This window comes from Bombyx mori, chromosome 6 (genome assembly GCF_030269925.1).
Source record: "Bombyx mori chromosome 6, ASM3026992v2".
In the NCBI taxonomy this organism is placed as follows: Eukaryota; Metazoa; Arthropoda; class Insecta; order Lepidoptera; family Bombycidae; genus Bombyx; species Bombyx mori.
The window spans coordinates 2,320,567-2,591,862 of record NC_085112.1 but is presented as its reverse complement, the minus strand read 5'-3'; the positions used below and the strand labels follow the sequence as shown (position 1 = coordinate 2,591,862).

At 38.9% G+C, this 271,296-nt stretch overlaps 14 protein-coding genes, 4 long non-coding RNA genes and 1 other non-coding gene across 38 annotated transcripts; 7 read left to right on the top strand and 12 right to left on the bottom strand.

Moving 5' to 3' along the window:
* Window positions 1-1,996: 1,996 nt before the first annotated feature.
* On the bottom strand, window positions 1,997-8,121 carry LOC101742152 (cytoplasmic polyadenylation element-binding protein 1-A). 2 transcript variants are annotated; one of them, XM_021347378.3, is made up of 13 exons: window positions 7,981-8,121; window positions 7,647-7,760; window positions 6,405-6,532; window positions 6,253-6,331; window positions 6,021-6,110; window positions 5,836-5,920; window positions 5,412-5,583; window positions 5,177-5,339; window positions 4,453-4,618; window positions 3,932-4,059; window positions 3,632-3,723; window positions 3,266-3,402; window positions 1,997-2,757 (listed from the first exon to the last, which is right to left on the bottom strand). In XM_021347378.3, the coding sequence occupies exons 1-13, from the start codon at window positions 7,996-7,998 to the stop codon at window positions 2,687-2,689; spliced, it is 1,443 nt and encodes a 480-aa protein (XP_021203053.2). In that variant the 5' UTR covers window positions 7,999-8,121; the 3' UTR covers window positions 1,997-2,686. The 2 variants fall into 2 exon arrangements, with proteins under 2 accessions (XP_021203053.2, XP_004925284.2); XM_004925227.5 differs by having other exon boundaries at window positions 6,021-6,107.
* A 341-nt stretch (window positions 8,122-8,462) lies between these two features.
* LOC101742295 (nonsense-mediated mRNA decay factor SMG8) lies at window positions 8,463-23,191 on the bottom strand. Its single transcript, XM_004925228.5, has 13 exons — window positions 22,658-23,191; window positions 22,205-22,500; window positions 20,425-20,646; window positions 18,913-19,168; window positions 16,487-16,642; window positions 15,651-15,725; window positions 14,698-14,855; window positions 13,690-13,893; window positions 13,312-13,544; window positions 11,934-12,150; window positions 11,254-11,382; window positions 10,592-10,781; window positions 8,463-10,200 (listed from the first exon to the last, which is right to left on the bottom strand). The coding sequence occupies exons 1-13, from the start codon at window positions 22,793-22,795 to the stop codon at window positions 9,994-9,996; spliced, it is 2,481 nt and encodes an 826-aa protein (XP_004925285.3). The 5' UTR covers window positions 22,796-23,191; the 3' UTR covers window positions 8,463-9,993.
* Window positions 23,192-23,201: 10 nt separating this feature from the next.
* Window positions 23,202-27,463, top strand: LOC101737343 (peroxisomal membrane protein 11C). Its single transcript, XM_004925196.5, has 4 exons — window positions 23,202-23,582; window positions 23,814-23,978; window positions 24,633-24,820; window positions 25,764-27,463. Exons 1-4 carry the CDS (start codon window positions 23,523-23,525, stop codon window positions 26,044-26,046), a joined length of 696 nt encoding a protein of 231 aa, XP_004925253.1. The 5' UTR covers window positions 23,202-23,522; the 3' UTR covers window positions 26,047-27,463.
* A 2,247-nt stretch (window positions 27,464-29,710) lies between these two features.
* Window positions 29,711-34,916, top strand: LOC101737483 (peroxisomal membrane protein 11C). The gene is made up of 4 exons (XM_012689657.4): window positions 29,711-29,895; window positions 30,433-30,597; window positions 31,480-31,664; window positions 32,402-34,916. The coding sequence occupies exons 1-4, from the start codon at window positions 29,839-29,841 to the stop codon at window positions 32,658-32,660; spliced, it is 666 nt and encodes a 221-aa protein (XP_012545111.1). The 5' UTR covers window positions 29,711-29,838; the 3' UTR covers window positions 32,661-34,916.
* Window positions 34,908-85,830, bottom strand: LOC110385041 (uncharacterized). 2 transcript variants are annotated; one of them, XM_038011525.2, is made up of 38 exons: window positions 85,658-85,830; window positions 84,460-85,205; window positions 83,587-83,869; window positions 80,357-80,565; window positions 79,253-79,398; window positions 78,256-78,404; window positions 77,895-78,100; window positions 77,049-77,218; window positions 75,852-75,997; window positions 74,434-74,569; window positions 73,568-73,718; window positions 72,607-72,832; window positions 71,935-72,062; window positions 71,049-71,177; window positions 66,903-67,104; window positions 66,298-66,486; window positions 65,709-65,854; window positions 65,068-65,442; window positions 64,477-64,570; window positions 63,551-63,711; window positions 62,885-62,995; window positions 60,497-60,641; window positions 60,362-60,414; window positions 59,831-59,917; window positions 59,004-59,127; window positions 56,974-57,168; window positions 56,322-56,606; window positions 55,786-55,957; window positions 55,092-55,253; window positions 53,940-54,121; window positions 53,198-53,359; window positions 52,551-52,678; window positions 52,261-52,430; window positions 51,685-51,782; window positions 50,803-50,938; window positions 47,742-47,913; window positions 46,429-46,605; window positions 34,908-37,345 (listed from the first exon to the last, which is right to left on the bottom strand). In XM_038011525.2, exons 1-38 carry the CDS (start codon window positions 85,688-85,690, stop codon window positions 37,114-37,116), a joined length of 6,816 nt encoding a protein of 2,271 aa, XP_037867453.1. In that variant the 5' UTR covers window positions 85,691-85,830; the 3' UTR covers window positions 34,908-37,113. The 2 variants fall into 2 exon arrangements, with proteins under 2 accessions (XP_037867453.1, XP_037867455.1); XM_038011527.2 differs by having other exon boundaries at window positions 66,903-67,053.
* TRNAI-AAU (transfer RNA isoleucine (anticodon AAU)) lies at window positions 48,830-48,903 on the bottom strand. Its single transcript has one exon. It is a non-coding gene; the product is annotated as a tRNA-Ile (tRNA).
* LOC134199028 (uncharacterized) lies at window positions 62,909-66,709 on the top strand. The gene is made up of 4 exons (XR_009973347.1): window positions 62,909-62,937; window positions 64,459-64,554; window positions 65,352-65,474; window positions 66,275-66,709. It is a non-coding gene; the product is annotated as an uncharacterized LOC134199028 (long non-coding RNA).
* LOC134199027 (uncharacterized) lies at window positions 67,286-71,023 on the bottom strand. The gene is made up of 3 exons (XR_009973346.1): window positions 69,851-71,023; window positions 69,413-69,635; window positions 67,286-68,993 (listed from the first exon to the last, which is right to left on the bottom strand). It is a non-coding gene; the product is annotated as an uncharacterized LOC134199027 (long non-coding RNA).
* LOC134199026 (uncharacterized) lies at window positions 82,105-82,796 on the top strand. The gene is made up of 2 exons (XR_009973345.1): window positions 82,105-82,317; window positions 82,614-82,796. It is a non-coding gene; the product is annotated as an uncharacterized LOC134199026 (long non-coding RNA).
* Window positions 85,831-88,630: 2,800 nt separating the features above from the next.
* On the bottom strand, window positions 88,631-97,204 carry LOC101742879 (uncharacterized). Of its 4 annotated transcripts, none has more exons than XR_002430389.3 (3): window positions 94,396-94,860; window positions 89,950-91,125; window positions 88,631-89,569 (listed from the first exon to the last, which is right to left on the bottom strand). XR_002430389.3 is itself a non-coding variant. In XM_038011852.2 (2 exons), the coding sequence occupies exons 1-2, from the start codon at window positions 97,085-97,087 to the stop codon at window positions 90,631-90,633; spliced, it is 516 nt and encodes a 171-aa protein (XP_037867780.1). In that variant the 5' UTR covers window positions 97,088-97,204; the 3' UTR covers window positions 88,631-90,630. The 4 variants fall into 4 exon arrangements, 2 of the variants coding, with proteins under 2 accessions (XP_037867780.1, XP_004925289.2); XR_002430390.3 differs by having other exon boundaries at window positions 88,631-89,497; XM_038011852.2 differs by lacking the exon at window positions 94,396-94,860 and adding an exon at window positions 97,067-97,204 and having other exon boundaries at window positions 88,631-91,125.
* Plin (lipid storage droplet 2-like) lies at window positions 96,520-110,408 on the top strand. 2 transcript variants are annotated; one of them, XM_012689610.4, is made up of 6 exons: window positions 96,520-97,020; window positions 97,669-97,795; window positions 98,760-98,992; window positions 106,309-106,504; window positions 107,769-107,897; window positions 109,598-110,408. In XM_012689610.4, exons 2-6 carry the CDS (start codon window positions 97,669-97,671, stop codon window positions 109,831-109,833), a joined length of 921 nt encoding a protein of 306 aa, XP_012545064.1. In that variant the 5' UTR covers window positions 96,520-97,020; the 3' UTR covers window positions 109,834-110,408.
* On the bottom strand, window positions 99,275-100,527 carry LOC134199029 (uncharacterized). Its single transcript, XR_009973348.1, has 2 exons — window positions 100,438-100,527; window positions 99,275-99,982 (listed from the first exon to the last, which is right to left on the bottom strand). It is a non-coding gene; the product is annotated as an uncharacterized LOC134199029 (long non-coding RNA).
* A 3,237-nt stretch (window positions 110,409-113,645) lies between the features above and the next one.
* Window positions 113,646-123,308, bottom strand: AP1S (adaptin). Of its 3 annotated transcripts, none has more exon segments than NM_001046764.1 (5): window positions 113,646-114,053; window positions 120,012-120,149; window positions 121,195-121,303; window positions 122,435-122,613; window positions 122,789-122,941. In NM_001046764.1, coding segments are annotated over 5 exon segments (474 nt in total). In that variant the 5' UTR covers window positions 122,792-122,941; the 3' UTR covers window positions 113,646-114,008.
* Window positions 123,309-127,669: 4,361 nt separating this feature from the next.
* On the top strand, window positions 127,670-142,876 carry LOC101737813 (F-box only protein 9). Of its 3 annotated transcripts, XM_004925198.5 has the most exons (11): window positions 127,670-127,881; window positions 129,292-129,423; window positions 129,799-129,933; window positions 130,699-130,849; window positions 132,140-132,291; window positions 133,208-133,371; window positions 134,728-134,922; window positions 135,277-135,412; window positions 136,166-136,273; window positions 137,466-137,690; window positions 140,900-142,876. In XM_004925198.5, exons 1-10 carry the CDS (start codon window positions 127,879-127,881, stop codon window positions 137,661-137,663), a joined length of 1,374 nt encoding a protein of 457 aa, XP_004925255.1. In that variant the 5' UTR covers window positions 127,670-127,878; the 3' UTR covers window positions 137,664-137,690; window positions 140,900-142,876. The 3 variants fall into 3 exon arrangements, with proteins under 3 accessions (XP_004925255.1, XP_062524942.1, XP_062524943.1); XM_062668958.1 differs by having other exon boundaries at window positions 137,466-142,876; XM_062668959.1 differs by lacking the exons at window positions 136,166-136,273; window positions 137,466-137,690; window positions 140,900-142,876 and adding an exon at window positions 135,709-135,777 and having other exon boundaries at window positions 135,277-135,442.
* LOC101737944 (diacylglycerol kinase theta) lies at window positions 141,720-202,727 on the bottom strand. Of its 7 annotated transcripts, none has more exons than XM_038011504.2 (19): window positions 202,474-202,727; window positions 159,878-159,957; window positions 159,164-159,266; window positions 158,734-158,945; window positions 158,475-158,643; window positions 157,893-158,003; window positions 156,156-156,299; window positions 155,400-155,652; window positions 153,979-154,190; window positions 152,657-152,869; window positions 151,689-151,823; window positions 151,048-151,222; window positions 150,451-150,599; window positions 149,208-149,384; window positions 148,444-148,585; window positions 147,665-147,820; window positions 146,740-146,896; window positions 146,371-146,478; window positions 141,720-143,875 (listed from the first exon to the last, which is right to left on the bottom strand). In XM_038011504.2, exons 1-19 carry the CDS (start codon window positions 202,601-202,603, stop codon window positions 143,816-143,818), a joined length of 2,886 nt encoding a protein of 961 aa, XP_037867432.1. In that variant the 5' UTR covers window positions 202,604-202,727; the 3' UTR covers window positions 141,720-143,815. The 7 variants fall into 7 exon arrangements, with proteins under 7 accessions (XP_037867432.1, XP_037867429.1, XP_037867431.1 ...); XM_038011501.1 differs by having other exon boundaries at window positions 141,720-143,772; XM_038011503.1 differs by having other exon boundaries at window positions 141,720-143,772; window positions 148,444-148,570.
* A 6,849-nt stretch (window positions 202,728-209,576) lies between these two features.
* On the top strand, window positions 209,577-224,289 carry LOC101738077 (xylulose kinase). Its single transcript, XM_004925200.5, has 11 exons — window positions 209,577-209,806; window positions 210,470-210,552; window positions 211,514-211,661; window positions 212,314-212,490; window positions 212,690-212,923; window positions 213,743-213,899; window positions 215,071-215,331; window positions 215,964-216,137; window positions 216,924-217,021; window positions 217,962-218,046; window positions 219,269-224,289. Exons 1-11 carry the CDS (start codon window positions 209,750-209,752, stop codon window positions 219,382-219,384), a joined length of 1,590 nt encoding a protein of 529 aa, XP_004925257.1. The 5' UTR covers window positions 209,577-209,749; the 3' UTR covers window positions 219,385-224,289.
* Window positions 224,290-225,799: 1,510 nt separating this feature from the next.
* LOC101738204 (splicing factor 3A subunit 1) lies at window positions 225,800-236,154 on the bottom strand. 4 transcript variants are annotated; one of them, XM_062668954.1, is made up of 10 exons: window positions 235,874-236,078; window positions 235,632-235,755; window positions 234,234-234,434; window positions 233,072-233,874; window positions 232,354-232,653; window positions 231,393-231,584; window positions 228,062-228,284; window positions 227,499-227,662; window positions 226,281-226,436; window positions 225,800-226,075 (listed from the first exon to the last, which is right to left on the bottom strand). In XM_062668954.1, the coding sequence occupies exons 4-10, from the start codon at window positions 233,846-233,848 to the stop codon at window positions 225,974-225,976; spliced, it is 1,914 nt and encodes a 637-aa protein (XP_062524938.1). In that variant the 5' UTR covers window positions 233,849-233,874; window positions 234,234-234,434; window positions 235,632-235,755; window positions 235,874-236,078; the 3' UTR covers window positions 225,800-225,973. The 4 variants fall into 4 exon arrangements, with proteins under 4 accessions (XP_062524938.1, XP_004925258.2, XP_021203059.2 ...); XM_004925201.4 differs by lacking the exon at window positions 235,632-235,755 and having other exon boundaries at window positions 234,234-234,398; window positions 235,899-236,154; XM_021347384.3 differs by having other exon boundaries at window positions 235,632-236,078.
* LOC105841499 (transmembrane protease serine 3-like) lies at window positions 228,259-231,386 on the bottom strand. Its single transcript, XM_012689653.4, has one exon. The coding sequence runs from the start codon at window positions 229,756-229,758 to the stop codon at window positions 228,967-228,969; it is 792 nt and encodes a 263-aa protein (XP_012545107.2). The 5' UTR covers window positions 229,759-231,386; the 3' UTR covers window positions 228,259-228,966.
* Window positions 236,155-241,457: 5,303 nt separating the features above from the next.
* LOC692833 (perilipin) lies at window positions 241,458-266,485 on the bottom strand (the record flags this gene model as incomplete). The annotated part of the gene is given in 9 exon segments (NM_001046678.1): window positions 241,458-242,874; window positions 244,693-244,791; window positions 246,168-246,234; window positions 247,758-247,939; window positions 248,595-248,776; window positions 257,359-257,539; window positions 258,664-258,849; window positions 259,689-259,804; window positions 266,381-266,485. Coding segments are annotated over 9 exon segments (1,122 nt in total). The 3' UTR covers window positions 241,458-242,766.
* Window positions 266,486-271,296: the final 4,811 nt, after the last annotated feature.

The following is a 271,296-nucleotide window of genomic DNA, read 5'->3' as shown; positions in this document are numbered from 1 at the left end:
TTTGTTTTCCCTTTGATGTGTCGTCCGTCGGTCGGATTCCTTTTGTTTGTTTTAAGTTTATTTTATACAAAGGCTTAGGTCTTTCATTTATCGATTGAGACACTACGAAGTCTGCCGGGTCAGCTAGTACCAAATAAAAAGACAACTTTAATTACAAAGATAAATGTAGAGTAATAAGCGAAATGTCGCTTAAACCAAGTGGCCTATCACCTTTCGATATATTATACATACTCTGTAACTGCGTGTTTGGACCGCGGTCGCTATACCACGGGTCACGGACTTCACATTACAGAGACTAGCGTCATACTTGCGGTACACGACGGCAGCAAATGGTCAGCGGGACCTTTTTTTGTTACATTGAGGAATCCTATTTACGGATACTCGGCCGATGGAGTCCAGGGCGGGCTATATCGAACTCCAAGAGGACTACCGATTAAGCACTATCGATCCACTCCAGGTAGAACCTAGCAGTTGATTGTGGTCGTGATTAAAAATTCTAATCACCTGCACGGCTACCACAGTGGTAGAAGGATGGCCACGCAACTTATTGGCAGATATTTATTTTCAACTCTGCTTACAATACATAAGTTTATTGCTAGACGTCTACAAATACAACGCGGGAGCTAGAGCATATATTAGCTAGCTTTATATTAGCTATGCTATACTTGATACCTTAGAACATATATCTCAAGGTGGGTGGTGCATTTGCGTTGTAGCTGTCTATGGGCTCCAGTAACCACTTAACACCAGGTGGGCTGTGAGCTCGTCCACCCATGTAAGCAATAAAAAAAAGGCCAGACGGGCATGTCGGCCACCTGATGGTGAGTTGTTACTGTCGCTTATGGACCTCAGCAATGCCAGGGGTAGAGCACAGCCGCTAACGTTACCTAGGCACAGTATATCACGGCGTCCCGTGGTCAGACCCTGCCTTTGCATTTGAAACAGACGCCAAAATAGTATGTTTCCCGCGGTTTCACGAACTCGATCCAGTAAGGCTCCCCAGCCAGACTGTGGCAACCGAAATATTTGAGCAGCCAGTTATACCAGCCAATCGACGCTAATTTATGATCTTTTCGTGGAGCGATTTGGACTTTATTTCGTAAAAAACGCAAAGAAAAGACACTGGATTCATCCTCTTTTTCTAGAACGGCATTCAAAAGGCTTATTCTATAACTATTTTAAAGATGTTCATACATACCTACCCAGATCGTTTTTTTTAAATACAAGAGATTGTACAAGCATGCTGTGTCGTAACTAACTTTTGGCAAAACGAATATGCATTGGCTGCTACAGCAAGTGCGCGGGGACTGACAGCAGCCACATGCCAAGTCAACACTCGCTCTGACTGCGCACAGCCAATGGGCTGCCGTGCAACAGGCGCGTTGTATTGGCTGCCGCAGAGCTCCGGGCTGCTTATGTGCACAGGCTCTAAGGAGAGTCTAAGAGCACCGCCACAGCTCTACTTTTATATTCTTAGTAGAAGCTTTATATGAACCATAGAGCTCACTACTGGGCAAGCGACGTGTGAGACTGGAGCATCTCCTGAAGTAGTGCAATTATCTGTACCCACGCTTCACACGTAAAACCACATACTAAAGCTTAATAGAAAAGCTTGTTAAATACCACGATTAAAGAGTATCAGAGCGAGAGTGAATGTGGCGTAGTAGGTTACAGGACAGCGCGAGCGTCAGCGACGATAAGAGTTATTTTTTTTTCTATTTATAATTTAAAATATATGTAATATGAATGTTGAAGATATCGCAAAGACAGCCCGCCTAACATGTAGAGTATAACTTTCCGAGAGTCTTCTGTAGTCAGAATCCTCTTAAACCTCACAGCCCAGGGTGGGGCCTTGGCCTTGTGCAATATGTCTCTACACTATTATTGTAGAGTCAAGCTTCTTTCAAATTCTAGTATTCATTGAATTGAACATTCACTTTAAACGGTATGTGAATGTAGGTTAAAAGGATTTCCGCACTTAAATAAAAAGAAAGTCTAATGATAAATATTTTTATTTGCAATGATTTAAACAGGTTTTAAAATTACGTGACGGTTACATTTCAGAAGCCTAAAACATTAAAACTTTCATACAGCCTAAAGGCATCTTAAAATTGATTAAAATCACATTCTATTAGGCACTACTCGTATATTTAACATAATTTTTCGGCCTCGAAGCATATTTCACCGTATTTCAAAGGGTGAAGAAACCCCCTAAAACTTAAATACATTGCAACAATTATTTAAAAATTCGATTAAAATCATTTAAAAACCTCTGAAGGTATAATTTAAAATCAAACCGGTTGAGCCTGAAAAAGGCTATAAAAGTATCATTTACCAAGTTTTCACGATCGTGTCCATGATGGAGACTACGAAAACTATGATACAAAATTAAACTAGGTAACAGAAATCAACCTTAAATATTATAGATATACCACCCAACTGAATAAAATTCAAATGATTCAAACGATTAGATAATATCCTTAATTATTCAGCAGAGTGTCCCAGCCTCCCTCATATACGCTCCGTCCAACTGGTGCGAGAGATTTAATTTGTCAAATTTAGTTTTGTTAAAGGAGAATCGAAGCTTGAGTCTGATTGTCGATAATGTGTTATGTTTTTTTATGCTTTAGTTATGTTTTGTAGTCTGTCGTGTAGTGATTAGTTGGAGGTCGCGTTGTTAGTTGATTTAGTGTGGAGGCCAGACGTTTTCAGAGTGTTCGTGCTCGCTGGTACCGCTCGTGGACGGCGACGGAGTCCCTATTAACAAATTGTAAGTAGAATCAGTTCCCAAGACAGAGTAGACATATCGACGTGGCCTAAAGGATAAGACGTCCGGTGTATTCGTGTGAGCGATGCACCGGTGTTCGGATCCCAGGAGAGTACCAATTTTTCCTTTGAAATACGCAAACATCGTGTAATAAAAATCAAACCCGCAAAATTATAATTTGCGTAATTACTGGTGGTAGGACCTTTTGAGTCCGCGCGGGTAGGTACCACCACCCTACCATTTTTGGCGTGAAGCAGTAATGCGTTTCGGTTTGAAGGAGACCTTAGTATCTCCAGGCGGTTGGCGCATTTACGTCGTAGATGTCTATGGGCTTCATTAACTAAACACTGGGTGGGCTGAGAGCTCGTCCACCCATCCGAGCATTAAAAAAGAATCTCAACTGAAGAAAAAGAATCTCAACTGAAGCATACAACTACGGGCTAAATTTTTAGGCGAAACCGGACGCTGTTTTGAACAAATTGAACATTGAAACCTTACCGTTAGAAGAGGCACTGTTGTATGCCGGGGCGTTGTCGCTCGGCGGCGACTGACGATTATTGTTTTTGCTGCTCCGCATCAACGGTTTGTGTTGCTCCGTGCTGTGTTGCCAAGACCAGCACGAACGGCAGAAGTAGCTATAAGCAAGACATCTCTTAATGCACAGCTTACATCTACTCGCAGGTATGATACCTGCCAATTATATTTAATGTTTCGCATTTTTTTGGTGTACAACGAAGAATACTCTCAGTTATTACGCTATCGATAACGTTAAAAACTCACTAAGCACACAGCACACGGGAGAAGAGTAAATTAAGGGAGTACCGAAATTTAAACTAACATTGTCTAGTCTTGTGGTCAACTCACCCAAAGCATGTCGGTTCACGGCAAAAGTAGGGACCCTGTTGCAGGTTGCATACTGAACACATCGAATCTTCCAGATACGGGTCCACTTGTACCTTAACACAAATTATGTAATATTTATTTAAAGAAAATAAATTGTGATATATAATGTATGTCTAATAGTTGGGTATGTGTTAGATTTTTTAGTTACTAACAGTAGTTATAAATTCTTACTAACAAAATGTTATGGTTTATTTTTTATTTTTAAAACTGGAACGGCGGTAGAGCCGTAGAGCCTTTTAAGTTAATCACCACACTACCAACCTTTTTAGTGAATTTATCAGTGCGTATCTCGACGTAGGCAGCAGATATCGCGCGAACGTACGATCGCACGTTGTCGAATGTCACTCGTCCCGAGCCGATCGGATATTTGTTTTTGTCAGTGTCAATGCCTAGAATATTAATTACTTTTAATTTTGGAACTTGATCCTTGAAGCGCCAGCTTATAGAAGTCAACACAAGAAACTGCGCGTGCAACTATGTACGTGAATGAAGTTAAACTTTTTTTTCGATATGTAGTATTGGGGTTTTCTTCATTATTGTAATAGAGAATGCTGTGTATATAAGAGATGACATTATAAACTTGAAATTATAGATTTAAATACTTCATAAAAATATTAGACTACTCGTTGCTAACGCCCGCGCTGGCTTGTAACATGTATACTATGCGGATGAGTTAGAGAGCCACGCATTCACTCTCGCTCTTTCTAGTATTGTAGCGTTAAACGTTTAACGCAACCTTTGAAGTCTCCGAAGTCACTTCGGATACTGAAATAAGTTCTTACCTGCGTACACAACGCCCGCGAAGAGGTCGTCCATGACGGTGGCGAGTGCGGCGGCGGAGAGACAGCCGTGCAGCGCGCCCACGAACACCGTGCGGCGCGCCGCCAGCCGGGCGCTCGCCCCGCGCACCCAGCTCGCGCCACTCACCGACCACGGGATCACTTGCACCTTACACATCATAACATCTAAGCCAGCCTTTCCCAAAGTGGGCGATAAGGCCCCCTTGTGGGCGCTGTAGGCCTGAAGGAGGGCGTTAAGAGACCCAGAAAAAAAATGTGGGCGTTGTGTAGAGGTCTGAGAGGCGATTTGTAATTTCATCTAAGAGGACTTACACCGACTGAGCCTCACTATAGTGGTTTTTAGCGCTAAAAATACTTTATTCTGAAAGTGGGCAGGAGACTTTGGGAGCCTCTGATCTTAGCTGTTTTTGTTCTTGTAAATTTTATTTCAGATTAGTAGATAAGATTACGACGTATTCTAGTTGCTGCTGGTTTAAATGAATAATAACTGCACCGATCGTTAAATACATATATTCCCAGACATTTTCTGCCTTGCAATAAATTCCATTGCGGTTATATCCTCCCACAGTTGGTAATAGGGAGTAATAAGGAGAGTGTTCAAATGTACCGTAGGGCATATGAGAAGTCCCCAATCAGCACCAAAAAGATTTGAAAAGAGCATGTTATTTTTAAAAGTGTCTTAGGATCTAAAGTAATAGATACGTACTTCCTTTGTGCGCATTTTCCTGGAAGTGATCCGGTAATACCAGTCTCGTCCGTCGCATCGACTAGCTGATAGCAGCTCGCGCACGCGACGCTCGCTTTCCAGAGTCACGTAGGCGAACCCGCGGGGCGCGGTGCCGCCGAACTCGCGGCCTGGCCACTCCACACTGACAAACAATTTTACATAAAAACATCCTAGGCGCTTCGCAGTTCATCAAACAAACTCCTCGAATACTCACCAGACCGGGTGGAAATGCCTTAGTGTGTGCATCAGGGCGTGCTCGGTGATGTCCCAGGGCAGCCCGCCAAGGAACACCTTCGGCGAGTATACAGCGTTAGGATCCGGGGCACGAGCCGGCAGAGTTCCACTCCATACTACCGCGCCAGATCCATGGTTTGAACTGGTTCCACCTAAGAGGACACGAAGATTACATAGCTGTTGCAATATAAAAATGAATTGCTGTTCGTTAGTCTCGCTAAAACTAGAGAACTGGACCGAGTTGGCCAACTTTGGTCTTGAATTATTTGTGGAAGTCCAGAGAAGGTTTAAAAGGTGAATAAATATGAAAATGCTCGGAATTAAATAAAAACAAGTGGTTTTTCCTTTGTAAAGTCTGCCAGGTCCGCTAGTATTTAATAAAAAATAATAAATGAGAAACGTACAAAATGACGCGCGCCTCTGGGCAAGTTGCATGCGGGTCTCCCGTGCCGAAGCAGAACCCATTTGATCAGACCAAGATGGCTCCATCTATAAACGGGACGTCAGTGATAAGATTTTACAGATTGAAATCTAACCAATTTAGTTTTACAACGAAGTCACTTCTAAGTAAAGAGATCCGTTCACTTACGATCTGTTCGAGGTGATCGTAGCTGAGGCGGCCTGGCGGCGGCACCGACAACATGGAGCGAGGTGACGGAGACGGCAACGTTAACGCCTTCTAGAACATTGGGTGCTACAGGTATTTGCTGCTAACAGACCTACTGTTTATTCTTGCGAAGGTCTGAACTAAAGCTCCTCTTTCCCCAAATCTCAAGACACTGATAATCCCCCAGACCGTACGCTTGCTTTTAAAAACTTACCAAGGACGCTACGAGGTCTACAATATCTCGCGATGAAGACTCGTCGTGGTTCCACTCCGCACCAGGCTGAGCGGATTCGCTGTAAATTTACAGTTTAACTCGTAACAAAGAAAAAGCTAAAGAGTTAGAAAACTAAAACATCACCTAAATACCTGTAGCTCGTGAACGCACGTGGATGACGTGGCGGGAAACAAGCAGGCGGCACGAGAGACCTGGGGCTCTGGGCCACCTCCGGACTGCGAGGCTCTTCCCACCGCCATGTGTTTTCACCACGGTACTCCTAATAGAGTAAACCATTCCAATTACACCGGAAAAACTAACAATACTTTTTTAAAGGGTTTCGAAAATACTGCTGTTATATTAAGAAATCAAACATTTAACGAATCCAATCCAAATATGCGCCCGAAACTCAACAAGCGTGAAAAATACTCGCACAAGTTGTTCCGGATCATGTCCGATTAACCGGCTTTGCCTTGGCATGAGCCTACGATAATATCAAATTGCCCGGACCATGCCAATACGAACCACGCCAGACTGCCAAGTTGTATTGTACACAATATTAGGTTGCATCGTCTCAGTTCAAGATTAGTTTCTTACTTCGGTCGTAAATTTGCCATGACATTGGATTTTTAAATTAATAGGGGACCCCTGGTTGAATAAACGAAATCTCAGCCAAGACAGTTATCAATTATTAACCGGCTAGACGGCGAATACATCTAAAATCGATTATAAGCGAGAGATGCATAAATTATTACGGTCGAACTTGAACATGAGTAGTCGCAATTGTTCCGAAAATAAGTGCCCCGAAATAGGAAGAGCGCATTTAAAATCAATAAAACTGCTTGCGGCCTAATCATTTATAAAATTATACGGCTCCAGTATACAGACGAATCAGTTTTAAAACCTTTACAGAGTTATAACAATGGTAAACAGGCAATCTCTGATATGTGCAACACAGTACGAGAATTGTATTAGAACGGTAGCGCGTAAATTTAAGCCGGAACAAGATTACTTCGTGATGAAATTTCAGGATAATTAGTACATACAAGAAATCTAAACTACCCTCATTTTTTTAATTTTGAAACAGTTATCTATTTTGTACGATACCTTGGGATAATACAAATACAAGTGCCATATAAGCTAATGGAAGTGCAGTAAAGAGGGTTTGTTGCAATATTTGGCACTGATCGCACATTACGCGGCGCGGGGTTGGCACAAGTCTAGGCTTCAACATTAACTTCATCAAACCGGATGTCGAGCTCCAAGTTATTATGAAGGGATCATAAAAAATATTTATTTATGTCACATCCTCTACGCAAAATTGGCACCCAACGTGGGGCACAGCAACGCACGTGGTGGTACAGAGTCGAGAAACAATTTAATAGAATACTTGCATTATGCCGATGTCGAGGTGTAGCGACAGACTCTACGAGAGAACTAGAGTCGAAGCCAAGAAAGTCTGCAAATGAGCGTCTATTTTCATTAGAGCTCCCGCCGCGATTAACGTCCTGAGTAGATTAAAAAAAAGAAATTAATTTAGTAAAAATAAGAAAAACTGTTCTAAAAACAGTGAAGGCCGCAATGTGGATCAAAATTTTCATATTTCATGAAATAAAACTTTCCGAACTACCTACAGTTTTCATCTGAAAACTATGTCCTTGAAAATGGAAATAGTCTTGATACAAAAGTAAAATGAGGTTTCATAGTATTGGAATTGACTAAACTTACTTGATGTAACAGCGGCATGTTGCCGCCAAAAAGTTTTCCCTGAAGTCTACGATGTAAAGTGCGGATTCGCCAATAGTCTGCCCTCAGTGACCAAGCGCAACGGCAGCACCCAACGAACTGACAGAGCACAGTCGCTCCGCGCAAGACGAAGCCACTTCAACCCCTTCCACTATCCCCACCCGAACCACCCCAAAGAGAAGGGAGAAACACCACGTTGTCAATACAAGCACTATTTTAACTAGATGATAAATTAAATTACTTTTAATTTTAGTTTTCGTGGAGGAATATTTCGGTAGTCAATTGAATTTAATATTGATACGAATTGTGAATAAGATACATTTATTTGCTTCGAAATAGTTAAAGAGTCAGAAAAAAATTTCGAAGAAAAACTATACAGTGTCTTAAATTTTTCAAGAAAATTTCTGACTTGCCCATTTAAAAATTAAAACATATTTTTTAAAGAAATAAATAAAAGGCATTGATGATTTAAAAATATTTATTTTATTTAGCTATATTATTATTTCTATTAATCTAAATCTTAACTTACTTAAAAGTCTACATCATTTGAAAAAATATTACTAATACTAATAGGGTTTTCTAATGAAGACTGAAGACAGACTAGCTTTTTCAGATAAAATCATCACTAAATATATTATTAGTAACATATGCACTGCGACTATGGACACAAAACGTTTATGTTTTTACTTCTAAGAGAAAATTGTAGTTATTGTTATAATATGACAGAATTTCAGAATTATCTACAGTATTTTTTTTATTGACCTCGTAGGTAGACGAGCATACCGCCCACCTGATGGTGAGTGGTTACCGTCGCCCATGTACGTCAGCAATGCCAGGGGCAGAACTGGGCCGCTGCCTACCGCTGTAGACCGTCTTTCACAAAAATAAAATTGAAAAAACTTTTAATTTAGACAAAATTCATTTATTAACAAAATTCATACATTATGTTGCCTGTCCTGGTGAAACTGGAAAGGCCTCCAGGCCACCAGTAATCCTTCAATCATAAAAAAAAACATTCTGTTGCGTGAATGATTGATAAAATATTATAGATATTTTACATGATTACATTTCAATTTATTAAAAAAACTGATCCATTAGTCAATCTATAATGATTATCAATAATAACATTTTTTTTCATCCAACTGCTTTTTTTTTTGTTGAATTATTTCATATGAAATAATTAGGTCTTGTAAAGAAAGCAATCCAGAAAAATTTTTATTAATCTAAACTTATTAGTAGTCCAGATCGCAACTTCAGGATAATAAAGGTACTAGTGTATAATGTGCTCTACATTGTTATTTTTTATTTGTTACCTACGCGTTAGTTACGCTTAAATGCAATTTAGCACTTAGCTTAAACTATTTAATATTTAAATGTGTTTGAAAAGTCCTTGATTAATTGTTACAAAACAATACTTTGGTGCACCGAATTTTGTTATTATTTAATTTATATTTTATAATAATTATAATACAAATTCCTTTTAACGACTTGTTACAAAGAAAAGAAAAAATAATTTTTTTGTTTACCTATTTATTTATTATTCAGTAGTTATTTTTTAAATAAATCCATTAAGATATCAGAAGCCAGAAAATATAGGATATCGATAATTTTTATTACAGCATCGGTGAATGAATCCTCGTTTGGTCATATTATAATATATTTTTTTTATAATAATATTAACAACACTAAAACTTAAAAAAAAACAACACTAAAATTTTAGCAAAACTTCTTATTGTTTTTGATTGAAACATCTTTGAAAGCGATGAGAGGAATATTAAATTTTAGAATCGAACCTTTCCGCAACGCGTCTATGTAAATATTTAAAAACGATACACTGCTAGTGAGAAATCAAATACGTTCTATCTTCACGCTCTCTTCCGCAAAAGAAGTTTTACTTCTAAAGAAGCTTCACTTCTAAAGAAGTTTAACTTCCATGACGTGCTCATTTTCTAGAATATTATTCTGTAAGTTAACGTTAATTTGCTCTAGTAATGTTCAGTCGGCGAGCCCGAACAGTGGGGCTAGTATAACGCCTTGCGACAGCGGGGAGGAGGGCGCGGTGCGGGGGCGGGGCAGCGCGCCACGCTCGTCGCAGTACACGAACGGGAGGCGGAGGATCCAGTAGGCGGACGCCGACAGCTTGATGGCCGGCGAGCCCACGGGCTGCGGGACGAAGATCGGCCCGCCGGGCACCGGCTGCACCTGGTGTATAATTATTCAGTACTATTATTTATTTCAAAGGCATAGAATTAATATTTGGAAGTGAAACTTCTTTGAGAGTGATGAGAGAGAAATTAAAAGATGGTGTTTGCAGCTTTTTATTAGGCTGTTACCGGAGTGTGCTGATGTACCGGAACATTTATATTTTCACACGCTTGCTATCTCACTTGTCTCTGATTCAAATGTAAGTGAACTATTTTTTTCTTAAATATTTATAAAATTACTTTTAAATCTAAAAATTGAACTTCGGTGGCAGCCGCAATTTTTTTTAACAATTTTTTTTTTTTTGTGGAACGTAAATTGAACCATTTGTTTCTAAAGTCAAGAAAGAATTCTGTTACTTTAGTAGCTAGGAAATATAGTATCATGGTACCCTGGGGTCCAGCGTGACGTGTACAGGAGCCTTGGGCGTGACGACGTGCAGCCGGGTGAGCTGCGCGGGGAGGGGCACGGAGCACAGACAGGGCACGTACAGCGGCATGTCGCTGGCCGCCAGCCGCGCCCCCGCCTCGCGCCCGCACGAGCCCCCGCTCACCGCACTCGTGGGGGACGACATCATCAGCCTGGGGAACCGACGCGCACGGAGCCATCATTGTTACTCCGCTCTGATAGAATGTTCATGCCTAGCAGCTGTGAGCCGACCGCTATCAAACTATCTCTTCATGTCATGACGGTGACCACTTCAACAACATAGGATGTAATATGTTTGTGTTCGGAATAATAAATATTTTTACTAGTGGTAGGACCTCTTGTGAGTCCGCGCGGGTAGGTACCACCACCCTGCCTATTTCTGCCGTGAAGCAGTAATGCGTTTCGGTTTGAAGGGTGGGGCAGCCGTTGTAACTATACTTGAGACCTTAGAACTTATATCTCAAGGTGGTTGGCGCATTTACGTTGTAGATGTCTATGGACTCTAGTAACCAATTAATACCAAGTGGGCTGTAAGCTCGTCTACTCATATAAGCAATAAAAAAAATTACTAACTAACTTTTGCTTCAATCACGCTCTATCTAACAGATATTTTAAAGACATCACCTGTGTCCTCTAGGACATTCATATTCAAACCCGATGAAGATTTTGACTGTGAGGTGATGCGGCGGGGTCGGCTTACCGCGGCCGCGAGACGACGCCTGGGCCATACGCCACAGGCTCACTTGTTCCATCCTAGAAGATACAGATTACATTATTAATTGCATAAATAAATAAATGTAAATTTTTTAAGGCAGATTTGGGTGCAAATATTTTGTCACATCCATGTCCCATCTAAGAAGTTAAACTTCTGTCACCTATAGTGCACTTTTATAGCTTGCATTCACTAATCATCAGTTGCGCCGTTAACATTGTAATAACATTTCCGAAAGTTAACCAGCTTTGGGTGTATCTGAACACGCTTCAGCTTATGCAAATGTGGTACGAACCCTGATTGGATCTTACACATGTCCTCTTGCTTTTTTTTTCTCCTACCTAAGCTGAGAGCATTGAGAGGCTATTTCAGCATAACCTTAACTAGTAGGTGAACTCACGGAGCTCAAACCTGACGAGGTTGCTAACACGAACCCTAGCTAGAGCCGTGCTTCGCAGAATCTACCACCGGATCAGAAACGCAACCCACTGAAAAGATCCGGCGAGAAACTCAGTGGGCTGTGTCTGTGGGTTAAGTCCTCTTACGTGTCGCACTCGTGCTATCGCCTAAACTTGTGGTAAATGCAACTGACCTGACGGCGCAGTCCCAGGGCAGCAGATAGTTGGTGTGGGGCAGGAAGCCGGGCTGCAGGTGGTCCGGCAGGCCCATGCTGTGCGAGTACAGAGAGGAGGCGCCCACGCACACCAGGCTCCAGGAGCAGTAGGCGGGCAGCAGGCCGGCCGGGCTGGCGGTGTGCAGCATGCCCGGCAGGTACTCCGTCGTCGACGGCTGGCGGCGGATCATCTTATCTGTCAACGATGAACAGACCCGCTAGAGACACGTCGCAACTCGAACTGTTATTAAAATTATATTTTTTGACTTGTTTTTTCCATTATTGTAAATATTTTTACTTAAAAAAAATTGAGAAAAAACAAAAAAAAAGCCCGCTGAGTTTGTTTCGTCGGTTCTTCTCAGGACTGTGGCTTTTTTTGGAACCGGTGGTAGAGTTAACATTGTTATTGATATTTTGACATTAAACAAGTGTGTTATGCTGACATCTAAGTTGAAATAAATGAGTTTGAATTTGAATTTGAATTTGAAAAAAAAAAACATTGTATGGGTTAAAGCAGATGGGATTTTTTTGGGCGGGAACGGTAGTGTGATGTTGTGTGAGTTGTTCTATTTTTCCAAATTATTCTTTAGGCATACGCATAAGTGGCAACTTATCAACAACCGTCTAGTTTATTAGATTTTACATCATTTACTCAATTGAAGTAGGTAGCACAAATGATAATTTTATAACAATTAAATATCGTTGGTTTTTCTCACGACTGTTTCTATTACTCGTCGTAGAACTTATTTTAAAGATTATGTAAATCTTTAAATGATATTTAATTTGAATTAAAAAATTATTATTATTATTTAGGTTTAATTTTTTTTTTTATACGGTGCTCTATAATTAAGTGAATTTCATTATTATCACCGCCATCTATCGTAGACCGATGGTACTATATCGAATCTCTTCAAGAGTCATCAAACACTGATACATTTGGACTTTTTATGCATACAATTTCATTTAAAGTTCTTTCAATATATCTATACATATAAATAAAATTAGAGTGTCTGTTTGTAATATTGAAATAACCGCTTTTTACTACATGCATATGAATATAATATATAGTACATACACCAAAATAACATTTTTTACAACTTTTGTCTGTCTGTCTGTTTGTTCCGGCTAATCTCTGGAACGGCTGGACCGATTTTGACGGGACTTTCACTGATAGGTAGCTGATGATATAAGGAGTAACTTAGGCTTTTTTTAGACTAGCTTCGCCCCGCGGCGACACCCGCAGTTATAGGCGTACCGCGCGCAACATGGCGGGACTCGCCTATCAAAAATAAAATTTAATGTTTCCGAAGCGAAGCGAGGGCGGGTCGTTAGTTTTAAATAATATAAAAGAACTGACCAGTATTAGAGTCCCCAGTAACGGGCACGACGTATCTGTTCTCGGCTGCGGGGGACTTGTTCTCCTCGTCGTCGTCCCCGCCCGACCCCGGGGACAGCGCGTGCGGCGCGGACCAGCCCCCCGACTCGTCCCCCTCTCCCCCCTCGCCCCCCGACGCGGAGTTCCCCTCCGTCTCGCGGACCGTCGAACTTTCGTAGGCCTCTTGACTTTGTGCTCCTTTTACTGATGCCGCTCTGCAATAAGCGCAATATTGAATTTAGCATAATAATTTAACATACTAGTAAAGCACATTCAAAAACTTTTTTTATTATTCTTTTTTATCTCTCTCAAGTCTCTCAAGACTTAGGTAGGAAAAAATAAAGCTACACGCATACGTACTTGTAGGTGGGCGTGGAGGGCTGGAAGACCGGGAAGGCGACGGCCTGCAGCGTGCGGCAGTGCGCGCACTGGTCGGCCGCGAGCGAGTAGAAGGCGAGGTTGGCGGCGCGCGGCGTGTACGGGTCGTCGCGCGAGCACTTGCTGCGCCCGCACGCGCACGCCGACACGTAGCGCACGCCCGACGAGTGCTCCGTGCCGCCGTCGCTGCACACCACACCAGACACCTTCATTATCACCAGACTGGAGCGAGAGGCACCGGCCTGAAGCGTTCGTGGCTAATAAGTAAAACGTTTTAAATGGCTCCGGGAGACAGACTTAATTCTAGAAATATGTTCTCAAAAATGTCGACCCTGCAAATTCAGTTCTTGGGTAGAGATCATATTGTTATGCCGGTAAGAGTAGCGCCATCTATCGCCGAATAGTCGAACGAATATCGAAGGATCTAGTAGCACCCAGAACTCTCGAGAAGTACAGCGCCATCAATTGCCAGATAGCGGAAACACAATACTAGAGATGTGTGGAATATTCTCGATAATTCTAGGGATGTGGTATCGGCTATAAAAGCGTTGCAGAGATGGCACGCAATCAGTTAGGAATCGGAACTACTCGAAGCAAAACAACGAACGGATCACCTTGTAGGCAGCGACTTGGCTCTGCCCCTGGCATTGCTGAAGTCCATGGGCAACGGTAACCACTCACCATCAGGTGGGCCGTATGCTCGTCTGCCTACAAGGGCAATAAAAAAAAAAAAAAAACCTGAAGCGAAGCAGAAGAAACAAATTGATAATTTTAAAGTGTTTGTTGAGTGTTTTAGGTGTTCTAAGTGTTGAATACAGTTATTAAATTGTACTCCGGTAGATTTTCTATTTATCCCGAACCTCAACGCGTAACAATATTAATATCAGGCTCGGGAATTTCCAAACCAAAAGGCCTTAAGCAATGGCTTTTTTAAATTTTAAATTATACAAAGGCGTTTACATATTGACATTGCATATGTAATATACTGACTGTTCGGGTTCTATACACGGATGTCCGGTGAGGGACAACGCCTCGCACAGACTGCGGGAGCGCCACGTGACGTCACACGCGGCCTGCAGCCTCGCGCGAGCCCCGCCCGCCAGCGGACCGCGGGCCATCGTCTCCAGCACTCCTAGGGCTACCTTCACCTACAACCATTACCTATTTTTATAAAAAACTAGCTGTACCCGTTCGGTTCGCTGGGCATTTACAAATTAACATTGTTATTTCTCACCCACACAAAGATTCTCATCATTAACGCCCCCGCAACTGGTGTAAGGAGTCCAACACTCATATAAATATTAGCCTATCCATTAAGTAAATGTATTTTCTACATGGATACCAAGTTTCAAGTCAATCGGATGCATGGTTCAGTAGTTATAACGGAACATCCGTAAAAACCACTGTAGATTTATATATTAGTATAGATTGTATCACGTTGTTTGTCCGCGATGAACTTCTAAACTAATGAGTCGATTTTAATGACACTTCACACACCGTGTATAGTTTGGTCATACTTGAGAGATACAATAGTTTTTATCTCGATTTATAATGTATTTTTTTCTGTTTCATATGATTTGTTTCATATTTTATGTCGAAAAGTTATTATTATCTGTGAACTCTGTTAATTTCTAATAAATGGCAATGCGTTTATGCTACAATTTGTATTTGTATAGTTAGTTAATGACCCGATTGTGATGAAATCTGGTACAGCTGCGGTTAGCGTTCCAAGAAAGGTTTCCGCCGTAGCATCATCAATTTATAATACATGAGGCGTGAACATTTTCAAGAAACCCATGTTTCTCATACAATTTAGTCATAGTCACTGCGAAGCGTGACGGGTTTACTAGCAATATGTAAATAATAAATAAAAGTGAAATATTACTTGGTATTTTTTTTTATTCTATTGAGACATTATATATAAAACGTAAGCATTATGGTACCTTATGCGCGTGGTGCTGGCTGGAGTAGTGCGCCGGCATGCCCTCCGTGTAGGATGCCTGGGCTATTGGTAATATCTGTAAAGCACATTCTAATCAAATCACGCCTATAATGCCCTTCATACTGTTACGACGATAAGAGTAACGCCATCTATCGCCGAATAGTCGAACGAATATCGAAAAATCTAATAGCATCTAGAACGCTCGAGAATTACAACGCCATTTATTGTCAGATAGCGGAAACACACAATACTAGTCTTTTGTGGAATATTCTCGACGATTCTAGGGATTTCGTCTTGACTATAAAAACGTTACAGAGATGGCACGCAGTCAGTCAGTAATCGGAACTACTCGAAGCGAAACAGCGAACGGTTCACCTGAAGCGAAGCGGAAGAAGCGAATTAAGAATTTTAAAATGTTTGTGTAGTATTTTGTGTTCTAAGTGCTAATACAGGGTTAACTTGTAATTCAGTAGAATTTTATTTATCCCGAAACCCAGCGCGTAACAATACTTTCTTTAATTTAGTTAAAGCAGTGGTCATATTTATATCGATATTTTTTTTTAATTGCCTATAGCGATGTACGAGCTCACAACCCACCTGATGTTAAGTGATTACCGGAGCCCACAGACATCTACAACGTAAATGCCACCGCCGACCTTGAGATATGAGTTCTAAGGTATAGTTACAACGGCTGGCTCACCCTTCCAACCGAAACGCATTACTGCTTTACGGCAGAAATAGGCAGGGCGGTGGTACCTACTCGTGCGGACTCACAAGACGTCCTACCACCAGTAGATTACTAAACCAACCATAGATCAGAAGTTTTGTTTTTTTTACCTTGGCGCATCGAGCCTGGGAGAACCGTACGTCAGTGGCGAGTATCAGGAACAGAGTGCGGCCGATCTCCGAGCCCTCGTCCACCTGCACGGGATCCTCCAGGTACAGCGGCGTCAGGACCTCGGCTGCTTTACGCCATGATTCTGCGCTCGGCAGCTGTTCAACAACCAACGCCATTGAGGAGTCGAAATCGTAGTATTGGTGTCAAAGGACAATGCCCAAAAGTGGGCCAACTTTATTTCAAAACTATTTGTACTTGAAAAACTATGCCTTATTTTTTCACGTTGTTTAATTTATGTATCAATATTTCTTTCAACCTGGCATTGTTTTCCAAAAAAATAAATTACTTATTTGATAACATCCCAAAACTATCCATACCATAGTTTTTAAATTCGCCAATAGGCAAAGGGCTTAGCCCATACAGCCTTATAGCAAACCTATATGCTGTCAAACGAAAGAGTTGTTTGTGACTTGAACAACAAATTAAAAAAAAATAGCTAATGCTTATAATTCACAGGCTTCTTAGTTTATTTTTGTTCAATTCAATATTTATATATTGTAATAATAATTATTACTTAAAACCATGAATAATTTAATATTTTTAGATATTAATGATTCCATTAGTAAAAATATCAATGGCCTACCATTACTCTATTCTTATTATATATGATCAGAGAGTTTTGGCAGCAACCCGAGTGAAGCGTCACTTGAATTTTTATTTTAATGTTTTTTTAATAGTTTATTGTGTAATTTGTATTATTTGTATTGATAATATTGTGTATAAAAGGTCTGCGTAAACTCATGCTCAGTCAATGTGGTATTCGTCGAGTTGACGTCAAAACTCCCAAAAAGCAATAAAAAGAGATACTCCGGCTTTTTATTGGCATAAAAAATATATAACTTCGACAGACTAGGCTGTATAGGCTACGCTCTTTGCCTGCTTATTGGTGAATTTATCGTTTATTTATACAACAATATCGTTGCCGGCTTCCGGATTTTCATTTCATTTTATTATTATTATGAGGATATAATAATAATAAAATGTACGTAAGGGCTTATTTCTAGCAACATTAACCACAATTAACTTATTTAATACTGTAAATAATTATGAGAGCGATTATTGATTTCGAAGAAAACAATTAACAACTTAATTTTAGCTGCTGAAAAAAACAGATTTCTCTTAAACCTGGGTGAGAATATAAAATCGTTTTCTGAATATGAAACGATATTTCTTTGTCTATCAAATTAAGTTAAAACTATCATGACAGGACAACTTTTTTTAGGGGCCCAAACGCCCATAGAAAATGGGCATTGTCCTTTAATTGAATATGCAATTTCGAAAAGGGCACATCTCTGAAAATGTAAAATGTTCAAGAAATGTGAAAAATAACGGATTATTTAGTAAAGCGGTGTAAAATTTAAAATATTAACTTTTGAGATATTTTAGTGTTAATTAGCAACTGAAAATTACTGGAATTATTATAAAACGGGTGTAGGTAAGCCTCAAAACTACATGTATATGAAAAAACGTATTTGACAAAATATGCGACATGTGCCATTTTCGAAATTGCATATTCAAGACTTGTTTTTTGGTGCGGCCGTCTGGTGTAGCGGTAAGTGACATGGTCACTACACAATGCGACCCGCATTCGAATCCCGCCAAGGGAAGATATTTGTATGATAAATATAAAATGTCTTTTCCAGGGCTATGGATGTTTATTAAATATATGTATTTTTTTTTTTCCGTTATCTATTACCTGAAATACAAGTTCTTTACGAACTTAACACGGGACCAGTTAACGTGGCGTGATTTTTAGTAAATATTTATTTATTATTATTTATTTTGGTATAGATAGGAAAAATTCATAGATATTAGGACGAAGTCAATGCATTAGATTAACGTTTATCCTACCAGGAACGTATCGTTCACTTATGAAACAGGCAGTATTACAATATTAACTTGTCCAGGCCAATAGCGGGCCCAGTAATTTTTTTTTTTTCTCATACCGACGCCTAAAGTTCGATTTTCGTCCTGCTGTACAGGGAAGAAAGTGTAACATTTCTTCCCTGGGTACTGACAAGTGCGCATGCGCGTTAGTGTCTACGTCTGCTCTCACGCACCTATAATTCTTCGCCATTGTTGTGCTCGGGTAATTTGCAATATTGTGTTTAGTGTAAAAGTGAAATAAACAAAAGGCAATAAAATTTAATAGTGAAGTATTAAACAAAGATGAGTTCATCCGACAGGTTTATTTAATTAGTAGTAGTTTATTTAAAAATTTAAAAAACAGTTAATGTGTTTGCCCCCGTCGCTTTCGGCTCCGGTGGCAATTTTACACGCGGAAGGAAATGTCCAACTTTGCACAATCATGAACTCGTATTGTATAAGTTATTTTAGACGGTTACTAAGCATAAAACAGTCATACCTCAAAGAATGACGTACTCATCGCGTATTTCCCGACGTTGTCGTCGAATCCTTCGGCGAACGCCAAGTCTATGTGCCCCTGCAGGAACTGCGCGAAGCCGGGCCTCTCCCCGGCGGGGCGGTCGGGCTGCGCGCCGCCACACATGCGCACCAGCCCGCTCACCAGCACGCTAACGTCGCGAGCGTTACACACTTCCTCATCAGTGCTTATGTACACAAACTCTTCATTTTTCGGTATTGCAAATAGGGCTTTTGCACTGTAAAATAATTTAAACTGAGAGTTAATACTCCTTAGTGATAGGCTTAGGATTGGCAAATCAAGATACCAATATGGCCGTTTTTTTCTTTTATTGCTTAGAACCCGTCTACCAAAATTAGCCAAATCGGTCCAGCCGTTCTCGAGTTTTAGCGAGACTAACGAACAGCAATTCATTTTTATATATAGAGATTGCTTAAATGAATGGACGAGCTCACTACTGGAGCCCATAGACATCTACAACGTAAATGCGCCACCCACATTGAGATATAAGTACTAAGGTCTCAGTATAGTTACAACGGCTGCCCCGCCCGCGCGGACTCACAAGAGGTCTTAGCACCAGTAAAAATGCCTTTCAAATACTGTACAGATAATAAATACATGAGATCTGAAGTTTGGCAGATACCAGGAGTTTCTCAAAATACAAACCCCAAGAAAGTTTTTCCATGTGAGGAATTTAAAAAGAAATAATACATGCTTTTTTTCTAGTTTTAATGGAAACTAACCTATTTCAGTTACAATAAAACTCATATTATGTACACAACCTTCCGAGAGTATCGGGATACTCGGGGTCGACATTTCGAGCGATGTCCAGTTTCGGAGTCATTTGGAAGGCAAAGCCAAGTTGGCGTCCAAAATGCTGGGAGTCCTCAACCTAGCGAAGCGGTACTTCACGCCTGGACAAAGGCTTTTTCTTTATAAAGCACAAGTCCGGTCTCGCGTGCAGTACTGCTCCCATCTCTGGGCCGGGGCTCCCAAATACCAGCTTCTTCCATTTGACTCCATACAGAAAAGAGCCGTTCGGATTGTCGATAATCCCATTCTCACGGATCGTTTGGAACCTCTGGGTTTGCGGAGGGACTTCGGTTCCCTCTGTATTTTGTACCGTATGTTCCATGGGGAGTGCCCTGAGGAATTGTTCGAGATGATACCGGCATCTCGTTTTTACCATCGCACCGCCCGCCACCGGAATAGAGTTCATCCATATTACCTGGAGCCACTGCGGTCATCCACGGTGCGTTTCCAGAGGTCTTTCTTGCCACGTACCATCCGGCTATGGAATGAGCTCCCCTCTACGGTGTTTCCCGAGCGCTATGACATGTCCTTCTTCAAACGAGGCTTGTGGAGAGTATTAAGCGGTAGGCGGCGGCTTGGTTCTGCCTCTGGCATTGCTGAAGTCCATGGACGACGGTAACCACTCACCATCAGGTGGGCCGTATGCTCGTCTGCCTACAAGGACAATAAAAAATAACTCACCAAACATTAGTTATGATCCTAGACTTTCTAAGTATAGAATAAAGTTGGTCTTCAATGGAGTGTTCGAGTCGTTTTAAAGCTCCAGGATTACGTTTCAAAGGTACGGGAGCTCGACGCATGTGGAACAGTAGCCGTGGGCAACAACAACGTCCATGCGAGATCCATGTGCCACCTAACTCTGCTTCAGATAAGGCCACTGAGGTACGGTTTGTTATTTCCAATCTATCAAGACACAATGTGTATTCATTAAATATACATATTTTAATCTAATTGTTATTTTAGTTCATACAATCTTTGTTGTGAACGAAAAGAAGAATGCTTTTTAGAATGAAGTTCCTTATGGGACGATGTGGAGGGGTACCCCAACTGAGAAAAAACGTCCGTAGCTTAAGATTTTTATTATCTATGTATAGTCTTATTATGATGGCTATACAGTGTCTAATGTATAGTCTACGTGATGATAGTTTTCTATGATAAAACATAATTAGGCTTAATTATTATTATTCATATAAATAGCTGTTTCTTTGTACATTATTATTATATATTTTTTATAAATCATTGTGAATAAAATAAATTTGATAACTTTGTAAAGTAGTTTTTTTTATCAATAAAAAAATCATAATACATATATATAATAAAAAATGTATACCCGAATAATTATTTTCTGTATACCTCGAATAGAACTTAAAATTAATATTTTTATAATAAGGAACTTCGTTCCTATCTGGTGCCCCACAACACCACACCTTTTTTTATGCTGAAGTTGTGAGATTAGTAAAATAAGCTAATGCATAAATAAAGAAAAAAAACATCAATAAAATAGCTTTAAATGCTTTAAAAACTTTTCCAGTGATTTAGCAAATGTGATTCATTGATCAGATCTCAATTCAGGTACAGTGGGATTTAGGAGGTAAGTTTTGTATTGTGATTTTGGCTGAACAAACTCAGATACCTCCTTAGAATAAGATGGTTCTGCAGTCCAGAACTTTATAAACTGAATTAGTGATACTGCACATTCCCTATGGAATTCCTTTTATGAAAAATATGGAAAAAAAGTTTTTTTTTTTTATTGCTTAGATTGATGGACGAGCTCACAGCCTACCTGATGTTAAGTGGTTACTAGAGCCCATAGACATCTACAACGTAAATGCGCCACCCACCTCGAGATATAAGTTCTAAGGTCTCAGTATAGTGACGACGGCTACCCCACCCTTCGAACCGAAACGCATTACTGCTTCACGGCGGAAATAGGCGGGGTGGTGGTACCTACCCGTGCGGACTCCCAAGAGGTCCTACCACCAGTGATTACGCAAATTATAATTTTACGGGTTTGATTTTTATTACACGATGTTATTCCTTCACCGTGGAAGTCAATCGTGAACATTTGTTGAGTACGTATTTCATTAGAAAAATTTGTTACCCGCCTGCGGTATTCGAACACCGGTGCATCGCTTCATATGAATGCACCGGACGTCTTATCCTTTAGGCCACGACGATTTCGAAATTCGAATTCTTCTTGGCCAAAATCATAAAGCTAAAGTTAAGTTAAATTTTAAACACTATTGAACCATCCAACCCAGATATCAAAGTGGCATTATCATTGCAGTTTCTATAGAAATCAGTAGAAATTATACCCATCTAAGCAATGAAAACATTTTAGGTGTTGATAAATTGAAGTAACTTATTCTGTATGGTTACACAGTGTGTGTAGTTAGCAGAGGAAGCTGTGAGCTTGTTTACAAACCTAAATAAAAGTTAATGCTTAAGAAAAAAAGCTTACCTAAAAGCATCGATAGCTTTAAATAATTGTAGGTATCCGAGATCAAAAACAGTGGTGGGTGATGACAGCACCACAATATGACACAAATTAAAAAGCAATCCAATAATCTTGCATGAGTCTATAGCTAGTTCACCCGATGCAACAAGCCAATTTGAGGCATCTGCATCTTTAATTGTGCTTTTGGAATTCTCATTCAAGTCAGCAGCTAAGGCTGAAAGATGTTTTGTGTCAAGATACGTGAGGGCATGGAGAAACAGAACACCACGGCGCTCATCCCAGTGACATTCGATGCCAATCTAAAATATTAATTGCCTATTAGTAATTTAAAAATGTGTGTGCATGCTAACTTTATTTGTTTTTTTATTCCTGTATAAGATGCATGCGGCGGCCTCTATTTTGTTTTTTGTTAAGTTGAAATAGTAAGCAACAAATAATTTCCATAAATTTACTTACTTCTTGAGATTGTACTGCAGAAAGTAGTGGAGTTGTCTTGTTTGGATACCGGTGAGGAGATTTGCCAATAATTCCGACAACTACTATTCTCTCCCTTTTGGAAAACTCTGGTATATCATTTAATTTAAAAACCTTCATTTTTTTTCAATTTTTTCTCCGAATTTGTAGCTTATTTAATTAAAATAATCAGGTATACATTTCTAATTTTCTAATAAGTATATGTCCATTTTCTTGTTTAATAATTTTAAGTGTATTCTTTATTATGGTTTGTTTAGATAGTTTGATTAGATACAGAATGTAATAATACTTAATATTATAAACATAGTATGAAGATTAAAAACAGAATCAGAAAAATATATATGCGATAAAATACTTAAGCAGCTATGAAATTGTTTTTTGTTTTTTGCTCTACTTTTAGTAATATCTGTCAGTTTCGATGAAAATATCTATCTATCTATCTCTTAGGTTTATGGCGTTACCCTCGATGAAAATAAAAATTAAATGCGGAGTGCTATTCTAGGTTGTAGTTGACACTTGACAGTCTTATAAAGTCAATGTCAGTACTGACACACCACTTGACACACGGGCACAGCTGTCCTAAGTTGATTATAATGTAAATAGGTACAAAATACAATGCCTTTCTAATTGTTCAAGCTTCAAGGTTATAAAATAATTTAATAGTAAAAGTAAACGAGTGAAAATTGAAATGTAACAGTTATCAGCGTAAGATCTGTACGGACGCACGTCGTTTTGATATCTAAGCCTAGTTACTTCATTTATTAGTCAATACAGATAAGTTATCAGTGAAAAAAGCGAAATAATTGTGATAATAAAAATTATAGAAAATCGTATTGAATTTTTCGATATGTCATCAATAACTGAGGATGTTTGCGAGCTTTTGGACAGTTACAATGGCAGAGATAAGGTAAACTATGCGGAAATTAAAAAAGCCTTGATATTTACGCAGCACCGGTAATACCGGTAAGCTTGTAGCAAGCAAATTTATTGATATTGTTAATCATGTGTGCTTATTAAAATTTAATATGCTTAAAATTTGTGTAGATAATAGCTGTATAAACTTTATAAATGAACTTTATTTTACTAAACAGTAATACTCACTCACACCGAAGTTATACAAAAAAATATTGAATTCCAGGTTGTCCGTCTTGCTTGTTACACATTCAAGTTGTATGGATGTCTTACCGACAATAAGCCTTGGCAGACCGCAGGCTCACGACTCTCAAATGCCAGGATGATGCTACGACTGTTTGATGATATCCCGATGATCAGACACACATATAATTATGGCTTAGGAAGAATTGTGAGGCGTTAATATTTAATAATAATAAATCTTATTTTTTGTAATAGGCAGAAAATAGGTTTACAGCCACCTTATGTTGTATAGTTTTCACATAATAGGCACTGTAATTTCAACACTGCTACCTACCTCAAAAATAGTATGTAACTTTAAGCAGTAATTAATTTTAGTTTCAATGTGTGGGGCAGTGGTACTATAAAAACTGAGACTTAAAACTCTGAAGGTGGGAGTTGACATGTCTATGGGCTCTGGTAACCATTTAGGGCTCCAGTAACTGTTTAACACCGAGCGGGCCATGAGCTTAGCCAAAGATGTAACCAATAAAAAATACTAAAAAGAACCAGAAAACTTTCTATTCATTAATATGAAGTTGACTTGGAAAACATTTTAGTTGGAAAAGTATTTTACTAAACTAAAGTACATAGCCAATTTTGCTCTCATGCATTGTCAATACTGGTATTCAAACCTTGCTTAAAGAGACATGTTAAAACACAAATAGTATTTAAAATGAATAAAGCAGTGACTATTTTGAATTCACTCCAGCTACTCCATATACCCAAAGAGCTTTTTTGAGAGAGAGTGAGTTTGTTAAATTTAGTTTAATTATGTAAAATTTACCTTAATAATAATACTACTACAAATTTTATACTATTGCAGGAATCATCAAAAATAGCAGCAACTTTAGGTGTCCTAGCTAATGTGGTGGACCAAGCTTTCCTCCCAGTGGAAAAAGCGTGCTGGCTTTATGACGTAGGAGTACTAAAACTGACTCCTGAAACAGCAGAGAAATTAGAGACTATCAGCACTAGTTTATGGGCAGCTAGTTTATTTATATCACTTTTACAGTGAGTTTTATCATATTTAATAACCTATGACGATAAGGTCTCCACAACATCAAAACCACCCATGCCATTATAATGATCTCACAGTATAAATTACTTACATATACCTAAAAAGACTGTAGACAATATTCCTTTGTGATAACAAGTATAACTTCCTATACTCTAATGAGTGTGACATTTGTAAAAATAAATTTCCTGCATATATAGTTGAACAAGCTCATGTATAACCTGATGTCAAATAGTTATAATTTTGCGGGTATGACACAATGTTTTTCTTTCCTCGTGGAAGTCATTCGTGAACATGTGTCAAATATGTAATTCATTAAACAAATTACTACTTGTCCACGAGATTTTAATGCCAGCATTGTCGCATCCCTCTATACGAGTACACCGAGCATCTTATGCTTTAGTCCACGACAACTCAAAGCTAACGTTAGGTTTGTAGTATTATTCCCATTTCGACTTTGGCGACGGTATAATTATATTTTTATTTGCACATTTATTATTAGGTATTAATTTTAAAATATCTTTGTATGTATTTTTTTTTCTGTCATCAGTAATGATAGACTACCCACTGTCTTCATTAATGACAGTGCGTGTCTTTTCAGTAAGAACCGCGAGTACCAATCGGCTCTCGTATATGTGAATGATCGTGCGAAACTTTCGTTACCCGTGTTTATTCTTTTTTGTTATTATTGCTTAGAACGGTGGCGGAGCTCACAGCCCACCTGGTGTTAAGTAGTTACTGGAGTCCATAGACATCTACAATCGAAATGCGCCACACACCTTGAGATATAAGTTCTAAGGTCTCAGTATAGTTACAACGGCTGCCCTACCCTTCAAACCGAAGCGCATTACTGCTTCACGGCAGAAATAGGCAGGGCAATACCTACCCGTGTGGACTCACAAGCTCCTACCACCAGTTGATGGATGTATGTTTTTCCAGAACAACTCGCGCCATCCAGCACTTGTGTTGGAGCAGGAATTGCCTTCAGACGTTGTCTGAAAACGGTGGAGCTGATGCGAAACTTAAACTAGACATCCGACTAGCCTTACAGGCTGTGGTAGCAGGGAAGCTGTGCCTGGACATCACTCACGCGGTCAGCTGCCTCCCAGCGGGCTGGTTGTGGGGAGAGAAGATCGGAAGCACTAAAGTAGCCGCAATAGCCACAACTTCCTCGGTTATAGGCATAGCCATGTACTTCGCTAGGAAAAGACTGTTGAAATAGATTAACAATATATACTAAATTGAGATTGGTCCTGGACTTGGAGTTGACGTATCTAGGTTGTGTTCATATATGCTGTAGTGACGATGAGCCAAAGTATACACCGGTTGTACTGTGAGTACATCTTTCAAACTAAAAACTAAAATCTATAAAAAAATTGTAGTAAGCACTCAACTGGCCTGTTACATTCATTCAGCTTGTTTAAATGGTAAGATAAAATAAGCTCTATGTGCATAAAAATGAAGCTCTTTCTTACTCAGGCAACCATGTATAGATTCTGGTATTCATAAAATCAAACAACACGGTTGAAGCCACGTTTTTTATTTAAAAAAATTAAAAAATTAGTCTCCGTTTAAAAAAAGATATATTATCATAATATTAATGTATCTTATGTAAAATTAAAATAGTACAAAGAAATAAAACTTTCGAGTACCTTCTAATATGAATAGAATGATTCTGATTCCGTTAGCTACAAAGAACAAAGCCTTTATTTCGGATCTGATTGATTCAGTTCTTGTTACTAAAATAGTTTAGATATAGACTATATTTTATAAAAAAATATATTGTGTATATTTATCTGTTACATTTATAGTTCAAGCCTTTAAAAATGCGTTTTAATTAGATACCTATATAAAACTCAAATGAATGATGAATGACTTAAAAGCAGATATTCCATAGAATTCGTTCTTCAATTAATTTAATTATTAACACTTGATTGTATAACAAAAAAAATGCAAAAAGATGTTTTACTGGTGGTAGGACCTCTTGTGAGTCCGCGCGCGTAGGTACTACCACTCTACCTATTTCTGTCGTGAAGCAGTAATGCGTTTCGGTTTAAAGGGTGGGGCAGCCGTTGTAACTATACTGAGATCTTAGAACTTACATCTCAAGGTGGGTGGTGCATTTACGTTGTACATGTCTATGGGCTCCAGTAAACACTTAACACTAGGTAGGCTGTGAGCTCGTCCAACTTTCTAAGCAATAAAAAAAAATAAAAAAATGTAAACTGTGAACTACTGTGTGTATTTTAAACACGTAATAAAAGAAAAATGTGATTTTTCTTCAAATTGAAGTCAATGCGTTCGGGAACCGGTTTTGAAGCTTGTGGTAAACGATCTACTAAGTTAACCTCAATGTAAAATAATATTTATTATTACAAGCAGATATGTACTTATCAAAACTTAGAAAATGTACAGATTTAGTTTCATAGTCTTCCAATATATATTTTTAATATTAAAGTATTTAATTTTAGTGCTTTTTTTGTATATTTTGTATCTAGTAAAATTTAATTGTATACGCACGTATGTAAATATTTATAATTTTGTTACAATGAGGTATGTACATTACTTAATTACTATATTTGTAAATAGTGATGTTGTTTGTACGTGCGAAATCATGGTTATTAAAAGATTTTTGGAAAGTTTTTTTTTTTTAAGAATTGATTAAACTTGCTGCTAGTTTATTCAATTCTGCAGCTTAATATTAATATTGTATATTACATAGTTAATTCTTAAATGTGACTTCATAAAATAATACAATCAAAAACCTTGCAAATAAATTTGGATAATATGTAGGTAGTGATTTTTGAATATTTATCTTTGAAGCGTGGGGCGTCCTCCAACCAGGTGGACCGACTAATTATTGCGCACGGCGGGAAGTCGTTGGATGCGGAAGGCGAAGGACCGCATTCTGTGGAAGGCATTGGGGAAGGCCTATGTCCAGCACTGGGCAGATAAAGGCTGATGATGATGATGATGCATTTGGGTGATGATTTTTGACGATCAATAGTTACAGCACAAAGTTTTAATATAACTTTTTTTTATTGCTTAGATGGATGGACGAGCTCGCAGCCCACCTGGTGTTAAGTGGTTACTGGAGCCCATAGACATCTACAACGTAAATGCCATACCTTGACATATAAGTTCTAAGGTCTCAGTATAGTTACAACGGCTGCCCCACCCTTCAAACCGAAACGCATTACTGCTTCACGGCAGAAATAGGCAGGGCGGTGGTACCCACCCGCGCGGACTCACAAGAGGTCCTACCACCAGTAAACAGTAACTGCCTCAATATATCCAGTAGGGAACAGTGAGATTGAGGAAGTGATCGAGTGAAGAAATGAAGGCTACGGTGTCGATGTTATTGTAACCCACAGACAGCCCACTGAGTTTCTCGCCGGATCTTCTCAGTGGGTCGCGTTGCCGAACCGGTGGTAGTTTCTGCAAAGCACGACTCTTGCTAGGGTTCGTGTTAGCAACGTCGTCAGGCTTGAGCCCCGTGAGCTCACCTACTAATTTAGCGAATCTATAATAACCCCCCTCGAGATTACTAGAATAGGTAGAAAAAAAAGTTATTGTGTTGGGTAAATAGGAACGTTAAACTTAAACTTATTGGTTAAACTTTCCTTTGTGTTCCGTCAATTGTAGGGGGGGGGGGGAGGGGGTAAGTGTTTACCCCTGCATCATTTAATTATATACTAGCATTATTTAATCAAACTCGAAGGGAGCTTAAGTTTGAAGGCGCCTTATCTCCGGCGCTGCGGGAAGAGCAGCTCTTCCGCCCTTGCGTGCCGAAGCACGGTCAAAAACATGACATAAAATTTAATAAAATACACTTTTACCGTGAATGTAACGTGAACGTGTCTACCTTGACGATTTTTCCAATATGTATGGAAACTTTAAACAATTAGGTAAGTATATCTCGTAAACAAACGCCGGAAAGGCAGACCCCACATGAGATGGTCAGACGAGCTGATAAAAATAGCTGGTACCCGCTGGCCGCAAATAGCCCAAGATAAAGATACATGGTATTCTTTAGAGGAGGCCTTCACCTTCATTTGAGGAGGGTTCATGTAAACAAACTTTTATATTTACACACTATAAACTTTTTTTAAAAGCACTATCTACATTTATATTTTTTTAAACGCGGGGAGGGAGGGAAGAGGGATGAGAGGAGGAAGGAGAAAAGGGCAAAGAAGTGTAAACAGCATCACTATTATTTTTTCTTCTTTCCTTTTTTTCTTTTTTCTTTTCTTCTTTATAATTTCTTCTTCATACTTGAAACGTGTATGTAACCTATTATTTGCATGAAATAAAAGGCTTATTATTATTTATTATTATTTATCTCGTAAACCGTGAGTTTACGCAACTTGAAATTTTGCAAAAAGCCTTCTATTTGTGAGTACTATCTACAAAAAAAAAAGTGACTATAAAGGAAAGTTTAGCCTACTTATCTACCGACCAGAGTGTGTCGGGTCTATCATAGAACACAAGATATCTGACAGATGCCTGAAACTCGACAATGAAATTACCGAGCACAAAAGTTCGGAACAAGATCATTCGGGTCGTCAATCTACCGAGCAAATTCACCCGCTTGGTGTGAGATCTTCGTCATTGCTTCTTAAATAGCAATGACGGGGTAATTCTTTAACAATTTCTGCACTAAACCTTCGCGCGTGAGGAGTTATTACTGTCACCTGCAAACTTAAAATGGCCTTCTTAACAAGTTCATATAGATTCGAATCACAAGTAAAAGAGAAAAGTAAGGAAATGTAATCTTCAAAAACTATATCATTTGATATGGATTTATCATTGCATAACAATTGAAGATAAGGTACCTACGTAGTAATCCCAAGGCTGAAACAATGTGAATTATGTTTACCCAGATATGATATCTATAATAGAAGATAAACTTGAATATTTTGTCTCGGAAATGGCAGTAGGCAATGGGTATCAGGAAGTGAACTGTCCTGTCTGTCAATATTAAATTCGTTAAATAAGTAGTCGCGCAATAACTATGGAAGTTGTCGACGAAATCTGTGATCTTTTGCAGTCCCATTCGAATCGTGATAAGGTACTTATTTTAGAATGCTTAAGGTATTTCGAGGAATTCGGCAAGTTCTGTATCAGTTGAGGTTTACATTAAGTACTTACCTGAAGTACCTATTCTGTTTTTGCGCTATTAATTTAAATCATCTTCGCAAATGTTAGCTAGGCATCCTAATTAAGTGTTATTGTATGTATGAAAAAAAAATCTGCAAATACATTTGTATATAAATTTGCACATTGTACATTTGTATACCTTGCTTTTAAAAAAATTGCATATTCCATAGCTCAATTGTGAATATGCCGGTCACCGGCTCGACGAGCGAATTAACCCACAGACACAGCTCACTGAGTTTCTCGCCGGATCTTCTCAGTGGGTCGCGTTTCCGATACGGTGGTAGATTCTGCGAAGCACTGCTCTTGCTAGGGCCAATGCTAGCAATACTCCGGTTTGAGCCCCGTGAGCTCACTTACACGTTATATTGAAGCTGAAATAGCCTCTCAAGGCTATCCGCATAGGTAAGGAAAAATAAAAAAATGATTTTTTTCTTCGTAATCAATACAGATCGTATCCTTAACAAGTTACGTACTGAAGCTATGGGGATCAACGGCCAAACGAAAAGACATTTTAACTGCAAGCGCGCGCATTGCCGCGGCCCGCGCCACCTTGCGACTATTTGATGACGCGGCTGCACTCAAACTCGCACTAGCCTATGGACTTGGTAAACAGGTAATAGTTAAATAGTTAAACATAGTTAATAGATACCATCATCTTGTTTTTACCATCGCACTGCCCGCCACGCCACCGGAATAAAGTTCATCCATACTACCTGGAGCCACTGCGTTCATCCACAATGCGTTTCCAGAGATCTTTTTTGCTACGTACCATCCGGCTTTGGAATGAGCTTCCCTCCACGGTGCTTCCTGAGCACTATGACATGTCCTTCTTGAACGAGGCTTGTGAAAAGTATTTAACGGTAGGCAGCGGCTTGGCTCTGCCCCTGGCATTGCTGAAGTCCATAGGCGACGATTTCCACTCACCATTAGATGGGCCGTATGATCGGCTGCCTACAAGGGCAATAAAAAAAAGAACAATAAGTATGATGATTGTGTGCTCTTTGTCTGAGCGTTTATTATCTATATATGTATATTTTAAAGGAATTTGTACATCAGTCGCTGGTACCCTAGCCCACTGAGTTTCTCGTTGAATATTTTCAATGGGTCGCGTTTCCGATCCGGTGGTAGAATATGCGAAACAAACCTCTTGCTAGGGCTAGTGTAAGCAACATCCTCAGGTTAGAGCCCCGTGAGCTCACCCAGAGAATACAACAACGCGTTTCCTATAACACGGAACCAATCTACCATGTAATAGGGGGGATTAATGTACTTTAATTAATTACTTCACGGTGTTTGGTCTGTATACTATTTTCTGAGTACTATTCTCATTTTGATCTGAATTGTTGTTAAGAAATAAAAAAATGCCTCTATACTTATTTAGCTACGTTCCGTTACTCACAATTCAAGTGAATATTAATTGAAATTAGTATAAGCCGTTCAATTTGGAGTGTTTGTTGCTTTATTTCAATGAATCTTAAACCTTATTTCATTTTAGGATGGTTCGTTTTGGGGTAGCCTCGGTGTGGCGAACAACGCTTTCACGCTAACATACCTACAGTGCGAGAAGATTGTCTGGTTAATCGACACAGGTGTACTGGTTGTGTCGCCGGACTTTGACTTTAAAGTGAAGACAGCGCATAAGCTTTTCTGGTCATTGTCTGCGTTCGTGGGGCTCATCAGGTTAGTGATAATAGTTAGTAATCGGAAAGGTAGTTTTTCTTTTGCCTAGTACCCAGTAGCTTCAGGGCTATTCTGACTGATGGGCGAGCTCACGGGGCCCAGCCCGAAAGAATTTACTCACATCTGTCCTAGCAAGAGCAGTGTATTTCTGAATCTACCATCCGGATCGGAATCGCGACTGACGGAGATTATTTAACGAGAAATTTAGTGGGTAGCGTTATTATAATTAATTAAATATTTAATTATTATATTAATTAAATTAGGTGATCGATACTTGGAGTGGACCGAGAGTGGATTGAGAGGATCCGAAAGCACATGCTATGTTCCGTCATCTGAGACAGGGTTATAATTTACCAAGACACTAATTCCTGTACTATTCGAAGACTACAGGAATTTTGTTTTAATGTTGGTATTGTGGCACCAACTGTGGTATTGTATTTTATTGTGAACCGACGCTTTTAGACTATGATTTCAAGCTTCAAGGTTGCTAGCGGCTACTTAATACCATAATAGTACGTGTTCTCTATACCTACTTCTGCCCAGTGTTTCAATGAGAATTTAATCAAACCAGGAGTTTTCAAGATTGTTGTATATTAAATAAAAGATTTCTTCTAGAATTGCAAATGATCGGATACAATATTATAGTGGTCAAACCACAGAAACAAACACCATTATTCTTTCAACTTTCATTTTAACACTATAAAATTTAACTAAAAATATTCATCATCGATCCACAGATCGATCCGTGGTCTTCAAGCCAGCTCCCAGCTCCTGAAGTCCTCTGAACCACCCAAATGTGCACCGGCGCGCTTTACACAAGCTTCTCTGGCTACAACTAAGCTTGTACTGGATGTAGTTCATGCCGTGAGCTGGCTGCCGGCTGGGTGGCTTTGGGGCGGGAAACTAAGCGCTCAGCAGGCTAGTATCGTGGCCACTACATCCGCTGTACTTAGTCTTATGGCTCACTATCACGGGAAGAGGTTGCAACCACGCTAAATTAATTATAAACAAAAAATAACAATTCTGTACATTATGTTGCGATTTGTAGAAAGCAATATTGCTAAGTAGGTAACCGATCGTAAAATACGAAATATTTCAAGAAATGTAATTAGATTAGAATAATATGTGCATAGGTTAATAATTAATTGGGTTTACGTAATTATGTCCTAAAAATGTCCTGTATGTTTTTGGTCAAAATAGTAAAACTTCGGCGTTGAATTATCTATATTTTTAGAGATATCTCTACATATTTTGCAACACAAAAAAGAAATGTAAAAAGTTTCGTCAAAATCGGACGTATTATTTAGTTACGAATGCGATAAACACACAAAGAATCCTCCTATGTATTCTTCAAGATTAAAATCGAACTAAATATTTTAAATTATTTATAAATTTCGATTAATTGAATTTTGAAGTTTTTCAAAGTAGGTTCAGTTGAGATTACCGGGGGGCAGATAAGATTCAAGTGTAAACTTTACAGCCCATAAAACTTGGATAGTAACGACGCAGTCGCTGAAAACATTAAAACTTAAGTTTTTCCTATCTTATGATAGTGACGTCCGAGATAGATTTCAGGGTGATAAGCGTGTCAGATGGATAGGCACGTGTCGAAGATAGAGTTGAACATCAAACATGTGATGAATGAGAATTGAGCATAGAACAAAACAATTTAGATAATCTAGTTCCTATTTTGTTACGTAAAATAGCATGTACATACATAGCAGGGCTGTCCAGATTACAGACGTTTATGGTCAGAAAAATTACAACATGAACTGACTGGTTCTGTATAATAAATTTTAATGGACACAAAACCTACGGATATTTCCCATAAACTCTATATGTATTTTATACACATTATTTTATTTTATAAATTTGATTGTGTTACGGCTTTGGAATACATTCCGCGAGCCGCAAAGATATGAGACGAGAGTTGTCATTTGGGCAGCCCTGATCCGTAATACTAATTGGTTGTTTGTTGATAGGATAAATGCTTTTTGTTTAGACGAGTACAACAGATATTAAGAACAATTGTCGGAGTAACGTTTTTGCACTCGAAGCTAATAGAGGTCCGGCTCCCCGGTAACCGTACTCGTCGAACTCGACAAAGAGGTCGACGTGCAACCTAACCCTTGCATCAGCCCGCTGAGTTTATCGCCGGATCTTCTCAGTGGGTCGCGATTCCGATCCGGTAGTAGATTCATTCGCGAAGCAGTTGCTCTCGAGTTGTTAGGTCTCCTTCGGAGGCGCTCGGGCAGCTGTTAGCAAATTCCACCCCTCCTGGCTGAGCCTTTGCTGTCTTTGCGCCCACCTGTCCTGGTGAAACTGGAAAGGCCTCCGGGCTACCAGCAATACTTCAATTATAAAAAAAAAATATAGATACCCGGCAGAAATCGAACTGATTTAGTGCGTCAAGCAAATATTCCACTTCTGTCCGTTGTCTTCACCAAAAATAAATGTTTGATGTATTATTTAATATACCATATCTGCCAAACATATATGTTTGCTTATTAAATTGAATAGAGAAAACAAAAAACAAATAACATTTGTATTTTTGGCACATGTGAAATCATTTACGTTTTAAACTCTCGTCTATCTGCATCATCAAACATGATTGTTTAACGATTTCTCACGATTTGATAAACTAGTTAAAGGTGTATTAAAAAAACAAGGCGGTTTTTAGGTGTTCTGGGATAAGCGCGATCTTTGCCAGTTTTGTGTTTTTCCCTACCTATGCTGAAAGTCTTGAGAGGCTATTTCAGTTTCTCCTTGGTACGTAGGTAAGCTCGCGGGGCTCAAACAGGGTCTGTTGCTAATATTGGCCCTAGCAAGAACCGTGCTTCGCAGAATCTACCACCGAATCGGAAACGCGACCCACTGAGAAGATGCGGCGAGAAACTCAGTGGGCTACTTTGTCGGGGCGAGTCATAGAGTCCCAGTGGTAACTCATAAAATGGACTAAACACAGGGCGGATTGATTAGTCTGCTTCTAGCATCCCGCTGTGTCAGTCTACCTGTCGATGGCGGTACTTTAAGCACACCGAAATTTCGAGAACGCATTGAATGTGAAAATTGTTTTATAATTAATTAATTGTGACTAATTATATATCCGTTCTATTATTTTCATGTTAAAAACACTTTAATGCTAATGCTTTAACGTCAATTAGCGTTAATAAAGAAAAAGTATTACTTAGTTTAAAAATGTTAATTATAATCATTTATTTAATATTAAATTGAAAAAACGTGTATATAAAATATGTTTTATTCATAAAAAAAAACACAAATTAAAAATCACAATATTCGTCGAGCATTTCTTAATTAAACACAAAAGACATTTTCACTAATAGCTTTTAATTATTTTCTTAATACAATACGAAACAATTTACTTGTGATTGGTGCACGACTAATCTTGATTCTTTCAGGTGACAATTTAATATTTATTTATTTATTTATGTATAAATGAATCGTTTTGTAAATTTAACGTGCACGCATAAACCACATCTTCAAGTTGACGACTTTTCTAGAACTAATATACAATGTACAATACTAAATAGAATAAATATCAAAGAATAAATATCAAGTTTTTTTTTTAAGGGATTTTATGACCTGGAAACTAAGACCTTTAGGTCATGCCGTATTTGAATTTATTTTCACATTTTTATGAAAAATGATAATATGAAGAATGAATGATTGATTAATATGGGACATTAATCAACTGAGATGAAATTAAATGAAATGAGATGAGATAATATGGGATGAAATATAATCTCAGTAAAATTGTGGTCATTTACTGAGATTTTTTCAGTGGACTTTTGGAAGATACCGAGAAGTTACGTTCAGTCGCTTTGTTTCATTTTCCCACATTTGTGCACTTTCACAGATATTAAACAGCTAATAAACAACCGTTACTACACATTTAAACCTGAAGAAGCACTAAATAGACAAAATAAAACAAATCACACAACAGTTCACTCCTCGCGTTCTCGCCAAAAAAGTCAGTATAGAGTTATTAGAGAAAATGAATGTGGCAAGAATGAAAAAAATAATAATATTATGTATGAAATATGGGGAGTACAATACACAATACATAAGAGACTTCAATATTTTGATTATACATACTCTTTACATTTAATATCTTCAGTTTTACGAATTAAATATTAAACTAATATGTACCTAAGTAAAAAAATATTGAGCATTTTTCGAATAGACTAGTTTTCATTTCATACATAATATGTAACATAAAACACATTTCGCTGGCGTCATAAAAAGTAAAAATAAAAAATTTCTATTATTTGGTAGAAAATGTATCGTTTTATATACCGACAACACCAATCTAGGTCGTTATTTATGCATGCCAGCATTAAATTTGTTTCGGTGCATTGGAAGTCGATTTTTTTTTATAATTACACCCAAATTTATGATTAAGTCCACTTACTTAAACACATAGTACATCACAGCAGTTCTTTATAAGTAATTTAAAGTTTAAATTTTTAATCAAACCTCAGTCCCAATATGTGCATGCTGTACCTTACATTCTGTTTTACTATCCGTTAAAAGTCCTCTAGAATTCTTACGCTTTTAAAAGAGCTAAAACTTTACATACAAAACTATTCTTAATGTCATATAAACGTTATAGAGTTCTTAGCCTTCTTATACTAAGTAGATGAGAGATAATATTTACAAAATTATGATCCAAAGACGTATTGTTTTTTTTATTTATATATTTGTTTTTTTTTAACTATTTAAACATATTCAGATAATTTTTTTTATATCTATTTAATCAACTTAACTTGATCCAAATTGATCTACGCTGATTTCAATACGCTACATTTTACAACAAACGGTATGTATTTCAATATCGCATCTCACACATCTCAAATTGGTAGTTGATTCTAAATCCTGATGCGCGATATTACATTACAAAGAAACCTGATCAAAGTGTGATTGTCTCAGAACGTAGTTAAACCTATAGGAAGAGCACACGTTTGTTTTATGGTCATGGGGCCTTCCACATATGCCGTCGTGCCTGATCGAAATGGCTGGTTAGGGATTGGATGCAAAGGCAAGAGACCGAAGAGAATGAGGTATAATATTCAAAGAAACCTACACTCAGCATTGCGTAGACATGGTGCTATATCGCAACCCCTCCCCTCCCGGAGTGAAAGTTTCAATCAACAAGTTCACATCGAACAAAAAACACAAATATTTTTACGTACTATTAGAAAGACTATTTTTATTAACTAATCAGGTTTTTTTTTTTCAAGAATACATTCTCGAGATTTTTTGCGAAAAGTAAGACATACATTAAGCTTGTTGTGTGTGTTGGCGTGACTCTACAGGGGACCACCAGAGTCGACCTTAAGATTGAAATTCCAAAGGCATCACAAATGCTGCTCCTCTGCGGAGACCCGATGGATCCTCCGGAGAATCAGCCGGTTATCTCTGGTCCACATCAGACCGACACATTTGTCACCATGTCCAGTTCTATATCAAAAAACTTCTCGTATTTGGGATACAATCTGACCGCGAGTTTGGGCAGCTGGTCGGGGGTGGGAGGAGCGGTCCCTCCATCGTCCTCGTCCGGCTTCGAACCGAACACCTCGGCACTGGTGGCCTTGTACGCGCGAGTCGCTGACGCCGACGGCGCCAGCAGGCACACGCCGAGCCGACTCAGCAGTCGATGTCTAGAACATTGTTACTTAATTAATATTGAGTGCAATGGAAGAGAATCTGACTTAAGCCCTTAAGATTGGTGCTAGGAAAAGGTCGACGGACCCTCGCTGTCTGTCTGATACATTTGCACGACCATACCACTGAACGCAATTCAATTAAATTAATTATAGTAAGAATAGACGTATACTTCAGAATCCTTCGTTATAGAGCAAGAGCCCGCGACAGCCAGACCTTCGTTATAAAAGCTGAAAGTTTCTCTGTGTATGTCTCCAACACAGGTAAGAACGACCCGCGATTATAGAGTTTCGATTGTGGTTACTTGGGCAGGTAACAGGCAGTAAAGGTATATAAAATAGTACCTTAAATTCGTTAAAGTATAAAGGTTTTTTTTTTTAAATATTTACTCCAGAATATCTTTAGAAATCACGATATCCGTTGCCGGACACTTTTTCCAGTTGTTACCCCCTGCCAGACACCCCTAAACTTTAATAAATTTTAATTATACTTTCGTTATACTTTAAAAGCTAAATTTTATATATGTTACTTAGGGACTTATAAAAATATGTTACCCCAATAGCCGGACAGTTTTAATGGTTCTTACATCTTGCCAGACACATTGAGAGCCCGCTGTAGGTGCGAGCGCGAGGTAGCAACTGTTCAAGCGGGTGTGAGCGAGATAGAGTGCTTTTTTTTTTTTTTTTTTTTTTTTTTTTTTATTGCCTTTGTAGGCAGACGGGCATACGGCCCACCTGATGGTGAGTGGTTACCGTCGCCCATGGACTTCAGCAATGCCAGGGGCAGAGCCAAGCCGCTGCCTACCGCTTAATACTCTCCACAAGCCTCGTTTGAAGAAGGACATGTCATAGCGCTCGGGAAACACCGTGGAGGGGAGCTCATTCCATAGCCGGATGGTACGTGGCAAAAAAGATCTCTGGAAACGCACTGTGGATGACCGCAGTGGCTCCAGGTAGTATGGATGAACTCTACTCCGGTGGCGGGCGGTGCGATGGTAAAAACGAGATGCTGGTATCATCTCGAACAATTCCTCAGAGCACTCCCCATGGAACATACGGTACAAAATACAGAGGGAACCGAAGTCCCTCCGCAGACCCAGAGGCTCCAAACGATCCGAGAGAATGGGATTATCGACAATCCGAACGGCCCTCCTCTGTATGGAGTCAAATGGAAGAAGCTGGTATTTGGGAGCCCCAGCCCAGAGATGGGAGCAGTACTCCATGCGAGGCCGGACTTGTGCTTTATAAAGCAAAAGTCTTTGTCCAGGCGTGAAGTACCGCTTCGCTCTGTTGAGGACTCCCAGCATTTTGGACGCCAACTTGGCTTTGCCTTCCAAATGACTCCGAAACTGGACATCGCTCGAAATGTCGACCCCAAGTATCCCGATACTCTCGGAAGGTTGCAGGGATACTCCTTGGAATTGCGGCGCCATGACAAAGGGGTCCTTCTTCGCAGTGAACGCGCAAACTTGTGTCTTTATCGGGTTGAATTGAACCAAGTTCAATTCACCCCATTCGGAGACTCGCCCCAGAGAGTTCTCCACTTCAGACACAAGTTTTGATCGTCTCTCTTGCACCACGCTCCGAGAGAGACTCTGATGGCCGATATATCGCGCATCCCCCGTGCTGTCATCTGCATAGCAATGCATGCCATCAATAGACAGCATGTCATTGATATACAGGATGAAAAGCGTGGGGGAGAGCACCGAACCTTGTGGAACGCCAGCGTTAATGGTCATGGTATCAGAACAGTCACCGTCTACAACGACCGTGATGCTCCGCCCATCCAAAAAGCTAGCGATCCACTTGCAGAGACCCTCGGGGATTCCGTAAGATGGTAACTTCGATAGAAGTGCCCTATGCCAGACCCTGTCGAAGGCCTTCGCGATATCAAGGCTCACAGCAAGAGCCTCGCCCTTGCTTTCCAAGGCTTCAGCCCACCTGTGAGTAAGGTATACAAGAAGATCGCCAGCTGAGCGACCGTGACGGAAACCGTACTGTCGGTCACTGATCAGCTGGCGATCCTCCAGATACTTCAGGAGTTGTATATTAATTATTCGCTCCATCACCTTGGAAAGCAAGGAAGTTATCGCGATAGGCCTATAGCTCGATGGGTCCGACCGGTCACCCTTCTTGGGGATAGGGTGGACGTGGGCAGTCTTCCATGAAGACGGAACCCTGTTAGTGCAATAAGAGAGGCGATACAAACGCGTTAGCGCAGGCGTCAGCTCAGGGGCGCACGTTTTCAGAACCACTGCAGGGATGCCGTCTGGCCCGCTCGACTTATGGACGTCCAGGAGTCGGAGTTCCCGCCTGACTGCACACTGTGTAAAGCAGATCTCGGGCAGGGAACTATCACACCGGAGGATGTTCGGTGGTGTGGCACCCCCGTCGTCCACAGTCGAGTTCGAGGCGAAGAGTTTGACCAGAAGGTCAGCCTTCTCTTTCGCACTATGGGCCAGACTGTCATCGGACTTGCGTAGTGGTGGGAGACTAGACCTGCAAAAGTTTCCTTCTGCAGCTTTGGCGAGCGACCAGAAAGCACGGCTCCCAGAGGGATAGCTCTTCAGTCGCTCGCCAATTCTAGCAACGTGCTCCGACTTCGCCTTGGCAATAACCTTCTTGTAGGACCTGGAAGCGGCGTTATATTTCCGCCTTTCCTCTGAGATGTTAGGGTCCTGACGTCTCCTGGCATTATCCCATGCCACGTATGCGGACCGCTTGAGGTGTGCAGCATCCCTGCTGGCATTGTTATACCAGGGTCTGCTGCGACCCCCAACGGGCACTTCAGAGGAGGGAATAAACAATTCCATCCCCTGGAGCACCACGTCTTTAAGACGGTCCGCACAGACGTCAGGATCAGCAGAGGAAAAGCAGAACCGCCCCCATGGGTAGGATGCGTAAAATTCACGCAATCCATCCCAATCTGCTGACATATACCGCCAAACTCTTCGATACCCGGTCGTCGTTCGACGATCAGGACGAGAGAGTGGAACGGCAGCACGAATAAGGCAGTGATCAGACGATCCAAGCGGAGCGTCGACCACCACACTGTATCCGGCCGGATCTGTGGTCAGCAGAAGGTCCAACAAAGAAGGCTCGTGCCCCTCGATATCTGGGACACGGGTGGGCTGTGTCACCAGCTGGGAGAAGCCGTAGGCCAAGGCGAAATCGTAGGCAGTCCGACCCGGGAGGTCAGTGGTTCTGGACCCCAACCACTCTTGGTGGTGAGCGTTAAAGTCTCCAAGAACCACCACCTCCGCAGATGGGTACTGCTCAAGCACGCGGTTAGTCCCCTCTTGCACATGCTCAAACAGAGCTGAACCTGCATCACTGCTGTGGGACCTGTACAGGCACGCGTAGATTCGGCTACGGCCCCCGTGATCTACGCGCAGCCACAAGAGGGACAGGTCCCGTTGTTCGAGGCCCCGAAGACGGCGACAACAGACATCAGCCCGGACGAATACGCACACCCCGGCTTTACGCAGGAAGTTGTGCTCCAATACGTAGCCGGGGTATTCAAGGTATGAGGTATCATCCGGAGCAGATATCTGCGTCTCCGTTAAAAAAAGCAGGGCAGGCTGCGCCGTCTCAAGGTGGTGGTGTACGGCGTCAAGGTTGCTATGTAGGCCCCTGACATTGCTGAAATCCACATTAAATGTGGAATGGGGAGCCGCCTGTAAAACCCTTTTCTTTTTTTTCGACTTCATTAAGTTGTTATATTTCGGGAGAGTAGGATTAGGAGAGGTAGGATGTTAGAGGTGAGATCGAGGCAACACCTGAATGAAGCGCGGAACATAGTACGTGCTCGACCACGGGTTGCGTGAGAGACTGACGCAGGGCATGGAAGGGCCCCCAGTCCACTCTGCGTGCGATCGCCGGGATCCACTCCGGTCTCCGACTCCGGCACGACGACCGCACGGCAGAATTTTACACCGGTTGGCGGGACAGCTTCCCGGGGCGGAGTTTAGTAGAGACACCCGGGTTCAGGTCCCCTACTGACCGGCGGGCGGCAGCGGATACCGTTTCACTGGGTCTCCCTATACCCCCGTCAAACAATCACGCCCCGCGAGTTCGCACGCACGTCTGCTCCGCAAGTTCCAGGCGTAACCAAGACTCACCCCCAACAAGGAAGGGGAAAGGGAAGGGATAGAACTGGCTCTCCAACCCACACGCCGGAACACAGCTAGGCTATTTGGCGGCGGATTCTAGTTGGAGGGTGGTCGCCAGCCAGTCGGACTAAGTCCTACCACCGGTTATGTTTTCGGCTCCCGTTTAGCACCACCCAGGGGTCACTTGTAGGGAATCGCGGGTTAAACCTACGGAAGCGGGAAGCACCAACCCCCAGTGCTTAGTCTATTGTGATCTTTTACTGCACATCAGCTGTCGTTTATAGGATTTATCCGTTCTAAGCAGTGATATCGAGGCGCTACTCGGCATGGGAAGCTCTGTCATTCTGGCGGGCGACCTAAATTGTAAACACATCAGGTGGAACTCACTCAACAACTGTCCTGGTGAAGCTGGAAAGGCCTCCGGGCCACCAGTAATCTTTCAATCATAAAAAAAAAGGATTTATCCTGCGTTCTTCAGGAAAGGAAAATTAAAACCATACAAAACATTTAAAAAATATCCAGAGTACCAGGAAGCTTTCAAAAATTTCCGTAACAGCGAATCAATTGAAAATTTAGATCAACAACAAAACATCTATAATAGAGGTCTATATGCAATGCTTACAATGTCCGTAATGTAATTGATATTGATGCTGCTCGACTTCAATTATTCATCGACTCCTATACAGTCTCTAATGTAAACGAAGCTTTTGACCGAAAGAAATTGCGAAATTTTGACGTTAGCAATCTACCACCTTGTAAAAGCGAGCTATTGCAGCAATTTTTGCGATCAAATTCTGTATATAGCCGCCAAAATGTCAGGATATTATTGTTGGAAGTCAACGCTTGTTGTATCAGTTGGATATGGCATATGTCCCATCGGTTATATATGATGGCTCAACCATCAACTGGTGTTCAGTTGTAAAGGACTTAGGCCTACTTATTGACTCCAGCCTGAGTTGGCGAGCCCAGGTCATTTCCGTGTGTCAGCGAGTTACACTTACACTCCGTATGCTTTACCGCCTGAAGAATTTCCTTCCGCCCGAGACCAAGACAATGCTCGTTCAAACTTTGGTCTTCCCCATGATCGACTATAGTGATGTGTGCTACTTTGACCTGAATGCAGATCTACTCAATAAACTTAACCGGCTTCTCAATAACTGCATTCGATTTATTTATAATCTTCGGAAATACGATCACGTATCTTCTTATCGCTCCCAACTCAAATGGCTCCCCATTCGTCAACGCCGTAGCTTGCGTGCTCTCAGTACTCTTTACTCTTTGTTGCACTCCCCAAATCCACCTGCTTATTTAACTAATTTCTTTCAATATTTAGGGTCTGACCACAGCCGAAATCTTCGTTCATCTCACAATCTTCTTCTTCGCTGTCCTCCACATAGTTCTGACTTTTTACATTCTTCATTCACAATTCAGTCTATTCTTCTATGGAATGCGCTCCCACTCAAAATAAGGTCGGTCACTACACGTGAAGCGTTTAAGACGAAGGTTCGAGAACTGTTTCTCAGAGAGTTAGCAGAGTCATCTAATTGATAATATTTGTTTATATATGTTTTTATATCTATATATTTATATATATCTATATATTTATGTATATGTATTTATTTAAGTACTAGCGAACCGCCCTCGCTTCGCTTCGGAAACATTAAAACACACATGAAACCATAAAAACAAAATTTTTTTTTTTAAAAAAAGTAGCCTCTGTTCATCAGGGACAATGTCGGCTTCTAATGGAAAAAGAATTTTTCAAATCGGTCCAGTAGTTTCGGAGCCTATTCGAAACAAACAAACAAACAAATCTTTCCTCTTTATAATATTAGTATAGACTATGTATTATGTATGTTATATATACACATAATATATGTTTAAGTAATATCCCCTTCACACTACACCTACCAAGCTTCATCTCTGCACTCCCCTAAGGTAGACTGTTAGAGAATGCCTATGGCATTAAGTCCGCCTTTATACTTTCTAGTATAAGAAGTTATAAATAAATAAATAAATAAATATACCATTTGGAATAATGCTCATCTAAAAAATCCAACCTCATATGGAACCGGATAATGATGGCAGGGTATTGAAAGATGACAAACACCAAGATCTACTACCGAGTTATGTTAGAGATTCGCTCAAAACTCAATCAGGTATGTAATTATTATGACAAATTATTGTACATTTTTTGATCTGATGAAACTGATGAAACTGATGAATAAGGCGATATCAATATCGCCTTATTCATCAGTTTCTGTAAAAAATTAAGAAAAATTATACAATTTGAATAATAAAAAAAAAATGTACAATAATTTGTCATAATAATTACATACCTGATTGAGTTTTGAGCGAATCTCTAACATAACTCGGTAGTAGATCTTGGTGTTTGTCATCTTTCAATACCCTGCCATCATTATCCGGTTCCATATGAGGTTGGATTTTTTAGATGAGCATTATTCCAAATGGTATATTTATTTATTTATAACTTCTTATACTAGAAAGTATAAAGGCGGACTTAATGCCATAGGCATTCTCTAACAGTCTACCTTAGGGGAGTGCAGAGATGAAGCTTGGTAGGTGTAGTGTGAAGGGGATATTACTTAAACATATATTATGTGTATATATAACATACATAATACATAGTCTATACTAATATTATAAAGAGGAAAGATTTGTTTGTTTGTTTGTTTCGAATAGGCTCCGAAACTACTGGACCGATTTGAAAAATTCTTTTTCCATTAGAAGCCGACATTGTCCCTGATGAACAGAGGCTACTTTTTTAAAAAAAAAAAATTTTGTTTTTATGGTTTCATGTGTGTTTTAATGTTTCCGATGCGAAACGAGGGCGGGTCGCTAGTACTTAAATAAATACATATACATAAATATATAGATATATATAAATATATAGATATAAAAACATATATAAACAAATATTATCAATTAGATGACTCTGCTAACTCTCTGAGAAACAGTTCTCGAACCTTCGTCTTAAACGCTTCACGTGTAGTGACCGACCTTATTTTGAGTGGGAGCACATTCCATAGAAGAATAGACTGAATTGTGAATGAAGAATGTAAAAAGTCAGAACTATGTGGAGGACAGCGAAGAAGAAGATTGTGAGATGAACGAAGATTTCGGCTGTGGTCAGACCCTAAATATTGAAAGAAATTAGTTAAATAAGCAGGTGGATTTGGGGAGTGCAACAAAGAGTAAAGAGTACTGAGAGCACGCAAGCTACGGCGTTGACGAATGGGGAGCCATTTGAGTTGGGAGCGATAAGAAGATACGTGATCGCATTTCCGAAGATTATAAATAAATCGAATGCAGTTATTGAGAAGCCGGTTAAGTTTATTGAGTAGATCTGCATTCAGGTCAAAGTAGCACACATCACCATAGTCGATCATGGGGAAGACCAAAGTTTGAACGAGCATTGTCTTGGTCTCGGGCGGAAGGAAATTCTTCAGGCGGTAAAGCATACGGAGTGTAAGTGTAACTCGCTGACACACGGAAATGACCTGGGCTCGCCAACTCAGGCTGGAGTCAATAAGTAGGCCTAAGTCCTTTACAACTGAACACCAGTTGATGGTTGAGCCATCATATATAACCGATGGGACATATGCCATATCCAACTGATACAACAAGCGTTGACTTCCAACAATAATATCCTGACATTTTGGCGGCTATATACAGAATTTGATCGCAAAAATTGCTGCAATAGCTCGCTTTTACAAGGTGGTAGATTGCTAACGTCAAAATTTCGCAATTTCTTTCGGTCAAAAGCTTCGTTTACATTAGAGACTGTATAGGAGTCGATGAATAATTGAAGTCGAGCAGCATCAATATCAATTACATTACGGACATTGTAAGCATTGCATATAGACCTCTATTATAGATGTTTTGTTGTTGATCTAAATTTTCAATTGATTCGCTGTTACGGAAATTTTTGAAAGCTTCCTGGTACTCTGGATATTTTTTAAATGTTTTGTATGGTTTTAATTTTCCTTTCCTGAAGAACGCAGGATAAATCCTTTTTTTTTATGATTGAAAGATTACTGGTGGCCCGGAGGCCTTTCCAGCTTCACCAGGACAGTTGTTGAGTGAGTTCCACCTGATGTGTTTACAATTTAGGTCGCCCGCCAGAATGACAGAGCTTCCCATGCCGAGTAGCGCCTCGATATCACTGCTTAGAACGGATAAATCCTATAAACGACAGCTGATGTGCAGTAAAAGATCACAATAGACTAAGCACTCTATCTCGCTCACACCCGCTTGAACAGTTGCTACCTCGCGCTCGCACCTACAGCGGGCTCTCAATGTGTCTGGCAAGATGTAAGAACCATTAAAACTGTCCGGCTATTGGGGTAACATATTTTTATAAGTCCCTAAGTAACATATATAAAATTTAGCTTTTATAGTATAACGAAAGTATAATTAAAATTTATTAAAGTTTAGGGGTGTCTGGCAGGGGGTAACAACTGGAAAAAGTGTCCGGCAACGGATATCATGATTTCTAAAGATATTCTGGAGTAAATATTAAAAAAAAAATCCTTTATACTTTAACGAATTTAAGGTACTATTTTATATACCTTTACTGCCTGTTACCTGCCCAAGTAACCACAATCGAAACTCTATAATCGCGGGTCGTTCTTACCTGTGTTGGAGACATACACAGAGAAACTTTCAGCTTTTATAAAATAACGAAGGTCTGGCTGTCGCGGGCTCTTGGGCTATTAGTACTTTACTGGTGGTAGGACGTCTTGTGAGTCCGCACGGGTAGGTACCACCACCCTGTCTATTTCTGCCGTGAAGCAGTAATGCGTTTCGGTTTGAAGGGTGGGGCAGTCGTTGTAACTATACTGAGGCCTTAGAACTCATATCTCAAGGTGGGTAGCGGCATTTACGTTGTAGATGTCCTTTATCCTTTAGGCCACGACTTCAAAATGTTGATATAATAGATGTTACCTGGTGGTGGGTCCGTGGACGGGCCGGAACGTGACGACGCTGAGCACGGAGCGCGGCGGGGGCTCCCCCCACCCCCGCAGCAGCGCCAGCGCCGCCTCCCGCCCCCCCGGCCCCCCGCACCGCCCCACGCGCCCCGCGCAGCATATCCACACGGCCAGTATTGTCTCGTCTTCTGTACTGTGATACGGTAAAGTACCTTATAAGTAAACGTTTTAAATTAAATTAAATTCAACAACAGAGGTCCCAACAGTATACATATTTCAATTAATTATAGACGAATTTCGACTACTGCGGGACCACTATAGTAGAATTATTTTGTCCGTGCAGTTTGGGTCATAAAAAATCGGAGCGGTGAAGCGAGTATTTCGCTCTCTCTTCCACTCACGAGCCTTATGGACGGGCCTAGTGATGCGCATTATTGTTGTCGATAAGCGTTATCGATAGTGTATTTAGTTTTGACATTTTGTGGGTTAGTGATAAAAATGAATACACATATCGCCGCAGCAAGTTAACGAGAACGGCAGAAATTAACACTTTGTAACTTTTCGGGATCTATTCTTATTTCAGTGAAAAATTTTAACACATTGTTGATAACAACACGTGCAAATATTATTTTGATTAAATTCTGCCGTTCTGATCCAAAACAAAGGAGTAGCCATTGTGTCACTAAAGAAATTCAGAGAACGATTGCATAAAAACACATTTCTCTACGACATAATGTACTATAACTTGCAGGTAAGTACAAATGACTCATAACATAATAATGTCTCACCACCCTTCGTATACCGCCCCGCCGCCGTGTACCTGCCTTCGATGATTCATTTATTATTATCGATAATGGCGTTGCGCCCGCGCTAAGTGCTCACCGCCCTAGCCGGGCTATGTTTTATGACCCAAACTGCATGGACAAAATAATTCTACTATAGTTTCAATAAATGTCTATGTGGAAGGCTAAACGACAAAGGGAACATGTTCCATCGAGTGGGTGATATTGCTTGGCAGACCGGCGCTCCGAATGTTGTTGTTCGGAACTTGTATATATACAAGCTATATCTTGAAAAAGTCTGTGATTCTGCGAAGCACGGCTCTTGGTAGGGTTCGTGTTAGAAACGTCGTTAGGTTTGAGCTCCGTGAGCTCACTTACTTGTTAGGTTACGCTGACACAGCCTCTCAAGGCTATCATCTCATGTAGGAAAAAAAGCTACTAAAGTTTTTTATTTAAATAAACGTTTATACATGTCCAGCCACAGACGACCGCGGTGTTGTTCCTACAACGTGGAGGACACTTGTGAGTGTTAAGTACATATACTCACAAGGAGTGTTGCCTGGCGAGCAGCGCGTGCAGGGCGCGGGCGGGGGCGGGCGCGGGCGCGGCGAGCGTGCACACGTAGGCGGCGTGCAGGGCGCCCTCGCCCGCCAGCGCGCGCGGCTCCGTCCACGGACACCCCGCCCACGCCGCCCGCATCTCGCTCCAGCCCGACGACTCTACACAAATCTATATATTAATACGTCAAGCAAAAACTTTGTACCTAGCAAAAATGTTTGTATTTTGTATTTACGAAAATTGCGCGTCCGGAGGACTATGAAATTTTCCACACTTATACAGAGGAGAAGAAGTGCAGAAAGTGATTTTTTTTTCAAATTATGCATAATAAATACATTAAACCAAGAGAAGAGAATTACACACATTACCATACATTTGATACAACACCATACGAGTATACTCTTTGTTTATTGTCAAACTTTTGTTATTGTTTAAAGTCTGTTGTCAAATTGAGAATAGATTAATATTGTTTGTCTTTAATATTATTTGTCTATAGTGTAGTCTTTGCGAAAATTGTAATTATAGTAGTATAATAAATAGTCTTTTACAACAGAGCCACAATAATGTTCAAACTTATAATTTTAATTGATTATATTCGAATTTCGACTACTGGAGGACCGCTAGTATTTACTATTGTAAAATCGGAATGAAGACTATACAGCAATGTTCGTTATTAAAAATTTGACATTCTTAATTAGAAAAAAATTACAGCATAAGATTTTTTTTAATTCATTACTTGAAATAAATAACACACGACCGACCCTACATATTATAGTGTTCCTTTTGCTGACTATAAATACAATTGGTTTACAATAAGATTACACAATATTATAGGCAAAGATTCGTAAAAAATAAATAAAGAATATAAAAAATGAAAAAAAAATATATAAAAGTACTATACATTTAGAACACTTTTTTTTGTTTTTTTATTTCTGAACGCCAATATTTTCTCAATTATAATATTTCTATACGATGTTACTGAATGAAAACCTTTTTTAATGAATAAAATATAATATAAAAAATTTAAAATCAACAATAATTAAATGTGGATAATTTAAAAATGCGAAAAAAGAAGATTGGCCCATGAGGGGATCGAACCCGCGACCTTCGCGTTATTAGCACGACGCTCTAACCAACTGAGCTAATGGGCCGATGTGTGTTTCGCTTAAAAAGAGAGTCTACATAAAGTTAGTAATAACTGTTTAATTTTAGATATGATGTATAAGATCATGTAACGATTCAAGGCAATGGAATTCGGAGCAGTCCACAATACAATATCTACCACCCAACTTAGTACAAAAGGGCACTGTAGTCGCCGAAAATGTCTGTTTTTTATCGAGAAAACATATTTAACCTGACCTTCACATTTTTCCTCAGTCGAGGTGAGCTAATAATAACGAAACTCAAAAGAACTCGAGAAAACAGCATCATTGTTTATCCTTTTTTATATTCGAGACCTCAACGTGGGTAGTAAGTAGCATTCAAGCAGTGATGTCTATAGGCTCTGGGAACCTCTTAACTCCATTCTTCCATAAAGGACGAACAAAATACTAGAAAGAAAAAAAAACTAAAAACGTGTCATTATGGTATCCTCCATCGAGTCGAGGTCAAGTGAGTTTCCGGGTATCCTCTCCGGATACGGGTGTTAATAACATGACTTCATCACGCGAGGCAGACAAGTAATGACCCAGGTCGTAACATTTTTATGGTACCGACAGTAAAATAATAATATAAATATCACTCGATTTCACGATCTTGGTTGACCGAACTTTAATTACAAAGTCTTCGCGACGCGGAAAACTCTGCAACTGTTAAATTTTTTTAATTTTTTTATAGCTTAGATGGGTGGACGAGCTCACAGCCCACCTGGTGTTAAGTGGTTACTGGAGCCCATAGACATCTACAACGTAAATGCGCCACCCACCTTGAGATATAAGTTCTAAGGTCTCAGTATAGTTAAAACGGCTGCCCCACCCTTCGAACCGAAACGCATTACTGCTTCACGGCGGAAATAGGCGGGGTGGTGGTACCTACCCGTGCGGACTCACAAGAGGTCCTACCACCAGTGAAGTGAACCAGTAAATCGATTTAAAGGTAACCGCGAAACTTATTAAATTGAACAAAAAACGATTCATTCTCTCACATTTCATATTTCGCACATTAATAAATAAATGATTGGGAACAATTCACACACCGTCATCGGTAATATTTATTTTATTTTCCTTCTTATAAGGCAAGAGTACAATACAATGCATCGATGAAAAAATTACAAAATTGCTTCACTTTAGAATGAAACCTTTGTTACTAAGCTCAAACACCAGTATTACAAATATGTACCTTCTCTTCGACGCGACCCGCGTTGAGCGACTATGATAAATTATATTTTAAGTGCAGTGTTAATGTATAAGGTTTTTATCATGTGCATAACACTTTATAGTGAGGTCTTAAGCTGCTTTCAGACTACGCTATACTATAGTGCCATATAGTATAGCAGCCTATACTTAGCCAATAACATATAATAGTACAGTACAGTGTGAATGTGTCCATAACTATGTATGTATGTGCGATATTGTTGTGCTATGAGCTATATACCATATGCTATTATATTATAAAGTGGTCTGAAAGCAACTTAATCTAAACCATGAACTTTGTTTTTTATTGCCCTTGTAGGCATACGAGCATACGGCCCACCTGATGGTGAGTGTTTACCGTCGCCCATGGACTTCAGCAATGCCAGGGGCAGAGCCAAGCCGCTGCCTACCGCTTAATACTCTCCACAAGCCTCTTTTAAAAAAGGACATGTCATAGCGCTCGGGAAATTCCGTGGAGGGGAGCTCATTCCAAAGCCGGATGCTACGTGGCAAAAAAGACCTCTGGAAACGCACTGTCGATGAACGCATCGGTTCCAGATAATATGAATGAACTCTGCTCCGATGGCGGGAGGTGCGATGATAAAAAGGAGATGAGGGGATCATCTCAAACAATTCCTCAGAGCAACTCAATTTATTATTGCGCATTGGGGTTCGTCATGACATAGGAGTGGCTCGTACCTGGATGGGCGAGGAAGGCCTTGATCGCGGCGTCCGACAGCGCGGCGAAGTGCGGGAACGCGGTGAGCGAGCACGCGGCGCGCACGCACGCTCGCCGCACGCGCACGCACGCCTCGCGCACGTGGCGCTCCCACACCTGCGCGCGTGCAACATATACATGTACCGGTCATCCTACTTATAGTAGAATTATTTTGTCCGTGCAGTTTCGGTCATAAAACATAGCCCGGCTAGGGCTCGATAAAAATAAATGAGTCATCGAAGGCAGGTACACGGCGGCGGGATGGTATACGAAGGGTGGTGAGACATTATTATGTTATGAGTCATTTGTACTTACCTGCAAATTATAGTACATTATGTCGAAGAGAAATGTGTTTTTATGCATTCGTTGTCTGAATTTCTTTAGTGACACAATGGCTACTCCTTTGTTTTGTATCAAAACGGCAGAATTTATTCAAAATAATATTTGCACGTGTTGTTATCAACAATGTGTTAAAAATTGTCACCGAACTAAGAATAAATCTCGAAAAGTTACAAAGTGTTAATTTCTGCCGTTCTCGTTAACTTGCTGCGGTGATATGTGGCGTAAGTGTTCGATTAGTGATTTTTTCTTTCATTTTTATCACTTACCCACAAAATGACAAAACTAAATACACTATCGATAACGCTTATCAACAACAATAATGCGCATCACTATGCCCGTCCATAAGGCTCGTGAGTGGAAGAGAGAGCGAAATACTCGCTTCACCGCTCCGATTTTTTATGACCCAAACTGCACGGACAAAATAATTCTACTATTGTTAGTGTCTTGTCTGTCTGCCATCCAGCGGCCCAGGGACACCCGACCGAGCGGCGGGGCGCGGTTGGGGGGCGGGGTGCACTCACCGGCAGCACGCGCGCGGCGGCCGGGCCCGCACACAGCGCCGCGACGGCCCGAGACACCAGCTCCTCCACTTCGTCTCCGGGACTCTTCAAGTACAGAGCTGCAACAACGATTTTTACGTAGGTACATTATATAGCTGGATGTTGAATTCAAGTTGTATAAAACGATTCAAGCATTGAAACAAGCGCATTGAGAGAGGACTTATCAATGTCTGTCTAAATTCTATTTAATAACCTTTGTTTTTATATGTTGGAGCTACCGGAATCTACTGTATCATCTAATGGCACGAGCACTATTCTTCGTGCAATGACTCTTGGGTGGGGGGCTATTAAGTAGATTTAGAGAATACAAATGTGCGAATCCAACCGCCTTTCGGTACAGATATAATATTATTGCATAAATTCATTACTAAGACATGTTGATAGTAGGCATCCAATATTTCTATAACGTAGATTATGTAAATTATCTACTACAACGCTCATCATTTTTATCATTAAAAGTTTTCCGTTCTCCGTTTTAAAAACACCTCAGCTGTCAATTACGGTGGTGTAAGGCATACGGACTGCATTGAGAATTACCAATCTGAGTGATGAGTTTCAACATGGCGGCGGCGTGTGCGGGCACGTGTGCCAGCAGTGCGGGCGCGGCGGCGGCGCGGGCCCAGTGCGCCACCAGCACGCCGCGCCGCACCCGCCCCTCCGCGCCGCCCCCGGCACCGTCCCCCGCGCCGCACGCCTGCACTAATACCCTGCTCGAAACAAATCGTCAGTATTAGGCAAGAGATACGCCTAACTACATATTAATAACAACTACAAACCTAAGTTTACGATGATACAATTCGTCGGAAAATTAAGTGAGAAATGCTTACTTGAACTGCGGTAGCTCGTGGTATGGCTTCTCGGGATTGTGGTGGAAAGCAAAGAATCTACTGCAGGCTTCGTCTAAAGCCAGTTCCGGTAGTCTCCACCATGGCAACTTCATTGCCTCGTCCAATATCTACAAGTAATAATTATACCTTAAATATTTCATACATAGATCGCTTGATTCTCATAGAAGTGATAACTTCTTATGGGAGGGTAAACGATTTCGTTACATAAAGCGTAACGGTGCCAGTCTGTCTGATTTCCCTTTCTCTCACGCCTACTAATACCTAATTACAAGTAATAACCTAAGCTTTTCTCAAGTTTTAAACAATTTCAATATTATATAGTTCAAATTAGATTAGTTTAAGTTATTAGTTCTGTCGGGCGTTCCGAGACGCACAATTTCTTTTTGTATTGAAAAAACATTTATTAGATTAGATCATAATCAATAATGGTATTTGATAAATTAATGGTATTGATAAAAATACAAGATTACTTAGTCTATTTTATCAATTATTCTTTGGGACTTTTTAAAAAGATGTTGTACACTTAAAATAAAATATTGGCATTCGAGGCTTATATTTATTTTCGGTCACGATTGGTACAAGTGCATTGTTATTCAGTTTGTAGCCTGCGTGTTTGTATGACCGACCTGTTCCGAGTGTGGCACGTCGGTGGCCGTGAAGAAGTACAACAGCGCGACCAGCGTCCGCACCGGGCTGTCGTGGTGCGGCGCCAGCAGCGTGCCGGCCGCCGTGCGTGACGTCACCGCGCCCGTCCACGCGCCCGCCTGCTTGTCGCCGCACGCACTCCACTGTACGCACACGTGTAAACTGACAACTCGATCGACGCACGCATACGTCATACGTGGCCATTATTCAGACGTAAATCCCCCGGGTTTGATCTGGGTTTCTTCAATATAAAAACTTTAATATTTTAATGGTACAAATGGTCGAAATTCGACCGTAATAAATTGTAAGTTTGAACATCATTATGATTCTATTGTCAAAGACTTTACTTCTATAATCACAGATTTCGCCAAGGCTAAACTATAGAGAAATAATATTAAAGACAAACAATATTAATCTATTCTAAAATTGACCACACACTGTAACGTATAATGTGGTGTAATGTTTTATTTATTTATTTAACAGAATTTAAGGCATAATAAAAAAAAAATCTGCACTGCGGCGAGAAATTCAGTGGACTGTCTATGAGTTAACTTACTCGTCGAGCCCTTCGTCGCAAGCGACGGGTTCGGCGAGGACGGTGACCGGTGCTTGAGGTACCTAAAAGCACCGTTAATGGATCGGGAAGATCCGTAATGACGTGTTACTGAGACTTCCTATTTGCAACATCAGTCAATCATCATCCAGCCATCAACAAGGACCCACCTGCACGGCAAGTTCGATGCAGTTGCCGCTGAACCACTGGTGGCGGTCCCACGGCAGCGCGGCCAGCTCCGCCAGCAGCTCCGACACCTGGACGCGGCACTCGGACTGGTTTTGTCCGTTAACGTTCAGCTGTGTGTGAACGATCCACTCGTAGGTCTTCTGGAGAATGTAGCTTTCTGTACCTGTTTAAAATAATTGTGGTTAGAAATATGCTTTGTGATTCTAAATTTTAGGAGTTTCCTGATACATAGCTCTACATAGTATCTTTTATTTATTTATTACACCTCATGTAAAATTTATATAGGCGGACTTAATGCCTAAGGCATTCTCTGCCAGTCAACCAGAGTAAATAGTGGTAGGTGCAATGAAATTTATATTAAGTTACAAATACATACACAAAAAAGTATATATATCTATATATATATATATACACATTTAGTAAATACATTTTTTCAGGACACAATAGACATTTTTTCCATAATTTTTAAGTTTTAAATGGCTCTCTTGTAAAATTGCAAAATGGCGTTTAAACCGAATAGCCTTTCAGCTCTCGATATTATTTGAGACATTTCGAATACTTTTACAGTTTTCATGGTCACGGACGTCTAAGGTTCAAAGCATTCGAAGTTCAAACAGAGTTTTAGGTAATAATAATAATAATAATAAATAAATAATAGTTTAAAAAAAACAAACAAAATATTATCAAAATAACCCTTCTACTCGTGTCTGTTCATAAAATATTTATAACTACTGATACCATGCACCCCACGCTTTTTTACAATAAAATCATTTTTTCAAATTTATTAAAATTTATTTTCTATTTTTTAGTTGGATTTTCTATAAAATCGTATTTTGTTAGTATTTTTAAACTATTATTTATTTTTCATTATTTAGATGAATTTCAAACTTTTCATTTTTTTTTTTTAATATTGAATTGTCATCGGTCCTTAATAAGTATACCAAATTTCGAGTTAATCCGACATTTTAAAGGGGGTCAAAATCACGTTCAAAGATACCGTTACATATTAAGATACATACGCCTGAAGCTAATAAAAGCGTATTAAAAACAATTTATATTAACAATGTATGAGCGAGGCGGTAGAAAAGTGAACGACATTCGCATTAATGAATATAATATAATTTTAGTCGCACCCGGACAGTCGCGCATGGTCTGCAGCAGGGCGTCCGCGAAGCTCTTCAGCATGGTCGCGTGCGAGTCGTCCTGAGCGTGCGCGGGCAGCAGCGGGGGCGCGGGGTGGGGCTGCACCCAGGGCGACCACAGCTCCAGCAGCGCCGACCAGCCGCACGCAGCCACTACCCACCAGCAAACCGTTGAGGTTCTTAGTTATCAACGATGTTATTGGGTTACAGTTGGTGAAAAGGACGTATGGTAAGCCCGCACACGAAACCGAACTATTTCTATGACGAAGCAGTCCGATTTGGTTTGGACGGTCGGACCGATTCCGACCTCGTGCTGTGCGTAATTACGTAATTATAATTGCGTAATTACTGTGGTAGGACCTCTTGTAAGTCCGCGCGGGTAGGTACCACCACCTTAACCTATTTCTGCCGTGAAGCAGTAATGCGTTTCGGTTTAAATGGCGGGGTAGCCGTAGTAACTATACTTGAGACCTTAGAACTTATATCTCAAGGTGGGTGGCGCATTTACGTCGTAGATGTCTATGGGCTCCAGTAACCACTTAATACCAGGTGGGCTGTGAACTCGTCCACCCACCTAAGCAAGAAAAAAGTTTCAATTTAATAATTAACGAATGACGCTTGGGATCCACGACCTAGAGGGCAAGCAAAAACCTTCATTTTGAAATCTAGTAAAGTTTTAAAGAACCTCTTTCGGGAGCATAGCTCAACTCGACGGCGGCGTCAACTAACGCTTTCAGGAGCAGCCGGTACACGCGGGCGATCTCCTCGGAGTACACGGCGTACTGGACACCGCGCGGCCGCGGGGCGGTGCGCGCCTCCCACCACAGCGCGCCCAGCTCGCGCGGCAGGCGGGACAGCTGGGGACCGAGGGGGATGTCAGGGGGACCGACGTGGGCCGCGGAGAGTCATTCGTAATGGACCCAGGTGCAGATATTAAAAAAAAGGAATCGCACCTTAAGTGACGAACATTGAGATAAATATTCTTGCATATGCTTAGAGCTAACTTTTTTTAACATACGAATGAAACTTTATCATTCTCTACTGTTACTTTACTAATTTTCAAGAAAACCATGGTTTTATTGAAACTACTCGCGCGCCATCTGTCGTCCGTTAATGAGACTATGACCTTGAACCTTTCCAGAGTCCGAACAATAACGCTACGATCGGATCACTGGTTTACTTATCATAAAAGTCGGTAATAAAAGAGAAAATCATAAAAACCTGATCGAAAGGCACGAGGCCGGCCGAGGTCTCGACGGCCCGCGCCACGTGCCGCCAGTGCGGCGCCGGCAGCGCGCCCGCCGCGGCCGCCCGCATGCAGCGCGCCGTGTGCCCGCACAGCGCGCCCGGCTCCATCAGCGCCTGCATGTGCATCCCTAGCAGCTCCGAGCTCAGCGGGTACGACTCGCTCGTGGGACCCCAGCGCTGGGCCGCAACCAATAAACTATCCAGGAGTTCGCGTCTCTCAGTCAGCTCCAGATCTTTTGATAAGTGGTTCATTTCAAACTGAAACCAATATGGTAACTTCAGGTTCAAGGATAATTGTTTCTCTGGAATTTCCAAGTAAGTGAAAAACGTAAGACTACAATGGCACTTTATTTTATTTGTAATTTTATCTTAATAAAAATAAATTGAAATCCGAAAAAAATCTACTAAAAACTAAAACATGTAAACAAACATCAAATTATGCCCCGTCTCGAGAATTTCTAGTCCAACCTCGATATTCATTAACAAAATTACGTATACATGATAAAGTTGATTCGCATACGAATTCTAGTAAACGTTCATCCTGTAACTAACCCTATTTGAGCTTGGTAAGTTCGAACAGTAGTCGGCAATGGTCGCAAGTGGAATGGAAGCAAGTGTAGTTTACCTTGGAGAGTGCACTGAAGAGCATATAGTCCGGGAGCGAGGTGCGGAGCAGGGCGCAGTAGAGCGGCGGCCAGGGCCGGCACAGGCGCGGCGCCACCACCGCCACGCACAGCGCCGCCTGCAGCGCGGAGCCGGCGCCGGCGCTCCACCGCTGCACTAGCGAGGCACACGTGGCGCCCGACCGCGACACCCACCGCTGGTGTGTACACGTATACTTTACTACCTTAATCACAATAATCATCAGAACACAGGCTCGACTGTGTCCCTGGCATTGACAATCTTCATGAGCGACTACTAACCATTACATGCTGACATTCGCGAAAACGATTTCACTTTATTGAGTTAGTGATTGATGATCTTGACCGCGGGAATTTTGTTCTATATTTGAGACTTAACATTAATTACTTTCTTTTATACAATAAACTAAATGTTCAGTTGGCCAACTTCGAATAAAATAACGGAAGTTTCGAATTAGGCCGTATGTTTTTTCTGCAGCAGACAAATGTTAATATAACTAGTCAGGTCATAAGTATTGTCACACAGTAAAAACTTTTCTTTTAGAATGCTGGCCACAAAAAAGTTTATTGAATTCGAATTTCGAATTGTTCATGAAAATAAAAATGTATACTTTTAGAATTTTACTCATTTTTAAATATGGAGTGGACGCTTAAAGAAGACCGTGTTGCAGTTATTGCGTTGCATCGTTGCGGTTACGCGCCAATTCAAATTTTTAACATACTGAAAAATTTGAATATAACCAAAAGATTCGTTTATCGTACCATCAAACGATACAATGAAGACTCTAGTGTAGATGACAGGTCAAGAAGTGGTCGCCCTCGGTCTGTTAGGACTCCAGCAGTGATAAAAGCTGTGAAGGCGCGAATTCAAAGAAATCCCAAACGTAAGCAGAAACTGTTGGCCCTTCAGATGGGGTTAAGCAGAACCACGGTGAAAAGGGTGTTAAATGAAAACTTAGGGCTTCGGGCATATCGAAGAAAAACAGGACATCGTTTGAATGCTCGTCTAATGGACCTGAGACTGAAGAGATGTCGCGCTTTGTTGAAGCGGTACGCGGGAAAAAAAAATCGGGAAATTCTTTTTTCGGATGAAAAAATTTTTACCCTAGAAGAGAGCTACAACAAACAAAATGATAAGGTGTACGCACACAGTAGTGAAAAAGCGCGCAAGCGAGCTTGTGAGAAAGGTGTAAAAACGAATGCAGTTGTGTATCAAAATACAGTCCTGACGAACCTTGTGGAACCTGTTTCTCATACCATGTTCAATAACAGGCACTGGGTATTCCAACAAGATTCGGCGCCAGCTCATAGAGCGAAGAGCACACAAGACTGGCTGGCGGCGACTTCATCCGGCACGAAGACTGGCCCTCCTCCAGTCCAGATTTGAATCCGTTAGATTACAAGATATGGCAACACTTGGAGGAAAAGGCGTGCTCAAAGCCTCATCCCAATTTGGAGTCAATCAAGACATCCTTGATTAAGGCAGCCGCCGATATTGACATGGACCTCGTTCGTGCTGCGATAGACGACTGGCCGCGCAGATTGAAGGCCTGTATTCAAAATCACGGAGGTCATTTTGAATAAACTTTAGTGTCATAAGAATCTATGTTTTGTTAAGTTTATTTTGGTATATGAATGGTTACATAATGAATAAACTTGTTTCAATTATTTTACATTAAACATGTGACAGAATTTATGACCTGACTAGGTATAATCAAAAATATACATACACAAATTGTGGTATAAATGAAATAATTACACTTTGAATACAGCGCTACCTGTTAGAAACTTTATAGACGACGGATGATAATCACCTTTCGTCACATTTTAAACAAAAAAATTTATAACAAACAATATTGTGAATAAAAAATGCGACAAATAGTATCCTATCTCTCAAGTCGGATCCAACTACGTGCAACGTGCGAAAATAACCTAAAATCGGTTCATTAGTTTAGAAATTCATCGCGGACAAATAGCGTGACGCGATTTTTCTATGTGAAGATATGTTTATTACCTCTGCCAGCACTAGTGCGGCTCTGTGCAGGGCGGCGTGCGCCGGACCAGACTCCGGGCACGCGGCCGCCGCCGCCCACACGCGCTCCACCACGCACAACGCGCTGCTCATCGAGTCTATCCGCCTGGACACAACACGCTTTATGATTAAAGGCTACCGGTGGCCCGGAGACCTTTCCAGTTTCACCAGGACAGGTGGGCGAGCAAGGGCTTAGCCAGGAGGGGTGGGATTTGCTAACAGCTGCCCGAGCGCCTCCGAAGAAGACCTAACAACTCAAGAGCAGCTGCTTGGCGAATGAATCTACTACCGGATCGGAATCGCGACTCGCTGAGTAGATCCGGCGAACTCTTTGCCGAGTTCGACGAGTACGGTTTACCGGGGTCCCTAAACCTGCTCCAAGCGTTAGAGCTGAAGGCGTCATGTCCCACGTGTGGACAAATGGTATGGCATTAGAACGCGATACTCGCTTTAGACAATTTTATACATACGACATAATCACAAACACCTCAATTTCTTCGAATCATTCGATGTAATACAATTTCTTATTTTTTATTGGAATCTTTTTTTATAACAGTAAAATAACACTACTACTGTACTATACTATACTATAGAAAAAATAACTAAGCTATCGAAATAAGTCCCGAAATTGGCCACAATGGAATTTTTAAAAGTTTTGATGTTAAACGAAACACGTTTAAAACTGAAGCGTCAATGCACTTCAAAGTTTCAATAGCAGCTTTTGTTTTGTTAATATTTCAAACTGATAAATGTAATGTTTTGTTAATATTTCAAACTAATATTATACAGTCTAAACTAATGGTGATTACTTGACGATAGAGTAGAGTGCGGCGGCGGTGCGGGCGGCGTGCGGGCGCGGCCTCGACAGGCGGCTTACGCTCTTGCGGCTTGTGCATCTGTTAACGGAAACAAGTATCCATGACATCTTAGTCTATCACTAAAACCAATGAGTTCGAAATTGTTAATGACTATCGGCCTAAAATATCAAAAACGCATTTGTTGAAAACGTGTACCACCCGCCAGCGGGATTCGAACATCGGCCCAGTAGCATCGATCGATACGAGAGCACGGACGTCTTATCCTTTAGACCACAGTGCAATGTTGAGAGACCGGAGATTTTTTAATTATTTGCATTCACAATCGGGCCTTGCACAACCGAATTTATCATTGACGGCTAACTTCATGTTGTCGCGCTGCAATATCTGACTGCACTCTTCTCATTACTACTATAACATCTACTAAGCTCACACGTAGTTTAACTTCGAAAATCTTTCTCAACTATAACTATATATAATTTAAACTAAATTAACTAATAATTTCTAGTAAAATTCCACAAGTACCTGTTTTCTCTGATACTACGCTCGACTCCGGCTGATATACACCATTCTTCAGCCTGGAACAGTTATGAAAAAAAAAAGTAATTCGAAGTAGCGTCATGGCATTTGTAGCTCACGACAGTGGTCAGCATCGCTCACATTGAGGCGCACGCTGACCGGCGGGCACTTGTTGGCGCACTGCCTGCTGACGGGCGGCAGGGGGCGCCGCGCGCGCAGCGAGCCCAGCAGCACCCACAGCTGGACGTCCAGCGCCCTCACGCGATCTGTCTCCGACGACCACTCTCTGAGGAGTCGCAGACACGATTTTATTTATTGCTTATATGGGTGGACGAGCTCACAAGCTGGTGTTAAGTAGTTACCGGAACCCATTGACATCTACAACGAAAATGCGCCACCCACCTTGAGATATAAGTTCTAAGGTTTCAGTATAGTTACAACGGCTGCCCCACCCTTCAAACCGAAACGCATTACTGCTTCACGGTAGAAATAGGCAGGGTGGTGGTACCTACACGCGCGGACTCACAATACGTCCTACCACCAGTAGAAGCTATACAGAAAGGAGACGGAAAATCGTGGGCCAAAAATGTAATAACTTGGCATGTAGTCTAAAAAATTTGTCATATTTTTTTATATAAGAATATAAAAAATCACCTCAATCCTTTTCCTGGGACCGGAGAAAAATGAGAAAGTTAGTTTTTGTCGGTTTAGCGTTGTGATCGATTTAATTAATCGATTACAGGATTATAAAAAAAAAGAACATTGCACTAGGTAATGATTGCAAAGTAATTAAATGAGCTATTTATACTTGTTGTATACAAGTGCAGTATACAGCGAATTTAATTGGGATTACATACATAAATAAAGAAAAAGTCTATTATTACTTAACAAAGTAATATCATTATCGATTTCAAATCGATTTAAATCAATTGTATTTTTAATGACAGCTTTGACAATAAGCTGACATGACGCTTGTTCATAGATTATACTTAATATTTGGCGCTTGTTGGTTTTTTCTGCTTTACTCGTTTTGTATTTTCGACGCGTTTTGAGTGTGTGTCTGGCTGTTTTTATTTATTTTCAACGATCACTGCTTTATTATTACGGATTCCAACCCTGCCTGACTTGTACTACAATTTCTTCTACACTGGACACTGAAGATCGCTCACACGTTTGTCTTGAAATTGTTGAATTGGATGCTGTTGAAATTATGGATCGCTGTGTGAATTGTGGGATAGCAATTAATCATAGCAATTCCATAGGCCGTCGACCCTTGGACAGTGTTACAGTATTATACGGTTGGATTATATTATATGGTTGGACCCTTGGACAGTATTATATGGTACCTAGCCCAGCTAAGGGCTAGATACATACCAAGATAATATTGTTCCCCCTGCACTTCCTGAACGACATTTTAATAATAATTGAAGGTGAATACACTAGGTATACAATACGTTGTTTTATTTTTTTCGCCGCCTTTTAGGTAAATCCATATCTGATATAATATATCATTGATATTCATTCATAATATGACATTTATGGATATATCCATTCGATAATCTTTATAAGAAAAAATTTGTTTATAATAAACATTTACTTATGCTTAAATAAGTTATTATTCAGCTCTTTTATAGAGATTGTAACATAACCTAACTTTTACTTAATCTTTATTAACTCTGCTCTCAGATTGAGAAAACTTTTAGAATTTTCAGCAAGGTACTGATGAATCTGAATCTATTAATTTATACTAGTTTCATCACGTTACTTTCGGGCCCAAAAATGTATGTAATCGTTTCAGTCTCCATTACTTTATTCCAGGACCTTGTGTTGTAGTAGTTTTTAATTGCATACATAGGAGAGTGAGCTCACGGATATGGAAGCAAGGGCGTGAGTGCAGAGATGACGTGTGATAGACCGAATGGAAAAGAGAACATCACACAGTGCATGCATTTAGTCGTCGTGGCCTAACGGATAAGACGTCTGGTGCATTCGTGTTGAAGCGATGCACCGGTGTTCAAATCCCGCAGGTGGGTACCAATTTTTCTAATGAAATACGTACTCAACAAATGTTCTCGATTGATTTCCACGGTGAAGGAATAACATCGTGTAATAAAAATGAAACCCGCAAAATTATAATTTGCGTAATTACTGGTGGTAGGACCTCTTGTGAGTCCGCACGGGTAGGTACCACCACCCCGCCTATTTCTGCCGTGAAGCAGTAATGCGTTTCGGTTTGAAGGGTGGGGCAGCCGTTGTAACTATAATTGAGACCTTAGAACTTATATCTCAAGGTGGGTGGCGCATTTACGTTGTAGATGTCTATGGGCTCCAGTAACCACTTAACACCAGGTGGGCTGTGAGCTCGTCCACTAATCTAAGCAATAAAAAAAATAAAAAAATAAAATACAGCCGCCCACCTCGCGAAATGAGGTCTGAATCTCAATTGTCTAATTTAACGACTGCTGCGCCTTTTGAATCATATGCTAAATCGATATAGTTAAATATTATTATAACCATTGAAACACTTACTTAGCCAGTAATTTAATTTTATTCAGATGATTTTCTGCAGCGGAAATCAAACGGTGAGTGTCTTTGAACTCTACGTCTTCCAACACTGGCTTCAGAATATTTTTTCTGCGTCTGAAAAAAAACACATCTTAATATTTGAAAAGCTCATAATAATATTATTATTTTTAATATGCATCTACTTGAGAACTTACAGACGCACAATTGAAAAATTAAGTCACATAAGTACATACTATATTATGTTATTATTTTAAAAAAATTATGAAAACTATGCTACTATTTGTAATTTAATGAAATCAATAGTTTGCTATTACAAATCATAAGGCTAAGTTATTCAATCAATCCGGTCATATAACTACAGTACATACTTTAATTACTTTACTAAATACTTTAAAAAAATACTAGCCGTACTCGCCCGCTTCGCTGGGCATTGAAAATGAACATTATTATTTATTTTCATTATTATTAGGGAGTCCAACACTCATATATTAGCCTATCCATTAAGTACATGTATTTTCTATATGGATATCAAGTTTCAAGTCAATCCGATGCATGGTTCAGTAGTTATAACGGAACATCCATAAAAACCAATGTAGATTTATATATTAGTATAAATGTATCCGATTGGTTGGGGCACGGCGTGTGAGAAGTACACCGGTAAAACCATACCTTTTTCGTGATTTCTGTCCGATACTGAGTATGGAATCAAGGCCGACTGCAAACTGTGACTTGGGAGGGTCGGCGGCGACGGGCGCCGGAGGGGGGTCCGGCTCCGACGCGGGAGGGGGGCGGAGCTGGCGCAGCGCGTGACGCCAGCCGGCTTCTAAACACTAAATATATTTTTTTGGTTTTGGAATTTCGTTTGTCAATTGAGATATCAGAGGGGTTAGGTGAGGGGGGTATAGGCGTCGCGGTAGAATGGGTGTAGTAAAGATTTTGTACGATACCTGTGTAGCGGGGAGCTATCACAGAACACAAGTTATTTGACAGATGACTGAATCTCGCTAACGACCTTTTTCTCAAGATAAGCTTACATATATACACAAATCTCGACATACAACACTCCAATTCGATAAAGCGGCACGGCACAAGAACCCTCTCATCGTGACCGCCGCTAACTACATACCCGATCCTGCGGACCGAATGGTAAGCAGTCGACGTCGCCCTAAACACGTCATTACGGATCTTCCAGATCAATTAACGGTGTTTTTAGGTACCACAAACACCGGTCACCGTTCTCGCCGAACCTGTCGCTGGCGACGAGAGGCTCGACGAGTAAACTAACCCACAGACACAGCGCACTGAATTTTTCGCCGGATCTTCTCAGTGGGTCGCGTTATGGATCCGGTGGTAGATTCTGTGAAGCACTGCTCTTACTACAGTTAGTGTTAGCAACGTCGTCAGGTTTGAGCCTCGTGAGCTCACCTACTTGTTAGAGTTACGCTGAAATGGCTTTTCAAGGCCATCAGCTTAAGTTTAAAAAAAATAACACTAGGCTCGGTAGAAGATTTCCAATTTGTCGTTAACCCAAGCCTCTATTAAAAAAATACAACCCAGTTTGTGCGGTGGCCTTACAGAATGTGGTGGAACGCTACCTGCTGCGTCATGAAGCTGGTCAGGTCGGCGTGGTGCTGTCGGGCGGTGACCCGCTCTCCGTCCTCCAGCCAGCGCAGGTACATCAGCATCATTCTGGCGAAACGTAATCTAACTAATGCCCTTTATATCAGAATCTAAACGACTATTCCGTTCTTAGTAATTATTTTTAAAACTACACATTTTATACAAGACACATGATGGCTCATATGTGGCTAATCCTTGTGACATTGCATTGTTTATTTTAGTTCTTAATACGATTTTTTTAATGCTTACGATGAGTGGACGAGCTCGTAGCCCACCTGGTGTTAAGTGGTTACTGGAGCCCATAGACATCTACAACGTAAATGCACCCACCCACCTTGAGATATAAGTTTTAAGGTCTCAATTTAGTTACAACGGATTCCCCATCCTTCAAACCGAAACGCATTACTGCTTCACGGCAGAAATCGGCAGGGTGGTGGTACCTACCCGTCCGGACTCACAAGACGTTGATGTCGCAGTTATTCAAAGTACTTCTATAAACACTAGTGAGAAATCCAACTGAATATGAATTTTGAACAATTACAGCTATATTACAAGAGTGCACTTACTTGTGGGCGCCGATGTAGTAGTTCGATAGATCGATTTTACTGACATCGAAATCTGTGTTTCTAGTTGTGTTGTCCGGGGCGGCGTCACCCTCGCCGTCGCCCCACTCTCCCTCCCCCGAGTCGCTGTCGCTCGACTCTCCGGTCAAATCCGCGATGGTCAGATCTTTAAACAGCTCACCGTCGGCCCTCTGCGACGTGCTGGCAATTTCGGCGGATTTTATTTCGACTTTGTCACTTAAAATCTCCTTTATTTTGTCGGCTTCGGCTTTATGGTGGGCCGCCAGCTCTTGGAGACGTTTCTTGATGTGACCGAGAGAGCGTGTCTTTATGATGCCGCTGTAGAAAAGGGGCCCGGCCGCGGGACAGGGGTCGTTCCTGGAATAAGCCCGCATTGTGGTGCTACAACAGTAAGTACATTGTAGATGTTGCCAGAGAAGATTCGAGTCGAATGGCCGTTTAGTCTGCACCTTCAAGATGGCGGACTGTTTTCTACACTTTAACAGATAGATAAGCCAGCCCTATACAAGGGATCTCATTAAAGAACCTCATTCCATGTACATCTCAAAAAATCATTATAAACAACTCTGGACTAGTTCCAGAAAAACACTTTGAATAAGTTTCATATTTCACAATAAACTCACGCGTTGGCCGATACTCGTTCTAAATAGAGATGCATGAACAGCCTCCAAAGCGTCAGATGAGCGGGATGCTGCGGCGGGGCTGACAAAACCGCGTTGCCGGCACGATATATCACCAGCTCCTCCGAGCTCATCTTCAATCCTATTTGCTGTAGGAAACCATATAGTAATACGCTTTTATTAGCTTCAGACGTATGTATGTTTGTAACGGAATCTTTGAACATGATTTCGACCCCCTTCAAAACGTCGGAATAACTTGAAATTTGGTATACATACTTATTAAGGACCAATGACAATTCAATACTTAAAAAATTTAAATTTAATTAAAAAAAGAAAAATAAATAATAGTTTAAAAAAACTAACAAAAGACGCTTTTATAGAAAATCCAACTAAAAAATAGAAAATTAATATTAATAAATTTGAATTAAAAATAGTGTAAGAATTTTTTTTTTTACAATAAAATCATTTTTTCTTGGATTTTCTATAAAAGCGTATTTTGTTAGTTTTTTTACAACTATTATTTATTTTTATGTGATTTTTGAGGAGCCGTGGCTTTTAATGACTGACAGCCAGGGCTGGTGCAGTGGTATACCTGCAGCGCATTGTCCACATGTATCCGCTGTCTGGCCGCGTGCTGCGCCCGCAGTGCGGCGAGCAGCAGGGCGTGCGCGTGCGTGCGCTGCGTGCGGGCGTGCGCGGCGCGGAGCACGCACTCGCACAGCAGTGGAGCCGTCGCCGCGTTGCTGACCGCATTCGCGGTTATTTCTTTGGCATTTCCGTCCTGTTCACATAGTGCAATATTTATTCACATACCTATATTAAGTTAACTTAATTTAATATTTTAAAAATATACATTAATTAAAACAGTTTCATTGTGAGATTAGTACCATAAGAAAATAAATAGTATAATAGTGCAGTGTAGACAGAAACATTTAAACGAGTGCTTATACTGCAGGTGTACATATGATGTTGTCACATGTGAATATATGTTTTTTGTTGAATAATGCAATGATTAATTTCAATAATTACTAAGCACGGTTTGAATCATATTTTATTCACAATAGTTTTATTTTTATTTTACATAGTAATAGTTAAATGTGTTATTATTAGGAAACTATTGGGCGTTGATACAGATATTCCTATTAGCTAAAGCTACACTTTATAGGTTGTAAGTAGTATATTAGTTATTGGCCACACCTGCAGCATGGCGGTGGCGTGGTCGTCGAGCTGCGCCCAGTGCTGGCACAGCACGGCGCCGGCGTCCAGCACGGCGAGCGCGGCGGGCGGGCCGCGCCACAGCGCGTGCAGCCACACCGACAGCACGGCCGCGCGGGACACGTTGTACGACCTGCACCGAGCTTCAGTAATAGTTCTTGCACTGGCAGAAGTAGGCTTCGTGCTAGACCACAGAACACTATTACTTCTAGCGAAGAAGAACGACAGCTTCATAGTAAAAAAATGCTTACACCAACGCTCTAGTTAATGCCATCGGTACTAACGTATGGCGCGAGAATTTAAAATGGTATGCAAGTAGAGAATTTAATTAAGGAATAATTTCATGTAGAGAAATAAAACAAGGATTGTACATGGGTAACAATTTTATTAAGCTACCATAATTAAAAACAAAAAGTCTTAATGTATATTCTTATTAACAATTTAAGTATTTATATTATATACAGCACTGCGCGTGGCGGCAGAATAATTTTAAAGGATATAAAATTTACATTTAGATTAGATTTTAGATTTAAAATTAGAATTAAGTTTTTTACTGTAATAAATTAATGAGAAAATCTACGTTATTTGTAAAAGGTTTACCACAGTGTAATTAACTGTTTCATAAAAAAGATTTAGTGTGGTAAAATTATAGTGTCGTTAATAAATATATATAAATTATATACTTGATGACTTTTTTACTTTTTTTATAATAATTCAGTATTTTTACACATAGAGAAACTTTTAATATAAAATATCCTTGAAAGGCACGTCATTGAAACGTAACTAATTAGATGAGGTTACGTAGTAACTGAACACGGGCGTTATCTGACAAAATTGAAAAAAATGAATTATAAACATGAAAATCTATCATTCATTGATGATTAATGACTCCTAAACTAGAAACATACTAATTTTAGCTTCTTGTAGAATTAGAAAAGGTGTTATCTGACAATAACGTATTGTTTTAAATTTACAAATGTGTTGAGCATAAATGTTTTGTAAATAATCTGTTAACAATCTGAGTTAACTGCAATTGTTTTACCACTAGGACTGCAATTAATAGTTAAGTTGCAATATAAGTTAATTGCAATAAAATTAATGCATTTTTTATAATTTAATGAAATGGTTGAATATTTAATCGATTTACACTTTACATACATAATCACTTAATATTAAACGTTTTTCAATATATTTATTTTTCTCTTCCATGATTTTTGGACGCTTCTTCTATAAATTCATCATTTTTTATTTTACAAAATCTTTTTAAACAGATAGCAATTGTACTTTTCATAATTGTTTCAATATTGACTGCGTAATGTTCTTCACATCCCTTTAGTCAATATTTGTCCAAATTTTCAGTTAATAAAGTATATAAATTCATTTTAATTTTTTCTGTGTGACTGTGATCTTTTAGATAATTGTTTACCAAATTTGCAGCCTTTTCAACCATTTTACAAAATCTGTACTGAATGTAATTTAAACTACATTTAACATCGTCATATTCTTTGAACAATGTAAACAAATGACATACCTAAGTGTTCTGGTCTGCTAGCATAATACTTTTACAAAGAGTACAATTGAGTGCCATCTTTTTTACAATAAATCCGCAAAGATAAGCACATGCTTGCACATTTCACCAGAACACTAAGGAGGCATATCTCCTAGCTCTTCGTTACTTTCACATAAAATATGAATTGGACCAGCAAAATAACCTACTCAATAATCTATAACAACAGTTTGATTTCTTATAAATGCTTAAGGCTAGCACTTTATCATCCAGTGTCCATCTCCATCCAGTTAATTTTCTTGGAATGTTGTTCAGTTGGCTTTGTAATAGTAAATAGAATGAACTACTTAATTTGCTTTTTAATAATTCATTAGTAGGTTCATTTGATGTTAGTACACTTAATATAGATCTTTTGGATTTTTTAACACCTTTAAACTTTCTTTAGAGCCTCATTATTTCAGATAGGTTTTTCTGCATCTCTTATGCAGCTTTTGCTTTTTAGGTGTAAGTTCAGTGAACTTTTTCTCGTCCAAGTCCTTCAAAATACCTTTGCTTATTGATGGTTCCTGGAAAATATACAAAAATAATTAAATCACAAATTTCAAATTTAAATAAAAATTATTATTATTTTATTATATTATTATTTTGGAAAAAAATTTTTTTTAAGTGATGTTTATTTCTTTTTCGCAATTTGGAATTCAATTACTATGTCAAGATAACCAATGTGATATAACTACATCAGAATAAATTAATTATCTACATCCCCCAAGTGTATCCTAACATATCTACCTATTCTATATAGGATAAGTGAATATGTTTTACTTGGGAGAAGACTTTCTTCAATATGAAAAGGATACAAATCAATATTTTTTTTGATTTTTTATGGAATATTATCACAAGATAAGAAGTTTAATGCCCGTAAACTGTTTTATAATTTTTTGAGTAATATTTTTATGATTATAAAGTAAACTATGTAAATACTCACTTGGATGTCATGACTTGCTTTAGATGGACTACACTGTTCGTCTCTTAATTGGGAAAGTATACTTTGAGCTTCAGATGGAAGTCTTTTCCTGTTGCTGCTGGTATATGAAGAATCATCAAAATGATTGCCACATAGCATCCTATGCTGTGCGTTCAACTTTTCTAACGATTCATTGGATGTCCAATCACCATCAGGAAAACAAAATTTAGCCCAAACTTTAGCCCTAAAAAAATAATGCTTTCATTGTACACAGGTATTACGTATGAAGCTGTTTTACTTTAAATTAAAAAACAAAGTTCTAAGCAATCTTCAAAATAATATTAAGTAAGTACACTTTTTGCATAATTCAGGTCGGAATTGTGCAAAAAGTGAGAACTTGTAAAATCAGGAGGACGTGTATCTAAAATTAATCCAAATATTAATGTTTGATCTACTTACCTCAGAGACCGATGCTTGGACGGAAGAGAAAACCTATGGAAGGTTAAGGAAAAATATTCTTTTGATGTTATGCCGCATTTTGACCATTTTACACTTCCTTTCCTTACAATGTTTTAGCAAAGTACAACAGCCTAAATGTCGCCAAAATAAACAATCAATCGAGGTTTAAATAAGTTTTAAAAAAATCCAAAATGTCGGGACAGTCGCTTTTTTTTTAAAGTGATTTTATGACCTGGTAACTAAGACTTTTAAGTTATGTCTTATAATGAATATTCTTTTTTTTGTGAGAAATGATAATATGGACTGAAATGAAATTCATCCCAGTTGATTAATGTCTCAAATTAATCATCTTCATTTCATTTCACTCCATAATATCATTTTTCATAAAAATATGAATATAAATTAAAATATAAGACATGATTTAAAGGTCTTAGTTACCTGGTCATAAAATCCCTTAAAAAAAATTATAGCTGATTGCTTCTTTTGTAGAGCGCTTTCTCATTTTTGCGGATATTGCCACTGTTGGCATTGGCCGCTAAGAAAGCTGACGGACTGTGTGCTAGACTGAGTGTATCTACCCGTGCGGGCTTACGATACGCCCTATCCAGTAAAGATTTTGTACGATACTTTTGTAACGGGTAACTATCACAGAACACAACGTATTTGACAGATGCTTGAATTTCGGCTTCGGATTCGGGAAAGAGAATACTAATGTTTATGTTTACTGTTAGAGAATTATTTATTGAGAAATCCAGCTTATTACATTTAATTACAATTTGATTGTTGACACACGTTGATACACGTGCAGCATATGTTTGAATTGCTCCGAATAAAAACTAAATTTTTCTTAACTCTGACACGCCAGATAAAGGGTGCTGGAGCCATACGGCCTTAATGTTGTTTTGCATAAAAAAAACATGCGTCACCGGTTATCATAGTGCATCCCAAAATACTTTTCTTACTACCCTCATTATCTATCTGTATTCAGTAATGTTAGTCAATACTTTCAACCAGGGAACTACACCTGTAGTGCTAGCTTTAAAAGAGCACGAGTGTGAGGTCAGTCACAGATAGCTGAACATTGCAACCTCAGTGAATTCTCATCATTTCACTCTGAAGACTGTTGAGGATCACTAGAATCACTGAGATCCTGCTTTGAGCTTCGTGGCCAACAGAGAAACATGTCCGGTCTACTCACTCATGGTTTTCTAGCTGTTCCAAGAAGAGTCTCAAGAGAATCTCAGAGCCGGCGACTCCGCCGCGACCTAGTGTTCGCTGCACCAGCGTGGGGCGAGCGTTCAACAGGATCGAGAACAGTTCCGCGAACCTAAAAATTATAAAAAATCCCTTTATAATATATCGACTTACCCACTTTTCTTGCAAATTTCTTATTTTGTTTATTGGTTCGAAAGAATTGCGCTTTGAGCGACACCTGTTGTACTCATTTAGTATTTTATTAATATTATTGTGTTTGTAATTCTCAAATGTGTGTGTGTGTGTGTGTGTGTGTGTGTGTGTGTGTGTGTGTGTGTGTGTGTGTGTGTGTGTGTTTGCGTGTGTTGCGGCTTCACAACTACAAGCCAAGTAGATTCAAGGGGAGGGGGCTCCGGCCACGTGTACGGGCTCGGGACCGAACTTCATTAACCAGATATCGACACTAATGTTAGGTAAGAAAAGATATAACGTAGGCGCGAATCATCTTCGAAAAACAGAATTTCTTCAATAAAGTAATAATACACAGTCGATTATTGTTTAACGTTAACAGTTTGGTCCATAATGTGTCCAACTGTAGAGGGAGAGAGAAAGAGACACATATCACGTCAAGTGGTTGTCGCGGTCCATAGACCTCGCAACACGAAATGCTGCCCACTTGAGGTGTGAGGTGTTAAAAACGTGGGCCGTCCGCTGTCGTGCCACAACGACCCTGCGATGTGAGACCGTAAATTCTTGGGTTTATTTTGTTTTCTTTACTTATATTGTTATTTTTGATGACATATTTAATGTTTAGCTTTATTCAGTCGTTAATTCGGTCGTTCATTCAGTCTTTCATTCAGTTCGTTCAGTCCGTGAATATGTTCGGTTACTTGGGCGTCAGGGAGACGGACTCCGGCGAGTGCGCCATGACCAGCAGGAGCGGCGCCAGACAGCACGCGGCGTCCCGGGGCCGCGCCGCCGCCAGCTCGCACAGCGCGCCCACGCCCTCCGCGCAGATCTGCCGACACACAGGCCCAGCTGAGCCGCCTCCGCCTCGACACATGACCCTTACTGCATCGGCTGTCCCTCGTGCAAACGAGCGATAACTTCGACACAGTAACACGTGCGATCGACAGTTAGGAAGTTAGGTAGAGACAAAACTGAACACCGTCAGTCGAACCCTGACTAGAGTAGTCCACGGGCGCATCTACAGGTTAACAGTCGCACAGACTAAAAAAGGGATTGTATGGTTTTATGAAACCACGGTAACAATGAAACTTTTTTTCACATTATAGACATTTAACTCCGACAAACAACATTTACATTAAACACTGACAAACACAAACAAAATAGCGTGGAGCACGGGCACAAATGAGTAATAGTCTATACAGTACACAGTCAGCTGCTGCGAACTATAGAAGCCGCTATATTGGCCTTGGCTGCTCTGACGAGCGCCTCTCACTTTATCCCTATTCCGCGGCCGACCGTCACGCGACATGCTACACAGACGAAAAAGTTTCAGAGGATGTAATAAATGTATTCACATCAAAAGTTTAATTTACCAGCGGAATGGAGTGTCCCCAGGAGCTGGATAATAACTGGAATGCTATAGCGAAGGGTTCTGTGGGGCGGGCAGGGGGCGGGGGCGGGTCGGCGGCGCGGCCCCACAGCGCGCCGTGCAGGGCGGAGCGCCGCAGCACTGCCCAGCACCACTCGGGCGCCGGACCGGACCCCGCATACGACACCAGCCAGCTGCAGATGCTCAGCTGAGTCTCTAATGACATCCCGCTGCAGATCATCGTCATTACTTGTTAGGAAATATGGTCCAGTTTTGAATACAATAGACGGAACAACTACACCACAACTGCTTAGACGGGTGATCGAGTTCAGGTTATAAAAGACCCATAGACATCGAGGACGTACATGTCACTACTGATATTGATATATAAGCTCTACGGTACCTAACCGGGTTCACAAGAAGTCCGACCACCGGTATACCCTGTATGTAGCCTTACTAGTCAATAACAAAACACTCAATTACTGGTGGTAGGACGTCTTGTGAGTCCGCGCGGGTAAGTATCACCACCCCGCCTATTTTTGCCGTGAAGCAGTAATGCGTTTCGGTGTGAAGGGTGGGACACCCGTTGTAACTATACTGAGAACTTACAACTTATCTCTCAAGGTGGGTGGCTGCATTTACATTGCATTACGGCCCGAATTATTTTACAGTTTCTATAAATGAACCTTTTTTAAGATATTACTGGTGATAAGACGTCTTGGGAGTCCGCACGGATATGTACCACCACCCTGCCTATTTTTGCCGTGAAGCAGTAATGTGTTTCCGTTTGAAGGGTGGTTCAGCCGTTGTACTGTAAAACCTGAGACCTTAAAACCCATATCTCAAGGTTGGTTGGCGGAATTGATGTGGTAGATGTCTATGAGCTCCGATAACTACTTAACACCAGAAGGGCCGTGAGCTCATCCGCCCATCCAAGCAATATAAAAATTAAAAAAATGGCTGACGTGTGCGGCGTGTAGTCCAGCTGCAGCAGCAGGAGCGACAGCGGCGCGCGGCGACCCGCCCAGTCGTCCAGCACGCGCGTGACGTCATCGCCGCGGGGGCGCCACGCGCTCAGCCCCAGCGCCGCCACCGCCGCCGCGTCCACCGGCTCCCCTGCCACAGGACCAACTCTCTGTCAGCTTTACGATAAACAGTAGTCTACAGATCCGTTAAGTAATCATAATGGTGAGGATACTGAGCATTATATCAAAGCGAAGTACCAATTCAAACGCAAATAGCAAAAAATAAAGTTTTAATTTATTGCTGGTGTTATTTTCTTTATTTTTTTTTATTGCTATTACAGCCCACCTGTTGTTAAGTGATTACTGGAACCCATAGACATTTACGACGTAAATGCGCCACCCACCTTGAGATATAAGTTCTAAGGTCTCAAGTATAGTTACAACGGCTGCCCCACCCTTCAAACCGAAACGCATTTCTGCTTCACGGCAGAAATAAGCAGGGTGGTTGGACCCACCCGCGCGGATTCACAAGAGGTCCTACCACCAGTAAAGTTAGGACGTCATGTAGCCCACACGAGTAGATACCAGGTAGGTCCTGCCTTATATTTGTCACGAAGCAGTAATTGGAACATATTTCAAAATTTCAAGGGTGGGACAGCTTTTATACAAATGAAACTTAGACCCTATGTCTCAAGGGGTACAGTATTCATGATATCCATACGCTCCACTAATTATATCACGCGTTGGACCGTAATCATATGAAACTTACAATCAAACAAACATAAATTTAATTTTATACTGTTCGAATATTTTTCTATGCATAATACGGCAACACCGTTACGTTTTTGAGCACTGGCAATACTTACTCTCGTTCAACTGAGCCAAGGTGTGCAGCGCGGTCGTGTACAAGTGCGGGTGCGCGGCCAACAGTGTCGGGAGGCATTTCTGGGCTTCCTTGTCACAGGCACCTTTACATTCCTCAGTCTTACGTTGGTTTCCGATCTGAAGAATTACTGTAAACTTACTGGATATGCATCAATTAGGCCGCTGGATACTCCTGATCTACGACCTTCCTCCTACGGTCACGGATATCGCGAGGATTGGTAAATTGGATCTACAGCCAGCGACAGTATGAACCAACGTTGGCTGATAGATAGAATGCCGGGGAGAAGTTCTATTACTACATTAAGGCGAATAACATATTACCATACGATATAAGAAATCAAAATTATCTCACTGTTCTATAAATGAACCTTTTTTTTAAATATTACTGGTGGTAGGATGTCTTGTGAGTACGCACGGGTAAGTACCACCACCCTGCCTAATTTTGCCGTAAAGCAGTAATGCGTTTCGACTTGAAGGGTGGTGCAGCCGTTGTACTGTAATACCTGAGACCTTTATAGAATCCATATCTCAAAGTTGGGTGTTGGAATTTACGTTGAAGATGTCTATGGGCTCCAGTGACCACTTAACATCACAACTAAGCAGTAAAAAAAATTGTAATTTGGTAGACTATGGTGAGAAAGACACCAGTCAGACAGAGTAGCATACTTAAGTAAGGGTATGTTACTAGAGACGGGTAATGCATTAATCTGAGTGGGCGCCGCCACCCTGACTATTCCTAGCCGGACTACCATGTACAGATTTGAAGGTTATTACACTTTAACTTCGGCTTCTCGCTTCGCATACCATGAGCCCTTCTACAATAAAAAATCGAGACATCTAAGATAACGCATTACGTGTTAATCATTGCCCGATATCTTATACCTCTGTCGAGGACTTTTTGGCGGGAACGCGAGGAGTGAAGTTGTTTGATTTGTTTTATTTTGTCTATTTAGTGTTTCTTCAGGTTTAAATTTGTAATAACGGTGGATAATAAACAGTTAATAAACTGTTTTAATATCTATGAAAATGCACAAATGTGGGAAAATAAAACAAAGCCGCTGGACGTAACTTCTCGGGATCCTCCAAAATGTCCACTGAAAAAATCTCAATAAATGACCAGCATTTTACTGAGATTATATTTCATCAAATATCATCTCATCTCATTTCATTTCATCCCAGTTGATTAATGTCTCAAATTAATCATCTTCATTCATTTCACTCCATATTATCATTTTTCATAAAATTATGAATATAAATTAAAATTTAAAGACATGACCTAAAGGTCTTTATTACCGGGTCATAAAATCCTTTAAAAAAAACCTCTGTCGAATTACAACCATTGTAATTCGACAGAGGTCAGTCTCAGAATTCAAACGTCTTTCACCACTGACGCACTTACCTGAATTAAAAACTCTAGCACGAATTTTGCGAGTTGCTCGTCGTGTGCGCGGTTTATTGCCGCGTGCGCTATTATCTTGACTCGACTCTCGCATGGCAACACCGGCAACTCCATCGACAACGACTCGAGAGGTTTCGGTTTCACGGCTGAAACGAAAAACATTGTAATGAGCAAATGCATATCGACGCTTGAAAGGCAAACGTGACTAAGCGACAATAACTGCTTTATACATAAATGACAGGCAATAACCATATTCGATGCACAAAAAAAATTTTTTTCTAGGTCTATTAAAATCATTTCAATCCTACAGCTAGATTCGTTAAAATAGATTTTTTTTTCAGGTATTTCGACTTTAAATTAGTCTACTGTAAAGTTCACGCATTGTCGCTTAGTCACGTTTGCCTTTCAAGCGTCGATATGTTAAGACACAAACTCAACGAATTAGAACTTGGCATGTCTACTTTTATCTAAGTTTGTCGCTAGGGGCGCTGTTCCAACTCCATACTTGACTTAACTTTTCCCCGATCGAGAAGCACACAGATGAACATCACAATTGAGAATTCGACCTCATGTCTCAAGATGGTAGGACGAAATACGAAACTAAATAGACATATGAGCGCTATAGCTATTTTTGCCGCGAAATAATCATACGTTGTGTTTACAGGGGGAGGGGGTATTAAACATAACGGCCCTAAGGAATTTTCCACTTCGGCTCATACAAAAGTCGAAGATTTGAAGTCGTCGTGGCCTAAAGGATAAGACGTCCAGTGCATCTAGATCTAGCGATGCACCGGTGTTCAAATCCCGCAGGCGAGTATCAATTTTTCTAATGAAATACGTACTAACAAATGTTCACGATTGACTTCCACGGTGAAGGAATAACATTGTGTAATAAAAATCAAACCCGCAAAATTATAATTTACATAATTACTGATGGTAGGACCTCTTGTGAGTCCGCACGGGTAGGTACCACCACCCTGCCTATTTCTACCGCGAAGCAGTAATGCGTTTCGGTTTGAAGGGTGGGGTGGCCGCTGTAACTATACTAAGAACTCAGAACTTATATCTCAAGGTGAGTGGCGCATTTACGTTGTAGATGTCTATGGGCTCCAGTAACCACTTAACACCAGGTGGGCTGTGAGATCTACAATCAACTAAGCCAAAAAAAAAAAAAAAATTCCATGAGTCCGTGCTGACCGTGCAGAGAGACGGCGTGGCACACGCAGTAGTCCATGGCCCCGCGGCGGCCCAGCAGCGCGGCGGGCAGCGCGGGCAGCTCCGACGCGCTGGACATGCTCACCCCCTCTGCGAACACCGCCTCCAGCTCGGCATCGATTTTTTCTTTCAACTCATCCCGATATAGGTGTCTGTATACACATTACATTAAATCGTTAGAAATCGAATCGAATCGATAGAATAATCGATTCACTGGTGGTAGGGCGTGCTACAAGCTCGCACATGTAGATACCAAAACCGCGTATATAAATTCGCCATTAGAGCAATCAACAATCAAAGTCGGTGGGTTGGGGTATTCATGTTGTGATGCACCTAGTATCTATACTAATATTATAAAGAGGAAAGATTTGTTTGTTTGTTTGTTTCGAATAGGCTCCGAAACTACTGGACCGATTTGAAAAATTCTTTATCCATTAGAAGCCGACATTGTCCCTGATGAACATAGGCTACTTTTTTAATTTTTTTTTTTTTTGGTTTCATGTGTGTTTTAATGTTTCCGAAGCGAAGCGAGGGCGGGTCGCTATACGCAATAAAAAACAAATATCACAAACATTAAAGTAGACGAAATTGTGTTTTTTTATACCACTACTGTTATAGTTTATGAAGGTATTTTTTTAGTGCGTGAGGCACGCGGCAAACCGTTCTTGAAACCCTTCAAATACTTACAGAATTCTATCTACTATCCATCTTAGAGTTACCTTTTTAAAAGAACAATAATATCATATACCAGATGATTTTTTTTTTCACTACATTTGTTGAGAAACAAAAACAATGAAAATGTTCAAGATCACGAAACAATATAATAACCTAGAGCGCATGTGCAGCGAGCAGAGGGCGGTCATGGCGGCGCGGGCGAGGTGCGCCAGAGCCGCCCGCAGGCGCGTGTAGTGCACGTGCCGGGCGGCGGCGCGGCGCAGCACGTGCAGCCACGTGCGCACGCCCGCACACGCGCGCAGCACCGCTCCGCCGCCGCCGCGATCCACCCACTCCGATTCGCGGACTTGTTTTATATCCTAAACAATTACAATAATTAACCTTCATACTACTCAATTTACATTATACTTTTACTAACGAATTATAATTAATTACGAATCACTATTCACTATTTTGTATGAAAGTACTAATTAAATTATGTGATAATATTTAATTTCAATAAACAATTACTTACCGCGTGTGTAATGGCCACCAGCCTTGCAACCAGGTCTCTCAGAGGGAAGGCGTTCAGGAGTGACAACATATCCTTTTCCCGCATCTTACCCTCGCTGACCGCACCACCGGCGCCATGTTTGTCCACTTCCTCCCAAGCATCTTCGCTCTCTGATAATAAAAATAAAATAAATAACTGTTAAAAAAAAAACGCTTTTATAGAAATTCCCACTCAAAAATAAAAAATAAATCTTAATAAATTTGAATAAAAAAAAGTATAAGAAAAAATGATTTTGTTTTAAAAAAATCTTTTTTTTTTAAACTAATTTATTATTAATTTTTCAGTTGAATTTCAATTTTTTCAATATTTTTTTTAAATATTGAATTGTCGTCGGTGCTTAATAAGTATATCAAATTTTGAGTTAATTCGACGTTTTGAAGGGGGTCAAAATCATGTTCAAAGATTCCATTACATACTAACAAACATACGTCTGAAGCTAATAAAAACGTATTAATTACAATTATTCCGAGTGAAGCTTCCATGACGAGCCTTGATTTTTTCACATCAGTGGAACATAATACTGATCATATTTATCTTAATCAAGCTTTGAAATGCATTTTTTAAAACAAGTCTGGCCCTGACTTTGATGAAACATGTGTATATAAGATATTATTTTGGAATAAATGGCTAAACATTTTACTTAAAAGAATGACAATGTTGCAAATAACAAATATGGTAAAAAAACTTTCAAAGTCACGAATACTTGAAACCACTGGTGGTAGGACCTCTTGCGAGTCCGCACGGGTAGGTATCACCACCCTGTCTATTTCTACCGTGAAGCAGTAATGCGTTGTTGTAACTATACTTGAGACCTTAGAACTTATATCTTAAGGTGGGTGGCGCATTTACGTTGTAGATGTCTCTGGGCTCCAGTAACCACTTAACACCAGGTGGGCTGTGAGCTCGTCCACCCATATAAGCAATTAAAAAAAAACTTGAAACCATGCCAAAAGCGTACCCTCAGTACATTCCAAAGCAGGCTCCGGAGTGGCCTTCGGCAGAGCAAGCAGGATGTCCAGGAGGGCGATCATCTGTGCAGCCGACACACTGTCCTGAACTGCCAAGTTTATGAAAGATGACGCCCATTCAACTGAATGAGATTGTCTGTAAAAAAATAAAATAACAGCTGTTAATCCACAAGAATACTAGCATTGCTTCTATCATCTCATTTTCGTGTGATATCAACCATGCAAGAGGTGAAAGGCTATTTGGTTTAAGCGACATTATTGCAACTTTGCAGGGGCCATTTAAAGTTTATTATTTGGAAATAATACCATCACAAAAAAAAAACATCTCCAGCTGTTTGAACAGAGTAAACTTAATTGAATTTCAATTAAAAACATCAAACGGTTTATGCTTATACCAAATAAAATGCACCTTTAATTATTACAAAGATAAACATCGCGTAAAAAGCGAAATGTCGCTTAAAACAAATAGCCTTTCGCCCCTCGCATTATAATTTTCAGATTGATTATGAAAATAAATCTTATCTTAAAAGTATTTCTAGAATACGTTTACACTTAAATGCCATATATATATTTTTTTATTGCTTAGGTGGATGGACGAGCTCACAGCCCACCTGGTGTTAAGTGGTTACTGGAGCCCATAGACATCTACAACGTAAATGCGCCACCCACCTCGAAATAAAAGTTCTAAGGTCTCAGTATAGTTACAACGGCTACCCCACCCTTCGTACCGAAACGCATTACTGCTTCACGGCGGAAATAGGCGGGGTGATGGTACTTACCCGTGCGGACTCCCAAGAGGTTCTACCACCAGTGATTACGCAAATTATAATTTTGCGGGTTTGATTTTTATTACACATGTTATTCCTTCACCGTGGAAGTCAATCGTGAACATTTGTTAAGTACGTATTTCGTATGAAAAAATTGGTACCCGCCTGCGGGATTCGAACACCGGTGCATCGCTACATACGAATGCACCGGACGTCTTATCCTTTAGGCCACGACGACTTCTAAATTATATTGGGTAAACCTTTCCATTCTCCAATTAGTATCTACTATATCAGGATAGATTCCAAGCTGTGAGTACTTTTTGGCACCTGAACAAGTGATGTATGAGAAACAGCAGCTGCCTCACATCGCTGCCCTCCAGTAATGCAGTACTGAGTGCTCTCGCCCATCGCAGTAGAGCAATAGACAGCACTGTTGGTGAACTGTCACTTAGCTTCAATGCTTGCAGCACTAGGGATAACGCTTCGCGGATCTCACTTTTAGAGCTTTTCACTATTTCAGATAGCAGTTCTTCAATCTGTATTGAAAATAATCCTTTCATTTTTTACAATGTTAATTTACACAATAATAATCATTAAGTCTATTGCTGATATAATAAAGGTAAAGTTACTATTGTTACGCCGGTAAGAGTAACGCCATTTATCGCCGAATAGTCGAACGAATATCGAAGGACCTAGTGGCACCTAGAACGCCCGAGAAGTACAACGCTATCTATTGTCAAATAGCGAGAACTACTACTAGAGATGTGTGGAATATTTTCGATATTTCTAGGGATGAGGTATTGGCTATAAAAGCGTTGTAGAAATGCACGCAGTCAGTTAGTAATCGGAATTACTCGAAGCGAAACAGCGAACGGTTCACCTGAAGCGAAGCGGAAGAAGCGAATTGAGAGTTTTAAAGTGTTTGTTGAGTGTTTTAAGTTCCGTGGTTATCGCACCATCTCCTTTGAGGCGGCGTGTGTACTGGCTGGGACGCCGCCTTGGGTTCTGGAAGCGGAGGCGCTCGCCGCTGACTATCAGTGGCGGGCTGACCTTCGTGCCGGGGGCGTGGCGCGTCCCAGCCCCAGTGTGGTCAGAGCGCGGAGGGCCCAATCTCTGCGGTCCGTGCTGGAGTCATGGTCCAGACGGCTGGCTGATCCTTCGGCTGGTCGTAGGACCGTCGAGGCGATTCGCCCGGTCCTTGTGGATTGGGTGAATCGTGACAGAGGACGCCTCACTTTCCGGCTCACGCAGGTGCTCACTGGGCATGGTTGTTTCGGTGTGTTCCTGCACCGGATCACAGCCGAGCCGACGGCAGAGTGCCAACATTGTGATTACGACTTGGACACGGCAGAGCATACGCTCGTCGCCTGCCCCGCATGGGAGGGGTGGCGCCGTGTCCTTGTCGCAAAAATAGGAAACGACTTGTCGTTGCCGAGTGTTGTGGCATCGATGCTCGGCGACGACGAGTCGTGGAAGGCGATGCTCGACTTCTGCGAGTGCACCATCTCGCAGAAGGAGGCGGCGGGGCGCGTGAGAGACGCGCAAGCCCGCCGCCGTCGGACGGGGGCCAGGGAGGCGGATCTCGGCCAAGCCCTGGCCCTCTAAGGGTTTCGGGTCCTCTTCACATGTCGGTCTGGGGACCGGCGGAGGGGGCCTAAGAAGACGACGTGCAAGCTGCTCTGCACGCGTTTTACGCAAGAGCATCCGGGTGATGGAAGGCCGGCTATCCTCGACCCACGCTGGTTCTGACCCAGCGGGGTATTCCGTAGGATAACCCATTCTAACCGGCGCCATCTAGGCGGGCTGGTGGTCGTGGCGCCGACGACCGCCAGTCCGGCGTCCCGAGGGGGAGGGTGATGGGAGAGATGTGCTCCGCACTAAACGCTTCACTTTCCCCCCTTTGCCTTTTCATGGGTTCTGTCTCGTGCGAGGTTCGGACGCGGGTTGTTGAGCGACAGGAGGCTTTAGTCAGTTCGACTCCGACATGCCCCGCCCTTCATCCCCAGGGGAGGGTGGAAGTCAGACGATTTCCACCTGACCAAAAAAAAAAAAAAAAGAGTGTTTTAAGTGTTCAAAGCTTCGATCAACAATAGTAACTAGATTTCGGGTCGGTGCAGAAAATCCGTCTCGTCAAATAACAGCTCACTTGAAATGTGAGCTGTTATTTTGTTTAGTTCACTTCAAACACAGCCAATGTCAACCCGTCTCACAATACCGCAATGTGTATTCAAAAGTTGCAAAAATAATGCCCGAAAAAGCAATTTAACGGCCGGAGTATCTTACTTTCGGTAAGTACATGAAGTATAAACTATATTTTAAGCTTTAAACTTATAAATAATATTAAATTTTGAACAAAATTACCGATTTTTAACCACCGCTACAAATGTTGGCCAAGGCTCGGCCAACACATGGACAAACTTTTGCTTAACAGAACAGTAAATGCATGGAGTTGATTTGTGTTGTAATAATTTTTTAAAATTTGTTAGCAGTACTTCGAAATTAGTTGGTTAAAATTGGTTAATGCTGCTTTTGTGTCTGTTTGTTGGACTCTCATTAGATACTTAGCTTTCCATTTTTATTTTAGCTTTCCTAGCAATCACGTGTGCAGAATGGATCTCGATTGTCGCCAGAGAAACAAGAGATGACTTTTATAAGCCAGCTAAGATCTCCGCTTATTGATACTGGACATTTTTGCCTTTCGTGCTCGCGGCTACTGAAACGTGGCCGAAACATTGTAATAAAAATACCGCGCTTGAAACCGTTTAAACGTTGTTTTATTATGCGCACTGGTCGCGAAAAACTTAAAAACATACTATAAAAATATATATTACACAAAAACGTAACGCTAATAAAGTAATAAGTAATGTATAGATACTAACAAACATACATTTCCAAAAGATAAAAATTAAACAACTAAACTTTTACTTTAATTCATTAATAAATTATTTTAGCGTTCAGCGCGACTTCCTTACCTCCTGTAGTAAACAGAAATCGGCATTTCAAGAAGCAAAAATAAATAAAAAAAAACGTCGTTAGTTCTCAGAGCAATTAAGGGAAAAGTTACTTTATTTCTTGCATTTTAAGATTGATTTAACATTAAAAGTTCTTTAACATATGTCTTTTTATTGGTAAATGACAGGAGTAATTTATTGCTTTGCTAATTTTATGTGACGAATGATCGTAAGTATTAGATAATGTTTTGGAGATTTGTGACTTTATTAGTAGGTGCCATAGTTGTAATTAGTTTGAACGTAAAAGTGTTTCAAAACTTTTTTCTCCGTTTGTTAGTCAACGAATGTAGCTATTTATGTGTATATTCATGCGGACAGCTTTTGCTTTAATTTTGTACGTGTCCCTTTATCTAGTTACTATTGTTGATCGAAGGTTCAAAGTGTTGAATACAGTTTTTAAGTTGTACTCTGGTAGAATTTTTATTTATCTCGAACCCCAGCATGTAACACTATTTAAATTTGAGAAATTCTAGACCAAACTACATAACTTAAACTGAAATTTAATTTAAATAGAGAACATAGGCAACAGAGTTATGAAACACTTACCTCACAATGTGCTAACAAGGCTTCATGTTGATGATGACAGTATGAATCCGTTATGTCTCTCAGCAGTCCTTCTAGTGTGAGCTTAGCTGCAGGAAGCTTTTCTTTCAACAGCTGTGCATGTTCATACCACGCTTGCACATATACTTTGGCACCACATCTGCACTGCTCCTTTGCTTTTATGTAACGTTTTTCAATCAACCATAGTCTCGATCTGGAGGACTCCTCTTCGATAAAACCAAGAGTTATTTTCGTGCGTTCCCTTTCTACAGCTCTAAGTGATGAACTAAAAAATTTTAGAAAATATTTTTTTATTTTCTACAGATGAAACTTGTCAAATATCTAAAAAACTGAAGATGTCTTTGTCCTGATGTTCTTACTTGAACTAAGTTTATAGCACAAATTAACATGAGTCTAATTGTTTACTAGTGAAATGGCATATTGTAAGTCCTCAGGAATAAATACTATCTCACCATTCTTGGCCATGAAGCAGTTAGACGCTCCCATTCGAAAGTTAAGTTGTTATACAATAAAAGCGAAACTTCAACCTTGTGTTTAGTGGGTGGAGGAATTCACATTTTGAAGGCTGAGGGTTTCAGTAAAATATGATAGTACATAAAAATAATAATAAAATTTTAATACATAGTATTATTATTAAAATTTTTTTTATTGCCCTTGTAGGCAGACGAGCATACGGCCCACCTGATGGTGAGTGGTTACCGTCGCCCCTGGACTTCAGTAATGCCAGGGACAGAGCCAAGCCGCTGCCTACCACAAACATAGTATTATTGTGATAAGTCTTATTTTAGTTTCATATATGTGTTAATTGACCTATTTGATGAATATAAGTTTTAATGAAATCATAACACTTATAACCTGAATGTAGACAGCAGATCAACCAAAGGATGCTCAGGCCCTGATGAAGGTCCAGCTTCAACAATAGTTTCTTCCTTCTCACTCAAAGATTTTATAAGCTCAAACTCTTTCCTGGCAAATAAATTAATTGCCTCTTCTAATGGAATACACTTAACTCTTGGCTCCTCAACTTTCTCTGGAACTTCATACATTGACTGCTGAGGTGGTTTGTGTACTTTTTCCTCTAACATAGGAGCTGAAGGTGTTAAAGCTTCAGCCAGGCCTATATTATTAATACCACTTTCTTCTATTGCTATGCTTTCTTCATTTGTATGTACAGAATAGTTAGAGGATTCATTTGTTAAACAGTCTCTTACTCTTGTATTATATGCATCTGGATGAGCTAGTTCATATTCCCTTTGCTCAGTGATGTCAAAACACTGGTTGGGTATAATCAAACGTTCCAATTTTGAATTTAATTCTTTATATGTTTCTGTCATAGTCTTACTATTCTCACTAACTTCTTCAACATTTTTGCTTTCTACCATTTCCAATTTCCTTTCCGAGATTTTAATTTCACTTTTGCTTTCTATTACATTAATATCTTGAACTTTAATAGGAACTGTTGAAGTTTTATCACTTGTGTCTATCACTAATTCGAGGGTCTGAGAAATAGTGGCATCTGAGCTTGGACATGCAACAACATCACTCTCTGATAGCTGAATATCTGTACTTTTACTACTCAATTTCTCTTTAGTTTTCTTTTTCTGGAAAAAAAGGACTTTATATACTTTGTCTTATTGTATATTTTCTGCAGGAATGCAGCATCACATCAGGCAGAAGAAAATCACTTTGTATCAAATCACAATCGATGCCACTGTACTAAAAGAAGCCAAATATGCAGTATTAGCTATCCTGAGCTGCTTCTATATTGACATTGCTATCATTTTTACATTATTTTTGTTTTTATAGACTTCCATCCTTTACAAATTCAAACATTTGTAAGTCTGAGAATTTTATTAACATAGTTTGTTTACTACCGACAGTAAGCTATCAAAAGGCACATATTTACATTAATTTAATATATAAAATTTGATCGATTTATAGAAGCAAAAATATAAAATAAAGGGAATTTAATGTTATGACTAAACCTAAGCACTGCGTAAATCAGCACTGTTTTCATGTTGATAACTATGTATTTTCTGCTATAAATTATTACCTCACGACGTTTTTCTTTTATCATAGTAGCCATGTTTAAAGCAAATCACTCCTAAATTATTATATTTTTAAACTGAAGAATTGGTAACCATTTTTTTATGAAATCTTTGTTTTGCAAATTATGAAAAACAATTAAAAGTCATTTAATACAGTTCATTCATAGAGAAAACAATAACATGTATCATGTTTATTTTTTTAATTTGGTTCTTAATTTATATAGGCCGAGAGAAGACACCCTGTACAGCCAAGTCTATTTTTACAAATTTTGTAATTTTAACTGATAATGTAGAATTAAATTGGTTATTAACTGAAAATAAAAGTGACTAAACCATGGTCAAATGAATTGTTAAGATTTCAAAGATTTCTAAAAAAAGTTCCATTTTGAACGTTTCCATTGGTTGCTCAATTTTTGTCACGGAAGTATGGAGGCGCAACTAAAGACACTGGGAATCCCCGTATTTTGTTGACCCAAAATGTACTTTTTGTGACGTTGGCGGGCTAGCGACGTATGATGTTAGAGGAATTCTAACTATTTATTAGAATAATGTCTGGTTTAAATCATTATTTTATTATAAATATGTAATATTTAAGCTTTTTAAAATTTAATTTATTAGAAATATAGTAACTAAAATGCACACAATATTAATCATATTGTTGGATAATTAATCCAGTTATTTATGAAAACTAAATTACAATGTGGCTATTTTTACTGGGGCCCCATCCAATGATTTTATTATATGCCTCAGATAGTATAGCTACGCCACTGTGCCAAATTATGTTAAACAATTCCTTAGAGCATTGCATACGGTACAAAATAAGGAGAGAACCGAAACATTATAACTATGACCGAAAGGCGAAACCCTCCACAGATCCAAAGGTTTCGCCGATTCATGAGAAGAGATTTAGCTTTGGCAGTTTTATTTCATTTCACAGAATACTAAATGGTTAATAAGCCATAATTATGACACGTTTTAACCTAAAATTTGTCACTTAAATGATTCTTATTATTTTGTGAACATGTACATCATCTGTACATCATCATTTACTAAATTTATTTTGTCACGAAATTTAGCCGCCACGGTTTCCTATTGATGCAGACTGTTCGAGTCTCGCAGTGTTCCGGAGACCGCGGAAGACAGAGTGTCCCGTAGGTTGGGAAGAAGAGTAAAAATATGAAGCGCCCTACTAACCATTTCATCTCATCTCCGGTACCACGAACTAGATGTGTCTCTGGCGAAATTGTGAAGCGGATTCTTGATTAACAGAAGATTTTTGAAACTTACATGGCGACCATTTATTGTCCTGTCGTTTTGCGATTGCATTCCATTGTAGTCTTCCATGAGCTTCTCTTTGAGCTAGGACTTTTTATGTTTTTTTTTTTTGCGGGGAAGCGAAGTCATTTGTTTCGTTTTGTTTCATTTTGTTAGATCAGGTTTTTCTAAACCTATACCGTAAAAAACCTTGTAAGTGTAACAACGTCCTCTCGTTCGTCTTGAAGACTTTTTTGTATAATACCTACGTAGCATCAGCCCGATTTAGCAAAAGGTTTAGGTATGTGGGCTACGCGTCCTTTGCTTGTCCAATTAGACAAATCCAAAGTGGTATATTGGATAATTCATGAAAAAATCTCTTTGAATTGTGGGCAGGTATTTTGGGGGTAACGGTAATAAATAATGTAGCCATTTAAAATTGTTAATTAGGTATTTTTTCCAGGTACAAGCGAGAGCCGAGAGCGGCTTGTATCCCTCCCTTGTGTCACTGCAAATATATTAAGTGTATAATCTATGATCACTGCCTTGTGAATTCTATGAACGAAATCTAACGGGAATGCTTACCGCTTTCGTAAACTAGAGGCATTAAATAACCTAGTTAAACAAACTTTAAACCTTTGAATTTTCCAACCTTTAACTAACCAAGATTACAAGCACCAATGTGGTACCTTACTTAGCGATGTTTCAATAGATAAAGATGTTTCATCATAATGTTACGCGCTAGGGCTCGGGATAAATAAAACTTCCACTGAAGTTTATATTAAAGCTGTATTTTGTTATTTCCACACTTAAGGTAGAGTCCACTATCACAATTCACTTCCCTCGCATCGCAGGTTTCGCATCGAATAGAACCGATTATAAACGCCTTCATGTCGTCTTCGCTACGCTTGTATAGTCGACATGTCCCGTCTACCAGAACATTTCTGATAATACTTCCGTAAAATAAGTTAAATCCGTATTTAACAAATGTTCATGATTGACTTCCACGGTGAAGGAATAACATTCCGTAATAAAAATCAAACCCGCAAAATTATAATTTGCGTAATTACTGGTGATAGGACCTCTTGTGAGTCCGCACGGGTAGGTATCACCACCCTGCCTATTTCTGCCGTGAAGCAGTAATGTTTCGGTTTGAAGGGTGGGGCAGCCGTTGTAACTATACTGAGACCATCTCAAGGTGGGAGGCGCATTTACGGTTGTAGATATATATGGGCTCCAGTGACCACCTAACACCAGGTGGGCTGTGAGCTCGTCCGCCCATTTAAGCAATAAAAAAAAACAAATAAAAAAAAAGACTTAAATATATAGGGTTATTTTTCATACAGGGTAATACCATACTAATGTAGGACCACCAGTAACTAAAACCTGTGTGCCTGTTCGACATTCTGTGCACGGATGATAGAAGTAAGTACACCATCTCAGTGTATTCAAAAGTGTCCGCTGAAAGTGAGAAAATTAAGGTGGCGCCACAGTAGCAAGTGGAAAGATGTAAAAATAGCGCCATTAACTACCACACTTCCATTCAGCTTACTTTATTCTGTTTAAAACTGAATAATCCATTCCACTTCCTATACTAGTGCTATTTCGGTGAGTCCTCCAACAATGACTTGCTGCTTAGAGGTGGACATTTTTTCAATTTATCCCCTATATAAGATGTTGCCCCTTCCCTCCATAATCCTGTGGTTTCAAATCAAACGATAATAAACTTGAGAAATTTTTATTAAACATTCTTGTTTTGTTGGACTATGTTATTTTTCCCATTAATAATTTTGAGCAACTATGTATTGTTCGCGACGGTTACGGATAAACTCCGTGCGTTTTTTTTCCGCGTTCTAAGGCAGGGGAGAGTATATAGTCCAAATATCAGGAGCATTGAGAAACACCGATGTACCGCTAATTGGCATGATTAAGAATCATTTAATTTTTCATTGTCACCGGCAGAAAGCTTGTCACTAGTGAAGAGTCAAGTTGCCTTCCGCGGCCATTCATGCGATGCCTTGATCTAGTGAATTATTTCGACATTCATCAAAACTATTTCATGGTAAATAAAATTATCCACACATAATATCCACGAGTACTCTTATAGTAATAACTTATTTACCTATTTTAGGCACTTCTTACTTATCGTAACTAACATTTTTTTATAAATATAGGTAATAAATAAGCAACAGGTTTCCAATTGTTTAACAAACAAATTAAAATGAACTCTTTAGTTACATTAAAAAAATATAAGTATATGTATATATTAAAATCATTGCACTTACAGTTCGTATTTTATACAATCTTTACAGTCCAAATAAATTTATGTTAAAATTACATTAAACATGACGTTTGTGTACCATATCTCATACATTTGTAAGCCAGAAATGATTCATTATGTGAAAAAAAAAAGATATAACGCACGTAGAATTGTGTTACTGTAGGGTTTAGATTTTAGATCTCTCATACTTGGCTAGGTGGTGCGATGACCTCCGCACGGTGGCCGGCAAGAAGTGGATGAGGAGAGCCGCAGACCGTGCTCAGTGGTGTGGATTGGGAGAGGCCTATGTCCAGCAGTGGACGTCTGTGGGCTGTTGATGATGATGATGATGATGATACGCCTCTTACGATATGAGTCTCATACGACAGACCCATTAAAATTCCTTCAATTTTAATTTTAATATTATTATTGGGTATGCAAATTTTCAAATAAAATTTAGACAAAATAAGTGTAATATTTAACAAAGCTGTATCAAAAACATTAACGTTGTACAATTCAAAAAATATTTGGGTTGCAGAAGTGTGCAGTTTAAAACAAGCGAGATTAAATGGTAAAAGTACCTACTTTAACTATTTAAAAACTTAATCACTTAAAATCATACGTTTTTACGGACACTACGTATACAGAGAACACTCTATTCCTCGAATCTAAATTCTGCTAATTACGAGTACGATTGCCATAAGTTTATAAGAACTCGTGCAAACAAAAAAATAAATGTTTTGCGAGCACTACTCATAAAGATAAAATTAAAAAAGCACAAACCCATTGTTTTCTAGGCAAGGGTATCGCGATTCGCATTCCGGGTACACCATCAGACCAGCTCAATGCCACCACCATATTATTTATCTCATCCGACATTTGTTTTTACGAACTAAATGAGCAGATGAAAGCAAGTAATAAGTTTACTACCCACTTAATATTGTAGGAATCGAATAAGGAATACAATTCGAAAATTCCCAATTAGATCGTGTGGTCTTCGGTGGATCGCTATTCCGATCCGGTAGTGGATTCTACGAAGCACTACTCTTAGTAGAGCCAGTGTTAGATTGAGCTCAAATTGAACCCGCGGGCTCGCCTACCCGTCCGCGCGTAGCTGGAAATAGCCTCTTAGGTTATAAGCGAATAAGTAGGAAAAAAAACATGTATTGTTAAACCAAAAAGCATGACTACTCCGCGGCAGAAATAAGCATGAAGATGGCAGCTACCTGTGGGGCTCACATTTAATGATTTTGTAACAGTTCGAGCTTCGGTTTCGATAAAAACTAAAAAGGTCTGTCCGAATCCGTCACAATGGCTTAGCTCAACCCTAGCTTCGATTATGAACAACCTTAAATAATGTAGCCAATTATCTCAAACGACCTGTCTGAGACGTATCGATCTATTTCACATATTTCTAGTTTAAAAATCACAGTCATTTAGCCATTGAAACAAAATATATTTGTATTACGTCTGCTGCAGTCCTTGCATGTGATTTTGGTAAGGCGTATTCTCATCTTCGAACTGTTGTCCGTTTTCCTGGGTCACAATGAAGATCGGGGATTTAATCTTCCTCGGTACTGGCGAAGTTGAAGCCGTGTAACTCCGTTGCGTGCCACCGGTCTGCATTCTCGCCCTGAACATTATATTGTCTATTTCGTGCATGGCCACGTCTCGTTGATGTTCGTCTAATTTCCGTAGCTTCTTAGCGAGCAGTCGCCCGTAGAGTTCACATTCGTCTGATTCCCGTTTCTGAGCCGCAACGTTCTTCAAATACGTTACAGCATCGTCCATTTGTTTCTTTGCGTATTTCAATTCGGTATTGTCGAAGTTCTTCGTTTTCGAATTGTTTACTTGAACCGTTTGTTTGTTGGATTTCTTGTCGGTCGGGTTCGCGGTCCGCGGCGTGCTCGCTTCGGACAGTAACGTTTGAGTGTTGAATTGATTGTCATTAGTATAGAACTGAAACGATCGGATAATTATTTATTACAGGTGGTAGGACCTCTTGTGAGTCCGCCCGGGTAGGTACCACCACCCTGCCTATTTCTGCCGTGAAGCAGTAATGCCTTTCGGTTTGAAGGGTGGGGCAGCCGTTGTGACTATACTTGAGATCTTAGAACTTATATCTCAAGGTGGGTGGCACATTTACGTTGTAGATGTCTATGGGCTCTAGTAACCACTTAATACCAGGTGGGCTGTGAGCTCGTCCACCCCTCTAAGCAATAAAAAAAATTAAAAAAATAATAATTAAAACTTTACATTAATTTACAACTTAGGCGCCAAAAATAATTATTGTACAATGTTTCAACTCATACAGACTCAAGCTACTAAGTAGGTAGTAATTTTAACTAAGAAAACATTTTCCACAAGACGTAGTAAAAGCTCTTTATTCCCTTTTTTTTTCCTACCTAAGCTGATAGCCTTGAGCAGCTATTTCAGCGTAACCTTAACTAGTAGGTGAGCTCACGGGGCTCAAACCTGACGACGTTGCTAACACGAACCCTGGCAAGAGCAGTGCTTCGCAGAATCTACCACCGGATCGGAAACGCGACCCACTGAGAAGATCCGGCGAGAAACTCAGTGGGCTGTGTCTGTGGGTTAATTTACGATGACCGGTGCTTGAGGTACCTAAAAGCACCGTTAGTGGATCGGGAGGATTCGAAATGACGTGTGTTGAGTGACATCGACTGCTTACCATTCTGTCCGCAGGATCGGAAATATCTTTATTCCGTAAATATGCTACAAATACAGAAACCGTAGATACGTTCCCCATACGGGATATACATACCTACTTTATGTATTTAGTATTAAGGTTGGTTTCATTCTGTCTATTTAGGCATAGTTGTAATGAGGTCTATTTTACGTTTTTATTAGTCCATTTGACGACGCGTTTACAAGGGATATATCGGTTGGATATCTACATATTGTAATCCTTTTTATCAATGTGTATGTGTATGGATCGCATTTTTTAATTCGCGCACGAAGGAAGCGCGAATCGGGAGCTTTTACTGTACACGAACGACATTTAATTATATTTATTGTGTAGCTTTGTAAACAAGCTCGGGTTTGGGTTCATAACCATGAATGTTTCTGTCTCGAAGCCAGTGCTCCAGTTTGAAGAATGAATCAATCGCTATGTTATACAATTGATACTTTGACTTCATATTTGAGGGATGAAAGGCTATTTAGTTTAAGCGACATTTTCGCAACTTTACAGGGGAGCCATTTAAAATTTGGAAAAAAATATCACAACAAAAAAAAACTTCTTTAACTATTTGAATGGTGTAACATATTTGAAGTTTAATTGAATATGCAATTTCGAAAAGGGCACCTCTCTGAAAATGTAAAATGTTCAGGAAATGAAAAAAACTTATTATTTTCTAAAGCAGTGTAAAATTTAAAATATTAGCTTTTGAGATATATTTTACTGTTAATTAGCAACTGAAAATTACTGGAATTATTATAAAACGGGTGTAGGTAAGCCTCAAAACTACATGTATATAAAAAAACGTATTTTACAAAATATGCGACATGTGCCCTTTTCGAAATTGCATATTCAATTAAAAACGTCGATGCTAATACCAAATAAAACGGTCCTCTAACGGTAAATTTCGCGTATTAAGCGAAATGTCGCTTAAAACAAATTGCCTTTCATCCCTCGATGTGTTGATGTTCATGGTCTCCGGCAACCTTTTACTCCAGGTAGGCCGAGAGCTTTTCCACTTAACAACGCAACTAAATACAATCAAAACTTATAGGGTATTTGCAGCTGACCTACTTGTAATCATTAAAATCGACATGAAAGCTCCATCTTATAATTAATTAAAAGAGAAAAGTGTAAATTGAATACGTAAAAAATAATAATCTAAATTACAAACTTTAACTTGCATATGCTATCGGTTTAATGGGAAATGTATGGGAGATAAAATTAATCGACGGCAAATTTAATTTTGTATTACAAAGTTAAAAAAAAGAGATTCACTCCGCTAATGGTAGAATATCTGTTTTTATGTAGAATATAAGTACATCATAAATAATATATATCATAAAGATACACGGTTCGACATCATGTCTTAAAATGTGACGCGTGTGAAGATATTATCTATAAAATATGCAATAATAAAAAAATAAAGTTTTGTAGGCATTTCGCAACATTACGTAGTTTTTCGATTCAAAATAATTCGAAATCGTCATGGCCTAAAGGTTAAGACGCTCGGTGACATCATATCGAGCGATGCGAGTGTGCCAGTGTTCGAATCCCGCAGGCAGATACCAATTTTTCTAATGAAATAGGTAATTAACAAATGTTTACGATTGACTTCCATGGTAAAGGAATAGCATCGTTTAATAAAAAATCAAACCCACAATAAATATAATTTACGAAATCGCTGGTAATCTTGTAAGCCGACGCGGATGAATACCACCATACTATCCTGAAGCAGGAATCAAAAGACTTACAACTGACGCGGACGTCTCAACATGGATGCCGTATTTACGTTTTGGATGTATATGGGCTCCGGTAACCATTTAACACCAAGTGGGCCGCAAGATCGTTCACCTAACATTTGGTTAGCCAAGCTTATAAAGGCATTAAATATATACTCAATTGCGCCACAACACATTTTAACATTATGTATGTTCATCAAAATTTAATGTTTTACAGTAAACGAAGTGACACACATTGAATAAATAGCAGAAAGAAAATTATATTCGTTATGCCTTGTCGTTTTCGAAAATAAATATCATAATTTGTACATACTTTTGCCAGTGCATATTTTTTTACGATAAATTGCCCAATTTAAAAAATATATTATTAAAAGTAAAAAATTGCCAAGGGTTTTAAAGTTTATGAATAAAATTCAAAGTAACTTAATGGCGAAAGCTTGCAATACAGACAAATAATAGTGTTTGATTGTACAATGTGCAGCAAGATGTAGGTATACTAATATGTATACAAAGGCGTATAGGTTTCAATTTGTTCTCTACATAGCAACATTACGTATAATGTTTCGACATATTTTCGGAAAAGAACATGGCTTGAGTTTCATGTGGCTTTTTCAGTGGTGAAACTATATTGCGTATCAATGGTTAATCAGAATTTAAAATTACCTGTCAAGGCCTACTCAAATTAAAAAATTCTTTGATTTTATACCCAAAATTCCCAATACCAATATTATTGGAACTTGATCCAATGTGAACCGGCACTATTGGGACTAATCCCCAATGGCTTACCTCATGTTCCAATTGGTTGGTGTTGTCACATTCATATTTCCCGCCAAGAAAGCTTTCCATTATCGGATAAGCAAACCAAGTCGTACTGTATCCATCTTGCGATTTTAATTTTCTTTTTAAATGCATTCTAAAGGAAGTCATCAGCGATTCCTTCTTTTTTTTAAGATCGACGACCGAGCAATGAATGCTTAAAGATGATTGTATTCTGAGCCAGGCATTGTTATTTTCGATTCTATTTTTGTGCTGTGGATGTTTTGGATCCCATAGGTGCTGTTCCCTTCGATACAGTTCCAAAAATTCCAGCACTAAATCATTGCTCCACGACATTCTTTGAAATTTGCTAATAAATACAATAATTTTTCTCACTAACCAATCAGACAGCGTAACAAGTCCAATGTTTGTATATGACTATTTGTGTAGGTGTTGGCACTGTTGGCCTCGTTCCACAAATCAATGTTTGGGTTGGTATATTTGGCGACCAACCAAATCGATTTAGTTGGCCGTGCGTACCACTACGCTACGCTCGATTATTCGCTGTCACTGGCCTGCACTTCGGCTCAATTTCTTTTTCATTTGCCAAACATGAAACTCATTGGCTATCATTGTTACATATTGTTACGTGTTTATAAGTTTGTATCTAAGCTTTGTGAAAAACCTTTCTTTGGAGAGTAATTATATTTCAATCCTTAAATTTAGATTGAAACATAATAAAATCGCCTAACTAATACATATAGCACACCAAATTCAATAGGAAGAAAATTATCCCGTAAACAAAGGCAGAGCAAAACTGGCGCCATCTCGTTCTAAAAAAATCTTTAATTAGAGTGTGTTGAATTCTGATAATCTGATCTATTTAATACGACAAACGTTCAAATCGCATATGTGATGAATTTCTAAGCGATTCAAATTTTATTTATCTTTCGTAAGTAAACGAAAAACTTTTGTGGCAATGAAGTTTAATTATTACATCGTTCCAATATTTACTACTTCTAACTTTAGGTTTTATTCAATGACATTGTCCATTGATAACATTTTATTGTTTATCGATATTTATTTAAAGTAGAATATGAGGTTCATGTGTACATATAACAGTGTTTGTTGTTATCTCACGTATCTTGTTTTGGAACCCATAGGACAAGAGATTTTCATTAAATAATCCCGACCTATTAGATAAAATAGAATTCAGTCAGAGCTCTATTCATGGTTCTACAAGACAAAGACTTATCAGTTAACAAACTATACGATACGAACTGGGCAGCGGCTGGGCTCTGCTCCTGGCATTGCTAAATGGCTTGGCTCCATGGCCGACAGCTAACAAACTATACGATATGAACTGGGCAGCGGCTGGGCTCTGCTCCTGGCATTGCTGAATGGCTTGGCTCCATGGCCGACAGCTAACAAACTATACGATATGAACTGGGCAGCGGCTGGGATCTGCTCCTGGCATTGCTGAATGACTTGGCTCCATGGCCGACGGTAACCACTCACTTTCAGGTGGGCCATTTTTTTTTTATTGCTTAGATGGGTGGACGAGCTCACAGCCCACCTGGTGTTAAGTGGTTACTGGAGCCCATAGACATCCACAATGTAAATGCGCCACCCACCTTGAAATATAAGTTCTAAGGTCTCAGTATAGTTACAGCGGCTGCCCCACCCTTCACACCGAAACGCATTACTGCTTCACGGCAGAAATAGGCAGGGCGGTGATACCCACCCGCGTGGACTCACAAAAGGTCCTACCACCAGTAATTACGCAAATTATAATTTTGCGGGTTTGATTTTTATTACACGATGTTATTCCTTCACCGTGGAAGTCAATCGTGAACATTCGTTGAGTCCGTATTTCATTAGAAAAAATGGTACCCGCCTGAGATTCTAACATCGGTGCATCGTTTAACACGAGTGCACCGGACGTCTTATCCGTTAGGCCACGACGACTTAGAATGTGTAAAGTGTATCCGTTAGGCCATGTGCTCGTCTGCCTACAAGGGCAATAAAAAAAAACTTAAACGAACAACTATACAGTGACATGGTAGGACTATTTTCACTGTTGCATTTGGGTTACCCTATAAATATTAAAAAATAATACTCGTATGTACTTGTATTTACATACGCAACATTTCATTCAAAGAAGTAATTTGTGGTGCAATTAAACTTGTCTTGTTGTTTACAATAACAAGGACCATACCAGATATTTTGAAAGCCCTTCACTATTATCTAAATTGTTAAATACTATAGTCAATAATTTACATAATTATGTAAAATAAACAAACTTTAAAAGGCAGCAACTAGTTGTAAAAAAATATTTTTAGAAATCGACTAATTTCTAAACCAGCAATGAAAGAATAAATTTATGTTAGTCTATTAAAATTATCGTGATGTTGTTTCACAGCATTAATGTGTTGTGTTTGGATTTTGTCTGTGTGTGAGACAGTGCATTTTAACATCATTTCGTTTTATTTCGTCAGTGAACAAAGTCCAATATCTGAAATTACTCATCAACTACTATTTAAATAACTAAGCAAATCACATCACATATATCAGTAGTGACAATATAGTTTCTTGTTAAATTCAAAAGTTAAGATTTTAATAGTTTTTTTTGAGGACGTAAACCGGGTCTCGGAAGTAAGTCGCAAATTATAATCTAATTATAATAAAATATCAAATCTACCTTCGGTGTAAAATAATGCATTTCCACTTTTTAATTCTTTCAAAATATTACTTCGGTAAAAACGTAACTGTACCGGCATAACTATTACCGTCGAAGTAGGTAGGTCCGGTCCGCCTTTGATTTTACTTTGTTTACAACCAGGTATGTACAGTGCCTGCAGAGAAATTTCTAGATTGACCCTATGTAAACAATTTTGAAATACCCTCTTTTATATTTTATTAAAAACTAAAAATAATGTGTACTGTAAAACTACAATTAAAAACAGAAATTGTGAAAACATAATTATGATGAAAATTGTAAAATATAAATATGCTTCTCTTTTTTTTAAGTTTCAGAACAGAATGTCTGGTTCTATTCGTCTTCATTATCAGAGCGAAGCATTTGCTTCAATTAGAATTAAAAATTTTACTTTATATTTTAAACCTCTAAAATACTCCTACCTACACATTTGTATATTTGAACATAACTGTACTAGGAAGTTTAAAAAGAAAATAAAATATTTGACTATTTAGTAAAATTGTTACCTTTTACAGCATTTCATTCTAACAATAACGATAAACACGATCAGCAATTATAAATTCGATTTTTTTTGTTTCACTAAGATGGCGACAGAAGTAAGCTCAGCTCCCACAACATTGCCACAGCTCCAATCTGTGCAGAAGGCAATGGCTATCCCTACCGTTGAAGCTGCTGTTGGGCAGGTCGGAGCAATTTATTCAAAAGTCAAAGGTTTGTCAAACTCTGTTTAAGAAAAACAAGAGAGCTTCTTTGCATCAATTAGACCCATTGCTGCATGTCAAAGTATCTGTCAATAGAAAAACGAAAGTACCTAGTTAGGTAGAAAAAAGAAATTCTTGATAAAAATATTTATGAAGTCCATAAAAGTCAATGTTTAAAATAATTTGTTGTATTAAATTATACTTATAGCATCATTAATAAATTATAATAATAACATTTTGATGAGATTACAAATTAGTATTTATTTAAAAGTAAAATATTTGGTTATTTAAAATTTTTGTTTTATGCAGCACTCCTTCCTGTCTCTCGTCTCTACTCATGATTTTGTCTGAATACCAGTCACATAAAGTATATATATTTTATACAAGCTTTAGATTTATCTGGTATCTATTTGAAACATTTTATTTTAGAAAAATTTCAACTACCCACCATCTCGATATTAACATCAGACGGCAATGACTCGAAACTTGATGTATTATAAGAAAACATATTAATAGACATTGTAAAAATACTTCAATTATTTACGACAATTGATAACTAATCAATAATAAAGAACAAAATGAAATGTTCAGAAGAATTCAGTTCCTTTAGATTTTTCCACTATTAAAAAACAGATACAAGAGTGTTTGTAAAGTGTAATAAAATAAATCATTGTAGTTTTTTTTATCTGAAGGAGCATTAATTAAACAATATGGCAACCTGCATATGAAATATAAGTCAAGGAATCTTTGTAATGAATAACATGATGGGGTCTAGTTGCATCATGTTTTGTTTTCATTCATTAGATTGCCACCTTAAAAGTGGGTAAAAATTTTAACCTTGAATATGTGTGGTCACATTTGCAACATTCACATTAAAAATCTAGGTATTGAACAACCTGATCTCCTTTAAACTACTTGTTCTTCTCTCTGCCTATGTAAGCTAACAAGAAACTTAAGAATGTAATTAATCCTAGGTGCCCACTCACTTCTCGAATGGGCTCTATCGACCGCTGAAGCTGGAGTAGTTCTTGCTGCAACCACTGCCGCGCCGTATGTGTCAGCTCCTCTCGCTGTCGGCGACGCCAAGGTTGCTGCAGCCATTGATCATCTCGAACGCAGAGTGCCACTTGTCACGGAACAACCTAAAGTCATAGTGGAGACTACCAAACAAGCTGTGCTATCGAAAATATCCCCTCACGTGAACAAGGTAAGTTATTTTATTCCAGGGCGAGGCCTATTTTTGAAGAGCTTACAGGTTCGTAGGACTTTAAATTAATTTCTTAATTGACGATCTGTTGTCAGTTACTTTGTTCGCTATTACAGACTGAAAAATATTTCATTGGCTATATTAGAAGTGTCTAAAGCAACAAGATATTATAAACGTTTTTAACTTAAAACATTTAAAATTTATATATCATGTTCTAAACCAAAGAATGAATTGGGAATTTTATGAGACTATAGATTATTATTTTTAAGGAAAATTTATAGGTCCATAGATTTCATTTAATCCAACAAAATGTTATTAAATTATTCATGCAATCATTATACATATTTTACATTTCATTATATTTATTTTTTCATTAAATTTAGTCAGTGACTTGTCTGTGCTCCTGTCATTGCCGATGTCTACATGCTTGTGGATTGTGCATACTTACAAAGGAAAAAAATAAATAAAGCTAATTTGGCTATATGATTAACATATTACCAACGTTGCATTCACAATCTGGTGTAGAAAAAATTGTTGTATTTTCAGTTATAATGCCCTATTATGAAATATGTTGTAAAAATTTGTCGGTGACTGATCAGCTATTTTTCGGGTAGATACCATTGTTATGCTTATTTCTGCCGCCAATCTATAACTGTTCTACTGTGAAAACTGGTACAGGCGATATAAAATACAATCGCCCATGTCTTCTTCATGTCTTCAAGTTTGGTGGCTGTATTCACCACCACTGCACACCAATTCGGCCGTGGCCTCTTTCATCGGTCTAAGCAATACAAAATCAGTAATTTCCAAAACCAACATACAATTCGAACATCCATGGAGCTCATACCAGCCAATACCGTATCGTGAACATCTTTTATATTATGTTTAACAATTACTAGTTAGGTATTGCCTCTGTAACAATAGAGAATTCTCCTCCAATCGTGCTCCTCACGTCTTCCATCCATAATTTTCGGCCTCACGATTTTGTGCCTTAATAGAGAATAAAAAGAATCACTTTCAATATAACTATGTTTGTAATGTAGTCTAAAGGTTAAGACGTCCGGTGCGTTCGTATCTAGCGATGCAACGGTGTTAATACAATACGTACTTAACAAATGTTCACGATTGACTTCCACGGTGAAGGAATAACATTGTGTAATAAAAACCCGCAAAGTTATAATTTGCGTAATTACTGGTGGTAGGACTTTTTGTGAGTCCGCACGGATAGGTACCACCACCCTGCCTATTTCTGCCGTGAAGCAGTAATGCGTTTCGGTTTAAAGGGTGGGGCAGCCGTTGTAACCATACTGAAACCTTAGAACTTATATCTCAAGGTGGGTGGCACATTTACGTTGTAGATGTCTATGGGCTCCATTAACCACTTAACACCAGGTGGCCAGGTCTGAGCTCGTCCACCCAACTAAGCAATAAAAAAAGTGCATTACTGGGTTCAGAAAAAGCAATCTCTTATCAGCTCCTCGGTGGCGAAGCTGCCTGTCCATTGAGTGCTGAAGTCTTAAATTGCAAGAGCCTCTAGAAAAAAAAAAACTGCATTTTAGTTTTCATTTAGTTTAGTTTTCGCATTTTAGACTTATTTCGTATTCAATTAAGGGTTATTCGATAATGATGGTTCGAACTACACACGCGGTGACCGTGTGATCATTGGAAACCGGATTCTCTCGTTATCTGGTGTCACATGTTCCGTAGGGTATCCGTGAATAAATAAACATTCAGTTCATAAATATACATTCCTTGTGAATCAACTTTAGGTAATTGAACAGATCCGGCCCTATTATGTCTGTTATGCCGGATTATGTCTATATATCTCGGTTATGCACTTTTATCTTAACACTGATTTATGTATTATTTATTTATCTTTGGATAACTGTTTTAACTTCTCTAAAATAACCTCGACCTAGATAGAATTGCTGGTTTTTTCAAATTTGAAGCGAGTTTTCGTGTTAAATTTGAATTTTACGTTGTCACTATAAATGATTTCTTTAGATTATCAATTCTTAAGTTTGCCTTTATTATTTTAGACGCCCTGGTTGTTGACACATTCACTTCGATGTTACATCTTCAATCAGTGTGCTTAGTGCGAGTTTCTTAATTTTTCGATCGCGTAAAAGTTAACAAAATTTGTATACAGTTGGAATAGCGCCCCTACGGAAGCTGTTCCAAAAGTTGCACTAAGCACAGAGGTACATAAAGTACATATCTTTAACACAAACTTTAGTTTTATTTGGAAATTATTGAAACATGTTATTTTATAAAAAAATCATCTACCCACCCATCTTGATATTAATATCGTTTTATTTGATTAAATTACTATCATGTAACAATGCCAACAGGCGTTATCGTCGGTACTTTTTCTCTTATATCTGGGTTCAATTTATTGGACTGGTTAATGATTGTACCCCGGGACTTGGTTTGATTGTTAAAGATATTTAGGATTCCCGGTGTACTACCTAATTATTTTCGCTGCGCATGCGTAAGTTTTTAGCATAAGGCACAGTAATAGGTTGACGCCAGGGCTGTGGGAAGTGTATTATTATCATTTACCTACTGAAATAAACTATTATTGGTTACTCCGAAAGAATTTGCAAAATGCCAATAAACAATTTAAATAGAATGATACGCCACCAGCCGCAAAATTTTAAAACGCATGTTCAATTTACGAAGAGCTTTAAGGATAAGTAGAAAATGTTTTTCAACTCATCATCACCCCACGCGGTGCATTGCAGCATATAGTATTGCTACAAGAGAGAAAGAGATAGAATAATGTCACCAACCTGTCCGGGGTGAATGAATTAATAATGATACTAATGAAAGCCCTTCGACCAATTCAATAATAACTTTCTAAGTTCACAAGTTAGCGCGTCAAACGTAAAAGTATATTTCGAATGTTACTTTACGTAATAAAGTCATTTAATTTTATGAATTTAAATTAATAGCGTTTCCTCTTGTGATATATAATAAAACGGAAAAAATATACCGTTTACATAACCGTATATCGCGTAATACATAATTGAAATAAGTACATAATAGCCACGGAAAAAGATAAGTGAAAGTTTGTACTAGATCGGTCTCAATGTGTGTCTATGTAACGATGTGTAGATAAAGACATAAGTGGAATAACGCTTTTGTGTAACTCAATGATATCACGTGTTATGTCGCAGGTTGAAGGTTAAGGCGCGTAAAATATTTTTCTAATATTCTGTCTGATACTGCGCGCGCAACGGGAACAATAATATTCGGTATTTTGCATTCCATTTGCCTGCGCAGTTTTGAATAATAAAAACCTAACTATAATTAGGTTTCGCATTTTTTCCCCTACCTAATCATTCGTAGCCTAAGGGGTTATTCCAAATACGCGCGTTCCGGTAGGTGAGCTCACGGGCTCAACCTGAGAGAATTGCTAACACTATATTATCACGTGTTATGTCGCAGGTTGAAGGTTAAGGCGCGTAAAGTATTTTTCTAATATTCTGTCCGATACTGCGCGGGCAACGGGAACAATAATACTCTGTATTTTTATTACATTTGCCTTCGCAGCTTTGGATAATAAAAACCTAACTATAATTAGGTTTCGCATTTTTCCCCCTACCTAATCATTCGTAGCCTAAGGGGTTATTCCAAATACGCGCGTTCCGGTAGGTGAGCTCACGGGCTCAACCTGAGAGAATTGCTAACACTATATCACGTGTTATGTCGCAGGTTGAAGGTTAAGGCGCGTAAAGTATTTTTCTAATATTCTGTCCGATACTGCGCGGGCAACGGGAACAATAATACTCTGTATTTATATTCCATTTGCCTGCCCAGTTTTGAATAATAAAAACCTAACTATAATTGAATATGCAATTTCGAAAATGTCACATGTCGCATATTTTGTCAAATACGTTTTTTCACATACATGTAGTTTTGAGGCTTACCTACACCCATTTTATAATAATTCCAGTAATTTTCAATTGCTAATTAACACTAAAATATATCTCAAAAGTTAATATTTTAAATTTCACACTGCTTTAGAAAATAATCAATTTTTTTTCATTTCCTTAACATTTTACATTTTCAGAGATGTGCCCTTTTCGAAATTGCATATTCAATTAGGTTTCGTATTTTTTTCCCTACCTAATCGTTGATAGCCTAAGGGGCTATTCCAAATACGCGTAGCCTAAGGGGTTATTCCAAATACGCGCGTTCCGGTGGGCGAGCTCACGGGCTCAACCTGAGAGAATTGCTAACACTAGCCCTATCAAGAGCAGTGCGTCGCTGAATCTACTACCGGATCGGAATAGTGACTCACTAAAAAGATCCGGCTAGAAAATCATTGGGTACGACGCACGTATGACATGTTTTCATAACGATACGTTTTAATCAGACATGATGAAATATTCGTATTTAAGGGCCACGCAATTGAAAAGTAGCTTAGCTCCGAAATTACGATAAGGACGACTTAGGAGACGATAAGGAGACTTATCAAATTTAGTAATTTTATTCGTCGTGACAATGTTTAACTGATAAGAAAAATCCTTGGCACGATAAGACGTTAGTGTCTTTGAACGCTGAGCCGGATCGTTGTGTTTTTTCACGCGTTTCATTATACTATATAAAGTATTATACAGCATGACTTAGTGCAATGACCCCTGCACAAAGTTAATGCAATTAATTTTACCGTAGATTTTTTTTCTTTTTTTATTGCCTTTGTAGGCAGACGAGCATACGGCCCACCTGATGGTGAGTGGTTACCGTCGCCCATGGACTTCAGCAATGCCAAGGGCAGAGCCAAGCCGCTGCCTACCGCTAAAAACCGCTATTTTATTTATTGTGTACCAACATGCTTTAAATTAGCACAAAAGATTTCAAGTAGCATAATATACATAATATGTACATTGATCTGACAATAAATGCTAACACAATTACAGGTACCTTCAGCATGCCATGGTAAAACAAATGGTTCATTGTATGGTTCTAGAAAAAAAAAAATATAATAAGATAATTTAACATTATTACACCGTACTACATTTAGAATATGTAAATAGTGCCACCCTCATTTAATCTCTTGATTGTCGTAAAATACGACTATGTATGACCGGATAATAGGCAGTTTTTTTCCCTACGTATGCTGATAGCCTTGAAAGGCTATATCAGCGTTGCCCTATCGTGTAGGTGAGCTCTCGGGGCTCAAACCGGAGGTGTTGCTAACACTGCCCCTAACAAGAGCAGTGCTTCGCATAATCTACCACCAGATCGGTACCGCAACCCACTGAGAAGATCCAGCGAGAAACTCAGTGAGTTAAATGGGCAGTGGTGTACTGTGATTGTAACTGGCATGCATGAGTGGTAATGCACATTGTAGATCCACAATGGTACCTGTTTGAAATCCTTAGTCGTTATACTATAGAATTTAGTTTTCGACCTCAAGTGAACCACGGCAATCACTGGTTTGTGACCAATGATAATGACACTTTACACGGACGCACTTTTTTTTTTAAGTTTACGTAAAAGCGAAACAAGTGTTCTTTGTTTCAATAATGCTACACGAAAAACTCAAGTCTTGACTTTTGGACTATTCGAGAAGTTCGCAATCGCAAATGTTAGGTTTTTTTTAAGGATACGCATATTTCTTTTGATTGAGTGAATGTTATATGTGCGATTGGAATTTCAACATCATGCCTGATGGTCATGGTCTCCACCATGCGTCATACCTATAGTGGAGACAAAGGAGAAGACTCCAGAAACTATGTCCGGTATATATACATTGTGTTGGCTTATTGCTCAGAGGCTTAACACGATGAACTCAAACCGTAATTTAAACTAAAACGTTAATTAAACTTTTTTTTTAATTATAATTATGTTTTAAATTATTTAAATATAGCTACGTTGAATTGTTATCGTAATTTCAGAATGTGCTGGAAACGTTGATAGTGCGTATAATTTTTTTATTATTATCATCGAATTCAGCCAGCTTTGACTAATGATATATTCTATTTTATTTTTCTAAATGATAAACAAATAATTTACTTAGTATTTATTCTAAAATGAGTCTTCGAAAATATAAATGGAATATATTACTTTCACGGATGAGAGACGGGTAGATAGTCTAGGACAGTGGCTCTCAACCCCTGCTATACGACACATTTAATTTTGCTTTTTGTTTGTGTTGCTTCAATCGTGAACAAGCAATGATAAGCAAATAATTTACTTAGTATTCTAAAATGGGTCTTCGAAAATATAAATGGATTTTTACTGTCACGGATGTCAGACGGGTAGATAGTCTAGGACAGTGGCTCTCAACCGCGGCTATACGACACCATGGTGTGTCGCAAGATTTTTACAAACACAATATTTTTATCTAAGATGACCCGGGGCAGTTGCATCTGCACCCGAACATTGGTTCGTTCGTAGCAGCGGGAGTTGAATGTGGTAATCTGTGTAGCTGTCTACATGATTTGGAGAAATATTCTCACAATAATTGACAAGGTCCGCCCCGCCTATTTCTACCGTGAAGCATTAAGGGTGGGGCAGCCGTTGTAACTATACTGAGACCTTAGAACTTATATCTCAAGGTGGGTGGCGCATTTACGTTGTAAATGTCCATGGGCTAAGCAATAAAAAAAAAGTCGCTTAGCCAAGAACACTGCGCGAGTCAAATTGACTTAAAAACTAAGTGACTAAGCAGAAACAAAAATATCGTTTATGATTCTGTTTATAATATAGTATGATGCTTCGTCATATATCTGAAGAAACTCTTGAAGAATTTTAGAATATTGTTTAAAAATTTGACGCGAAGCGACTAGTCCGATAAAGTTGGGGTGCTATGATAAAATGTTCCTTATTTAATGAATGTAAAAGTCTGTCGTAGTCGTGGCCTAAAGGAAAAGACGTCCGGTGCATTTGTGTCTAGCTATGCACCGGTGTTCGAATCCCGCAGGCAAGTACAATTTTTTCTAATGAAATACGTACTTAATAAATATCCACGATTGACTTCCACGATGAAGGAATAACATCGTATAATAAAAATCAAAACCGCAAAATTATAATTTGCGTAATTACTGGTGCTAGGGTAGGTATCACCCACCCTGCCTATTTCTGTCGTGAAGCAGTAATGCGTTTCAGTTTGAAGGACGGGGCAGCCGTTGTACTACACTAAGACCTTAGAAGTCATATCTCAAGGTAGGTGGCGGCATTTACGTTATAGATGTCTATGGGCTCTGGTAAAACATCAGGTGGGCCGTTCACCCAGCTATGCAATAAAAAACTGCAGGTTGGATCACTTCATAAAATAGAAGAATAATTTGTTTCTTTATATCGAGCAGGTGTACGGAGCCCGCGCGGTCGCCGAGCAACGGGTCAAGTCTTTGAAGGAGCTCTCGTGGGCCAAAGCGAACGCGCTGCTCTCCACCGCCTACGGGCAGAAGGCGATGCACGGGGTGGACTACGGAGCTACCTATGCTATGCAGCTTTTGGACCACTATCTACCGCCGGTTGGGGCTCAGGAGGAACCAGGATGTAAGCCCCTATAGCTGATTTCAATACATTTAGCAGTTTTTTTGGCAATACTTTTTCGAAGTTTTAAAGCGGACCTCTCATATTTGTCCAGCCCAGTCCAGTCCAATCGGCCCAGCTAATGTTAAGGCTTCTATTGTTGCATTAATGAGAAGGTCGTATATATCCTATAAATCGGATAGCAAGACCATTGCGCGCTTATCTGCGTGCAATATACAAACTCATAGTTTCTCGCCGGATCTTCTCAGTGGGTCGCGATTTCGATCCCGCGGTAGATTCAGCGAAGCATCGCTCTTGCTAGGAGTGGTGTTAGGAAAGTCACTCGGGCTGAACCCTACGACCTCACCCACCAGTCAAGGTGAAGCTAGAATAGCCCATCTAGGCGACTGGCTGATAGATAGGCTAAAATATACAAACAATATTTACTTTTCCCTACCTATGCTGATAGCCTTGAGAGGCTATTTCAGCTTCGCCTTGACGTGTAGGTGAGCTCACGAAGCTCAAACCGGGAGTGTTGCTAACACTGGCCCTAGCAAGAGTCGTGCTTCGCAGAATCTACCACCGGATCGTAAACGCGACCCACTGAGAAGATCCGGCGAGAAACTCTGGGCTGTGTCTGTGGATTAATTTACTCGTCGAGCCCTTCGTCGTAAGCGAGGGGTTCGGCGAGGACGATGACCGGAATATATACTGTGTTGCGCACAAGCGCAGCGTTAGGCGTCCCCCTGTCCTATTGGACCGATGACTTGCGGTGATATACTGGAGGAGATTGGATATGGAAAGCAGAGAACCGTTCATTGTGGCGGACTATGGAAGAGGTCTACATCCAGCAGTGGAGAGATACAGGATGATTTACTGTGTAACTCTAATGATATTACACTCTTAGAAATTTGATCGGACTCCCATATCAGTCCATCCTATAATTATGACCTGAAGTTGATATCACTTAAATTCATTCTGCCTATTTCGCAGCGACGGGTCATGGAGGTTCATGTATGTCTAAGGAATTAAATGTATTCACTTTTTTTTATTGCTTAGATGATTGGACGAACTCACAGCCCACCTGGTGTTAAATGGTTACTGGAGCCCATAGACATTTACAACGTAAATGCGCTACCCCCACCCTTCAAACCGAAACGCATTACTGCTTCACGGCAGAAATAGGCGTGGTGGTGGTACCTACCCGTGCGGACTCACAAGAGATCTTACCACTAGTAATTAGGCCCGAGGATAAAGAATGTTAAAATATTTCGATTGGTTCTTCTAGCCGAGATAACGCCAGCCAACAACGACCCCGCTCTCCACACTGTTCAGACCGTGGGAAGGCTCAGCTCGGTGGCGGCGCGCCGGGTCTGGGCCAACCTCGCCTACAAGATCAACGAACTCAGAAACTCGGGTTTGTATCATCCAGCGGCTTCGTCGCGTGATTTTAGGATAGAATCAAATTTTATTAAGCAATAATTGACTTTTCGAAATGCTTTCATTATTAGCCTAGGTATGTTAACGTATTTTTTTATTTATTGCTCAGGTGAATGGACGAGCTCACGGCCCACCCGATGTTAAGTGGTTACCGGAGTTTATAGACATGTACAAATGCAGCCAACTACATTGAGATATGAGTTTTAAGACTTCAGTTTTAACAGTACAACCAAGGCCATGAAACAGTGATACTTTAAGACGAATATTATTTCTGTATAGAAACTAGCGACATCTTGTAGCGGATGCCCCTAAACTTATATGTTGTTAAAGTTAAGGCATTTAATTATTGTATAGCTAAACACACAAAATAACTGAATTAATAAATCATACAAGTCTTTATTTGTTATAGACAAATTGATTAAATTTTATCAATTTGTGATTTCTGAAAATTTACATTCCTTCATTAAAAATAAAATATAAGATAGGTAATATGTTGCTGTCATCTACAGGAGCAATCAGAAACTAATCGAAGCGAAGCCATCTAGTGGCCGACGCTCGTAAACATTTTTGTTGAGTGCTTGAGTTGCTTATCGATAGCTAATTTATGTGTATTATCCATGAGTACAACGGCTGCTCCACCCTTCAAACCGAAACGCAAAAATTGCTTCACGGCAGAAATAGGCACCTACCTACCTAGAAGGAAAGAGGTTAGGTGGTACCTACCCGTCCACCCACAATACGTCCTACCACCAGTAATATATGTATGTTGACGTTATCATGTTAACGTATGTATGTTGAACGACATTGTCACTGACTTTGAGACGTCCAATTAACTTGATAATTTGCACACGCAATAAGGATCGATTAGATTAGGCAATAATTTTATTACTTCGCTATAATATTTTCGATAGGCAACGGCTTGGCTCTGCCCCTGGCATTGCTGAAGTCCATGGGCGACGGTAACCACTCACCATCTGGTGGGGCCGTATACCCATCTGACTTCCAGGGCAATAAAATATATATTACCTGAACAGTATGACAACGAAAAAATTTTATTTTTACTTAAATTTGGGTTCGCTATTCAATCTACATACCGACGCTTGAAAGGCAAACATGACTAAGCGACAATGCGTGAACTTTACAGTAGACTAAAGTTGAAATACCTGAAAAAAAATCTATTTTAACGTATCTAGCTGTAGGATTGAAATTATTTTAATAGACCTAGAAATATATATTTTTTTTGCGCATCGAATATGCTTATTGCCTATCATTTATGTACAAAGCAGTTATTGTCGCTTAGTCACGTTTGCCTTTCAAGCGTCGGTATTATTTACGGCGATAATTAATTAAACGAGCGCCCAAATTTGCTCGCGAGATTTACGTTTAAGCTGTTATTCCCCAATCGCATAAACTATACCGCCTATTTCTGCCGTGAAGCAGTAATGCGTTTCGGTTTGAAGGTTGGGGCAGCCGTTGTAACTATACTCGAGACCTTAGAACTTATATCTCAAGGTGAGTGGCGCATTTACGTTGTAGGTGTCTATGGGCTCCAGTAACCACTTAACACCAGGTGGGCTGTGAGCTCGTCCAACCATCTAAGCAATAAAAATAAAAGAAACTAATACTTTAAAAAAATAACAGGTTTCACTATATTTTGTAACGTGCATTGTTAAGCAGGTATAGAGCTGGACGTGCGTCGATACGTAACCGCGTTACTGGCGGCCCTGCATCTCGCCAACGTCACCAGCCTCCAGCAGCAGCAGCAGGCCGACCGGGAGGAAAGAGGGGCGCAGAGGAAGGCGGAACCCTCCCGCCCCTCCCCCGAGCACAACAGCCCCCAGCACTCGGCGTCGACCACCTCCAACGAGGTCAAAACGACCCCGGAGTCGAAATCCGTGGATCCTTCTAATTAATAATCTAACACATATCGTCTTCTCGCATTAAAACTGTACAATCTCAAAACTTAATAATTTTACAGGAGAGTGTTTTAAAGGTTTAAAACATGTGATATTTTTAATATTAATCATCTTTGCAACATTTATTTTTTATTTTGTACCGGTTACATTTTCTGTCTTTTAAAGTAAGATAAAATTATGTATTAATTTTGTTATTAGTAGTCAAAACATTGGTAAACTAAAAAAAACTAAAAACTAAAACTGAACTACGCTCTTTTTTGACAATATTTATTAGAAAAATACTGATGATACCAAAAATTTCGAATATTTTTGGAAATTTTACAATTTTAATGCGAAAAGACGGATATGTTTTGTATTAAGTGTCTCGCCACAATGAAGGTATACCTAGTTGTACCAGCATTGTTTTGGCTCTAGCTTGTAAGTTTCTTATCAAAAGACTGTCTTATTGAGTCTTATAAATAATGTCTTTTTTTTTTAAATTTAATATATGGCTTTTACTATACGATATTATAATGGATATTTTTGTACGAATTTTCTAATTCAAGTATATTAAAAATTTCTTACAAATGAAACTAGTTTTCTTTTCAATATTCTTTTTTATTTAAATCGCCTTACACATTACATACATTTGGAGAATAATATTGTTTAGGCCATTCGTTTGTCGGGTGCGAAAATTCCGATATTTCAGATATGATAAATACGATATGGATAGATAATTTTGTAATACAAGATAATACTGTGTGCATGTTTGATTTACGTATGTGGTACTCATGTCTTTAAAAAAAGACAGTTTTAAAAATACCTGTTAGTTTTTCTATCTGAATACCATTAAATGATTAAACCATCAATGCAATAACAGGCACGAACTTCTAGAACATATAATTGACCGGCGTAGAAGACTCAAGTCAGATTTTTTTAAGGGATTTTATGACCTAGTAGCTAAAGACCTTTTGGTCAAGTCTTATTTTAATTTTAATGAAAGCTTTTTAAATATGAAAATGATATTATGAAATGAAATGAGATGAGGATGGTATGGGATGAAATATAACCTCAGGTGGTCATTTACTGAGACTTTTTCAGTGGACTTTTTGGAAGATCCCGAGATGTTACGTTCGGCGGTTTTGTTTCATTTTCCCACATTTAAACCTGAAGAAACACTAAATAGACAAAATAAAACAAATCACACAACTTCACTCCTTGCATTCCCGCAAAAGTCTCTCAAGGTTGAGCACACGCAGTGTTGCGATAAAATATAAAAAAAACATCTAAAACGAAAAGTTTCTTTGCAGGCAATGTACGATGAACGCGGAGAAGTTTCCAACTACCTTCGCTATATTATTATACATTGCTTGCTCACTTGTTCAGCTTACTATACATTATTTTAAGGTTCTCAAAGGTAATTGTTTGTCGTAGTATTCCTACGCTACATTAATAAAAGACTGGTTAATCGGACTATGGATATGACTCGGAAATCAGAAATATGGAATATACATGTTGATAGCAGTCCACGGGCCACAGTAGCTATTCAGTTGCTAAAAGATCTGTGAATTCCTTTGTTCTTTTATGAAATTAAAATTAATAAAATAATGCCGGTTTTTTGAGGAACCTATGAATCGCCTAAGAGTTAATCCGTGACTAATTTAAACTATTGAATATCAATACTCGTATGACACAGCGTAAAGAAAACCACGTATATAGTTATCGGCTTAGGACATGTCAATGTTTTCTGTGAAATATCTAAGATGCAACATCTTTTATTTTCAAGCAAAAGCGACAAGAGTATGCTTTTTGGTGCGTACTGATGTTATTCAAAATCGTCTTTTGATTTACATAACCGATAAGTTCGAAATATTTTATACATAAACAGCTTAGCGGAAATAAAGCTTTAAGAACTCCCTCCAAAACGTTTAAACTGTCACGTAACGATAATGAACGGCTCAATTTGATTTTTAAGATAAGTGTCCCATCATTCTAGGCATCGAACAAGAACGTAACATAAAAAGAGTTCACAAAAAAAAGTCTTACATAAATATACCTTATATTGGCTTATTTAATACACCTTACTGGTGGCCATTTACGTTGTAGTTGTCTATGGGCTCCAGTGCCCACTGAACACCAGGGGGGCTGTGAACTCTTCCATCCATGTAAGCAATAAATAAAACCTAAAAAATATAAAGAAATATGCGAATCACGTACCTAACTTGCAAGTTGGCATTCAATAATTGACGTCACATTTGCGACATCTTCTTTGACCAAGTGAACCAAAATTAAAACTACTTTTACGTTTTATATTCACGTTCTTTATTGTCGTTATATCGCCATAGATAATACGCTTAATATTTAACACGTTAAACGCCTTGACGTACACCATGGGTCCACAACTTAAGTACTTTCTCCGATATATGTCTAAAAATCGTAAAGTATTTTCTTGAAAATATTGTTAATAACCTAGAAATGTGTGACTTACCGTAACACTGACTAGGTACTCATTATTTTCCGAGATTCGACAGACACAGTCATTATGTTCGCCGCAGCCCACTACGCTAAACATGGTTTCTAGTCTAGCGTTCAACGTGTTTAGAGTATTTCCATCAGTCATAAGCCAATTAGGACATCAAATGTCGACAACACTAGACCACACGTCATTACGGATCCTCCCGATCTATTAACGGTGCTTATAGGTACCTCAAGCACCGATCACGCTCTTGCAGAACCCGTCGCTTGCGACGAAGGGCTCGACGAGTAAATTAACCCATAGACACAGCCCATTGAGTTTCTCGCCGGATCTTCTCAGTGGGTCGCATTTCCGATCCGGTAGTAGATTCTGCGAAACACTGCTCTTGCAAGGCCAGTGTTAGCAACACTCCCGGTTTGAGCCCCTTGAGCTCACCTACACGTCAAGGAGAAGCTGAAATAGCCTCTCAGCATAGGTAGGGGGAAAAAAGACAACACTTTCTTTAGTCGTCGGTGTTTGTACAAAAAATGAAAAGTATTCAAAACGTTTGAAGTAATTTAATGAAAATAAATAGACTATAAAATTAGTTTTATCGACTCGCAATTTGCCCATGGACTTCGCCAATGCTAGTACCAACACGTGGCTAACCTCTTTACATCAATACACTATGAAGACGTAACCAGTGCTGTACATAAGGTTTGGCTTTGGGTACTTGATCCACATGTGTGAACCCAAACCCGGATTGGGGTTCTATGCGTAAATAGCTTTGGTTTGTATATGAGTATGAGTCGTTATCTTAAACGAAAATTAATTATCTATGTAAATACTTGTATTTATTTGGTTCCAAACAATGACATTGTGGAAAATTGTTTATGTAATATTACTGTTTCTTTTATTTCTTTAATGTATTAGAATGTACTGCTTTAGCCAAATCTTCATGTAATATTATTCAATGCTTTCTTATATGAAATGTAACTTGTAGCACGATTTATCTGGGATATAGGGAGAAAGCTAGATTGAAATAATGTCCCAGTCACTTATAAGATTTTAGTGACCCTTTTTTTCGAGGACTTTTGAAAGAACGCGAGAAGTCACGTCACTTTATTTCGTTTTCCTCTCAGTTCTTCAATTTCGCAGATTCTAAACGATTAATAATCTAACATTATTCCGCATTTAGAACTGAAGAAAAATAAAACACACGCACACAATCCGTCTGCTCGCGTTCCCGTGAAAATGTCGATTGTTCTTTTTGTTTTTGTTTGGCACCCATGTAATAATATCCTTTCGGTTTTTAACATTTTTAATGTGAAAGTATGTTTTTAAATCTTCTATACATTACTAAAACATATTATTTTATTGCTCACATACTGTGACAGCCCTAAACTATAACATGCATACTATTTTCTACAAGAAATTAGGTCCATTGTTTAAGCATTGAATTTTATGTACTTTAAAAAACAACACACTTATAAATACAAGTTAAGTTTAAGACCGTTAAGTTATCACGAATTGTTTTTTTTTTCTTTTCATGGAATGTTATTAAAATTTAAACACATTAGCGTGCGTCATCGATACGGCTGCTTAATGTATGAGCAACAATAAAAAAAAACACAATAGAGCTGCCACTGTTACAATTAATGAGATACTAAGATTATTAATACTATATAGCAAGTGAATTTGCTGAGTTGCCGGAACGAAGGACAGATGGCGCGGCGGCTTATCCGAGGCCGTGGTCTTCGAAGAAGCCCTGCGGTGTCTCCTCCTGCAACAAGGGCATCACTGAGCCAGAGCCGCTCGTGGCCGCGTTAGACCGACCCATCGCTTTTCGGCAACGCGAAACATACACATTAACGTAAAACCAATCTAGTTTTCTTCTACAAATACACTTAAGTTTATAATAATGTTTGGAGAGAAAGAACGGAGTATTCCCAGACACAAATCCTTGTAACGAATATAGAGTAAATAGAACATGATAGACGTTAAAACTCACGAGACTTGTTGAGAAAATTTATTGCACATTCTAATTTAGATTTTAGTAGATATAACAATCAGAGAAGCCACTCCAAGCCTCTGCCCGTTTGAACACCATTGAGGGCTATCTCATAAAATCATACCTACCATTTAGTCATAGCCTGCAACTTCTAAAAACACCTTTAATGAAAATTCAATCTGCTGACATCATATTTTATTACATAAAATACCATACAAAACTAGGAAATGATTTGGACATGAAAAAAAATTTTAATCGAAAGTCATGTGGTTTAATTTTCGTTATCTTACATTATTTGATAGAATAATTTTATTATTATTAATTATAGTTTTCGTGCAAAGTCAGGAACTTAGGATTCAGTCACGCTTATCTTGTGTAGTTTAAATCTTCTAATGCTTTTATCAGTCAAAACAAGTATTAGGTATTACGTAGAATTTCATTACCATAAATCAACGAGACAGTTTAAATTTTCAGTTGACTAGGTCAAGATGTTTTCCAAAGCAGGAATACCTACTCCGAGACCCGGAGTATACCTGGAGTCCGGGTATACTCGGGACTGACATATTCAGATTTAATTGATAATTCTTTTATAAGTCCGCGCACAAGGCTTTCATTACTTCGAATACAAAACTAATATTTATTTGTTAATAAAATAAAATGAAATAAACAATCACCATTAAACTACTATGCGATATATTAATTCGGATTAATTACGTAAAATAAACTAAAAAAATCAGTAACAATAAAAATAATATTTAAAACAATGTAATAAAACACTTATTTGTATAAAAATAAACAAAAAATATTTATGGTTTTTTTCTTCTCAATAATATTATTATTCAATGAAATAGGTGGCACAATTTGGATAGCTGTAAAATAATAATGCCGTACCATTAATTGTAATACAATCAATTTGGGTAGCGTTTACAGTTCAAGTTTGAAATGACTTCGATATCATTAGTTTTTGGTGTTGAGTAAATTAAAATTCGTCCTAAAAAGTCGTCCTAACTGCGTACTAGTATCGGTCACTCGGTAGTTAATTTTTTTTCTTTGCAAATTTCAAAAAAATCGGTCATTAATAACGCGTTGTATTAGTACTAATAATAGTTGACAAATATTGTTAAGAGGAAACGCTGGCTGTATTTATTGCATACAAACCTATATTTTTTTCTATTTCGCCACGATCATGACATTAGAGCGCTCCACACGGATTTCCTCCCGTATTAGGAGGAGGAATCTCACACCCCCGATTACTCTCTTTAGTCAATCCATACCCTGGGCCAGGAAGGTCAAGTACCTGGGCGTTACCCTGGATGCATCGATGACATTCCGCCCGCATATAAAATCAGTCCGTGACCGTGCCGCGTTTATTCTCGGTAGACTCTACCCCATGATTTGTAAGCGGAGTAAAATGTCCCTTCGGAACAAGGTGACACTTTACAAAACTTGCATAAGGCCCGTCATGACTTACGCGAGTGTGGTGTTCGCTCACGCGGCCCGCACGCACATAGACACCCTTCAATCTCTACAATCCCGCTTTTGCAGGTTAGCCGTCGGAGCTCCGTGGTTCGTGAGGAACGTTGACCTACACGACGACCTGGGCCTCGAATCTATACAGAAATACATGAAGTCAGCGTCGGAACGGTACTTCGATAAGGCTATGCGTCATGATAATCGCCTTATCGTAGCCGCCGCTGACTACTCCCCGAATCCTGATCATGCAGGAGCCAGTCACCGTCGACGCCCTAGACACGTCCTTACGGATCCATCAGATCCAATAAACTTCGCACTAGACGCCTTCAGCTCTAGGAGCAGGCTTAGGGACCTCGGTAACCGTACTCGTCGAACTCGACAAAGAGTTCGCCGTGCAACCTAACCCATGAATCAGCTCGCTGAGTTTCTCGCCGGATCTTCTCAGCGGGTCGCGATTCCGATCCGGTAGTAGATTCATTCGCGAAACAGCTGCTCTTGAGCTGTTAGGTCTCCTTCGGAGGCGCTCGGGTAGCTGTTAGCAAATCCCACCCCTCCTGGCTGAGCCTTTGCTCGCCCACCTGTCCTGGTGAAACTGGAAAGGCCTCCGGGCCACCAGTAATCCTTCAATCATAAAAAAAAAACATTAGAGCAATTATATATTTGCCATAAACATGTTAATTTTTTTTTTAAATTTTATTATTTATTAAATCTGATACATTAATAAGAACTGTTTTAGCGAAACAAACATGAAATTGCGATTTTCACATTTCTACAGACGAGCTGCACTATAGTGTTTTTAATCATGAAACTCGAAATATTTATTCTTCTAACTTCTCCGCATTAGCGTTTCCTCTTCAATCACGTTCGATACGTATGTTTCTTATTAGCTAACTTAGGTGCCGGTAAGCAAGCTTGTTGAACTCAGACTGTCAATGTTACCCAAACGACTCAAGACTAATCAGATTGAATAGACTACCGCACAAAAGTAGGTACTTAATTTTTGTCTTTGAAAATTGATGATTTAGAACAGAGATGAGGTTTTAACAGGTGAATACCTACGTAGATTGTGAAATATAGAAGAGATCGTGTGAATAGTCACTTACATACGTTAGATTACATTAAATTTTGAAAAGAATTTGAGGAAAGCACATGACATCGTTCATTGAAATAAAGATACTAACATAATTTCATTATAGGTTTTATCAAATCATTTTAAGTGTTAATACTTACACGCTTAAGTTAAAAACCTATGTTAAACGAATAAAATTAATATACAGTGCTAAAAACGTTCCATTTTTTTTCTCGTTTCATGGCACTATTGTCAGTAAACGTTTACCAAATGTTTTTTTTTTTAAATTCGTACAATTATATTAGCGTTAAATAGTGTGCATGGACAGTTGGGAAGCGCAGGAAAGTCTTCGATCTTCGACGCGTGGCGTGTGTTAACCATGTTAGAGCAAGCCGACGTCACGCAGCGCAGCGTCCACAGTCTCGTCCTAACAAAACTCCCACCATAAACACGCGAGCATTTAACAACGTTCGCTTGCTTACAAGAATAAAAAACTAAATGTATCCATTTCCTTAAGGAACGCGTAATATATTTTGGTAAACTCAATGTGATCTAAAGTTAAATAATTACCGCTGAACGTATGTACCGAAGCTAGAATTTTCTCCTATGTTACGTGTGTCGGAAGTATTCTCATCCGAGACAAGGACAAATTAACCTAGACACCCGAATGTATTTTTTTTAAAGTTCTAGGAATAGGTAGGTATATAAACTAGACTGACCGACAAACAAACTAGCCAATCACATTATACCACTCAGATAGGTACTATTTACCAAAACTAGTACTGATTGTTTATGTACCAGTTAGTATAATAAAGAGTTTGGCTTTGAATCAAGATGCATAAAACATAATCGATGTTGCACACAAAAAGCATACCAGCTATTTATGTAGACATACATTTATAGGCACGGAACCTGTATTTTTGCGACGTAAAAACATTATGCGGAAACTCGACAACGAGATAACATGCTGTTAGATTCAAGTAAACCACACCAAAGCGTAATATTAAATAATTTTATCACCTTAGACAATTACTAAAACAGGATATCTGTAGCAAGAGTAAAAAAAAAGTGACTTGTAACACGAAACATGGTACTGTTTGGATTACACAAAAAAAAAACCGCTGTTTATTAAAAAAACATTCAGTATACCAGCAACAGAGTTTATCAATTTAAAATTATGAAAAAATGAATTAATATTATGTCCATTCAAAACAGATTTTAATGCAACATGATTTCAAAAAAAAAAAGTTACTCTTGCTACAGAAAGGGATAGGAAATGGTTCATGCAAGAAAACAGAATTTCCATATAAATTAATGTATTTTCGACAACTCATTACAATCAACCACCACATTCTGAGCGAGGACACTGTTTTACGCACAATCATAAAAAATACATTATGAGACTTATAAAAAAAATATCGCTTATTAATCTATTAGGCAGACAGTAAACTTATTCGATTAGAAAATATCAAATTAAACTTTTAGCTACATTGTAAAATAGACCATGCGTATTATAAAATTCGAGGTTATTTTATTGAGCAAAATATTATTCTTCATTTAAGATTATTTGATTGAACTAAGAATTTAATATTAGTAAAGCAGTGTCCCATAAACATTACACAAATATTAAGCGACGAATTCCTTAAAACTTGGTTCTTTAGTTATTTTTAACCTCAATCTATCGAATACGAACCGCATAAGTATGTAATGAATTTTGTAATTTTTTAAGCGTTTCTAATGAATTATTTATTATTTGATGAGTATTTTTTTACTGTACATTATGTTAGGTTTAGAAAAAACATGCGTGATTCATATTGGTGTCAAGCTTGAAAAGTGTGAATAACAGAAAATTAAATTTGTAAATAAATAAAGCATTTTAAACTATCGTTAATACTGTTAGTTGGTTTATGCATAAAATATAAATGGATAAAAATATGGCATTAAAAAGTATAACCTAAAAACTTAAATGAAATGAAGCGTATAAGATTAATAAATATATAATTTGTTCATATAATATTAATAAGTTAGCTGTTCAGACATTTATTGCGTAAATTTTTCAACAGGTTCCAAGGGTGTGCATCAGTGCAATAGTCCATCGTTCAGATCCTGACCGGTCAGTGCATGCATATCACACAAACAAAACATAAAATAATTAGCAAATCGGACGGGATACATCAAGCTCAATATGTGTTGTACGGTTTTTCATAAGAGGGCAATCATTAACTACGTGTCTTGACTTTTAATCAAAGTCCTTCCTGCTATTGTTGAAATAATTTGAACCACATGAAAGCACATGTAATTTGCTTTATATTATCAAGCCATGGAAATACAGAACAATTTACTTAATTGTGAATTTAAAAGGTAACATCAAACTTTCAATCACAGTTTTAAATAAGATTTAGATCAACTATCCTCCAATGCACAGGCGAACATGCTGTGTTAACAAAAAAAACTTCTCTTCTCACTCCGAGTTAACGTAACTAATAGATGCCCCTAAGGGAAATTACTTAAAGACAATCAAAGGTGCTGTCGATATCAGCATCTGAGTTTTGATTAATTAGAAATAAATTTTAATAATAGTTTTTTAGATGTACCTTAATTTTTACTAATTCTGTTAGAAAGCATATTTATAATATTATTTATCCTACTAAATATATTTCTTTTAAGTTGCAGGCACTAGTTAAGCTTCCATATTGTATTAATTATTTACTATGCTAATTTTTTATTTAAATTAAGTGGTCCGAATACTTTCTTTCAAGTACTTTGTTTAAAGTGCATCCTAACTAATAAAGTGCTTTTATAATCTAAAAAAAATAGAAGGCACCACTAAGGCTATTCTCCTATACTGGTCCACATTTACTGTTTTAATAATCTACTTTTATTTGTAGCAATTAACATTTTTACAAAGCAATAATAATTCTGATATGTATGACAATTGACCATTTCATTATTTCACTGAAATTTATTTTTCATAGAAAATAAGATTTTTGCTAAACCTACTTACACCTGATATATTTCGGTCCAAAACTCTTTTCCTAATATTTAATCCTTTATCAATATTCAAAATAAGCATCAAATGAAATGAGCAAAAGTATTTACTGGACCCCGTATTGAGACCTTAATCTGATCTTATACACACCATGCTCAAGTATTATCAATCAAACAAGTTCATTATCCTGGCTACTGACCTCCTGCAGAAGATCCTGGGCAGCGATGGCTTTCAGGACATTCTTCTTACTGGTTTCTTGTAGCTCTCCACCAAGAACCAGTTCATCAAGTATGAAGTATGCTTTCTCAAAGTTAAAGATGATGTCCAGTTCACAAACCTTTAAATTAGAGGTTTATTAATTGCAAACTATTTTGTTGCTGTTGAAGGCCTACTCCTACAGGGATCCATCAGTTGTATATTGCATTGCTCCAGATCTTTAGATTAATGACATTCTGTGTGTTTTCAGCAGTCTGTACTCCAATTTTCTGATTTATTATAGTCTTGGTATAATTATATAAAACAAATCAACTAATAAATATCTGAGGTTCTAAGTACTTAAGTACCACAACTAGCATATTAATTACTTATATTTATGTTTAAAGCCTTCGTCAAACAGAACGCGTACTTAACGTCGCGCTCTTTTCATGTCACACCAATTGACTAGATGAGTCAAACGCTCCTTGACGCAACGCATTCGCCAAATCATATTGCCTTACGATATAGCAGTGTGAACATTTAAAAGTATTAAGAAATCAAGTGATCTAACTATTTATATCATTTTTTCGGGCATTATCTAGTATTTTAATACATATTCACTCGGGCGCTAAAATAAAATTTGTAAAAAATTACAACGCCTGACGTCAAAGCGTCCTAACGCCGCGACAGAGCGTTGTGTACTGCTAGCGCTGGGGCTCTGTTTGACGTTATGTTACCATAGTAGTACAATACATCTCGGCGTCAGTTTAGCGCTCTGACGCGCGCTAATTACGCGTTCTGTTTGACGAAGGCTTAACAGACCATAAACAAATAAAAATAGAGTTCATCACTGGTAGCAAAACAATGAACTCTTATATGGTAGATTGTGATAGGTATAGAGAAAGAAATCTGGTCATGTATTATTTGAGGAACTACCGATTTTATATCACAGTTTTATGAAGCAGTCACTAACTTAGGAAAGTTTGACTTTCTGAATGAGCTGATAAAATTATTTGAGACTATGCAGTCAATGTTGACAATGTGTCTTTCTAAGCTAAGGAGTTTATATTGTTGTCTTATTAAGCCACATCGATATATTTTAGATTTTTTTATATGAATCATAATTTTTGTTAGGATGTGAAAAAAAAAACTCTAAAGAGGTTGTTGACCCTTTTCAACATACTTACACTGCCAAAATACTTGTCCAGCAGTTCTACATAGCGATGGATCAACTCCAAGGTCAGCAGCTCATTGTCTTCTTGTTCCATAGCACAGCAGAAATATAGTGATGCATATCTGTAAACATTTAATTCATTCTATACTTTTCAATAACTAACTTTACGGTAGGCAGCGGCTTGGCTTGCCCCTGGCATCGCTGAAGTCCATGGGCGACGGTAACCACTCACCATCAGGTGGGCCGTATGCTCGTCTGCCTACAAGGGCAATAAACAAAAAACTAAATTAATTAGTATTATTGTAATTATAATTTATGCAAATTGTAGAATTTTTTTTAGTATTAAAATCTAATTATTTCATGTAAGCTGCTTGCTTGATGAAATACAGTCACCACTGGTCATGCATCTACCTAGGAACAAACAGCTGTAAAATAAATTGTTGGCACTGCAGCAGTAAGGTTTCTGATAGAAGAATTTATTTTATTATTTTGATAGGCAGCAAGAGAAAACCACAATAGTAAGGATAACCCTTGAAAAACAAAATTTGGTTGGTGTCTAAAGTATTAGAAACCATAAGTGGGATTGAATGATCTTCAAACAGTGCTACATCATTTATTAAATAAAAAAAAACAATTTTAAGCTTGTTATTGTTTTGTGGAGACTTGGTGTCTCAGGAAAAAGGAACGCAAAAAGATTGAGGAGTTTGAAATGTATTGCTTGGAGAAAGCTGCTACGCATTCCTTGGACAGCTATGAGAACCAATGTCTCCATCCTCGAAGAGCTGAAGGTCACCAAGCGCCTGCTGACTATGTGCCAGGAAAGGATCTGGAGTTTCTTTGGGCACATAATGCGATCCTCATTGCACAGCCTGGAGAAACTCACAATTCTCGGACAAATGGAGGGGAAGCGCCCTAGAGGAAGAGCGCCAGCTAGATGGGTTGACCAACTCAAGGAGGTGACTGGAGGCCAGATATGGGGAGCGGTACATATGGCGCAGAACCGGACCGAGTGGAGAAGATTGACATACAGTCACGATCCTCAGCATTGAGGGAACGACCAGAAAAAGAAAATTGTTTTGTACATAATGTCATGCTAAATTTATAATATTTATATAAAAACTGATTCAAACACTTTTTTTTCATAATTAGTTGATGCAATAAAGTGATTCTAAAAAAATAGCCGAATCACGTCACTGAGACATCTAACAGGCTTGTAGAAACCCCTTGTATTATGAAAAAGATTTTTTAAATACCTTTTATACACAACTTTAACATCTTTCCATTCAAGGAAAGAACACATTTTGGGTTTTCGAGCTAGCACTGTGGTAATCAATTCTCTAGTTATTTTCTTCTTTAGCTTATCTGGATGAGCCACGTACCACTTCTGAAGCCTCAATTTGCCTTGACGGCTAAATAATAGCATAAACTGCATCTGAAAATAATGCGACTTGGATTTACTTCATATAATTTGTTTTAAAAAACATTTGTGAATTGATTGTATATTTTGCTTGGTGTAGTACTTAGGTGATTATTCCTCATACGTTTAAATTTTAGGGAAATTATTGTTGCGAGTATGTACTGAAAATATTTGGTTAAGTCATAATTACCATCTTGACTCCTGATTTTTCCTGTTATGTCTGTTACAGAAATTGGAATGTATTATTTTAATTTATTTGCAATACTTTATTACATTTTACTGAGACCAACGTTTTAGTGCAATTTAGTTGATTGTTTTATCACAATGAAATGCTCTACGTAATTTTTTTTTAAAGGGATTTTATGACCTGGTAACTAAGACCTTCAAGTCATGTCTTATTTTAAATTATATTCTTATTTTTATGAAAAATATGAAAAATAAGAATATGGAGTGAAATGAAATGAAGATGATTAATTTGAGACATTAATCAACTGAGATGAAATTAAATAAAATGAGATGAGATGGTATGGGATGAAATATAATCTCAGTATAATGGTGGTCATTGACTGAAATTTTTTCAGTGGACTCTGGAGGATCCCAAGAAGTTACGTCCAGCGACTTTGTTTCGTTTTCCCACATTTGTGCACTTTCACAGATATTAAACAGTCAATAAACCACCGTTGTTACACATTTAAACCTGAAGAAACATTAAATACCGTAAAATGGGGCGATTAGGGACAAATTCCAACTTTATGAGCAATTTTAAGGTAGTTGTTGATGTATATAATGCTATATCAGGATCAAAATGATTGAGTCTTGGGGGCATCTTTGTTGTCTAATTTAAAATTATGCAACTAGCATTCCAGTTTTAAGCAAAAAATGCAAAAATAGGTGTAATCCCTATTTACCCGAAAATTGCGGTTAATTGGGACGAAATGAGAAATTTGCTAGGGTTGGCACTATTTTTATTTTTATATATAGTTTTAATTTATTTATTTATTTAGTTGCACCAACAAAGTGATCATCAATAAAAAAAATTGAAAAACTGACAAAAGTACATGGCAGACATCACCTCAATTATAGGGCAATCGACAGTGCTGATATTTCTATCTGGGTTAAGAGATTAGGTGTGTCGGTTATTCCATGGATTAATCAGATGAATACCCCCACTCTGAACAAATATTAAATATTTTATTATGTATTACTTATAGTCGGATTTTTTATTAGACGAAGTAAACTGACGTTTACTGTGTTGTCAGTTTTTGATGAAATAAAAATAGTGTTGTGACAAAGTGAACGATTGAAAAAACTCCTGAATTAATGAAATTGCCTCGATTGTCTAGTGAATAGTTAGTGTGCCGAACTGCTGATATCGGGCACGGGGTTCGAATTTTAGCCGTGCTTTGTACATACCAACGAGTTTTCGACGAAACATTATGTTCCTATGGTATCTACCTGTACTGAATACCGAGTGTTTTAAACATTAAGAAAAACATTGCGAGGAAGCTTGTAAGACTGTCCTATTTCCAATGCATCATATAGTTGAAACTATAGATGTATAAAATATAACAATTATAGGTACATTGGTAATGAAAATAAAAAAAACGGATTGTAGTTACATACTACTAGTAACATATTATTATATTGGATCACTTTAATACAATTTTATTGTAAAATATAAATAATATTCTTTTATAGTTTGAAATTAATGATTAACTCTTCACACTCATTGTTCATTTATGTGATTGAACGAGAACTGAACGCATCACTATTACTTTAAATATAGCAACATTATTTCACAAAGTGACATTAGCTACTGTCAGCTGGCTTCGTCTAATTAAAAATCCGACTATAGACATTTTTGTCCACCTTGAGATTTCATTGATCTTGTTACATGTCTCTGCAAAATCGACTTACTTATATTAAATTGCTTATCTGTTTCAACTAAAGACTTATTCCCAATTTCGCTTCGAATAAACCAGATTTTTACCAACAAATTTAAAAAATATTGTTATAACTACATAGACAACCCTACAAACCTGTACCTATTTATACTTAGGTCGTTTCCATTTCACGTAATCTCATCCCAATTGACCCCTTTTTCGTTGTTATTTGTACCTAAGACGTCCCCAATATCCCCAAAAACAACAGATTTTTACATGTATTTTTATTTAATCAAATACATTAAAACCAATAACAACTGAGACTTACCTTTAATATATATGCTGGTTCAAACACTAAATAACGTTTATAAATCATAGTCGTCTTCTATTATTATCAAATAAATAAAAGAGAGCAAAGTTTCTAGCACTAAAATAATTACCATCACAGGAAGTTAATTTGAAACGCGATTTTTTATAAGTTAGCAGCTATTATCATGCATATTCAGAGTTGTTTTGTGAACTTTCAACATTCTACTATTAAACTACAAAAAATGGAAGATTTTGCAACGAATATAAAACTTATATTGAGCGTCGAAAGATTTTCCCGGTTTTTTCCCGATTCGCCTTTCAATCCCTAATCGCCCCATTTTACCGGTAGACAAAATAAAACAAATCACACAACTTCACTCCTCGCGTTCCCGCCAAAGTCTTGTAATTTAGCTTCTTTTTTTTAAAGGTATTTTATGACCTGGTAACTAAGACTTTTAAGTCATGTCTTATTTTAATTTATATTCTTATTTTTATGAAAAATGATAATATGGAGTGAAATGAAATGACGATGATTAATTTGAGACATTAATCAACTGGGATGAATTTAAATGAAATGAGATGAGATGAAATATAATCTCAGTAAAATGGTGGCCATTTACTAAGATTTTCATTTTTATTACACGATGTTATTCCTTCACCGTGGAAGTCAATCGTGAACATTTGTTGAGTACGTATTTCATTAGAAAAATTGGTACTCCTCGCGGATTCGAACACCGGTGCATCGCTTCAACACGAATGCACCAGACGTCTTATCCTTTAGGCCACGACGACTTCAAAAGGTGGACAGACTTGATTAAGTCATCTACGAAGTGTTCCCTTTCTGAATGTACACGTACCGCCACAAAAAGAGAGATGGAGAAGTCTCTCAAAAGCCGCAACCCAGCAATAAGACATACGTAACCACGACTAAACCGCCAGGAGTGTACGACTGAGAAGAAGGGACAAATTCCAACTTGATGAACAATTTTAAGATAGTTGTTAATGTTTAAAATGCTATGTCAGGATCAAAATGATTGAGTCTTGAGGGTATTTTGTTATCCAAATTAAAGCTATACAGTTAGTATTCCAGTTTAAGCAAAAAAAACAAAAATAGGTGTTATCCCTATTTACCTAGAAATTGCGGTTAATGGGGACGAAATTAGTGTTAATAGAGAAATTTGCCAGGGCTGTCACTACTTGGTTTTAATTTATTTAGTTGCACTGACAAAGTGATCATCAATAAAAAACATTGAAAAACTGACAAAAGTACATGACAGATGTTACCTCAATTACAGGTGCAATCGACACTGCATTTACAACAAAAATAAAAAATATATAACTAAAACTTGATTACATTTAATTACTTAAGATTATTTTTATTTATTTGGGAAATTATCCGCGACAGATTTTTCCTGTAAGTTGTGAGACAATTAGAAAAAATATCTATTTCATCACTTAAAATTAGTTCAGTTAGAACATTGACGGAGACCGCGCTACCGTGGAAATTATTGTAGTTCCAAAGGATTCAGTTTAAGGGAGAGTAAGCACCTAAATTCGAACGAGCGGGCTTTCTTATATACGGTTTATATTTCTTCGTTCTTAGTAAGTACTTAGGGGTTGATATTTTTATCTGGGTTAAGAGATTAGGTGTGTCGGTTATTCCATGGATTTATCAGGTGGATACCCCCACTCTGGACAAATATTAATATATTTTATTATGTATTACTTAGACATTTTTGTCCACCTTGAGATTTCATTGTTCTTGTTACATGTTTGTGCAAAACCGACTTACTAATGTTAAATTGCTTAGCTATTTCAACTAAAGACTTATTCCCAATTTCATAGGTGTAGACGCGAGTTAAGCAAACTATGAAAATATTTTAAATTTGGTCGTTGCAAATGAAGGACACAGACTGCGGGAAGAAACGATAAGAAGCGGCAGTTCTGCGTTAAAGGAAGGATGCACAATACCTTTATGTAGTCCTTACTGCAGACTCGTACCACTTCGCGATGAGAAACACCAACGATTTCACTTATTTACGTATTTAACATAACAAAGACACGAAGCGCGCGCGCGGTTGTTCAGCCATATTTTTTCGTCTCGATGTCACCACACGATCTCGCTCGCACGCGTCCGTAGGTAAAGTGCCGGAGAGGGATGGGACAGGATTTGCAAAACCAAATTAAAAATGTTGCTATTTTTCGAAACTTAAAACTAACTAAGTTTTAAACCAGCGCAACCAATAGGCTTTTATTGCTGTTTTTAATATTAAGGAATCATATCTCTTATAAGGCTTTGCACTCTTTGATACGTACACGCGAGGCATATCTAAAATAGAAAACAATACGTAGCTGATAAATATGAATGTTTGCCAAACAATAAAATAACACTGCATTGATAATTTTCAATAAAATTTCTACACAAAAACATCATGAATAAACCAGATTCTTACCAACACATTTAAAAAAGATTGTTCTAACTACATAGACAACCCTACAAGCCTGTACCTATTTATACGTAGGTCATTCCCATTTAACTCATCTCAATTGACCCCTTTTTCGTTGTTATTTGTACCTGAGACGTTTCCATCATCCCCAAATACAACAGATTTTTAAAAAATGGATGATTTTGCAACGATTAAAAAACTAATATTGAGTGTCGAAAAATTTCCTGGTTTTTTCCCCATTCACCTCTCAACCCCTAATCACCCCATTACCTATTGCTCTTATTGGTCAGACTCCTGTCAACGCTAATATCTTTCTAAGTTTCAGATTTTGCGCATATCTTATTTTTTTCTCTCTTGAACTATAGTACATTCTAATCATTCTTACTCACTTTTCAGTGCTAAAACTTTTTTGTTTTGCTAAGTCAACTTTGAAACGCTATTTCATTTCAGGGTCGATGCGACTGTGAACTTTTTCTCTAATGAGAAAAAAATTGAGCAATATCGTAAAAAAAACCACGTACATAATATATTTGTATATTAAAATTTAATATATTACCTATCATAGATTATACACTTAATATATTTTATGTCACAATTGTAGTTGCAATTGTTGGTACAATAAGGCACATAAATCAGTGAAAATGGTAAGATTACAGCGCACTACCAAAACAGCACCAAAATATTTATTTTAAGATTCTGTCATAGTAATTTTGACCTAAATGTTATTCGAGATTTAACATATAGTTTTTAATGTGTGTTCAGTTTGGTTTAAAAAGTTATTGAATAATATTTTCAACCTCGTTCCAGTATTTATTTTAAGAAAGAAATTAAATTAAAATATCAGCTGAGAATAATATAGATTACATTATTCCCGCATTTTATTGGTTAGAGCCAAATTTTTTATTCTGACCAATCGAATAAATAGTGATCTTTTTTGTATTTGTTTTAATGGATAGTATTAGTTTAAAATGAAATTTACCATGAAAATTTGTTACTAGAAGCAAAAACATGTTTGAGACACTTTGAAAATATTTCATTATGTTCACTGTATTTTGAACATACGGAATGGCAATGAAATGGTTAATTTATTTACTTTCAAACATGATACCTTTTCTTTTATGATTAATACAATGTCAATAGTTTCAGAATAATAATGAAATTCTAACAGGTGTATTATTCGCTTAAACTGTGAATTTTGCAATGTCAAGAAAATTTTATATATTTATATGTACTTTTTAAGTCATTGTGGCCTAAAGGATAAGACGTACGGTGCATTTGTATATTGTGATGCAATGGTGTTCGAATCCTGCTAGTGGGTACCAATTTTTCTATTGAAATATGTACTTCACAAATATTCACGATTATCTTACACGGTGAAGAAATAACATCATGTAACAAAAATCAAACCTGCAAAATTATAATTTGGGTAATTACTGGTGGTAGGATGTCTTGTGAGTCCGCACAGGTAGGTACTACCACCCAAGATAGGTGGCGGCATTTGCGTTGTAGATGTCTATGATAATATGTATGTATATGATAAGTAGTTGAAATAAATAGTTGAATGAAAATATTCTGTGTTCATGACTTTTGAATTAAATAATATTTCCTAATATACATATTTTTTAAACAACCGAATCAACCAAGCTACACATAATATTAAAATACATTGCTAATAAAATGTTGGTTATGATCACCCATGAACATCTTGAAGAACAATAAGAACAATAATAAAACTTACTGGAAAATTATCTCTTAGAAAATAGTCTCCACCAAAAAGTTTCCATTAGAATGAGAGGCACACATTGTCTGTTTGGGACATGATTGAATTGGTTTTGTATATAAAACAAATGTAGTATTCCTTAAATTTAATTGCAGTAACTTGTATTGTACCTTAAATGTGCTTAAGAATCTTCTTCTTCTTTTTTATATATAAAAATGAGTTGCTGTTTATTTTATAGAAAAGTTTAGGTCTTTTATTTTTCAATTGAGGCACTACGAGGTCTGCCGAGTCAGCGAGTGTTCAATAAATAACTTTGTGCCAACCTCTATTGCAGGCATCAGGACATGGTGAGACTAGCAGCGAGTGTGAAGGCGAGGAGCAAGAAGACTCTTCTTCGTCTCATTCTAATAATGTGCTTGAAGCTTGCAATACTCTTGACAATTTGAGTTTACAAGACAATGCGCAAGTAAATATTTCTCGTTTCATTACCAAATAACTTAAGTACTTAAATCTTATATAACAATGACTAAAATAAAGTTCATCTGCCAATAAACAAGAAGAATGGACAATTTTAGTACATTTATAGTGATTCTTTGGTCATGGGATTGGAGTCTTATCTTCTAAATTTCATACCAAAATAAATGATTTGTAGAAGAAAAAGCCAAAATGAGATTTGAAATATGTTCTGCTGCTAGTATTTGAGGATTTAGGAATCGGGGAATTAAATCAGTAGATCAGAGAACTAAAATTGAGCTAAAATAGTACTTGTAATAAATAGTACAGTTCATTAGGTGCATACAGATTCTTTGATACCTAATAAGATATTAACTTTTTTTTTCAGAATACAAATCACGGTGAAGATGAGCTTTCAGTCTTCCGGCAGCAGTGGCAGAGAGAACTCGAATCAACACCGACAACACAGAAAGGATCAAAGCTTGAAGAATCATTTGCAGAACCACTCACTGATGAGGATAAGGTTAATTCTGATCTCATTATTAGCAATTTGGGCAATCATATTTTTCACCAATATATTATAACAAAACAAAATAATACTAAGAATTAATGCTCAGAAAAACATTAAGAAAATGCAGAGTAGAAATATAATTGTTAGCTTCTAAATTACATTAGTTTTTCAACTATTATGTGGATCCTTTGTTTGTTTTTCTTTTATACTTTCATAGATAACAAGATAATTTCACAATATTCACTTCATTTACATATAGCACCATACTCTACACTTAAATAGAAATTCTTTCGCGCCACTTCGATAAAGCGGTACGACACGAGAATCCTCTCATCGTGGCCGCCGGTAACTACATTCCCGATCCTGCGGACAGAATGGAAAGCAGTCGACGTCGCCCCAAACACGTCATAACGGATCCTCCCGATCCACTAACGGTGCTTCTAGGTACCTCAGGCACCGGTCACTGTTCTCGTCGAACCCGTCACTTGCGACGAAGGGGTCGACGAGTAAATTAACCCTCAGACACAGCCCATTGAGTTTCTCGCCGGATCTTCTCAGTGGGTCGCGTTTCCGATCCGATGGTAGATTCTGCGAAGCACTGCTCTTGCTAGGGTTCGTGTTAGCAACGTCGTCAGGTTTGAGCCCTGTGAGCTCACCTACTAGTTAAGGCGACGCTGATATAGCCTCGAAAGCTTAGGTAGGAAAAAAAAATTCTTTTATTAAAGAAGAGTATTTGGTACCTTTGTTTGGAAGCTACATGTTATTTTTACTTTGTAGGCTAAGCAACTGTTCCTCCGTGGCGTTGAATTCGAGCGCGGGGGGAAGTTGTATGAAGCTATACAACATTACAAGCGAGCCATACAGATCGTACCGGACGTCGAGACGCGGCTGTACGAGGGAAGCGAGCTCAGGGGAGATACGCCGGAAGGTATTTTTTTTAAATTTGTTGTTATAACTCTTGAAAGAAAACCAAGTTTTTATTTATTTATTGCTTATATGGGTAGACGAGCTCACAGCCCACTTGGTGTTGAGTGGTTACTGGAGCCCATAGACATCTACAATATAAATGCGCCACCCATCTTGAGAAATAAGTTCTAAGGTCTCAGTATAGTTACAACGGCTGCCCCACCCTTCAAACCGAAACGCATTACTGCTTCACGGCAGAAATAGGCAGAGTGGTGGTACCTACCCTTGCGGACTCACAAGAGGTCCTACCACCAGTAAGTTAAGAATAAGCTTATTTTGATTTAGAGCATAGTAACCATAAATAATATACTCTATGCGACCACAAAAACTGTGCAGTATTAAAATGTGGGAAATAGTGAAATTAGAGTAATAAACGCTAGATTAAATCCTAAAAAGAGTTTTAATTATACTGCTTATTTAAGTAATAATGACTAACATCTGGAGGCTTGTCATGTTAGTAGCCATTTGTTACTTCGACTCAGCTCATAGTGATACTGAAACGACGTATGTAATTTTTACTGTAGTGCTGGGCAATAAATAATGCACATCGATCTCTAGAAAGAGATTTTTGGCTAATTTCGGCTTTGTAGAGCATTGTCCTTATCGCACGAAATACTAACAGCCCGGTATCTATTAAGAGCGGTTAAAACAATTATTGTGAGTTGCTTATTTTGATTATTCTTTTATTTTTTATAAAACAATTATTTTTCTGAAGTGCTGTCTTTAGATGATAGTAAAATATAAAAAAAAGTGTATGTTTACGTTTTGTTTTTTTTATATTAATATCAATAATCAATAATATATTAATAAGGTAGTCTGCACGCTAATCACCAGCGCTTTAGATGGTAATCCAATAATTGTAATTAATAGAAATAATCATATTGAATCCTCTGAGAAACTGCACCCTTGAACGGTCCATCATCAACAGCTCACACATGTCCACTGCTGTGCTTAGGGCTCTCCTTGTACACATTACGTTATGTTATGTCTTAGTTAAGTCTTAGGCATTTCTCATCCATTTTTTGAAAGATCAAATATATATCGACGCTTGAAAAGCAAACGTGACTTAACGACAATAACTGCTTTGTACATAAATGATAGGCAATTAAATTAGTTTACTGTAAAGTTCACGCATTGTCGCTTAGTCACGTTTGCCTTTCAAGCGTCGATATGTATTTATTACTTTTAGCTTTCGCTACATCCTATTCATAATACTAGCCATAACATTGGATTTGTGTGGGCGCTCCGTTAGATTCAGAGGTGGAGGAAGAGGTTTGCGCGGACAAGGCTCCTCCCTCCGAGGATGAGGACGAGGAGGTCGTGGAGGGGGAGGAACTGCTTGCGAGGCTGCAACGAATTCTAGCTAGGAGGGGCTTGCTGTGTGAACCGAAACTACCCACGGTGGTGAGTATTGATATTCTCAAACTTTGGGAAATTTATCCGAAACATTATATTAGACTAGATGTCAAGTAATGGACCACAGATGTCGTTTCATTTGTCATTCTCTGTCTGTCTCGCTTTGATCTATTCGAAATTCAAGGAAATTCATCTGTCACAGAAAAGGACAGAAGAATGGAACTTACATTCCAAATATTCAGTTAAATTTGTTCGAATAAAAAAAATCGTAATTGTTTTCTTGAAATCGATAAGAAAAAAATTTTGGTTACTTGTAACGTTTGGTCACCATTTCTTTTGTGCATCATTTAACAGACAATTTTATTGAGTTTTGAACAGTTTTTTTTCAAAAATACCTCGATTAGAGGGTTAAGACTAATATTCATAAATTTATGAAACTAAAGATTATCTTTCCGGAACTAAAAGTAATATATAACATACAATTATGAACCCAAAGTCCTAGTCCTAGTCATAAGAACCTAAATCAGTTAATAACCATTTTCATTACGGCTTGTACTTTGTTAGCTCGTGTGTTGTTTCGGGACTTTTTTTTCTCCCCTTACCTATCCGCTGGTAGCTTATGAGGCTATTCAAGCTACTCCCTGACGGGTAGCGGTTTCGTCACCTTGTCCGGCATTAAGGTCTCGCATCGGTTCCGTTTTTTTTATTTTTTATTGCTGAGATGGGTGGACGAGCTCACAGCCCACTTGGTGTTAAGTGGTTACTGGAGCCCATAGACATCTACATCGTAAATGCGCCACCCATCTTGAGACATAAGTTCTAAGATCTCACGTATAGTTACAACGGCTGCCCCCTACCCTTCAAACCGAAACGCATTACTGCTTCACGGCAGAAATAAGCAGAGACTCTCAAGAGGTGCTACCACCAGTAGTAAAGCTTTTGAACGTGACCTCAACGTGTGCAGTCGGCGCACATATCGTGGCTCCCGTACGAGGTGTTGCTGGTGGTGCTGCGCTGGGTGGTGAGCTCGGAGCTGGACGCGGGCGCGCTGGAGGCGGCGGCCGGCGTGTGCCGCGGCTGGTACGTGGCCGCCCGGGAGCCCGACCTCTGGCGCTCCATCTGCGTCAGGTCAATACCTACTGCTCTCTTATTCGCTACCAACGAAGCTCACTCTCATATCGTTAAGTCAATTTTTGCCGCGAACGACTATTCGAACTGGGTTTCCCTACTTATTCGCTCTAAGGGTCTATTTTAACTAACTCATGGGCTTACTGGTGGTGGGACCTCGGGTGGTTCCACCGCCCTGCCTATTTCTGCCGTGAAGCAGTAATGCGGTTTGAAGGGTGGGGCAGTCGTTGTAACTATAGTGAGACCTTAGAACTCATATCTCAAGGTGGGTGGCGGCATTTACGTTGTAGATTTCTATGGGCTCCGGTAATCACTTAACACCAGATAGGCTGTGAGCTCGTCCGCCCATCTAAAGAATTTACTAACACTAGCTTTAGCAAGAGTTTCGCAAAATCTACCACCGGATCGGAATCGCGACTCACTGAGAAGATCCGGCGAGAAACTCAGTGGGCTGTGTCTGTAGATTAGTTCGCAAATTGTATTGAGTCGATTGTGACTTCGATCTTATGTCTCGGGTAGTGACGTCATTCGAATGGTTATGTGCTTAGGATATACCGAGCAATATATCTCAAAACACTTGTGCAGGACGACGTCAGTAGGGCAACATTGTTATTTTATAATTTTAATTGTAGTCCAGTAATTGTAAATTAGGATGTTAAGGGTAATCATCCGACCTTAATAAGATAAGCTCTCTGCTCTGAGTCGTTAATGTTTATGGAATGTACCAAACCCACTTTTATGACAAAAGGAGGAGAGAGAACATAAAACGACCAAAATATCCTCCTTTTATCGCATTAACAAAGCCATCCTATCCATCATAACAAAATCTTCAAACCAAGCCCTTGATTCGAGCCCTACACCCCAGCAGAGGGTAATAGGAAAAGAAGAAGATCTTCAAACCAATGTACGCCCAATGTACGAAGGGCGTAACGTTTATTTATGCCGTCTTAAATCTATTTCTTTTTCTTCTTTAGTATTTGCCTCCGGCACGGTTTGTGAATTAGCCAGCGTGAAGTAATAAGATTTTTATAATTGGCATGAAATTAAATGAAATGAGATGAGATCATATGGGATGAAATAAAATGGTGTTGTTAATTTACTGAGACTTTTTCAGTGGAATTTTTGGAGGATCTCGAGAAGTTACGTTCAGTTCAGCGGCTTTGTTTCATTTTCCCACATTTGTGCACTTTCACAGATACAAAACAGTTAATAAGCCACCGTTAACATTTAAACCTGAAGAAACACTGAATAGATAAAATAAAACAAATCACACAGCTTCACTCCTAGCGTTCCCGCCAAAAAATTTCCAAATGTGGTTCTTCAAGTTAACCTTAGCAATCCTCGACCCCCCCACAGAACATGGGGCATAGAGTGCGGCACCCCCCGCGCTAACGGCTGGTCGAGCTGGCGCGACATGTACATCGCGCGTCCCCGGCTGCGACTCAACGGCTGCTACATCAGCAAGACCACGTACCTGCGCCACGGGGAGAACTCCTTCCAGGACCAGTTCTACAGGCCGTGGTATCTTATTTACTACTACAGGTACCTCAGGTGAGGCTCATTGGATCGTTATCTTAAGTATACATAGTTTTCATTTTCAATTGACCAAGGCGAAGGAGCCGTCATAACTTGAACTTGTCCATCAATTTTGAGATCTTAGTATTTTGCCATGCCGCGTTTTTTTTATTTTGCTCATATGGGTGGACGAGCTCACAGCCCACCTGGTGTTAAGTGGTTACTGGAGCCCATAGACATCTACAACGTAAATGCGCCACCCACCTTGAGATATAAGTTCTAAGATCTCAGTACAGTTACATCAGCTGCCCCTACCCTTTAGACCGAAACGCATTACTGTTCTACTGTACTGTTTAATGTTCTATTTCACTTTGTATTTGCCATTAACAGGTTCTTCCCCGAAGGCGTGGTGCTGATGTGGACGACAGCGGAGGAGCCGGTGACGTGTGTGGGCCTGCTGAAGAACCGACACGTCAAATCCGGTTCCGGGATCATGATGGGACATTATAGGCTGATTGGTCAAAAGGTATTTATTTATTTATTTGGGAAACAAACAGTACAATACAAACATATAATATTAAAAAAATAGACAACAGCTGGAAACCTTAAATAATAATAAAAAATATAAAAATATAAACCTTGCCTATTTCTGCCGTGAAGCAGTAATGCGTTTCGGTTTGAAGGGCGGGGCAGCCGTTGTAACTATACTGAGTTCTTAGAACTTATATCTCACGGTGGGTGGCCCATTTACGTTGTGGATGTCTATGGGCTTCAGTAACCACTTAACACCAGGTAGGCTGTGAGCTCGTCCACCCATCTAAGCAATAAAAAAAAAAACTGCGGCTCAGTAAATTCAAAATTGTGAAAGAGATATTTTTTGAAAAACAAAAACAACATGCCTGTCATATGAGATAGAGGGAGAGGCAGGGAGTTAAACTCCAGTATGTAATGCGTTAACATATAAAATATTTATAATGTACGTATTTCTGTATTGCATATTATATGCGAGTAGAATTATTTCCCTACATTACAAGTTAGATTAGTTTTCGTTGTCGTATTGTCATGTCCTATAGTTGTAAGGCATATTTGTCTTGACTAGTCGTGCGCACATGCCTTATGTTACAGGTCAGATTTTTAACTTATTCTTATTCATTGTGTATCTTTTTTTAGCTTGTAATGTGTACCTAATAAGTAAATAAAATAAATATATATTATACATCTTAATAACTGAAGCGAAAGGGAAACAGAACGTTCATTAAAGTAACGCGTTTGACTTTAGGTTGTGATCGTTATAAAGAAGACCAGCGAGAAGAAGCAGGTGATGGCTTCGAACACGAGGTTCCGAGCGCGCAGGAAGGAGCTCGAGCATGAACAGACGTTCCACCTGGTGAGGCTCTCGTCACTAAGAAAACTATAATCTTAATATATATAAATCACGTGTCACGTTGTTTGTCCGCGATGGACTCCTAAACTACTTAACTGATTTTAAATTAAATTTGTACACCGTGTGCAGTTTGATCCAACTTGAAAGATAGGATGGTTTTTATTTCGATTAATGGTCGCAATATTTAATAAATTAAAAATAAAAATAATTAACAATAAAATTATTTCTTATGTTGATTTTTGTTATTAATTGTAAGTTTCATAAGTCTAAAACAGATGGCGCATTAAATCAGTTTTTACAGACAATTGTAATACTGTCTGACATTAATATCTCATAGATGGCGCTGTGTTAAAAATACCCACGGTTCACATAAGCTACAATTTAATGGTATAAACACCACGTTGCTGAGGCTAAAGTATAAGTGAAACTTATTTCGCAGTAAACGCAATACAGTGAAATCTAATTGTTCTTACTTTGTCAATTTTTGGTATTAGCATAGCCGGCCGCGTGTTATTTAGAAACAAAACATTAGTCACAGCCACATGTGGCCGGGTCTGCTAGTTGTATTATATAATGCACTAGTAAAATAGGAACACGCTTAGCCGTGGTTGCTGCAGAAACTACTCGCGCGCCATCTAGTGTTGATTGTATTTGTAATTATTTTTTCCTGAAGTGTGAATGTAAATATTACACATCAATAAGTACAAACATTCAATAGAACGCTTTCTTTGGCTTAATGTGTACGTTAGTTTGTATGTAGCGAAATTTTTCAACGCCATTTTCAATCGATTTCGATACGTCCGATTAAAATGTCAATTAGCAAATGCTTTAAGTACCGATAACAATACAATAATGTTAAAACTTCGTTCTAATATAATAAACTAAATAATAATATAATAAAAAATAAAAATAAAATAAAATAATATAATAAACCAAAAAAATAAATAATAATATAAACAGAATAAAAGAAGTGATGATTAAATTGATTATTTTGTTTGGATTTTCTAATGAAGTTTCTATTTTTTTTCTGCAGTTTATTTTATTATTATTTTTTATTGCCTTTGTAGGCAGACGAGCATACGGTAAGTGGCCACCGTCGCTCATGGACGTCAGCAATGCCAGAGGCAGAGCCAAGCCGCTGAAAGCCTTTTTTTAAAATGTTGTTTATCCTGACGGTACGCGTGGTGTGCGGCAGGAGCTGGAGCTGTGCGACGTCCGCAGCCGGCGCAACTTCCAGCTGCAGTGGCGCCACCACTCGGTGCGCGTGCGCCTCGACCAGTGGACGCAGTTCGAGCTGGCGCCCGGCCGGTACCCGCCCTTCGCCTTCAGCCGCGTGCGCACCTACACGGCCGAGTCGCACGCGCCGCTGCTGCCCACGCACGCCTACACATAGGCCCTGAGAAACGCAGCGAGAGATGAGGTAAGCGCCGCTCTGTCGGACGGAGACACGGACGGCGACAGCGACTCGTCTTAGCTCCGGGCACTCATCTTCCGGTGCGTTCCCTCCCCCCGCTCTCGTGGCGACCAACTAACTAGGCTCGTACTATATAATAGCTTACGAATGCTATTTTTCCCGCGTTAATAAAGAATTGAAGCACTGCAAATCCGCAGCAAGTGTACAGTGAACGGTTTGCGTGTGTGTGTAATTAGGCAAGCGACAGTGACGTCACGATCCGAATGATTCTTAAAGAGATTGTTACAAGCGCGGAGCAGGAAGGATTTCGTACGTTAATCTGTTGTTACCTGTCTTTGTCACTCCTGTGTAAATATAACGAGTCTCGCTCGCACACATGCAATGACCGCCGTTCTCAGGGATGGTAAACCTTTTACCTGAGACTGTAAGGCTTGTTCTTGTTTGCGTGTTGGCTTTGAGTAGTAAGGCAAGCAGTAATTCCGATACAGAGCAATCGGATTCTGATTTTTCAATTTTAATTTTTTTATTTCTGCCGATTTAGTGATTGTAACTCGATTTTTATAACTGTTATAATACAAAATCTAAATAAATAATTTATTATAATAACAATAATTTCAGTAATTTTTTTCTCCTTCAGACATTTTATGTAAACCGTACTTAATACAAAAATGTTTGTGACCACCCCCAGTAGATAAAGAGGTCATTGTACAAAATTCTTCATGCTCCGCGGCTAAACTTTTTTCTTTTTTTTTTAATTTTTTTTTTAAATAAAACCAGTCGTAAATAAAACCATTAAACCAGTCGATAATCTTTAAGTGATATATAAAAGTTTGTCATCATATTATTATGTTAATTTGTGAGTGATAGGGTGACCATGATCGCCTGAAAAAAACGTCTTTTCTATTCATATACAAATTAACATTTTATGAGTAAGCATTATTCAAAATGATTTGTTTGCTTTAAGTCTTCCAGTTGTTTTAGCTCGGTCTGGAGGGTTTTTGTTTGATGGAGTCAAAATGAATTTTAAGATTATTCTATTTTTACGATGATTTTAGAATTCTGACACAGCATGGCCTATGTATGTATGTATTTAGTGGAAATTAGGGTGAATACAAAACCCAGTGTTTATTGTATAGGAAGCGCTTAAATTAAATTAAAATGTGTAAATAATGTATTATGAATTCCCGGTGAGCCCAAACTGGCCTCAACTGGTGGTAGGACCTCTTGTGAGTCCGCGCGGATAGAGACCGCCACCCTGCCTATTTCTGCCGTGAAGCAGTAATGCGTTTCGGTTTGAAGGGTGGGGCAGCCGTTGTAACTATACTTGAGATCTTAGAACTTATATGTCAAGGTGGGTGGCGCATTTACGTTGTAGATGTCTATGGGCTCCAGTAACCACTTAACACCTGGTGGGCTGTGAGCTCGTCCACCCATCTAAGCAATAAAAAAAAAATCCTTAAAGCAAACTTTAAACTAAAACGCAACTTACCTTGTACTATGTTATAGAACACTATTCTTGTACATATTGTTATTATATTTATTATTTATAACATTACAAAGTACCTAATTTATTTCAAGAATATTTATTATGTGTATCATGAATTGTAGAGTATATTTTCAAAATGAAATAAAATTTGCATTTGCGACTGTTTAAGTATTTTTAATTGCAACGAAATGCTTATTACATCTTAAAAGTAAAACACTGGTCAGTGTGCAAATTGTAACATGAATTTATTTTGTGCCTAGTCAGAGCGATGACTCCATTGCCTTTTTTGTGCAAAAGCGCCTCTATGTGCGCAGCTGTCAACCAGGACTTTTTGGCGGGAACGCGAGGAGGAAAGTTGTGTGATATGTTTTAATTTGTCTATTTAGTGTTTCTTTAGGTTTAAATGTGTAATAACTGTGGTTTATTAACTGTTTAGTATCTGTCAAAGTGCACAAATGTGGGAAAATTAAACAAGTCCGCTGAATGTAGCTTCTCGGGATCTTCCAAAAAGTCCATTGAACATTTCTCAGTAAATAACCACCATTTTACTGAGATTGTATTTCATACCATATCATCTCATCTCATTTAATTTCATGCCAGTTGATTAATGTTTCAAATTAATCAACTTCGTTTCATTTCACTCCATATTATCATTTTTACTAAAAAATAATATAAACGATTAGGCTGTATGGTTTGATACCTTTACCTTTCCAGTTGGCAAAGAACTACTACTGTCAACCTATCACCGCTGGACGTAGTTTCTTGGGATGTTATTCTTTCGTCATTATAGTCAACCAAACGGCTGGATTTACTACTGAGATGGCTTATACGAGTTTCCTACGTAGTAGGGGAGCCCAAGCGGTGATTTCGGGATTTACTAAAGCGCGGCAGATTAATATACAGGGGGATAACTTGTACCCGGTTAAATACCTCCACCAAATATGAACCTCATAAATAAGGCCGCGCATCCAGGATAATGGATCAGATTAGTAAAAAAAAGTTGATTATCAGAAATTCTCGAGCGCGTCAGATTAAGGTAGGGTGAGTTAATTACATGCTATAAAGTGTATATTCTAATAATTTGACAATTTGAGTGACTTAAGGAAAGGGGAGGACTACAAAGATGAAAAAAATAACGTTATCTGGACATTCTCGAGCGTGGCCCATTTTTTTTTATTTTGAAGGAAATTGAAGGATAACGGAAAATATAATATATAATCTGAGGATTTCCACAAGCTGGTAAAACAAAAATTTGTTGATAAAGTTGAATGCGTGCAGCAGCGTAATGCCTATATTCCCCTCTCCGCGTTTTTTTTGAACATGTATTTTTAAATTATTTTCTTGCAAATACAAGAATTTTACTTAAAAACAAACTTTTTTATGTGCATGCTGTTTCCTAAGCTTTTCAATTACATAAATAAGTTCAATGATTTAAAAAAAAAATTGTTTTTTGTTTTTTTGTCAGATTAGGCGAATCCCTCTAGATAATCGTCAGACGATGGACAGCGCGTCTAGGACATAAAGATGAACCATATTATTATATATCTTAATCTTGACGCGCTTGAGTATTTCAAAATGGTGAATTTGTTTTGATAATATAATAACGGCCGCGAGTTTGTGTCACATCGAAATCGTCAGATTATTGCATGAGAGCTTTATTTAAGGTTTCACTTAAGACCCCTAAGAAAATCTGACGAGCTCGATTAAATTTTTTTTTTTTCATTTTCAGCTCTTACCTACGACCGCACTCACCATTCAAACGATCAGATTAACATACATACATACATTATTAAAAATACGTAGGATATTTGCGCGCGTAGAGCTGTGGCATTTCTCACAAAAGTTCGCAAGCGAATCTGCAGTGTCTGGTCTGGTGAATTTACTTACATGTGGGGGCACGAGAGATATTCACGTTATAATCCTCATAAAGTCGCTGTGATTAGGAAACACATAATTTTCTCGTAATTGTAGATTCTTCATTGCATATATATGAAATACCCTATTTTGCAGAAAATATGAACTTCTAACACCAGTGGTATCCTTGTTGTTAAACTCAAAAAATAATGCAATTGACTTCATCGCTACAGGGCAAAAAAATACAGCGAAAACTGTATGTAGCTAATAAAAAATATAAAGAAAAAGGACATACCATCTCACTAAACAGACAGCTTGATATTTGGCTAGCAAAAAACTATCTTCGAGAAGCTTATGTGACACATTTTAAAGTATAGGATTTTTTTTTATAGTTAATCTTTTATGACAGAAATGAGTATAACTTTCTATTTTAACTATTGTATTCTGACAATCACTTATATTTCTAAGTTGTAGACGTAATTTGGTCAGTAGACTTTCAACAAAATATATACTGTTTTTAGTCAAGTTATTTGCATCTAGAAATTACATATTTGTAAATTTCTGATTTATTTACCTTTTGAAATATTTTAAGGATCGGCTCGACTATGACTAATTTGATTCGACTAGTCTTACTTATTAATGTGATGTGAAAATGTGAAATAATAATAACGATCTATGTGAAGTAAAAACATTCATTAATAATAATAATCTTTATTTTCATAATAACATATTTTACAATTTCAAAAAGATATCCATAATGACTATGCCTACGTTTGGTAATACATTGTGAATATTTACTATTTATACAAGTGACCAGCTGCTAGCGTTATGTGGACAGTGTCCTTAAATGCCGTCTTAATCTAGTGAGAAAAAAAAATCTAGAACCGCACTGGCTAATGTTAACAGTCATCACGACTTAGAAAGATTCCAGTTAAGATAAAAAACTTCCAAAACTGAATCACTGTTGTAAACACGTGATTGTTGACATTGAGTTTTGTAAATGTCAAGTGTCAGTTGATGTTAATGTCATATTATCTTTTTGACATTAGGGAATTTATTGTGGAATGAAACATTATTTATGTAATGCATAATATAGCTCTAAATGTATTTTCTGATTATTGTATGCGTTTGTTTACAAAGTACATAATAAATATTTATTTAATTATTTTTGGTGCTAACACTAAAACTAATATATAAATTACAATTTTTTTTTTTTAATAAAACTTCCGTACCGATTCACATTACTGTATTTAACAATATCTATGTATGTTTAAAACTGCACATTGTTTATACAAAAATTTGCTTACTAAAAATCTACATGTCACTATAAAATCGAGGTTTCAGAGCCTTTGAGAACACAATTAGATCATTCACTCTAATGTTCCAGGGCGACATAATAATAGTAATATATTGTTATAAAAAGGTATGATTAAAGTTAAGCGAATTACACATTGATCTAAATGAACCAGTGAACTATATTATAGATTTGATGTTCCTTGTATTCTGTAACTAGTCCGAAGATGTCTTAAAGACACTGATTGTTTTGTAGGTAAGAAGAGTGAAGTTAGGTTATCCCGACATCAGAAGCACAAGTCGGATCATTCTGTTTTTATATCGCCTCTATATGTACTGTGGTATGTTTTATTTTTCTGGAAGTTTCGACTCGTGTTCTTCAGATCAATGTAATATTCTTTTAAGAATGTTTGTCATTAAATTGTATCACATGTATCAGCAGTACGACTTTCAAACGGTAAAAATACAATTATAGATGCCGTACCTTATGTTTTTAATGTCGAGTTATGTAAATTAGAATTAAGCATGGGAAAGCGTATAATAAATAATAAAAATTCAATTTGCGTTTCATTGTCTGTTCAACAGTGAAGTTTGGGATTGTTTGGCAGTATGGTCGTGAGATAGTATGGTTCTACCGAAGTTGAGTATCCCGTTTGGAGGAGAGAAACTAAAATCGGTCAAGCAATGAAGTGACCAGTTACTTTTGCTTATTGTTGGTAAAGTTATGACGATTTGAAAGTGCCTACAAAGGCCTACCTGAATGAAAAACAATTTTGATGACCAACATGCGTTGCGATGCGTTTATGCGTTTTAATCTTTTAATGACTTAATAGATACCGATTTAAAATGATTCCCGAAGAAAACGAACTATTCAGCAGATAGCTCCGCATATGCAGATAAAACACTAAAGCAAAGTAAATTAAAAATGATGTCACACTAACGTGAGTTCTTTGAACGAGTATTTACTATTTTTGTTTTTCATTTTTAATAAGTTTAAATCTAACAATTAATGATCTATGTCGTCACCATTACGAACGCTCATTCGAACTATATAGACTGGGCGGGTCTTTGCCGCGGTAAAAAAGAACAAACGAAAAGTACCGAATACGTATAAGTTCAGTGTTTATTTTTTTACACGAGAAAGTTTAGACAAAAAAAAATAAAACAACGACTATGACTATAAATTTATTATTTTATTATAAGTAATTTGTAGTAATAATAGCATTTTGTAGTTAAATGTATGTACAGTGCACGCGGTTCGTCCGTTCGTTCGGACAGCGAGCGGCGGGGCGCGCGCCGGCCTTGAGCCCGAGGCGGGCGCGGCCCTCAGATGAGCCGCTCGCTCAGCCAGATTCAGGAGTCGGGCGGCGGCGGTGCAGGCGGGCGGGCGCGCGGCGGCATCGCCGGCTCCGTGTTGCGACGCCGCACCGCCGCACGCTTCTTCAGCATCGTGGCCTGCGGAAGGGGCGCGGCTCGCTAGCGGGGCGGGGCGCGGGCGTCACGGGGCCGCCGAGCCCGCGCCGCCCGACCCGCGCTTCGTTTTCTTCAGCATCGTGGCCTGCCACACCACACACACTCAGCGGCGCCCGCGCACCCGCACCCCACCCCAACCCACCTCCGCCCTACCCTCATTCCGAAACTAGTAGAAACGTGCCGATGCCGAGTGGAAAGATCGAGCCACGAAAGCATAACCTTTGAATTCGCCTATTTAGTCTAATCTTGTAACAATTAGATAACCGTAGTTAAAATAAACTGCCGAATACAATATTCTATTTTTCGATATCAAGATACATTTAAAATTATAGATCATACAACAATGGAATTACTATATAAAAGAAAAGGTTGCTTTTTAATGTCGTGAGTAGCACTTTGAAATAGCGATGTGGCGAATTCAAGGGTTAAGGCCGGCCGCACATTGCAAGAAATTGCCTGTTTTTTACTAAGACGTTTTAGACCTCGCACTTTGTTAGCAATTTCTTTCTAACGAACCGACCAGTGTTGCCGACTTTTTAAGTAGTAAAATATGAAATATATAAATGCACCTAAAATTTCTAGATCGAATCGCCTTTTACGAAGGAAACACGTTATTGACTTTCAATAATTTCGAACTGCAATTTTTTAGAATTTGAATTCTCACTACAGCATGTTTTTTATGTTTTTTTATTGCTTCGATGGGTGGACGAGCTCCCGGCCCACCTGGTGTTAAGTGGTTACTGGAGCCCATAGACATTCACAACATAAATGCGACACCCATCATGAGATATAAGTTCTAAGGTTTCAAGTATAGTTACAACGTGTACCCCACCCTTCAAACCGAAACGCGTTACTACTTCACGGTAGAAATAGGCAGGGTGGTGGTACCCACCCGCGCGGACTCACAAGAGGTCCTACCGCCAGTAAAACGTGTAGTATATTATTATTTTTAGAATATGCCTAATTGCATCCATCATGCAAATAGTATTTTTGCCGGATTTTAGATGTTTCTTTTCAATTTTACCTTTATGCAAGAAAAGGTCTGGATTGAGATACTCTATTTTGAGTATAACTTCTCATTTACTACAAACACTATTTGTTACAAATTAATATTCAGTGTTAAATATAATATTAGTACTCTATTATATTAAAAGGAAGGTCGAAACGATCGGGCTTAGTTTTAAATTCACTAAGTTGGCAACACTAGATCCGCTCGTTATTTTACTAATAAAATTATCCGAATACAATTCCATTGACCGTATTTAAGTAAAAGGGAATTTATTAACTACCAAATTAATAATTTATTAATAACCAAGAGTAAATTATTTATCCTTCCTTTATTATTTGTTTCGTTATTTTTACTTGAAGTATTTTTCCAGCAATAACTTATTTAACAAAAATGTCCAGATTATTTTCTTCTCATCTGACAACCCTAATTATTCTTCTTCTAATTTTTTGGTGCGAAAGATCGATTTAAATATGCTTAAGAGCGGGTCTTCGAATAATTTTAAAATTCCGACAACGACTTTTAGCAGAAGACCTTCTTACGCTGCGTGTCAGAATTTTTGCCGAAGTTTTGGGAATGTGCTGCCGGGCTAATAGTTGAAAGCGTACGAATGGCGTCGACCGCGTTGACCCGAGGGAAGTGACGACGTGACGGGTTGAGCGTGTCGTGCGCCGGGTTCCGTGGACCGGTGGCGGACTGAAGCCGTACTACGGAACCCTAGGCGTTCAGTAGGACGACCTCATGCGTACTAATGGTTTACTGGTGCTGAGTGGAGTTTGAGTGCTCGGGCGTTCGGTGAGATTGGGATAAAAAAATTTAAAGTAATTAAAAAAATAAATGAAATCTCTCGCATGTGCTGGCATTAAAATCATCCTATCAAGCCAATTTATATTTTACAAAAACATTTTTTCAATTTTGTTGCGTTTGCGTGGTTTTTCAAACAAGTAATTAGTCATTAAATTGTTTTCAGAACGTAACGGACTGACTTAATGGTATGTAAACGCATACCGATCAAAAGTAATTTGGGTTCTAATAAATAATATAATAAATAAATATCGGCAAGCGAAAACATGCATTATTGTTGCGAGATAAAGTTAAACTAGAGTAGGTATGCTCCGCGAGTCGTTGCAAGTATCTAAATAAATTTAAAAAAAATCTGAACTCGTGTAGTGGTTTGTTTCTTCGTCTGTCTTCGTCTGTTTATCCGGACTACATTACGATTTGGACATGATTTTTTTGGCAGACACAGAACTTTTTACAGACATTATAATATCTACTAATAGCTTAGCGGGGTATTAATAATCAAATTTAATACTGTTAACTTTAGACTGATTGGTTTGAAAGAAAGGATTACTGGAGGCCCTGTGGCCTTCCAGTTTCACCAGAACAAGTGGGAGAGCAAAGGCTCAGCCAGGAGGGAAGGGATTTGCTAGTAGCTGACAACCGCCTCCAGAGGAGACCTAATAACTCAAGAGCAGCTGTTTCGCGAATGACTGAATTAGACCTCATTGCGAAACTTAGGTAACAACTCGCAGGAGCATACATTACTGGATAATCTAGACTGAGATGGATACCTTTAAAGCTGACTTGAGGACCACTACTTCGCTAGGCGCTGCCACCCACGGTTCGCCATCCACCTGCACCGGAATCTCGCTTTTGAGGTTGATTTTTATGTGTCCGCCCTGTAATGGTTTCGTTAATAAGTAATTTGGTTGACACTAAACAGCGCTAGAAAAGTAACGGATTTATAGATGAAAATAGCGGGCCTTGCTGTGTCAGACTCAGGCGCCTTCAAATAACTAGAGGGGACCAAATTATACATACATACCTTTTTTTTAGAGTTGTGTAATCCATTTACGGATACCCGATCGAGGGGGGTAACGGACCGGGTTATGTCGGACTCCGGCGCCTCCTGAGAGGAAGAAGGGCACGCTGGTACATACCTGCGCTATCCGCATCGCCCCGCGTAGACCGGATTGGATCTGTCCAAGGTGCACTACCCCGGTGACGCCGACCACCTCGAGCATGCCGTCCCAGTGGTTCGGCTTGTTGAACTGGTCGTCCTTCTCCGGACCCCACGGGTTTGCGCCAGAACCCCAACTGCACCAGACATTTTTCCAAATGTAATTTCATAAAATAGGTTCCTTAACGTTTCCTTATACCACACCGCGCCTTTTAGTGTATCCGACATCGGCTTAAGAATGTGTAGATTCAAAATCGTACAAAGTAGTTAAAAGTACTTTTACGAATTACGATGTTTCAAATGCTTTACAGTTTTCATGGTCACGATCACGTCGGAAATAAAATAATGACAGTAAAAAACCCGAAATCAAATCGTAAAAGTAATTTAATGACGTCTACGATTAGACCTGAAGGAAACATCAAACGCCTATCAATCCTGTAGCGAAGTCATCAATTAGTATCTGCTTGATTATACCTATGTGTTACTATGTGAACTTTCCAGGTGTAACGTTGAGGAGATTAGTTCCAACCATCTAATCAATCTGCGACTGGCCCAAATACTTTTGTAACCGTTCTTCAATTGACTTTTGCCTTGAGTCTACATTTAACCAAGTGCTTGATTACCAAGATCATTGCGCATGTATTTTCTTGTCATGTGGCCGATTTTCCATTTAAAGCAGAAAGCATAATTCCAAATTATGAATTGACTACACGGTGAACATTCACGTCTGGGCTCTTATTCCTCTTACCAACAGTACTCAGTGTAGATAGACAGAAAGGATATACGTGATATACTTATGTGGTTGCCAATCCCCACCAAGACGTTTCTACGAATTGTATTTCAAGATGTACGATAAAAAGCATCAGCCAACCAAATCCATTTTTTTTTCCACAATAGCGATTTACCTAAGTATGTTAAGTATGATGATTCCCTCGACAGCTGGCAGTTCCACAGGTCGACCGTCCACTTCAAGTTTGACCGCCTTGTGCAGATCTTTGCACATCTTACGACCCACCATCTTACGCAAGCCCATCTTCACGTAAACACCTTTGTTTCTCAGCCTGAAATATTAATGTTTCTTTCATAGTTACGGCGTGACGGTATAATTAAAATTAGTCAATTCGGCCAACTGTTTTATAGAATAAAAAGAACTCGAAAGATAATCCTTTGGCGTATTTACGGACCTTCTAGAACATAATGGTTTACTTCCTCTTAATCAGTGGCGGATTAAAGGTCCAGAGCGCCCTAGGCAATCACTTTATCGGCGCCCCTGTACCGGCTATAAATGGCCATAATAATACTATAAATTTTAACTAGTTGTTTTTGTCATTATGATGACGTTGTATCATCAAACCCTAGACTTTAGTAGACCGGGACCCTTGTACTTACGCTAATGCGCGAATGAAATATGACGTTATAACTGTGAAGAAATCAAGAGGGACGACAGAACGAACATCGAAATTCATGATACCTCTCTGCTCTGGGAAATAGGCCAAATAGGAATAATCTCCTATAGATTTACATTATAGATCAGCATTTAGTTCTTAATCGTCGATATGCTATTTTCTTTATTTATTTAAAAATTCTGAGCTAACGCGCTCCTTGTAACTACACGCCCCCAAGCACGTGCCTAGTTTGCCTTACGGATAATCCGCCTCTGCTCTAAACACTTGAATCGACTTACCTGCTGTTGAACTTGTTCGGGTTTTCCTCACGTGCGTTATGGAAATCGAGACATAAGTCTGCATCGATGCCTATCCCGAAATAGTTGTTCATTACCAGGATCTGCGAGTTGTCCTCGCTCTGAGATCCTGTGGTCACAGATGCTGCAATGTTATGATGTAATCATTCGATACGTGGCTTATTATAGTTTAGGTACACGAAGGACTTATAATATATAGAATACAAGTGGAAGGAGTGGTACATTTTGTTAAATCCAAGAATAGTTTATCTATAGGTTTTCAAATTACTTTTTGTATATTATTATTTTTTCTAGTTTAATTTAGATCTCAGGAGATTAGTAGGTACTTATTGCCAGTAGGATAATTAATAAACTAATATTTTATTATTGCTTAGATGGATGGATGGAGGAGCGCAGGGCTCACCTGGTTTTAACCACGTTAATGCCGTCACCCATGTTGAGACATGAGCTCTAAATCTCAGTTTTAAAGCACTAAGACTGCCCCATCCTTCAAACAGACGTATTACGGCTTCACGGCAGAAATAGGCAGGGCGGTGGTATCTACTCGTACAGGTTCACAAGACGTCCCACCACCAGTAGGTAATTACGCAAATTGTAATGTTTGCGGCTTTTATTTTGTTATACGATGCTATTTCAGCGGACAAAATCTACAGTACCTATTTCCCAAATCACTTTTCAGCCTTTCAAATGATGACTTCCCGCATTGAAGACATTTAGTTGGGACTCATGATCATGCCTGCACTTACCAGGAAGCTGTTTGGATAGTTCTTTTGGTTCGTCTTGCTTGTCCTCGGGATGGAAAACGACGGTCCAGCGATCGAGACGGATCTCTTCGGCATCAATAACATCACGCAACAAGGATAGAGGGTCTTCGCAGCCTGTGTACCCGGAGCCCCATCGTAAAACACGAGCTAGGTCATTACCTGAGAGAAAAAATGCGGTTTACACCAGCGCCGTCTTAACACTTGGGTTAAAAAATGTTGTAAATGCGAGGTGACCTAATGGCCTTAGCATTTAATTGGTTTTAGGAAATTCTACCGAAGCAGCCATGGTTTAAAGGGTGGGTGGAACAGCTCTGTCAATAATACAACTGTCTCAGGATTTAATGTTCATGCATCACATAAGAAAGCTGTGTGATTTTGTTTAATATAGATAATAATATATAAAAATGAATTGCTGTTCGTTAGTCTCGCTAAAACTCGAGAACGGCTGGACCGATTTGGCTAATTTTGGTCTTGAATTATTTGTGGAAGTCCAGAGAAGGTTTAAAAGGTAGATAAAAATGCTCGGAAGTAAATAAAAATAACAGTTTTGTTTTTCCTTTGATGTGTCCCCCGTCGGACGAATTCCTTTTGTTTGTTTTAAGTTTATTTTATACAAAAGTTTAGGTCTTTTGTTTATCGATTGAGGCAATACGAAGTCTGCCGGGTCAGCTAGTAGATAATAAAAATCTTGACAATTGGTCGAGTGATAACTGATAACTGAATCGAGGGATTTTGTACTTGTATTTGTCTTGTGTGTGTTTCCAGTGCCAATACATTCCAAAATCCTCGAGATCGTTGATTGGAGGGATTTTAATTCATCATCATCGTTATCATCTTCAGCCTATAGTAGTCCACTGTTGGACATAGGCCTCTCCAATTGCTCGCCACTGAGCACGATCCTCGGATTCTCTCATCCAGCTTTTGCCAGCTTTTTATTTTTATTATATCTATACTAATACATATTATATAAATCTGGTTTTTACGGATGTTCCGTTATAACTACTGAACCATGAATCCGATTGACTTGAAAATTGGTATCCATGTAGGAAATACATGTACTTAATAGATAGGCTAATATCTATATGAGTGTTGGGACTCTCTACACCAATTGCGGGGGCGTTAATGATGAGAATCTTTGTGGGGTTGAGAAATAATAATGTTAATTTTAAATGCCCAGCGAAGCGGACGGGTACAGCTAGTCATTTATGAATTGATCGCAAATTACCGGTGCCAAGTGGAACAATAGCGCATGGTGGATTTGAACACTGCGAGTCCTGGCCGACATTGTCGAGGCACTGCAGCACCCAGCCTATGGTGCCATCACCGCCGCACACCAGGATCTTGTAGTTGGGAATGTGACGAAACACGTACAGCCTGATAAACGGATTTTAATAATTTAATGGTAAATAAATAAAAATATTTGTGAATAGTTACAATTTGCGTAATTACTGGTGGTAGGACCGCTCTTGTGAGTCCGCGCGGGTGGGTACCACCACCCTGCCTATTTCTGCCGTGAAGCAGTAATGCGTTTCGGTTTGAAGGGCGGGGCAGTCGTTGTAACTATACTGAGACCTTAGAACTGATATCTCAAGGTGGTTGGCGCATTTACGTCGTAGATGTCTATGGGCTCCAGTAACCACTTAACACCAGGTGGGCTGTAAACTCATCCACCTATCTAAGCAATAAAAAAAGCTATTATAATCAAGTAAACTGATATTATTGAGACAAAAATCAACGAAAATTAATTAAAATATAGTTACGGTCATGTTTGATTTATGTAGTTTGATTAATGTAATGAAGGAGTAGATATCTTTCAACTTACCCAGGCAAAGGACCTCCATTTTCAAGGTCGAACACCTGGTAAGGGTTGAGGAGTTTCCTAAAGGAGGAGATGAGCTCCAGGCCCTGACATCCACCCGACTTGACGTTGACAAAGACCAGCAGGGGTTTCACGCCCTCTGGCACCATCGTGGGCTCGATGCTGGGCAGGAGCATAACTGGGAAACGACGCGTTTGTTCAGATGCTTGAATAAGTTTATTTGGTTTCAATGTTTTTTTGGAGACTTTTCTTGGAAATATATTCTTGGATTTCTTTTTTGACGCACGGTGACCGGTGCTTGAAGAGCCCGGGGGATCCGACAAGATGTGTTTTGGGCGACGGCGGCTTTTGCTTTGTCCCGTCGCCTGCCTCTACTTATATCTAACTGTCACCCTTGCCACTGACGTTAAATAGATCAGTAGGTAGATTGTTATTCGTGAACACTCACGAAGGAGAAGATGTTTTCGCACAAATTATCATGAAAATATAAAGAAATAATATAAATTTAATGCACAATATAGTACAAATTAGTGAACGTAATTCAATAGTGCATTCTCTACGAGTTAATGGGTTGTAAATTAGAATTTTATGGGGCAACGAAGATAGGAACAATAGAAATGAGGCGATTATAAAAAAGGTCTTACCTAATAAATGCTTATCTTCATATTTGGCCTCTCTGAGAGCGTACAACGCGCGCACCGCCTTGCTCGCGTCCTCATACGTTATCACCATCGAACCGTACTCGTAGTAGATCGGCCCGATCGATGTAAACTTATTTTCTGTTAAAAAAGTAATCCAAATTTTCGAGTTATCGTCAATTTCGTTTTCGAGTTAATCCGACGTTTTGAAGGGAGTCAAAAATCAAAATCATGTTCAAAGATTCCGTTACAAACATACATACATACGTTTGAAGCTAATAAAAGCGTATTAAAAAATGTATTTTCTCATACTCAGTTCAGTTTTAATAAAAATTGCATAAGTTTTATTTTTTTTCCGACTTATGCTGATAGCCTTGAGAGGCTATATCAGCTTCGCCCTAACGTGTAGGTGAGCTTACGGGGCTCAAGCTGGAGTGTTGCTAACACTGGCCCTAGCAAGAGCAGTGCTTCGCAGAATCTACCACCGGATCGGAAACGCGACCCACTGCGAAGATCCGGCGAGAAACTCAGTGGGCCAATGGATAAGTGACTTTATAGCACCGTATGTTTTTTTTATTTTATGATTGAAGGTTTACTGGTGGCGCGGAGGCCTTTCCAGTTTCACCAGGACAGGTGGGCGAGCAAAGGCTCAGCCAGGAGGGATGGGAATTGCTAACAGCTGCCCGAGCGCCTCCGAAGGAGACCTAACATCTCAAGTGCAGCTGCTTCGCGAACGAATCTACTACCGGATCGGAATCGCGACCCGCTGAGAAGATCCGGCGAGAAACTCAGCGAGCTGATGCATGGGTTAGGTTGCACGTCGACCTCTTTGTCGAGTTCGACGAGTACGGTTACCGGGGTTCCTCAGTCTGCTCCTAGTGCTAGAGCTGAAGGTATCTAATGCAAGAGTTATTGGATCTGATGGATCCGTAAGGACGTGTACCGTATATGCGATATAGTCTGTTCGTGCTTACCTGTGCCTAGGAATTCGACTAAGATGTTCTCGTAGTTGCGCTCGGAGAGGCCGGGCGGCAGCGAGGCCACGAAGAGCGCGAGGGTGGGGCCGTGCGGGTCGCGGCGCGGCTGCAGGTAGAACCGCGCGAGCTCCATGCGCCGCACCGACTCGCGCGCCAGCCGGACCACGATGCGCCACGGACGCTCCTCCTCTTCCAGAACGCGCTCCGATACTGTCGTCATGCAACGTTTGAAGGCGCCATTAGATTTCATGGCGTTTGTTAAGAGTTTTTTAATAGGAACTTTATTTATTTATTTATAGCTTAATTGGGTGGACAAGCTCACAGCCCACCTGGTGTTAAGTGGTTACTGGAGCCCATAGATATCTACAACGTAAATACCGCCACCCACCTTGCCACCATACTGAAACCTTAGAACTCATATCTCAAGGTGGGTAGCGCATTTACGCTGTAGATGTCTATGGGCTCCAGTAACCACTTAAGACTAGGTGGGCTATGAGCTCGTCCACCCATCTAAGCAATAAAAAAAAAGATATGAGTTCTAAGGTCTCAGTATAGTTACAACGTCTGCCCTACCCTTTAAACCAAAACGCATTACTGCTTCGCGGCAGAAATAGGCGGGGTGGTGGTAGTACGAGTACCTATCCGTACGGATTCACAAGACATTTTGGTCACGATTTATGGTCTGATAAGCTTAAATTCCAAAGGAGCAGGTTAGCGGCAGAAATAGCCTAGACGATGTTACCGAACCGACTAGGTACTAGTTTTTGTTTGTTTGTAAAAAGCTTGATTTTGATGTATTAGATTCAAATTCGTTATCGGAAAGACAATAGGCGCCTCTTAATATCCTCTTGATAATAATTGGTATGACTCTTATGAGCTGAAGGCAATTATGTATATGGAGCATTCCAGCCTACGTTAATCTTGTGCGCATCGTTCCAGTGAATTAAATGTAAATCAGTTTTGACGTGACAACGTCTTGTAATTCGATGGAGCCGGTTGCACGCACGAAAAAACATGACTCATGCGGCGTTACCTCGCTCTGAGGTGTTCCACGATCATGTGGCTAAACTGGCAATAAATTTCTTCAATTATTTGACGACAACAAAGACGCGATCATGGAACGCCGTAGTCAGTTCGAGTGTAATTTTCTTTTGAAAAATGAAACCATTCCATCAGTATTTTCTTATGACGTTGTCACGTTCAACTATCGTCAGTAAACCGACTTTACAGACAACCGATTTTTTTAGTATAAATGAAATTGTTAATAAAAATATTAATGCTACAAATATAAAGTATAAATATATAAAAATAACACGAACAGTTGCAGTTCTCACCGCCGCGATCGAGCAGTATCTCGGAACAGCGGTAGTCGGAGGCGGTGCATGGGTTGAGGCCGAAGCGCTCCAGAGCGGCCGCCATGAGGTCGGAGACGGTGTCGTCTCCGCAGCACGGCACCGTCACGAAGGTCTCGCCAGCGCCCGCGATGCGTCCCGGGTACACGCGTACTTCGCCACCGCCGAACTCCGACTCCCTGAGAGACCGTATTCATTGAATATCTGTGTGGTCATCTCTTTCAGGCTTCCTCCTATTTTTTTTTTATTGCTTAGATGGGTGGACGAGCTCACAATCCACCTGGTGTTAAGTAGCTACTAGAGCCCGTAGACATCTACAATGTAAATGCGCCACCCACCTTGAGATATAAGTTCTAAGATCTCAGTATATGTAGTTACAACGGCTGCCCCACCCTTCAAACCGAAACGCATTACTGCTTCACGGCAGAAATAAACAGGGTGGTGGTACCTACCCGCGCGGACTCACAAGAGGTCCTACCACCAGTACCTACATTCGATCGAATTGTAAACTCGACTTGTACTATCATGCATTTTGTTTGGTAGTCATAGAGTGTATAATCGTAGCGATGGGTGGCATCTTGACTAGAAATTTCTCTTATCAAATTTATAGTCAACAATTATACTCAGTGTATTCTAAGATAATTAAATAATTGCGTGGTCTTTGATGGAAGAATTTTGTAAAAATCTACACAGAGAATTACGGTAAGTTTGAATTGCACCTTTTCATCTTAACTGTTTACCGTCACTTATATAGACTGATCAAATCTGAGAAGAACTGGCAAGAAACTCAGCGGGCATGTCTTTTTTTTTTAATATATATTTTTTTAAATGTTCCTTTTTACAAGAGGTACTATAATGTTACAATTATTGCAATATTGAAATGCCCGGAGCGAGCAACTCATTCCCACTTACTGCTCAGTATTATTTGGAACCTCATTCGAAGAAAAGTATGCTATAGCATCGCTCGCTATAGCGCTCAGGAAACACCATGGTGAACTGGGGTCATTTAAAAATCTGTGGCGGGTAGCCATCATACAACGCAAGATAATTGACAGATGCCTGAATCTCGCTTACGACATTTTCAAGATAAAGCGCATATATACAAGTTCCGAACAACAACATTCGGACCGTCGGTCTACCGAGCAATATCACCCGCTCGGTGGAAGATCTTCCCTTTGTCGTATATTCCGACAAACCTAATGTTACGCGGTAAATGTTATCACTAGAAATTAGATTGAGTTTGCGTTCATTCGAGTAGAATTCTACTTTGGTAATTAATAACTTGAGCTTCTATTCAAGGTAGTTTAGCTGCCGAGTTACTCACTTGAAGCAAACTTGAAAGGCCTCAGGGCCACCAGTAATCCTTCAATCATAAAAAAAAAACTTACTTGAAGCGTAAGAATAGCGCGGGTCGTTTGTTTGGAAGCCTGGTGACATGGGCGAGTGGCGTTGGATCTTTGAGCGGTGGTTCGTCGCCAGCCAGTGCGTCCGTCAGCTCGAACTGGTCAGGGTTGCGAGCCACGTGGAACGCCCTCAGGGCGGCCGACACTAGCTCGCGTTCATTCCAGTTCCTGCCCACGACCACTGGGCGGTAGAGGCGACGTGACCACGCCGCTTCGCCATCATACACCTTAACTACTTCTGTAAACAAAAAATAATAAGTTCAGAAGGTGATCTCCTTTCTCTTTTTTCTTCCTTCCATATCTCAATTAAAGGTTTAACGACGACGTTGTTGTTAACATTTTCCAAGAAAAAGGGAAGGGCTTACGCCGAGCCCGTGTCTTTGTTCGGTGAACGATCCAAATGATGTAGTTCTGAAATTGTTACAACTTCTATTCTTTACGGCCATAATGAAAATCTACAAATCAAAATACGAGCTTAACCTTATGATCTTAATTAGTTTAAATGTTGTTACGACTGAATATCCAAAATATTTTGTGTTGTTTTTGTTACTTTGGAATTTTATCATAATGGTCCTGATATACCAACGTACCAAAAAATGTGACGTATGACATCTTATTTGACACCCTGCTCGCAGAATATTAAGTAATATCAGTCTGCAACATGCTGTACTAACCACGGCCTGTCCGATGACAGATAGTAAGTATAAAATGTCGCTTATAAAACAAAATGGTGATGGTCACCTTCATCTCTGTCATCTGGTGTTCGATCACGGTGTTGCTTGTGGTCCGGCCGATGTTCCTGGTCGGCTGGCGCGCCAGTGGAGCCCCCACCGGAGCCCGAACGTCCCTCGCAGCCCGAGCTGAACTCCTCGCTGACGCTGCGCGCTGCAACACCCCACATCGCTCACATACACCCCGCTACCCCGGGGAGTACCAGTCATCCCAAGCTCTTGAATCTCGTTGTCAAATAATATTTGGTTGGATCTATTTTGGGGTACTTATACTCCCGCGTTTATTAGGGTAGCTATAAGCCTTTAAGCTTATTAATATTGCGTTTAAAGACTTCCAAGTCTAAATGGAAATCTTCTACGATTTTATTGTGAGTCGCATTAATCTCTCCTTATTTATATTCAATTGTTTAAACACATTTAGTATAGTATTCCGCTAGACAAAGTTTTGTTTGTCAAACATTAATAAATCGTTTGTCTTTTGGAGTATCGCAAGTGAATAATAAAGTTCAATAGATATTTCATTTTACTTATACAAAACAAGAGATATTGTCGACGCACACAACTTTGTCTTACGTTCACTTTAATCTACTGTTATCTAATAGAATCGAAGGACTGACATCTGTTTGAATAATAACATCATCATAAATCATTAACATTTTAATCGTGCTTAAGATTTTGAAGGGAACTCTCAAAATAACAGACAAACACGAAAAAATCCGCTGACTCCTTGAAAATATCAGTCAAAGCTGTCGCTTAAGTTCGAAAATGATGATTGTAACATTCGGTCCTTCGATAAAAATGCACACGTCGACCGTTGCCTTAACTACACACTTCAAACATCCGATATAGTTAACTCCAGCTAAAACCTAAAACTTAAAGCTCCAGTTGGGACAACCTGATCAAAGCTCGCAGCATATATACATATAGCGTATGGAGATATTATGTTCGTCACGACAGTACCTATATGTATGTTACCTTTGTGCCGTTGGAATACTGCATCATGAGTACTCTTGGGCGGTACGCCATACATTGGCTTGTGTTTGGTCAGTTCCAGTCGATTTAGCTCAATGTGAAAAGTGTGAAGAAATATATCAATTCATCAAACTCCAAGAGATTTTCTTTCATGTTTACGTAACAGAAGAGAATTGTTTACGTTAATTTCGTGATATTTATGTGATTCGTCACTAAACCGGCGGTTGCTAAGAACAGAGTTATGAATATTATGAGAAATTGTTAATCGGGTAGTAGATAGTTGTATTATTATTTAGATTTTTAAGAAAGTATTCTTGCAGTTTCATGAATCGTTTTGAAAGAAATGTATTTCGTTAGTGTAGCTCTATAAAATGAACGGTTATAGTGCAATAGTTATAGGTAGTCTCGTTGTAAAAATATATATTCAGAAAATACATACATAGTTATGTCATGCAAATAGTGTATGTATCGGATAGAAATTAGAAAGAAGAATCATCATCATCACATCAGTCAGTTATGATTTGGCAGAATTATTGTTGATGGTGTTTCGCGATCGAGAAAAATACATATGAAGCAAACAGATAAAGCATCGAAATGTTTTATTCTGCCGAACTACATTAAATTGTGTCGACAACTGCGAATTGCACCTAAGTCAGTTGGCAGAGGATTGGTAGTGACGAGAGATCGGGCGGTCGATAGTGCAGTTCGGCAAAACGGAGCGGCAGGCGATCGTGCATGGCGAGGGCAGGGTGTCGGTGAGGAGGGTGCGCGTTACCTCGGGAGTAGGGGGGCGAGGCGCCACCGTGCGGAGTGCAGGCGGCGGGCAGCAGGCGCCGCGCCAGCGTGACCAGCCGCGCCGGGCCCCAGCCGCCCGCTGCGCCGCGCGCTGCCCCAACACACACGCTCACGCTCCGCCGCCGCACGCTTTATCCCGCACACGTGCGCATGTGCCAAGCGATTCGCTCTACCCCAACTCTATACTACCGCTCCCTACTCGCTATGATGCGATACTCTACGCGGACATGATCGACAAGGTACAGAACGAGAACGACACGAGATACAGCCACGCACGATCCGCCACCGCGGCGCTATCCTGCTTCGTTACGTCACTCCGCAGTGAGGGCGTGTCGCCGCCGTCGCGCTTCTCTCTGCTAAATCCAAAATGTGCAACCGGGGCCTTTTGGTGCGGCTGTCATATCGAGACCGTGTGTGGCTTGGTCGAGCAATCGTAATAGATCGAGACCTACGATGCAAGCTAACCTAGGAATGAAGCCGGCTGCGAATTGCGAGGCACATGTCGAAGGAAGAAAGCGATGCGGCGCGGACGGTACCGCAACGCTGTGAAGCAGACACTTACGGCAGCCGAAGTCTCTCTGCGAGGGCGGGGGGCGCACGTGTACCCCGATGATGGCCTCCATTGGCACCTCGGTGCGCGGGATGGATACTGCTGATGGAGGCAGGAAAATTGGTTGAAGCATGCCGAAGTTGCATTCTTCCAAGATGAGCGCCCGACATCCCGCGTGACACTATAACCGAAGAATCAGACTTAGGTCTATTTCACTGAAGCTAGACGTAATTGTGTTGTGTGAGTATTGCGATAGAAGGGATGTACGTACTGTGGTACCGCACCACTCGCAGCGGTAGCCAGTGAGGCACTCGGTGGAGCAGCAGGCGCGGCGGCACGCGGCACACTTGGAGTTGGCCGGCAGGTTGCCCTCGCGCCAGTGGTGCACGTGTCGAGGCTCGCTGCCCGCGCAGTACGTCGCGTTCTCCTTGCAGTCCGCAGCTGCGAAGTCCACGCACTCCGCATGCACGTAGTACTCGCATACTGAACAGAATTTTGTAATTGATCAACTGGAAGCAGTTTTAGCGGACCCTCTTGGTCATTTAGCACTTGGGCCACAGAGTACCATCACATTTAGGTTCCATCCATTAGTTAGAGTACCATCACAAAATGGCATGTTACAATGAAGCATGACCCGCACTGACTCATCAACAAAACATGTAAAAATATAATGTAAAGTTACTGGATTTAAAGACACTTACTCATACAATGTAAGGCTGGCAGTTCATCGAGACGTTTGCGACACACCGTACAGAACTTGCGCTTGTGATGTGTCTGCTCCGACCAGCAATGAGCCACCGGGTTCTGAATAATACAATTTCAATGTTTAAACGCCTTACGAATCAGAGTTACGAGTAGCAATCTTCAAACGAATTGAGACCACGACTTCGTCGATCTTGAATCTTTTCGATCTCATCTCATGAAATCGAGAAGCTTGTAAGTTGGACAAGGGAAAAATAAATCTATATATATTTATATATATACATATATATATATATATATTTAATTCATTGTATAAAATAAACTTAAAACAAATAAAAATAATCCGTCCGACGGGGGACACATCAAAGGAAAAACAAAATTGTTATTTTTATTTAATTCCGAGCATTTTCATATTTATCTTCCTTTTAAACCTTCTCTGGACTTCCACGAATAATTCAAGACCAAAATTAGCCAAATCGGTCCAGCTGTTTTAGAGTTTTAGCGAGACTAACGAACAGCAATTCATTTTTATATAGTTATATATAGATTTGTGTGCTTTATTGTGCTTTGGCTTCTTTTTGCTGTGCTGTATGCTTCCCTTCGTTTGTCGCTAGGGGCGCTGTTCCAACTCCATACAAGTTTGAGTTAACTTTTACGCGATCGAGAAGTTAAAAAACTCGATAACATATTCGAGTGCTGCTGTAATAAATTACCTTGATCAGGCTCGGTGCCACTCCACAGCATGGTGTTACCACTTGCCCCACGCATCGCTCGTGCACAATGAAGTTGCACACTGTAACAATAATCGGAAATGTCAAATTATCTTTTGTTTACAGATACAATATAATCATGTCTTGTAGCGACGTGCAGTACAAGAGATGATGTAGCATCCATTGTCTAGCTTTTCTACATTGAATTAAAAAAACTATTTACTTTATGTTATACTAGCGACCCGCCCTCGCTTCGCTTCGGAAACATTAAAACACACATGAAACCAAAAAAATAAAATAATTTGTTTTTTTTTTAAAAGTAGCCTATGTTCATCAGGGACAATGTCGGCTTCTAATGGAAAAAGAATTTTTCAAATCGGTCCAGTAGTTTCGGAGCCTATTCGAAACAAACAAACAAACAAATCTTTCCTCTTTATAATATTATATTAGTATAGAAGAACATAGACAATATTAGATTAAATGGAAAACCTGTGCTTTTGAAATTTGTACAAAATATAAAACAAAACACTATCAAATGAAACATATTTTTTAATATCCATTTATACTCTAGAGATGACACTCGCTCACCAAACAAAGTGGTGATCATCACGCCTCGAGTGCAAGAAGTATTTTCTGTTTGTTTAAATGTCGATTAATTATTTTCGCCATTAAATCCAAACAAGAGTTTATGACTTATCCTGGCACAACAGAATCGCGGGTCGCCGCTAAGAAATGGCGTCTTACGGCCTGGCCACGGGGATCGGCGGTGCGAACAGCGAAGCGGTGGGCGAGGCGACCATTCGCGCAGCACCGTTTGCAGGCCACGGGTACTCACGTTCGCCGCCGCGACTAGTAAGGAAGTCCGACAGCGAAATGTCTATATCGAAATTATCTCGATATTGCTTACAAATTAATAGTTTTTTGGTTCAGGACCTATTATTTGGAAAAGATTGTGAAGTACATGATTTGGATAAGAATCGGAGTATACCTATAGATGGAGAATTCCACAAGAAGTACGAGAAATACTTTGGGTGGCTAGACTTCCAAATAGCTGGTCTAGCTAGTATTTCAGCTATTTTATTTTTTTATTGCTTAGATGGGTGGACGAGCTCACAGCCCACCTTGTGTTAAGTGGTTACTGGAGCCCATAGACATCCACAACGTAAATGCGCCACCCACCTTGAGATATAAGTTCTAAGGTCTCAAGTATAGTTATAATGGCTGCCTCACCCTTCAAACCGAAACGCATTACTACTTCACGGCAGAAATAGGCAGGGTGGTAGTACCCACCCGTGTAGACTCACAAGAGGTCCTACCACCAGTAATTACGCAAATTATTATTTTGAAGATTTCATTTTTATCACACGATGTTATTCCTTCACCGTGGAAATCAATCGTGAACGTTGAGTGTTGTTGAGTACGTATTTCATTACAAAAATTGGTACCCGCCTGATATTCGAACACCGGTGCATCGCTCAACACGATTGCACCGGACGTCCGTTAGGCCACGACGACTTTAAAAATATAAAATAAAAAATAAATAAAAAATATAAAAATTTCGGCGTTAATTTTTCGCGGCGAAAACAACTAAACTCATTTAATCACTGCGCTATTCGCCGCGACTACCGCTCGACTCCGTGGCTCGCGCCGTCCGTATTCATGCATTTGTTTTGCTCGCCCGCCGCATCGCGCGATTCGCTCGGTACATTTCGCCGGTCGCTTCGCCGGTCGCCGGTGCGCGTGGCTTGTTAGGTACATTTCTATGCGCTTGTTTTAGTCGCTAGACGCTTCGCCGTTCGCACCGCGCGAATATTCGCATCGGCGAATGTCCCGTGGCCAGGCTGTTAACGATAAATAAAAAATCACACTCAACTGTCGGTCAATTTATCATTAACAATAACTACTGTAACAATATTTTGTCTATTGGATTATAGGTATTTAAAAATCTGACAGTGTATTATTCATTAGAATCTAGACCTGACCACAAATTACCGGTTTATTTATTTCTGTCTATTTGCTTATTATATAAGTATATATACATACTTGTCCGAGATTCACACAAATCTTACTGTATTGATTTTCATAAAACATTACGACTAAAAGCTTATGAATGATTTTGAAAACCGGTAGGTATATATTTCGTGTCGCAGATACTGCAAATTGCGGCAGTAATATGATAATGAAGCCATATTTGATACAAGAAAGCGTATCAGCAAGATAAGCGTATTTAGCGGTAGGCAGCGGCTTGGCTCTGCCCCTGGCATTGCTGAAGTCCATGAGCGACGGTAACCACTCACCATCAGGTGGGCCGTATGCTCGTCTGCCTACAAGGGCAATAAAAAAAAAACTGAGAAAAGGTGACCTTCCATTTCAAGTAAAAATTCATAAATTAATTATTCCAAATGACGCGACTGGAGCCACGGATACAATTAGTTACATAATATTTATTGAATCATATTTTTTATTATTTATTCATTAATTATTTAGTAAAATCTACCTAATTTATAACCTTTAAACAAATTATTCTTAACGTAAGCGACGATCAGAATACCAAATACAAAAAACCGAGGTTAAAATTATCAGTTAATTTAATGATAATCAAAAATGTTGTCTTACTGCATGTTACATTACCATCGTCACCTAACGATATCGGCATTAAAACTAACAATACTATTTTCCCATGAGGAAGAAAGACTTCGAAGGCATCAAACATATTATCAAATATATTATCTAGAATTTTTTTTTGAGAAATAACTATCGACTATATGTAGCAGTTATAGTTTGAGTTAAAACAATTGTTTTTTTTTTAAACCTCGTACCTGATTATGTAGAATCGTTTTAACCATTCGTTTGCATCATGTCCTATTAGGTTTAAGGTTAGGACTTAGTAACCAGAAAGTTAGGTTCCAAAATATAGGTATAATATATAATATATAATACTCATCATATATAATATAATAACTTAACATAATATAATAACTCATCTTAAGGTCATAGTAGTAGTCATTTTTCATTTTAACTGGCGCCTTTCCTTACCGGAACCCGTAAACGTCAGAATCTACATATGGACCGTTTATTTTGAAAGTGGTGTAAGTCCATTTTCTTTTGTTTCGAGAAAATTAAAGGTTACTATATTTGTTGATTTAAAAATACAGGCAAATCATGAGGTCTGGCTATGCCACCTACCTCTGTCAATTGGACTTACACCACTTTCATAATCGATGATTGTGCAATTTCATTTACCGACCGATTTTAAGTTGTACAAAACATGGGATTTTTTTGAGAAATTAAACACGGTATAGTTATATATAAAAAATTTACATTAAATTAAGCATGAATTACGTGATAGCTTATTTTTCTCAAAAATGGATTTTACACCACTTTCAAAATAAACGGTCCATATATTGTATTAACTTGGCTGTTTCACCTTTCAAACTGGAAAGCATCTCTAGCTCGCGGAGGACGACAAAATACTTTTTGCTACAACTAAATCTAGTTGAGGATAGCAGTACGCTGGTAAAGTATTCAGAAATCGTCGCATATTGGTTTGAAAATCTCTCAGTCGCGACACGCACAGGAAGAACTGTAGTGGCATTGTTATAGGTACCAAAACGGTGCTCTGTTTACAATCGATAGTTACAAATATTTGGTGTGCACAATTGCACATTCAACTGAACGATCGGGAATACGTATACAGAGTTATTGTGCCACATAAACGGCTTGAGCATGATTAAACTGGCGCAATACCGTGTTCCATTAATGAAACTCCTGTTGCGTTTTCATTTTAAGACTTATTTTAAGGTTATGCTCGTATTTAACGTGTTTTAAATATCATTTTTCCTATTAGACGTCACAATCTGAATGCCTACACCCACCTTATGAGAACAAAGTCGCAGTTTTATTATTTAGTATTGGCTGTTCCGCCCTTCAAACCAAAACGCATGTTGCTCCGTGGTAGAAAAGGCTTTTCATGAATACAGGCAGGTTTTTTATTTAATATGCGACGCTATTTCTTTATCGTGGAAGCCATTAGTGGAATTAAATACGTATTTTATTAGAAAAATTGGTGGTAATTAACCGCCTGTTTTATCCCTACCTATTCGCTGGCCTAAGGGGCTATTTCATCTACGCGCGGGCGGGTAGGTGAGCTCACGGGCACAACCTATTTCTGCCGTGAAGCAGTAATGCGTTTCGGTTTGAAGGGTGGGGCAGCCGTTGTGACTATACTGAGACCTTAGAACTATATCTCAAGGTGTGTGGCGCATTTACGTTGTAGATGTCTATGGGCTCCAGTAACCACTTAACACCAGGTGGGCTGTGAGCTCGTCCACACATCTAAGCAATAAAAAAAAAAATAAAAAAAAACCTGAGAGAATTTGATAACACTAGTCCTAGCAAGGGCAGTGCTTCGCAGAATCTAATACTGGATCTTCTTATTTTTGTTTTGAGGTCTAAGGTATAGATCATATTTAGATTAGCTATTAAATGAAATCTTCTTCAAAACATAGTTCACAATTAATTGTTCTATAACAGTCACGAACGGCTCAGTAGGTACTATTTCTCCATTATTTGTCTATCGATTTGTTTTTTTCCTGTTTTCTTTGTAGTAGCTATTGAAAAACTTTAATGTTACCAATAAAAATTTTTGAAACATTCAGTTTTTGATGTCCTTCAAAAGGCCAATAACAAAACAAATCAATGACTGTCATCATATTTCGATCATTGTGTACATCACTAGTGTATATAATTGAAAATGAAATGTTTTTTGTTGGTAATCGCTTTATTAGATAGACTACGGCTCGACGGATTTAGCTATTTTGGGCCATCAAATGCTTGTAATAATGTCCAAATGAGGTTGTTTTTGTTTTTCAAACCATTGTACTTCATGGTTAGGTACCGAAAACTGAATTGACTGTTGCCATCTGTCGAATCAGTTGCTATAATAAAGTCAATAGTTTGCAATGCTGAATATCTAATATAAGCTTTTAGGGGCATAAAGCATGGAAACAAATTTGGACATTCCTAATTTAAATCGTGTCTCTCACCATACGTGGAAGGACAATATTTATGATACAAATATCATTACATTGCCCTTTAATTGCTATGTCAGAGGTATTCGTCAGTTAAATGGTTCATTCTTGTTATGCTTCAAAATAAGCCAGATCCGGTGGAATGAGAATTTTTCTTTTTTTTATTATGTTTTTTTATTACTTATGTGGGTGGACGAGCTCACAGCCCACCTGGTGTTAAGTGGTTTGCCTACCACTGTCAATATTTCCAAAATAAAAACTTTTAAGATTAAATTTGATAAATATCATTGGAAACAAATTGTGTTACCTCGTGCGCTTATTTTTATTATACATTACGAGTTTTGGGACACCCTGTATACTTATCACTGTGTGCATTGGTTAAATACAAATTACATGCCTATTTCATATTTATATTATAAATAAGCTTGAGATGACGTTTCAGATTAAATTCAGTATGAAAATTTTATGGGCCCAGAAAAGACAATTTTATTGTCCGGTAGCCATACCGTTCATATCATACTCGTGTCCCACCACCTGTACTACTATGCTACGATCGTTTGGTATCGATAATTTTAATATGAGGCAGGATTAGGATAATTAGTTGAGTGCAAATGTTATGGAAGTAGGAGTTGGTAATGAGAGAATGTCGCATACAGGTTTCAGATTATTAACCACACAAATTGAGAGACTAGCACCTGTGTGCTTAGTGCGAATTTTTAACGTTCTCGCTAGCGTAAAAGTTAATTTTAATTTGTATAGAGATCCATCGTTTGCCTACGTTTGCCGCTAGGAGCGCTGTTCCAACTGCATACAAATTTGAGTTAACTTTTACGCAATCGATAACGTTAAAATACTCGCACTAAGCATATTGGTCCGTGGTTTTAGTTACTAAACTAATCATTAATTAGTTCAGCGCGTGGTTTTAGACCGAATTTCGATTCGGATTTTTGCTTCGAAGCCATTAGAAATCGTTTGGCGAAACAAACGTATCTACCCAAGTGTTTAGTAAAAACCGAAACATGTTATCGGTCTTCCCGGAAATTATTTACGTTGTAAGGAAAATCGGAACGTTTCAGAGTATTTACACGTCGGCTTAGGCGAGTGATCTCATTGTATGTACAAATAAATTATTAATCTATGATACTGTTACGCGGCGTGGCAAATTCGGATGTTTCAGACAAATTCTTATTCGCTGATGAGAATTTTCCTGATATCAAGAATACGATTTAATTAGTTTAATGAAATTACTATACGTTACTCATTTCTTTTGGATTTAAACAAAAATAACAATAACATATGTACATAAATAGGGAAGTCATTGAATTAGAGATCGTTTTTTAGCATAGACAACAACAAGTCTTTATTGTCATCAGCAATATTAGTGACACAGTCTACTGAGCTGAGTTACACCTAATATATTTTTTTTTTTTAATCACAATTGTGATTAGCATAAGATAATTAGCAAGAGTCAAACACGCCATATTTGTTAAGCAATACTTAAAAAAAAATAGTAATTGTCAACTGAAGATCTTGTGGCATGAATCCTTTGAAAGTAGCTAGGTACCTCACGCGAATAATTGTGCATAAGTGAATTTCTACACTCTTTTATTGTACGTGATCATTGTCATTGTCATTGCTAATTTATTTGAGAACGAAATTAGTTCGAAGCGTTTTCGTGACTAGGCTTTTGCAGAAATAAAATGGAATCGTGTTAGATTCTATTTTATTGTGTTCTGAAAATTGATTTTTTTGTTTAAATTGTGCTAATTGTCGAACAGACACACGCAGTAAATGCTTTGACGATTGAATGTTCGTAAATAATTATTATTTTGTGCTCATAGTTCACTAGTTCGGGAAACTAAACAAAGTCTAACATTTACAACGAAAAGGCTTTTTGGAAAGGTTACAAACTGATAGGTAGCAGCTTGGCTCTGCTCCTGGCATTGCTGAAGTCCATGGACGACGGTAACCAATCACCATCAGGTGGTCTCGTCTGCCTGCCATGGCAATAAAAAAAATAATTACATATTGAAAAAAAAAGTATCGAAACAAATTCACATCAAGCATCTCGCAATCCCGAAAAAGTATCTAAATTAATGTGTTTTCTGTTTTCGTATTCTCAATGCAATTATTATGAATTCATCTCAGTAATTTGAAGAGTAGGTTCGGTCGTTTGGAGTTCTCCGCGGCGTGAGTCGATAAAGACGCGCATGCGTACTGTATCACCGACGCGATCCATACGAGATGAGGAGGCTCTTAAGCGAATGTCGAGCTTGGTGGATTCAATGTCTGTGAAACATTGTATTTGCTAGTATATTATTTTATTTACGGTAGTATTTTGTTTTATGCGGTTTCGTTTGATTACTGTTATCATATTAGAATTTCGATGTTATTAAAAAAAATAATTTATGTTTTTATCTAAAATATTGATTGACAGCATCATCGAAACAAATCTAAATTTAGTATTATTTAGTACTAGCCGTACTCGCCCGCTTCGCTGCGCATTTAAAATTAACATTATTATTTATTGTCATTATGATTAGGGAGTCCAACACTCATATAAATATTAGCCTATCCACTAAGTACATGTATTTTCTACATGGATACCAAGTTTCAAGTCAATCGGATGCACGGTTCAGAAGTTATAACGGAACATCCGTAAAAACCACTGTAGATTTATATGTTAGTATAGATAGATTTAGTTTCTTTGTCACAAAACAATTCTATTAGAAGCAAATTAATTTTTATCGATACTTTAACTAAGAAAATATTGTACGTATAGCAAAGTATAGCTAATTGATTATAATTAACATGAAAAGGTGCCAATGATCATACGATCGCGATTTGCCTGAATACTTTTCTTGAGTTCACACTTAATCTTTATTTCCGGCAACAGTTCCGTTTTAAAGCCCCCTCGACAAGCAAACCGTGCGTTTATTGACACGAGTGCGTTATAACTAAAAATAACCAGAAATCCAAGCTAAGGCGCTCGTAGGTTTCCGGACCTATTAACGTATCGAACGACTGAGATCTTTTACGATTCAAATATCATAATCTTGGGGCTATTTCTTGATATTCATAGGCAACGAATACAGTAGACTTGAAATAGAGCTTGGTACCTAATACATAAGAAACCACATCTTTACGTATTCACTCGATCCGTTGACATTTTTACTAGAAGCCTGCAACTCTAACACTGGGATTACGCATACCAAGGCACACAGTGGTAAACGTACTCTCTCATCAAAGAGTTTACCCATCGAGACACAGCCCACTGAGTTTCTCGCCGGATCTTCTCAGTGGGTCGCGTTTCCGACCCGGTTGTAGATTCTGCGAAGCACTGCTCTTGCTAGGGTCAGTGTTAGCATCACTCCGGTTTGAGCCCCGTGAGCTCATCTACTAGTTAAGGTTACGCTAAAATAGCCTCTCAAGCCTAACGGCTTAGGTAAAAAAAAAAGAGTCCGATGTGAAACGTAGCATATAGCATCAGCCCGCTGAGTTTTTAGGCGGATCTTCTTAGAGGGTCGCATTTCGGATTCGTTGGTAGAAGCGTTCGCGAAACGACCTTTGACCTGTTAGATCTCATTCGGGGTCTGGGCGGATGTTAACAAATCTCACTCTTTCTGGTTGAGCCCGTGCTCGCTTATTTGTTCTGGTGAATTTGGAAACACTTCTGGGACGTCAGCAATCATTCCATTCCAAAATAATAAATAGAAAATGTTGACGTCGACCTAATCGTTTGTGGCCAAATTTGTTTATCTAATATTCTAAAAAAATTAAATGCCTGCTAAGTTAGCGACAGTATTATTAATAATATTAGTATTCGTCATACTATCATATTTTGGACCTGTCTCCCTGCGAGGAAATGATTCCATAGAGCGCCTTGTCGTTCAGGGTAAAGTGGAAGGCACCAGATCGCGTGGACGGATGCCCATGCAATGGACGGACCAAATCAAGTCGGCAGTTGGCGGTTTTTTGAATGAGTGTACACCAGGCTCACCACAAACCGGGAGAGGTGGTAGGACCTAGTCCGACTGGCTGGCGACCACCCTCCAACTAGAGTCCGCCGCCAAATAGCCTAGCTGTGTTCCGGCGTGTGGGTTGGAGAGCCAGTTTTATTCCTTCCCTTTCCTCTTCCTTGTTCGGGGTGAATCTTGATGATACTTGGAACATGCGGAGCAGACGTGCGTGCAAGCTCGCGGGACGTGATTGTTTGACGGGGGTATAGGGAGACCCAGTGAAACGGTGTTCGCCGCCGCCCGCCGGTCAGTTGGGGACCTGAACCCGGGTGTCACTACTATACTCCGCCCCGGGAAGCTGTCCCGCCAACCGGTGTAAAATCCTGTCGTGCGGTCGTCGTGCCGGAGTCGGAGACCGGAGTGGATCCCGGCGATCGCACGCAGGGTGGACTGGGGGCCCTTCCATGCCCTGCGTCAGTCTCTCACGCAACCCGTGGTCAAGCACGTACTGTGTTCCGCGCTTTATTCAGGTATTGTCATGATTTTGCCTCGAACTTCCTACCCCACCCAATCCCACTCTCCAAAAATAATAATAAAATGACAGTTAAAAAAAGGAAAAGGGTTTTGTCGGCGATGCCCCATTCCACATTTAATGTGGATTTCAGCAATGTAAGGGGCCTACATAGTAACCTCGACGCCGTACACCACCATCTTGAGACGGCGCAGCCTGCCCTCCTTTTTCTGACGGAGACACAGATATCTGCTCCGGATGACACTTCGTACCTTGAATACCCCGGCTACGTATTGGAGCACAACTTCCTGCGTAAAGCCGGGGTGTGTGTATTCGTCCGGGCTGATGTCTGTTGTCGCCGTCTACGAGGCCTCGAACAACGGGACCTGTCCATCTTGTGGCTGCGCGTAGATCACGGGGGTTGTACCCGAGTCTACGCGTGCCTGTACAGGTCCCACAGCAGTGATGCAGGTTCAGCTCTGATAGAGCATGTGCAAGAGGGGACTAACCGCGTGCTTGAGCAGTACCCATCTGCGGAGGTGGTGGTTCTTGGAGACTTTAACGCTCACCACCAAGAGTGGTTGGGGTCCAGAACCACTGACCTCCCGGGTCGGGCTGCCTACGATTTCGCCCTGGCCTACGGCTTCTCCCAGCTGGTGACAGAGCCCACCCGTGTCCCAGATATTGAGGGGCACGAGCCCTCTCTGTTGGACCTTCTGCTGACCACCGATCCAGCCGGATACAGTGTGGTGGTCGACGCTCCACTTGGATCGTCTGATCACTGCCTTATCCGTGCTGCGGTACCGATCTCTCGTCCTGGTCGTCGAATGATGACCGGGTATCGAAGAGTTTGGCGGTATATGTCAGCAGATTGGGATGGGTTGCGTGAATTTTACGCATCCTACCCATGGGGGCGGCTCTGCTTTTCCTCTGGTGATCCTGACGTCTGTGCGGACCGACTTAAAAACGTGGTGCTTCGGGGGATGGAACTGTTCATTCCTTCTTCCGAGGTGCCCGTCGGGGGTCGCAGTGGACCCTGGTATAACAATGCCAGTCGGGACGCTGCACGCCTCAAGCGGTCCGCATACGCGGCATGGAATGATGCCAGGAGACGCCAGGATCCTAATACCTCAGAGGAAAGGCGGAAATTTAACGCCGCTTCTAGGTCCTATAAGAGGGCTATTGCCAGGGCGAAGTCGGAGCACGTTGCCAGAATTGGCGAGCGACTGAAGAGCTATCCCGCCGGGAGCCGTGCTTTCTGGTCGCTCGCTAAGGCTGCAGAAGGTAACTTCTGCAGGTCTAGTCTCCCACCACTACGCAAGTCTGATGACAGTCTGGCCCATAGTGCGAAAGAGAAGGCTGACCTTCTGGTCAAACTCTTCGCCTCGAACTCGACTGTGGACGACGGGGGTGCCACACCACCGAACATCCCCCGGTGTGACAGTTCCCTGCCGGAGATCTGCTTTACACAGTGTGCAGTCAGGCGGGAACTCCGACTCCTGGACGTCCATAAGTCGAGTGGGCCGGACGGCATCCCTGCTGTGGTTCTGAAAAGGTGCGCCCCTGAGCTGACGCCTGCGCTAACGCGTTTGTATCGCCTCTCTTATTGCACTAACAGGGTTCCGTCTTCATGGAAGAACGCCCACGTCCACCCTATCCCCAAGAAGGGTGACCGGTCGGACCCATCGAGCTATAGGCCTATCGCGATAACTTCCTTGCTTTCCAAGGTGATGGAGCGAATTATAAATATACAACTCCTGAAGTATCTTGAAGATCGCCAGCTGATCAGTGACCGACAGTACGGTTTCCGTCACGGTCGCTCAGCTGGCGATCTTCTTGTATACCTTACTCACAGGTGGGCTGAAGCCTTGGAGAGCAAGGGCGAGGCTCTTGCTGTGAGCCTTGATATCGCGAAGGCCTTCGACAGGGTCTGGCATAGGGCACTTCTGTCGAAGCTACCATCTTACGGAATCCCCGAGGGTCTCTGCAAGTGGATCGCTAGCTTTTTGGATGGGCGGAGCATCACGGTCGTTGTAGACGGTGACTGTTCTGATACCATGACCATTAACGCTGGCGTTCCACAAGGTTCGGTGCTCTCCCCCACGCTTTTCATCCTGTATATCAATGACATGCTGTCTATTGATGGCATGCATTGCTATGCGGATGACGGCACGGGGGATGCGCGATATATCGGCCATCAGAGTCTCTCTCGAAGCGTGGTGCAAGAGAGACGATCAAAACTTGTGTCTGAAGTGGAGAACTCTCTGGGGCGAGTCTCCAAATGGGGTGAATTGAACTTGGTTCAATTCAACCCGTTAAAGACACAAGTTTGCGCGTTCACTGCGAAGAAGGACCCCTTTGTCATGGCGCCGCAATTCCAAGGAGTATCCCTGCAACCTTCCGAGAGTATTGGGATACTTGGGGTCGACATTTCGAGCGATGTCCAGTTTCGGAGTCATTTGGAAGGCAAAGCCAAGTTGGCGTCCAAAATGCTGGGAGTCCTCAACAGAGCGAAGCGGTACTTCACGCCTGGACAAAGGCTTCTGCTTTATAAAGCACAAGTCCGGCCTCGCGTGGAGTACTGCTCCCATCTCTGGGCCGGGGCTCCCAAATACCAGCTTCTTCCATTTGACTCCATACAGAGGAGGGCCGTTCGGATTGTCGATAATCCCAGTCTCACGGATCGTTTGGAACCTCTGGGTCTGCGGAGGGACTTCGGTTCTCTCTGTATTTTATACCGTATGTTCCATGGGGAGTGCTCTGAGGAATTGTTCGAGATGATACCGGCATCTCGTTTTTACCATCGCACCGCCCGCCATCGGAGTAGAGTTCATCCGTACTACCTGGAGCCACTGCGGTCATCCACAGTGCGTTTCCAGAGATCTTTTTTGCCACGTACCATCCGGCTATGGAATGAGCTCCCCTCCACGGTGTTTCCCGAGCGCTATGACATGTCCTTCTTCAAACGAGGCTTGTGGAGAGTATTAAGCGGTAGGCAGCGGCTTGGCTCTGCCCCTGGCGTTGCTGAAGTCCATGGGCAACGGTAACCACTCACCATCAGGTGGGCCGTATGCTCGTCCGCCTACAAGGGCAATAAAAAAAAAAAAAAAAAAAAAAAGAAGTGGCGATTGCTCGTGGGGCGCATAACATTTGCCCACAGCAATTATACTGAGTGACGACCACGACCGCTCTGACAAGAGTGATACGATACAACAAAAGAAAAGAAATAATAGTTAAAAATAATAATAACAGAATACGCCTTTATAGAAAATCCAACTAAAAAATAGAAAATAAATATTAATAAATTTGAATTAAAAATAGTGTAAGAAAAAATGATTTTATTGTAAAAAGAAAGCGTGGGTTGCATGGGTATAAGTAGTTTTTTTTTAATATATTGAATTATCATCGGTCCTTAATAAGTATATCAAATTTCGAGCTAATCCGACGTTTTGAAGGGGTCAAAATCATGTTCAAAGATTGCGGTACAAACATACATACGTCTGAAGCTAATAAAAAAGCGTATTAAAAAGTATTCGTCGCTGCTTTTGTTTTTGACTGGAAGAAAACTCGTTAAAAAGCCACGCTCGCCTCTTCACATGCTATGTTAAATGTAAAAACATATGGTGCCGACTGTATCTGGTATGTGCTCAAGAATAAAGTCCCGAATGCACCTATGTTTGCGTCGTAATGAACCAAACTGAATAATATTGGTTGCATTGTAAACGCGAAGTCGATTGGTGTGAGATCACGTGACGTGATTGAAATAACCTCGGCCGAGGTGATACTGGTAGCCAGCGCGGCACCTCCGCGGTCTTATAGCCGCCGACCTACTCCGGAAACCAGATGTCTGACTGCATTTCAAGAGGAAATATTAATACGACGCAGGAAACGATTTTGGACAGTCAATGACGAAAGTCGGTTGAGATTTTTGCAAAAATTCTCTTTTTTTTTTTTCCTACCTATGCTGATAGCCTTGAGAGGCTATTTCAGCGTACCCTAGCTTGTGTAGGTGAGCTCACGGGGCTTAAACCAGACGACGTTGCTAACACCGCCCTAGCAAGAGCAGTGCTTCGCAGAATCTACCACCGGATCGGAAGCGCGACCCACTGAGAAGATCCGGCGAGAAACTCAGTGGGCTGTGTCTGTGGGTTAATTCGCTCGTCGAGCCCTTCGTCGCAAGCGACGGGTTCGGCGGGGACGGTGACCGGTGCTTGTATTGCCTAAAAGAATTCTCAATTCACGGTCCGCCTTTAAGGGCTATTAACAAAGTTTGCTCGAAGAAAGGTGAATCTTCAGTTATAATATAAGCGGAACATTCTACAATTGTTAGAGAGAGAGGGTATTTCATTTTGTACTAAAAAAAAATATGCGAAACATTAAATACAAAAAAGGACAATTGGCAGTTTTATCGCTAAGAGCGGTCTCTTCCACAGAACCATCAGGTGGATAAGAATCATTTGGAAACGAATTACACGTGGTGTACCTACTAATCAATTGAAATATGTACATATACACATACACACGTACACATAGCATATACATATACAAAAGCCATACATATAAATATACATACAAATATGAACAATGTAATAATAATTTTGCTTCTTAGCAAAATAAAATTTTGAAGTCGTCTTGGCCTAAAGGATAAGACGTTCGGTGCATTTATATCTAGCGATACACCGGTGTTCGAATCTCGCATACAAAATCCAATTTTTCTAATGAAATACGTACTAAAAAATGTTCACAATTGACTTCCACGGTGAAGGAAAAACATCGCGTAGTAAAAATTTAAGCAAAATTATAATTTGCGTAATCACTGGTGGTAGGACGTCTTGTAAGTCATCGCACGGGTAGGTACAACCACCCTGCCTATTTCTGCCGTGAACCAGTTATGCGTTTCGGTTTGAAGGGGGGGCAGCCGTTGTAACTATACTAAGACCTTAGAACTCATATCTCAAGGTATGGAGCATGTCAAGGATGTCTATGGGCTCAGATAACTACTTGGTGGGCCGTGAGCTCGTCCACTCACCTAAGCAATAAAAAAAATTGCATAGCCTTGCTTCTTCTTCTTTTATTACTTTAAAAGAAGCAATTTCCTGCGTTCGAGTTTGCAAAATTAAGTGCTCCTTCCTTCGCTCCTTCTGTTCGTCGATTTCCTGTCATAAATGTTAATACAGGCGACGCGGTTCGTTCCGTCCTTGTAACTTCCCGGATGCAACTAGCTCACGCTTCCTGCAGCGCTCATTAGCCACATAGTATATGAGGTGAAGTAATCTCAAACTAACATAAATACCTTAGAGGCAGTCTGAAATTTCCTGCCACGCGATTTATATGGTGGAGGCAGGAAGCTATAGGTTTTATAGGAAACACGAGAGACGTAATCCCGAGATAATAACGTGTGGTATATTACTCAGCACGTATATTATGATAATGCTTATGTGTTTTCGTTATGACTGTACTGTTTGGCACGTGTCGCTATGAGTAAATATGAAATTCAGGTATTTGTTGAAACTACACTCGCGTTACCTGTCGTTTGCTGATGGAACTACGACAGACAGCTTTTCTCAAAAGTCACAAATTACTGTACAAGTTTCATAGCAATAGAACAATTATTATCTGGACCTTTACTGGTGGTAGGACCTCTTGTGAGTCCGCACGGGTAGGTACCACCACCCGCCTATTTCTACCGCGAAGCAGTAATGCGTTTCGGTTTGAAGTCAGTCAGTCCGTCAGGGGCAGTCGTTGTAATTATACTGAGACCTTAGAAACCATATCTCAAGGCGGGTAGTGGCATTTACGTTGTAGATATCTATGGGCTCCGGTAACCACTTAACATCAGGTAGTCTGTGAGCTCGCCCACAATCTGTGCAACAAAAAAATGCATATTATATTTATTTCCGTGCTACCAGCAATATACCTATGAGTCGGGACCGGTTTTGTAAGAAAAATCGATCATTATGTGTAATTAAACATTGTTTTTATTTATTTAAAGGCAATATAATATGAGCGTTGTCTTTTATTCACAAATCGATTCAACTTCGCTACGAATTCATCAACATGTAAATGGAAATAGTATCTATAGCATTATAGTCGGTTACTATTAGCAGGCCAGTCGTGGTCATGTGGAATCCTTATTTATTATAGCCTTGACAGCTGTTCTCCATGGTTCACGAACTGAGGCTTGGCGCACTCATTCAGTGTGGTTTTTATAAGGTTCTTCACTTGATCAGTCCAGTGTGCTTAGTGCGAGTTTTTTAACGTTCTCGTTAGTGTAAAAGTTAACTCAAATTTGTATGGAGTTGGAACGTTTGCCTACGTGTGTCGCTAGGGGCGCTGTTCCAACTGCATACATATTTGAGTTAACTTTAACGCTATCGAGAACGTTAAAAAGCTCGCACTAAGGACACGGCGTCCACGAAGTCGTTTACCGTTGACCTTAACCTGACACCAAGTTTCTCGATAGACTTTAAATGAACATCAAGCCGCAAAACCCTGTATCTCGTTCACTGAATTTGATTTAGGTACGTAAAAGACAAACCGTTGTTTACGTTAATTCTTAAAATATCCATAACAACAGCATATCCCGAACACAGTCAGCCAATTAACGAAATGAGTAAGAGCGGCTCCGAATAGACACGGCTAAACTTAGACTCGTGTAGACATGCGTACACACGTACATATCCGACACCAAACTCGGACATGTGCGGCAGGGTTGTCGGTCATCTGTCGATTTATTTATTATTTCGATAAGATTTATTTCGATAAAATTATAATTTGCGTAATTACTGCACATTGCACACTAAACGATTCCAAGTTAGGATGTCTCGTGTTTTATGAGTACCATGGACACGTATGTAGATACATTTTTACTGGTGGTAGTACCTCTTGTGAGACCGCACGGGTAGGTACCACCACCCTGCCAATTTCTGTCGTGAAGCAGTAATGCGTTTCGGTTTGAAGGGTGGGGCGGCCGTTGTAATTATACTTGAGACCTTAGAATTTATATCTCAAGGTGGGTGGCGCATTTACTTTGTAGATATTTATGAATCTTGAAATCCCAGTTTTTCATTGTTTAAGATTTCCAATAAATTTGGAAATTTGCACACGCATCAAGAATCGATGAAAATGCAATGATTATATTAATTCGCTCTAACATTCTGGCCAGTATCAAATGGATAAAAAAAGATGAAATTAATTGTTAGTTCATTTTGTTGTTTAGGCGTGTTTTTTTTAGTTTTTAACTTACCTAATACACGTATACATACATAACCTACATATTATTAATGATGTAGATCGAGACTAGGCCGTGTGGAACCTGGTATTAAGTGGTCGTTGGAGTAAATGTAGATCCACCACTCATCTTATGACCTGGGACCGCGTTCTGAATTCCGTTACATGACTGTGACACCGTTCAAAAGGTAGACAATCTTCTTCTGTAGAAATATATAGGACAATATATGCCCAATATAAACTCCATCACTATCAAGACAGCGAAAAATTAACACGAGATTTATAAAAACAAAATTAAAATCTGTTTAGAAATTATAAGAGATCACTAGATTGCACCATCATAAACTATTGTGCAATGTCAACGTTTGAGATATATTCGTGAGAGGGAGAGTGAAAGAAAGAGATAGAAATACAATCTATATTAACCTTTGCGTTACGGAGAAGACAGAGAATCCCTTTCCACTAATCTGTGGAAAACTAATGCCTCAGAATTTTATGCGAATTTGTCTCTTGTACTACTCCTTTTCGTCACTCTACAAGTAATCGTATTATTTACTAAAAATAATTAAAACTACTTTTACAGTTTACTTTCGACTTTTTCATTGTCATTTCCAGTTTTCGTGGTCACAGTCAGTCGTCGTCACCTATGATCAAGAAAGTTGTAAAGCATTTGGAACATCGCAAATAATTTAATCAAAATATAAAATACGAGAGTAAATCATAAAATTAATTTTTATCATGTCTATACGATTCCTGAAAACCGAAGATACTAGTAAGCTTTTTTTTAAAACACGTTACATTTTTTTACGTCGCTATCTAGTCCATAGACTACAAGTCGATTAAACAACCACCGAATATGTATGTATAGTTACTGTTCTATTTATTATAGAGTTATATCTGACGTTTCTAAAATCATGTTATCCACCGTGATCCAAAGTATTCAAAATGCATTATGGCGCCAGTGCTATATTGATGGTCTAGCTTTAGATATTTAATTATCTCATTACCATCATCATTATCCTGCCCTTCTCCCAGTCACCTGGGGTCGGCGCAATATGTTTTCTTCTTCCATACACTTCTATCTTCTATCATATACCATTTCTTCGCTCACTCCCCTCTTACCCATATCGTCTTTCACGCAATCCATCCATTTCTTCTTAGGTCTACCTCTTCACTACCTTACCTTACCTACCTTAACACTCTCTTACCAACCTCATTTTCATTTGGTCTCATCACATGTCCATACCATCCCAAACGCGCACTTCCCAGCTTCTACATAATTAATTGTCTCATTTTTTTATATTTCATTAGTAGTTAAAGTTTTTTTTTTTATAAACAATACAATCAGGGCTGGCAACCTTAATATTTCACACTTACAACACCTTAATACATTACAATGTTTACATATGAATGTTTATCCCTCGCATTCGTCGTATGCGCTTCATCCGAACTGTTATTTTTGGACCTTTAGACGTTTCCACTTTTAATGGTGCAATTAATTTTGATTTATGCATTAAAGTGGTTTAGTTTGACGCTCTCAATATAAATTACTGTAGTACGTACGTAGTAAAAATGCGCTTTAAGCTTGTACATCATGATAAGAGGGTTTTAAAAAGCTTTTGTGATTGTTGATTGTAATAATTTAGAGTCAATTTATAATAAGTCTATCAAATATCCGACAATCGTTTACGTGTTACATACGGAGGTAATTTTGAAAATTTGTGATGACATAGCATAAATAGCTTATCTTTTTTTCCTACCTAATCGTTGGTAGTCTAAAAGTGGCTATTACAGCTACGCTCGTACTGGTAGATGAGCTCACGGGCTCAACCTGAGAGAATTGCTAACACTAGCCCTAGCAAGAGCAGTGCCTTGCTGAATCTACTACCGGATCGGAAACGTGACCCACCGAGAAAATCCGGCCAGAAACACAGTGGGTATCATTTATCAAACATTTTCCCTAACATCACAAATACAGATTAATGTTTAACGTAATGAATTGTAATCTACACGTTGATTTGGTTTTTTTGCTCAAGACTATATCTAAAACGTATTTCTAATAAATAAATAAGTATAAGATAGGCTGTATGATCGTGTATCTAGCATCAATGGGTGAGGTTAATCAATACCATCTACTTTTACGAGTATCAAAATTTTGTCCTAGAATGAATGACAATCGAAGTCCGTTCAATGATAATCGTGAATTCTTGTCTGTTGTTTTAGATGCGTTTCGGCACCATTCCTTAGAAGATCGGCCTATAGAACGCAGCACAGAATCCTAGCGCCGTCGCATCATCCGGAGATAACTGCCGATATTGCTGACGAAGCGCCTCCAATCGAAGTGAAGCGTTAAGCATGCGATAATATACCAGTTTGAGGGTAATTCTTTGAAATCGATTTCAAAAACATTCTGTTTCATTTATTAATCTTTTAAAATTTATACTGTTTTCTCTCTATAATCGTAATTAAGTTATTTTTGTACAGAGGTGGGTGAACGAACTCAAAGGTCTAACCAGTATTAAGTTTTTAATGTAGTCCAGACACAATCTTATTGAGAATTTGGTCAATTATTTTGTGAGAGAGACTTTGATCATGTCATCTGTCAAGGGCTCACGTGATTTTTATGAGCAAACTGCTTCAAACAATTTGGTCAAAATGTCCGTGCATTTACGTTATTTCAGACTCTAGGCGATGCTGAAAGAATTGTTCGTTGACATTTCATCATCACCTTATTAGTAACATAAAATACTGTTAATCTACCTATTTCGGCACTTAATCTATACTTCTATACTAATATATAAATCTACAGTGGTTTTTACGGATGTTCCGTTATAACTACTGAACCGTGAATCCGATTGACTTGAAACTTGGTATCCGTGTAGAGAATACATGTACTTAATGGATAGGCTAATATTTATATAAGTGTTGGGACTTCCTACACCAGTTGCGAGGGCGTTCATGATGAGAGTCTTTGTGGGGTTGAGAAATAACGATTTGAATTTGAAGAAATCGAATAAACGCCATGTTTGTTCGACATACATAATGAATATATTTTTTATTTAGAAGCTTGACTTTCCGTAATTGAGATTAATTGGATTGTTTACTAATACGAATCGACAGAAATTGCTATTCGGGTTAATTTTTCACTTAACAGATGATAAATATTCCGAGGCTAAATTTAAATATAAGCAAATTTAGGTTATATTAATTGCACGTTTTATTATTCTAACCAGATTGATTTTTCATTGTGGCACGTAACGTGAAAAACCTTAAACGATTTCAAATTACAACTAGTTTGAAAGATAATTATTTTTAAAGAAGGACCATTTGTTTAAATAAATAATTTGCTCCCTGCTATACAAGGGGGTCTTTGGGAAGACTTGGAGCGATAAGGTTGCCTATTGTTAGTTTTCAAAATTGCGTTATAAGGTTTTTAGGTACTATTGTGTCTTACTTGCGATTTTTATCGAAATACTGTATTAATTTAAGCATGAAAGAATTTTAAATGGCAACTTTTGAATTTGTTTTCCGGTGAATCATTTGCAACACCGAGTGGACGTCTCTATCGAAATAAATCGATGTGTTTAAGTTATTTGAAAATCCAAAGTACTACTACCCTTTGCTTTCACACAATGCGCTATCAACTGTTACAATTTATACAAGAAAAACATTGATTAATTAAATACATAGTACCCATATATTCTTTTTGCGAAATGAAAGTGTAGTTTTAGAAAATCGTATTATTTTTCAGAGGCGTGTGGCGGCGCGGCCTTCGTCGGGGCGCGGGGCTAGGGGCGCGGGGCGAGGCGGGAGGTCGGCATTGACGTCATCCCGCTCGGCCCAATAGCGCAGCGCCCGGATTCTACAAGCTAACCGTCAAAGTTTACTGTACGCACAGAAAGCCCTCAATTGGCCTCAACTTTCGTGTTATTACAATGATCCACCTTATAAATTCATGGGCATTGTGTATTATAAATGTTCCTTGTTCGAAAACGCAATTCCCCAAAATTCCCCTATTGGAACACGAACGTTCTGAATATTTTAGAGATTTGAGTTGAAACTGAAAGCATTTCGTTGACTTAAATAGAGCGAGCTCCGAAATAGAGGAAAAATTTAGAAAATATAATAAATTTTTTATATCCTAGTATTAAAAAGTCAATATGGGCAACGAATAACTATGATGGCTTAGATTTTATATATTTACGGTCTAATGTACTTATAATAATTGGACGAATACTAGTATAGATCTAATTAAAATCGAATTTGGACCATTTCAATTTAAATGCATATACTAGATAATTGTGTTGGTTTCCCGAGCTCTATGACTTGTCCTTCTTCAAACTAGGCTTGCGGAGAGTACTTAATGGTAGGCAGCGGCTTGGCTCTGCCTTTCACATTGCTGAGGTCCATGAGCGACGGTAACCACTTACCATCAGGTGGGTCGTATGCTCATTTGCCTACAAAGGCAATAATAAAAAAATCGACTTTTAAATTCCCTATCTAACTAAATGTTCCTGTTTTGCTACTCAAATCTGTAATCCGACAGCAAATTAACGCTTTTTTGGTTCTCGTTGTAATAGTTCAGTACCAGACTCTCCCGAATATCAGTACCGCTGGTAGCACAAGCCCGTTCGCTTCTATTTAGTAACTGTTAAATGATAAGAAAAAAATCATAAGATTTATGGAATTCAATCGATATTTTTCGCCAACTATTTATTAAGCTAAGCTACATCCAATTCCATTAAAATTAGTATTTTTGTGGAAACTATTTGATGTTCGGTCACTATTGTGCTTAGGTTTGTCCCTTATGCACTTTTTTCATTGCATAGATATAAATATAAGATATAAGTTCTAAGGTCTCAGTATAGCTATAACGGCTGCCCCACCCTTCAAACCGAAACGTATCACTGCTTCACCTACCATCAGTCCTACCACCAGTAAAAAATGTATCTACATACGTGTCCATGGTACTTATGAAACACGAGATATCTTAACTTGGAGTCGTTTAGTTTGCAATGGAAATGAAAACAAAAGCAAACTCTTATCTTTTTCGGTTAATACAGCTGCCATAAACGTCATAAGCGAAATTAACGAGATCTGAACATTATGATTAAGCACATAAAGTATATTTCGAATAAACCTTAATTTAAAAATATAAGGTTTCAAATAAATTGATTTTAAATTATATATTAACGAAAATAATTCACGTATGATTGACAGAGGAAAAAACAGTAATGACCCATCGAGTAAACCTGTAACCTGTATTTGAGGAACGAAGATTACTTATATAAAAAAAAAACAATTTTTTTTTATTAAATCAACTGTCCAGGACACATTTTTCGGGCTTACGTAACGAATTTCTCACAAAATCTGGCGTATTTCACACCACTGTGTCACCCCTAGTAAAACTCTCAATAATAAACATATTAATAAATTTATTTCTTATTTGGTCCATAGAATCAAAATTCTTCGGATTTTATCGATATACTGCTAATATATCTCGAGTAAATCATCGACATTTCCAATTAGTACCCTATCGTACCCGTACCTAAAAAAGTATCGAATTTTAAATCCTATATTTAATTAGTTTTTGAACTTCCGCGTCATGCCCACCGTGGACCTATTAGTGTTACGCTGACGTAACTACTATAGTAACCTCGCTCTATAATTCGCGATTCAGAAGTTTACTACAATCTTTTAGTTGCAGTATCGGTTCTACATGCAAATATTTACTAAATTAAATTGGAAGAGGTGTAGGCGCTTTTTGAATTCTATTTAGAAACAGTTTCAATGTTAGCGGAAGGTAAACCGAAGGAAAACCGTCTGCGGCTCACTATCGGCTAGTGAATTCGTTCTATTCGTCTCAAAGCGACTCACGCGCCATTATGGTACCATGTAAGAAGCCTGGAAAATTTCAAAAACGACTCCACAGAGGTTTTTATTTTATTTTATTTTTAGCTTAGATGGATAGACGAGCTTACATCCCACCTGGTGTTAAGTGGTTATTGGAGCCCATAGACAACTATAACGTAAATGCGCCACCCACCTTGAGATATAAGTTCTATAATCTCGGTATAGTTACAACGGCTGCCCTACCCTTCAGACCGAAACGCATTACTGCTTCACGGCAGAAATAGGCCAGGGCGGTGGTACCTACCCGCGCGGACTCACAAGATATTCTGAAACAATCAGATTTACTACATGTGGAACAAAGCAAACAGTTAATTGAAAATTCAAATGCACATTTTACAAGGCACGATTAAAAGCGAAATGAAATAAATTATATAATTAAAAAAACTGGCATGGAAGAATAAAATTAGAACTCATCAATTCGTTGGTCTGCCGTGAGTAGGAGAGGCGTGTAGTGTTTACCCGAGACGACGTCAAAAAATAATCCCAAAAAAAAAAAAAACGTTACGTATAAATTGACGTATTATTTTAAACTGGTTCTATAAATTTTTGAGATACTAATAATTTTAATTCTTTTTCTTTCAACGTAAATTGCATGATATTTCCCGTTCTCATCATGCGAGTTTAGATATATAGAGTATAGAATTTATAGAGAAGCGCAAGTGAAGTTTCATGTAATTTAATGTAGTTCTCTGTCTAGGATGAAATTGAAAAAGTTTTTGACACATCTCAACCGTGCCTTCCTTAATCGACTCTATAATTTTTATGACATGAAATCAAATCATACAAAAATAAGTTCTAAATTGATTTAAAAAAATACCACAACGCGTTTCGCGATACGCGCGTTCCCTACAATGAAATTACCGAAATAATCGACAAAAAAATTCAGATGTTTTGGAGCACGAACGAAAAACTATGTGTGACGTTCATTAAACACCAGTTTCTTAAAGAAAATAAAAGACATTAATAGTTGGGCCGTTAAATGAAGGTGTATCGTAATAAATTTCGGAGCGGGCGTGGGCGCAGATCAAACGGACACCAGCGCGACCGGGCGACACCTGCGCTGCAGCCGTGCGTCCGGTAAACACTAAACGAATACGTGGCGCCTATAACAAAACACATAAGGTTTTTTTTTTCGTGTATCTGTTAAACACTAAAGGAATACGTCACGTAACGCCTATAACAAAACACGTGGTTGTTTTTTTTTTCTACCCAATATTGTAACCTTAGAGGGTTATGTCAGCGTAACCGAATGAGACACATGGTACGAGCCCGTCGCCTCATTATAAGTCGTCGTGGCTTAAAGGATAAGACGTCCGGTGCATTCGTGTTGAGCGATGCACCGGTGTTCGAATCCCAGGCGGGTACCAATTTTTCTAATGAAATACGTACTCAACAAATGTACACGATTGACTTCCACGGTGAAGGAATAACGTCGTGTAATTAAAATCCAACCCGCAAAACTATAATTTGCGTAATTACTAGTGGTAGGACCTCTTGTGAATCCGCACGGCTAGGTACCACCACCCTGCCGATTTCTGCCGTGAAGCAGTAATGCGTTTCGGTTTGAAGAGTGGGCAGCCGTTGTTGCTATACTGAGACCTTAGAACTTATATCTCAAAGTGGGTGGGGCATTTACGTTGTTGATGTCTATGGGCTCCAGTAATTACTTAACACCAGGTGGGCTGTGAGCTCGTCTACCCATCTAAACAATAAAAAAAATCTTATTTAATTTTCATCGCATATATGAGCAAACGAGATCATGGTCCAATTAAAGTGAAATAGCAGAGTCATCACGAAGGAAATGCAGCCGCTCATTTTGAAGCGAAGTCTCAAGTGCAACTGATATTACACCTTTCAGACCAGAACAAATAGTTCTTAACTAGTTTTCTAGTCTTACGGTAGGAATAGGCAGGATGTTGGTACCACTCACAGTTCGCCCCACCACCATTCATACTTCGAAGAAACGAACAGTATCCACAGTGATATTATGGCATAAAGGATACCCGTTGCTTTATCGGGATCTACTGAACAAATTTTTTATTTCTTTGACAATAATCACGCCGTTTCAATGTTAACTAGGATAGTATTTTTCTTCAACACCTAGATACTGCGATATTCTTTATATTTGCGTTATAATAGGAAAATGTATCCTGCATACTCTGACGTAGATTACAAAGTGCTTATGTCAAAATAGAACAACAGTTGTGGTTAATTATTAGAAAAGAGGTCTTATTTAGAGCGCGCTCGACATTGATAATTTCGACTAAGCCGGATGAAATGGCATAAACCACAAACTTAGATTTCAGAAGCCAATATCCAGACTCTGAGTCAATGACTTAATTAAGATCATTTTTACTTTTTAAAAAAACGTCATTAATATTTTTAAAATACCATATTTTTGTAACCTAATTTCATATTTTTATTACATAAAAGCCGCAGTTCAATGACCTATTTAGTTTGGGTGTCTAATCAGTCGTAATCCGCGTTATTCAGTGCGTTCAGTCTTGTGCAAGGGGCCGTTCTGTGACGTCATACGTGACACACTTTACTCCGACTATCTGGAACGATGATCCGGTCCGGGCATAGGGAAACGCGAATATTTTCACTTCAATTATTGTAAGCATCTGATTTTTCTTGTCTAGGCAGTTGGATCCACACAGTGGCTTGGGATCGGTGCAGCATGTCCTCTTTGTCTATTCAAGCCAATAATACGTCATCGTTGTATTAATATCCTTCTCACACATATCCGCTTTTACAAAGTGTCTAAGTTCTATCGGCGCTTCTATCTAGGTACCTCAAGCACAGGTCACCCTTTTCGTCGAACCCGTCGCTCGCTACGAAGGGCTCGCTGAGTAAATTAATCCAAAGAGACAGCCCACTGAGTTTCTCGCCGGATCCTCTCAGACACACTGAGCGTTTCCGATCCGATAGTAGATTCTGCGAAGCACTGCTTTTGCTAGGACTAGTGTTAGCAACGTCCTCAGCTTAGAGCCCCGTAAGCTAACTAACTAGTCAAGTTACGCTGGTATAACCATCTAACCTTAGGTAGGAAAAACGAACGCTTTATTTTTTTCAATAATTCTAGTAATTTCTAACTACGGGGTTCCATTGACGTCAATACTGGCATATTTACAGCACGACCCAGAATCAGGTCAGCGGTAACGGATCCTGTCCTAAGAATCACTTCGAACTCGATAGCTGCATTGACTAATCCACAAATAGATTAAATGTCAATGACATAGTTTGTTCAGAAATGTTATTCCTTAAACTTACTTAACTTTATTTTCAATTAAAAGTCAAAATTATGTTTGGTGTGGCACAGAGACTAAAAATTCTTAATAACACACAATACCATACTATTATTAATACATTATAATATTATTATTTCGGAGCGTTTTCTGAATCCATATAGTATAGAATACGATTGTTTAATTCTATGCGATATCATCTTGTACGATACGATAATAGAAAGCTTTCCAATTTTATTGGTCAAATTTAAACTTACGCGCTTTCATTAGTTTGGTACTTGGTACTTGGTATATGTAACGAAATATTTGAACGTAATTTTCACACACTTCAAGACCTCCGATAAACTTCACAATTTACTCACGCATCAAGTACCGACGACAATACAATAATTTTATAATTTCGCTCTAATATCCTGACCGGTACCGAGGGGAAAGAAAAGATTAATTTGATTCGCTGTTTAGGCGAGTTTGTAAAATATAGGGAGACTTTTCACAGTATCATGTTAAATCATGAATTAGTTTTGTGTTTTAAACATTATGAAAATTGTTCTTCTTTTGTATGGTGAACTTAATGACATTCGCTTACTGAAACACAATACTCGGTACTTGCAGTAGTAGGGTTCGGATGGGTACTACTATATAATACCGTCCAGTTCTACTTCTACTACTTCTTCTACTACCACTAAAGAATTATGAAGTCCAGTTTCAAGAGCAAACAGTTGCTGCACCAAAGCAATGGAAATGGAAACCTCAAGCTTGTGTTTCAGAGCGGGTAGCGCACATTTAAAAAAAAACCTTCACACAAAGCGGCTTTTTTCCTTGATATTCTTTGCAATCAAGATACCAAAACTCCTTACTATCAAGATACCAAAGCTCCTGGCTAAAAATATATCATTTCTGAATTTAAAACACAAAAGCTGACAAGAGTGATTCGATTTGAAACTAGGTCGCATTTTTTGAATTGATACAATACAGGGCTGCCGCCATTCAAGTTGAGAAGTTGAATGACGTCACGAGTCGCGCACGCTCCGCCTTGAATAATTTTATACTATCTACGGTTGCATCGGAAGGGAGAAGGCTAGTTGCTATTTCTCTTGCCCGTTTCATATCAATATTCATTGAGATGACACTTAAAATGTTGACAACCGGGACTTTTTTTGGGGGGCGTATTTCCAACCAGTACCGATGAGGTCTTTTCGAGGCAAGATTGAGACTTCTTTACAGTGCGTATGAGACCTGGTAGGAGTGGTAGGCCTCACAAAAGTCCGTTTCTGAATATGACCATACTCATAGAAATGTGCGAAAGAATGCGTTTTTGACTGCCGCATAAGAGGATAGACGCGCGTGGAGCTTGTTGAACCACGTAACACAGTCGGCTTGTTAAATGTATGTTTAAGCGGACATTTTCTAGCACAATTTTTTCTTGTTTGGCGAATTTTAACCTGAATACGATAATAGCTAAAGCATGAGCTAGAATTAAAAAAAGCATTATGGTAAAGTACAAAATGGCGTGTGTCTGTTTGTTCGCCCACTCCCGAGACTCTAGGGCATTATTTCCACTAATTATTATTACAGTTTGATAAAGGCTTATCTGATGCGCTTTAAGAATCCATGTCGCAACAAAACTTCAAAATGTTTGACTGTTCTGGCTGACGAAAGAACCTTATTTTTATATGACTGGTTTGCATCAATGGATCCGATCCCACTCATAGGAAGTAGGGAGGAGAGAGAGGCCTTGTTAAATGTCAAAGGATTTACAGTGGCCGGGTCGCGAGTGCAACGCTCCATGGAAATGTGTCAGCTATGACGTCAGCGGGGTTCTTACACAGAAATGCGCGCGCCGTGCAAAGGTCCATCGACTTATCTGTGAAATGGGGGAGCATGGAGCATAGTACCACGATCTCCAATTTCGATAGCGTCATATTAATGTATTTTGAAAGTTGCATTCGGAACAATATTTTAAGAGTGAAAACCTCTATTGATGAGAAATCTACACCAACAAGCACTGACAATTCTATTTGATATATATATCCCAATGTGAAAATAAGAACGCCTTATATAATATATAATAAAGAAAACGAAATATTGGATTTATTATTGTCGTCGAATTCAGCATCATATGGCGAAAATACACATCTTTTTTATATGATTAGATGGAACGAATTCTGCGGCCTGACTACTATTACTGAATATGAAAACACATAGCTTAGAGCTTTGCTAGTAGCTTACAGGTATATGAGACAATACACGATATTCGCCACACCATCGGTACTTACTAACATTTACCCCTATATATCAATTATATCATCAATGTGTGTTTTCATTATTCAAGTTTGTCTTCTTATTATTATTATTATTCCGTATTATGGGGGTCGGCTCTGCATGTCCTGTTATCATGTTGCATAGGGATTTGGCATAAGTTTTACGACCGGCATCTTGCCTGAGGTTATATCTCCATCTATCCATTGCAACGGTACTACTATATAATAATACCAATTTTCTATTTATTCTTTCGGTATTTTTTTTACACCATCCATTTTTGATTCTATAATTCTAATTTATTTTATAATCCTAAATTAAACATATACACTAAAAAAATATATTTTTTTTTCAAATTCTAATAGATAAAAAAAAAGATCATTTTATTCGTTTGTCTGTAGTTTAATAAAATTCTTCATTATTCAAATACTACCACGTAATAATAGACTACGGGAGATCATATTATTTAGAGAATTCTTCATCGCCGCTAGAGTTTTATTTCGGTGCATGCGTGAAGGAATATCACAGTTTAAAGATATAGTCGTTATAAATAGAACTATTGTGCTTTTATTCGACCTAGATGAGCAACTGCCAAACATTGACTGTGAATCCGGGAAGGTCTGTCGTCCTCAATCTGTTTTCTTTTTATTTATTTTTACATTGTTGATATTGGATTATATGTTTTGCGGTATTGCGAAATTAAGGTTTATTTTAGATTGAAAACTATGTTTTATGCTGAACACATCGACTGTGTACAATAAACTATTGTCTTGTCGATTGGATATCATATGAATTTAGTGATTCTTTTTAGCGTGTCGCGGTCTAATAATTAAGAAATCAAATAATTTAGTGAGCGTCTGTTTGAAGTATTATTTGTAAAATTAAGCTAAATACCATAACTTTTTTTTAAAGATTCGTTAATTTTCTAGTAGATAGTTTCCTTCTCGTGAAACAATGTATACATATCGGATTGGCAGAGATTATTTATACCATCTTCTTTTTCTGCACCTTATCCCAATAGGTGGGGTCGGCAGAGCAAATTTTTCTCTTCCATTCTCTTCTATCAGCCGTAATCCCGACACTCAATCCTCTCTCTCTCATATCGTCATTCACACGCTCCATCAATGTCTTCTTCGGTCGATCTCTTCCCCGCTACCTTGCACTACCATTTCCATACATCTCCTAGTCACATGTCCATACCACGCTAACCGTCCATATGAAAATTAAAAGCACGATAATCCCAATAACCCATTTTAATAGGCCATCCTAAACATAAACATTACAATGTGGACCAGTTTCGCGAACGTTTGTTACCCGTTTTATAATTAAGCGCTTCGTGTGTGGGCGGCACGCACGCACTCACTACACGCACTTGACCGATAATTTATTTTTGAATTCGGCAAAAACGTAACCTAAACCCGGTGTTTTAGAAGGACTTACGTACGTGTGCGTTATTAGGTGATTATTGATGTGCTGCTATCTAGAATAGCACCTCACCTGTACCTCTCTGTGAAGCACTGCTCTTATTAGCGTTGGTGTTAGCAACGTCGTCAGGTTTGAGCCCCGTGAGCTCACTTAATATATTCCCTACTATAGACCCTATACTATATTCTCCGGGCGAGTAGGTTACTTCGAGGTTATTAGAAGAGGTAGGAAAAAAGCCGTACCTTCCTGTCGGTGAAAGCGATTCAAGAATTCGTCGGAGAATAGGCCAGTAGAGATATTAACAATTTTTTTTTTTTTTAAGAGATTTTATTACCTGATAACTAGAGATATTCACTTATATTGAGAGTTCGCACAGATTGTACACAGGTACCATACATATTAGTTGCGGTGCTAGGATAGGACAACTACTATATAATGAACAGGAAATCAACATTTTGGCTACGTCACAGGTTGTCCAGATTCTCATTGTTTAGTCTATGAGTCTCTGTGATCATTTAATATTAGATAGGCCACGAGTTCGTCCGATCAACTGCAATCGTAAATAAATTAAAAGGAAACCTTGACAAAAATATTCTTGAAGTTTTGTAAACATTGCTTAAATATCAGATTTTCGATTCAGAATAATTTGAAAAATCTGAAACATTATTGTGTAAGACGTTTTTTTAAATTGCGAATCACCTGGTGTAAAGTGATCACTTGAGGCCATAGACTACAACAACGTCAATGCCGCCACCAACCTTGACACATGAGTTCTAATTCCCAGTTTTTATGGTACAACGGCTGCCCCACAGTTAAAATCGAAACGTATTACTGCTTTAAAGCAAAAATAGGTAAGTTGGTATCTACCGGAGCGCGCTCACAAAACGTCCTACCACCACTAAATTTGAGTTTAATTAAATACATTTTCTCTCTGATTAGACGATCGAATCTTCAAATTCAAAAGAATACCATGTCCAGAACAACTAAAAGGACGCTAATCGTGACGTATACATATGCGCCCTTCTATCTATATACAAGTTCTGCGCGAGAGAACTCCTTTGTAGCCAGTGAATGAACAAAGACAACAAAGACGGCACCGAGCCGTACTCCTTTGTTAAAATGCAGTCACTGGCTGGAAACGTCACACTCTGCACTGTTTTGTGTGTTGAATATGAATTGTGCAGTGGCTTTGAATGTGTAATAATACTACTGAGGCTCACAGGTCTAGCTTGGTTTGAATATATCAATCAATATTAGCGCCATTTTTTCCGCCATTTTGTTTTCTCGGCATTTTGTTTTTTCAAGAGCGACGCGTATGTTGTGTGCTAATTGTTAATTGTAGCCACTGCTGCAGAATTATTATATAAAATCTGATAAATAAACGAGACAATACTTATTATTATAGGAATGTTGAAATTATATTTTATAAAACATTTTTTTTCTTCAATATCGAAGAAAACTTTTCAGAAATGTAACAGTGGAAAATTTGTAAGCTGTTGGTGGCGGGTTGATGGTAAAAACAAAAAAAGGGACGCGTGTGGTGGTTCATAGTACTACCGCCTTTACACCGCGATCGTGGAAGAAAGATAGTAGATTCTCACTGGTGGTAGGACCTCTTGTGAGTCTGCAGGTAAGTACCACCACCACCCACCAATAAATGTACATCGTGTACATGTACATGTTATTTCGCATGTTCATTGATTTTATTTCATTTAAATGCCTCCGATTAGCTCCTCGAGTGTGCCAAAAAGGATAGATAATTATAATTTATCAATTAGTTTTAAATTTATATAAATAGTAAAAGCAACATTGTAGTGCCCGTAGGGCGTATTATGAAGCGAAAAACATTGTACTGTTTTTTCTATAAGCAATAAAATAAAGAAAATAAAACCTCCATGTTACCACAGAGCTTATATAGAGCATAGCAAAGGATCTAATCCCGACAGAAGTTTTTTTTTTTTCTATACACCGTTATCTATAGTGTTATTATATTTCGTGCCCTCCTTTGGTTCATGTTTCCAGGGGGGTCGATGCAGGTCGCGGGGGGAGGCACCATTGACGCGCGTCTCTCAATGGCCAAGGAAGTAGGTCACCAGCGCGTGACGTCATCGACGACCTACATGGCAACCCTGGATGGTGCCTCGCCTCTGCCGATATACGAATGTATTTATACATTTACCGTCCCAACAAGACCATGGAGGTTTATTTTTAGAACATCAACCTGTGAACCTTTGAGAATTCAATAAATGATATTTCGTTTAGAAATGTGTTAGATACCCTATATTGTCTTTTAAAGGATGACGAATTATTCATAGAAAATAAACCATGAGCATCCTATAGTATAATTTATTATATAATTAGCTGAATTACCAAAAAATTATAGTTTTATAAATTGGCTTTGTATTGACAGTAAAATACTTTTATCTTTTGTTTGTCATGGAATTCTGTATGTTTGTTTGTGCTTGACAAAATAAAAGAAAATCGACCAATACGAGCTAAATGAGAAACGGGAAATTAATAGTTTTTTTAGATATCTATGGAAAACTCAAATAAAAAATTGGATTCGAATATTAAATGTATCTGAATCTTGTGACGTCATTATTGTAGTGTGTTATTATGTTCGATTTTAAATCGTTGTTGAGTACTAGTAAAATAAAAAGATAAATTCAATCAAAGCCGGTAAAAAAAAACACAGCAGCATAAGAACAATTCATTATTGCAAGTATTAAGCTTATACTGTGTAGGTACATTGCACTACACGTATGGAGGGTAGAGGTAACCCTCCATTACTACACGTACCATACCACTACAAGTACTACAAGTAATAATATATGATATAGAATATAATATAGTTTAGTACAATATAAGTAAATTATTATAATTTTAAAAAATATTTTTATTTATATGACTGTTCATATAAAGATTTTTTTTAAAACCATAAGTTACATAGATTGCACGAAAACCAATTGAACAAACAAAGTGTTTCAGCAATTGCATATTCAGATTGACAATATTCGGATTTGATTGAATTAAACTATCATGTTGTTGAAACGCAATAGTTATGACTTTAAGTACTTTGGTTTTGAAAAGACAAAAAAAATTATGAAATGACATTTACTGGTGGTAGGATCTCTTGTAAGTCCACACTGGTAGGTACCACCAGCCTGCCTATATCAGCCGTAAAGCAGTAATGCGTTTCGGTTTGAAGGGTGGGGCAGCCGTTGTGACTATACCGAGACCTTAGAACCCATATCTCAAGGTTGGTGGCGGAATTTACATTTTAGATATCTATGGGCTCCGGTAATCACTTAAGCAATAAAAAAAATGACAAACAAAATAAGATCTTATGTTGTTACATCAACGCTCTTTACGTCACTGACACCGTTAATGTTCATCAAAGAGAATTCAATTGTCTACAAGTCGCCCCCACATTTCTCGGGTAGGCACGACATTGTTACATTAACAATACAATGTCCGTTGGAAGGCTGTTATCTCGACTATGTTCCACATACTCGCCGCGACGCCATGGACAGCCGGACACCCATTGTCTATGCGCCACTTAATTGTCACGTTGACGGCTAGTTCTTTTCAATGTGTAATGTATAGCTTCCAAGCCAACTAGGGATGCGAAGCGTCAGTGTGCGCACCTTTTTTTTTTTTTTTTTTTTTTTTTTTTTTTTTTTTTTTTTTTTTTTTTTTTTTTTTTTTTTTTTTTTTTTTTTTTTTTTTTTTTTTTTTTTTTTTATTGCCTTTTTAGGCAGACGAGCATACGGCCCACCTGATGGTAAGTGGTCACCGTCGCTCATGGACGTCAGCAATGCCAGGGGCAGAGCCAAGCCGCTGCCTACCATAAAGTACTCTCCGCAAGCCTCGTTTGAAGAAGGACATGTCATAGCGCTCGGAAAACACCGTGGAGGGGAGTTCATTCCAAAGCCGGATGGTACGTGGCAAAAAAGATCTTTGGAAACGCACTGTCGATGAATGCAGCGGTTCCAGATAATATGGATGAACTCTGCTCCGATGGCGGGAGGTGCGATGATAAAAAGGAGATGAGGGAATCATCTCGAATAATTCCTCAGAGCATTCCCCATGGACCATGCGGTATAAAACACAGAGAGAACCGAAGTCCCTCCGTAGACCCAGAGGTTCCAAGCGATCCGCGAGAGCAGGACTATCGACCATCCGAACAGCCCGTTTCTGTATGGAGTCAAATGGAAGTAGCTGGTATTTGGGAGCCCCGGCCCAGAGGTGAGAGCAGTACTCCACGCGAGGTCGGACCTGCGCCTTATAAAGCGCAAGTCTTTGTCCAGGCGTGAAATACCGCTTCGCTCTGTTGAGAACTCCCAACATTTTAGAGGCCAATTTGGCTTTACCTTCCAAATGACTCCGAAACTGGACATCGCTCGAAATATCGACCCCCAGAATCCCGATACTCGCGGAAAGCTGCAGGGATACTCCTTGAAATTCCGGCGCCATGACAAAAGGGTCCTTCTTCGCAGTGAACGCGCAAACCTGTGTCTTCAATGGGTTGAACTGAACTGAATTCAGTTCACCCCACTTGGAAACCCGCCCCAGAGAGTTCTCCACTTCAGACACAAGTTTTAATCGCCTCTCGTGTACAACGCTTCGAGAGAGACTCTGATGGCCGATATATCGCGCATCCCCCGTGCTATCATCCGCATAGCAATGCATGCCATCAATGGATAGCATGTCATTGATATGCAGTATGAAAAGCGTGGGGGAGAGCACCGAACCTTGTGGAACACCAGCGTTGATGGTCATGGTATCGGAGCAGCAGCCGTCGACGACAACTTTGATGCTCCGTCCATCCAAAAAGCTAGCGATCCACTTGCAGAGTCCCTCGGGGATCCCGTATGCTGGAAGCTTCGATAGAAGTGCCCTATGCCAGACCCTGTCGAAGGCCTTCGCGATGTCAAGGCTCACGGCGAGAGCCTCGCCCTTGCTTTCCAAGGCTTCAGCCCATTTATGTGTGAGGTATACAAGAAGATCGCCAGCTGAGCGACCATGACGGAAACCGTACTGTCGGTCACTGATCAGCTGGCGATCCTCAAGATACTTAAGAAGTTGGATGTTTATGATTCGCTCCATCACCTTGGAAAGCAAGGAAGTTATCGCGATAGGTCTGTAATTCGAGGGGTCCGACCGGTCACCCTTTTTGGGGATAGGGTGGACATGAGCAGTCTTCCATGAAGACGGAACCCTGTTGGTATTGTACGAGAGGCGATATAGACGCGTTAGCGCGGGTGTCAACTCAGGGGCGCATGTTTTTAGAACCACTGCGGGGATGCAATCTGGCCCACTCGACTTATGGACATCAAGAAACCGAAGCTCCTGTCTGACCGCACGCTGTGTGATGCGAATCTCAGGCATGGAGCTGTCACACCGGGAGATGTTGGGCGGCGTGGCTCCTCCGTCATCCAAAGTCGAGTATGAGGCAAAGAGCTTGACCAGAAGGTCAGCCTTCTCCTTCGCACTATGAGCCAGACTGTCATTGGACTTACGCAGTGGTGGAAGGCTAGACCTGCAGAAGTTACCTTCTGCAGCCTTAGCCAGCGACCAGAAAGCACGGCTCCCAGAGGGATAGCTATTCAGTCGCTCGCCAATTCTGGCAACGTGCTCCGACTTCGCCTTGGCAATAGCCCTCTTATAGGACCTAGAGGCGGCGTTAAATTTCCGCCTTTTCTCCGAGATATCAGGATCCCGGCATCTCCTAGCAACATTAAATGCCACGTATGCAGACTGCTTGAGGCGTGCAGCATCCCTACTGGCTTTATTATACCAGGGTTTGCTGCGACCCCCAACGGGCACCTCAGAAGAAGGAATGAATAATTCCATTCCCTGAAGCACCACGTCTTTAAGTCGGTCCGCACAGACGTCAGGATCATCGGAGGAAAAGCAGAGCCGCCCCCATGGGTAGGATGCGTAAAATTCACGCATTCCATCCCAGTCTGCTGACCTGTACCTCCAAACTCTTCGAAACCCGGTCGTCGTTCGACGACTAGGACGAGAGAGTGGTATGGCAGCACGGATAAGGCAGTGATCAGACGATCCAAGTGGAGCGTCGACCACCACACTGTATCCAGCTGGGTGAGTGGTCAGCAGAAGGTCCAACAAAGAAGGCTCGTGCCCCTCAATGTCTGGGACACGGGTGGGCTGTGTCACCAGTTGAGAGAGGCCGTAGGACAAGGCAAAATCGTAGGCAGCCCGACCCGGGAGGTCAGTGGTTCTGGACCCCAACCACTCCTGGTGATGAGCGTTAAAGTCACCAAGGACCACCACCTCCGCAGATGGGTACTGCTCAAGCACGCGGTCAGTCCCCTCTAGCATTACTTCAGTGGTACCTAGTCTTCTCCTAGCGCCATTATGTCAAAAGTTGACAATGCTATAGTGATGGGATAGTGTTTTTTTTTCGTAATATATTATCTGTGACATTACCATACTTCCAATTTTTGTTTATAGAGGATAAAATTAAGGAGCACCATCTTGTATAGGGGACAAGTTAAAAAATGTGTCCATATCCACATATAAACAGCAAGTTATTATCATAAGATTCACCGAAATAGTATTAGTGTAGGAAGTGGAAATGATATGAAAAGCATTAAACAGAGTGAAATGTGTTAATTTATGGAACTATTTTTAAAATCTTTCCCCTTGCTACTGTGGTGCCACTTTAATTGGGTCCCTTTCAGTGGACGCTTTTTAATACACTGAGATATACTCCTTAGTTCTGTACAGGTAAAGCTAAAGCTATTGAATTGGAAGGTTTGTCCGGATTTTTTTTAATTATATTAAGAAACTGCCAACAGTTATTAGCTCAATAATTCGCACATAAAATTTTTTGTTGAGAATTTATACAGTTCTTTGCTAAGCGTGAATTTTTAATTTATCGATTGTTATTTCATAGAGATATATTTATGAGACTTTATTTAATTTATAAATAACGTTACATATTATTTTAGGGCAATGAAAGAACAGTCAAGGGCAGATTTTAATGTGCAATCCTACCTTCCGTGATTTATGTCAAACACCTATAGTATTTGACTGATTCGGTAGTGCAGTAATTAGTGCCTCTGACTGTTACGCCAAGAGTCCTGGGTTCGATTTCCACATCAGGCAAACATACTTGTGATGAGGTTTCTTTGCTCTTTGTCTGGATGTTTAAGAGTATTATCTATATATGCATATATTTAAACGTATATATATATATTTTTTATTGCCCTTGTAGGCAGACGAGCATACGGCCCACCTGATGGTGAGTGGTTACCGTCGCCCATGGACTTCAGCAATGCCAGGGGCACAGCCAAGCCGCTGCCTACCGATATATAAGTATGTACGTCAGTCTCTGGTAACCATAACACAGGGAATCCTAATTTAGGGCCGGATTTGTTTCCAGTAATTTTTTATTATTTATTTATTATAACGACTGTCTAAGCTTCGAATCAAAAACGCACATTACTTCATAGTAAAACGGGCAAAACAGTCCGAGCTATACATCCCCAAACGTCAGTTTAAATTCTAAGGTGCATTGTCTGTGGAAATGCCCATTTCAAAGCGCTTTATCTCGCCCCACTTGGCTGGTGCGAGGCGTCGGACCGGGCTATTGTTCTTGTCGTATTGTCTCCACTAGTCTACACTGCTCATTGTCGAGCGGACGCGTGTCGAGATAGCGTTGAAATTCTAAAATCAATACGAAGTCGCGTATCGTATAGCTTTGAAACGCTTTGTCAGCTGAGACGTAACGTGTTTTAATGTAATTTTTAATTTACGAGTAGCATTTCAATTTGATTGCACCGTGTGTTAACTTGAATAGCAAAAGCTTATCCATCTGTAACAACGTTAATACCAAAACTGGAAAGTTTAACTTCCAATATTTTGTATATTAAAAAAGTTGTTAAGGTCCACGTAGCGTTAGCTACGCAAACACTTTGCTACGCGTCTGCATAAACTCGCTACGCCCTACTTTAACCGTAGACCTTGCTACGTGAAGGCTACGCGAAGGCTACGAACACCGATATACAGAGCCCATTTTACCTTGTCATTCAAGTTATTTATAGCTCCTACACTAACAACTTACCTTTATTATAGACAGGCAAATATCTCTTAGTGCTTAAATTATAGTGCTATTAAACAGCTCTTTTTTGTATTAACCCTTATATGTAATAGACATATGGTTTAAATTTGTGATTGGTATTGTACAACTAAATATATTTAGTACGAGCGTATTATTTAGGAATAGCTTTAATTTTTTTTTTCTAAAATATTAATTAACTGGTCAAGAGATAATAAAACTGTATCCCGTAGGATAGAGGTTTTTTTTCGGGATTAAAGGTAGTCTATGTCCCTCTTCTAACCTAAAACTTTACAAAAAATCATGTGAAAAAAGCAACAGTCGTTTCTTGTCGAAACTAATTTTATCATTTAGTGTTTTTGTGCGAAATAAATCCATCAATGCCACTCTTTTGACATGTTTTTTTTTTACAGACAGCTTATTTGGTTTTTTATTTTAAATTCTAATCCATGAACAGATAATACGGATTTTTTGTTGAGAAAAGTTGTCCGATTTGTTTTATTTTGTTATTTTAGTGTTAGTGTGCAAAAATTACTGATTAAACTTGAGTTGAAAAATTTCGGCATGCTATGAATGTCATGAATCGCTCGGGAATGTTCATAATCATTCCGATAAAGTAAAAAAATACGAACCCTATTTTAAATCTATAATCAATGTTCGATACCAATAAATTTACCCTCAATAAACTGATTTTTGATCATGGAAGTTAATTATGTATAAAAATTTTCAGTCATGAAAGATTGAAGAAAATAGTTGCAGTAGTTTGACAATTCTTTGTTTTAAATATGGAGGGTAAAGGTAAGGAGCATCATTTTGTACAGTGGACGAGTGAAAAAGTGTCCACTTGTAAACAGCAAGCCATTGATCGAAGATTCACCGAAATAGCGCTAGTGTAAAAAGTGGAAATGATATGAATGATAGCAGTTTCAAAGGCCGTTGTAACTATACTTGAGACCTTAGAACTCATATCTCAAGATGGGTGGCGGCATTTACGTTATAGATGTCTATGGGCTCCGGTAACCACTTAATACCAGGTGGGCTGTGAGCTCGTCCACCCATATATGCAATAAATAAATACATACATAGTTACAACGGCTACCCCACCCTTCAAACCGAAACGCATCACTGCTTAACGGCGGAAATAGGCGGGGTGGCGGTACCTACCCGTGCGGACTCACAAGAGGTACTACCACCAGCAATTACGCAAATTAAAATTAATTATCCTACCACCAGTAATTACGCAAATTAAAATTAAATTAAATTAAAATTAATTAAATGTCATTTTATTGACAATTGCAATCTGGGTTGCAACCTTCTCATAAATAAAACCCAAGCCCCAAGTTAGTCATAGGAGACTACCGTAAAAGAAAAGCGCTTTATGCGTTGGTAACATTCCGTATTTGATGTTCAGAAATTTTCGAGTATGATCCCGCTTAAAGTTATGGAATAGCACACCATTTTTTTCTGAATTTTGGACAAGTTATTATTGTTTTAATATCGAAGATAACACCTTTGATTTTTTAAACTTTTTGTCAATTACTTCGTGAAGTAAAAAAGTAAGATTTATTTTTAATTGTGATTCAAATGTATTTGCATCCGTTTATTTCAAAGTAAAATTCGTTAAAAACTAGTTTTCAAGGCGAAGATTTCTCGTGTGCTGGGAATACAAAATGGAGATCCATTTTGCAGGAACGTTTTTAAATTTCTATAAGGTCTTTTCTAAAAATTCAGAAACTTTTCTAATAGATGTTTTGTATAGAAAACGACTTTACTGTACTTTACAACACTGTCTTGTGTGCATTCGTTAAACAGAATCTGGTCTGTTTTTTTACGAAAGATTAGTTAATGAAAGTATATATTTCATATTATATGTAAACGGTATATATTTTCTATAATGTATTATCTATAGTACACCGCAACATACCTGCTATATTTTTTTATTATTTCAGAATTTCTATAAATTAAACGGTTGTCTGGAAGAGATCGCTTTTAGCGATAAGACCGCCTATTGTACAAATTTATCTGTTTTTTTATTGTTTTTTTGAATGTAAATTGTGTTTTGGTGTGCAATAAAGTGTATTCTCTCTCTCTCTCTCTCTAATGAACATACTTTCTTCTTTACTTCTTACTCGTCATTAGGCATACCTGCATTGTACATTTGAGGTTATTTTAGAGCTTTCGTGATTTCCGTAAGTGGTGCAGTATTAAATTATGTCTATTCTATCTCACAGATCATTTCAAACTTCTGTGTCTCCGGACTGACTTCAATGCTCTCTTTGTTCTGTGTGCTTAATGCGAGTTTTTTAACGTTCTCGATAGCGTAAAAGTTAACTCAACTTTGTATGAAATTGGAACGTTTGCCTACGTTTGCCGCTAGGGACGCTGTTCCAACTGCATACAAATTCGAGTTAACTTTTACGGTATCGAAAACGTTAAAAAACTCGCATTAAGCACACCGTACGTAGAATACTTTGATCGCTTATTTGAAACTTAATTTGGGCTTCAAGCAAAGTATATCCTCCTATATGTTATTATTTAAGTTCTTAATATTTACAAGCCCATTAAGAATTTTGTATGAAATATACCGGTCATCGTTCGGTAGGTAGGAAAAAAATAAATAAATAATGAAATATGCAAAAGAAAAAACAGAAACACAATATTATTACTGAAATATAATAAAAATCAACTTTCTGGAACAAAATCAAAATGCTCATTCCCACTCCGTACTATCTCTTAGATAATAATTAACCTTACAATTTGTTTTATCTAATAAACGTTGCTTATTAGTTTTCTTCTAGGTGCGACTATGCGTGATATTTGGGCGTTTGGTGGACTCATGTTGTTAAGGAGCACTCAATTTATCGAATTTTCCGAAGATCCCAAAAATACGCTTATAAAATATTAGAATACTGGGTATTCCAGTGTCACATCTAATAGGGACGCTTTGACATTCACTAAAAGTTATATATTGTGTTAATCGGAAAATTTGAACAATTTAAAAACTATCATAGAAAGAGTATGAATTTTGATAAAATTTCTCGGTGCGTAATCGCAAATTTCTACTGAAGATATTTATCATTGAAGTAAGCTTTTTATAATGCTTTAAAGACGATGTGTATAATGACAGGTTGGTAGGTAAACACACCGATGGTCAAACTGTTTTATTAACCAACTTTAAAAAAAGAGGCGATTATAAATTCGATTGATTCTCTTTAGATGTGCTAGTTTTCATTTGAATGCTGATTCTAGTCATGTAGTCCCCTTCAAATTTTATCAAAATTAAATCAGTATTTTTTTAATTATTTTTAATAGTTGCTTAATTTACTTCAACTATATATTAAGTTCACAGACAGCCAACGCTAGACTTAGGCCTTCCCCAAGCCTCGCCGCAACGTTCAACATTAACTTCAACTAATATGATACCTCATTTCACTCGTTTGAAATCGATTTTTATTTCATTTGTTTGAAATCGATTTTTTTTTTTAAATAATAATTTAAAATTAAACAATGTTAGATTGAGAAGTCATCTTGAACTAATCTGTCGCTCGTGTCATGCTGACATTGTATCGAGCATGACCGACCGGTCGGCAACATATTATTTCATGTGTCTTCGAAAATACTTGGAGCTCATCAGAACCGAATATTACGGAATAGCATACTTTCACCTACTAGTGTAGGTATCTTAAGGGAAATAAATACCAACATTGAAATAATGAAAACACGTAAAACCTCTTTTGATAATGCGAACGACGCTAGAAAACACGTCTTAACAAAATGGACGATTTGAATTTTTCTATGCGATTTTTGTCGGATATCTTATGTGAATTTAAGAGTTCTATCTTAAGGATATTTGAACATGAGCATAGTAACGTTAACAGAGAAACACGGAATGCTGTTAAATAACAAAATTAAAGAGGTTACTAATGAATTAATTAAAAAAAAAATTCACTATTATTTATGGGGAGAATAAATGTATCACGAACTAAAATTTTTATATATCGCATATTTCTCACGAACTAAATATTTTTTAATAAAGATGTTTTTCTTCGTCCTCAAACATTGGAAACGAATTTATCGTCCATTTTATTTACATTTTCATTCATTTTTATTATCACCAGGATAAATGTAATAATGCGGTTTCAAAATAAGGAAAACGGCGATTAATTTTAATGACCTTCATTATTTGTACATATTTTTTGGTTTATATGTAAAATATTTATACATATGCTATCTAGGTATTAGCCATTTAAATGGGGAATATCAGAATGTCTATGAGGTCTGAGTGTACATATAAAATCTTTACGATTCGTCGAAATAGTTATTTCTCATTGACTAAACTAATTTGTGCCGTTTGATATACTCTGATCGTAGTAAAGCAAAACAACATGCGCAGAAAGAAATATCTTTTAATTAGACCTATTAGTAGTCGAGAGTATTAACGTCGCCTGGAACAGTTTGGTCGATGTGATGCAGCCGAAGAAACGGTTCTGATCGTCACTTACCACATAAGGCAACATCTAGATACAGCTAAGGGTACACGAGCGGGGGATGCAGCGCCGCGCCCCGGCCCCCCCGCCCCGGGAATGCTCTCGGAAAAAAAACCTCTTACAAAACAGATCGATCGATATTTTCCAAAACGTTCACTCATTTTCGTCACCGTAACGCTCGATTCTCGACCGATGCGGATCCGTCTAACGAGAACCGGACGCGAACTAGACCTGGCTCCCCGGAGCTCGCTTCCGTCCCGACTCTCGCGTGCTCCAGAACGACCCACTTCCGACGTCCTCGAAACGATCAAGTGCAAGGCAAGCCGGGGCCGGCGCTCCGCCCTCGGGCCGGAAGAGCCGCGGGCCCCGGGTTGCATAACGCGCTGGTCGTGCCGGCGAGCGCGCGGAGCCGGTATCGATGCGCGCGGGGCGCAAGCGCGGCGCGTACCTTCGCAGCCGTATCCCTGCCCGATGAGGCCCCACAGTAGGTCCGAGCAGTGATGGCAGTAGGTGGGCTTGTGGAAGGTCTTCTTGGCGAAGGAGTGGGTGCGATGGGGCGCGGGCGCGGCCTGCGCCATGGCTGGCGCACGGGCCGGGCCTGACGGGCGCGCTACTCATGCCGCGGCGCCCAGGGGCGCGCCGCGCTCTCCGAGCGGCTGTCGCGGCCCACCATCGCGGCGCGTCTGTCCCACACGCGCCCCGCCCAACGCCGCGCGTCTCGGCGCATGCCCGTCCCCGACCCAAGCCTCACCTTGTGCCGGCGGCTCGCAACCTGCACAACCTCGATCGATTCCTCTTCTCGATAACGAACCGGGACAACTCTTTACGTTTCTGCACTTCGACTGATATAGCGCGCGGCTTCTGTTGTCACTGTGTATTTAGCTTCTAGATTTCTTAAATAAAATCACAGGAGCAATTCCTAACTTCTTTGAAAACATATGAATATTGATTCATACACGCATTATTAGCTTTACTTAGGTGCCCATTTCTTTACGGGATCGTGGAGATGCAATTAGTTATTATCAGATAATATTAGAAAAATAAACCTGGTTTTGGTAATTGAACTAAGTCAAACCTAACACAAATACATAATATAATAAAATGCTCTCTCTTACAGATTCTGTTAAAAAAATTATGATTGTAATTCTACTTCATTTTCAAAATAAAATTATTGTTTATTAAATTGAAATTTTCTAAATGGGTTCATTGCTATAGAACAAAATTAGTATACCTTGACTTCAAATGGTTTTGGATATTGTTTTGAGAATTTCAAGCCCTAACGCATTGAATGAATAGGTTGGCATAGTGTGAAGACACGAGGCGTGCGCGTAGCGGTCCGCCAATAGAGAGAGTTAGTGTTTGGAGTATGGAGTCGCAGCAGCGGCGCGACCCGGTGCGCACTCCAGATTCTACAGATGAGCGAGCAGATTGCTCCCTTAAAACTATTGTAAAAATCCAAATGGCTTGCAGAAACTTTCAAGAAACCTTTTTTTTTCCTACCTAAGCTGAGAGCCTTGAGAGGCTATTTCAGCGTAACCTTAACTGGTAGGTGAGCTCACGGGGCTTAAACCTGACGACGTTGCTAACACGAACCCTAGCAAGAGCCGTGCTTCGCAGATCCTACCACCGGATCGAAAATGCGACCCACTGAGAAGATCCGGCGAGAAACTCAGTGGGCTGTGTCTGAGGGTACCCCAAAAAAGCCCCGAGAATTTGAAAGACTTTAAAATTTAAGCGCTCAATCTAACTAACAATAAAATTCTAATTGAAATTTGTTTGTTTCTTCTGAACGAATTTGTCATGTTGTCCATTAGAAGCAAGACCAGATATGTCCTGTTAATTTTAACTTTTAAACGTTATGTTTTAAGTACGTTTTGGATGTTGAGCTATTTTAAAATTTTCAAATATAGGTGAAAACATGTTATTTATGTTTCAAATGTTATTTAGATTTAAATTGATTTCAATAAATGTGAACCATTAGTATAATTATTATTAGTACCTAAATAAACTTTGACAAACGACGCAATTTTACTGTCGCCTCATCTCTAGGCTGAGCCCCTGAGCTCACCTCTACGTTCAATGAAGCTAGCATAACATTTCAAGGTTACAAAGATAGGTAGGCTAAAAAATTGCACTTTAAAATTAATTTTTAATTTATGTCGATATAAGAATAGCTAATTTTGATGAAAAGTAGTCGCGATCAAACTTATTCAACGATAATGTAGCCTGCAGAAACGCATGGCGTAACAGAAGGCAGCTGCTTCGCGTATGCTCTAAGGAAACATCAGGCCGTTTAACCAAAATCTATTTATCAATAACATAATTTAAAAATAGTACAGCGTTAAATTATTTTTTTATTGCTCTTGTTGGCAGACGAGCATACGGCCCATCTGATGGTGTGTGGTTACCGTCGCCCATGGACTCCAGCAATGCCAAGGGCAGAGCCAAGGCGCTGCCTACTGCTTAATACTCTCCACAAGCCTCTTTTGAAGAAGAACATGTCATAGCGCTCGGGAAACACCGTGGAGGGGAACTCATTCCATAGCCGGATGGTACGTGGCAAAAAAGATCTCTGGAAACGCTCTGTGGATGACCGCAGTGGCTCCAGGTAGTATGGATGAACTTTACTCCGGTGGCGGGCGGTGCGATGGTAAAAACGAGATGCCGGTATCATCTCGAACAATTCCTCAGAGCACTCCTCATGGAACATACGGTACAAAATACAGAGGGAACCGAAGTCCCTCCGCAGACCCAGAGGTTCCAAACGATCCGTGAGAATGGGATTATCGACAATCCGAACGGCCCTCCTCTGTATGGAGTCAAATGGAATAAGCTGGTATTTGGGAGCCCCGGCCCAGAGATGGGAGCAGTACTCCACGCGAGGCCGGATTTGTGCTCATATCAGTCAAAGGGATTCTTCTTTTAAAATCTTTACAGATATTGTTCTAGAGACAGACATTGTGTTTCAATGGAGCCTTCGGTGAACAATAAGTAGCGTTCGTTCACATAACGGTTGAGGTAACAAGCAATTGCGGCTTCTTTCCACCAGCACAGAGCCGTGAGCGTGAGTTGACCGTCCCTAATGTACAAAGTTGAGCCTATTTGAAGTGCTGAAGGCGTGAATTATCGTCCCGCTGAACCGAGCCTCGCAGCGGGGGTGACTATAAATAAATAAGAGGAACGCGCGGTCGCCCCCGTCGGTTTTCCGACCGAATGCCTTACATCAACGCTCCGTGTTGTAAAATCCAGAAACGCGATTATACGCGTTATACGATTTCATTCAATTTACATAGACGTTTCAGGACTCGCATCCCGAATGGAACTTCGTTGATATTCATTACCAAAAAGACTATCGATTGATTCTAAATTCGAATCGCATTACGTACGTTTTTTTTTTTATTGCTTGGATGGGTGGATGAGCTCACAGCCCACCTGGTGTTAAGTGGTTACTGGAGCCTATAGACATTCACAACGTAAATGCGCCACCCACCTTGAGATATAAGTTCTAAAATCTCAAGTATAGTTACAACGCCTGCCCCACCCTTCAAACCGAAACGCATTACTGCTTCACGGCAGAAATAGGCAGAGTGGTGGTACCCACCCGCGGGGACTCACAAGAGGTCCTACCACCAGTATTTGAAACAAAGTCAAATATGTACAGGTTTGATCAGCGACTTGCCTTTGCCCCTGGCATTGCTGACGTCCATGAGCGACGGTGACCACTTACCATCAGGTGGACCGTATGCTCGTCTGCCTACAAAGGCAATTAAAAAAAAGGTTTATATATTTACATATTTCCTTTCAAATTTTTTATAGATACTTTCTAATATTCGCCACCGATCCAGAATGCAGATTAATTATTAAGAAGAAACCGTAAAAAAGTTTTTAGTCAGCTAAAGTCAGCTAGTAAGTAGCACCATACGAGAATATGCGTTAGTAATTTAAGAATAACGAACATATCCATTTCTGTGATTTAAAAACAATCAAGAAACATTTTTTTTTGTCAAAAGAAGCTGATAACAAAATCCATTAAATTCTCATTCGTTTTTAGTCACAAACACATAAATAGGTATAGACTGGTTGATGCGAACAAACACCCATAAAGTTTCCAATATCATACCAAAATCTAAATTCTTTGAATGTTAACGAAAAAAATCTTGATCTTGTACGTATGAGATTTATCTTCTGCGTAATGTTTCTAGAATATTGTTACGGCTTTTTATATCTCAAAACTATTGTTTCACACATTTCTAAATTCATTCCTTTATCAGTCCGTTATACGTTATAAATTATATACTTAATATAGTTATTTTATTATATATTAAAGGAATGAAACAAAGAGCTTGAGTAAAGCTTAGTGAAAGAATTACAGAAATGCTCGATAGATGGCACTGTTCCGGTTTCCACCATCAATTTATAATGAAATATGTAATATTTTATGCACATCATAATAATACGTTCTCCGACATTTTATTTAATTAATACTCAGTATGTAATTCCGAGTATTCTGCTAAGCAGTTGAATGCAATTTATTGTTTTTAAATAGTTACTCGAATCTAAAAATATATTTATTGCTATCTACAAAATTAATCTCCAATAATTTAATATTACTAATATAAACTATACCTATCTTAAAATTTAAGTGTTATCTATGGATATTAGTTTGACAACGACGATTTGGAAATTGTCTTGTAATGAAAAAAAAATGATTTTTTTTTTTTTTTAGCTAGAAGCCGACTTAACCTAATAGGTGTAAGGCTCTAATAAATAAATAAAAAATTTAGCTAGCCAGTGGTAATTATTTATTTTCTTTTATTTATGTCTGGTGATTAAATACTATTGTTTTTCCGATAAAGGTCTTCTTCTTTTTCTCCACCATATCCCACTAGGTGGGGTCAGCACAACAATTTTTTTTTCTTCCATCTCTTCTATTAGCTATTAATTCCATCTCTTCTATCATCCGTCATCTCAACACTCACTCCTTTCTCTCTCATATCGTCATTCACACACTCCATCCATGTCTTCTTTGGTTGACCTCTTCCCCCTCTACCTTGCACTGCCATTTCCATACATCTCCTAGCCACATGCATCTTCTCTCAACGCATCACATGTCCATACCACGCTAACCGTCCATATGAAAATTAAAGCACGATAATCCCAATAACCCATTTTAATAGGCCATCCTAAACATAAACACTACAATGTGGATCAGTTTCCACCACGATAACCGTCCGCTAATTTTTCCGATAAATGTATTTTAACTTCCGAAATTCTTCTAAAATCTAAAGTTCTTTACCTACAAGAATTTACAAATCGATTTAAACTTTATGAAATTCGTATAAATACACAGAATATGTACAAGCACACTTTTTTTCATCAATTTCACAGATAATACAGTCAACATTAAAAAATCAATATGCCTGCTCAATTACAAATAGCAATTCTAACAAAAATAGTATTTTGTTTTTAAGATGAAGGAGTCATAAGACGTAATACAGTATCATGATTTGAAAACCACTGCACACCGAGAAGAAATGTGATTGTTAAATTAATTAAGCAGAATCGTTTCATTGATTAAAATGATTTCCCCGCTGCATAGCTCGCATATTAATTGTGAAATCATTTTCATGACGCATTGAAGTATCGTGTCTTTTGATGGATTCGAAGCCCTGATCGTTGTGAAGGTCGATGCTCCACATGAACCATGGTGCTCTGACGGCTATCCTGCAAAAACGGGATTGAAGGGAGTGAAGGGTGTCTATGCGGGTACGGGTCGCGTGAGCGAAGACCACACTCGCATAGGTCATTATAGACTGTACGTATGCAAGCTTTGCAAAGTGTTACCTTATTACCAAGGGACATTTTACTCCGCTTGCTTGCAGAAAGTCTGCCGAGAATAATCGTGGCCCGGTCGCGGGCACGCTTTTTGTGAGGGCGGAATATCATGGGGTGCATCCAGGACTACTTCCATATACTTGATCCTGGGTATTGATTAATTACGGGAGGAGATTCGCGTTAAATTCACCCTTTGAAAGAGCACGGCTGTGTTTTTTGCTAGGTTAATATCGATTCGCCATTTTCGGATCCACTGTCCGAAGGTTACAGCTACGGCTTGGAGTTTATTCGCGATTAGGGAATTGTTTCTACTCGAGTAGTAAACAGTCGTGTCATGTAGCTGGGTTTGCGGCGACTGGGGAATATCAATGATAAATAAAGCCTTGTAGAACTCCAGCCGTAATATGTCCCAGTACTATTGTTCGGAACTTGTATAATATATATACATAATGATGTGCAAATTTATCTTGAAAATGTCGTTAGCGAGATTTAGGCATTTATCAAACATCTTGTGCTCTATAGTAAAGTGTTTAGCTAACCGCTACAAACGCAAAAGCGATAGTTTCAACGTTATTGTTTATTAACATGATATTTATGAGGGCATTTCTAAAAACAACTTCTATATCAAAATTCTCTAATTTCATAACTTTGATGCCACTCAACGTTTATAAAGGTCATTGTACTATGACCTAAAATACATCTATGGAAGTAAGTGAGTAGGTGCAGCATGATTCATCACACTAATAAAATTGTATGTAACTGTAATGGATTCAACTAATTAATACGTTTTGCGTTGAGTGCTCTGTTCGTTTACTATTTGATTCTCCTAGTTACAACCTAGTAATATCTCGAACACAAAAGCTATTTACGACATAATCTATAATAAAGTTTGAGATTGTACATTGAAACAGTAATTGGAAGTGCACCGGATCATGCACGCATACCCAATTAATCAACGGTAATATTTATATATTAAGCACAGACATATAATATAGGTATTTATTGTTTTTCTTCGTTTTCGAAGTTTAACATAAATAAAACCTTTTACGGTTTAATTTCGCGTACCTATTTTAATAACATTATATTAATTTTGATCTTTCAAATGTTTCATACTTGTTTGCCTGGCCACAGAAAAGAATCACGAAATCGGGAGATTAAATGCCTTATAGGGAATCCGATTAAATGAAAATTCTTCGGAAATAAAAAGAGATTAAGTTGAACACAAACCATGACTTAAACATATCAGATATCTGATCTTGCGAAAAATCTAGAAAACTATCATATCACATGAAACTCAAGCCTTTTAGATAAATCGTAATAGAAGATCAATCGGCTTAGCTTTATTGCTGGTATTACTGACGTCCAGAAGTCGGTGGCTCGCCATTATATTGATCGTGTGCTCGTCTACCTTATAGAATAAAAATTTAGCGAGAGGAGATAAAATAAACAGACCTTAAACATTAAAATTGCGTGCTACCCTGCAGTTTGTTTTATTAATGCTATATTTCATAACGGAGTATTAAATTCTTGCTGTTATCGTCAGCAGCTTCAAAAGCGATTATTGTACCCCTATATTTTATGATTTAATAAAATCATTATATAATTTGATAAAACTCTGACGTAATATTATAATTTACTTTACGCAATAATGGTAACCTTGAGGCCTTCTTTATCGCACAATGCCAATGATACAACTTTAGCTATTTAATTTCGTTAAGAGTAGTATTAAAACAGACCAATGATATCGTGAAATCGCGTGGAATTTATTAAAACGGTGTTCGGTCACGAAAGTTTCGCCTTTCGATTTAATTTAGTTAGTGTCTGCGCATTTCTGAACGAAACACGCCTGTGTCACTGCCTGTTACCGCTCCCGCTGTCATAATAAAAACATGTTTGAGGAATCAAAGAATAAAAGTTTTTTAGGGTTTGATTTTAGTACACAGAGGGTTAGTGTTATTTTATTTTAATCAAAATGCAGTATAGTTACATATCTATTATTTTTGTGGAATTATTACTATCGGCTATAAGTGTTTTCCTAATAAAATTAATTAAAACAATCCAGTCTTGCGAAGAAATGTATTTCAGCGGCTAATTACGTGAAAAGTAATTAAGTAAAACCATTATATTTTAACCAGAAAGATAACATAAGGACATTTTTACGAAATAATGATCATGTAATGATATTAAAAAGTAAATATAATTAAAAGCGTATTTTTTGCTATTTGAACAATTCAGATGACTAATTATATTGTCCTTGGATATACACGATATTTTTATCATAGGTTATATCTAGGTATTAAACCTAACGTTATATATAACGGCACTGTTTTATATTTATTTCAGAATAACTAGAAGATAAAATTAAAATAAATTAATTGAAACTTCAACCAAAGAAAAAAATTAAAGATCTTTGCTTAGCACTTAAAAAAAATATTCCAATATTGCATTATTTTCTATTTTTCTGTCTAATTTGCTATAGATTAAATTACCCTACTTACATTGAATAATATTTAATTTTAAAAATATTTTGTGGCAGTTCCTAAATAGTTTCCAGGATTAAAACTGCTACTTGGCAAATAAAAATTCAACATCTAATATTTTCTCAACAGTTAAAAGCACTAGTAATCAATGAAGACTACAATGTACTCCACGAGGCTGATGTTGAATTTGATGTTGACTTGCCTGAGTTTAGGTAAGTAGTTTAAATATTTTTCACAGTGAAATGGCTGCTATTACCTACCTTAGTAATGGAGGCTTATTGTATAGTAGATAAAGGTAAGTGAATCAAGAAACTGTGTGGATTTGACTGTACTGTTCCACACAGCAACAGTGTATAGATCTATGATCAGTCTGTGTTGGGGTAGACTTTTATAGTTCTAAGTCACTTGTATCATTTGTAGCATGCAATGGCGGATCCCGGGGGGGGGGGGGGGGTCATGGGGGTCATGACCACCCCCTGAGCTGGTTCCAGGACTTAGGTGGACCACTAATTGAATATAATGATTTTATTTATATATTTTGTCACCATACAGATTTTATGTAACTAAATACCTTCAATATTTATTTAATTAAATATAATAACTTTGTATAATGGCAAACGTTTGGGAACGAACGCATCTAAATTTGACTATGTGACTCCTGGTGCCAAAGCTGGATCCGCCCTTGGTAGCATGCTAATAATAATTTGTAAATTTTGAGTGTGATGTACATATTTTAGGAGTAAAGCCCTGAGAGAGTTTCTGGCTGATTCTTCTCAGATATGAAACTGCATTCCAACTGAATTATTTTTTTATTGGATCTAAAGTCATAAGCTACATAAAAGCTACCAATTTGGCATGCTACTTAGCTTACTAACTACTTTACGAAGCGACCAATATATTTAATATGTTTTCGTCGTGAAGTTTTTACTGAAAATTACAGTCGCTTCTGAAATACTACTACTACAATAGTGTAGAGAAGATATAAAGAAGGGTCTTTTGTGAAAGATTTGTCCTGTGTACATTAATAATTTCCGAAATATTACAAAAAAAAAGTCCAAATTATTACAATTATGAGCAGATATTTGTGGAGTACGTAGGCAACATTGTGATACCAAATTTATATTGTATTAGGATACAATACAGCTATTTCTTATTTCAATGTTAATTGTACAGGACCGCAGGGGGTGTGGTGCGCGGCGAGAAGGGTGAGGTAACAGCACCTCCCCTTTTATGGGTGAAAGCATTAGACATGGTTTTGGACCGACTAATTGTAGCTGGACTAGACTTCTCCACTGTGTATGCTATATCTGGAGCAGCTCAGGTATTGTGTCAACATGAAATTAGTAAAACTGTTTTAATGCTCTTGTGACCTGTATTGGGTATAAGGTGTACTTGACATGAATGGACATGTCACGAATGTAGACTACAAATAATGTTGATGAATTATACTCAATATATTAAAGCTTAAGGGAAAGTACTATGGTACTATTGATATTATAAAATAGTTGACATTTAACCATAAAGCAAAAGCAGAATTATAGCAGAACTAACGATGGTCACACTGTTGAAATCTGAACACAATTGATTTGCTGCAGAAATAAAAACAATGTAGCTTCATTGATTGTAAGATAGTGGTCGAAACTTATCATATTCCACCAGAAGTAGCTCCGTACTCTATAATTTTCTGAAATTAAATATTTAGAAGAAATCTAGAAAGAATCTGTCATCCTAGACTTAGTAATAACTAATATAAAGTTTAAATCATCTGTGCATCGAATTTGATACAGAATGGGTGTCATTTTAAAATTATAACAAATTAATTATGTACTATTTATGGGATTCTCATAACGTTTTTCCCCTATAATGAGTTCCCGATATTTGGGCCATGTTGCAAGCGCCATGACCACAGTAAACGTATTATTTAGTATTATCATTATAAAGAGATTCAGAATTACAGTACAGTTTTCTTTTAGCAACACGGTTCTGTGTGGTGGTCGAAAGATGCCGAAGCGAAATTAGGCAGTTTGTCATCAGACGACTTCTTGCACACTCAGTTGGCGTCCGCATTTTTGTGCGACTCCCCAGTTTGGATGGACTCTAGTACGTCTGCCGACTGCAGGGCTCTGGAGGAAGCCATGGGTGGACCAGAGGTAAGATTAAATTGAACACCAAGTTTAATTTGCATACATATTAGTAAAAAAAAAAATACTATTTTTAAAATTATACTTTTTAATGACTGGCAACATTTAGCTGATGATCAGACGTGTTCTAACAGTTGTCAACGTTTTCGAATTTCAAAATAAATTGGAATTGGAATTGATTGTCGAAAACTATTCCTATTTTTAACAGGAATTAGCTAAAATCACAGGATCTAGGGCGTACGAACGTTTTACCGGGCCACAGATTCGTAAAATGTTCCGTACTCGGCCCCGGGTGTACCAGGCCGCGCCCCGGATATCCCTGGTGTCCTCGTTCGCGTGCTCGCTGTTCCTGGGCAAGATCGCGCCCATCGACCTGGCGGACGGATCCGGAATGAACCTTCTGGACATTAGGACTATGCAATGGGACGAACGGGCACTGAAGGTAATAATATCTTAGTTATCTGTCTCTAATCTACAGTTACACAAATAAAATAATAAAGACTTGACCTAAAGGTCTTAGTTACCAGGTCATAAAATCATTTAAAAAATAATAATCATCATAATCATCAATACATATAATAAAATCGTAACTAGTCGCTGTCTGTACATCGAAGATATCAAAGGAAAACTATTATAGGGGGCTTTTATGAACGCAATAGAACCCAAAATAATAATTTTTAAGAGGTTTTGTCTGTTTTTCTGTGCGTTTGTGCTAATATCAGAAACAGCTTATCCGATTTAGATGTGATTTCACTAATTTATTGTGGTAAGCTTTACTTAACATTTAGTGTTTGTTTCATGTCAATCGGTTCATTAATAAAAAAGTTATGCCAATTTAAAGAATCACGTAGCTGGGCGTTTGTAGATTGTAAGCCTGCGCGGCCGCGCGGGTATGTAAACCGCGCCGTCATCGTCCTCGCCGAACCCGTCACTTGCGACTTAGGGCTCGGCCAGTAAACTAAACCATAGACACAGCCCACTGAGTTTCTCGCCGGATCTTCTCAGTGGATCGCGTTTCCGATCCGATAGTAGATTCCGCGAAGCACTGCTTTTGCTAGGGTCAGTGTTAGCAACACTTCGGTTTGAGCCCCGTGAGCTCATATACACGTCAAGGCGAAGCTGAAATAGCCTCTCAAGGCAAGATCTTCCTTCTGTCGTTATAGCTTATCCTGTATCGATTTTAAGCCTCAAGATATCGCGATGCTCCTTTATTGGAATTGGCAATTGTTTCTACGTTTTGGAAGTATGTATGTGCCCTTAGGCATGCGGGGACGAGTCGCTGATCCACAAACTGGGTGCGGCAGTCCCCAGCGCGAGCGACGTCGGGCCGGTGTCCGCCTACTTCGTGCAGCGGTACGGCTTCAGGCCCGACTGCCGCGTGGTGGCCTTCACCGGGGACAACTGCTCTGCCCTGGCCGGTAACCACCGCACTCCCCAGCCGTATAGGATACCGGCGGCATCCACCCGAACTAGGAGCTCGTTTACTGGTGGTAGGACCTCTTGTGAGTCCGCGCGGGTAGGTACCACCACCCTGCCTATTTCGGCCGTGAAGCAGTAATGCGTTTCGGTTTGAAGGGTGGGGTAGCCGTTGTAACTATAATTGGGACCTTAGAACTTATATCTCAAGGTGGGTGACGCATATGGGCAACAGTGACCACTTAACACCAGGTGGGCTGTGAGCTCGTCCATCCATTTAAGCAATAAAAAAACTTAATTAATGAAAATAAAAACAGAAAACCCGTGGACTCGACCAAAAAAATAATAATAATACAAAAATAAATGTTTGATAAAACCTATTTATCTCGCAGATAAGAACACGCATTATAAAACAATTTACTGATAACGTTCTCCTCAGCCAACCTGGGATTGTTTGTGTAGCGTTGTTGTATTCACAAGTCACAACGTAGGCGGGTTTGTCATAATCGAAGAACCAGCTGGTAGATTGTATAGATGATTCTAGATAAGATACTTTAAAACGACTGAATTCAATTTGTAAAGAAAATAAACTAGATGGCGTTCATGTTTGTGTGTGTTTCTTTATAATTAGCAACATTTTAATCAATTTATGTTCTTTACCATTTTTACCATTTGCTTCCGATGTGGTCGGCTGTGGGGTGACCCCTTAGAACGAGCGAGGCTCCGAGTAGCACCGGTGACCGTTAACCGGCAGCTGCTGGTGGCAGTGGTGCTGTGGGACAGCCCTGATACAAATTTAACTGAGTTTCTCGCCGGATCTTCTCAGTAGGTCGCGTTTCCGATCCGGTGCTAGATTCTGCGAAGCACGGCTCTTGGTAGGGTTCGTGTTAGCAACGTCATCAGGTTTGAGCCCCGTGAGCTCACCTACTAGTTAAGGTTACGCTGAAATAGCCTCTCAAGGCTCTCAATTTAGGTAGGAAAAAAAAACCTGATACAGCGGAGACTTGGACCTCCTGTCTCCAAGGGGGACCCATTTGTGATGTGTATGGGCTTTGTCATTACTTAACAACAGACACACGCTAAAGAAATGCATGAATTATGTATTTTCTGAAGAAATCAATCCTTGTTTGTCTACATCAATGCTCTTACTAAAAGACCTTTTGTTATTTGCAGGCCTTAGACTTCGTTCGGGTTGGATAGGGCTCAGCCTGGGCACCAGCGACACCCTGCTGCTCGGCCTCACGGAGCCCGCGGCCCCGGCGGCCGGCCACGTGCTCGTGGGGCCGACTCCCGACGCTCCGTACATGGCGTTACTGTGCTTCGCCAACGGCTCGCTGACGAGGCAGAACCACAGGGACCGGCTGGTGGGCCCGAGCTGGGAGGCGTTTAATGAGCTCCTCAGGTCGACCGTCCGAGGGAATATGGGATTCATGGGTAGGAATGGTTCTGTTTTCGATTATTAGTTTTATTGAGGATGTGTTGGGAGTCTACACAGGTGCCCTCAGTCTACAGTGAAACAATTATATCACTTTCCATTTTGACGGGGAGCAAAACTGTCTATCCATTGAAAATAATAAGCATGGTCAGATTTGGAGTGGTCGAAGCACCAATATGCCTGGTGTACTTGTGACGATTGATTCGTCTATGCCGGACTCTATATTTCAAGGACAAGGTGAACCCGCACATATACACACACACGCGCGCAAGCACGCACTCACACACGCACACACACTGTCTTCAACTAGCTGTACCCGTCGCTAGGCATTTAAAATTAACATTCTTATTTCTCACCCCCACAAAGATTCTCATCATTAACGCCCCCCAACTGATGTATAAGGAGTCCAACACTCATATAAATATTAGCCTATCCATTAAGTACATATATTTTCTACATGGATACCAAGTTTCAAGTCAATCGGATTCACGGCTCAATAGTTATAACGGAACATCTGTAAAAACCACTGTAGGTTTATATATTAGTATAGATAGATGACAAGATCAACCCGCACACATACACGCACGCGCACACACAGTGCTCTCTGTGAATGTAGACGTTTGTGTCGCAGGAGTGTACTACGACACAGCAGAGATAGTGCCGCGCCGCGCCGCCGCCCGCCTGCTGCAGGCCAGCGGAGGCCGCGCCGTGCAGGCCGGGGCTCCGGCGGCGGAGGCCCGCGCGCTGCTGGAGGGGCAGGCGCTCGCCCGTAGAGCGCACGCCGAGGACCTGCACTTCACTATCGGTACCCACTAGTGACTAGGACATCATTAGGACTCACATTATCTAAAGCTGCATATATCAGAACAAAAAAGGCCACTATTTTTAATCTTGTATTTTTTCGGAATAGTGCATATTGTAGGTCAAATCACGTTAAGGAATCTCGTCCTATACATAGCGAAAAAACCTTTGACCATGGATATTTGACAGGGAAGAGATGCTTAAGATGGCATCGCCGCGGATTCGTCACGCACAGACACACACATGTTCGTGTGTGGCCTACTTTATGTCACTAATGTCGAGAACAATCATTAAGGAGAAGTTTGACTGTAGCACCAAAGACAGAAAAAATAAAGAGTCAAAAGTGACCGTGGTATGTACATGTCATGCGTGGCGAGGATAGTCGTGGGGGTAAAAAGACCAGGGTTTGTAAGCAGACGGGGATATGATGAGGGGGCGTTCTAAGATACGGACTTCGTGAAAGAGGATATGCATGAGAAGGATGTGAGTACAGAGATGATGTATGATGTCCCACAGTGGGATTAACGCAAGAAGAACTTGTCATCAGCCTGTATCTCTCCACTGCTGGATGTAGGCCTCTCCCATAGTCCGCCACAATGGACGGTCCTCCGCCTTCCGCATCCAATCTTCTCCAGCATATCTCCGTAAGTCATCGGTCCACCGGGCAGAGAGACGCCTAACACTGCGCTTACCGGTACATGGTCTCCAGTCCAGAGGAACTTGAGAACCATCATTGAACTGGTTGTGTTTCTCAACCACCGCTGGACCCTATCGTTGAGACCGGTTTCAGGCCCCTCGTCCAAGCTGATAGCGACCGGGGGCGCCGCCGCCAACAAAGAGTTCCTCCAGATATTTGCTGACGTCTTCAATGTTCCCGTGTACGTACTGGTAAGTACCTTGAAGGAATAATCATTGACACCTCAAGATTGCGATGCGTGATATTTGTAAAGAGAAAAAAACTACTATTTATTTTTTATATGGCAACACTATAGTTCGTCACTGGCAACTAAATAAAACAAACAGAAGGAAATAGTAGTTTCATATTTGCCTGTTTATTTTAACACATTGTATGCTGGTGGCATCTGAGGTATTTAGAGATTGAGTATTGGCATGGTTTGCTGGTTTACGATTAATTGTAGGCAGCAACTGCTTGTTGGCAGACGAGCATACGGCCCACCTAATGGTGAGTGGTTACCGTCGCCCATGGATTTCAACAATGCTAGGGGCAGAGCCAAGCCGCTGCCTACCGTTAAGTACTCTCCACAATCCTCGTGTGAAGATGGACATGTCATAGCGGTCGGGAGACACCGTGGAGGGGAGCTCATTCCATAGCCGAATGGTACATGGCAAAAAAGATCTCTGGAAACGCATGGTGGATGACCGCAGTGGCTCCAGGTAGTATGGATGAACTCTGCTCCGGTGGCGGGCGGTGCGATGGTAAAAACCAGAAGGAAAGATTTAGAATTTTGTACATTTTCGTAAAACAATAAAGAAATCGGTAGGCAGCGGCTTGGGTCTGACCCTGGCATTCCTGAAGTCCATGGGCTACGGTAACCACTCACCATCAGCTGGGCCGTATGCTCGTCTGCCTACAAGAACAATAAAAAAATTTAAATCGGCGTAATCATGGTAACAAAAGGCAGATTATCAAGAAAAATAATCCCGCGTTTTCACGGAGTTGGCATACACCGTGTATATCGGTGTAGATTGTTAGACCAGATCAGTTCTCGTTAATGTACCTTTATTGGCCGTATTGAACGTTGTTACCGCGGTCCGCCTTCGTTGGTCGGTGACTGCGGTCCATAGACATCAGTGTCGCATGTCGCAGGGCGAGCACGGCAACGCGGCTCTGCTGGGGGCCGCCGTCCGCGCCGCCGCGGTGTGGTCCCGGGACGCCGCCGTGTCGCTGCCAGGTACGATAACACAATAATAATAAACATTTGACCCGAGGTAATTGTGATCCCCGTGCGTATATGTCACTGCCTCTGCCGTGAAGCATCCGATAAATGATAGAATTGAAGCTTGGACCTCAGACCTCAAAGCCCATAGACTGGTCACACAGAGGTGGACGGTCAGAAAAATAAAACTTTAAGTACTGGTTGACTTTCTTGGCGGGAACGCGAGGAGTTAAGTTGTTTGATTTATTTTATTTTGTCTATTTAGTGTTTCTTCAGGTTTATTAACCGCTTAATATCTGTGAAAGTGCACAAATGTGGGAAAATGAAACAAAGCCGCTGGACGTAGCTTCTCGGGATCCTCCAAAAAGCCCACTGAAAAAGTCTCGAGTAAATAACCACCATTTTACTGAGATTATATTTTATCCCATATCATCTCATCTCATTACCACTTAACACCAGGTGGGCTGTGAGCTCGTCCACACATCTAAGCAATAAAAAAAAAAAAAAAAAAAAAAAAATTTAATTTCATCTCAGTTGATTAATTTAGGCTTCCTTCGTTTTTAATACGCTTTTATTAGCGTCAGACGTATGTATGTTTGTAACGGAATCCTTGAACATGGTTTTGACCCCCTTCAAAACGTCGGATTAACTCGAAATTTGGTATACTTATTAAGAACCGAGGACAATTCAATCTTAAAAAATAAATAAAAAAAATATATTGAAAAACTTGAAATTCAATTAAAAAATGTAAAAGTTTAAAAAAACTAACAAAATACGCTTTTATGGAACCGTGGGGTGCTTTTCAGGATATTATCAAAATAACCCTTCTATTCATATCTGTTCATAAAATATTTATAACTACTGATACCATGCACCCCACGCTTTTTTTTACAATAAAATCATTTTTTCTTACACTATTTCTAATTCAAATTTATGAAAATTAATTTCTATTTTTTAGTTGGATTTTCTATAAAAGCGTATTTTGTTAGTTTTTTTTAAACTATTAATTATTTAATATTCAAAACTGTAAATAATTAAAACGGCGAATTATAAAAATCTTATTACCTGACGCTGGCTAATGCACAAACCGTGCCGGAGCCAAAATATAAAGAAGAAGAAGAAGTCCTAGTTGCATTCATCATCCGCAGTAACAAGGTCGGACGACAAACAGTTCGTCGGAATCGGAGAGGAATAAACTTCAGTTTTAATTACTACTGATACATTTACTTACCGGCAGGCTCGGAGCCCACCCTGACCCCGGTGGCGACGCCCTACCCGGACCACGACGCCATCTACACGCCGATGCTGGCGCGCTACCGGCAGATCATCCAGGAGATGCCCCGGCTGCACTGATTTCCCCCCGCACTACCGACCTTCCACAGATCAAGCGTCTCCTCCTCGCGCCGTCACCCCACTACTGAGGGTAAATAGGGTTGCCACCATTTTTTTGCAGATAAAGTGCACTGGTTATTATAGGTAGGAAAAAAAGAAGCACATAGTATTAAAATAAAGTATAATTTATTTATAATGATCATTATGTTTAAATGCATATTTTTATTACAATTGACCAAATTAAACAAGAAATTGTGACAATTAATGACAGTGACATTGTTGACATTTGAAGTTAAGTTGCGTTCAGAATTGATTGTTAAAAAAACGAGTGCTTAGATGACGTTGCGTTGACGAGTGGCGACATTGATTGAGCAATCGATGTATTTCGCTTAACGAAAAAATACATATTATGACTAAACTTTTCAAAAACCCAAAAAAAAAACATGACAAAAAGTATTGAAGTGAAACTTCTTTATCGGCGTTGGAAAAAAATTTACCGTCACATTTTTCGGTTACGCGTCACATTTTTCCGTTACGCGCCATCTTTTTCTTCACCATTCATTGTTGCCGTACACAAGTGAAGGTGCCTCTTTACTCGGTAACAATAATTATAAAATACCGATGATTTTAAGTGGAGATTTTAATGTAAATTTTGCATCGGAAAATTCTTTGAAGCTAGTTGAATTTCTGAAAGATAAATTGAATTTATCCATGAAAAACAGTCCTCAAACGTCAACAACAAGATCTGGCACTACAATTGATGGAGTTTTTACTCGGTCACTAAATTTCGTGGAATGTAAACCATATATTTCATATTTCAGTTACCATAAGCCATTAATTACAAAAATATATAATGACAATGACAATGATAGTAATAATTCTATTACAATTAATGAAATGCTGTAATAATCTTAGTAGTTTGGGGAGGCTTAGACGACAAAGGGAAGATCTTCCACCGAGCGGATGATATTGCTCGGTAGACCGACGGTCCGAATGTTGTTGTTCGGAACTTGTATATATGCGTTTTATCTTGAAAATGTCGTAAGCGAGATTCAGGCATCTGTCAATTATCTTGCGTTGTATGATGGCTACCCGCCACATCACTCCCCTCCGAGACCGGAGGTCGTGTCATTTTAGTTATCGTTGTCCGTGCTGAGATTAGCTTGCAAGTGCCAGTGCTGCTCGAAGCTTGCGGTGAGTCGAAACTGAGCTTGAATGCTGCGTGATTGTCGCCAGTGCTGCTCGAAGTCTGCGGTGAGTCGAGACTGAGCTTGAATGCTGCGCGATGAGGCAGTGTAGGTGCGTGCCGTAGGGCCAGGAAGCGCGGTGAGTCGGCTACGATGGTCCTGCTGAGGCTGCGATGCTGGCTTGCTGTGGGACGACTGTCGATGACTTGCTTTTATCTGCGAGAATGCGGGGATTGTGGTAGCCGAAGTTCTTGATGCGCCGATGATGAATCAGAAGGTTGCGATTGTTCCGTCGTAGGTCACCAGTTGTAGGAATATACGACAAAGGGAAGATCTTCCACCGAGCGGGTGATATTGCTCGGTAGACCGACGGTCCGAATGTTGTTGTTCGGAACTTGTATATATGCGTTTTATCTTGAAAATGTCGTAAGCGAGATTCAGGCATCTGTCAATTATCTTGCGTTGTATGATGGCTACCCGCCACAGTAGCAAAAAGGTAAAGTGAAATAATTGTATTATTTGTATTCATGTCTATGATAATAAAATCCTTTTGTTTAAACTTTATCTAATTTAACTTTATTTAACCAATTTCTAGAAAGTTGCATGTAGATCATTTTTCGAAAAATAAGGCCATAAACAAGTTTCACTTCTTACGTGTGTACACTAGTACACGCACACATTTTTATTTTCGTATGCTTTATTTTTCACATAAAGTATATAATACAATTTACCTGAAATAACGTACAATATTTTATTGTAAATTACGGGTGGCAACCCTAGTCGTAACCATGTTTCAACAGGATTTTACTCCTTTTTATACCCCTCCAGCGCCTTCGATCATTGGTCGCAAGAAAGGCTTCGTATGGACATCTCCACAATTATCCAGATAATTCTTGACAGGTCGAGTAGCTTCGATATGTGTTTCCGCTATCTGACAATAGATGGCGTTGTACTTCTCGAGCGTTCTCGATTTTACTAGATCCTTTGATATTAGCTTCCGCCATTCGACGATAGATGGCTCTTACCGGCGTAACAATATTGAATCAACTATTGCACTAGTACACTTTTTGGGTAAAATCCCTATTGACTCTTTAAAGTAGCTTTTTCACTATCCTGCCTCGTGATGACTTCTCATGGGGATATTTATATCCCAAAAGTATGTGTACTGGAAAAAACTGTGATCATAGAACTCATATCTTAAGGTGCATTGGTGTTGTAGATATCTATGAGCTTCGGTAAGCACTTAACACCAGGTGAGCCGTGAGCTCGTCCACCCATGTAAACAATATAAAAAAACGTTAAACGTAAGTCAAAATGCTTTATTGTAATATATCGTTACATAATGTGTAGTTTACGATTGTTGCTTAATTAATATATTACACTTATTTATTGATGACTAGCGACCCGCCCTTGCTTCGCTTCGGCGACATGAAGTGTTATTATTGATAGCTGAGTACCGCTAAGTCTAAAAAAAGTAGCCTAAGCTACTCCTTATATCATCAGCTACCTACCAGTGAAAGTCTCTTTAAAATCGGTCCAGCCTTTTCAGAGATTGACCGGAACAAACAGACAGACAGACATACAAAAATTGTAATAAATGCTATTTTGGTGTATGTATATACCCTATATATATTCATATGCATGTAGTAAAAAGCGATTATTTCAATACTACAAACAGACACTCCACTTTTATTTATGTGTATAGATAAATATGAAATTTAATATATGTATAGAAGATATTACATTACTATCTCGCGTTGTGTACCCATTTAACAATGGTTTCGAATTATTTTGATACAGGCTATTAATATCATCAGGTTCTCGTTAAGTAAAACAATGCATTCCATATTTGTAGTAATTGGATTTAAGAAGAATACAAAAACAAAAAAAAATTTTAAAGGATAAATCGAAATTTAATGTTAACGTTTCATATCAAAATATCATGTATACAGGGTGTGTAATTCGCGAAGTCGAATAAGTAATAGAAACTATTTACTCCGGGACTGGAGGGTTCCCGGGAGCCGATATTCCTTTATTGAGCTAAGCTTAAATACTCATAGTGTTTGTAAGTTCGTATTTTGTAAAGTTTTAATTTTTGATCACTTCCTTTGGGACCAAGGATTCCATGTGTCAGCTCTATATTAATTGTCACTAAATAGCCCGGTCACCGTCCTCGCCGAACCCGTCGTTTGCGACGAAGGGCTCGACGAGTAAATTAACCCTCAGACACAGCCCACTGAGTTTCTCGCCGGATCTTCTCAGTGGGTCGCGTTTCCGATTCGGTGGTAGATTCTGCAAAGCACTGCTCTTGCTAGGGCCAGTGTTAGCACTCCCGTTTTGAGCTACGAAATCTCACCTAAACGTCAAGGACAAGCTGAAATAGCTTCTCAAGGCTAGCAGTATAGGTAGGAAAAAAAGTCACTAAAATCGAGTGCAACACTAAAATATTTTTCTTCTATTTTCTTCTTCTTCTATTTTAGAAAAAAAAAATAAAAAAAAAAAACATTTTGTAGTAGACCAAATTGTGAATCTAAAAGAAAAATGCAAATTGATTTCATCAAAATCGGTGTAACGTTGAGAAGGATGCTTAGTGACACATACACTTTCACACGCACAGAAAAATCATGTATTAACATATCATAAGAATCATATAAGGACATAAGGCTATTTAAACAAGAAGTAGGTAAAACAGGGGATTTTAAAGCTTTTATAAACATTCCAATTGCATTTATTTATGTTTTTTATAATCGATATATAAATTTTATTTTATATAATTTTTTTGTACACTTGTTGTTTAATTTTATTGTTTTCATTTCGCAATGTTGTTATTAATATTTAAGGAAATATTGGGTTTTGTTTCTCGCGTATATTTATCAAACGGTGCTAGGCATTATATTCGAGTTTTACATATGTCAGATTAATGTGAAAGTAAATTTATTTTTGTATAATTAATTGGCTTGGTAGAAAAACATTTGTAGTTGAAAATTTTGTAGTTGTTTGTTTTATTTGTAGTTGAAGTAAATGACTCGGTTCTATTTATTTAATTAGTTATCTTAGCTAAATCGTGGAAAATAGAAAAATAGAAAAGTATGATTTTTTTTAAGCCACTGCAAGAAATAATTTCCAAAATTGATCAATAACTAAATATATCGCACCATTAGAATTGAATAGGCTTAACTAAAAAAATTTAAGAAAATGAGTTTTTTACTTTGTAAGACTTAAAAACATGTATCTATCTATTCTTCTATCATTTATAAAATTAAACTGTCTCTTTTAGTCCAGAAAAAGACAAACGCACTCTTTCCATCTCTTTTAAATCAAGCACTGACCTTGACTTGAAAGCATTAAAATCGAAAAACTAAAAAATTACATTTGTTTAATAACATTGTCGTTTTCCAAAAAAAAAAACAAGTATTTTGGATTAAGCCTCTTTAATTCTAAAGGTGCGATATAATAAATGTTGCACACTAATGAATCATGATACATGATACATATAAAAAACACGTATACAATTTTTTAAATAGCTAAAATTAAGCTTAAATGTTTTTGTAACACCTTAAAATGTTACATATTTGTATCTCATAATAATATGATCTGCAGGACTGTAGGAGCTCTAGTGCCTCGTGTCAACTAGAATGTGATTCAATCATGAATGTTTTCGACTTGCTTTATAAGCTTTGAAGGCAATGCATATTTACAATGTTTTTTTTACATTTTTTAATAAATTTTTAAAAGTTTTCTTGAATGTTTTATTTTGTCTCTCGAACTCACTATATCGTTTATGTGGGTAGTAGCTATGGCGTCAGTTCTAGTTGTTATGGGTTAAGTTAATTGTCCCATTAACATCAAGCCAGCGTGTAAACAGGGCCTACCTACTGCGTCCAAATTTTTCTATTTTTATATATGTTGTTTTGATACTGGCGCGGTCTAGTTACGGTACAATCATCCATTTGGTGCGAGTTCTTTTTATTGCCCTTGCAAGCAGACTAGCATACGTTACACTTGATGGTGAGTGGTTACCGTCTCTCGTGGACGTCAGTAATGCCAGGGCCAAGCCAAGCCGCTACCTACCGTTAAGAACACTCCACAAGCCTCGTTTGAAGGACATGTCATAGCGCTGAGAAAACACCGTGGAGGGGAGCTCATTCCATAGCCAAATGGTACGTGGCAAAAAGACCTCTTGGAACGCACTGTGGATGAATGTAGTGGCTCCAGGTAGTATGGATGAACTCTACTCCGGTGGTGGGCGGTGCGATGGTAAAAACGAGATGATGGTATCATCTGTAACAATTATTTTTTTATTGCTTAGTGGATGGACGAGCTCACAGCCCACCTGGTGTTAAGTGGTTACTGGAGCCCATAGACATCCACAACGTAAATGCGCCCACCCACCTTGAGATATAAGTTCTAAGTTCTCAGTATAGTTACAACGACTACCCCACCCTTCAAACCGAAACGCATTACTGCTTCACGGCAGAAATAGGCAGGGTGGTGGTACCTACCCGTGCGGACTCACAAGAGGTCCTATCACCAGTAATCCACCAGCTGGCGATCTTCTTGTATACCTTACTCACAAGTGGGCTGAAACCTTCGAGAGCTAGGGCGAGGGTCTTGCTGTAAGTCTGAATATCGTGAAGGCATTCGACAGGGCCTGGCATAGGGCACTTCTGTCGATGTTACCATCTCACGGAATCCCCGAGAGACAGCAAGTGGATCGCTAGCTTTTTGGATGGGGAGAACATCACAAACTTAAGACGGTTGCTGCTCCGATACCGTGGCCATTAATGCTAGCGTTCCACAAGGTTCGGTACTCTTCCCCACGCTTTTCATCCTGTATATTAATGATATGCTATCTATTGATGGCATGCTTTTTTTATGGCTTAAATGGATGGACGAGCTCACAGCCCTGGTGTTAAGTGGTTACGGAGTCTATAGACATTTACATAATAGTCGTCGTGGCCTAATTGATGACGTCTGGTGCATACGTGTTGAGGTGTTGAGGATGACGCATTTACGTTGTAGATATCTATGGGCTCCAGTAACCACTTAACCCAGATGGGCTGTGAGTTCGTCGAACCATGTAAGAAAAAAAAAGCTGAGACACCGTGACTTAAACCGTATTGTCGGTCATTGATCAGCTGGCGATCCTCAAGATACTTCAAGAGTTCACATATATTCTTATTGGGAATAAGAGGTCTTGGATTAGGGGTGTGATAGGTCAGGGTTACCAACAATAAATAATTACAATATTATTTGGTAAATATTTAATTTTCCCACCATTAGATAATTTCAATGAATCTTTTTATCACGACTAACGTAACAACCTATTGACTGAATGTCAATATTCTGATGTAAATTCTGTATTAATTCTTCCAACGTGTTTCGCAGTCCCTTATCATTAACTTTTATAGTATTTTTTTGTATTATTTCTTTCTACCGCCTCGTTCCTTGATCTGTAGCTGTATGACGGCACCCGGGGGCACGTTGTAGTACGCCAAGCTGTTAGTATCCTTGAAGAACAGACCCTGGAACAATACTTATATATTATCTGATGGAAGATTCTGCGAAGCACAGCTCTTGCTAGGGTTCGTGTTAGCAACAACGTCAGATTTGAGCCCCATGAGCTCACCTATTCGCCTGACGCTAATATGGTCTGTCAAAACCGGGGAAAAAATATGGCTAATCATTTGTTACGGTGAGCTATGCGAGTATTTGAGCGTGTCGGGATACCTCGTAGTGCAGCTTCTGCTTGGCGGTGGGCATGTTGGTGGCGCGCTGCAGCATGGCCTTGAGCTCGGCGACGGCGGCCGACAGCGGCAGCGTCAGCGGCACCGCGCGCCCGTCCAGCCGCCACTCCGCGCGCTCAGGCGCCGCCGGCAACGACACCTGCCGACACAAGGGACAAGGGCATTAGGGTACAATATCATACAATTAACATAATGCATTCCTGGTGGTAGGACGTCTTGTGAGTCCGCACGGGTAGGTACCACCACTCTAGGGCCCTGAAAACATCCTTGGGCCCGCAGTCTCGCAGTCGCGGACCAGTCCCACGTACCTACCCCGCGCGCCTCCTAAGCGCGGAGACCTCGTAGGAGGTACGGGTGCTTTTCAGTATATTATCAAAATAGCCCTTCTACTCATATCTGTTCATAAAATATTTATAACTATTGATACAGTGCGCCCCACGATTTTTTTACAATAATATAATTTTTTCTTAGACTATTTTTAATTAAAATTTATTTTCTATTTTTTTAGTTGAATTTTAATTTATTAATTTTTTTTTTCAATATTTCAAAACTTTCATCTGATACAGTCGGTAACTTATCCGAGAAATAGGTAATCAGCGGGCCTGGTGGTTTCCCATCTTGGTTTTGACGCAGACACTCAGGGTCTCAGGAAAACAAAAAATCGCTATTCCTGATTATCCTAGTAAGGATAACGAGTCTAATTGTTTAAAATATTGAATTTTAATCGGTCCTTAATAAGTATGCCAAATTTCGAATCAATCTGACGTTTTGAAGGGGGTCAAAATCATGTTCAAAGATTCCGTTACTTACTAACATACGTATGAAGCTAATAAAACCGTATTAAATTAGAGCACTTCTGTCTACATATTAATATTGGGGGTATATTAATAATACGCGCGGGTGGGTACCACCACCGTGCCTATTTCTGCCGTGAAGCAGTAATGCGTTTCGGTTTGAAGGGTGGGGCAGCCGTTGTAACTATACTTAGACCTTAGAACTTATATCTCAAGGTGGGTGGCGCATTTACGTTGTAGATGTATATGGGCTTCAGTAACCACTTAACATCAGGTCGGCTGTAAGCTCGTCCACCCCTCTGAGCAATAAAAAAAAATAAAAAAACACTGGACCGATTTTCTATTTGTTTGTAGTTGTAATGTTTGTTAGCGTAAGAGCAATCATTGTAGTGTTACTGGTAGCCCACCTGCAGGGGGACTGCGCCGGGGTGGCGCGCGAGCCAGGCGCCCTCGGGCTCCAGCGCGTCCTCGGTGCGGGCTCTCTTAGCGGCCGGGCCCTCGTCCTCGGGCTCCGCCACTGTGCCCGGAGGGACTACCGCTCCGAAGTTGAACGCCGGCGGTGGTACTGCACCTAAGGCGATGCAATCACATTATTGGTACAAAATGTACTGAGCGGATGTGTTATGCAAGAAGCACACACAATATTTGGATAGTTGCATGCATTACTGGCACGCGAATCTACAGCTCAACTGGCGTTAGGTGGGGTCCAACACACCGTGGGTGCACAGACCGAAGCCGATACTCACCGACCCACGATGGGTCGGTCCCCTGCACAGAACACTTTGACCATATGATCCCCTCACAGCGATCACATTCAGATGTCACTTTACTCTATCATTCCATCAACTCTTCCTCTAATCTGTAGCTTAACTCCCTAAGACTACATGTACATTGTCCGGCACCAGTAAATCAGGCACGCGATCTTAGCGCCATGTTGTACGGAATGTGTGCAGTGTTCGAGTATACGTACCCACTGGAGCCGGTATGAGCGGAGGTCGGGGCGCCATGGGGGGCAGGACCATTAGCGAGGACATCGGCTGCAGCAGCACAGGCGGTGCCGGGGGCGGGGGAGGCGGAGCAGCGCGGGGGGCAGAGGGGGGCGCGGGGGGACGCCCCGCCCGGCTCTGGGCTGCCCCGGTCACTGGCTTCGGACCTATTTTCTCTTTCTCCTCGTCGGGGAGTAGACCTTTAACCTGAATTGTAATCAATCGTAATGAGTATCTTAAACGAGTTTCGAAGAGAATGTTGCAATAGTATTTCTTATTATGCTCGTTAAAAAAGTGTATCTTCAAATAACCTAAGCTATTACGTCATGTTTACCATTATACAATTTCCTTACTATTTGGAAATGCAGTAAGAAGTTACTAAGGCGTATGTCGCAGAGAGCATGGAACAATTATTTGAACAAACTAATGGCCAACTCCAGGTCAACAGCTTCACGGAACCTATAAACATCAGATATAGTTCACCAAATGAATTCCATGAATTCCGCCACCTCCCTTTATTACAAGTGTTATGTATAGATATTAAATCGCATTATAAAATGGCGGGTAGATGCAAAAATAAACCAGTCTGCTTTGGAATCTTTCATTTGTGCATACACAACAGTATAAGCTAAGCAAGTAAAATAACGAGAAGATAAAACATTGATCCAACACAAGCCCGAAGCGTACAAAGTTAGTCAGTGTAAAATATCAATACTTTAGTGAGCAGGCTTAACTAAAGGCGGGTAATCATCAAGTTAACTGAGCATTTTTAATTGCTTTTAAAAGCTAAATACAAATAAAGCTCATAAACAAACACTTTTATTGAGAAAACAATACAAATTTCATCCGTTCACTGAAGCTTCTGACACCAATCTTACACTAGCTACTATTAGCTCTTGATATGAGTATGAATCCAATCTATATATGGCACAATTGAAGTCATTGTCTCAATTTGATAGGCCTGCTGTCTCTCATTGTTCTCCAAGCAGTCCCTCTTGCGTCCACTGGCCAGGAGTGCTATGACCCCGGTGCTGTGGATGGCTATACCTCCAGTTTCCTGGTGACAAGCGTCGGTCAACGAGCAGGACCGAGCCAAACACATCCCCGGATAAGTAACGGTGCCTTCACAAGTCTTCACCACAACCGATGAAATCTGTAGAGTTCTCTTCAATTTTCCACTGGTATCATTGGTCGACTTGAAGCCTATTAGCTCAACTTCGTAACCGTTCATAGAGAACATGTCAACGGCGCTCAATTTGGCGAACTGTTTAAGGGTGATGGGATCGGTGCGCAGAAGGCCGATGTCGTTGTGAAGCATTCTCGGTGACGCGGCATATCTGGGGTGGACTATTCCGGAAAGGATCGCGATGGCGGTGTCCTGGGAAGGTTTCTGCGTGAGTCCATAGTACACCACCCATGACATCTTCGGATCCTGGATTAGCAAGTCTTCGGTTTTGGAGACGCAGCGCGCGGTGGTCAGGGTCCAGGTCGGGGTCAGCACGCACCCCGAGCACAGCAGAGCGTTCGTCGTAGTATTCGTGAGTTTTAACTCGACCGTCACAACGTACGGGTACTCATCTTCTAAAGCATCTCTGCCTGTGCGCAGTGATTTCGTGCAAACCACAATATTTACAGTTTGCAAAACGAAATATAACATTAGATTCAATGCCACAATACCCATTATGTATTACAATGTTGTTCAACATAAGAGAAATACAATACACGTGAAACATTTTTATTGTTTTTCTGTTTTAATGTTTTATATTTTATTGACGAGATTTTTATTACGCGCTGTGCAATGTTATTCGCGATCGGGTTTCCCAGCAGTTTGATTGATATTTTATTTGTTTAAGGCATTTACGATAGTTTATGAAAACTTTTTTCTGGCACAGTGGGGGTGGGGAAATGTGTTAGTGCTTGTCCTTTTGGGAATACGCTGCCACAAACACAAGTAACTGAGTTTCTTTCACCGGGTCTTCTCATTGGGCCGTGATTCCGACCCGATGGTAGATTCTGCGAAGCACTGTGCTTGCTAGGGCTAGTTTTAGTAAATTCTCTCAGGATGAGCCCAGGGAGCTCACCTACCGGTCCGTGAGTAGTTAGAATAGCCCTTTAGGGTACCGACGATTAGGTAAGCAAAAAAATGCAAGCCCTTTCCTGCATTGAAGGAATCAGGGTTGAAGCCAATGTTCAATGAATCCAATGATTTTTTTATATATCATAATAATACCCTTTTTTGATTCATCCTACTTAATATTATAAATGTGAAAGTGTGTAAGAATGTATAGACATATTCAGAAAAGTACTTCGTAATTTTTCGGAAAAGTTCGTATTTATCGTGCTCTCTCAGTGCAATGACATTATTCATTTTGACACTAAATAATAAAGTTCCATACTATTGGATATGAAAATGTTACTCATTTAATATAATCATTCATTGACTGTTCGGGTGTCATCGTATTCCGATAAAGATCAGAGTTTTCCCGAAGGAAAATAATTTCCCACTACATCTTAATTGTTACTCTTTCACGCAAAAAGTGCTCAATGAATTTTGATGAAGCTTACAATAATATAGCTTACACTGCAGAATAACATGCATGTTAATCATGGTTGTAATGAATGGTAGGTGGATCAATATTTGAATAGTTATGACTATTCACAATCGAGTGCGCGATATTATGAAAGATGAAGATAGAAAATTCAATAAGATCAATAATAAGTTATAGTTCCCGAAGCGAAGCACGGGCGGGTCGCTAATTTAACCCTCAGACACAGCCTACTGAGTTTCTCGCCGGATCTTCTCAGTGGGTCGCGTTTCCGATCCGGTGGTAGATTCTGCGAAGCACTGCTCTTGCTAGGGTCAGTGTTAGCAACACTCCCGGTTTGAGCCCCGTGAGCTCACTTACATGTTAGGGCGAAGCTGATATAGCCGCTTAAGACTCAGTATATAGAAAAAAAAGTCACTAAAATCGAGTGCAACACTAAAATATTTGTATATTATTTTAAATTTTGTGGCTGGATTTATTCGCATTGTTTTCGGCCCCGGTTTATGTACTAGGAGACTCGACACATATTTTTCTACACATGCGTTTAAAATTTGAAAATTTCAAACTATTTTGTTCTATGAAAAAAAAAAAACGAAATTAATAAAGAAACATTTTGTAGTGGACCAAATGGTGTATCTAGAAGAAAAAGCCTCTCAAGGCTATCAGCATAGGTAGGGGGAAAAATGTATAAAAAGGAATATGCGGAGCTCTTTTGGAGGTGGCATTGTCCTTGTCGTTGGCCTGGTGGAAGGGAGGCGGCGCGGCTCACCTTGTGTATCTGCTGGATCTGGTCCTCGAGCGTGATGTGCGCCCTGGCGGCGCGGGTGGCGGCCTCCACGCTGGAGGTGTGCCCGTCCCACGTCACGCGCTCGTCGCGCTTCTTCTCCTCCTCGCCGATCTTCTTACCGATGGTCGTTTCCTCGTCCCCTACACCGAAGATGTCAGTACGACGCTCCGCCAACTACAACAAATGTTTATTATTTTCTTAACAGACTTACAAAATAAGGAGGTTTGCAATTCGACATTTTTTTGTTTCCTGAGGTTTTTTTCTCTTGTGAATTGATTTTGATGATTTGTTTATTTGAAAGCATGGTGCCATTTAAATTTTATGAAGATTTGATCAGTAGTTTTGGAATTATCCTCAATAGTTGCACATTTATTGACTTCAGACGTTTCTCTCTCGTTGTATTTTGTTGAATTCAGTTTTTTATTTAAAATTTGATATTATTATATAAACTTATTTATTTATTTACGTACACACAAAAAAGAAGGCATAGTACCGAGTAATAGGAAAATTATGTACAAAGGCACTGCTTATTTTTTTAAGAAATCTCTTCCAGCAGACCTGCGAGAGGATTATGAGAATAATAATTAAAAGTGATGAGTGTGTGTAGAACAGCTAAAATAACAAATACAACATGAGAATTATAGTAATGCACATACACATAGCAAATAGTTACTGGTGGTAGGACCTCTTGTGAGTCCGCACGGGTAGGTACCACCTCCCTGCCTATTTCAGCCGTGAAGCAGTAATGCGTTTCGGTTTGAAGGGCGGGGCAGCCGTTGTAACTATACTGAGACCTTAGAACTTATATCTCAAGGTGCGTGGCGCATTTACATTGTAGATGTCTATGGGCTCTAGTAACCACTTAACACCAGGTGGGCTGTGAGCTCGTCCACCCATTTAAGCAATAAAAAAATTTATCAAAAAAGTTTGGATGTGGGCATACCTGTTTAAGCGAAGCCTCGATGGCGGCCCCGGGGGCGAGCGCCTCGTCCCGGTCGGTGCGCTCGGCGGCGGCGCGGTCCCGCTGCTCCAGCCAGCGCGGGTCCAGCAGCCCGATGCGCACGTGCTCGGCCACCTTGCTGGCGGGGATCTTCTCGCCGGTGATGGGCGACACGAGCCACTCGTCCCCGGCGGCGGCGCGGGGCTTCGCCTCCTTGGGGTTGTACTTCTTGACGACGACGCGGTCGGGGCGCGGCGGGAGGGGCGCCTCGTCCGCGCGCGGGGCGTCTTGCTCCGTCTCGGACTGAAAAATAATTTACATGAATATTAGCTATGATATTATCAGAACAGCTTTTTTTTTATAATAAATAAATATTTACTAACAATCACACCACGTTAACTGGTTCTGTGCTAAGTTCGTAAAGAACTTGTGTTACAGGTACCAGATAACGGAAATAAATGTAAGATTTTTATTATACACATACATATATTTAATATACATCCATAACCCTGGAAAAAACATTTTATATTTATCATACAAATATCTTCCCTTGGCGGGATTCGAACCCGCGACCCTGTTGTGTAGTGACCATGTCACTTACCACTGCATCAAACGGCTCTGAACTGTATATATAGCATTGAAGGATTTTTTAAATGCTAGCTTTGAAATCAGTTTGTTGATACTGGTTCAGCTTAAATTGTAAAATCATTAAAAATATTACCTCCGAAGTCGAGCTTTCCTCTTCCATGTCTTGCACGCGGTTATCGTCCGGCCGATGGGACTGAGTTCGATCCTCCATTTCCGCAAGTTCCTCATCAGACTCCGATTCCGATTCGGATTCAATTTGCATCTCAGTATCATCGTCGTCATTCTGGTTCCGTATTATATCTTCACCCCTCTCTTGGGCGAGGACGCGGGCTCCGACTTCTAGTGGAGTGGTCGGAGGAGGGAAGTCTCCGGGTTCCCCTGCGGGGTAATCTACAGTTTCAACAACGACAAAATCGTGCCAGTCTATGGAGGCATACGCGAGCCTCTCTTTCTCAATTTTGGCCTCGTCAGCGGCCTTGCGCTTGGCTTGGTGCGCGTGCCAGGCAGCGCGACTGCGAGCTTGTTCTAATATCCCGCTGCGTATCTCAGCATTCAGCTTTGATACTAGTTCTTTTGGCGGCAGCAACACCTTCGTGTACTGCTCAAGCAGACGCGTGAAGTATTGGAACAGTGAATGCTGGGGACGAAGAAAATCAAACTGATGATTACGCTCCTCTTTCTTCATTAAATCCGTTAAGAACTGACGACCGTTTCTGGCGACAAATTGCGCGGTTAATTTCACTATGTCGAGCTCCAGAGCCGATATAGACGGTGGATCAGCGATAAATTCGAAATCTGGTGGTGGGTCGCGCGGCGGAGGCAGTTCTGCAGGAGCAGCTGCCTTGAGGAGCTCCTGCTGGCGGGCCGCTGTGGCTGGAGCGAGACCCATTCGTTGCTGTCCTGATGGCATAGTTGGTGGTGCAGTTGGTTCGGGAACTAAAAAAATACGACTATCAGTGACATAAGCAGACTAGATTTTAATCTTTCTATCAAATGTAAGTTGACCAAGCTGTGCAAATTTTATGTTAGAAGAACAATTCTTTCTTTTAATCAAAGCTGAGACATGATTTGTTTTTCTAGTGTAAAACAATTAAAGTGAAATGTTCCATAAGCAAACAGGTCATATTCATCACATATGTATATAATCAACAGTTGCTATGCTGGCCCACATAATAATATCAACAAGTTGTCCTGAACCCACAAATTTGACAATAGCCTTCTTTCTGTCACATTGTTATGTTAATATTTTAATTAAATTTTATACTAATTTAAATGAATAGAATTTGAAAACTTACCTTTTCCCTCTTTGATCTCTCTGACTTTATGCTGATAGTAAGCATGGTAGGGATCCCCTGAATTAAGGAAGTTGAACTTTGGATTGCCCAGCTCATTCTGTCTGATCCTAGCTTCAAATTCAGGACCATTACGAGCCACAAAGCTGGCAGTTTTATCAACAATATCTATTTAGCTGGGTTAAAGAAATATTTTTGAAAATTCTGAAATAAAACTTTGAGCTAATTTAATTTTGAATATCTTTCTGACTAAAATAAAGAACTGGGAATAAAGAATATTTATAGCATACCGAGCATGAAAGAGTAATAATGAACTATTTAAACATAAACAGAAAACGATATTAACCATAAAATATAGTGAGGAACTAAAATTTTCTTTCATAAACATATCAACGCTTGAAAGGCAAACATGACTAAGCGACAATAACTGCTTTGTACAGAAGTGATAGGCAATAACCATATTCGATGCGCAAAAAATATATATTTCTAGGTCTATTAAAATCATTTCAACCCTACAGCTAGATTCGTTATAATAGAATTTTTTTCAGGTATTTCTTATGTATATTTTAAATTAATTTCAACTTTAAATTAGTCTACTGTAAAGTTCATGCATTGTCGCTTAGTCACATTTGCCTTTCAAGCGTCAATATATTTTAAGTGAAACCTGATTTTAAGGTTTTAAGTATCCTTACTTGAGGAACAATCTCACAGTCCGCCAGGGGTAAAGCAGTTATCAGAGCCTATTGAAATCACAATTAAAATACTCCATACTTTCAGAAATGTTTTTTTTTATTGCTTTGATGGGTGGACAAGCTTACAGTCCACCTGATGTTAAGTGGTTACTGGAGCCCATAGACATCTACAGCTTAAATGCGCCACCCACCTTGATATAAGTTACAACGGCTGCCCCACCCTTTAAACCGAAACGCATTACTGCTTTATGGCAGAAATAGGCAGGGTGGTGGTACCTACCCATGCGGACTTACAAGAAGTCACAAAATCATTTTCAAACAATTGGGCTTTCAATTAACAAAAATATTGACAGAATGGGCTAATTAAAAGTGAATTCAGTTATTAATTTTCTACTTATTGTGGAGATTGCCTATTATCATGAACAATCAAGTCTACAAGATATTAATCCTTTATCTATTTCAAAATGAATTTCTTTGTATTTCAATCAAATTTCCTTAATAATTTATTTAGTAGCTATCATGCTTAGTGTTATCAAAAAATACACACAGAGTTGTTTTTCCAAAATGTTAATAACCAACAAACGAGAATTTGTTAAAATTTCCATCCTTTTTTTTATTATCACATTATTAACTTCCTTGTGCTAGGAAATAATTTAATAATCTTACCAAACCAAATATGCATGGCAAAACAGATCATGATCATACTTACAAAAATCAAACTATGTGACAGTTTAATTATGTATTTGTATCCTTTATGCGAATCGTTGTTTTCTTGGTTACGCCGATTATGTTTTTTAACCATGAATCAACGAATTAATCCAAACTCGAAAGACCTGATTCCGGTGGACAGCGGATGTTTCAGTGCCGTCAATTTGATATCAGAAAAGTATTTAGGATATTTTGATTTCGGATTAAAATGCATTAAAATCGTAATTTATATCTAAATACTACCTGTTTATTATTGTTAAAAGGATACTTCTGACTTCAGGTGGTGGATAAATAATGCCAATGACTGGAGGGGGTGGTGGAGGCGGATCTTCCGGGATCTCTAACGACTGCCCCGGTGGTAGCATTACATCTATAGATGGCATTGTGCCTTCCGTTTACAGCTACTCTCTCAGAAAAGTAGACGATATTTACGCACTATGAACAACAATTTACAACAACAGCCCAAATGACGCTATAAATAACCTCAAAATTTGACAGTAGTAGTAGTTCTATTTTTCCAACTGAAAAGGCAAAGATATCCTACCATACAGCTTAATTTTTGTATATTCTAATCTCTTTCATGAAAAATTAAGGAGCAAAATGAAGTTGATTGAATGATTTGCGGCATTTGAGATGAAATTAAATGAAACGATATAATGTGAGATGAAATATAATCTCAGTGAAATAGTAGTTATTTACTGAGAATTTCAGTAGACTTTTTGGAAGATCCCGAGAAACTCTGTCCAGCGCCTTTGTTTCATTATCCCCATGGAGTTATTATGTACCTTCCCATTAAAATTTTACAGTAGTAAAATTTAGATCCTTTATTGTTCTAAAACAGGGCAAGCAAAGGAATCATATCAAAAACTTTAATTTATAGAAGAAGGCCTTGCGTCTGTTGTATGAAAAGTTATAAAACTATATTAGAATCCGAAATAAAATAGAACGGATTTAAATGAGGTAAAATATTTAACTATAATATAAACAACCAGATGATGGATGGTTGTGATTGGCACGTTTCTTGTCTTACGCTGGCCTCACGCGTCGGGGTGTCTCGGTAATGTTAATGCAATATTTAGGTGCGTTTTGGCTAGCCGCTGTCCCACATGGTTCCGCTGGAGGTGGAGTTAATTTGAGTCAGTGTTTAATAGCTAGTTCATATCCTAATTACACGCGATGCAAGCCTGCACGGGTGAGCAACCACATTTTACCAATTTTTGATTCGAGCAAACATGCAATCAGATTTGAGGTAACATTGCAATACATTTACGAGAATGCAGGTATTTGTTTACTTGTTTTTGCTTAGATTGGTAGACGAGCTCCCGGCCTAGTTGGTGGTAAGTGGTAGAAATAAGCAATAGGTGGTGGTACTTTCCTGTGCAGGCTCAGAAGATGCCCTACCTCCTATAATTGAAGACATGAGTGGATGAACGGGACATGATACAATTTTGTTAATTTTTCAGAAAACGGGTAATAAACTTGTTACTTGTACTTTTTCTTCGTACATAACTCATTCATCAAATGCAAGTTCTAAAAATAACCTTTAAATCCGTAGTTTTAAGGTCTAATATGGTTTATAGGCACATAACACCTTCATTCAATGCAAAAACAAAAAAAAATAATTATACCTAACCCCTTCATCCACTCATATCATCAATTATGCATATAATATTTTTTGTGGGTTTGGCTTTTATTACACGATGTTATTCCTTGATCGTGGAAGCAATTCGTGAAAATGAGTAAGGTACACGTATTACACTAGAAAAACATGTATCTTCAAGCAGGATTCGAACATCGGCACGGTCGCATCGATCGAAACGAATGCACAAGGCGTCATAACCTTTAAGCCACGACGATTTCTAATATATCATAGCGATCATAAATCTACGCAATGTACACTTCTCTACCTACAACCGCCACCCGAGCTAGTGACAGTCGAACACCGCTTACTCGGACGATGTCCCGGACATCAGCATGGGGGAGATTGGGATGGCCTTGGCTCAGCTCAAAAATAGTAGAGCACCTGGTGAAGATGGAATTACGACAGATCTTCTAAAATCCGGAGGGGTTCCTTCATACACAACGGGACTACACCATTGGCGTGGACAAGGAGTCGGGTCGTGTTGTTCTTCAAGAAGGGTGATAAAACTTTGTTGAAGAACTATAGACTGATATCTCTTTTGAGCCACGTCTACAAGGTCTTTTCTAGGGTCATTACTAATCGTCTCGCCCGAAGGCTTGATGAGTACCAGTCACCGGAGCAGGCTGGGTTTCGAAAAGGTTACAATACCGTAGACCATATTCACACCCTCAGACAGATTATGCAAAATTCTACAGAATATAATCTGCCACTTTGCATGGCTTTCGTGGACTACGAGAAAGCCTTTGAGTCTACAGTTCTGGAATTCTTACAGCGATGCCAATTATCACTATATCGAGGTGTTGAGAAGTCTATACGATGCCGTGACAATGACCGTACAAATCCAGGATTGCCAGTCTGTACCTATGAAGCTGCAGTGGAGTGTCCGACAGGGAGATGTTATATCTCCGAAATTGTTCACCGCTGCACTTGAAGATGTCTTCAAGATGCTGGACTGGATAACACGCGGAATCAACGTCAACGGACAGTACATGTCGCACCTTCGATTTGCCGTTGACATAGTCATAATGTCGGAATCGCTGGTGGACCTCAGTCGTATGCTCAACGATCTCAACGCTGCTTCCCGATGCGTGGGACTCCGGATGAACCTTGACAAGATGAAAGTCATGTTCAATGATCAAATCATCCAGGGCCAAGGTATCTCGAATGCAGCAATTGAAGAGGTAAAAGACTTTATCTACTTCGGTCAGGCTATCCATGGCCGAGGTAACTTCAATACAGAGATTGAGAGACGCATACGACTGGGCTGGTCCGCATTTGAGAAATTCCGTGCAATGCTCACCTCGCAAATTCCTCAATGTCTGAAGGCAAAAGTTTTTAATCGGTGCGTTCTCCCCGCGATGACCTACGGCGCGAAAACCTGGACACTGACGGCGGGGCTGGCCCATAAGTTAAGAGTCGCACAGCGGGCGATGGAGAGAGCTGTGCTCGGTATTTCTCTAAGGGACAAAATCCAAAACGAAGAAATTCGACGGAGAACCAAAGTCGACGACATTGCTCTCAAAGTTAGCAGGCTAAAGTAGCAACGGGCCGGTCACATCTGTTGAGCCAGCGACGTCAGGTGGAGGAGGAAGGTTCTCGAATGGCGGCCACGGATGGGTACCAGGAACGTGGGGCGTCCTCCAACCTGGTGAACCGACTACTACCGATGCGGAAGGTGGAGGACCGCATTCTGTGGAAGCCATTGGGGAAGGCCTATGTCCAACAGTGGGCAGATAAAGACTGATGATGATGACGATGATGATGATCATAAATAAGAATAATTGGATATTAACAAGTAAAATAAAAAATAAATATGTTATACGAACCAATTTATTGCCACCAATTTTAATACAAATGTTTTGCACCGTAATACAGATAATTTACAGATCTGTTGTGACCATTGACAATACCCATGCTTGTTACGGAGCGAAAGCCGACGTCGAAGCACACAGCCACGGTTAAAACCATCACATACGTTAAAATCCAGAATAAAACAGCATATACCAACATCCACAGAGCCGTATTGGCGTTCCATTCATTGTAGTCCTGTTGAACAAAGCCAAGCTCTATGGAGCATTTCTCTTTCGGCTGAAATATTAGAATGTTTTTTTTTTAAATCACTATACGCCATAAATCAAATCTATTAAACCGTAGTATCGAGTTCTCTTTTGTCTAGCTCAAATGAAAAATAAAAAACTAAAGAGTAATAGTTGAGACAACACAGTCGTTTAGAAGAAGATATTAAACTAATTTCAATAGTTTTGAGTAACAAAACCATTGCATTATAACTGTTCCAAGTAACTTAATGATAGGTAGGTACTCTTACTCCATAGCCTTCTATTAAATAGTTATAACTAACGGATTTTTTTTTTATTGCTTATTTGGGTGGTCGAGCTCACAGCCCACCTGGTGTTAAGTGGTTACTGGAGCCCATAGACATCTACAACGTAAATGCGCAACCCACCTTGAGGTGTAAGTTCTAAGGTCTCAAGTATAATTACAACGGCTGCCCCACCCTTCAAACCGAAACATATTACTGCTTCGCGGCAGAAATAGGCAGGGTGGTGGTACCTACCCGCGCGGACTCACAAGAGGTCCTACCACCAGTACACAGATAAAGCGCGTTTGTTTTTCAAACGTTAATACCGTTTTATAGTACATCGGTGGTACGGCAATACAATCACACTTTCTGCTTTGAAATGACAGCAGCATTACTGAATCAATTGGTACTTCAATTCGTGGCGGGCAACATTTGCGTCGTGGTGGCTATATGTGGTGTATAGGTGAATCCGTAAGCTGTACCTTCTACCACGGCTAACTTCAACCGTGCATTCAAAAGTAGATTTCATGGATCTTATCAATGATGTTATATTTTTACTATAACATCATTGGATCTAAAATGATTTACTAGGGCGCCGATGTGATGAATTTTGTAAAATAAGAATCTTACTGTTTCGATGTTGTTCATATCTTCAGGAGTATAAGATGTCATTGCTGCTATATTTTGTGTAGCCAAATAAATTAAATAAGTTAAATTTCATTTCATCAAATCAAATCAATTTTGACATTTATTTAACGCACGGCCCGGTTTCGACTTGTTTGGCTATACTGTATATAATCTGTGTAACATGGCGGTTTTACATGATTTTTTCAACTATGAAAGATAAAACGAAAACATAATATTATATAATATATATATTTCACTTTTCTACTGAATGATATATCTTCTAAGTGGAAAATTACGTTAACAACGCATATACTATTAAAAATCTAAAAAAAAAGATGAAATCTACATACCTCATAACCCAGACCGCATTAATTAGGGCTTAAATAATCCGATCTTAAACCGATAAATAGCCCAAAAAATTTACGAATTAGCAAAAAAATTAACTACGAAGACTCTTAACCAGATGTGAGAATTTAAATGAAGATGTTGTTAAAATAATTTTAAAGTTACTGAAAAGTAAGAAATATTTTCGATAAATATCTCGTCAGTATGTACATTCGATGGCGCACTGCAGAGTTTTGATACAAAACTACACAGGAAAAGTCATTGGGATTTTAAAAAGTTGCTGAACTGACTTTAATTAAATATTTGACACTTCAGCAAAGGAGAGCGCTTCATCATGAACCATATTAGTACGACACCGTACAAGAAAATACGTACATACAAGAAAAATATGCACAGAGTAAATAAACCTGTTCGTCATACAATTGTTTGCTTGAATTTGGAACAGTGGGCTTAGTGCGAATTTTTTAACGTTTTCGATAGCGTAAAAGTTACCTGAAATTTATATGCAGCGGGAACAGTGCCCCTAGCGACAAACATAGGCAAACGTTCCAACTCCATACAAATTTAGCTTAACTTTTACGCTATCGAGAACGTTAAAAAACTCGCACTAAGCCCACTGAACCTAAGATCCACGGCTCAACAGTGACAGAGGCTCACCACTGCGCCAGCAGATCTAATAAACTATATTTAAACTATTAAGAATTATTTTCAACAGAACCAATCAACAACTGAATAAAAGACTTTTTTCATAAAATATTTAATAATAATTTATTCGGCATCAATGGACATAAAATTATAAATGAAATATTATAAAACAGTCTAAAAATAAAATTATAGCAATTATTACTAGATCTAATTTTTTAAAAGAATTATATCAATTATTATAACACATGTATTGTATTATTTCGGTATTCGTGTTTTTATTGGTGATGGAGCATATTGTGAGCCCGCGCTATTAAGTATCAATGACACCACTGTTCTGCTGATTTCTGCTGAGAATCAATCATGCTTTCCGCTTGGGAGGTAAACCTCTGCCAGTTTAAATTAGATAAAAACTGCATGTATCGCTAAAGAAATATTTGTCTATATTATACGGTAGACGTATTAGCGATCCGTTAAATCAGGTAATGAAGTCAGGAATGATATACGATTCAAATCTCCAAATGTTACAAATCGCCGGTATACAAATCATAGATTATACGTGTGTTAGTGTATAATCTATGTAAATAAACAATAACATTTGATTTGCAACATGGATGCCGATGTAGACTATCATCGCACAATTTGTTTGGTAACAAACAAACAGATTGGTAGCCTAACCTCTCTTTTTTTTCCTACGAATTTCTAAACTTTTGTAACACAATCCTTTTATGTATATTCACCGTAAACTTAGCTGAAATGATAGGCAAATACACTTGATATTTAAATTGGCACCTTAATTGCACCGGTTTATCGACGGTATAACTTTCAAGGAAAGTCCACAAAAGACTGATTGACAGTAAAATAGGCAAGACAGTGATAGCGAATACTTAAATCAATAAATCTTTCAGTATATTTATATTTTATCATGAATGAAAGAAAAAGAAACGCCTGAAAGAAACGCGAAAAGTAATTTTAGCTATGGAAATATATTTTTTTATATCGTGCAACAAAGATTATGTGCACCATATTATAGTGAAGAAATAAATAGTGGTCGACTACTTGGATCTTTGTAGAAAAACGAACTAAATTTGTGATGTACTCGTACCTAAATTACAAATAAAATAAAATTTCACATTAATCAAACAAATTTAGACATTTGCTTTCTTCAAAACTTAAGATTAATTCTAATACATTGCCTACATTCTAAATTAACCAATTTAGAAATTCGAAGTAGAACATTGAAAAATATTTTCATTTTTTTTTTTATGTTGGTTTATCTTGCAATCGAGGGATCGGGACTACAGTGCCACTAAGGTTATCGGGAATATATTTTTACGATTACTTTAAGCTTTAATGTAAAAAAAATTTTCGTTTTAATCAAACATATGTATCTCGTACGTAAGAAATTTGAGCTGTGTTGTAATTTAAAGTTTCATTCCGTTCTCCAGCGTGAATATATTAATCATAATAGCCTGAGATTAATAATCATCATTATGACGTATATACCTACTTAGTTCCAATGTTTTACTTCAAGCTTTTACAAATGCGAACACTCTAAAATTAATTGACACCGTTAATGGAAGACACGTCGTCTCTTTGCTCGTAAGCCGACCGTGGCGCAATCTTCTCCCGCTCCTCGTTACCGGCCAAGAATATGGCTAAATGCTCCTAAAAAGAAATAGCCGTTTTAAAATTAAACATATTGACATCGTCCACCGTGGAGATTGCATTGAGTGGGGCAGCCGTTGTAACTATACTGAGATCTTAGAACTTATATCTCAAGGTGGGTGGCGCATTTACGTTGTAGATGTCTATGGGCTCCAGTAACCACTTAACACCAGGTGGGCTGTGCGCTCGTCCAACCATCTAAGCAATAAAAAAAAATCCTGTAAACGCATTGCTCTGTTTTATTTATTTATTTAATATATTTTGTACACACAGCTGTTAGAAGAAACACGACAGTAAGGATACAGAGTACAAGGGTCCGCAAAGGAAAGAAGTATTAGAATTGTTTTAATACTTGAATAAGCAAATGATTCACACAATACCTACGACTAATCTCTAGCGTTGCCCCGCATGCTTAGGCCTTATATAAATTTATTATTATATACGATTAGTAAAATTGGAAACTGTAATATAGTTAGAAGATTAAAATAAAAACAAACAAGTAAGCAACGACTATTTTTGAAAAAAAAAAACTGTTCCAATTTCAGATCAGGAAAGAGGGATATGAAATAAAAATTTGATTTTAAAACCTATTTTTTAAATTTCGCGCCACCCCATATAAGCAACACGCACGGCTAGGTACCATTGTTCTGGTAATATTCGCCGGGAAGCAATGATTTCATTGGAGATCAAGTACTACAGTAGTTCCTCCATTAGCATTGAAACATTATTACACCACAGGACATTCACATTGGCCACCGGTGAATACTTTTAAACTAGTTCCTCGTGAACGACCATACCCTCCAACCCTACTAAGGTTATCAAATTTTAAAGCTAAGAATGATAAGAGGCACTATGATAACCATATATTCATATTTGTCTTCTCAGTGCAAACTTTTGGTTGTTATTTCCTTTTGTTTTTGGTAAATAAAAAAAGAATGGAATTCATTGATCCCAATAATTTAAATTACGAAATTAATCATTCGTCATTTTACAATAAGAAAAAAATGTATACTTATAAGAATATAATATTTTAATATTTAGAATATATTATGAAGATAGCGCGAACCGAATATAATAGAAAAATTACTCCACCTTTTTATACATGCACTAAGGGTACTGAGTTGTCATTTGTTACTATAGGAACAGAAGAAAATATTAGGTACGGTTTAGCTAATCGAGTACCTAATTAGTTAGTAGTAAAAGTAATGTAACACACATGTATAGCAAGTACATGTTATGGCCACATTAGAGCAATGGACATACATATATGACAGGCGAGCTGGAAGAAAGACCTCACTTAAACTACGTCGCTGATATTGTTATTGGCTCATTGCGTACAATTAGAAAACAGCTCTATGAAGTCGATCGCAAATTTTTTCTGACTATCATTTCGAAAATCACGATCCTAACCAATAAAAATTTGAAGAGCGATTTTTCCAATCTTTTCTTCGGTTTTCGCGAGACGTAGAGATAATTAAAACTACGTTACTATGTACTTTTTTGTTGCACTTCATGGTTTAGCCCTGGGTCCCTGGACTTAATGACATGAATATCACCACCCACCTTGAGACATGAGGTTGAAATCTCAATTAAATCGTATAGCTGCTGCCCTTTCAAAACGGAATGCATGACTATGGAATTACTCTAAGGCGACAGAAGGACAGGACTTTAGCGACAGCTGTCATAGTACACAAGATATTTGAGAGATGCTTCTAAACATGGCGGATTTTCGGCCTCATTAGGTATTTACGTATATTCATATAAGCCTCGGATAGACCCGGATTTCCACCGTACGGAATCGAATTAAAATTTACTTACCAAGTAAGTTTTGGATGTGGCCTGCAACTGCTGCAGCAGGACCTCAAGTTTGCTTCTCCATCCCTTTATTTCAGTGATTGCCGTCTCCACGGGTACAGACTGTAAAAGAGTTCAATAAAACATATTAAACATTATATATTGATGTCATATACCTCGGGTCCTTACTGACCGACCGCAGGGGCAGTGAGGGAGAGATAAGGAGGAGGACGCAGATGGCCAAAACAGCGATAACCAAGCTCAAACGAATATGGCAAAATCGTACAGTATCTAACGTCACGAAAATGAGACTCGTCCGAACCCTAGTTTTCTCAACCTTTCTCTACGAAGCAGAGCCCTGGACAATTAGGGCATCCGAGCGCAAGAAAATAAAAGCATTTGAAATGTGATCCTGAAGACGAATGCTCCGAATTCCATGGACGGCCAAGAGGACAAATAAATCTATCCTGGATCAGCTTCGCATCCGAGTCAGACTCTCAACAATCTGTTACCAGAGGATCCTCGCTATTTCGCTCATGTTGCTCGCCGTCAGTCAGATAACTTGGAAAAAGTGATTGTGACGGGCAAAGTACAAGGAAAGAGACCCCGCGGCCGTTACCTAGCCGTTGGTGTGATCAACTAACCGCCCTAGCTGGGCTGCCATTCACAACCGCCATTCGAGAAGCTGAGGACCGGACGAGATGGAAACAACTCACGAGACCGATACGACCTTCAGCAATGAAGAAAGTGACGAAGAAGAAATTGATGTCATGGCCTAACAGATAAGACGCCCGGTTCACTTGTGTGGAGCAAAGCGAATATCCCGAGTTCAAGCCCGGCAAGCAAGTACCAATTTTTTGACAAATAAAGAAAACGAAATCGATACGAATAACGAAATCATGTAAATATCAAACGCAAAATTTATACATGTGTAATTAGTGGTGTTAGTGGTAGTGGTAATCAGGTATGTTTTCCCAACCTAATAATTGGTAACCTAAGGGACTTGTCCCATCTAAGCTATGAAGGGTAGGTGAAGTGACGCGCTCAACCTGAGAAACTTGTCAACACCAGCCTTAGCAAGAACAGTGCTTCGCAGAATCTACCACCGGATCAGAAACGCGACCCGCTGAAAAAATCTAGCGAGAAACTCAGTGGGCTGTGTTAATTTACTGTGGGTTAATTTACTGTGGGTTAATTTACTCGTCGAGCCCTTCGTCATAAGCGACGGGTTCGGCGAGGAAGGTGACCGGTACCTAAAAACACCGTTAGTGGATCGGGAGGATCCGTAATGACGTGCTTAGGGCGACGTTGACTGTTTACCATTCGGTCCACAGGATCGGGTATGCATGTCCATCGTTAACCGCTTAACAATTAAGTCGGTTGTGTGCTCGCTTAACAATTAATTTGTCCGGTGTGGGTACGAACTTCTGTGTACAAGCTTCTATACATTTTTTTAATATTAATATCAATAGCTTAGTACTTTCGAAAATGCATATTACCTTGAGTAATGCCTCTGCTGTATACGACAAATGCTTCGTAACAATCGACATGCCTTGACGGATGTTTCTGTCAACATAAAATTTTAAATAAATAAATTATTATTATACAGGAACCCTCCTATTTTACAGTATTTTACGACACGGTTCCACTCTAATACGATAAGAAAAATTCCCCAAAACCCTGTTATAACACGGTACTTCTACAGAACGAGATTCTTGTTTAAAATTAGTTAGAAAATTATATTATGCACTATGTACACACAATATATGGGAATAAACGAAATTTCACTGCGTATTTTTTATGTAACATATTTTTTTATAATGTAACATATGAAACATATTACTGCTTTACGGCAGAAATAGGCAGGGTGGTGGTACCTACCCGGGCAGACTCACAAGAGGTCCTAAATAGGGCAGCCGTTGAACTGTTAAAACTGAGACCTTAGAACTCATATCTCAAGGCGGGTGGCGGCAAAAAAACAGCTAGAGTGGGTGCGTAGTAAAAGACGCGCAGCGTCCGCCGATGATCTACACGGGATTTACTGACCAGTTATTCGAACCGAGAAATTACCTAATCGAACGATGAAAGGCTATTTGGTTTAAGCGACATTTAGGTAACTACAGGAGAGCTATTTAAAGTTGTAATTTTGAATATCATAACAAAAAAACTTCTTCAGCTATTTCAATGGAATAAACTTAATTGAAATTCAATTGAATATGCAATTTCGAAAAGGGCACATGTCGCATATTTTGTCAAATACGTTTTTTTCATATACATGTAGTTTTGAGGCTTACCTACACCCGTTTTATAATAATTCCAGTAATTTTCAATTGCTAATTAACACTAAAGTATATCTCAAAAGTTAATATTTTAAATTTTACACTGCTTTAGAAAATGATCAGTTTTTTTTCATTTCCTGATCATTTTACATTTTCAGAGATGTGCCCTTTTCGAAATTGCATATTCAATTAAAAACATGGTAGGTACTGTTGTTGCTAAATACCAAATAAAAAGATAAATGTCGCGTATTAAGCGAAATATCGCTTAAACCAAATAACCTTTCACCCTTCGTAATGATTTTACTTTTAGACGTTCTGTCAATCTTTGGGGAATCGATCTTTAATTATCTTTCATGTGTACAATAAAGGTAGCGTAATTGGCTATTGGCAGCAGTAAATGTGTCATTTTGGTATTACCAGCGTTCAAAAGTGTCAGTAGCGGAATTAATTATACTGTATTGCCAGTAGACTCGACTGCTTTCGTTTGTTATAAATGAGTCGACTATTATCAAAGGCGGCAATCTGACTTTTGGACAATGATCGGTAAATCAGAAAAACGAATTATTGACTTTGTATTCCATTGGCAGTCACAAAACTCTTCGGAACGACATCTTAGATAAATAACAGGTTAACTATTAACCTTTATTTAATGCAGGTTTTGAACCGTATTCTTTGAAGGAGACGATTATATTCAAATAAATCTGTATTGACATATCAATAAAAAAAAATTGTCCAAATGTACAGATTGCCGCCTTTGATAATAGACGACTCAAATGAAGTTATGAAATAAATCAAATAATATTAAAATACCTTGGAAGGTCTGTGTGTGTATAGTTGACGAGATGCACGACCTTTCTTGCTGTTTCCCTGGTGAGGAGTACCATCAGCTCTTCAAGAGTTACAGGCCTCGCTTGATTCTCGGGCTCTGGTTGACTGAGAGACGCGTAAAGTTCCTTAGCTTTTTTCCAGGCTAACACAGGATCTTTTGCAACCTTTGATCAAATATAAAACAGACAATAACAATATCTTCTATCTCTCTTCCATTTTTTATAATTTAAATATATCAGCATAATCATTTACTAAAAATTAAATATCTTCTCGAAAGTTCCCTTATGAAGAAGGATCTTTTTGAGCTCATTGTATAGCCGGATCTCTATTAATGAATAAACTGGCAAGAGATTAAATACACGCACATCCAATAACACTAAGCATCTCCTTCGCTTGACAGACAATGCGCTGGGCGTTAGTGTGTTTGGTGCGAGTTTTTTAACGTTCTCGATAGCGTAAAAGTTAACTCAAATTTGTATGGAGTTGGAACAGCGCCCCTAGCGGCCAACATAGGCAAACGCTCCAGGTTCATACAAATTTGTGTATTATACATCGTTGTGTATTATATAGCCAACTAGCGACCCGCCCTCTCTTCGCTTCGGAAACTGTAATTTATTATTGATTTCTCCACTATTTAATGGATGTTATTATACATATAAACCTTCCTCTTCAATCACTCTGTCTATTAAAAAAAACCGCATCAAAATACGTTGCGTAGTTTTAAAGATTTAAGCATACATAGGGATATTGGGACAGAGAAAGCGACTTTGTTTTATACTATGTAGTGAAGCTACACGTTACATAAATAAGGCAACTTACCAATTCCGCGACATACACCAAAACGTGGATTTGTTCTTTGATAGCCTTGGCTTCGGCCAGAGCTTGCCTGGTGAGTCTCCTCTGCAGCTTCCTCTTGAACCTGGCTCCATGCTGCACCGCCTGGGCTGCCCGGGCCCTGCCCGTCTCCCCTTCAGGCCCGTCCACCGCATCAGCGCTGGTCACTACGATCACCACTATGATAAGACCACAAAACTCAATAGTAGATTTTGGCGTAAACGAACAGCCCAGCTTACTTGATCTTTGATTACTGAAATCTTCAGATATTTTTTTTATTGCTTATATGGGTGGACGAGCTCACAGCCCACCTGGTGTGAAGTGGTTACAGGAGCCCATAGACGTATACGACGTAAATGCACCACCCACCTTGAGATATAAGTTCTAAGGTCTCAGTATAGTTACAACGGCTACCCCACCCTTCAAACCGAAACGCATTACTGCTTCACGGCAGAAATAGGCAGGGTGGTGGTACCTACCCGTGCGGACTCACAAGAGGTCCTACCACCAGTGACTGTTATGGCCTTCAAAAACGATGAAGCTTCGAAAGGCTATTTCATTATCATACGGCCTACCTGTTTTACTAATAAGCTTTACTAATTCTTCTAATAATTAAGTTTTACTAATTCCTAGCTCACGAACGTCAGCTAGGAAGCTCTTCAAGGCTCATTTATTAATTAAACACCTCCCAGTACTCAAAAAGAAACACAGTGTAGGTGAGTTCATATCAAAGCTAGATGGTTCGTGAAAAGATTTTTTACATTTTTATTGCCCTTGTAGGCAGACGAGCATACGGCCCACCTGTTGGTGACTAGTTACCGTCGCCCATAGACTTCAGCAATGCCAGGGGTAGAGCCAAGTCGCTGCCTACCGTTAAGTACTCTCCACAAGCCTCGTTTGAAGAAGGACATGTCATAGTGCTCGGGAAGCACCGTCGAGGGGAGCTCATTCCAAAGCGAATGGATGGTACGTGGCAAAAAAGATCTCTGGAAACGCACTGTGATCTTATCTTCAGGAACACATATGACTAACTCGGTGGTGCGGTAGCTAGTGCTCCTAACTGTTGCGCCGTGGGTCGTGGGTTCGATTCCCACATCGGGCAAACCTTTATGTGCTGAACATGTGTGTTGACCCTTTGTTTGGGTGTTTAATATCTATATATGTATACATTTAAACGTATATAAGTATGTATCTGGTGCCCATAACACAGGGAATACTAATTTGGGACCGAATGACCATGCGTGATTTGTTCCTAGATATTATATGTATTATTATTATTAGTACACACTGTGGATAAACAGTTTTATGAATTGCATTTGATTAGCAAACCGTCCGATGGATTATCGACCTTGCGTTAACAATTACAGTTTTTTTAATTTTAATGTGGAAAAATTCTATTTTATTAATGGAAGATACTGTACAGATAGATGCCTTTATATGTATTATGTTTACACATTCAGTTTTACTGCACATGAATTAAAACTTAACAGATAAAATAATGTAAAAATGACTTCAAAACGGTACTTAATTTCAATTATCTGTGTAAACTTAGAGACGTCTAAATAGCTTCATATATATAAGTCGTCGTTGCCTAAAAGACCAAGGTAGTTGATGGCCTTTACATTTTTCGTGTTTGTAGCTAGCTATCTATTCCGGTAAGTAATTAACACCAAATCGCCCCTAACAGCGTTCACGTCTCCAAGCAATATGTTGAATAAATAAAGGGGATTGCCCACTCTCCATAGTGTGCTAGGCCCAAGATGGACATCAAATATTACTATAAAAATGTACTGATTCAAATTCTTAAATGTATTGGATATCTAAAAAATATATTGAAATTGACGCCACTATTATAAAAAATATAATAAAAATAAAAACTCGTTTTGAGGTTAATTTTCTATATAAATAAGTGTCGGATTGTGAGATACTTCAAGAACTTTTCTTTTCTTAATGTTTAAGATGTTCCTAATGTATTTTTATCCAATAGGGTATAAAAACACACACTTAATTCTTTAAATATCTATATTTTCTTCATCTTCATACACAATTAGGATCATCTAAAAATAGCAAAGGAGAGCATATACACGGTTTTAAATCTCGGTCAGGGTAAAACCACAATTCAGACAATGTTTTTTAGTCGTAGTATGAAACGTTATTGATAAAAGTAAAATAAATCGAAGAAAAATCAAAACACATCCATTTTGTACGTAAGCACAACACCACAAGACGCAAGCGAAGTGTCAGTCAGTCAGATTAAATTCAGTGTTGTCAGTATAAAGAAAAATAATTACATGAAATTCATATATCGATTATTTTTTTAAATAACCGATAATTGATTTATATCTTAATCTTTTTTTTACGAGTACACATTATTTTTTATGTTTTTGTTTTAGTTGTACATATTTAAATAACAATACTAGTAAAGTTTTTTTTATTGCTTAGATGGGTGGACGAGCTCACAGCCACCCTGGTGTTGCTAAGTGGTTACTCGAGCCCACATACATCTACAACGTAAATGCGCCACCCACCTTGAGATATAAGTTCTAAGGTCTCAAGTATACAAGTTACAAGTTAAAGTCCAATGGGTATGTCTTCGATGTTATTTTATGTGCATAAAATCCATTAAAATCGATTGATTAATGATAATACTTAAAATGATTTATTTATATGTTTTATTTATATACTCAAAATATTTACTTCATACGTAAAAGGTTTTGAAGCTGGCAATATTTTTCCCGCAAAAATAAAAGTCCTTGCTTTTTCAATAGAGTTACTTTTTTTAAGCTACTTATTGTAAACTGTAGTGGCGCTTATTTGCAAGAAAGTAAATGCATATTTATTTATGACCAAATTAATGCACTAAGTATTTTTTCTATAATCTATTGTCCGCTTTGGGCCTAAAATGGGCCATCCCCTTTATAAAGTAGTACCTAGTTCATAGATGTAGTTACAAACGTTTTGGTACAGACTATTTCAATTTATGTGTATTATCTGTGCGAAAAAAGACTAATGTCACTTAAGAGCAAATATAATTCATTGTATTTCCGTTGCCAGTTAATATGAACTATCTCTTAACATTCCCTAATCCTAAAGTTGTAAATGCATTAGCTTACTTTATTTCCCGCAATAACATTAAACTGTAAAAATATTTTTAAAAAAATCTCCCGTTCTCATTCTCCTCATCTACTATCGTTTAACTATATCACTGATATTCTATCTACCTGACATTGGCAGATTCATTCGACTAAGAAGAGACACGAGAAATTAAAAAAAAAACATTCTATTTTATAAAGAAATCTGATTAGAGTTTCATTGAAATACTGCCTAATTCCTATACAATAAAAGAAATGGTTTAGATTAAATTACGCAACCTTAGTTAATAACCGTGCATGCATTACTCACGAAAGTTATTACCATTCATTTTCCTTATCGAGAAGACGAGTACAGAGTCCGTGCGACGTCTGATAACGCATCTAATTTGTCGACACCGGACAACAGATAAACTGAACCATTAGTTTATTTTTAGTGTAATTATTGTGTTTGATAATTTTGTTGGTCGTGTCCCGTTCGATGATGATAACGCAAACAAACAAATCAGTGAGTTGCCTGCAGCAACATCACAGACATTTTATCCTTAAAGAGAACAAAATAAATTTGGAGCTACTAATCTAGTAACTATATATAAAACTAGGGACCCGCCCTCGCTTCGCTTCGGAAACATTAAATCACACATGAAACAAAAAAAAAAAATTAAAAAAAATTCAAAAATGTAGCCTATGTTCATCAGGGACAATGTCGGCTTCTAATGGAAAAAGAATTTTTCAAATCGGTCCAGTAGTTTCGGAGCCTATTCGAAACAAACAAACAAACAAATCTTTCCTCTTTATAATATTAGTATAGACTACTAGCGACCCCCGCCCTCGCTTCGCTTCGGAAACATTAAATTTTATTATTGATAGCTGAGTTCCTAGATGTTACCCGCGGGGCGAAGATAGTCTAAAAAAAGTATATAATATCATCAGCTACCTATCAGTGAAAGTCTCGTCAAAATCGGTCCAGCCATTCCAGATATTAGCCGGAACAAACGGACAGACAGACAAACAGACAGACAACATTTTTATTTTGTCTAGAGAACTACGAAAAAAAAAAACATTTCACGTACATACATAAACATTAAGAATTTACTAACTAAAAAAGATTAGAGATTAGAAGCAAAATGTATCTTTTTTTTTTTAAATTAAAATTATTATTCAAGTTAACGAAACAATTAGAAGAAATTTAAATCATTATATTATTATTAATTTTAAGTTTTAATTATAAAAGGACATATCACCACCATCAACCCATGTCCAGACCTACTTATTCTTATCGGATAGGTATCCGGGTATGTCCAATAATAAAAATGTTCGGTCGCCGATAAACACTTGTATTTAGACATCGTGTTACGACTGCACCAATTCTCTCCCTAGTTGAATGCGCAGAATTAAAATAAATAACATGAAAAAGAAGAACTTTGTATTTACACGTCCTTACGGATCCGTCAGATTCAATAACCTTTGCATTAGACGCTTTCAGCTCTAGCACTAGGAGTAGGCTTAGGGATCTCGGTAACCGTACTCGTCGAACTCGACAAAGAGTTCGACGTGCAACCTAACCCACGCATCAGCCCGCTGAGTTTCTCGTCGGATCTTCTCAGCGGGTCGCGATTCCGATCCGGTAGTAGATTCATTCGCTAAACAGCTGCTCTTGAGTTGTTAGGTCTCCTTCGGAGGCGCTCGGGCAGATGTTAGCAAATCCCACCCCTACTGGCTGAGCATTTGCTCACCCACCTGTCTTGGTGAAACTGGAAAGGTCTCTGGGTCACCAGTAATCACTCATTCAAAAAAAAACTTTGTATTCTGGTATACTGGTGGTAGGACCCTTGTGAGTCCGCACGGGCAGGTGCCACCACCCTGCCTATTTCTACCGTGAAGCAGTAATGCGTTTCAGTTTGAAGGGTGAGGCTGCCGTTGTAACTATACTGCGACCTTAGAACTCGTATCTCATGTTGGGTGGCGGCATTTACTTTGTAGATGTCTATGGGTTTCAATAACCACTTAACACCAGGTGGGCATGAGCTCGTCCACCAATCTATGCAATAAATAAATAAAAAACATCAATTATATGAGTAAATGGCGCTTGCAACAGCGCCGAAGTATCTGGAACTGATTAAGTGTGAAAATCGTAGTAAGAGCCCGTTGTAATATATCTATACTAATATTATAAAGAGGAAAGATTTGTTTGTTTGTTTGTTTCGAATAGGCTCCGAAACTACTGGACCGATTTGAAAAATTCTTTTTCCATTAGAAGCCGACATTGTCCCTGATGAACATAGGCTACTTTTTTTAATTTTTTATTTATTTTATTTTTTGGTTTCATGTGTGTTTTAATGTTTCCGAAGCGAAGCGAGGGCGGGTCGCTAGTTATAATAATAAAGTGTTACTAATAAATATTAGATGCCAAGTATAAAACAGTTTACAACATCAGTTTTGTAATAATATGCAATTAAACTAGCGACAGCCTGCGGGTCAGATAAGGCCTGACCCCTGGTCCATCAAAATTTATGCGACTTTAATACTGACTGCATAATTTGCTTTAATATATAATAATAACTGTAATAATAATAATAATAACGCACAGTCATCTGGCCCCAATTTAGGATTTACTGTTTTATGGGTACCAGAGACTGATAAACATACTTATATACGTTTAATTATATACGTATATAGACAATAAACGCCCAGAAAAAGAGCAACAACATGTTCGTCACATAAATGTTTGTCCGATGTGGGAATCGAACCCACGACCCTCGGCGCAACAGACAGAGGCGCTAAGTACCGCACCACCGAATCAGTCAGTAATATAATTTAGAAAATTATTTATCTACTGCACACATGAAGATAACTGTAAACGCAGGGCCGAGTTATTGATTGCTTTAAAACTGCAATCGTCAACTTTGAAAAATTAATTCAAGATGGCTCTTCCTCCTCACGGCGGAGGAGAGAAATATTTTCAAAGAATGCGGTAAGCGGTAATGGTTTCAATGGATCTTTCAGTCTTATTGAAGCTTTAAGAGGTGTTAAGATGATAGGCGACGTATGTATAACCAGAAAACCACTCCGGACACTTCGGAAATTATGCATCTGTCTAATCGACTTGAATCAAGCGATCTATATCTTCATTTCAACTCAACTAGAGGAAAGCATGTTGCTTTCAGGATTACATTCTATTCTACATCCAGTTTGTATACAGGAATGTCTGAAAACCCACTACTCTATCTTATACCACATGGGGAGTCATCCAACATAGTTAGTCCACTGAAGTCGTCGTTGCCTAAAGGATAAGACGTCCGGTGCATTCGTGTTGAAGCGATGCAACGGTGTTCGAATCCCGCGGGCGGGTACCAATTTTTCTAATGAAATACGTACTCAACAAATGTTCAAGATTGACTTCCATGGTGAAGGAATAGCATCGTGTCATAAAAATCAAACCCACAAAATTATAATTTGCGTAATACTGGTGGTAGGACCACTTGTGAGTCCGCGCGGATAGGTACCACCGCCCTGCCTATTTCTGCCGTGAAGCAGTAATGCGTTTCGGTTTGAAGGGTGGGGTAGCCGTTGTAACTATACTGAGACTTTAGAACTTGTATCTCATGGTGGGTGGCGCGTCTACGATGTAGACGTCTATGGGCTCCCGTAACCACTTAACACCAGGTGGGCTGTGAGCTCGTCAGACTTGGGGAGTGGAATTGGCTGTGGTTGTGTTTCGAATTGTCAATGGATAGTGACATGTGCAAATGCTATTTCTTTCTTATGTAGGTACATATATATTAAATTCATTAGGCAGCACGTTGTTTAAGCGTGAGTTTTACCTGAATATTTTTTGCGTTAGCAAAAGTAAATACAATTACAGATAAATAAGTTTATTTTATTTCATGCCCTTATCCAACTATGTCCTTTTTGTCCAATCATCTCTGCACTCACAAATTACTCTCGAATAAATAACTGTTGACCTCTTATTATGTCAAAGCTAAGTTTTTATTTCATTAACGATTTCAATGATCTGGACTCGTGTTATGATAAAAAAATTGTTCTATATCTCTCCTAAGCATGTAAAATATTCCAAAAGATGGAAACAATTTAATGATATTAAAAACGCGGGCTTAAACTGTAGAAGCGGTATCGTCTATGACTCGAGAAACCGGAAGAAATTATTTTAATTAAGGTCGTCAGCGCAAAATTGGCTTAAGCTTAACATAGAACAGTTAGCATGGAGATATTGATGTCTAAATTTACTTTTACTCTGCTTCGTAATGTTTACAAAGCCATCTGTTATCTATGGGCTAGGCCGTATATATATATATCTGTTATCTATAGGTTATGGTTAGGCTAGAACTGGAGATAGGCCGGATTTGTATCAAAACTTATTATGATTTAAGTAAATTGCAATATTTAAGCACCAATATTGTGGGTAAAGCCACTAACTATTGCGCTGATTGCGCAATTGTCGTAAAAATATACGTGCTCATTCGTTCTGCGCGTCAACATGACGCCATACATCCTACGTCATTTAATACGTCACAAAGAATTTATTAAAAAAATATAAACACATTATGATGATGCGTTTATGTACCTATTTATGGTTCATATTATAATATCTATGTTTAAACAATAATGACTTATGTGTTACGATGATTTTTTTAACTTTGGTCGTACAAGTTACTCGCAGTTATGTTTTTTGGTAACAATGCAAATATAAGGGTAAAACCAGTTAACCCATTTGATGAGGTCCGAAGGCTGAGTGTATATCTAAGACTATAAGTTCTTTTTGAAGTGAAAACTTTTTACTAATAAATATACTACTTCGTTAGTATTCGTTATATCACTAGTATCTATATATTAATACGTGAAGCAAAAACTTTGTATCCCTTTTTACGAAAATTGCACGGACGGAGGAGTATGAAATTTTCCACACATAGAGAATATAGAGAAGAAGTGCACAATGCTATTTTTTTTTTAATAATGCGTAAAAGATGCATTAAATCAATAAAGAAAACATTATACACACGCATGCATACTATTTGTTCCTGACGTCTGTTGTCAAATTGAGAATACATTAAATATTGTTTGTCTTTGTTAATATTTTTTATAGTGTAGTCTTGGCAAAATTGTGATTATAGAAGTATAAAATACAATCATAATAGTATACAAACTTACAATTCCAATTAATTATAGTCGAATTTCGACTACTGCGGGACTTAAAATATATGTAAATCAACTCATTTTTTATTGTTAATATTTCGTTCCGAATTCGTGAAGATAAGCATGTAAATTTATTCCAAATCTTTGACTAATATTTATGTTCAGCTCTAGATTCGTATTAGCAAAAGTTGTAGTATTCGTTGTATCACTAGTATATACTAGGTGAATTAAGGACGAAAACTGTTTATCATTTACTGGTGGTAGGACCTCTTGTGAATCCGCGCGGGAAGGTACCCAGCCTATATCTGCCGTGAAGCAGTAACGCGTTTGGGTTTGAAGGGCGGGGCAGCCGTTTTAACTATACTTGAGACCTTAGAACTTATATCTCAAGGTGGGTAGCGCATTTACGTTGTAAATGTCTATGGGCTTCAGTAACCACTTAACACCAGGTGGGCTGTGAGCTCGTCTACCATATAAGCAATATTTTTTTTTAAAGTTGTACATACCGTCGGCTGCGTCTTGGTTGTCTGGCGGGAGGTACTTGTCGACGTATTTGTCGGCGGTGGTGAGCGCACGGTCGAGAGCGGTCGCGGTGGCCGCCGTCATCCGCGAATCCAAGACAGCTGTGCCTAGCCGCGTCACGGAATCCGCACGTCGGAGCACGTATTGACGCGTCTCTGAGTACATCTAAATAAACATATTTTTTGGGGTAAACTTAAGCCTTTTGAATTCGCTTTTCTTCATGACCCCGTGTCATATGTAATAAACCTGAATCAGCGAATTACTAAAGCATAGATGATAAGAATTTTTGTGTTGTCTCGACAAAAATTTTAGCTCACCAATATCCTAATTTCCACTGAAAATTCAATATAACACGCGTGAAATCGCATGTACCTACATACTTCAAAAAAAATATTATTTTGACGTATTTACCTTATTAAAATCCAATTTGTGTAATAAAGATAAAACATAATATTCGGATCGTGACTGTTAATTACATTAAGAATCGGACGGTCATTTTGACGTGTAATGCAGTGATTAAACACGAAAATAATTTGACCCCTGACATGTATGTATCGATTCTCTACGTACTTATGAAGTTAATAACAATAAATGACGCCACGCCGGTTGGTAATTTCTAGGGATGCAGTCGTGATGTATTTGCGTCAGCTGTACTTAGCAACCAGAAACTTCTTGTCATATACAACTGTTTAAGACATGTCATTACGTAGGTTATGTTATTGGTTTAGAGATTATAATCATATACACACAATGCATTTTGATCTCAAATTACAAGGCAAATAGTGTTCATTTTGTGTTTATTCAAAATGTCAGAATAATGCGAACAATATATCGTTTTATTATGAAGATATATATTGACATAATCACTGTATCGGCTAAATATTCGGGTAAATAGAATTCATTTATAGAACCTGTGATGAAATAGACAAATATTAGATAATTAAATAGTCCTTGAATTGTAACTTTAGATTAAACTTTTGGCATGATCAACAGTGGAATTCAAACTGAAAGTATTTTGGACACAATGCTTTCAACTTTCGTGGCTACCTACGTTACAGGGACTATTATTAAACGAGCTTTTACCACAGATTAGAAAGAGGGTAGGCAGGATTTTTTTTCCTAGCGTTTTACCCGCAATCTTCAGTATATAACTGCTTGCTACATCGCCGCGGGAACTAATTACATGTGAAGATCATGGTAGCCCGTTTAATAATACTGTTTGGGCGCCACACTTATGAGACTAGGGTCAGTGAAAGGAACAATTAAAACAAGAATAGAATTTTGCTCACCTCCTCTGGAGGCATATAAATTGAAGGCATACTCTTCTCGACCACATCCAGCGACTTGCAGAGAAACTTGTCCAGTTGTACAATCGGAGTTTCCAGGAGTTGAACCGCCGGGAGTGCTAGCTGTATGCCGGTCGCTAGGGACTTCTCACCCAGGGACATAGACCAACGAAACAGAGGGTTGGACTCCTGTGAAAGCGAGACAGCTATTATATTTTTTATTGCTTAGATAGCGGCATCAGCTCACACCCAACCTATCTTATGTGGTCACCAGAGCCCATAGACCTCAATAACAACGTGCGACTGCTATCAAAGTAGGCAGGGTAATGGTACCTATCGCTACCGAGCCCACACGAGCCCTCTTCATTTTACTGGTGGTAGGACCTCTTGTTAGTCCGCACGGGTATGTACCACCACCCTTCCTATTTCTGCCGTGAAGCAGTAATGCGTTTCGGTTTGAAGGGTTGGGCAGCCGTTGTAACTATACTTGAGACCTTAGAAGTTATATTTCAAGGTGGGTGGCGCATTTACGTCGAAGATATCTATGGGCTCTAGTAACCACTTAACACCAGGTGGGCTGTGAGCTCGTCCACCCATCTAAGCAATAAAAAAAAAAACATGAAACCCTATCAGTGATGAGAATTTTTTTATTATATTATAGTTTTAATAATTATCGTAACAAATCATAAATATTATATTCATATTATTATTCATATTATTGTTTTTTTTTACAAATACCTAAACGTCTGGTGTTCGATATCTGCTTTTACATGTACATATTTTATATTTGAACGTATTTCTGTTACGGCGAGATTTTCTTTAACATATAAAAGCATATGATATTATAATATAATATACTTAGTTATTGTAGAATTAAATCTGAGAAATATTGCCACGATAGAATCGGATATTGTATAAAACATTAATTAAAAAAGCAGAGTATTTAAGGTGAGATAAGGTTTAAACTAAATTCAAATTGCTTTAATAATTATTTAAATTTAATGTTGATACTGTTTTCAAAATCTTACCCTTATTTTGAAGTACAATTTTTCTGTCACTCCAATACCGGACACGACGATCGGTATGGATGCAACCCTTGAGACCACTTCAAGATTCGGCATGGCTGGCTGATTTGTTTTCGTCACTAAAAAAAAAAAGAATTAAAACCTTCACAAAAATAGAACGTATTACAAAAGTTGATAAGATTCGATTAATTTTTCGAAATGTTGCTAAAGTAAACCTTAATTACCGATTACGTGAGGATGTTTTTTCCAAAACCAATGAATTGAACAAGACCTTTCGACTCTGATGCTATACAACCTACCTTTAGATCCTTGACTCTGACTAACAGCCTGCAGGTAGGCCTCGGCTTTCCTAGCAATTGAAGCCTTGACTTTTTTATTCACGCCCACCGTACATGTGCCATTGAAGCTTTTTTTGGAAACGTCTCCATTACCATTCATCCTTGTGACCGTTATTTTCGTGGTGTATTCGAACGACATTCGAAATAACAAATTCAAAGTTTTTAAGATATTTTTTTTAGTTTGATATTGTTTTTTGTTTTTTTTTTATTCACACCGAGATGTTCACAGTATTTTTTCACAAGAGCAACTGAACGATTTAATTTATAAGTCTTCATGTATTAACTGTATTGCAAAGGTTATCGGAATGTTAAAAAAATAAATGTGTAATCGTATTCTTAATAACAATATGTTTCGTGTGTTAATCAAGCAGCTAGGTCATCACTGTGATTGAAGATGACATAATCTCTATGAATAAACAGAAGTAGGTTCAAAAATATATCAATCAAATCAATATTCAACTAAAAGTAAAATTAGATGAAATCGATTTATCAAGAAATCAGTTGCAGGCTAAAATTAGTAAATACGATCATGGTTCTGTGGTGGTAGCTATTATAGAACAGAAGATAATATATGAATGGCTTGCGCTAACAACGTTTTTAAGGTTGTCAATACATACAATTTCCTAACAAAAATATTCGGAACAGCTAGCTGTCTAAGAATAATTTCACCTTTGCTTCATCGAAGATTTTCCCTTTTTGTTTATCTCCGAATTGAGATAGCCAGGGTCGCATCTCGTATTTTCTGGGAAGTGTGTATTAACTAATAACGCCAAGCCATTAGCTTCAAAGACGAGGTTTGAAATACAGTTTCATATAACCGAAGAATCTTTAGGGTACATCCTTAGGAATGTATATAGAATTGCTGTTTGTTCGACGAAAAGAATAAATAAAAAAACCTCATTGAGATCTAGCCAAACTCTAACCAACTCTACCTAGCTAATTACGGTGCCTCAAGTTCAAAGGTCGCGGCAGTTTCTTAGGACTTACATTAATTTGAGCTGTATACATGTGTTTCTTTCAATAGAAATACACCACTTTTGTTCTATTATATATGAATCTATGGGCGCAAACTCTAACAAACTCTACCTAACTCTGACCAAAAGGTTAATCAATCGAAATATTTAACGACAGCTCAATGTATTGATATTAGTAAATATAAACGGTCAATCATAGACTAGCTATTTAAAAATGAAGTAACGAAGACAGTAGGATTACCAAGCTGAAGTGGCAATGGGTAGGTCTCATAGCGAGAAGATCGGACGGCCGATGGGGCAGAAAGATTCTTGAGGGTAGACCACGTACTGGCAAGCGAAGTTTTATTTATTTATTGCTTAGATGGGTGGACGAGCTCACAACACACCTGGTGTGAAGCGGTTACTGGAGCCCATAGACATCTACGACGTAAATGCGCCACCCACCTTGAGATATAAGTTCTAAGGTCTCAAGTATAGTTACAACGGCTGCCCCACCCTTCAAACCGAAATGTATTACTGCTTCACAGCAGAAATAGGCAGGGTGGTGGTACCTACCCGCGCGGACTCACAAGAGGTCCTACCACCAGTAAAAAGTGTGTAAGAAGTGTGGGACGGCCACCCACCAAGTGGAACGTCGACCTAGCGAAAATCGCTGGCTCAAGTTGAATGCAATTGGCAAAGGACTGGACGCACTAAAGATCGATTGGAGAGGCCTAAGTTCAGCAGTGGACATTGGACAGGGTGAGATGATAATGATGATGACGAAGACAGTATGACGTTAGGATCGATTGTATACGCACTCCCAAACGATTGTTGTCGTGGCGTACAATCTCTCTGACAGGACATAAGACCTACAACGACCAGACTAAGACAGACACTTGACAAGAATTCAAAAATAAAGAAAGAATTGGAACGAGGGCGTACGTGACTAGCGGCAGGCAGTACTTTTTTTTAACTTCCTAAAAGACGGACACGAACCAGACGACAAGGAACGAATTGACCGTTCTCTTATTATGTACATAAAATAGACGACAAAAGAACTAATCGACCGTTAAATTGTCGTGATAAAATTACAAGCATAAATAAAGCTACTAAGTTATTTATAATACTACTAGCGGACCAGACAGACGTTGTCCTGCAAATATTCATTCAAACCGATCCAGCCGTTTCGTTGCAGTGTAGATAAATAACCTAGACTGCAGTGCCATCTGCCGGACTGATTTGTGAATCTAAGCCATCCAGAGCGCCATCCAAACGTATACATAAAAAATCATTCAATTCAGACCAGCCGCTTAGGAGGAGTTCAGTGATATACACACGTACAGTAGAATATAAAGATAATCTACATTTAGTTAAAGTAAATTATACTTAAGCATATTTATTTTTACCTGCCTGTTAGTACAATGCGGCCACTGCGGCACTGATTTTTTTTTAATTATCACAAAGTATATTGTATGTATCTACTCCATTACGACATTTATCCTATCGTATTCAATGTCATGAGTCAGTAAAGGTTCAAAGCTGAGTTCGATAACGCGATGTACTGTGTGCTTTGTGCGAGTTTTCTAACGTCCTCGATAGCGTAAAAGTTAACTCAAATTTGTATGGATATATATTCGGACCTAAGGCTGATGAAGCAACGGCGTTAATTTACCGACAAGCTAGCTAGCTAGCCTTTTTTTTCCTTCCTAGGCTGATGGTCTAGAGAGACCATGTCAGCGTCGCCGGGCTGGTAGGTGAGCTCACGGGGCTCAAACCTGACGATGCTGCTAACACGATCCTTAGCAAGGGCCGCGCTTCTCAGAATCTACCACCGGATCGGAAACGCGACTCATTGAGTAGATCCGGCGAGAAACTCAGTGGGCTACATGATACCATTTATCCGACCACGATATTAATCCTCAATGTTTATCGTATAATTTTCCCACACATTTGTAACCGCGCAGAAAGCCCTTAAATATCTTAATCATCCGATTGTCGTGTTCTGAGGAGCGGGAAGACCAACTCATGTCTTAAGCACGGCATTCACGATGTGATGTCGTGATTGGATTGTGATTTTGAACACCGGTAAATACACTTGACCTTCCATACGATATTTTAAAAAAAAGTCTGCTGAAACAAACTTCGCTTGAAACTTATATACGCTAGGGACCAATAGAACAAGACAGCATATATTTAGTATTTCGAACACATGTTAATCTTTATATTTATATGTATATATTAATATACTAGCGGCCCGCTCCCGCTCCTCTGAGGTCAACAAATAAAACAAATAGTTTTCGCAGGGCACGCGATGTAATTTTTTCCAAAAAATATTATAGTCTATGTCACTCGGGAATAGGGTAGCTTCCAAACAGTGAAAGAATTTTTCAAATCGGTCCAGTAGCTTCGGAGCCTATTCAATACAAACAAACAAATCTTTCCTCTTTATAATATTAAAGTATAGATGAGCAAAAACTTTGTACCCCTTTTTATCAAAATTGCGTGAACGTTGGAGTATGAAATTGCCCACACTTATAGAGAATATAGAGAAGGAGTGCTGAATGTTATTTTTTTTCTTTAAATTATGCATAAAAATATATTAAATCAGTAAAAAAACATTAGACACCCTATCCATGCAGTTAACACACACACACACGCGCATAAATACTGTTTTGTTTATTGTTAAAGTCTGCGGTCAAATTCAGAATAGATTAATATTGTTTGGCTTTAATATTATTTGTCTATAGCTTAAGCTAGTAGTGACATGAATAAAAACCTAGCACGGTTTCTATTTCAATCTTTAGAAAAATAAATATGAATAAACAATAGAAAAAACGAAATACATAAAATGAATCTTATGGTGTCAGTGATTATGGTCGGATTTAGATTCAGGCGAATTCCAGTAATAATATTAACTTTTAAACATAATACAAAGTGTCATAGTGTTAACTTTAGGAGTAGCTACGCAATTTTTTGGTTATTTTTGGAACGAGCATACTAACTAAAGGTTAACAACTAAGGATTATACATCTATAAGTATACTAATAATAATAATAATATAAAGAGGAAAGATTTGTTTGTTTGTTTGTATTGAATAGGCTCCGAAACTACTGAGCCGATTTAAAAAATTCTTTCACTGTTTGGAAGCTACACTATTCCTGAGTGACATAGGCTATAATTTTTTTTTTTTTTAAATTAGCGATCCTTACTAAAGCTCCAATAATGTAACCCAAGGTGTCAAAAAATTACCTAAAATATTCTTTACATCGCGTGCCCTGCAAAAACTATTGATGATAGAATAAAAGACTGTACTACGACATTTAAGAACACATTATTATTTACAAAATGTGTCGCGATAGCCAATACCGTCTTTACCATAAGGGGCACACGGGACCCGTGCCCAGGGCCCCCATTCTCAGGGGGCCCCGAAAGACCGACAATTTCTCTCAGACGCTTATTCTCAAAACATTTTTGTAGGGCACATTACACTTTTTTCACAAATCGGTAATCAGAAGGTATTTACAAGGCATATACTATACCAATAATAGAAGATTTTGCTCAACAGACATCCCGAAAGAAACCGTTATCGAAATCGTAACCAAAAAACCTGCATTCTAATATCATTAATGACATATTATATCATACTGTATTTGATTACCTATAATAAATGGTCATACTCAGTAAAAAAATGTTATTATAATCCATATAATCCTTTTTTACTTTCCAAAAGGGCCTCAAATTCTTGTGTGCCCAAGGGCCCCATCCTAGTTTAAGACGTCCATGGCGATAGCATATGTCTAACTATTATAGTTATGCCGCAATAAATGTTTTTTTTATTTAACAAAATAAAACAACGTCAAATATCGTTGAAAATAATGTTAAAGTCCCGAGCGGAGCCGGAGCGGGCTGCTAGTATTTTATATATCCCATAGACATAACAACATATGGTACTGGTAGTAAGACGTCTTGTGAGCCGCACGGGTAAGTACCACCACCCTGCCTATTTTTGTCGTGAAGCTGTAATGCGTTTCAGTTTGAGAAGAGTTCAAAAAAACATTAATAAAAAAAAACGAGTCCCTCATCCCAATTCTCTATAGCAGTGATTCTCAACCACTGTTCCGCGGCACTTTTGTGTGCCGCCAAATTTCAAAAGTGTGCCGCCAAATTTTGCGAATATATAATAATGTTAATATTATTAAATTATATCATTTGAAAAGAAAAATATTTTAAACATGAATATATATATAAATCGACAAAAAAAAATAGTATATTTTAGTTTATTTCGTATATTAAAATTTTTTGATAAACTATTTATGCAGTGTGTTGTAGTAAGTAAATAATTTTTCTTTCTTTTTTTTGTGCCGCCAAATTTTGAAAAAGTTAAATATGTGCGGCAACAAAAAAAAGGTTGAGAATCACTGCTCTATAGGATAACGGATTTTCCACTCTTCAAATTTGAACGCACGATTGCTAAGCGGAAATAGGCTATATAATTATCAAGCAAACAGACTACTTTCGTATGAGATTATAAGACAATACACCTATAGGGGTCCGCGAATGGGAGTTGTCGCTGCTTTTTTTTGTTGGCCTACTACCTACTAGGCAGACGAGCTTACGGTCCACCTGATGGTGAGTGGTTACCGTCGCCCATGGACTTCAGCAATGCCAGGGGCAAAGCCAAGCGATTGCCTACCCTTGATAAGTAATCATAATCATTGACAAGTAATCACAACTGTAGACGAAATTAAAATAAAATAGCTTTTAATACTGTCTGAAGCAGACGAGTGTACGGATTACCTGATGGTAAGTGGTGATCGTCGTTTATGGACTACAGAAATTACAGGGCCATAGACAAACCTCTAATTTATCGCTTGTTTGAAGACGGAAATGTTATAGCTTTAAGGGAACAATGTGGAGTTAATTCAAAAGAGAGAAGGTAAGTTGAAAAAAACCTTTGGAAAAACACTGGTCGAGACAATAGCTTAGGCATTAATAAACGATGGCGAGACGATGGTATTACATATTTTGAACAATACCTCGGATAGGTCCCAACAAAAAATACAAAGCAAAACACACAGAACCGATGTCCCTACAAGTAATTGCAGTATTATTTTTGTAGCGTCGCTGTTAATTTACCAACTACCTTCGTTTATATTGATTAAGAAAAAAAATAACCCAAACTTATAATAAAACACGAAAATCATTAATACCACAATAATTATTATGTATTATTCATAGCAACATACTTAAATAAATTACGAAACATCATAACACATTATCTTACGTAAAAGTCAAAGTTCTTTACGAGCGCAACTTCTAGAATTCTAAATATTCATCATATTTTAATCAGTACGCATGTGTTTTAATGTAGAATTATTAAAATAATGAAATTATTACTTACTTGTAGGAGCGGTAGATAAATATAAAACTGTGGTGCAACGCCGCCTTCGACCGAGACAAGTGAGTGAGCTCTGTCTGTAGTTTGAATACGGTCTGTCCTTTGCGACGGTACTGGGTAGATAAACGGACATATTATATTGCGACGGACTCGTTAGCAAAGTAGTTAGCGCTCTGCCTATTGGACTGCGGGGTCGTGGGTCCATTTGCACTTTGGAAAGACATTACTGCGCCGAAAATGTTTGTTCTTTATCTGTATTATCTATATATGTGTATATAATAAAACGTATGTAAGTATGTATATCGGTCTCTGGTTTCCTTGATGCAGGTCATCCTAGTTTGAAGTCTTGGAGTTAAAGTAATTCGTGAGTTAAGTACATTGCATTAGAAAAATTGATATTCAGATATCGGCACTGTCGCATCGATTTGAATACACCGGGCGTTTTATCCTTTAGGCTACGAAGATTTTATTTATTTAATCCAGTGGCGGACATAGTGACAAAGGTATTCGCTACCAGTCAACTAAGGGTGATGCAGAAAATACAGCGGTAGGTGCATTACTTTATTGGAAGCTAGCGGTCCGCTCCGGCTCCGCTCGGGTCTTTAACAAAAATCTCAACGATATTTGACGTTGTTTTATTTATTTTTTAAATAAAAGAACACTTATTACGGCACCACTATATTAGTTAAACATATGTTGTAGCGACACTGTTTATAAATAATAATGTGTTCTACAAAGTCGTAGTACATTATTTTATTCTATCATTAATAGCTTTCGCAAGGCACGCCATGTAAAGAATATTTTGGGTAATTTTTTTACACCTTGGGTTACATTATTGGAGTTTTAGTAAGGATTTTAGTTAAGGATTTTTTTTTTAAAAAAGATTATAGCCTATGTCACTAGGGAATAGTGTAGCTTCCAAAAAGTGAAAAAAAATTTCAAATCGATTCAGTAGTTTCGTAGCCTATTCAATACAAACAAACAAACAAATCTTTCCTCTTTATAATATTAGTATAGAGGTATAGATTAGTATAGATAAAATACTACGTATACATAGCAAACAATGATATACATATTATAATTCCATGCTTGCGTCGCTTTCCTCATTACCGAGGATCATTACTCCCCCGCTGCATCATGTTCTCATGCACGATTCCATCTGCTGCGATCTTTGGCTTCGTGAAGGGCATAGTGGTACCTATACGTATTATAATACCATAAAATCTATACTAATATATAATCTACAGTGGTTTTTAACGATTTTCCGTTATAACTACTGAACCATGCATCCGATTGACTTGAAACTTGGTATCCATGTAGAAAATACATTTACTTAATGGATAGGCTAATATTTATATGAGTGTTGGACTCCCTAATAATAATGTTAATTTTAAATGCCCAACGAAGCGGGCGAGTACGGCTAGTAGTTTTATGTGTAAATACCTGTGTAAAGGTATGTTTCAATAAAAATTGGAAGCTTAGTAAAAGCCGCAATCGCCAACTGTGATTCCAAGTTAGGAGGAATATATGGTAAATATACAAATCCTGGATGTCTACATGCCGTCCATCTGTATGAAGAGTAAGCACATTCTTTCAGTGGAACATAACAGTAATATACTACCAGTTAAGATTTTAAACATAAATCTCATTTGGATTATTTTTTTGTAAACGATTTCTCAACTCATTTGTTTTTTTTAAGTTTGCTATTATTATTTCATTTGAGCGACCTCACCATTAAATCGATTATATTCTCGTCTGCATTAATACCATTTGACAGTGGCTTGATTTTAAAATTTACAATTCAATTAATTCATAATTATTGTCCGCATTACTGTAGTGTGTACGACCAATACGTCATGTTGTAAACATCTATACAATCACAAACAGCTCTCTCACACACACACGCGCGCAATTGCATGTCTACTAGAATACATAACATCCGTATTGGTTTGTTAAGGGATAAATTATTCTAAAATAACTGTCACTCATTTTAAGCAAAATGAAACCAAACATTACAGAAATCCAGTCTTTAAAGGTGATTTTATCCCTTAAATGCCCTATTAGGGGCGCAGTATATTTTTATTGTAACTTTTCCTTATCACGACTTCTGCCTTGCGATATAGATGACATGACACTATACGGAATTTTACCCGATCCTGCGGACCGAATGGTAAACAGTCGACGTCGCCCTAAACACGTCATTACGGATCCTCCCGATCCGTTAACGGTGCTTTTAGGTACCTCAAGCACCGGTCACCTTCCTCGCCGAACCAGTCGCTTGCGAGGAAGGGCTCAACGAGTAAATTAACCTGCAGACACAGCCCACTGAGTTTCTCGCCGGATCTTCTCAGTGGATCGCGTTTCCAATCCGGTGGTAGATTCTGCGAAGCACCGCTCTTGTTGGGGCCAGTGCTAGCAACACTCCCGGTTTGAGCCCCGAGAGCTCACCTTACATGTCAAGGCGAAGCTGAAATAGCCTCTCAAGGCTATCAACATAGGTAGGTATAAAAAAATTGAATTCTACAAAATACAAGCACAAAAACATTTATTTTATTTTAGTGTGAGAAAGCAGACAACAATATGATTAAAACTCTTTGAGTTGGAAGGGTGAGTGGTGGATCCTAGATGCCGGTGGCTTCAAGGCGATGCCAGTTTCACAAGGAAAGGTGAGCCGCTTCTCAAACTCAATCCATCTCTCGGCAACCACCCTATACTTTACTGTTTATTGTACATAACTAAAGATCATTGAAACATTGAAATAGTAAAACAAATCTACTATTTTAAATTTATTTGTTTTGTGATTAGCCCAAATGGGATGAACTACTGACCCTGGCTACTGATTTTTTCTTTCGGGAATAAGGATAAAATATTCAGTTTTGTATTTTGAATTTCCAAAATAGAAATGAGTAATGGAACAATATTGATCCTACGTAATCTAACATATACAGAAATAATTTAGTTTAGTTAGTAACCTACCGTTATTGTATGATGATGATATTGATATTGTTACGGGATGTTCCCTATTTAGAATTCGTGGACATAGAGATAAATTAATATAAAATACTAGCTGACCCGGCAGACTTCGTAGTGCCTCAATCGATAATTAAAAGACCTAAACTTTTGTATAAAATAAACTAAAACAAATAAAAGGAATCCGTCCGAAGCGACGGGGGACACATCAAAGGGAAAACAAAATTGTTATTTTTATTTAATTCCGAGCATTTTCATATTTATCTACCTTTTAAACCTTCTCTGGACTTCCACAAATAATTCAAGACCAAAATTAGCCAAATCGGTCCAACCGTTCTCGAGTTTTAGCGAGACTAACGAACAGCAATTCATTTTTATATATAAAATATATAAGCTATTTTTAACGTTTGCATGAATTATGTAGGTACGCATTTGTTATCGAAATTTCAAGAGATTATACATCGATAAATAGTATTCAAATAAAATACGTCACAAAATGCATTTATTGAATGTAGTAAATACATTGAAATGTTTTTTCGATCTAGATCTCAAACATTGTATATTGAGGTCATACGACTACATCAGAGTTATTTAACCCAATTTTTTCAATTAAAAAAATATAATTATTTTTATTTTACTAAAAATAGCAACTTATATAAAAATAAACAACTGATTTAAACAATATAAAATGATATTCTGTTTTAAAGATATGACATATCTCCTAGATGACGTGTAATTATTTTAATTTATCAGTCAGAATATATATATATATATATATATAAAGCATGTGGAAACCTCCACCAACGTCAAGATTTGAGGCTGAAGTTATCTCACAGTAAGAACAAGCAGGATGATGATACCTATTCGTACGGGCACACAATATTTCCTACCGATAAAACCCTCTTTCGTGTCTCCCAAAATACAGTTAGCTTATAGAGTAGATTACCATATAGAATAGGTTAGAATATAATATATTTGTTCTGAGTGGCTTGTGGTGATAGTCATCACAGATCACAAGATATTTGAATCTCGCTTACGATATTCTCAAGATAAGCTTGTATACATGCGTATACAAATTCCGAACAACAACATTCGGACCGTCGGTCTACCTAGCAATATCACCCGCTCGGTGGAAGATCTTCCCTTTGTCGTATATCTCCCCACAGACTCATCAACGCAGAGCTCGTAATTATGTCGGCTACATACATTTTATGATTACATACAATACCGTCTTTACCATAAGGGCACACGGGGCCCGTGCCCAGGGCCCCCATTCTCAGGGGGCCCCGAAAGACCGACAATTTCTCTCACACGTTTATCCTCAAAACATTTTTGTCGGGCACATTACACTTTTTTCACAAATCAGCAATCAGAAGGTATTTACAAGGCATATACTATGCCTATAATAGAAGATTTTGCACAACAGAAATCCCGAAAGAAACCGTTATCGAAATCGTAACCAAAAAACCAGCAGCATTCTAATATCATTAATAATATATTATATCATACTGTATTTGATTACCTATAATAAATGGTCATACTAAGTAAAAAAATGTTATTATAATTCGCTTTTTTTACTTTTCAAAAGGGCCTCAAATTCTTGTGTGCCCAAGGGCCTCATCCTAGTTTAAGACGTCTCTGATTACATACATACATTTTACATTACATACATATATTTTATGACGTGAGCATACACCGTGAAAGGGCTTTTTTGCAATTTCACCTCTAAATATAGGACGATTAAAATGGTTCTATAGAAGTTGTGCATTTGCCACCTACCAGATGGACCGACGACCTTGTGAAAGTCGCTGGGAACAGACCGGCCACACTGGAGATCGATTTGATAGGCCTATGTTCAGCATGAGACAGTGGACAGCCTGAGCTGATGATAATGATGACGATGTATATTTTCTAAGTAAGAAATACGAAATATCACATATCTGTCTTTG

Excerpts from the sequence above, each read along its gene's own strand:
- LOC101738204 (XM_004925201.4), bottom strand. The coding sequence starts at position 236,013 with ATGCCATCTATAGATGTAATGCTACCACCGGGGCAGTCGTTAGAGATC. Across the intron at positions 234,399-235,898 it reads TCCACCACCTGAAGTCAGAA|ATATTGTTGATAAAACTGCC; the intron begins GTATCCTTTTAA and ends CCAGCTAAATAG. Across the intron at positions 226,076-226,280 it reads AGCAGAAGCTGCACTACGAG|GGTCTGTTCTTCAAGGATAC; the intron begins GTATCCCGACAC and ends GTATTGTTCCAG.
- LOC101737343 (XM_004925196.5), top strand. The coding sequence starts at position 23,523 with ATGTCATCAATAACTGAGGATGTTTGCGAGCTTTTGGACAGTTACAAT. Across the intron at positions 23,583-23,813 it reads GTTACAATGGCAGAGATAAG|GTTGTCCGTCTTGCTTGTTA; the intron begins GTAAACTATGCG and ends ATTGAATTCCAG. Across the intron at positions 23,979-24,632 it reads ATTATGGCTTAGGAAGAATT|GAATCATCAAAAATAGCAGC; the intron begins GTGAGGCGTTAA and ends ATACTATTGCAG.
- Plin (XM_012689610.4), top strand. The coding sequence starts at position 97,669 with ATGGCGACAGAAGTAAGCTCAGCTCCCACAACATTGCCACAGCTCCAA. Across the intron at positions 97,796-98,759 it reads AATTTATTCAAAAGTCAAAG|GTGCCCACTCACTTCTCGAA; the intron begins GTTTGTCAAACT and ends AATTAATCCTAG. Across the intron at positions 98,993-106,308 it reads TATCCCCTCACGTGAACAAG|CAGGTGTACGGAGCCCGCGC; the intron begins GTAAGTTATTTT and ends CTTTATATCGAG.
- LOC101738077 (XM_004925200.5), top strand. The coding sequence starts at position 209,750 with ATGTTTGAGGAATCAAAGAATAAAAGTTTTTTAGGGTTTGATTTTAGT. Across the intron at positions 212,491-212,689 it reads AAGCCATGGGTGGACCAGAG|GAATTAGCTAAAATCACAGG; the intron begins GTAAGATTAAAT and ends TATTTTTAACAG. Across the intron at positions 216,138-216,923 it reads GGACCTGCACTTCACTATCG|GCCCCTCGTCCAAGCTGATA; the intron begins GTACCCACTAGT and ends GACCGGTTTCAG.
- LOC105841499 (XM_012689653.4), bottom strand. The coding sequence starts at position 229,758 with ATGGGTATTGTGGCATTGAATCTAATGTTATATTTCGTTTTGCAAACT.
- LOC101742879 (XM_004925232.4), bottom strand. The coding sequence starts at position 94,722 with ATGTCGTGGAGCAATGATTTAGTGCTGGAATTTTTGGAACTGTATCGA. Across the intron at positions 91,126-94,395 it reads CCAACCAATTGGAACATGAG|TTCTATACTAATGACAATCA; the intron begins GTAAGCCATTGG and ends CGATCGTTTCAG.
- LOC101737944 (XM_038011501.1), bottom strand. The coding sequence starts at position 202,603 with ATGGCGCAGGCCGCGCCCGCGCCCCATCGCACCCACTCCTTCGCCAAG. Across the intron at positions 151,223-151,688 it reads TGAAGATAAGCATTTATTAG|TTATGCTCCTGCCCAGCATC; the intron begins GTAAGACCTTTT and ends GTCGTTTCCCAG. Across the intron at positions 148,586-149,207 it reads ACTATCCAAACAGCTTCCTG|CATCTGTGACCACAGGATCT; the intron begins GTAAGTGCAGGC and ends ATAACATTGCAG.
- LOC101737483 (XM_012689657.4), top strand. The coding sequence starts at position 29,839 with ATGGAAGTTGTCGACGAAATCTGTGATCTTTTGCAGTCCCATTCGAAT. Across the intron at positions 29,896-30,432 it reads CCCATTCGAATCGTGATAAG|ATCGTATCCTTAACAAGTTA; the intron begins GTACTTATTTTA and ends TAATCAATACAG. Across the intron at positions 31,665-32,401 it reads GCGTTCGTGGGGCTCATCAG|ATCGATCCGTGGTCTTCAAG; the intron begins GTTAGTGATAAT and ends ATCGATCCACAG.
- LOC101742295 (XM_004925228.5), bottom strand. The coding sequence starts at position 22,795 with ATGAAGGTTTTTAAATTAAATGATATACCAGAGTTTTCCAAAAGGGAG. Across the intron at positions 13,545-13,689 it reads CCCTCCACGCCCACCTACAA|AGCGGCATCAGTAAAAGGAG; the intron begins GTACGTATGCGT and ends CGCTTATTGCAG. Across the intron at positions 11,383-11,933 it reads CCCTGGGACTGCGCCGTCAG|GATGGAACAAGTGAGCCTGT; the intron begins GTCAGTTGCATT and ends TGTATCTTCTAG.
- LOC110385041 (XM_038011525.2), bottom strand. The coding sequence starts at position 85,690 with ATGGCTACTATGATAAAAGAAAAACGTCGTGAG. Across the intron at positions 79,399-80,356 it reads CTCATACATCACTTGTTCAG|ACAATCTCATTCAGTTGAAT; the intron begins GTGCCAAAAAGT and ends ATTTTTTTACAG. Across the intron at positions 53,360-53,939 it reads GCATCGAACTTGCCGTGCAG|TGGAGTGCGTGCGGCGACAA; the intron begins GTGGGTCCTTGT and ends GTGTGCGTACAG.
- AP1S (XM_038011398.2), bottom strand. Across the intron at positions 121,304-122,434 it reads GTTAAAGTTGTGTATAAAAG|ATATGCATCACTATATTTCT; the intron begins GTATTTAAAAAA and ends AAATGTTTACAG. Across the intron at positions 120,150-121,194 it reads TGGACAAGTATTTTGGCAGT|GTTTGTGAACTGGACATCAT; the intron begins GTAAGTATGTTG and ends TCTAATTTAAAG.
- LOC101742152 (XM_021347378.3), bottom strand. Across the intron at positions 5,921-6,020 it reads ACGATCACCTCGAACAGATC|ATGGAGCCATCTTGGTCTGA; the intron begins GTAAGTGAACGG and ends TCCCGTTTATAG. Across the intron at positions 4,060-4,452 it reads CGCGGGCGTTGTGTACGCAG|GCATTGACACTGACAAAAAC; the intron begins GTAAGAACTTAT and ends TTAATATTCTAG.
- LOC101737813 (XM_004925198.5), top strand. Across the intron at positions 133,372-134,727 it reads TGGCGCTCCATCTGCGTCAG|AACATGGGGCATAGAGTGCG; the intron begins GTCAATACCTAC and ends ACCCCCCCACAG. Across the intron at positions 135,413-136,165 it reads ATAGGCTGATTGGTCAAAAG|GTTGTGATCGTTATAAAGAA; the intron begins GTATTTATTTAT and ends GTTTGACTTTAG.